This window comes from Pseudonaja textilis, chromosome 5 (genome assembly GCF_049901715.1).
Source record: "Pseudonaja textilis isolate UNSWEBS1 chromosome 5, rPseTex1.2, whole genome shotgun sequence".
Classification (NCBI taxonomy): domain Eukaryota; kingdom Metazoa; phylum Chordata; class Lepidosauria; order Squamata; family Elapidae; genus Pseudonaja; species Pseudonaja textilis.
Window position 1 is genome coordinate 61,907,829 of NC_141994.1, and position 246,288 is coordinate 62,154,116.

Consider the following 246,288-nt stretch of genomic DNA (forward strand, 5'->3'; position numbering starts at 1 on the left):
TTACACTACACATATACTCACAATAGAACAGTCTGATTATGAGAGTTCTCATAATATATATTTTCCTGCAGTCTCATTAGGAAATGACACTATCTGATAGCTTTAACAATAATAACTGCTAGTTTGCCTGTCAACTTCCATTAAATATCCCAAATGTATTATAGGTAGACCTCAACTTACTACAGTTCATTTAGTGACCATTCAAAATTACAGTGGCACTGAAAAAAGTGACTTATGGCCATTTTTCACACTTACAACCATTACAGCATTCCCCCATAGTCACATGATCAAAATTTGGGGGCTGGGTAACTGACTCATTTATGACGGTTGCAGTGTCCCAGGGTCATGTGATCACATTTTGCAATCTTCTTACAAGCAAAGTCAATGGGGAAGCCACATTCCCTGAACAACCATGTTACTAACTTAATAACTGCAGTGATTCATTTAACAACGGCAGCAGGAAAAGTCATAAAATGGGACAAAATTCACTTAACAAATGTTTCACTTAGCAACAGAAATGGTGGACTCAATCATGGTCATAAGTCGAGGATTATCTGTGTTAGGGAATACTTTTATTCTTTTATGGTGCATAAAAATTTTGTTTCCTCTTAATAATAGGCTGTTCCTGGGGGTTTTGTTTTCTTTTTATTGCAAACACTCCCAAACTCACAGCATTTTCATTTTCCTTACAGAAGAGGATGGAAAATGAATACAACAGTTATCTCTGAAGAGAAGCCAAATGTAAACATACTGTTGAATACATTGTCTTAAATCCATATAAAGAGAGTGACAACTTTTTTTTTTTCTGTTTGCACCAGGAGATCATGCAACTCTAAACATCACTGCGGGTAACTCTAAAAAGCTCCTGAATGGTATGTACTATAAAAAAGGTTAAAAAGCCAGAGGGCACAACATGTATGCTTGCTACTTGTCTTAAAGAAGGCAAGATGCCATGTTTAAAACAAACTAAACTCCCTGATAATTCAGTCAAATGATAAGCTTGGTGAGTGCAAAACATTACAGGAAATGCTACGAGTGTCAAACTGATTAAGGTTCCTGGGGCAAGCTGTGTCTTAACCGTGGAAATCTTGAATGAAAGAAAGGTCTTGAATCTCCAGAACTGGGTTAGAGCTGAGATTGAAGAGATGAAGCTATTCCATCCTCACTTAGGCTAGAGTCAATTCTTCCCTCATGATACCCACAGCCAAAGAGGAAGAAACATAATTAGTAAGAGTGAGGGTGATTCTTTTCTTGTCACAAAAATTAATTAAAAAAAAAAAAAGGATTTCCCAAAAAGTAAAGCCTGATTTCTATTGGTTTACTGAATGCAGTAGGTTCTAATTCTTATAATTCCTGTAAATTCTTATAAGAATCATGACAGCCTTGATTCTTATTAGCCACCAGTGGGGAATTCTGGAGTTGAAGTCCACGCCTCTTAAACTTGCCAAGGTTGAGAAACACTGAACCATTCAGTGTCTCTTTCATCTGAATAGGTGCCAAGATATAGCAGCTAAAGGCAAAAAAAAAATAAAAAAAAAATGAGGAAATGATTTCCATTCTCATTCATATCATATCAAGACCTGAAAGTAGTATTTTCTTTTCTTCTTCCTAGATATCAGGAATCTGGCCCATGAAAAGTCTTTTAAAAATCTCTTCCTACTTTAACCCAGGAGATTATGCACCCTATTTGCTTTACAATCTTACTTGGTGTGAAACATCTGGGTGCTATGTATTTCTGCCTTTCCAATCCCCTGTTATGTTCAGCACGTGGCATGTGTAGTAATTACCATCAGCTTTTCAAAAGTGTGATTTGAACTTTTCTAAAGACATCCCCTTCTTCCAGCAACGTTCTGCCTCTTCTCATTGTTTTTTGAGAGTTTATAATATTTCTACTTTTTCTGCAGGCTTTCCTACCAATAAATACAATTTAAATATGGTTATCAAGTGCTCAAAAACCATTTCATCAAAATTCAACTCATTGCAAAGATGCATCCACCATGTGTATTACTTCCAAAATAGCTTAATTTCCTCATTTTGCAGCTGTGACCATAAAGATAATTTAAAACATTCATAATTTTGCCTTATGGGGATAATCATCTTTTGTTTCATGGTTTTATTGTTGCATGAATGGTTGGTGGAGATCAAAAAAAGCAATTATCAATTCATGGAGGAATAAAGATGCCTCAGGTAACATGGCCATTTGGGAAGAGCTGGAATGGAAATGAAACGCTGAAGGAATGGACTTACTAAGGACTCATAATATTAAAGAAGTACCTGTTTCTGTGAAAAGCTCTAAACACAATGTTTTGTCCTTGGATGTTCTCTTTGTTTGGCTTTGATATCCGTTCTTAGATATCAAGGCAACATGAATGCTGGAAGTGGACATTTGTGATTGAGATGTTGAAAGACATTCTTTGGCATTCCTGAAGGGGATTTTGATTTGGCTAAAATGTAATAAAAGAGACATGCTGCTACCGTGGCTCCTTATCTGAATTTGCCTGAACTAGGAGGAACTGTGTTTGTAGTGCAGCTTTAATCACCAAAATACAATATAAGGGCAGCTTTCTCTGTGTACACCTATCATCACACAACCATGTTTCAAATCTGACTTTTCCTCTTCCGTGGGGATTTGTACAGAGATCCTCACAGGAAACGATAATAACTATTAGCACAGGATGAATTCTTCAATTCACAATATTATTTCAAGGTCCTAAAAAGCTAGTAGAGTTTTGTTTGTGGAATGGAATGAATGGAATGAATTTCTTTCATTAGTGTCAAATTTTGGTTAGAAAATAATGAAGCTGAAAAACAGGTTTGTCTGGAATCTTCCTACTGATGACATTAAAACAAAATTCCAAAAATAATATGATGTATCAAATCTCCCTTCTTACTACTATCTGTAGACGGGAAACGATGCACATTAAACTCTTAACAATGGCCATGGTCATTATCAATTTAACCCAACAGCTAAGGAAAGGAGTTTAACATTAAATAGGATTTTCTTTTCTTTTTTTTACATATGTAAACAATTTGTGTCTATGGAGATTCTCAGTCATCCAGGTCATGGTTGTCCCAAAGGTGCTTTTTCAAGAGGCAATTGGACTTTCTGGTTTTTCTTTGAAGACATTTCGCAGCTCTGAAGCTGAAGAAGCTTCTTGGATGAGAAACGAAAAGTCTTCAAAGAAAAATCAGAAAGTCCAGTTGCCTCTTGAAAAAGCACCTTTGGGTAAACAATTTGTATTTGTTTCCAATTTATTAGGTGAGACAGAATTTCAGAAGTAGGATTTTGCCTGTCATTTGTTGCTGTAACGGGGTGGTAGAGGGGGATACTTGTAGAAATTTAATGGCAGGCAGCTGTGGTAGGTAGCCAGGTAGAAAGGAGGATAGGACAACAGTGCCTTTTTAAAGGAAGCCACATGATCAACTGTGTTGCAGCTTCCCTCTTTTACAAAGCTATTAAAGAAACAATGTCTGTCCTCCTTCCAATCACATGGAGTAGATCAGGGATGTCCAGGCTTGGTAACTTTAAGAATTAGCTTCCAGAATTGGCTGGGGAATTCTGGGAATTGAAGTCCAATTCTGGGAATTGAAGTAACTGGGTATGAAGATATTTAAGGTGGCCAGAATTGCTTGCTGGCCTAAAGCAGCAATTACCATACATACTTAGAAAACAATACCTGTTCAGTCTCCTGGAAAAAAACCCATCTTTCTAGGCACTGTCTAAAACACAGCTGCTAGGATGTTGCTTTTGAACACATACACATCAAAGTATTTCATGGAAAGAAACTCTCTATTGATAAATGGTAAAAGGCAGCAGCCATATTCTTCTAAAAAAGTAAAAATTAAGGCTTCTTTCAAGACAAAAAGAGGTACAGTCCCTTTCAGAGGTAGGTGTAGCCAACACCAGAAAGGAAATCCTTGTTTCAATTAACCAACATCTGGCTAAAAAATTCTGGGAAGCTTTTATAGCCATAGCAGCAGGAATATCTTCTCACATTGTTGCAATGCCGAAGCAAAATTTGCTGGAAACTTTCCTTCTTGGCATAAGTACAGCATTGGAACCCCTTTCTCTCTGTTCAGTCTAGTAAATTAAGATGCAATTATTTCAGAGACTGGCGTTTTCTCCCCCCAACACAGTGCATTGGTAATGGAAAATTCTGCAAGTTGCAGGCCAGCACCTTGGAGAAACATGGTTAAAAATATGTGCTTATGGAATCTCAGACCTGGTGTTAAACATGAGTCTATTTCTTGTCCCTTTTGCTTTTACACTGGGGGAAAATCACCCACTCCCTTCCTAAACAAACCAGAAATGGGACACTGGAGAAAAAAACACCGAAATTGGTGTTAATCCTTCCCTTGGACTTTGTGAGGCCCACTGTTATTGGTTGATTACATGAAGAGAAGCGCCAGTGCCATTCTAGTTACAAGCCTCTTACAACAGTAAATAACATAGTATATTTACCAATACTCAGAGAAGAGAGGGGGCCCTTTTGAAGTATAGGGAATAAATCCACTGCTCTTTCCTCCTAAACTTTCCCTTGAGAGTACAAGAAAATACTGTGTGGGAATTCTTCCCACGTACTTCCCAGGTCCTCCCCTTAAATATAAAGAAGCCCAAATCAGAATCAATAGTCTGGAATTTAAAAGCATCTTTCTTTCAGATCAAATGTACTGTGTAACAGTAATATCATTAATAATGACTCTAATAAATAGATACAGGGAAGAGGGGAAAGCATTAAACACACAAAGATGGAAAGGTTGGGCTGGCACACAGATATACCACACACTCATCTGTTCACTTCTTAAAAAGGTACAAAACCAATTTTTCTTTCAAGTATTAAAAAATAAGTTAATAGACATTAAAGGATCTAAAGTGACTAAAGGGCCAGGATAGGTCTTCTGCTTCATTTCTGACGTGCAAAAAAAAAAAAAAAAGGAAAAATATATTCCCCAAATCACAAAGAATCAAAAACCTACTGAACTCTTGGAAAGTTTGAAGCTGGAGAATTGCCCCCAAGGGATTCCCTCCAAATGCCTCAGAATGAACTCATCTTTTGAACGCGAGCACTTTCCAGTGTCTAAATGGTCATAGAGCAGTCTAAGGTCATCAGAAAACAGGAAAACTGGTTCTTTCAGTCTGGAGCACTTCGTGGCTGAAAGGAAAATGTTTGCATGGTGGATCTGCTTGGAACAATGGCAACTTGTGGAGATTGCAGAGAAGGGTGTGTGTGGAAAAAGTCTGCCTCTGTCCCTGTGTTTGTTCCATAAATCACAAGAAACCACGTTTCAAGTTCTTAGTGTTCCAAGTTTCCCTGCCAGCATTTGGGTACAGATGTTCCTCCATACTTAGACCACAGTGGCAGTTTCGGATTTCTTTGGTGAGAAGAGCATATACACAGTGTGCTTTGTGAGTGGTTTGCTCTTCCAAAGGCTGCTACAAGGTGACCTTTCAGAAGATTAATTAGACACCCCTTTCCTTTGTTATTTAAATGAACAAATCCATTAATACCACAGGTTGGGTAAATATGAAATGAACAGGTTGTGGCCCACCTAAATTGGCTAAACGTCTTTTTTTTAAAAAAAAATCACACAAAATGTTTTCATTTTTAAGTCTTTCTCGGAGATCACACGCACGCACAAAAAAAGACATTGACCTCTTGCACAGGTCCTCAAGGAAGGCACGCAATCTCAGATCACGACTTCGTTCTCGGCTCTGTAGCCTCACACAGGTCTCTGAATCCTTACAAGCAGCCCGCTTAGCAAAAAGCTCCTGGCTCAAGCACTTAGCTGCTGGAAGATTCCTGAAGCAATTCCTGCTCCAAGTTATCTCCTCTAACCAGGAAGCTCCATCTAATTTGGCATATGCCAAATGGACAGCGCAGATCAGCAACCCAGTCATGGTGAATGCACTCAGGACCAGTTCAAGTTGAAGCCTTTGGACAGCATAACTGCTTCTAAATCCTTGTCTTCCTCCTTCTCTCGAAGGCGCTGTTCTTCAAGTAGGGCCACAAGAGAATCTCTCTGCTCCACCACCTCTAGCATTTCATTCAAGATCTTCTTCTCCTCTGAGAGTTCTTCATCTGTCTTTAGCTGATCTGGATAGAGGGAAAGTAGTAAACTTGTCAAGACAAGATATCCCTAAGGATTTGGAACATCTCGTTTCTACTGAGAACAGGAAACTCCCTACCAGGCTTACCTTCCACTGCCATCCTCTCTCGAAGCTCTTGCTGTAGCCGGCTCTGCCTGTCCTCTAGTTCTAACTCACGTGCACTGAAGAGAAAGATGGAGAATCATTAATTATTAGTCACTTCAGCAGGAACCTCTGCTATGACTAACTCTAGGATGCTTAGGAAATGACATATTCCAATATTTTCTCTCTCTTTTAAAGGATTAACAGTCAAGCAAGCTTTCAACAATAGTGACACCCTTCAGTTTTAACATCTATGCTATTTTTGTGGCATGACATAATTTCCAGGATCAAAGAAACTTCACGAGTGCATGAACCCAAATAAGCTTTAATTAAATAAAATGGTCAATTCCCTTCCACAGATTACAAAGGAGGACTGGGCAAAGCTATTCTCTAATGTAAGGGGATCAGGTAAACACCCAAGTGGGATATTTCAACATCAGAAGTTTTGTACTTTTCCTGATGTACATTGATAGAAGAACAAAAGGATACTAAGATGGTGCTCCCATTGAAAATTCTAGGCGGGGAATTCTAGTTTTATGTAGTCTAGAAGAGGGGTGTCAAACTCAAGGCCTGGGGGGCCAGATCGGCCTGTGGGATGCTTAGATCTGGCCCGCGGGGCTGTCCTGGAAACAGCAAAGGACTGAGCCACAGTGCCTTTGCCAGCAAAAATGGAGCTCATTGTTGCTGGCATGGGGTTGCAGGAGACTGTCGCAGCCAAAATGGAGCTCAGGAGCCTGTTTTCACTGGCAGAGCGCTCAGGCCACCACAGGTGCCCCTGGCACAAGTATCGAGCTGGCCACACACACCCGTGGCCCCCTGGAGGTCAAACACATGTGGCCCTCAATGAAATCGAGTTTGACACCCCTGGTCTAGAAAGATATAATAAGCACAGCAAAAAAAAGAAAGAAAGAAAGAAAATAAATCTATGACAGAATCTGCCAGCTGGGCTGATTTTTTTTATTTTATTCTTTATTAACGAGAAGGGCATTCCAAATCATGATTTCTGTACAATCCAAACAGTCCACACTGTCATATCAATCGGCTGTAGAGTTATTCCAGTTAAGGATCAGCAGTTTTGAACAATCAGAATTTTGCATGGGTGTAATGCAGGAATCGCAGTCTAGAACTGTGGAAGCTGTCTATCATGGACTCAGCAACTCATCTAACACAGTACCATCTATTCTGACTTTTTCATTCACCTTTCATTCATCACATTCGTCTTTTCATGTTTCATTTATTCAAGTCATCTTTAAAGCAATTTTCCACTTTTTCTTGTCACGATTATCAGAAAGCAGTGCATCCGTAACCGCAGTCATATTGGTGCTACAACCTATTTGTTACTTTTCTGTGTTGGGGCACAAAGTATAGAATGCTTACTCACAATATCATCAGCTCTGATTCATAGCGCACCAGGGAGTTCTTTTCTTGCACCAGCTTGAACCACTCTTGCATCAGTTTAGGGTCATCCTTCTTCCCCATGCCTGCCAAGAGAAATGTTGGAGTCAGCTCTCAGATACAAGCTCTGCTATTTTCACAAGCTCAACAGTCAGGCAGGGACAAAAATGGAGGGGGGCAAAATGTGCAAAGAAAGCTGAGCGAGATGCTGCCAGAGCGCTCCCAACAGGTTGGTTTGTTAGTTTGCCTTTAACACACAGTCAAAACAAAACAAAACCCAAACCTTCCCCTGGATCTATGCATTCATCTAGATTCTTCCTTAGATGGTAGGCCTCCCACCCCCCAGAATAAATAGCCAAAATGGCAATGCTCTGTTCGGTACTGTGTTGTATTTCTTAATTTGTGTAATTTCAGATCTTCAAGCAGCCTAGCTTTGAATAACGGATATTAGGTGATCTGGATATTCAAAAGCATGTTAGTCTCTCACCCATTCTCATAACTCAGAACACAACTTGACACATAGCTACAGAGTGAGTAACAGATAGATCACTGTACAAACTCAGCACACTTCCTTGTGTCACAGCTGATTTAAAATATCTTTGTTGACATGGCCTGTACATTACATTGATGACTAAAAGCAATCACTTCCTGATTTCTATCACAATAATTTCTAGATGTATTTTCTAGTAGTAGGTCCAACAACCATCTCTGAGGGCAGATTAAATGGCACATTATGTTTGTGCAAATTAGCTGCATCCACAACCAATGTATCATATATAGTGGCAGTTCATTACAGACAATAACAATTCAAATACAAACAAGCGATTCTAAGCAATTCTGATTATGAAGGACTTGCCTCTATTGGCTAAATTGACCTAGAAACATTCAGAAAATTAGCAAATGGAAAGACCATCAACAAAAGTTTCCCAAACCCTCATACATCCAAAGGATAAGCCTTTTCTCTTAATGTGAATCTATCCAAACTTTCCTGAACTGACAAACCAGTTGTTTTGCAACTGCCATTTGTAAAATTCACAGACAGTAAAATGAAAAGTTTAAAAACAACTATATCCAAAGGTGTTTTGTATATTTAAAATTGCAGGGCCTTCAACAGCGCACGGTTACATTTAAAGGCCAAGAAGAAATACTGGAAGTGAAATAATCAACTAACAAGGTAGATCCTAACCGAAGAGTGTTTCCCCAGAATTTTATCAATATAGTATAAAATTGCTGAAGTCATAATCAATTTGGATTCTATGTGCAGTTTTCTAATTCCAACTGAATGGAACAGGTTTTTTTTCCCATTGTTTGATTATATTATTAGGACACATTATGCAGCAGCTGGTTTCTATAACAAAATATATTTCTAGCATCTGAAAATACAATTGTTCCTGAAACTAGACACTGTTTCAGGAATCTCACTGTCACATGAACCTCACTGTTGAACTGAACCAATTGGTTCTTGGTAGCATTCTTACTTCCAGTCGCCTGACATCCTGTGCTTTTTCCTCCGTCAAACCACTAAAACCTCTATGAATTAGGAGAACAGAAACCGTATGAACCCTTCATCCTAATGCATTACGAGTTTCATGTTGCAAGTGGCAATACCTGTCCATTGCTCAGTCCAAGCATGCTTTTCTGAGCATCTCTGCACAAGTGCCCTTATAGCCATGATGGAAGGAGAGAGAAAAAGAAAAGCTTATACATGCAAATGACCAGAATGGTGGAGCCATGAAAAGCGTTGGAAATCCTCCCCACTCTTTCCACTGAGAGGATACATCCAAGAAAAATTCCTAAACAAAATAGCCAAATATGTGTTATTACTGACCTATGGAAATTTTTATTTGACTTATTTTGTAAAAGCCAATGAGCAGAAGGAGAAGGTGGAGGTGGGGAAGAAACATGTACAGTCGATGAAAGTCCACCATGAAAAGCAGATACAGTGGTTAGCATAAGTTACACACGACAGTCACATTCCACCCTTTTGCCCCATGCCTTGGGAAATGGAAACGCTACAATGGATATTGGGTCCACATGAGATAAAGTGGAGAAAATGCTGAGCAAGATATGGACTTCAGGAAATCAAACTATATCACATAAGTCAGGAGGTTGACCATTCAACTTTGAGGGAAATCAAGGGAAATCAGTTGCAAAAAACCAAACCAAGCCAAACTACAGTATTTCCTTTTTCCCATTAATTTTACAAGGATTTTGGTTTCTCCTCTATTTTCCAAGAACTTCTTTGGGATATCTAGCATGCCAAACAGGAACTTTGCTGTATTGCACTATTACCACCCCAAAGAAAGAGCTTAGATAGCCTGGAGTATTATAGTCACCCTCACAGTTCACATCTAAAAAAGGAATATTGTAATTTTACAATATTATCAGGGACATTTTGCAATACGTTTTATAGTGAAGGCATCACTGAGTAAGAAGGAAAGAAAGGAGAAGTTTTGTTAAGCACTTAAACTGTCACATGTTGACCAGTGTCCCTATATAAATTCAACTGCAGTTTGGAACGTGGATGGAGGGAATGCAAGAACGTACGTTACCTTCATGGGCACAGCAAGGACAGAAGGAGAGAGGTCTACGGCGTGGTGTCCCGGCATTGGGCTCAACTTCAATAGGACCAAAAATGGGAGAGGAAGAAGGGACAGGAAGAGGATATCGGAAGTGGAGAGAAAAAGGAGGAGAAACAGGGTGAAAATAAACAGACAAGCAAAAGGACAAAAAAAAAAAAAAGCACAAGAGTGAGAAAGAAAGGAAGCAACCAACCAGAAGAAAATAGGAAAGAAAAAAATAATACAAAAAATGGAGACTCAGAAACAAGGAGAACAGTCTACAAATGAAACATCCCTTGTCAACACTGATGGAAGAGAACAGACTGGGGCATTGGAAATGAAATCAGCAAGAGCCACGAACATTACCAGGAGAAAGAAAAATTGCCAAGACATGTTTTGTGCATGTAGATTTTTCACACAATATTACACTTTATGGATATAAAGAGAAGGTAGTACTAAGAGGTTGCTGAGCAATATTAAGTTTCTAAGAAAGCAGGATTACAAAATATGTTTGAAAGGCCACTTTTACAGTTGGCTTTGTGTTGGGATGAGACTCCCCCACAAAAACAGGTCAAGGATAGGAAATGTATAATATTTAGAAAACAAAGGTATATAAAGAAGGACCAACTACCCAATTTTTCTAAAGCAGATTGACCAAGATTATGTATCCCTTATGTTAAATATTTTGGAGTTAAAGTCAAAAATTTATCCTTTTGCCTGAAATATCTATAATCACAGAAAATAATCTTTGGCTACAACTTGTTAACTAATAATATTATTATAAATTGAACAATGTTTATTACTAAGCACAGATATTTCCCCCTTTTGAATTTCATGTGAAACATAAGTAGGGCTTCAAATAGCTATAATTTTAGACTTTAGGGATTCAAATAGAAAGAGAATGCAGAAAACTATGGAATATACTCCATTGATCTGTAATGTATTTGTAAAGGAAAAATTTGCATGGAACCAAGACCAGTAAACAAACATTCCTTCTGAGAGAGGCACGGAATCTCTCCGTCTGAAGAGATAGGAGGAGGCATATTTCTCACTGTTCAATATTCTGAATCAACTTTAGATCCCAGCTGTTGTTTAGACAAATCCAATCATTTCCTATCTAGCTATGTTGACTAGAAAGGTCTACCCAACATCATGAAGAATTCAAGATACACTCTAAATCAAGGGTGTCAAACTCATGTTGTCACGGTGGCATCACGTGATGTATCGGGACTTTCCCCCCCTTCACTAAACTGGGCATGGGCATGGCCAGCGCTTGATGCATCCGGTCTGCAGGCCGCGAGTTTGACAGCTCTGCTCTAAATGTTTCCAGAATAGATTATCTAGTATCAGTGGTGTTTACTAGGCATGACAGTCCCAGAACAATAATACATGCTGAAGAGGAAAAACTCTGGGAGGATCCTCAGGAACAACTACATGAGTTTATATGTAAAGAGGCAAAGTCTTATAGAAAGATTTGTGACGTAAGGATTACAGCAGATGAACTGTAGTGAAACTACTGTGAAATGAAGAAGAACCATCACATTCCTTTGAAAGCATTCAGTAGAAGCCAGTTACACATACTCAAAATGGAAGAGTAAGAGTCATGTTTTCCATTTTGAAGAACTATACAATTTGGGAAGGGAAGGTCTTTTAGAAGGGACCATCACAGAACTAGAACAGAAACACACAGGACAGGTCAAAATTAAAGAAAGAAACACCAGTCTGCAAACAGGGTGGGGATAAACCAATTTTCATAGACAGAAGAAACATTTATATCAAGTATGGAAATGTTTAATCAGAGGAAAGGAGGGTACAGTATGGTAGTTGCATAAATATTTTACAAAGTATACATTTTCTGAACTTAATCATATTTGAAGAAATTCTACTGCTGGTATCTACAGTATATCTAGAGATATATAATCATAAAATAACTAGCTCAAATGTCCCCAAAGTGCTTTTTTGTTGTTGTTTGAAGAAATCAGACATGGAGATGCATGTCAACAAGAACAATCTGTGTATTATTTAAATAACAAAATAAACCTCGAAGAACAAGTTTTAATTTTGAATTCTCTCTCAAGATCCCAGATTGGGTATCTATTTCAAGCTATTGGAATTTTACAGCTCTAATTAATTAGGTTTGCATCAACAAAGCAGCATGGGAATATTCTCTTGAACTTTCACAGCCTCTAGTCTAGATTGACAGATAGCAACAGAAACAAAGAAAGCGTTTGCACAATAACACATACTGAACCAACTATGACTATTTTTGAACTAGCAACAGTAAACTGTGCATGAAGACATCATACTTTGACTACTACAAAGTGTTTCCTATCTAACCTAATCCTTAAAAAGTATGTATAAAATGAACGTCTAACTTGCTAACTGGTATACAGGTCATACAACACATATCAAAGATCTACGTGGTATGCCAAGTCTTATTTTTAATTACAGTTGTAAAACCTTGTACCTTGACTATCCCTTGGATGATTTGCCAAATAATTAAATTTTGCAGAAAAAGCCTTGTTGAGGTCACCACAGACAACTCCTTATCCAATCCAACAGTGAAGACTCCCACAACCCTAAAAAGATCCTTTCTATCAAATGCTACACAATAAGGTAAACTTCCCTACTTTCACATCTTCCAGATATGGGTTGAAACAAAGTGCTAAATAGGTGAATTACATAACATTCATCTCCACTGTTTTGCTGATCAACCAATGTAGTTACACCTTGTACATCTCACTGGCTTTCAAAGCTCAACACTCGATTGAAAGAACTTATAAATGAAACATAGCACAAAATACAAAATATACTTGTAATTAAAACAGTAAACTTCAAAATCTAGTTCCCCAAATTGGAGACTAACATTAAAATTCACTTGGTGCAGCACAGCTGGTTAAAATTAATCCCCAACTGTCTCTTTTGGAAGGCCATGATGGGAAACTCCCTTGTTTTAATGGGTGCTGTTAAAAGAATTCCTACCGCTGGGCTTTCCCCACTGTGTCTCCTAGTAGGTGGGGATCGTTAGTAAGTGCTTCCTTTTTGAACAGGGCAAGCAGAAAAAGGCAATCTCTACAATACCCAGGCCTTGGGCCAGTACAGGTCTTCACAGCCAGCATCTTCTACTGTATCCAGAAACCTACCACTGATCAGGGCAGCTCCTGCAGCAGAGATCTAATGAAATTCACTTCCAAACATCTTGATTTGTAACAACAAGGTAAAAGGTAAGTGGACAAATTAAGCCATACTCTTTGAATAGAGTAAGGAATTAAAAAATAAATAAAAAGAAAGTAATCAAAGATAAAGTTAAAAGTGCAAGACAGAAAGAAAAAGAAAAATAGGAAAGGAAGAACAAAGATATAAAGAAGTAGCTTTACAGCAGGTATAAATAATACAATTATAAATTTACCTCTTTCTCCAAAGTTGCATTATGTCTCCTTTCTATGGTCTATCCTATCTAATTATCAAAACTATAAATCGTAAAGCTCATTTTTCTGTTTTACGTGAAACATCTGTAACAGATTTTGAGTTGGCAATAAATATTATTTTTCTCTAATCAAACAAATTAACTTGGCAATCTCAGCAAGTTCTATCGTCTCCTAAAGCTGACAGCCACAATAGGTTTTTGGACACAGTTTGGAATTTTCTCTCTTTCATATTCTCAATATGGCATGTCTAACATGAAGGTTTTTTAAAATTCACATTAATCTTGGCTTTATCATACCACAAATATCCATGCCACCCAAACCTCAGGTTATGTCCTTTTAACATTAAGAGCTTTTTATTTCCCAGCAGCACTCAGTCCTTTATCCAAACCAAACAGCAAGTTACAAAATACAATTTCAAATCAAGTAAAACTAATTTTCCTTTTTTGTTTGGATCTTGTAACACTTGTTTAAATTGTGATTTCCCCTCCCCCCCCCTTGCCACATAAACTTAGATATATCCCTTTTGCCACTGCTTAAGTGGTGAATCAATTGTCAATACAGGTATTATCCAAAATAAAAACATCACTGAAACATCAGACTTCCAGGGCAGAAATGGTGAACTGAAGATGACTTCACTAAAAGTGAAGCTGACGACCTTGGCTGAATGAAGATGATTCCACGAGTAGACAGACTCTTTGTAATACCTCTCTGGATAAGGAGAGGAGTTTGCAAGATGGCAGTCTCTGGCAAGTTCAGATGAGGAAATAGCTCTCGTGATCCAATTACTGATGCATTTTATGGACCCTTGAAGACTCCCTTTTCTAATTAATTTCAGAAAATCGATCTTTAAGTAAGATTTATCACAAATATGCTAAAATTGGTATTATGTTAGAGCCTTCACATTCCCTCCCTTAACATTTAAACAGCTTTCCTCAACACAGCACTTTGCAAATATACTGGGGCACAGCTTCCAGAATTCTTTACTTCTGACCAAGTTGTTCAGATGAAGTCACATTCTGAGGGTTTCTTTTGGAGGGAAACATTAATCGCACAGATTTTCACAATAGTAACTGAAGACTCCCTTCATTAGACATTAATTAAGGCTGCTAAGTTTACTGTAGATACTTTAATTGGATTTTTAAATTGGAAATTCCTGTTTCAGTTCCAATTCAACTTGTGAGCATTCTGGCAGCCCCCTGACAAAGTAATTGCATCAACATCAGTCACACAACATGAACTACAACTAGAAAGCCACAACTTTCCTTTTCTGCACTTAACATAGCATTGCATTTAAAGCAATGTTTCTCAAGCTTGGCAAATTTAAGAGATGTGGGCTTCAGCTCCCAGAATATCCCAGCCAACAGTCCATATGTCTTAAAGCTGCCAAGGCTGAGAAAAACTGATATAAAGGGATACTGCCATTTAATTAAAGGAATACCCATTTTTTCCTTTTGGTATTTAGATTTTGAAATCTCAAAAATAGCTGAAAAGTAAATGTTTATGCCATGGTTTAAGAGAAATAACTGGGAATTGTGTCATTCTATTAGCATAATTTCAATGAAAGAAACACCATATAAATAACTCCAAAAATAGGCAGGAAGTAATAAGTAGTAGTGTTGCATACAGTCCATTTTCCAAAATGGGATATGCAGATAGCCAAAGGACACAGGTTATGGAAAGCAAATTTGACTGGTTTTCTTTCTTTTTTTTAGTTTGAGCTGTTATATGAAAAATGACAGTGTTCCTTTACGTTATTTCAAAGACTATTTTTTAAAGCCATCAGTTAGCAAAAGTGAAAGGAAGACTGTTTTCCAGGAGGAATTAGGAAGAGGAAGCAGAAATAGTAGTAGAGTAGGAGGAACATCAGCCAGGAAGGAGAGCCTACTAGGTGTAACTTAGCATGAACCCTTTTACAGCTCCATCTATAGACACAAGACTTTCTAGAAAGACTCTGAAAACTTGGCTCTTTCCACGGAGCAGAATACTACGTCAGTGATCATTATGTGTTAAGATAAATGAGATGAATTTTTACTTTGGCACTGAAGGTATTTATACTGTGTGCTTTTAAAAAAACTGTTCGTTGGATTTTTATTATTTGCATCTCTGGATGTTTTTAGTGTTGTTAGCCACCCAGAATTGTTTAGCAAGCAGGAAGCCATATAACCTGAATATAAATAAATACATGACATTATTCTGTCCTGTGTCTTACAAAACAAAATACCTTGGACTAACACTGAGTCCCTATAAATTGTAGTGTTTGTGAATGTGGCGGCATGTATGTGAAAGGTTCAAACAATCTACGAGCGAAATATGCATGGTGGGTTTTTTTTGCAACCACTGAATCCCGAAATACATTAAAAAAATTGTAGTGTAAATGAAGCATAAATGAACACACTTTTTTCTTGAAGCAAGGCTTCAAGGGTGGATGGAAAAAGATTAACAGCCTTGGAAAAAGGATTGTTGAGATTTTTAAAGAAAGAATAGGTGAAACTGGAGTTTGATGTATCTTCATGACATATAGTGGAATTCACAGTAACCGAATGCAAAAACAAAAGTATGAATTGCATTCTTAAAGTCATCAGCTCGAGAATAATATAGTCATCTAGAACTATATTTCTCATCTTTATGAAGTGTGGACTTCAGCTTCTAGAATCCACCAGCCAAATCCACACATTGTAAAGTTCCTAAGATTGAGAAATACTTCCATCTTGCACTTCCTAAGTGTAAAATGTGCAGTATAGCAAACTATCATGGCCCCTTTTCAATTTAATGACTGTTACATATGCAAAGAGTTAAAAGAGATTTAGAGATTTGAACCTCCCAAATAGGCTGTCATGCTATCAAGCTTCTAGAAGAATAGGATTTCTAATTAATTTGTTATTGAATAAATTTGTCTAAATTAAATTAATCATATCCCAATGCTTAGGACTATGCAAATATCTAGGAATGGATCTCACAGTTCTGGATGAAAATAGAAAACCACAATTCCTAGAAGTAACAGTCCAAAAACACATGATTAATCCTAGGACAAAAAAATGTTTACATTATGAACTAAGGACCAGTTTCCTGACAGATCGTTTTGAGCAGTGAGATTCTTCTTCAGGGAGGGACAGCTTAAATTGACGTGAAAGCCAAGTCTGATTTCACTTTGAAAAAAGTTGAACCAGGGCCATCTGTAAAACTGTTTTAATATTCAAAGCCGTTGGTGTGTTTTCACATCTTCTCTGCAGTTTTGAGGTCTCTTCTGTATGTTGTTGCTATATCTAATGCAAGAGTGAGCAACCTGTGGCCATCAGTTAATGCTGAACAACATCTTATATTATTGCCATTATTCTTGGCAATGATGGCCAAGGTTCTGAAGGAAGAAGTGAAAGCATAACAACTGCTAGTCAGGGAATCCTGGAAGTTGAAGTCCAAACATCTTAAAGTGGTTTAAGTTTGAGAAACACGACTCTAGAGGTTCACAAGGAGCTTTCTCTTAATCTATTTCCATCCCTCCTTTTTTACTGCAACAAGCTTGATGGTTTGCTCATTTATTCATTAGATTTAAAGCCTGCTTGACTCCAAAACAACATTTGATGGCTTGTATTTTGAAAGAATAGAAAACAATAATAAAAAAGAAGAAACCATGTACTATATGTCCAGACAAGACAAAATTCCACATGTTGCAAAAGGTAGGTACACGTGGCAGATATAATTTGCTTTCTCGGTCTGGTGCTTTCCAGCCAAACTGAGCTCTGAAACAAAAACCTGCTAATGAAAGGACTGCTCCAGAGAATGAAGTCTTTCCTTTGAGCTGGAAAAGGGGTTGTGCCCTCGCCTTGGGTGGTTCCATCTCATTGCTTGTGAGCTGGGGTGGCGAGAAGTCAGTGCAGGGGAACTGGAGCAGGAGAGGGTGTCAGCAAGGTTAGTGCCAGAAGAGAGGGTCTGCCATACATACCACCCAGATGCAAGTCGATGAGGTCACTGTAATAAGACTCTCCCCAATAGTCTACAACAAGGAATTGGTGAAGAGAGAGAGTTATTGGTTCAAGTCCCCCCCTCCCTCGCCTGCCCTCCCCACTCCCTGCCCAGTTTTCAAAGCATTCTATTAGAGAAATTGCAAACATGAGAAGGCAGAGAGAGAGAGAGAGAGAGAGAGAGAGAGAGAGAGAGAGAGACAATAATAAATCATGCATCTTTATAATCATCATATGCACATACATATATATGATAGCTACTAAAAAGACTAGGAAAGGAAGTAACATTCCCTAAAAACACAGGCAGGCAAGACAGGCAGGGATGGACTTCCAAGCAAAGAAAGGGAACAAGCTAAGTTTTGTAAAGTTTATTCCAGCATGAGCACTCCCCTGTTTCTTACATGGTATTGGGGGGGCGGGGGGGGGGCGGCATTAAAGTAGGTTCCGCAAACATTTTCCAGTAGGAAGTAATTCAATGTATGTTATATGTATTCTCCATTCAACAAAGTCCATAGGAGAGAAAAATTATGTTCATAGGAGAGAGATCAAGAATGTCAAGATGGTAAGCATAGTGGCATGGTTGAAATTCCACCTTTGTGGACATGTGTTGACACTATACTTATGTACAAAGGGGAAGTTGCTTTGATCATGCTGCTGTGGCCACTACTTTGACTTGTTGATACAGTCTGCTCCCATGGATGCCGCTGGACTGGACACTGTTGAGTGTTGCAAGGATGAGTTTAAAGGAGAATATTTGTAGCTCAGGTTTGAAATGTGGGGTCCTTGGTATTCTCTGAGTTTGCTTGTTTCATCTTCAGTCAAGCACTGATGATATTACCTAGTTTGGATATTGAAATGTCTGCAAGAAAACAACCAAACTCAGAGAGCGCCAATGACCCCTCAAGGATGACTTTCTTACTTCATCCTTGATCCTTCAGTTGTTCAGCCATATTGCCGGTTTTTATCTAGGCAGCCAAAGAAGTACAAAGTTTTCCTCTTGCAACTATTTTTTACATTTTACGCATTCTTCAGAGGAACATTCACCAATAGGACTCAGTAGAATTCAGGAGTTTGCTTATGAGATCCTAAGTAACTCTGAGTTGTTAAACAATGCTGTAACAGCTTTCCTCAACAAACTATCACTTTGTATACACAAAATAATAATTAACGTAGTCCATCTGATGTAGTCCTCTTGATCAGTTCACAGAACTAAAAGGTTCGGGCCAGTACTGTTGGAATTGAGCAATGGTGTAATAACAACACAAAATCTCAAACTCAGTGGCATTAAGGAGATGCCATGTCTCTTCTATAAAAAAGAAATATTCCTCCCCAAAATTATGTTCTATGGAGAGATCCAATGGAAAATTCTTCCAATAGAACATCCTTTAGATGCAAAATGTGGTTGTCGGGCTTCGTAGGAGTCAAAATGGTTTTAAAAAATATTTGCAAAGTAATTATGTGAATACTTTTATTTATTAAAAGCATCCCTCTTTATGGATTGTAAAAAGAAGAAAAAGACATATAATATTAATTATTTGAAATTCAATTTCTAGTAAGAAATTACCAATAACACGCCTGATGTACCAAACTTTCCTTTATGACTTTCTTAGACAGCACACAGAGAGAAGTTGTGACAAGTGCCAATGTTTGTAAGCACTATTAAAAGGCATTAAAACACTTGCTACTTGATTATTGTTGATTTGCCATTGGGAAGAAGTTTGATTTTTTTTCCTCCAGTGCCAAGGTATCTTGGGCTACCTCTAAACTGTACAAACTATACTTCTCTTGACAGATAACACATTTTTGCCTGATGCAGAGAACTCCACAATCCACAGAAAACAATATACAGAGTGCAAATTTGTGCTTTATACAGAAGAGAGGTTTTCCTTTCTTTACATCTCCACAATAACAACTCTGTGAGACAAGGTGAAGTAAGAGAATGGGATTGATTCAAAGTCACCCATGAGTTTCTATATCTGGGTCTCTGTAGTTTAATACCTTAGCTACCAATCAATTTTGACTCCATATCAAAGGTATAATGAACAGAAATATAACTAGAGGGTCTAGGTGTGTCTCCAGAGTGAAACAACCCACTTCACAAGGATGTTATTTTAACATACAAAATCAGCCAACGAAGGATGGCTGTTTTGCAAAGTTTTTCTTCCCATCATGCAGTGTCAGAAGAGCATCATCTCTGACCACACTAACAATTAGTCATTAAAGGAGAGAGAATGCAGCTCTTCAGTAATTTACTTCAAAAGCAGTATACCACTGCATTCTATGAAGTATACAACAACAACAAAACAGTATCAAGAATAAACTATAATGAAGTACAGTAAAAGTCTAGGTTGACCCACCAGTATAATATAGGCACTAAAGGTTACTTAAAATGAATAGAATGTTAAATGCCAGAAGCGAGTGGACTAGGCATATCTCTGGGGATAGAATTTTGAAAGATGTGGGGATACCACAGAGAAGTCCTTCCTCTTAACATCACTCCACAATTGTATTTTGGCAAGACTATCTAATTGTCCTTAAGAGACCAGGGACACTCACTAGGGATTACTGCTAAGTGCATTCACCTGACAAACTACATTAAAAAAATACACATGGGAAGATCTGTAGATGGTAAATAGTTGAGGATAAGTCACTATTGAGATTGAAGTGACATGAACATCTAGAAATCTTATGTCCCACTTGATAGCAGAAGAGTCTGAATCAACCATTTCTCTTTCTTTTTCAATACTAGTAGCAAAAAACTATTTTAAATTCTTAATTCTGAGTTGAAAAGACAATTAACAGTAACAATGGGCTGGCACAAAAACGAAGCTTTGGGGGAAGGCAAGTCTCTGGATATTTTCCTCAGCCACTACTTTCTTTATCTCCCATCACATTTTGTATATAACAGATAATCATAGTTGGAAGGGACTTTAGAGATCATCTAGTGGAACTGTGAAGATCTTCTGCTTACCAGCCCACCACCACTGCATGTAATATGTGGGAGCTAATGATCTCTCCTTTTACAAAATGGCTGAGTCTCTCCTGGCCCTATTTACCAGCCCAACCAAAAAGAAAAGAAACAAGTCAAAAAGATTAACCTGCATTGGCTGCTATATAAGAGAAATCTACACGTGAAAGGACAAAGATGGATTGAATTATCACATCCTGTTGCTGAACCAGGAAAGTGGACTAACAAAGGCAGGCATTAGCTATAGGCTGTCTTTAAATGTATCTTCATCCCTGCCTTAGAAAAGCATGGGTGATAATGTCTCTAGAAAATAGTAAAGGGATTACAATATAATGTAAGGTCTATGGAGGAAAGGTTCTCAGAAGGGGAGTTACACAGTCGTCTGGGTCAATTTTGTCCCAAAGGTGCTTTTTTAAAAAAAGGCAATTGGACTTACTGATTTTTCGTTAAGTTATTTCACTTCTCATTGTTGGAAGTTATAACCCACCCCTCTCCTAGAAAAATGAAATATTTTAGGATATACTAAAAGGGCAGAATATTTCCCCTAAAAGAGAAGTAGAAACTCAGAGAGGCAGAAACTCAGCCCCTACATCTTTGCTAATGGGCCATTAAGGTCTGGGCCAGTCTACTCTACATAACAAAGGCCTACCTCCTTCAGGCAGACCCATAATAAGAATCCCAAAGCCATTCATTACATCATCATCCAGCAAGGCTCAACCAAGCCTGGGACTCAGGACAGCCTACAGAGTTGGCCCTGCATGGCCCCATGGGAGTCTGACAACCAATCAGAAAACAATCTCAAATTCAAATCCCAACAGAGGGCATAAAACCCAGGGACTCTCAGCATTTCTGCTCTTTTTCACTCAGGAGCTCCAAGACATGTGATCCTGTCCACCATTAAACCATCTTTCCAAACAGCCTCCATATTTCCAATTGCTTTTTCCCCACTTGGAACTGAACCCAGAAGGATATTTCTTCCAACATCATCCAACAAGTTTCTTCAGTTCTAACTAACTGGTGGGAAGTCCTTTAAAAAAGTACCTTTGTGACAATACAATTTAGAAGGAGAAAAACCTCCTAAAACTATTCCTGCTATTAACTGGAGATGTTCACCTCTTATGATGGTCAAGCCTTGGGTGTATCTTTCTCTGCTCCAGGTCTGTGAAACTCTCTTTCCAGTATAATGCAGAGATTGCTACATGCATTGTATGTAAAAAGGCTTTAAATCCACATATGTCCTAATGGCCTATGAAAATTATCTGGCTGTTTTAGAAAACATTGATCCTTTCTCACAAATTGATCATTTAATTTCAAAATAAGCTTTTACAAACTGTGTATGTCTCCTATGTTTTAAAGTAGCTATTAGATTCTTAGCATGTTGCATATCACCTGCCTAAATGACAGTTATCTTACAAACAAATATAAGTAGACAAGTAAGCTTCATATAGAAGAATGTCAGAACCACTCTTCTACTTTTGTTTCCATATTTTAAAAAGTGGGTGAATTGGAGGGTATCTGGCTGCCAAATATAAAAATAATTGTGCAGAATGCAAAAGGACCATTGAGTCTGGTAACTTCTTTGGCCTCAGAATTTTTAATGAATAGATACAAGACTACCACCCAATAATCTTTTAAATCAACCTCTGTCCTTTCCAGAACAAATTTAAACCAGAGTCAATTGCTGGATAAAAAATGCTATATCTCTAAAATTTGAATCGTACTGAATATTTCTATAAAATACCTATATAATATATTTATATAAAAATATTTGTTACTTCAGTTTTTTTTTATAATGAAAGCATGAGATGAAATCCCACAGCAAGAACAAGGCCAGTACAGTACAGTAACTCATTCTAGTGGGGTTTCACTTCTGGTTTTGGTTATATGCCTTGTTCAACTTTATCTGTTCTTGGTACACTGATAATGTACTGGCAGTCTCTGGGTTAGGAATGAGTTTTGTATTTAAGTTTCTACATATATGTACAAAAGGACTGCCTAATTACTAAAAATGGCGGAAGGAATTGTCCTTCTTCAAGCCAGCAAAGGGCTGAAGCTACAAATGCTTTCAGGAGCTATTGAAAACCGTCTATATATTAAAAGCACATTGCTTCAGCAGTTCCTGAAAGCACCATGCAGCTTCAGTAGCTGATCAGGTCAAGGAAGGACAATCCATCCACCATTTTTAGTAGCAGGCAGCCTGTTTGTATGTTTGTATTTAGGGGTTGTCCTTAAATCAAACATTCATTTTCCTGGGGACTGCCTATGATAGCAACAAGTCTATTTTGACAGACAAATACTAACTCTTATTATGTCCTTGTAAGAACATTCAAATATGACAATAAAGGTTTTCTAAGTTTTTAGAACTTTTGTTACACTTATTTTCTTTTCCCAAAGTAATAGTTTCCTTGTTAGAGAACTAAGAGATCATTTTGGCCTTATTCTAAGCAAAGGGGAAGCATGATCTATGTTTTCTCTTTTGCCCACAATATATTCATTTATAATTTCCCCCCATTCTCAAAGTCCAGGGAAACCTACTGCGTGACAGAATGTCACCACACTTTGATGACATCTGCTACAGATGGTGTGATCACTAATATTGCTCAAGAAGCTTTCATTTTCTTAATCTGGGGCCTTCCAGATCTGTTCAAATGGCAACTCCCAGATAGCTTGACATAAAATCTAGAATGCTGATATAACTTAATCCCAATACTTCTGAGGAACTACCAGATGAGGGAAGATTACAATTGATATTTTTAAAAGGGAAATATTAGATTTCAAATAGAAGTGCTGTGTTTCTTGTGAGCTTTTACTTTTTTCTATCTGGTATGTTGACTCCAGGAAATGCTCACTAAAACAAATCACCAAGGGTGCAAACTCATTCTATGAACAAATGATGCAGAACATCATTTCATGCATTGTATGAATGTATGTTCCATGTATCTTGGTGAGAAGACTGGATTGGTGAAAAATCAATAAAGAGTACGTGGCATTGGTTGGGGCTGTTCTGTGATGGTCCCTTGCAAGGCTATTGGTTTTAACTCACAACATGATGAATTAAAACCATGACAGATTTCATTGTCTCCCTTTCACTTGCTGAAAACAGCTGAGCTTTTCTTACTATGGCAAGTTTTAGTCCCGAAACGAAGTGCAAGTGCATCACAACTTTCTAGAAAACATTAAGAATTGGCCAAAGGCTGAAAAACAGAGGTTTTGGGCCGAAATCCCTTTCCACAGTGTTATCTTGCCATGAACACAACTTTGCAGAAAAGGGAACTGGTGAATTTTCATTCACATATTAAAAGGACTGATGAATCAAACTATTTGCAGCTTAGAAAGCAACCAGTTTTTCTAAAGACAGCATAAAAGTCATTGCATATTTTTGCAGGAGAATTTGACATTTTTTTTCCTAAAAAGGACAGACACAATACTGAATGCTGGAAAGTACCTGCTTCACCCCGGAGGGCTTTTTCCACTGCAACTCCCCTCTCCTCCAGCTGCCTTTGCTTCTCTTCAACCTGCTCTAGTTGTCTTTGGATGATCTATGGAAGGAGAACAATGGTCCAAATGACTATGCACTTTGCATATATGAGATTTTCTCCTTCTAGTATTGCAAAGAAAGACATACTCATTAGCAGTCCACTTCTACACACCCTACCCAGTTGATTCTGTAGGGCCACTGCAACGTAGTCAAGTGCATATCTATGGCTAGTAACTGTTAGGAATACCTCTCCCTCCCTAGCTTTTACCACAGTGACACTTGGAGATGCAGCCACAGAACAATATTCACAGCTGGAAAGAAAAGCTTTGCTATATACAATGATGCAGTAATTTATTATTTCCCTTCTTGGACCTCAGATTTTGTAAGACTTTTACAGTAGCACCCCTAATATACTATACTGCCCAACGTTAAAGTAAGCAGAGAGAAACAAAACTTCAAGTTGTACTTGAATGACTACTATCTTCTTTAAGGAATTCATAAAACAGGTATACTTTTTTAAGGATTTCATAAATCTGAAGTATGTTTTCTGATGCATAGTGCAGATATAGGCCCAAGAAGTTTTCTTTCTTACACATTCACGAAAAGCTTTTTCCTGAGAAGGGAGAGCTGTACCTGGGCCCTGTGTAACCTCTTCAGTTCTTCTTGTTTGGCTTGACGACGAGCAGCTTTCTGTACTCGCCTGGTCAGTTTGGCGTTGAGTTCCTCCTCCGTGTAGGCTTTCTGCAATAACAAGAAATAACAACATAGTCTAACCCCTTGCTGAAACTTGTCCCTAGATTCTGGGATTGAAGCATCCTACTTTTCTAGAGCACTGTGCCACTTGCTGTGCTTTCTGTTCAGCAAGCAAGTTGTTCTCCCAGGTGGGTGGGTGCTAAGGGTGCAGCAGGTGAGCTTTGGTGGAGTTCTAAGAGGGGAAGGAAGAGGCTTGAACCAGATGCAAAGCAGTGATTTTGACATAGCGCTTCATGTTATGACTGTTTTCTTCTTAATGCTCCTTATGGCCTGTCACATACACGAGAGATGCTCTTGATTTCATTCATGTTCTTATTACCTATGAATTCCTAGGTATGATTCCTTATGGATCTGTTGAGCAAACATTTAAAGAACTGGGCTAAATATATCTGAACAAAGTATGGCCAAGAGCATTTTTAAATGCTGTTGCTAAGACTTTACAGGTAGTCCTCAACATTCAACCACAATTGAGCCCAAAATTTATGTTGCTAAGTGAGAAATTTGTTAAGTGGGTTTTGCCCTATTTTACAGCATTTGTTGTAAATCACATTTGTTAAGTAAATCACTGCAGTTGTTAAGTGAATCCAGTTTCCCCACTGACTTTGCTTATCAGAAGGTTGCAAAAAATGATCACATGACCCCAGGATATTACAACTATCATAAATATGAGTCAGTTATCGAGCATCCGAATATAAACCACGTGACCATGGGGATTCTGCAATGGTAATAAGTGTGAAAAATGGTCATAAGTCACTTTTTTTAGTGCCGTTGTAACTTCAAATGGTCACTAAGCAAATTTTGTAAGTTAAGGACTACTTGTAATCCGCAATTCAATTCACATTTCGAAAACCCTTCGAATGACCCAATGACTCGCACTCTCAACATAATGAGAAGAGATGTATTATGCATTTTGTGATTCACTTGGAAACCACACCACTGGAAAAGGACTGAATTCTCCATCATAATATTTAAAACAAATCAACTTCCAACACAACTTCAACCAAAATACTTGGAAGAAGGTAGGCTAGAAAATGGGGTCCTTGGGGCTCTATGATCTTGGTTGTTTTCTAGCAGATGTTTCATTACCCATACTAGGTAACATCAGGGAGCACCAAGGACCCCTCATTTCAACCCTAAGCTGCAAATATTCTCCTTTATTAGAAAAGTTTTGCCAATCGGGCCAATAGTTGAGGGAAAATTTCATGTCAATAAAGATATAATCACATTAACAAGAGTCCTAAAAGATACACCAGCAGTAGCTGCATTACACCTTAGTTATGTATATATTTATATAAATTGTCCTGTAATGCTATAATTCATCTTTTTTTAAAAATACAAAATCCGGCATCTAAAATATGTCATGTAAGTGATTAATGCACATACTTATTTTCAAGGTAGTTATAGTTATGAGTTTAAAAAATCCTGTGTCTAAGAAAAAGATATCCATGTAATTGTAATATATGCCTTATGATCACCTACTATATCTCCTTTTATATTAAGTCAGCAGATCTTCATTTATATAAGCAGCTAAAGGCTATTTTTTTCAAGTTTCCCACATTTTAACATCATTTTAAAATAATCAATGGAGCTAGATCATTATAGCTGAATCCCTCAACAGATAAGATGAAGGAAGAGTAGTAATACCATTAAAGTCACCGCCAGAGTTCATTAGAGCTGAAAAGATGTCATACAACAAGAAATCTCTTCAGTGTCCCTTTAAGTGAGCCTTCTCCAATTAGGATCAGAAAACACCAGAATTTGGGAAGCTCCAATTGCAATACATTTGGAGTTCGATGAAAGCTGCTTTAAGCCTTCTACTACGTCAGTCTGATAATCAGTTCCATAGTTAAATTAATACCTTAGAAAGAATATATAGCTCATGTAAGTGGCATAAGATAAACAAATTAATGGACTGCTTATTTCATTTTTTCCCCTTCACGACTCAAACCTACAACCATAATTGCTTCTTATGTGCCCATAGGTCAAGATCTATGCCTCTTAAAAGTCTTTCTTACCCACACAAGGACAGAGTGGATACTCATCAATTAAGACACAACATGGTATAATGATTGGGCTACAAGATTAGAATAGAATAACAGAGTTGGAAGGGACCTTGGAGGTCTTCTATTCCAACCCCCTGCTTAGGCAGGAAACCCTACACCACTTCAGACAAATGGTAATCCAAATGGTTAAGATCATGAAGATCTAAAGACAAATCCCTGGTTAACTCTGAACCTATCCTTTTCTCTCTGTTTAACCTACCAAGAGTTGCTGTGAGAATAAAACAGAGGTAGAATCTATAATATGTGGTAATATTTAGATCAATCCCTCTTTTAGGTACAGGGCGAATATCCAACCCACCAAGGTAAGCACCTTGTAGAGTGCCTCCAAAAACTGCGATTAAGATCAATAGTTTTCCCAGCTGGATCTTCAATGAAGATATTACATACACTTCAAGTGGACTTGATGTTTTGGGACTTGAAGATGATCTGATGTGTTGATATTGTTAATTGCTGCATACGTGCACAGCTCAGGTTGTATTAGTATAAATGAAAGCAGGGGAAAGCAGAGGAGATATAGAGGCTATGGAGCTGGTAGGTTAATAACAGGAATGCATGCAACAATGGCCAGTCAATGAGAATGGAGACACTACCTTTGATGCATATGATCCCTTGAATGCCAAGGCGTGTGGTATGTAAATCGACTTTAAAAATGGGGAGGGAGGGGAAGGAATAGCAAAGGCAAAAATAAAAGAAATACACAAAATGGAGCAAGATCAGTTCAACATTGTAACACTCAAAACAGAAAGACAATAATAATAAGAAAAAAGCTCCTTCAAATATTACATGAAACTACAGAATACAAATACTTCAGAATTTGGAAATTCACAATGAAAGCATATAGCTTTACAAAAAATAAAATAAAATAATCTTGGGGTCCCAAATTATTAGTTGCATTTGCATTTTCAAAATTTGCACATTTTATGCAAGTGTGCAAAAGGCAATCTCTTCCCTAAGTCCCAGTATTAGATTTTAAGGGTTTAGGAATAGGATATTGAATGTTGGATCTAACACTTTATTTGGGTAAGTAAGGACAGGACTGCACAAAACACAAAATGATTTCCTATTCTGAATGCCTGCCCTTCAATACTTTTGGCAACACAGGGAAGTGAGAAAGGTTAGGTGAGTTTTAGATAAAATTTCTGCATTTAGGAAAAGGCAACATTTTTGAGCAATCTGCAACTACTACATGATTTAAATGTTTCACGACAGCAGCACATACATATATGGATGATAACTGATTCAGGAATACAAGCTGCAGGAAATGATATATTCATTGTTCAGATGCTTTCAACATTATAAATCAGGTCCCACGTCTCCCCCAATGCTAGTCACTAATGCCATTTTAGTCATCACAAACAGGCTGCTGAGCCTTGGTCTAGAAGCCATGTGAGTAACTTTTTCTGCTTAGAAAATTATGCTGACTGTACTTTGTTTCCCTGGCGTGACAATGTTTCCTAGAAACTTGAGAGTTGGAATACAAATTTAGACTCAACTAATTTTATAACCAGGTCCACATTTGCCTTTGTCATTCTCTGTATTTCTTATGTAGCATTCTTAAGAACAGGATTTTAATTCTTATATAGTTCTGCACGTAGTCATAACGGGCATGTTTCCTTTCTAGGCATATTGTTGTGGTGATTTCACACTGTGAAGGATACCTGTATCAGTTTCCTTGTTTATTTTGTTTCTTCATCACTTGGAAAATAATTATTTTTGTAGTTAGGGTTTTCTACTAAGACAAAGATAGGCAATTATGGCCCCTTTACCTGTGGCTGGCTCAAGAACTCTGGGCGTTGAAATCCACAGGCTGTAAAGAGACTATAGTCGCCCAACCCTGTACCAAGATATAAATATACCCAGTCTGCCTTAGACCAAGGCTCTGTGTAAGATTTATGTAATTTCTGGCTCTTCCTTTTTAATATTCAGTGACAGTGCAAGGGATTAGTGACTTGTGACTTTCATATTTCCTTCCAAATCACACACCCTATGATTCAAGGACAGTCCTGTAAAACTACCTTATCAGCTCATCTATTCCTCATTGTTAAAGTTAAAATATCCTATGCTACTTTGTCACTATTATGAAAAAAATATCCCACAAGAAGAGGCGTACAGCAAAAGCTCTTTGACAATTATGTTTAAAGTAGGAGTCAAAAACCTGTTATTACTGACAGCCTGATCCTTTAACGACTCTGAGAAATGCCTCTAAATGTACTCTTACTAAAACACTTAGAGCGGATTAGTTAATCTATGGAAAATTTAACACTTATTGCTAGCAAAAAAAGATTTCCTAACTTCCACTTTCAATTTAAATCTATTTCTAGCACCATTGCTCTTTAGGGATTATGACATCTGAAATATCTCTATGTTATGCAAACTAGGCAGGAAAAGCACAATATTCACTTTGACTGGGTTTTTTTAAGGGGGAAATTCTCTCTGTTACACTTGGGTCCAACCTGCCTTAAGTAGCAAGGTTTAGATTTCAAGATGATTGATTATATTGGAACTCATAAGAAACTACAATCTTTATCCCTTTCCAATATTGCAAGTATATCCTTTAAAAAAAAATTCCCACGTGTAATGTAGAACCTGCCATGGAAAGCTAGAAGGCAAAACATAACAGTGTTATATTAAAAAAAAAAATCAAATAAAAAGAGCAATTCAAAAAAAATGGTTACAGAGAAGTTAATCCAGAAGAAAAATCTAGGCATTGAACATGAAAGAAGTTGACCTTTGAACCAGTGACCTTATCTTCACTATCCTTCACCCCACCAGAATTGCCTTAAGCTATCCTGGGTAAAAGCAAGTCTGTTACCAGGCTCAGTACACCAGGGGTGGGATGCTACCGGTTCGGCCCGGTTCTATAGAACCAGTAGCTCTGAAGAGCAACTGACACCAAACTGGTTCACTGCAACAACCGTCTGTTTGTCTGTTTGGCCCACCCACCCGCCTGGACTCCAGACTGTCTTTTATCCTATGCTTTTACCTCCTCGGCTGCTTTGTGCGGCAAAACTGAGTGCCGTTCATCAGCTGGAGAAGGTAAGTGCTCGCTGGAGCCGATAGCGTGCAGCACATGTTTGGCGCGCATGCGTGCGCTCCCCAAACCAGTTATGCCGGTAGGATCCCACCCCTGCAGTACACAGGTATATTTGAGTAGCAAAAAGAACTATTTTCAAATAGCTCAGTTTGCAAATAAACCCAACCTGCTATTTCAATCAAGAAGTTTGCAGGATAATTATCTTCCACAATTACAAAAATGGTTAGTTAAAACTTTCTCAATTCCAAGTTGACTATTGGTGACTATAGGAACATTTCCACTAAGTTTTACTAAGCAACAGTATAAATATAATTTGTCATTGCCAAACTTTGCTAAACAATGAGAGTGTATATATGATTATTTGGGGGGGAAAACATTGGCCAACTCCTTTGGTTATTGCATAATTTAGAAAAATAATACTTTTTATACATACTGCCTTTTTGGCAATGTAATTAAACTTCATTTCCACATCTATTAAAATAACTTTTGGAGTAGCTAGCTATCTAAACTCACCTAGAATTCAGAACTGTGCAAGAATCTGAGATTACATATAGTCCTTGATTTATAACCATTTGTTTAATGACTGTTTGAAGTTACAACAGCACTGAAAAGAGTAACTTACAACCAGTTTTGGCAGTTGCAGCATCTCCACAGTCACATGATCAGAATTTGGCCAATTGGCATATATTTATGACAATTGCAGCATCTCGGGGTTTTGTGATCTGACTTTCCAAGCTGGCTTCCAATGAGTGAAATCAGTGGGGATGTCAGGTTCACTTAATGACATGATTCACTTAAAAACTTTTGTGATTTGCTTAACAATTGTGCCAAAAAGAATTGTAAAACTGGCTGTGACTCACTTAATAACTGCCTTGCTTAGTAATAGACATCCTAGTTTCAATTATAGTTGTAATCCGAGGACCACTTCTATTTCCCCAACTTAGTTTCAAACAGACCTATGGTTATGAACAGAAATGAACCTTTTAGATATTAACTTATGAAGTTTGGTCTAATTAATGTTTCTCATTCTTATTGGATCCAAAATCACAGGGAAATATTAAAATGACCCACAAAAGCTTCCCAGCCTTTGGGAAGCTTTTGTGACTCACCTTGCCTTCAAATGACCACAGCAGTATCAACTTACCTCTCGTTTAGATCTCTGTGAGGAACGTTCTAGGACATCTTCATTGGAGAGGTCAGAATCCTCGGAGAAGCTTAAGTGTTGGCGCAGTTGCAAGTCTGAGATAATAAAGAAAGGGGTCAAACGGCAAAACTTAAGGAGCAGTTGCATCATAGTAAAATTGACAATGAACTAAATAATCAGACACATACTTATGCTTGAAAAAGGACCATATCGTCCCTTCCTGCAACAGTGATTCAACTCAGCCTTTTCAAACATTTCAGGTCCCAGTGAATGAAGGGTGCTCTGGAGGCAACGATACCAGAGGTGGCATTCAGCAGGTTCTGACCGGTTCTAGAGAACCAGTAGTAGAAATTTTGAGTAGTTTGGAGAACTAGCAAATACCACCTCTGACTGGCCCCACCCCATCTATTCTCTGCTTCCCGAGTCCCACCTGATCGGCTGGGTCTTCTTTGGTTGTGCTGCACAGGAGAACGGAGCTGGAAAGCAGGTTAGTGGGGGTGGGGAGGGAAGGGGGACTTTACAGTAACCTTCCCCCAGGAGTGGGGAGGGAATGGAGATTTTACAGTATCCTTCCTCTGCCACACCCACCAAGCCACGCCCACAGAACTGGTAGTAAAACAAAATTGAATCCTACCACTGAATGATACCCACTTTTCCCGACACAACAACCTAACTTTTTTTTGCGTTTCAGTGAGTCCTGGTATCTCCCAGGCAGTGTACTTGAAACCGGGGGTACATGGTCTGCAGTCAACTACTTCTAAAGAAAACTGAGGTGCCCCTGTCATCACTTCTGCTTATCCCACACAGTCTGAGAAACTCAGCACTTCCAGATTCTGTTGATTTAAACAATGCTTCCTAATCCAAGGATCCACAAAGTTGAGTTTTTCCATCAACACCATTCCCCCGCCCCGCCCTTCCTGGGATTTATATTCATTCCCACCCAATCAGGCCCTAAACTGACCCATTCTCCAGGTCTTGGGTTAGAATGGGTGGTGGAACCCTTCTATGATTTTTTTTTTAATGACTGTTGTTTTATCTGGAGCAGAGTTGGGTTTCTTACAGACCAGGATAACTGCCATAAATATGTAAATGCATAGATACGAGAAGACAAAAGTACCAGACAAGAATTAGGCACACAGTATTCAACTTTCCATCAGCTCACTGGTGACACTGGGTGAATCATTCTCCTTCAGTCTAATCTAGCTAAGGTTAGATATAGAACTCCCCAATATCTGGCAGAAATCTAAAGATACCTGATGCCTTTAAAAAAGGACTGTATATTCTTATTGTGATCTCTCATACTTATTCTTCCTTTTTCAGCTACCACTAAAAACATAAAAGGGTTACAGAAAACTGTCAGGCTGGAGCAAATATGAATATGTGCACAATGCCTGGAAGAGTTTCTGGGTGTGGTGAAATCATTATAATAGATAGGCACAGGGGTGTGCTGCTGGGGGTTCGCGAGAGCCCCTAGCTAAGATTCTGTGCAATTGGGAGAGTCCCCAAATCCCACTCCTAGCTGGCCCCACCTGCCCCTCCCTTCCCAAGAATCCCCATGTGGCCCGTTTTGGATGCAGGTAAGTGCGGGGGGCGTGCAGAGGCTCAGGGAGGGTGCAAAATGGGCCTCCCAGAAGTTCGGGAAGGCTGGAAATGGCCCATTTCCAACTTCCAGAGAGCCTCCGGAGTCTGGGGAGGCCATTGTTGCCCTCCCGGAGGCTCGACAAAGCCTCCAGAACCCAGGGAGGGCAAAAAGCCCCCCCGCCCGGGCCATGGTGCAGGAGGCCGACTAGTCCACATCCACCATGGCCATGCCCACCCAGCAACCGGGCAGACAACCCATCACTAAAATTTTTGAAGACCACCCCTGGATAGAACTGATATTATACCTGCTGCCCTAACTAATGGAGATGCCTTATGCTTCCCAGAATCCACTGTGGCCCCACTGGAAGGTGTGCTAGGGCAAGATTTGTCATCTGCCTTTTTCTTCTTGTCTTTCTTGTAACCGGAGAAAACAGACTTCCAAAGGGATTTGGGCTTTGTGGATTCCTCAGCTGCGCTGCTGGATTTGTCAGATTGCTTAGTTTCATTCTTTGACTTCTTCCCCTTTTTGCTCTTCCGGGGAGAGAAGAGAGAAGTCCTTTTTTTATTCTTCCCGCTGGAGCCTTCTGACGATGTGATAGACCCATCATGACCACCAATGTCCGTTAACGGGGGAAAGAACCTCTCACTGCTAGCTTCATGCTTCAGAGTAGGGCCCTCACTGGTTTTACCAGCCGAATGCTTTGAGGTGTCTAAAATAAATTCTTTGGTCTTTGAAGGTGCTGTCGATGCTTTGCGCGATTTTGCAGCAACAGCACTGCTGGTCATCTCCAGTTCTTTCATCCTGCTGAGCTGCTTAGCCATAGCGTCCCGTAAGGCCTGGCTTTTGATAGACTTCTCCCTGGCCCTCATCCTTTCCTCCGCTAACTCCTTAGCTTCAGCAGAGACCTGAGGAAGGCCTCTCTTTCCTCCTTCAGTGGATGTTGACCTATCATTTTCCTTAGCCACACGCAGTTGAAGAGGCTTCTCAGGCCTTGGCTTGCTAGGTGGAGTGTAGTATTTTTCATTAAGGCTTGTATCCTCTGTTCTGTCTTCGTAAGTGTCCTCTACGTCATCAGCAAATGGTATCTCATCCACACTCTCAACAAATGACTTCCTCACCTCCTCTCTAGGTGGTTGAGATGAACTTCTGGTGGGCCAGATCCTTTCACTGGCTGGTGCCACCTGAGGTGTCTGTACGGACTCTGCTTCATTCTGCCACATCGCCTGGTGCCTTTTTCTTCGCAACGTTGCTGGTTCTTCGTTTTGAGGTGGCGGCGGGGGAGGGCTAGATGGAGGGGTGAGCATGGTGGAATCCGATGTGTTGAAACTTTGGCTGGCCAGTGTCCTCATGTTGGATGAACTACCCTGAAGTCCCAGTCCAGAACTGCTGGAGAGATCTCTTTTCACATCCTTTGAGTTTTTCAGCTCTTTCTCTGATTGGGAGGTTGGTGTCAGCAAAGAAAATTGTTCCTTATCCAACTTTGGCATGATTACCTTTGGTGATTTGACAGGATGGATTCCCTTTTCTTCTGACCCCACGTCAGAGTTATATAATTTAAGAGGAGCAGATTCAGGGGGCAAGTAGGTAAAGTTCAGGTCTGACCCCCTGCTTCTGTTGATAGGGGTGAGGCCTAAACTCCTTCGGATTTCAGCACTCTTCATCCAGAATTCCTCCACAAGGTTATTCCTTTTCAAAGCCTCTTCTGTCGTGGTGGGACTTCCCAGTTGTTCCATCTGCCCATCTTTACTTTTTAGAGCAAGTTTGGCCAAAGGAGTAGAAGTAAAAGCCGGGATTGGCTGAAAACACACCGGTGGCTCTGCTGGAGGTGTAATGGAGGCTTCATTGGTGGGTAAAGGCTGTGAACAAATAGGCAGAGGGGCAAGAGGTGGAGAAATTGATTCTATGGGTACTGTTGGTGGAGATTTTACAGGTGATATTGGTGGGATGGCTTCAGGCAGTGCAACTGGCTGTGACCGTATGGGTGAAATTGATGCTGGTGGACTTTGGGCTTTTGCGTCATCAAGGATCTTGTCCTCTTTTTCTTTTTCCGGGAGGAAAGGCTCAGAGAAAAAATGGATATCCGAAGACTTTTCTCTGTGTGGCAACAGTACAGGAGATTCCTACAAACATGATAAAATCAGAGCATAGTTAGTGGCCTAAAGCATCTTTCACTAATTTCTAAAACAGGGGTCTCCAAACGTTGCAACTTTAAGACTTGTAGACTTCAACTCCCAGAATTCCTGGCTTGGTGAGGAATTCTGGGAGTTGAAGTCCACAAGTCTTAAAGTTGGAACTTTTGGAGACCCTCCCTGTTCTAGAATAATAGTTTCCTATTCCTACTTTCTGATAATATTTCCTCATTAATACTGTTACAGAATAATGCCTACAGTTTTGTTGCAGAACTTTAGGGTATTACTACTGGATTCTGAGGAGATAGTCCAGGGTGCACCAAGGCTACTTCTTGCTACACTTGAAGTCAACACTATTATTCAAAATTGTCCCAATTAGTGTACATTACATGGAAAATAAATAGCTGTTGGCCAAGCTATTTTTCAGCTATTCCTACTGTTACTGGCCACCTTAGTGACAGACTCTCAACAAATTTTGAAGGAATGTAATAGCATATGTAGTTACAATATAAAAAGTATAGTTCCAAAGAATTCCACACCTGTTCAGACAATCAAAATACAGAAACAAGAATGCAAGTCTGTAAAAATAGAACTAGTATTGAAAACAACTGAGGCCCATTATTTACATTTGGCAGATTTTACATACTACTAGTAGTTTCTGGTGTAAGGGGCATTCTATTACGTCAGAGGTGGGCAACTATGGCCCCTTTATGACTTGTGGACTTCAACTCCCAAAATTCCTGAGCTAGCATGGCTTGCTCAGGAATTCTGGGAGTTGAAGTCCATAATTCATTAAAGGAGCATAGTTGCCCACCCCTGTATTACGTGGACATATAAACCTTTGCCATTTTGAAACTGAATTTGAAATTATGGGCACTCAGCTGGAAGCAATGTCAGCTAATGTCTACCTATTGCCTCATTGCCTTCTGCTGTTTTTCCTTAGCTGGGTAAAATTATAAAAATGCTCCAAGCTGGTTGAGCCTTCCAGCATTGGCTCCCAAGGAACAGACATTGCAATGTTCTCCTTAAGTCTTGAAACTTCCCATTCCAGGGAGGCACATTATATCTCCACAATGAAAAACATCAGCTTCCCATTCAGCCTGGAAAATTAAATAACTCTTTTAACAAATTTTGACTTGATTGAACTACAGTATTATTTGTGTGAAAGAAAGTCACTGTAGTTCTCACCATTTCTTCTTCACCTATAATACGGTTTGTTTTAGACTAAAGATGTAAACTTAATAATCATATCTTAATTGTATATAAATAAGATTACTATGACCTGTACAATTAAAAATCATGGTTTAGGTTTATGGATGATGACAATTCCTTACCTCTTTTTCTTCTTCCTTATGATTACAAATTGGAGAAATAGGACTGGTCATTTCACATGGTGACTGGACGGGAAGACAAGTATTACAGGTATCTGAAGAACCAAAAAAACCGAAGCTTTAACTATCTTAAAACCAAAGTACACGGAATTAAGTGCCTTCTTTCATGCTCCTTTCTAGATAGTAAATTTGCTATGTGATCCAAATTTGATTATCTCTCCCTTCAACACTCCTTGGCATTATACTTTGCACAAGCTCTTCTTATACATATTATTATGCTTATTATGCACATTATTCAGAAGGAAATCCCTGTATATTTTAGCGATTATTGCCAAAGAAGAAGGCTTTACACGCGGAACTCTTTCCAAAATGGTATTCTGCTCTGGTAGTAATAGCAGTGTGAATTTCTATGGAGAGTCTCAGTCATCCAGATCATGGTTGCCCTTTATGATTAAACAAATTGTTTTCAAACTAAATAGCAATACATCCAAAAAACCAAAACATCTTCAAGGAAAAACAAAGTCCAGTTGTCTTTTGAAAAAGCTCCTTTGGGACAGCAGCGTGTATTGCTATTTAATTTGAAAACAATGTGTTCAATCATAAAGGATATTTGTTTGTTGAATCCAGTATCTTGTGTCCCACACTTGCCAACTTGATGCTCTTCTGAAGTACAATGGCAGAAATCAATGACTCAGTTGTATATTCTACTTTTCTCCCCTTCATGAGGCCTGAATATCCAAACAGAACCAGCTACCAAGAGTCAAAGGCTAAATATTTGATTACTACATGCAGTTCATAAGCATCAAGATACAAGATAACGATATCCTCATCAGTCTTGAGCTTTCAAGGTTCCCTCAAATCTGATCATGCCAACAGACCTGGGGAACACTAAACTCAAAAGGTGGCTACCTTATTATTGATATCCTTCCGTTCTCTTTTCCAATTTTAGTTCCGCTTTTTTAATTTTAAATTCTTATAAATTATTATTATCTAATGGTTTTATCTAATGTTTGTCTTATTTATTTATTTATTTATTGTTTTTACTGAATTATTATATGGCATCCAGTCACTTTCTGTGAGATGGGTAGTCATATAAACTTGATTAGATAGATAAGAGTCTCTCTCTCTCTCTCTCTCTCTCTCTCTCTCTCTCTCTCTCTACACACACACACACACACACACACACACACACACACACAGACTCCTTGCTCTTTTTTTTGCTACAACAGTCAGGCTAAAAATGCATGAGACTATTATGAGGCAGAAATAGTTCTGAAATTATATCCTCCACAGTGACATCTTTATGGTAATTATTGCAAGAATTTCCTGAGTGGCAAATGTTCGCTGGCAAGGGATAACAGATTTATTCGAAAACACAGTTAATGGGAATCTTTCTTTGATTTTTTTTTCTAAATTAAAAAACAGGGAAAACTGCATAATTTGGCTGATAGCTTCTTAGCCAATCCAGTGTTCTCTGCAGTGCTAAAATGTTTAGTACCTTCCGTCATAATGAAAGGGGTGACTGTTTCTGCTTCCTTGAGCTCAGAGATTTTCAGTTCTTCTTTTTCTCCTTCTTTTTCTTTTTCTTCTTGATGGATGCGACACTCTGCCTCTGCATCAGAAGGAATGTCATCTAAACCCCCATCAATGTATCAGGAATTGGAAAACAAAAAAGAATTAAGATTCAAATTTTATACATGTTTATAGTAACTTCATAACAAGGGAAGGGAATGGTGAAACTATGTAGGCTTTTGTCTCCTTCCTTCCTTCCTTCCTTCCTTCCTTCCTTCCTTCCTTCCTTCCTTCCTTCCTTCCTTCCTTCCTTCCTTCCTTCCTTCCTTCTCTTTCTCTCTCTGTTTATTTTCCTTCCTTCCTCTCTCCCTCCCTTTCCATACTTGCTACTCAGAGTAAATTATGTACATGCTAAATTACCTAGTTTTGTTAGTTCTAAGTCACACTTTTTATTTTTGAAAAATAGGCTTTCTCTCTGTGTTTCTGAAGCCCTTTACTACATTTTAAGTTAATGTGGCTATTCCACATATGATTAAAAAAATGACATGTATAATTATCTTGAAATCTTTCTCTACCGTCTCCAAGTCTCACATCATTAAGCCACTACTTAAATTACTATATCAACTGAGCTCTTTTGTTTGGGGTTGTCAAATTTGCACACAATTGTTTTGCCTAATGACTTTGCATTTCTGCAGTATTCACTGCCAGCCCTCACATGTAAATCAGACAGGAAATAAGACTAGATGAGCTCATTCTACTTTATAGTAAGGGCACATTAATAGAATCTGGCAAATCTGAAGGTACAAACTTCCCATCCCTACTTTTAACCATCTAATCAGTGGGGGGCAGTCTTTCCTAAATTTCGTTCTCTGACTCTTAAGCCACTGGGGGCTCCTCCCTCTCTTATCTGATTGTTTTCTAAGCTCTAGAATCGAGGGAGCATCTCTTCCTCTCATCTCCCAATGGCATTCACATGTTCCATTACATCAATCAATAACATACAGTGTGAAGATGTCTTCAGATTCCTACCATCATCCAACTCTGCCCCAGTGTCTCCATCTTCAATTGCTTCTGCAGGCTCGGTACCCACTTCATCTTCATCATCATTCTCTTCACACAGGGCTACAATAAATTGTTGGTACAAATTTTTAAAAAGAGACAATGGGGTGGAAGAGAAAATAGATTTCTGTTTGAAAGACCACTTAAGACACACTCCCGTAATCCAAATACAACATGTGATGGAGCATTCTGCTAAGAATGTACCACATGGGATTAAGATTGGTATGTGCGATGGGACAAGATTACCCTGGAATAAAGATTTGTTTTTTTCCCCCAACACCGAAGAACATTGTTGTGTGCAACATTGATGCATCTGAGCTGAGACAATCAGATATGAGCTACAGCACATGATATTTTTTAATCATAAAAACTCAGTGCATAAAAACAAAAACTTCAGGCCATTAGTCAAATACATCTTTTCAAAACAAGTAGAATATGTTTGGTCAATATATGAAATGAATGATGCCCTGAAATGTGAGGCTGACCTTTTAGAATATTCATATTTAAATATTTGTAATATTATACAATTGGACCATGTAACCCTATTGAAGTTTAAACATAATTTGAAATATATTTATATACATATTATAAAATATACATATTAGCTGTAGCTATTCTAAGCAACCATCCAAACTAAGAGTACAGTGATATCTTGGTATTCATCATTAATTGTTCCAGAAAGCACAATGAGCACCAAAAATGATGAGCTCCAAACAAATTTTTCCCCATAAGGAATACTGTAGTGAGTCATAAAGTTGTTGGCAGCACAAGTTCTAGCTTGTATGTTGAGTACCAAACAAATAATGAGCACTGGGATAAAATGTTTGTGTCAAAATGCTTTGGGTATCAAATTCAGTGAGTTTCAAAGTAGCAGAGTACCAAGGTACCACTGTATGTGGAGGTCAAATACAGCATTTTAAAATCAAACATAACTGGTGCTACATATTTAACTGATGTAATATTTTGGAACATCCTTCAGTATAGGAAAGACTAGTCTCTCCTAAGCAACCAAGCATATTCCCATGAATCAAAATCAAATTTCAGTGATATGTTAATGGAGGCACAAATTAGCATATATCGGTGCACATCTATTCTTGAGGAAATGTGTTCTATTCATAATTATTTTGCAAATAAATCTTTGCACATATTAAGCAGATAAAGTGCAGGGTGGGGGAAGCTGTCGCACAGAAATTTAAGAGCGATGCACTACTATATCCCAAACTACTGGAAGCAATGTTTTGCTCAGGTTGGCCAGCAGTCAAAACTGGCTAAGAATAAGGCAATATGCAAATTCTGCTGACAGAAGCAGGAAAAAAAAAAGTTTTAGAAATGCACTAGCGCCATCCATGCAAACTCTAAATTGCCAAGTCTCAAGCAATCTCTGTTCTACTATTTAAAATTATAACCAATTCTTTTAAAAGGACTCAGCCTTAACAATAAGATCAAAGGATAAGGCGGTTTAGAAGCAACCTGTTTAATTTAGCTATTTTATATAAATAAAAGACACTCCTTTAACCATGTGTCATCCTACAGTAAAGTCATTTTACGAAGAATCTGATGTATTATAGCAACTATCTAAATAGTGGAATTCCAGGCACACAAGCCTATATCAATTCTGACTTTAATACACTCCAAACTGACTTCAACAATAACTTCTCATTGAAGTTTTTGTCAACTTAAAGTCTATCTAGACAAGCATTCTTCCAGCTCAGTGATCCTCAATGACTTCTCCTTCAAACTATACTTCTTTTCAGAATTGTAGACACATTGTCTACCATTCCTACTTTAAAAAAAAGTTTTGAAACTGGCTAAAGTAATGAAAATAATGGCTGAAGTATAAAGCAAGTGAGAAGATTTTTTCCCCACATTAGGAAGATGTCCTGTAGAAATTGTAATATAATAAGATCACAGATCTTCCCATTATGAATTTTAAAGATGGAACCACTTGAAAGATTATTGGTTGAACTGAGTAGCCACACTTCAGATCACCTGAAACAGCATTTAACTTAAATGTAATTTTAGAAAACTATTGCCAGGGCTTTGCTTAAAATAAAGTCTATGAGAGTTGAGTAAAGAAAGTAATTTATCTCAGGGTGCAATCTTCTACTGGCACCAATAGAAATCTTGTGGTGTTTTTTTTTAAACAAATTATGGGTGTTTAGTCATCAGGACTATATCTAAGAGGACTCAGAGAAACACCTATGTAGAGGCTCTGCCTTGTTTTCACCTTTCAGGCAGTGTTTACATTGAAATAGGTCCTATGTTATATCTAGAAAATCTACTTCTCTTCTCAACTATATCTGCATTTCCAGTATTTTCTGCAAGAAGGGAAGCTGCAGGAATTAGGATGGTGGTCTAATTCATGCAAGAATGGCTCATCTCTTTGAGACATGCAACCCCCTTTTCCCTGCCTCCCCAACTCTGCCATGCAGTAGCAGTAAAGACATTGATAGTTCCTGGGTTAAAAAAAAAAGGCCAGCAAATGGGGCACTGGAAACATGGAGAAGTGGCATTGCCAGCGGTGGCGGGCAGGGTTACTTGTGAGCTATAAACAGAACATCACCAAAACTACCTCCTGGGACTGCATCCAGCCATGCCTGTACTGCCTCGTGGCGGATGGAGGGAAGGTCAGATGCTGAATTAAAATAAAATAAAATTATAATAAATTCCACAGCACACTCAACATGTATTTTGAAATGGAAACATCACAAAAGAAAAAGTCCAGAAGCAGAAAAACAAAACAAAAACAAACCATGGGAAAACAAACTCAGACGGACTCTAAAGTAGGACAAACAGACTCTAAAGTGGGATTGTAAGAAGGGGAAGACTGAAACATGAATTCCTTGATCCTGGTATCTGCTGCCATGGCTTCCACTACCTACCTGAGGCAACTCTGTTGAAAAATTATTACAAGCTGAGATTCACATTTGCTTGAGCTCTGACCTTTCTTGTAGAAATCAAAGATCCTCTAATAAAATAAAAAATATTTAAAAACAGAAATGCTCTGATCAATGGACTCCCTCAATCCCTTCAAGTGGATGTATTTTTCTTCTGATGATTACTCTGCCATAGAGTACGCAACTCTTCGAAGTCCCCAAACTGTCATCTCCCATGTTCTCCTGCCAAATATATCCAGATTTGATAGACTGTTCTATCTATAACAGGGGTGTCAAACTCGATTTCACTGAGGGCCGTATCAGGGTTGTCTTTGACCTTAGGGGACTGGGTGGGGGTGTCTGGGGTGGGGGTGGGCAGCTCGATGTCACTCGTGTCAGGGGCACCTGTCGTGGCCCCGGCAGGGCTGGCGGGATCTATTGTCTCCAGCTCCGTTTCCAACTGCAATGGCCTCCTGCAGCCTTCTGCCAATAAAAACAGAACTCTCTTTTCACTGGCAGAGGCACCGCAGGCCAGTTCTTCGCTGTTTCCAGGGCAGCCCCACAGGCCAGATCTAAGCACCCCTTGGGCCAGATTTGGCCCATGGGCCTTGAGTTTGACACCCCTGTCTTACATTCAGTGAAAAGTGCAGTAAAGGGCAGATGGTGATTTATTTCTATTACATGGTATATGACAAGTGCAGAACTCCCGAGACTAATCAAACGAGCAACCTTGTAAAGTTCATAATACCTCCCCTGTTTATAATTATTCTTAGTCTTTCTCTGTCTGTCTGAGTCAGTCTCTCTCCCTCCCCCCCCCTCTCTCCCTCCCTCCTCTTTCTCCCACCATCTCTCTCTCTCACACACATACCACACACACACTTATATACCCACCCCTTTCATTTCAAGGAAAGTATAAGAAAGGAAACTTTCTAAAGGATTTGGAAAAAGCTAGTCAATATGCAATTGGAACAAAGAAGTTGCAATTTCAGTGGCTTTGGGAGGGAGAACTTTTTGTCCTTCCTTGCTAAGTATTAATATTTCAAATTTAGGAATAGGAAAAAAAAAGTAGGTCATAAGAAGTACTGTCTTGAACTAGAATGAAGTATGAGTGGCCTCCAGATGCTGCTCAACAACAAATTTTGGTAGCCCAGCTAAGATAACCAACAGGGAAGAATAAGGGCACTTTGCCCAATCCTAGAAAACAGACATCTGAGTGTCTTTGTTTCAGAAAAGTAACAAACTGCAGATTTAATGTAAAAAAATGTTTGGAACACAAAACTAAGATTACCTATCTAACAGAAGCTCTCTAGCAGGGCTGTCAAACTCCTGGCCCGTGGGCCAGATGGGACACGCGCTGGCCACATCCACGCCCGGTTTAGGGAAGGGGAAAAAAGTTCCAATACATCACGTGACACCGCTGTGATGATGTGAGTTTGACACCCTGCTCTGGAGTATGGAAACTTCAAGCATTTGCTAAGCTAAATATAAGTAACAGCTTCTTATCCCAATTCTGTATGAGATCTACTTTGTATGATGCACTCAAGAAGATCAGAGCCAATAAGAAAGAAGAAGGATCTTACCCTACAGTTTGTAGTTTACAGGAAAAATATTTTTATCTAGACTCTCATAACTTTACATCTTGCAAATTGTTCAGACATTAATAATCCAATATTTGAGATGTCCTCTAACGAAACTTTCCCTATCAGCACTTTCCAATTACTGGAAATGCAAGTGCCACCATTCACAAATGGCTACAGATGATGGGAATTGGAATCCAACATGTTCTGTAAATATAGAATGGAGATAACTGTCCTTTACATTTCTTTTCTAAAAAATCTCCATGAAGAAAGTAATTGAAACAACATTTGTCTTTGACAAATAACATCTTCAACGTCTTACTGAAAGATCAACTTTCAAAAAACAATTTCATTCTTCACCATCTTGTTCTCTGCCCATTTAGTGAACGACCTGTTTTTCAGACAATCGGTTGTCATCATTCTTAAGAGACCTTATGCTATTTTATTACTTCGTTTTATTTAAAATATTCTTATCTTTCTGCCACCCCTTTAGATGAGTGCCCATAGTCCTCTCAAATTCTCTTAGCTATTTGCTCCTTATCAATCTTGCCCTTTTTTACTCTTCTGTTCTGAAACTACCCAGTCATCAAATTGACCCTTGCTGGATTGAAATTCTTGGAGATGGAAAACATCTGGGATCCACCAGGCTGAAGGAGGCTATCCTTCATTAAGCCAGCCTAAAGAACTGTATAGACTCGATTTCTCTCTTGCATTAGGCTACACCAGGAGTGTTAAATTCGATTTCATTGAGGGCCGCATCAGGATTGTATTTGACCTCAGAGGGCTGGGGTGGGCATGACCAGCTTGATGTCATTTGTGTCGGGGTGCCTGTGGTGGCCCAAATATTCTGCTAGCAAAAATGGGCCCCCAAGCTCAATTTTCGGCTGTGATAGCCTCCTATATTCCTCTACCAGTGAAAATGGAGCTCTGGGAGGCCTTTTGCGGCCCTTCTGAGTTCTGTTTTCACTGGCAGAGGCACTGCGCGCCGGTCCCGTGGGCCAGATGTAAGTACCCTAGAAGCTGCATTCGGTCCGCGGGCCTTGAGTTTGACACCCCTGGGCTACTAATCTAGCTAATTCTGCCTGTTTTAGGGTGTCATGGGTACTTAAAGCTTAAAAGAGATACGTCCTACTATAGTGTTCATAGTACATACCAGCAAATCCCTCTTCCACTATAAATAAATGTTCATACCATAGACACAAGACGTATTCCATTCTATTACAAACATGAAAGCTCAAAAAGCAACATGAGGATGGTCTCAGAATTGGTCATTCTGCATTAAATGGGAATCAAATGCCCTTATGATATGTCAATGCAGTGGGACATGGTTACCTCTTGAGGTGGAGGACTTAGAAGTGAGGCCCACTTTTTCCTCCTCCTCCTTCTGACGGATGTGTGTCCAATGCACATCAGCCAAGATTTCCAGGGGATCAATTGGATTTACTATCTGCTGCAGCCTCAGGTTTCCAGCTAGCAGACAAAACACCAGTGGTGGATCATGTAGAAGGCACAGGTAAAGGAAAACAGAGAGGAAAGGGAGTACAGGAGTACAGGAAAGACAGGGAAAGAAAAAAAAGTTATTTGAAGTAGATTGAAAGAGAAAATAGATAAAGATCAGCACTGGGCATGCAGATGTTTCCTTCCACATTGCAGTTTATATATTCAATTCACTGCAAAATACAATAATCCTTCAGTGATGCAGCTAATACTTGAAGATTCACCAGGGTTAAGACTATTAAAAAAGCATCTAATTCCAACATGTATATTTTGTCACTCTTCTTTAACTGCTAATAAAGCTATCACGTTCACCAGTATGGTTTAGAACAGACTGTTTTCTTCTTCTCTTTTACTGAGCAGCATTTAAAACAATAACTGCCCAATATATGCAACTTAAATCATAGAATAGTCAAGAAGAAACTAAAAATAGAGGCAGAACGTTAAATAAATTTGGTACTTTTTCTTTAATTCATACCCAATCATACTTTGCTTCCAAGAAGAATGATGTAACTATAAAACCATCCTGTGGAATTTTGAAGAACATCATGCACTCAAGTTCTCTTGTTGAATTATGGCAACTCATGCCACCAACTGTCCTTTTCCATCATAAATCCTTGGGTAAGTATTGTTAGTGTTAGAACACACGGCTGGGGAGTTAACAAGATGAGTTTAATTTGCAAGATTAAAAAATGTCTGGGAATTCATACATAGAACCATAGCAAGGCTCTCAAAGAGCAGGCCTCATTAATGATCGGAACTAAAGTGTGTTATTCTGATAGTATCCAACAAAACTCACTATTTCCAATTTTTTTTAAGCCCTTAAGGATGATTTGTCTCCTCTGAAGCTCTTGACTTACTGGTAAACTTTAACAAAGTTGAATTCCTGAAAATCTAGTATAAAGAAAAGGGGTTTGCTGATTGAATGCTGGTCATCTGATCACTGATGAATTCTGATGTTCCAGCTGGCACTTTTTAAAAATCATTTTCTCTGAAAAAGAGACCTTGAAAGCAAGAATAAAATGTGGATCTGGCTTATTCTATAACAGAAAGAAACCTTGTTCAAATGTCCCAATAAACAAAATGTAGAGTAGTCTGTTATTGTTATCCACAATTGCTGGCAAGATTTGTGTGAGAGTAAAACAGCACACACTCCTATTCTACTTGTTCTTCAGAAAGATATAATTCTTCAAAATTCTACTTATTACAATATATAGCCATAGTGACTGCTATTGTACCCTGTTCTCTATTTATATATAATCATTTTTGCAGCTGAATTTCAGACACTAGAAGTAAACAGCTTTGATCAAATTATAATAAATGTTAAAACATGTAAAAGTATTATATATTAAGCCAAATATATAGTTGGAACTTCCAACTTTTCAAACCAAGTCTTCAAAAACTGGGAAAAAATACTTTTTTCTGGTTAATAAAAAGAGAGGATAGTTTGGATTCTTTCTGACAAAGTTATCATGTAACAAAAATGTCAAGCTATGACATAAATGAATAAAAAATCTGGCACAGTGAAAAACACAAGATCGCAATGCTGCTTGTCTTTGAATGCTGCTTAGAGTTTGACTCATTTCCAGATAAGCAGCACAAAAAAGACAGTATATGAGTGTGCTGCAACAGACACATATTTGGCCATGGAATCTAGAAATGCCTGAGCTTTAACCTAGTGTTACTCTATTTATCTTATGAAAGAGGCAGAAAAAAAGCAAATGTTATATTTGCTCCTAATAATATAATGGTTAAAATGTTCAATAAGAATTAAAGAGAGCCAGTCCCCATTTGACTATGGTGATCAGGGATTGAATTGAGTAATCTCTATGTCTTATTTCACAGTTATTGTGATGAAAAACGAAGGTAAACCATATGGTAAATTACCATGTTAATGTCTTAAAGCAGTTTTTCTATCCTTAGCTATTTTAAAATACGGAGACTTCCACTCCCAGAATTCCCAAACTAGCATGGGTGGCTGTGGAATTAGCTGTGGAATTCTGGGAGTTGAAGTTCACATAATGTAAAATTGCTAAGCTGAGAAACACTGATCTTGAGGAAAAAACGGATATAGGTATGCTTTTATTTAGAATGTAATTTTGTTGAATACAGCAGTTTCTAAATATGCTGTACAACATGAGACCTGCTCTTTGTAATAAAGGAGCTTCCCCTTTTTCCTCAAGGGATGCGGTGACTGTGCAAGGGTACCTTTAAAAGTACCCATGTCCTCTTCATTTGATAGTCGTTGAAGCCAGAGGCCTTGCTGAAGTTCTCGCTCCCAAGGGTAATACTCTCCCTCTACAGCAGGGGGAGGAAGACACCAACAAATAGCATTGTCAGAGGGAAAGAAAGGACAGAGAAGGAGAAGGAACACAGGTGAAAGCTGAGAAAACCCACAGAGGCCTTAAGTTGCTTCACCTTTCTAAGTAGTCTTACACATGTTCAATTGCGCGTAAGAATCCGAGCATGCTGAATATGTACACATACATGTGTCATAGATACACATCAATCCCACAATGCATAGAAGCTACAAAATTGGAAAATGTGTATATATTCCAAAAATTGTGTGTGGATTTACAAGCAATTTTCCTGCACCTAGGCCAGTGGTGGCTAACCTTTTTGGGCTCCTGTGCCAAAAATTGTGCTCGTGCTTGCAACGCTCGTGCTCGCGTGCCAGCACCCAGAAGGCAATGTGTGTCCCTCTCCCCACGCCTCCTACACATGTGCGTGTAATCCTACCCCCCCATCCCGCCCGCCGCTCCCTTACCTGCACTGTGCCTCACAGCTGATTTTCCGCAGGTTTAAGGCCTTTTTCAGCCTTCCAAAGGCTTGAGGAAGGCTTCTTCAGGCTTCTACAAATTTTGTAGGCCAAAATCTAACCCGGTTTTGTCACTTCCACTAATCCTAACCCTAGATTTCAGCCTACAAAGCTTGTAAGAAGCCTGAAGAAGCCTTCCTCAAAGCCTCTGAGAGGCCGAAAAAGACCTCAAACCGGCCAAAAATCAGCTGTGAGGCGCGCACATGAGCAGTGAGTTAATTTTGCCTACAGCTCGCGTGCTGGCACAAATAGCTCTGCATGCCATAGGTTCGCCATCACAGACCTAGGCCAAGGGTCTTCAAACTTGGCAAGTTTAAGACTTGTGGACTTCAACTCCCAGAATTCCTGAGCTAACATGACTGGAGGAAGAATTCTGGGAGTTGAAGTCCACAAGTCTTAAACTTGCCAAGTCTGAAGATCCTTGGCCTAGGCTCTTATTGGCTAAAATTCCCTTCTTGTGTTTCATTATTAAAGGAGTTGATCCACGCAGAACTCAAGAGAGTGATCCAATGCTCTGAGAGACCACACTTATTTTAAAATAGGAACTAATTGTTTAAAAAAGATCAGTTCCAAAAGTAACAAAGTTGGTAGTTTTGTCAGTTATGATTCAATTTTGTCTTTCTCCATTTTTTCATGTAAAAATCAGAGATCCTGGGCGCCTACTCACCTTCCAACCTACACATTCTACATGTTTATGATTTTCTACTAGCTGCTAGAATAAATAGTGACTTACAGGTTTTTGACAATAATTGACTCATAGCTTTTAGAGGGTTTTTTTAGACAGTTGTGAATCTAGCCCATTGTGTTCATTGAATGTATACCAATTGCAGGGTCACAATCCCATCCTCATCCCCATGAATGAGAAATGGCTGTTTGTCATATACAGATTCCCTCATTTAATATTCCACCTCATTTCTCTGCTAGACATTGTTAATGTTTAGTTTTTTAAAATAAACAAAAGGAAAAGTTCCTGAAGCTGGAGAAAGGATAACATTAGTATCCTTCCTCACAGTCTTTACTACTTGCAGGTTATTCCTTGACTGAAGACCACAATTGGGGCGAGAATTCCATTATTAAGCAAAGTTGTTAAGTGAATTGTCCTTGATTTTACAACCTTCTTTGCCACATTTGTGAAATAGCAATAGCACTTAGACTTATATACCGCTTCACAATGCTTTACTGTCCTCTCTAAGTGGTTTGCAGAATCAGCCTATTTCCTCAACAATCTGGCTCCTCATTTTTTCCACCTCGGAAGGATGGAAGGCTGAGTCAACCTTGAGCCTGGTGATCTGCCAAATTGCAGGCAGACAGCTGTCAGCAGAGGTAGCCTGCGGTACAGCACTCTAACCATTGCACCACCACGGATCTCTGCAGTTGTTATATGAATCACGTGGTCATTAAATGAATCTAGTTTCACCAACTGACTGCTTTTCAGAAGCTGGCTCGCAAATAATGACCACATGATCCCCGGATGCTTGCAGCTGTTTCCAAACTGTTTATAGCTTCTAGTAACAACTTTGCAAATTTCAGATAGAGGTTTTTCTCAGCCTTCCCCACAAGTGAAAGAAGTGGAGTACTGAATTTCGTAGATAATGAATACGCTTTACAACAATGATATAACTGTTTCCTAAAATGTCTGCTGTGGAGGTTGGTTTCCTGGCTCCTAATACTGTGGTTCTGTCTTCATCTTGAGTGCAAACGAATTCATTCGTAGCTTTTTCTTTTGGCAAACCCAAATAGTACAACCGAGTGTTGTGTTTAAGATATTAACATTAAATAAAGGCAATGAAAGAGGGATAAGACAAAATACAATGAGAAAAACAGCCATCAATTTGGATTCTATTAGTTCCTCAAAGGATTTCTTTCTAACTTCCTAGAATTTTTTTATGTATCAAACTCAATCAGATTTACTGCTATGTATTAATATGTAAGTTTTCCAGAGAAAAAGAGGAATACATACACACACACATATGTATTCATCAGCACACAAATTTATACCTAGACGGGGAAAAAAACTATTACTAACCTTCGCTAGAGATTTCTTCCTCCTCTTCCTCCTCCTCTTCTTCTTCTTCTGGCTCCTCCTCCTCTTCTTCCACCTCCTCCTGTTCTTCATTATCATGGTTTTTCTCAATTTCCAGCTCCTCCTCACTCTTCCCTTTCAGCATGGCATGTATTCGCACAGCCTCTTTCCACGGCACGCCACCAAGATCGGAGGTCGGTTGCTTAGGCTGCTCTGCTGCCTCCTCCTCCTCCTCCTCCTCCTCTTCCTCCTCCTCTATCTCCGATTCTGAACTACTGTTGAGAAAACAAGCAAGAGGCATCTTGAAAGGCTTTCAGCTAATGTTTTTCAATCAATACAGCCAAAGGAAACTATCATCTATCAGTTCAGAATCAGGAGTGGGATTCTACTGGTTTGCCCCGGTTCGGCCGAACTGGTAGCTCCAAAGATCATCTGGGAGCGAACCGGTTTGGTCCAGCAATCTGCTGTAGGGTCCACCTTTATTTCCTGCTTTTGAAATGCAGCAGATTGCCACGTGCCAGCTGTTGCAGACACAGGGAGAATGCAGGATTGCAGGAGACGTCAGTAGGAAGGCCTCTGCACGTGTGCAAAGCACGTGATTGGCATGCACGCAAAGCGCACCCCCAAGCCACCCCCACCGAACTGATGGTAACACATTTTGAATCCCACCACTGTTCAGAATACCTAACCATTTAGCCCGATATCGTACAGGCCAGGGGTGTCAAACTTGCAGCCTGCAACCCAGATGGGTCGCACGCTGGCCATGTCCATCCCCGGTTTAGTGAAGGGGAAAAAAAGTCACGATACATCACACGACGACATGACGACGCAAGTTTGACACGCCTGGTATAGATAGTCCTTGACTTGCAACTATTCAAAGTTACAATGGCACTGAAAAAAATGACTCATGGTCTTCATATTTATGACCATCACAGCAACCCCACAATCACATGATCATCATTTGGGGCGCAGGGCAACTGGCATGCATTTACAACAGTTGTAATGTTCTGAGGTCATATGATCACCATTTGCAACCTTCCCAAACAGCTTCCGACAACGAAGTCCAATGTGGGGGGAAGGAGTTGGATTTGCTTAACTATCACTTGATTCCGTTATCAATTGTAGAAAACATAAGATTGGGCATAACTTACTTAACTATGTTGCTTAGCAATGGAAATTCTGATTCCAGTTGTGGTCATAAATTAGGATTACCTGTACATCTAGCCAGCAATAGCTTTTTGCCATATCAGATACAAATCTCATATATTTATGTATTACATTCATTCATTTCAATTAAAGATTTCTGGGATAAAAGAGGAGATCACACAAATATGCACTTAGTGCTAAGTTGTGGTTTTTCCATGATTTTGAATTTTCAAAAGACGAGCCGCTGTATCTGAGATCATATAATCTATTATATAGTCTATTGAAATTTTCTATTCAAATTTCCCCCCGCTTCTTTTAATGGGGTAGGAGACACTGGGAATGAATGAGTTTCTATCTTCATCAACAACCTGAAATATAAGTTCTTGGATATTCTATGGCATAAAGGCAAAACTGAATCTAGAACTTTATTTAGAGAAGCTGATTTGCTAAGAATAGGGGTATAACAACCATACCCCTATCTGAAGAGCATGTACTTCAATATCCTTCAACAGCAGCCAGCATGCCCAATGGGCAGAGACTATGAGAGCAAATGTCAAACCATCAGAAGGAATATTACTTATTCCTGACTTTAAGTCCTTCAGATGTTTTATGATAGTTTCATTCACTACCATCACAGAAAAAAGTTGTCCCTACCATTTTTTTTACCTATGGAAATTTTTGTAATCTGTTGTATGAGTGGAGAGAGCTTGAGAATTGCATTTTCAAGTTTTCTCTCTCCATAGTTAATAGTCTAAGTCACTTAAATGTCTGTATCTCATTTATTCAACCCATGCTTTATTAATATATTTTAAATAATGGCCCTTATGGGGGGGGGAACAATCACCAAACTTAGAGAATCATTCATTCTATCCTCTACTTCTATCTTCCTCAAATAGTATGTGTGCAAATAGATTCTTTTTTTAAAAAAAAGCAAGGTTGCTAAGTAAAATTATGGGCAAACTTAACAAATGTAAATCATCTGGGAATTTTATCTAGAGTATGAAAGAAATATGCAGTTTTTTTCAACTTCAAAGAATGTATTTTCCTCCCTCCCAATCCCTGCAATACAAAAACATTATTTTATTTTAGTATATTACTTCGTCAGATAAGAAACCGTCATGAAAGAATGTTAGCTTTATTTTCTTCGAAAGACAAAAGAATTTGCTGTTACTTGAAAATGGAGTATATAGAGTATACAGCAAGTACTCTAGCTGGAACCTATGGAGTCCTTCAATTGTTTCTCTACATTTTTAATACTTGCCTGTAGAGGTTTTCAAGAAATGATTGGACAGTCATTTGTCCAGGATCGGTATAAGGACTCCTTCCTTAGGCAGGGGCTTCAATTAGAAGACCTCCAAGGTTCCTTCTAGCCTTATGATTCTATGATTTAAGATGGTTGAGTGAATCTCCAGGCGATAGAGTTCTGATGAAACCATGTACTAGAAACAAGGGTGCCAATGCAATGTTTGAATAGTTTTGGTACTTCTTTTAGAGCAGGGGTGTCCAGGGAGTATAGCTGGCTGGGGAATTCTGGAAGTTGAAGTCTACAAGTCTTAAAGGTGCCAAACTTGGATGCCCCTATTTTAAAGTAAAGTGTTAATATCTGAAGGCATTTTTGTGTTTGCAGAAGAAGGCTTACAAACCTTTTCTGAAAAACAAAAAGGTTGGAAAATTGCAAGCTTTATAATTTGGCTGTTGCCATTTTTGAATTTAGAGGCTGAACCCAGGATGTAGCATCTTGGTTGACCTCTTATTTGGACAGTGTTTAGGTTCATTTCATTTAAGTGCCCCCAAATCTTAAATCCGAAGAAGCACGCAAATCATTTTTGGTCTTACTAAGTTTTATAGGATAAAGAGTAAAAAAAATAGCAGTAAATGCTATTTAGGGCAAAATGTGTTCAGTGCTAAAAATAGTTGAGATCACCAACTAGAAGACAAAAGCTTTATAAGATTTGGAGGGAAACCAGAGTATAATAGTGACCTTATAATAGATCTCAAAACCCGTCTTTCTTTTCAGTCTGTGGTGTCACAATATATTAATAGACATTTTGCTAGTTAATTTGAAGAAGTATATTTCAACATAGTCTGTAAAAACCTAACTACAGAAGTTTTAAAAGATGCCCAAATCAAATAACCTGCTGGGTACATCCTCTTCCGTTCCTTTGTCTAGCACGCTGCTGAGGTTGTGCTCTGCCAATGTCTCCTCTGGCACTTCTTCCAAGTCTTCTTCCCGTTGTACCGAGAGCCGATAGTTCTCCAATTCAATCCGTTCTGGTGTACCACGCAGTCTCTTAGCAAGACTGGGTTCCTCTACGCCATTTATGTTGGAAGCTGGAGAAGAATTAAGAAACAAACAACCAAAAGATATTATGAGCCCTGATCCCAATCATGCAGGCAAATCTGGAACAATTGCCTTTGTAACAGTCCCACCAGGATGCTAAACTGTTGACTTCCAACCAGGATCTGACTACAGGAGACTCATAGTAGTCTTTCAAAGCAAAGTTGCAAAGGGGGGGGATATGTTTTGGAGAAAACAACAATTTACTTTTTCTTACAATGTAAAAAAACACAAAAAAGTTGTCTTTTTCTCCTTTTGGGCCAAATGGCATGCTGTGTTACTCCTTCAGTACTCTCTTTTCAACCTGGTGTCCTTCAGATATCTTAGACTCCTCTCATTACTAGCTGGGGACTTTAAGAACAAAGTTGAAACATATCTGGTGTAGTTTAAGTAGAACACTCTGATCCATGAATTGCTACACCTGAGGAAGTTTTGGTGCTGGGGTGGCACACGCTAGCCATTCTGAAGGAGGAACAGCAGCAGCAGTGGCTCAGGATGGCCTCTTGGGAGTGGAGCAATGCCAGAAGACTGTATTAGTTGTAGTGCTATCAGATCCAGGCTGCAAATATCATGAGAGCATATTGGAAGTTCTAACCATCACACACACCTCCTGCAGTCACAGGACTGAACTTTGGGTACTTGGCAACTGGGCCACATTTACAGCCATTTGCAGTGTCCCACAGTCATGTGATCTCCAGCTGCTCAGTGTCTCCTACATGAAACAAACTACCAGACAGAATAAGGCAGGATGGTTGACTATTCAGTCAAGTGACCGAACGAAACAATTTCAGTTCCAGATAAGCAACTGGAAGAATAGCACACTTATATGGGGACATCAATTAAGTGGTTCTGAAAACGAACAAAGGACAGCCCTGTAGGGAAAAAAAGCATCCATCATACAGTTAACATCAAGCCAATGCTGTTTCACAGAGGTGGACAATTCCTTCATTCCTGTGGATGAAGCTTCAGAAGCTGCAGTGGAACTGGTGAAAAGACCCTGAGCATCCTCTGGAAAAGCTAAAGCTATTAACGCAAAAAGTGAGCTAGTTCAACTCAATGATCAAGTACAAAAAGTATCATGCTTAGACAGAGAGGTCATTGCATGGATTAAAATGACAAGGAAGAACATTTACACATTATTCCTAGCTGAAAATCAGTGCCAAAATATATCAGACACAAAGACAGTGTAAAATGGGGTTGTTGTTTTTAACTAGGATTATGGGAAAAAAAACATCAGGCCACTAAAACCTGTGACATCTGAGAAGTAGAGAAAATTTAAAGAAACAATGCCCTTATCACAGACAATAATCTGACACTGTTTACTTGTATGGCAGGCAGAGACACAGTGAGAAGATATAAGACGCAGAAGATCCTTGGCACAAAATTTTTTGGATGATAACTGAGCAAGAATAATGGAAAGTCTCCAAGAAGGGGCCCATTTAGTAAGTGGTTGGAAATAAGCTATGAAAGCTAAAACAAAATTGTTTAAACTACAAATAAATGAAAATTGATGAAATACTAGTAGTATTTATATAGTAGAATGAAACACTGAATTGCTGCACAAATAAATCCTAAAAGCTTAATAGGGTCTCCATTTAACACTTAACAGGAAACCAAAAGGCATCTCTGCTGGCAAAGAACAAGGACTAATCTGTTTCTATCAAGTAGAAAGGCAATATCTATTCCATTTTGCATTAGCACAAAGTAGAAAGTTTCCTTCAGGTTTTAAAGATACTTTAAAGCAGTTTCACAACCTTTCCAACTTTGTGGTCTGTTTTTTTGGGGGGGGGAAGAGGGGATGATTCTGTGCGAGTGAACGGCACATGCAGGCATAGCTCCATCTGTGCGAGAGGCCAGCACATACACACACACCGCAGCTTGAGCAAATGGAATGGGTATGCTTGTCCGCTGCTCATGCAAATAGGGATGTGCATGAGTGCACTTGCCCGCCGCTTCCACGACCAGGATCCGAACGGCTCATGGGCCAGTAGTGGGCCGTGGCCTGGGGGTTGGGAATCCCTGCTGTAAAGAATGCAAGATTTGGAGAACATCCACTAGATCAGGGGTGTCAAACTTGATTTCATTGAAGGCTGCATCAGGGTTGTGTTTGACCTCGAGGGGGATGGTCGGGAGGACGTGCCAGCTTGACGTCACTCGTGCCAGGGTGCCTGTAGTAGCCCGAGTGCTTTGCTGGCGAAAATAGGCTCCCGAACTCTGTTCTCGGCTATGATGGCCTCCTGCAACCCTCTGCCAGGGAAAACAGCTTGGGAGGGCCACACGAAACCCTCCCAAACTCCGTTTTCCCTGGGAGAGGCACCGTAGGCCAGTCCTTTACTGTTTCTAGGGCAGCCCCATGGACCAGATCTAAACACCCTGAGGGCCAGATACAGCCTGAGGACCTTGAGTTTGACACCCCTAATCTAGCCAATTAGGCAAGGACTCGTGACCTGTAGTAGGACTTTAGCATTTTCAACCTTTCTTAAAATCAGCAGGAATTCCATCTCAGGCTTATATGGAAGGACCTGAAAGAGAAATTGGCTAAAGAGCTTCAAAGCTGATCTTGAAGGGCTGTGGCTGGAAGCTACTGAAGAACTGTGAGCTACAAATGATAGTGCACTTTTTTTTAAGAAAGAGGAAAGAGATATATGCTCAAGTCACAACATGCAAAGAATGCTCCTCATAGGGTCACCAAAATGGCCGAGACAGAGAGGAACTGAAACAGTTTTGTCAGATTACTCTTCCATAGAGAGTTGAAGGAAGAGAGCTGTCACCTTTTAGAACAGGGGTCTTCAAAGTTGACAGCTTTAAGACTTGTGGACTTCAACTCCCAGAATTCCTCCTCCAGTCATGTTAGCTGAGGAATTCTGGGAGTTGAAGTCCACAAGTCTTAAACTTGCCAAGTTTGAAGACTCTTGTTTTAGATCGGGGTAGTCAACCTTTTTATACCTACCGCCCACTTTTGTATCTCTGTTAGTAGTAAAATTTTCTAACTGCCCACCGGTTCCACAGTAATGGTGAGTTAAAAAGTAGGGGACAAATCCCTACCGCCCACCATGAAAGCTGGAACGCCCATTAGTGGGCAGTAGGGACCAGGTTGACTACCACTGTTTTAGATCAGTCATAAAAAGTTTCACAATGAACATCTGCATGAATGCAAACCCATTAGTGTGATACAGAGAGAAAATAAAATAAAAAATAATAAGGGGTTCTCAGATAGCAGCCTTTGCTCCAACTGCTACTGAATAGTGTTAGATACTGGGTGGAATGGGAAGGGAAGGTACTAGATTACTGTTTTTACTAGATAATTACTGTGTCCAGAATTAGAACAGCATTTTGCTCAGTCTTTTTAATTCTCAGCTGTTAATATACCCAGACATACTACAAATCAAACCAGACCAAAAACAACCAGACATCCAACATATAGAATATCCTTTCTCTTTGTATTTGTACCATGTGTCTATTTATCTATTGATCATAAACTTAAAATATGCAATTTATCAGGCAATTGGTTCCTGATAATCTGTATCATTAATAATCCTTTGTCTTGTGACAAATACAAGCTATTAGATATTAAATCTTACTAATATTCCAATTCAGCATGAAGTGCCACTGTCTAATGCAGTGTTTTATATTTTAAATTATAACCACACATTCCAGCTATATTATCTTCCTTTTATCATTATCTCTAATCAGTGTCAAATGTAATTGCTTGAATCTGGGCCACTGACAAATAAAATGATCAGGCACTTGGATCTGAAGTACATTGGAACTTCTACCTGCTATTAGCCAGAATAATTAAAAGATGTCATGAACACGTTGTAATTTTGAGCACTTTTCAGCAAAATAAGTGTGTATGTATATAACTAAAGTTGAATAGGTAAGTATAGTTGGCAGAGGCATCCATAAAACATTTCTAAATTCCGTACATATCAACAAAACCTTAGAGCCCAAGCCCAACTAAGGGAAAAAATGGCCAACAGCAACTAAAGTACAGTTAGTGTGCGTGTGGAACAACAGGAATATTTTGCATAGATTGTTGTTATCTTGCTCCCTCTGCACATCAGGCAAGAATTTGTAGTCTATTGCTTTAAATTCTGCATTTGCTTGATAAGCCTGGTGGAAGACTGGAAAGAGTGACGACAAGTTTCCAAGGAAGTTCAATGCTGGTATATTACTCACTTTCAAAATTGCCCAATTGCCTAATTAATTCTCAGGTCTTCAATGTACCCACAGAACTCTCGTATTCTGCTTTCCAATTTTATCACAGCATGCGTTTTGTGAGTAAGTAAGCCTCCTAACTATAGTAGCCAATGTAAAAGTAATGAATAGATGTTACTTGGTTTAGCATTAGCAGCTACTATATATACTATGTACAACATCAGGGAATCTTGGAACTGTATTGAATTACAAACTGAATATAAGATAACACGGTGAAGCAAAAAAAAAAGGACATGCCATTTTAGACTGTATCAACAGAAGGAAGTTTTTAAATCACAGGAAGTCATGAATCCATTTCATTTTGGTCTTGATGGGACCCCATCTTGAGTTCCTCTGTTTAGTACAGTGTACAGATCTACCTAAGGAATCAATGAATCAAGAAATGAATTGATGGGTTAAGAAAAGAACAATAGAATTAGAAACTAAGACCTATGAGAAGATTGAAGGAATTAGCACTGCTAGTCTTGGGAAGAAGAAAAATGAGAGAGGTATTATAACCTTTTCAAAATACTATACCTATAAGAAGGTAACGCCTATTTTCTATCATAGCAAAAATTTACAGGAAGATGGATTCCAGTTAAATGTTATAAGAAACTTCCTGATGTAAGAGTAGTTCAACTATTGTAATGACATGTGGGACTGACCTTGGGAGACAGGGAAAGAGCTACAGTCAGAAAAAAGGTCAAATAAGAGAGAGCTTGGGTCAGAAGGAGTGTGGGCCTGAGGGACCCTCTCTAGTTTCTTGGGCTGTATAGGTGATGGAGAAGGAATCAGATTTGCAATTTTTTGTTAACTTAACTTGACAATAAAATACTAATAGTTCATATAGGCGTATTTTCTGTTTGGATTAGCTCACAAGCTTGACAATAGTGGAACTGATTGGTGTATCTCCTTCATTGAAAGTATTTAAAGAGAGGTTAAACATCTATCTGTTTTGGAAGTTTTAATTTAAATTCCTCAAATGAACTGGGAGATCATCCCAATGTTGTGAGCCCAGGAATTCTAGACTAAGACCCTAAACCTGGGCAGATAAAATTCCATACTCAAATGTGTATTGTCAGGGGTATTGCCACTGGATATCATCCTGTTCATTTCATAATAATTTTCAAATATGGAAATGAAATGAAAACATGAAGATACAGATGAGTTCTTCATCCATTATCAGCCTCTGGAAGGTATGAAATAATACTGAGGATGCAAAATGGCTTCCTAGAGACTCTCGAAGTGAAGAGGCTATTCTGGCATATAACAGAGATCTTGTGTCACATTGAAGATTCACAAATAATTAACTTTGGGGAAAGAGGAAGAAGGGGAAGTCTAGACTAGGTTGATTTGGAAAACGGTGGGGATTTCAGTGTTATTTGGCATATATATATGCTTGTAGAGCAATAAGGATGTTTTCCCTTTAATTTATGCGAGAGACTGATTCATTCACCTTAGAAGAACACTTTGAATTCAACACCAATAATCCATATGGGATTGTACTAGGAATAGAGTAGGATAGCTGAGATGTTTATCATATTCAACTACTCTCCAATTGGAACATATCCTGGGAAGGCGGGCGGACTGGAAAGGCACTCATGGCCAAAAAAAGGGCCATGCCAAGATGCAATCAGTAATGGAAGGGAAGGTTGTGTTGGCAATTCTTAGAAAGGTACCAGCTGCTGAAGAGTGACTCGGTTCTTTAGTCATAGGGATTTTGTCTTAGAGCAGCCTATCAAACTGGTGGCCTTCAGGCTGGATGCGTCACACGCAGGCCATGCCCACCCCAGTTCTGCAAAGGCAAAAGATGTCATGATACGTCACATGATGTGATTTGAGTTTGACACCCGTGTACTAGAGTATGAGTAGAAAGTAACTTTCTTTAGTTCAACTGCTGGCTGGCTTGGGAATTCTGGGAGTTGGAAGTCCTCAGGGCTTAAAGTTGCCAAGGTTAGACATGTCTGATGTAATCACTAATGAAATATTCCTGGAAACTTCCTTAACTTCAAATAACTCCATGGTTATTTTTGATTAAATATTTAAAATAGTTTGCCATTACCTCTTTCTATTTTAACCTCCCAGTTTAGCCTACGGCCTCAGTATTTCTAGGTGTCCTGCCTACCAAAGTTGGATAAGTACAAATATTGTAATGTATGCATTTTTTTTCTGAATGTTTCCTAATAAAGGACTTGCCTTGTTGATGTTAATGCAGCAGAGCAATAGAGCTATAATCATTTTATACAGAAATTCATTTCATTTTCTGATTTCTTTTAATACAAAACTATAAACATTCAAGGTCAATTTTTCTTGTAACTTAACAGAAAAAAAATACTTGGGGTGACTTATTTTTTCTCCCCCACAGTAAAATGCCAATAGTATTGGAGGCATTCTAGCTTGTTCAAGTGTCTTTCAGTTTCTTCTAGAGTTTTTGGCAATGTTAGGGTAGTTAAGCCACATTATGCCTTAAGGGAGTCCTGGAACCTGTCATATTCAAGAAACACATTTATAGTTGTTATGTCATGTGTTATATTCAGGTATGTTTTGTTTTGAACCAAGTTATTGGATTTGGTGTTAGTGGTAAGTCTGTATATGTGAAGTGTCTGTGTCTGTGTGTGTGCTTGTGAGTCTTTGACTCCTTTCAACTGCCTGAAGAGCCCTGGCAATCTTTTCAGAAGTGGTTTGACATTGCTTTCTTCTTCCTAGGGCTGAGAGGAGAGGAACTAGCTCCAAGTCACCCAGCTGGCTTCATGCCTAAGATAGGACTAAGTCGCCTGATTTGCAAACCCAGAGGTCTGCATACTTAGCAACTTTAAGACTTGTGGGCTTCAACTTCCGGAAGCATAGCTAGCTGGCTGAAGAATTCTGGAAGTTGAAGTCTACAAGTCTTAAAGTTGCCAAGTTTGGGGTCCCCTGTGCTAACCTGATGCTTTTAACCAATACATTAAATTGGCTCTCTTGTATGTTGATACACTGGATTTTAGTAAACCAATACTTTGGTTTTCTTTTTGCTGTAACACTGAATCAACCTTGCTGTTTATTATTTAAGGGCCTATTTAAAAATGTTGGTGATTTCCTTTAAAGCATAAATAATCAAGACAGCATATGAACCAAATTTTGTCTGCCATCTGAGATGGGGCTACAGGTAGTTTGTAAAGCAGATACTTTATATAGATATATATTTCAGATGTTTGGACCACAACTCGTGCATGCTGGCTGGGGAATTCTGGGAGTTGAAGTCCTTTCATCTTAAATATTCAGAGCTTGAGAAATATTGGTCTCTGCCATCTAGAAAGAACCTAAATTATGCCACAGAGGACTTTGATGTAATATATCTTTTCTACCCCAAGGCGCAGAAAAACTGGTTTAGGTTGTTCTTTCGTAGTCCTTGCAATACGGCTCTCACAACTTGATTTTTCAAAACACTCAGAGAGAAAAGAATACAGAAGAAGTTTTAAAAATTCTATTTATTTGATATGAATGAGACTGCAAAACTTGTGGTGGTCAAGTAAAAAAAAACAGAAGATCTCAGAAGTCTAAAATTGCTGAAGTGTTATGAAAGCAGTATTATTATGAAATGAGCTTCACACTGCATCCATTCAGGTACAATTGAACTAGGAGGCACCATATCTCAGAAGAGGTAGAAGGAAAGAGATACTAAATATACTTTTTTAATTTTAAATCAATTAAACGTTATCTTATCTTAGCATCTCCCATTAAGTTGTAGCCATTTTCTATAGCAATCTGTAGAAAAAAAATCTGAGTTTTTTTCTATTGAAGATTATCTTCAGAAGGTTAACAGAAGAAATGAAAAGCACAAGTATGTGTGTTGTGGGGAAGCCACTCAGTGCTTACAGCCATATACTTGGCTTTTAAGTTCTGCTAAAGACTTGTATTTAGCTCTGTTGATGACTTTGTCTACCAACCAGACGTAACTGGCCCTCTTCATGGAGCTACCCTTGAAAAGCATCCGGAAGCTTCAGCTGGTACAAAATGCAGCCATACAAGCTAACTTGGGCACCCAAAGAAGAGTGCATTGGGTGTCGGCCAGGTTCTAGGTCCAATTGAAGGTGCTGGTTATGATCTTTAAAGCCCTAGTGACATGGGACCAAACTACCTATTGAACCATCTGTGTCCCATCACATCAGCGCATATACAGAATTCTGCAGTGGGCCCCAGGAAGAGAGCATTGTCTGCTGTTGCCCTGTCCTTTGGAATATTCTTCCCCCCAAAGGTGAGGTAGACCCCCAAACTTCAGCCTTTTGAAAGACCTAGCGTTGTCATCTATCTTGGAACTCCCAGAGAAAGTCACAGCCGTGCCCCAAAGCTCTTGTAACTACTACTCTTCAGCACCCTAAACAAGGGTTGTTATAAATTGATTTATAGCAGTCTATTCCTTCCTTCCCCAGATTAGATTTCTTGAAGAACTTGCCTGATTGGTTTTTCAGAGAGACTTATATTGCTTTTTCTCTTGACGTGGAATTTATAATCTTCAGGATTAAACAGCCCACTCATTCCTCACGTGGAAAAAGAATACGACAGATGAACAAGCTTAGAACCCTGTCTGTAGGTTTGGTTTACAAGAAAGGGATCTGAACTCTTTTAATAAAACTGAACCACGAATGGAGTACAAATCATGCCAGGAATTGTTATCTTCAAAGTAGAATTACTGATACAGAATGTTCCTCAAACTGTTAAGTGTAGCGGAGAAAGAAAAGTTCCTGGTGCATTTTGTAGCATTTGCTACCACAGTGCCATTTATCCTAACAGTGATTTTTATATGCAGTGCTGTAATTTACCTTCACTTCATGCGTATTATGGCTCAGCCCTACTGGAAACCAAAGAGGACTTAGAAGATTTCTCATATGCATTTATTGCTCTCACTTTAAACAATGAGAAACATTTCTCAGAAGAGCACTGTGATTGTCTGGAACTCAGAGGCAAAACTAGGTGTTTAGGAGCTGTGACATTTTCTTACTGCATCATGAGTGACCCAAAATATTTATATAACAACGTCTTCCAGAGTTCAGACAGTTTATTCCTCATTCTTGACATAATTCTGCCCCATTTTCTTAGTGGCAGAAAGTGCTGCCACTATGAGGAAAATATCATCAGTATTCTACAACAAAGTGGGAAACATCTTTAGTGATTTAGCATCATGGGCAAAATACTGGAGGTTAATTTGTACTTTATTTTATTTTATTCAGTAGTCAACCAACAGAATCTGTGGGTATTTAACTTACGTACAGTATTCTTAATATAAAAACACCACCTCAACCCACTTGGGGTAAATGGCATGGGTTTCACCATTTTTGTTCTCCATTGCTTGATTTCTTGATTATTTGGTTTACTGGAGGGTCTTTAGAGCTCTTTGACCTTGGTTGCTTTCTTGCAAACGTTTTATCACCCAAACTAGGTAACAGTAGTACAGAACAAGCAGTACTAGAACAACGAAGCTCAGAGAGCACCAAGGATCCCTCATTTCAATCCTGAGCTACAAATATTATCCTTTATTGGTATTTTGTTTATTGTTTTACAATTTAGCTTACCTACTATGAACCAGAGATAAAAGACGGGCAGAGTTATTTATTTAATCATTCATTCCATTTATGTAAGTGCCCAGCTTGTAACTGTGACTGAGCAATGAGCACAGAATTAAAAACCAATGAAAAGGAAAAAAATAATAAGCAGAAGTAAGATGAAAGACATGAAGTCACAGTTCATGCACAGCTGTCTGCTCTATACACAGATGTATATGCTGCGTTATCCTATTGTTTCAGGGTTCTATGCATACTTTGGAATGGGGTGGGGAATGATGGCCCTTTTATGACTTGTAGTCTACAACTCCCAGAATTCCTGAGCCAGCCACAAGTCATAAAGGGGCCATCGTTCCCCACCTCTGCATAAAATCACAAATTGGAAATGCAAGCATTGGAATTGTGCCAAGCAAACCTCAATTCTCTCAAACTTCTTAAAGAAGAATAATTTATTTTAGTGCTAGGGTGATCCTAATTTCATTGTTGTGGGTCAGCTGCAGAACCTCCTAAAAGGTTTTCATTTCCAACCACTCCAAGCTGAAGTCACGCAAGATGAACAATAGAATAGAAAATAAACACTCAAATTCCAAACTCTTTGATATCAACACTTAGATAAAATCTTATTAGGATCAAATAAAAAGAATATTTCTAAATTTTATAAATATTTATTGGAGGTAGAATTAGAGCAAGAGATAGTGAAAGGGAACATGATAATGTGGAGTAGGAATATTGGAAGAAGCATTACATTAACAGAATGGGAAAAGATCTGGAATAGAATCATTAAGATTACGAAATCTGCGGCGTACAAAGAAAATATGTATAAAATGTTATATAGATGGCACTTACCCCTTCGAGGTTAGCGAAAATGAACCCAAACTCTAGTCCAAAATGTTGGAAATGTAAAAACAGAGGGAACCTACTTTCATATGTGGTGGACCTGTAAAGAAGCCCAGAAATACTGGCAAAAATTAGAAAATGGCTGGAGGAGATAACCAAAGATCAAATTGAATACAAACCAGAGTTCTTCCTACTAGGGATCTCTGATAAACATTTTCCTAAAAGACGAAATACATAATAATTCATATTCTAACTGCGGCCAGATTAGCATTTGCCCAGTGCTGGAAATCATCCCGTTTACCTACAGATCAATTGGTCATTCAGAAAATATGTGACTGCGCAGAAATGGACAATTTAACCATAGCTCTTAAAAATAAAGAGTCTTCAGCATTTGATAATAATTGGAATGCATGGTATAATTGGTTATATCAGAGATAAACTGTTTAATGAGCATAAATAAGCATAAATATCCATAAATAGCGATAAGATGTGTATATTTAAAGTAAGGTAGGAGAATTGGATCTTGTAGACTGTCAAAAAGAATATTTGTCTGGTTTTAACGTATTTTCTTTTTCTTCCGTCTCTTTGTTTTTTTGTTTTTGTTTTTCTCTCTTTTATACTTCTTCTTCTTCTTTTTCGGTCCATAAGACCAGCGTTTTTTTTTTTCCTCTCTTTCTCTTCTTTCTTTCTTCTTTTTCTCTCTCTGTTTCTTATGTAATGTTGTTATGTTATTTTTTTAATTGTAAATTCAATAAAATTTATATGAAAAAAAAAAAAAAAAATAAACACTCAGAAAACTGAATATTGCTTGGAATTTATTTCCTTTTTTTTAAATGCACAAAAACACAATTTGGTTTCACAGTAGGAATAAATCCAAAGTTACAGAATGTAAACATGCGCATGCACTGTCATCCCCCACAATAAGTGCAAAAAATCCCCGAAACAAACGCTAAAAGTAAGGTGCAACATCTCCAGCTGTAAATATCAAGCTTTTTGGAGTACATTCCCCTTTCCTCCCTGTGCCCCAGTCTAAATCTCAAGTAGGCTGACAGTCGGTCAAGTTTGCATTTCAAAAACCAAGTGGTTTAAATAAAAGCACCTTGGAACCAAAAAGAAATAAACTACTGTTCTTTTTCAAGATTCAAAATATTTTAACATCAATGCACAAGCAGTATTGCATATTGTTTATGAAAATGCCCAGAATAACCCATGTCTTTCAAGAAATGCATTTACATACAAATAAAGCAAGTCATTGTAAGGTTGAAAAAGAGATGAAAGGGAACGAGAGAGAAAGACTCATTTGCCCAGCAAAAAAATGTTCTCTACCGTATTTTATGCTGGAGTTCCAGTGTCCTATGGCTTTCTGCTTTGTAGCACTTCTAAATGTTTCCTTCATTGTAAAAATGCAGAAGATTCCATTTTTATCCCTGTTCTTTTACTATAGTTTCTTTGGGATTCCATATCCTGACCTTTCATCATTATCTCACCTGTATGAGAGGTGATTTTGTTCTGCTTTAAAAACTTAGTAAGAACATGATGTGATAGGAACCCAGAACATGACAATTCCAAGTCAAGTTCTGAAAGATTTTTTTTTTTCAAAAGAGAGGGACCCTACACAGCTATAGTTCCACAATATACAGTGTAATAATTATCCCTCCTGAACAGCAAGGCTGTTTATCAATGTTAGCCTAATGGCAGTTTCATACAATGCAGCAGCTATATCTAAGCCAGTTTTTCTTTACCTCTGCAATTTTAAGATGGGTGGACTTCAATTCCCAAACTCCCTTTGGCTATTATGCAATGGGTAGGGGAATTCTGGAAGCTGAAGTCCACCCATCTTAAGAGTTGCAAAGATTAAGAAACATTGGTCTAACTCTAAACGATATAGAAATAAATCCATAATGTTATTCCAGAGAGAAACTTTAATGTATATAAGCAATATATTTCATAGAATGACTTCTATCACATGAACATACTTTTGTATGACAGCATCATGTACATTAAAGATATGTAGCCTATGTAAAATAGGCAGTGTTCTAGAGTACTATTTATACAATGGCAGTTTTCTCCACACTGAGTACTCTCTAAATATGAAGACTTCCAAGTTGCCCAGACAACATGTCTATTGCTAAAAAATTCTGGGCATTGAGGTTTACACATCTGGAGGAAGAATAGTTTAGGGAAGGCTAACTTAGGATCTCATTGAGAACAGATGCAGATAAGATGCAAACTAGCAGACTCTGAACAGCTGTTTTCATATACCAAATAGCTAAAATCTCTTGGGTGTGATTGGCCTGTTTCCAACTTTGATATGTCACTTAATCTAACATGATAGTTTGAGTGCCACTATTTTATCCAGTTGCCAAGGAAAATAATAAAAAACACCTTGTCTCAGTCTTGTATGTTCGGAGTCCACAATATAAATTTTGATGACTTATAAGGTTTCCAAAGTAATTTGCTATATAAGGGAAACATTTTAGGAAGGATTAATTTAGCAGTTTGACATACTGTACAGCAGCAGTGGAGATAGTAAAAATATATTGTTTCATGACAGAGTTGAAATTCTCTTATACTGTAGTGCCTTGGCCAGGTACAATAAGAAAAAATATATAGATATTCTAAAGGGTTTCTCACCTATACAAAAGTGCTCTGGATATTCCAAATATTTACTAATTTAATGGTCAATTGGGTGAAATATGTGCTACATTAATGTAAAACTGGTGTCACTAATACAAACATTGAAGCTGGACAAATAATGTTTCAAGTTGAGTTTTTGGGCATGTTAATTTCAGGTCAGCAATGCAGGTCCTAGAGAGGTCTATTTGTACTGTATGACAAAACAGTGTTGTATGTAGCTTTATCTTGTACTTAAAGTTGGCAATTGATTTAAGTTAGAAACATAGTCAATTAATCCTTGGTGAAAAGCTTAAATTAACCAAACCTAAGTTTAGTATATTGAATTACCTGCACACAAAAATCATGTACAGTAGTTTAAAAAAATACTTTTAAATCAAAACCTCTTGCCTTTAAGAAAGAGATATAATTTGTAAATACCATTTACTATATATGTGCATATAGTGCATGGAGCATGTGTCATTAATTCCTTATTATAGCTATCTTGCTATAAAAATACTATTATCAAGTTTTAGCAGTGAGCTAAATTAATGATCATAATACCTAAAGGATTTGCTTGGTATATGGAAATATTAAATGTATCAGATCTGAACACCCTAATTTTACAAAAAACCCACCCTGCTTGGACTTGCCTTTATCCTTAGATGCTATCTTAATAATTCTGGGCTCCTCAATTGGGACTTGAATTATTAATTTTCACTAGTCTTAGACTGTGAATCTAGTAATTTATTAAACTTGTATACCACTTGATCATCAACAATATTTAACTGCCTCTCATCAGAAACCTTATTCAATTCTATGTGTATACACTGGATTAATCAATTTGTTTGTAGAAACTTAAGTTTGGTTTGTTTAAACCATGTGAGTTTAGGAACCATCTGTGACTTTGGTGAATTATCTAGAATTTCGTTCTACAACAGACAGATAAAACTAGACTCCTTTCACCCACTCTAGCATTCTATCCCTTTTCTATTCTTCAGCAAATCCCTAACAACCATTAGGAATCCAATCAATGTTCACTGAAGAATATCAAAAAGCAGACCCCCCCCCCATATGCAGTCTGTATGCCATTTGATAAAATCTCCACTTAGAACACTGCCTTCATTATTTGATTAAATATATATCCAGACCATAATCTATGAATGTAAAAATTAATTTTCTAGTAACTCAAGTATCTTGGTCAGTGCTGGGTAGACTTCTTCTCTAGTGCCCTCCAGACTACTGAATTGTATCTCCCATCATCACCAGCCAGAATAACTAATAACTGAAGTACTTGGAAACCAAAGAGAGGTAGTTTAATTAATCTCATGGCACCAGTCTGGGAAAGATCATAATTTCTTGAACAATATCTTAATTTCTTAATCCAAAAGGAACCAACTACTTAACTTCCATCTCACTAGTAAGCATATTTGTTTCAAAATATAATGTAAATGTTCTTGTGGTTTTTTTTAAATCATCGGAGATATGATTGCGCAGGTAACAATTCAGGTTTTTCATCAAAAGAAAATTGTCGTTTATTAGATCTATGAGACTGTCCCATGCCCCTAAAATATGCTTCCCTCAATCTGATGTTTTCCAGATGTGCTGGTTCATCACTGGCCATATTGACTTGCAGTTTTACCACAGGGATCTCCAAACTTGGCAACTTTAAGGGTTGTGGATTTCAGTTGCTGGCTGGGGAATTCTGGGAATTGAAGTCCACAAATCTTAAAGTTGCCAAATTTTGAGACTTGTTCTGGAAGATACAGCTAGAAGACATCAGGGTGGGAAAACTGAACTAGACTCATGGGACAATCAACATATTTTAGAACATTTTACAAACAATGAATAACATTTGTGTATTTAAAAATACAAATTTAAAAAATTAACACTCACTGTAAAACAATCCAAAAAAAAAAAAAAAAAACAAGACAGGCAACTGTTACAGGAGATAACCACTGAAAAGCAAGGACTCTCATAGCTTTAATTGGCAGCAGCAACTGTATCATATAGGCAAAAGTAAAGCAGTTATTTGGCACAAGAGTCTCAGGGGAAAAAAGTACAAAGAAAAGTTTAATACAAGGACTGCAATAAGTATGTCGGAGTTCAAGTATAGAAAGCACCAGTTGTGACTTTCATCACTCTTGGATCAGCAGAGAGGACTGCAACCTTTTGACAGTCAATTTCCAAAAAATGTCTCCAGATAGCAGGAACATCAAAAGCAATTCACGGAAAACAATTTCAGGGGCCTTTGTAAATCAGAAGCAGCCATGAAGAGGAAATGTGGCCTGCTTTAATAGCTGTACTAAATGTGTTTTTTTAAGTTCGGTGAATGATGTCTTTGATCTAGAATTATATTCTAATGACAATCACACATTCCATAAAGTGGAAGGGACACATGTGCCAGGAAAACTAATAACAACTTACAGGAAGTACCTATTTTATCTATTAAACCACAAGCCTGGCTACAGTAAGATTCTCTTCTCTGCTACCCAAGTTAGCTAATAGACAAGGGAGAGTAGAGATTTAAAATTTCATAGTAATCAAGCAAACATTGAATGCTAACTTTCTTGAAACATGCAACAGCAAAAAAAAGCAGCACACCACTCTCATGCCCTTGCCCACTCTGAACCAAGAGCCTCGAATGGACAACTGACCACAAACATAGATTGATACAGAGTTTGTCCAGCATTTCTAATATATTAGTAATCCCCCTGCCACTTTTTCTTGACCAATCAGGAATAATTTGCACACTTCAAAATGCCAATTTGCTTTAATTTCAGTTTCTCTCATTGGCAGTTAAAAAGAATCCACTCTCTTTATTCTTGGTAGCAATTCAGAATTTGCACAAAGACTTTGCAAGACCTGTTTTTGGAAGCAAGCTAGGTCTGAAAAATCCAAAGATGTCCAGTCTGACCTAGATAAAATTCAACATTTCCTCAGCTCTGAGTCCACACTGGTATGTGATGATTTGAAATAACTTTAACTATCACCAAAAGCCATAAAGCATTTATACCACAAAGCACAGGATTAATTCATGCTTTAATTATTGCTATAATCAATTTAGTAGGATGCTTAAAATATTACTTCTATAATTCAAACACGTAAAAACACACATATTAGCAAAATAGCTATTTGACCCCTGAAGTCACACTATAAATATATAAAGTACTATCTAGTTGCTTAATGTAGCATATATATTGATTTCCTATACTTGTCACTCACTACTGAAATGCCACTCTACCTAGTAGGCAGTCATGAAACATGAGGTGCCAATTTTCTCTCCTGACCAGCAGGAAACAGGAATTAACAGGTTAAGTACCTTCTGAAGAATCCACACCAGACATTAACTCAAATTAAACTGAGAAAAATAAGTCAGACGCTCCCTAGAATTATTGGAAATCTGGTTCATATGCAATTTGTTCCACTTGCAAATTACCTAAATTGTCCTATCAAATAACAAAATTAAATTAAACTTTCCTGTTCGATATTTGTCTGGATTACTAGGTTTCGATTCCTTTTAGGGGATTCACTCTGTGACAGCAACTAAAGCAATTACATTAATGGAAAACCCCAAGGATCAAGTCATGCAATTATAATTTTTTTCATGCATTTTAAATATTTATTCGAAGGCCAAACCATCATGGGTTCGTTCCCAAATATTGGCCATAAACTAAATAGGCCCACAGTTTTCCAGACCCAGAACTAAATCCATTCTGATTTTCCTTCAGGTTTCCTTCCAGTTTGGTTACCAATGGTCCAAAAGAACAGCCTAGTCACATGAATGTTTTTGGCACAAGACGCTTCCTTGAAGGAAGCATCAACTTCAAGGTCAAGCAGAATCCTCTCAATAGCACTTTGACTTGACAGCCCATTCCTGAACCACCAGAAAGCCTCCATATTTAGGATGAGGAGATCAGAGCTTGTCAACCTCAGAGCCCACTAGAGTTAAAGGCTATGGGGCCCTCTTAGCTGTCAGAGAAATCAAGGAGGATTATTGGTGAGGTTTTGATGTTTTGCTATTCAGATACCACATTAGTGAGAGTCAGGGGATACAGGGGAAACATACAGCAGTCAAGAGTTTGGGTAAACACAGAAATTTAATCAATGAAGCCATATTCCAAGCCTTTTCAAGCATCATAAATAATTCATCAGTTACCCATTTCACAGATCATTTTTTTTTGTTGTTGAAAAAACTGGACCCCACCATAAGGAAATGCTGAACTGGTTGTCTGTGTTTACCTGAACCAGATTCAAAACAATATTTTTAAAGGTCATTTTTGAAGAGATTTGTCTCTAAAACTACAAGATACGTTGCTCCTTCCCCCCTCCCCCATGTACATCTTGGTCCCCCAGGGTCTCCCCAGACAAATCAGGGTTACAATGCTGTGGTTAATATCCTAGTGCTGATAAAAACTCTCCCAGTATCTGCACAAGGATCTCCGACTGGACATAGAGAAAGGGGACTCCAAATGCTACCAGCTGGCACATGAAAAAGGAGTCCAAAGGATTTTGGGCTATGTGGTACCCAATGGAGGAAACCATGCCCTGCAGCAGCTGGCTTGCCTCCCTAACTCTGTCAAAGGCACAGAGCGAGTACCGCACCATCTTGCCAAACAAGGAAGCAGAGCTACCTGGGGTCTTCTCTGATGAGGCTGAGATGGAATTGGCACGCCCTGAACCATCAGCCGCCATGTTGTCCTGTACAGTCCCTTTGTTTTCCTGGAGTGGGAGGGATAGGTAAGGAAATAGAGAACGTTAAGTGTAGGTAAAGGAAGATGCAAATGCAAATGAACAAAGGGTGACCATTGTTTTGCTTAAAAAGCTAAACATGTTTGCGATGGTGAGCTGCTGAGATCTGACTTAATCATGATTTGATTCATTATGCTATTTTTAATTCCTTCAAAACAAAGATAGCTTTACAGGACTGAGAACTGATTTTCAACATATTCTCCTCTGCTGGCTATGTGGGGAGGTTTTTTTCAATGAAATTGAAATAAAATGTACAGTTGAAGACTGTTCGTTAACCCCACAACTGCTTCAGCTTTCTCCAGCTCATTCATCACCTTCTGATATTCCTTTCTTTCTACACACTCTTGTCTTTACACCTACTTCCCTCACTCCCATCCATGTTCAATGGATTGTTGGGAGTCAGGCTGTTTCTGACAGAGGACAAAACTGATCATAAGCTGCTGTTTGATCCAAAGATATCAGAATGACAACAACCAATTATTTAGAGGTGCATCAGCGCAGAAATGCATACAAATCCATCCGGTCAGTTTCTTAACCCCCTTCCCCCCATCCATCAGCAAAGCTAATTTATGACAGATGGTGAATCAGATGGTGAATGGCTAACAAAGTCTACTGGCAAAATGTCAGGGGTGAAACCAGTCGTGAACTGGAAGTTGGCCATCCATAATTCATGCTTCCCTTCATCATCAATACTCCCTAGATAACAGATAAACATGACCACTTATTTCCTTATTTATTTAAATTTAATTTAATTGATTTAAATTAAATAAAATTGATTTAATTGATTTAAATTAAATTAAATTTATTTAACTGATTTAAATTAAATAAAGTTTATTTAAATTATCCCTATCTTACATAGGGATCCTAGACAGTTCATAGCAACCAATACAAAAAGATTAAAATATAAACTCTTTTCATCAGGTGTCAGACCAATCATACTATCGGTATTGACTCCCTGATTCAACCCCACCCTAGCCCAGTCATGATGGAAACAGCCAGGTCTTCATTACCTTCCAGAAGGCTAAAAGGGTAGGTGTCCCTTAAATTTCTGGTGAATATACATACATACATAATGTGTATGTGTATGTGAATATGTATATTATATATTATACATTAACAAATAAACTAAAACATGGATTTATAGATGCAGATTTGGCCATTTGATGTTATGCAAAGTTTTAAATGCAAAGAAAGAATATAAAGTCAACCATAGAGATAAAATGAACATGTGACTGTTTTAATTTATCCCTTCATCTCATTCATCTGCATTCTGGATTGGGGTATAGACCCCGATGTCTTCCACATATTTTGGCTTATAGTTTCCATAAAACCTTTCCGTGACCCATTTTGCCTCACATTGAAAGATAGTGCCCAAAATATTTGGAGGACATACTCATTAATAGCCAGCCTTGAAGATTTTGAATCAACTGACTGAAAAAAATCCCCTCCTTTGTAAAATAATTGAACATACAGGAAATAATGAAGAGTATTTTTATGATTCTATACAATATTTTCAATTTTGACTATAGAAAAGTATGATTTTACATTTTACAGTTCTGCAAGTTTTAAAATTAAACCTCCCCTTACAAGTGACTCAAAGCCATTTTTAATACCAAGAAGCAATTCTTATTAAAAAATAAAACTACATCTTACCTTCCCTGACAATGGACCCACTGCTGGTCTCTTCCTCTGGGCATAACCTGAAAGTCTGTAACAGTAGTGAGGTTTGCAGTAGAATTTTCCTACAAACAGATCAAGGAAAACAATAAGATAATAGACGAACACCACAACTGTTTAAAACTTGCAGGGCAGGAATTTCCTTGTATCATGTCTACTTTGTCATGTCAACTATGTAAGTTTGAATTTAAATTAACTTATTCCAGCTTGAAAAATAATCAATGTTCCTACATTTCCCTGACATCTATAAACCAACACCCAGTTAGCCACCCGAGCATCCCAGAGAAACTTGTATGTTATCCCAAACAAAGCGCCACTGTTAAGGAACAAAGGCTGTATCACATGAAAATCTGGCAGAAAAACTGTTAGAAAATGAATGCAAAAACAGAAGGGCTAGGCATTAACTCCAAACAGGCTACAGCTTGCAAGCAACTCTGGGAAATTTTGGGGGATGAAGAATGGGGAAAACTGTTGGAATGTGTCATGCCAAGGCAGGTGGTTTCCAACTATACATTTTAAATATTTGTCTAATATATTCTATTCTAACAGCCATAGATCTGCTCCTGAAGTCAGTGGTACAAGAACCTCTGATGATCCACTAAATCTTCTGAAAAGTCTCTGAGGACACTTCCTTATGGAAAGTTACAGCAGTCTAATAACAAAGATCTTAAAAAGTTGAGAAACTGGCCATTCCTCTCCTCAGGGAATGCCTTTGTTAGCAACTGATAGGATCTCTCAAGAGAAATCTAATTAATATGTGGCTGCAAAGATCTACAGTCTCAGCACTGAAATAGTATTATTGTAAATTGTAAAATATAACCAGCCTTGCTAATTATTAAGCAATGTTTTCCACAACAATACCATCAATTAGGAGTTGAATCATATGTATGTATCCTTCTCTATGAAATATTTAGTCTTGTTGAAAACCTACAGCTGAGATTTAAAAGTACCTATTCTTTTATTGCTAAAACTAAATCCTCCTTTCTGTAAGAGATAGCAGTAACGGTTGTTCATTGTAAAAGCAACTGAGTAGTCTCACTTGGTGCTTTTGTAAAAAGTTAGTATATCTAAGTCTATATTAAATCTAGCTTTAATATAAACCTTGATATTAATATGTGTAAGATTTGTACTATGTCAAGAGTTCAAGGTGATATACATAATACCACCTCCTCCTCCAATTTTTCCCATAACAACAACAATATGAGATAGGTTGAGCTGAGAAAAAGGGACTCATCCAAAGTCTCCCAGAGTATTGTCATGGGGAAGGTTGATTAGAACTTGGGAGCTCCCATCTTCTATCAAAAAACCTTCATTATTCTATCAACCTGGCGCTTTTGCTGAAAAAGGGAGTTGCTCAAAGACTCCTATGGTTGAGGAAGGACTAGAACCTTGGTTTCCCCAACTGTAATCCAGCACCTGTCTGGCTCCTGGACTACAGAGAAGAACTGGCCCCAAGTCCCCCACAGAGCTTCCACAGCTGAACACAGACCTGAGTCTCCTTCAAGTTGGTCCAGTTTATAGTTCAGCATAAGTTATCTACATAAGCATTTTCTGGTATTTATTTCAATTTTACAATCTATAGTTAACATTATTTAAAATAGCTAAATTTTGAATTTTGTAGTAATTCAACCCATTAAAATAATAATTAAACTTGTGAATTCCTCCCTCCATGCATACAACTAATAATTTCATTAGGGTTATGGTTGGGAAAGAAACAAACCTACTACTTGAATAACTAAATTTTAATCTATATATCACAGTTATCAAAGACTCCATCCATTCTCTGTGGCTTGTGGAGGTAAAGCAAAAATGCTGCTAAAATTCACTCCTACCTTACCTAAACCACCACACAGTTCACTGGCCTAGGCAAAGTGGGTTATAAACCCCAAAATGATTTTTAATGGTATTCCAACCTATCTTTGCAAACCCAATCAGATTTTTTAGAAATCACGATCTCATCGAAGTTCCTTGTGAACCCTGTTGTTAAGATCGTAGACGAAGGTTGTGATTTCTGTAGTTAAGAGTCATGGATTGACTATCAGTCAGGGACTTCCTCTAGGTTGGATGTGAGCCCTGTAGTTAAGATGGTGGACTAACACCAAGGACTTCCATGTTAATTTTACTCTTAGCCTTTGGGACTCACTGGAAGACTGTAGGTCTCACACTTTTTTTTCTAACTCACTTGATAAGGCTGCTTTTCTTGGGGGATGGGGGAATAAAAGGAAACAAGATTTCAAGTAAACAGCCGTGAGCTCCTGTAGAAACCAATCTCTCAAATTAATTAAAATAATTCTAATTCAATGAAGTTTCAGATATTGCCATTTACCATCAGTTGTGGGTTTTTTGGAACCTCAGCCTTTTTAGATTAAAAATGACCTAAGCAACATGCAATGACCTCCTTCTTCCTTCCTCTAAGGACATATCCCGAGATTTATTTCTGCAGATGTGCAGCCCCAGAAGACAAAGGCAAATTCAACTTCAAAGACAATGTCACTTACCGTCCACCAAATCGTAGGCATAGGAGGACAAGCGCAGAGTGGTGGCGCAGTATTCACATTTAAAGCAGCTGCGGTGGAAGAATTTGCCTTCGGCGCTGAGCCTCTCCATCACATAAACCCGCTTGTGGCAGAAGTAACAGACATCACTGCCTCCAACATTGGGGGGGAACTCTTTTTTTAATGAACCCTAAAGCAATAGGAGCAAGAAAAGCATTGTAAGTTTGGTTTCACTCCCATCAAAGCCATTCATTTTCTCTTCGGTAGTCTTGAAATTTTGTACGGAGGATGCTCCAGAGAACGCCCAAAACAGAGTAAACAATAAACCAAGGATCCTGAGACGGTGAGAAAAGGTTGGCAAATGGTACGAGTAACCCAGAACATGTAGCACTTAACTACCCGAAGTATACAAGCCCTGTGGCATTGGATGGATTAGAGGATATATAAATAATTCATAGAGTCCTGTTGACCTTCACTTCCCATCTCTAAAGGAGGAAATAATTATTTACTTTGTACCGGTTATTATGAAAGGGGTACTTGTGATATAAAAATTGCAATGGTAACAAGCCTCCCCATCCACCAAAGCAAGAGTTTCAAGCGGTCTATATGATATCAAGTGACGTCCGCATATACAATCCTAAAGACACAATCTATCTCTCAACTCATCTTTTATTCATAGGAGTCTTTATAAGAGTCAGGAACAGAAACAGGTATGTCTGACTACCTGTCCCAAAGATGATTTTCAAAGGGCTTTCTTGCTTTTTCCCCCCTTGAACTTGAACTTTCTTGGGTTTTTTCCTTGAAGATGTTTCACTTCTCATCCAAGAAGCTCCTTCAGTTCTGACTGAATGGTGGGGAATGAAAGTATTTATATTTTTGAAATCATCTGGTCATTGACACTCTGAAGGTTGGTCTTTAGCTCTCTGAGAGTCATTGAGGATGCTTGGGGGTTCACCTGTATCCTCACGGTTACCTGAATTAGAGGGCAAACGGGTGTGGAGCCTTTTTGGGACTGCTAAAAGGACTGTGTTGTAGATAAGAGATGGTTGATGTCTTATGCCTTCCCCTCTGTTAAGAGAGGGCCGTTCAATTTTAACACAGATGGCCTCTTTGTTCTTTCTTTCAAACCAATGGGCCTCTGTGTTCAAAAATGTGGACTTTGCTATCTTCAAAAGAGTCAGGGGAAAAAAACCAAGGAAGTCCAGTTGCCTTTTAAAAAGCAGCTTTGGGACAACCATGACCTGGATGATTGAGAATCTTCATAGATGTCTGACTACCTCAGATAAAGCATCAAGGGGTGTGGGGAATGCTTTATTATGAAATGAAGAAAGAGAACCTAATTTCAAATCTCACGCTCTCAAACACACGTTGCATTCTGAAAGTCATTCTCTTACCAGTTCCTTTTTGTCTAGCAGGGTTTTAGGCTGGTCTTTCCTTTGAAGCTGATTGGCTATCTGCTCAGCCAATGAGCTCACGCCTCCTGTATACATCTTTATATACTTCTACCAGGTGAAAATAATTGGGGAGAGGGAAGGTAATGGATGGAAAGAGAAACAATATAAATTGCGTTGAAACCAACAAAAGAAAAAAAAAAGGGTGCAAAAATGAATTAAACCATGCCAGGGCAGTGTATCACGCAAGTGGGTGTGATACCAGCAAAACAGGTGACAGCAGCAACCAGTGGTGTAAGCAACACAAAACGTAACCACGCACAGTCCATAACCGATTCCATGTGATTCTCAGAAAAGCCTAACTCATTTGTCAGAAAACACTTCAACAAATCAAAGACCAAAAGTGTTTTTTCTCCAGTGGGACTGGTCTATCAGGGCAACCTGGTCTATCCAATTATGGGATGGAGCACACTGCTTCCGTTTTATCCAAGGGCCTTCCCAACAAACTACTTTTTTTGTGTTAACATTTATGTTTTACCAAACATAAACACCGGTAAAACATAAATTTAACACTTCAAAGACAAAGCCCCCTAGATTTTAGCAGCAATTTGGCCCTGATGGTGCACAAGGGAAGTGAATAAACTCCTGTTTCAGCAAGAGACGTGTGCTGTATTTGCTCAAAGTGAGACAATCCAAATGTAAGAAAAAAAAAAACCATGGAACATTGGACAGTTAAAAACTTGCTTCCATTACCACATCTTTGCTAAATTTAAACTAATCTTCCCCGTTTGAAAGATACGTTGGAAAAAAGTCCTGTTGCTATTTCAGGGATATACAGTACACGGAAGAATGTTATTCACAGCAATATCCAAGTATTTGGATATTATGAGTACCTATGATATCCAAAAACATAAGCTTGGGAATTGTATGTTCTGAATAAAGGATATTTTGGAAGAAAAAGAAAAAAAAAGACGACAGCAGGAAGGAGACACTTAATGTGAAAATTGCTGATATTAGCTTTTAGCCCAAGAAGAAGAGCGTTTCTACAGGATTCTAAAAGCAAACCATAAATCAAATTGCACTACAGAAAAAACAGACAGGATTATAATTCAAGAACTATATTGGAAGAGAAAAAGCTTTTGTTTGAGAAGCCTCACAAAGTACATTCTGCCAACACCTCCATGGGAAACGAAAAACAGACTGATGTTGGATGGCACCCCTTCAAGAAAAACAAGTTTGAAAAGAGATTCAAAAACAAAGTAGAGCCATCCAGCAGTTCAGTCGTTTCAAAAACAAAGGGGGTTCCAATGATTATACATTAATTTCCTTTGCACAGAGGAACACAGGCTAAGACCTGCAAGCTTTCCCTTTTGCCTTCTTGAGTGACTGAAGGTAGTAGAAAAGGTACGATAGCTTTGCCCTTCTCCAACCTGATGTTGGGTGGATATGCAGAAGTACATTTCCATATTGCCCAACTACCATGACTGTAAAAACTGCTGTGACTATAATGTCAATCTAGACACACATAGCAAGAAAGATTAAAAGGGCTGTTTTGCCCCCCTTCCCCAACTCCTGAACTGATACCCATTAGTCAGAAAGAGCTAGTCTGTTGCAATGGTTAAAGTGCTGGAGTAGAAACTGGAGGACAGTGAATTCTAGTCCTTCCTTAGACATGAAAGCCAACTGGGCAATTTTGGGACGGTTCCTCTCTCTCAGCCCAATCCATCATATAGGGTAATTGTTGGGGAAATAGGAGACAGAAACATTAGGAACACTGCCTAGAGTTGTATAAGTAAAGAAGAGGTATAAATCTAATAATAATTTATTTTATTTATTAAATTTGTTTGCTGCCTATCTCACCATGATAAATAAACTAGGTTGACTGAAGTTTCTACGAATATTTTTCAGTTTCTTTGGATTTATTTTGTCTCCTTTTAAAGAACTGTTAAAGCTCACGAAATTCAATGTTGACAGCAATTGGTATGAAGAAATTGTTTAATGATCTATCGCCAACTCTACTGCCAATCACCTGTGACATAATTCTAGCATTATGTCAAAGAAAAATCCCCATAATGTGCAAGAAAATATCTCATAGAATAATGTTCTTCAACTAAAACCCACAAGTTACCTTGTATGGAAAGTTCTTCAATGTCTTTTTTGAGTTGGGATATCAAAAATATTCACATTATTCAGAGAAGTGGACTCCACATATTTACAGAAAATTATTACAATCCTGGATGATTACCTAATAATCTGTAATTTTTAAATCACCTTTTATTGTGGCTGAAAGTTTTACGTAAGAACATAACACGCCACCCCCTCCTTTCTTGCTGGAGAAATCACAGAGAATTTGGACTTCATAAATGTATGCTGTACATAAAGTTGGGATTCTTGCCTTCTTTAACATAAATCTCCTGCAACTTTTGGAGTTTATTATGTTATTGCCTATTCATCTAATTTGAAATTCTTCACAATTTGCTTTGCTTTTCATCATGTCCTATATTTCAGGAACATCTACAAGTCTGGTTAATCTATGGACCATCATCTCACCTTGCAATCAACACCTATGAAGTAATAATTGTTTGGAAGATAATGTTGCTACTTCCTGTTTCTGTATGAATGAAGCAAGCAAGTTTTCTAAAATTGCATGTTATTTTGAAGTCTGGCAAATTAAGGTCCTTTGAAAACCCTGCTTATTTCCATACATTATGACCTTCTGTCTTATTCATGTACTGACAGTATAATTGGCCAATTATATTGGATAACTGCCAGAAAACAGTTTCTCTCTGCTTATCAGCAAGTCTTAACTCACAGAGAGTAGATTGTGACTTGTAAATGCTTCTTCCTTTTCTTTTGGAAGGGCTGGAGAAAGTGGGTGACCCAAAGTTTTTTAGTAATTGGTTTAAGTGGGTTCTGCTTCAATCAGAGCAAAAGATACAGAGGCCTTTTAGTCATGTTTTTCTACCCTAAATCTGATTGGAAGAATTTTTTTTTTGCTTGGAATGGGAGATTTATATTCCCAGTCTTCTAATGAGAAAGTGTTTCTGGATACTGGTAAATTTAGTCATCATGTTGGATATATCTACTCAAAAATATATCTCCTTCTGCTACCCAGATAAAAGCAAACCAACACATAGGAAAACAAGATTAGAAGTGGATTTTACCCTTTCAATAACATATGTATGTTTGCAATAGTGGCAAATATCTATAGCTTAGGTGTAGGATGAAGGTGAAGGTTTATTCTCTGAGCTTATGGGTTGGTTTCTGAGCATTTTGTTACCAGGCTAGGTAACAGAGTTTAGGGAATGTCAGTGTTCTGTTTACAAGGGCTTCAGGTGCGTGTTTGTCAACTGAGGATCTGTGATGTGTCTGGTGATGGGCCAGGTGTAAGTCATCAATGAATCTTGTGAATTGGTTATATCAATGAATGGATTTGTTATATCAAGTCAGGGTCATTGGGAGGTGAACTGCTGGGGGGGGCGCTTGCATGGGTTGAGGGTCAGTGCTGCCTGTTTATCTGCAGAAACAGGCAACATTTTCTGATAATAAATATAATGTTTCCTAGTTTAGGAACATTCACGAGCTTTAGTTTCAACAAGGCAAGTGATAAGCCTTTCATTTCCTCACCGCTTATTGGTCTCCGTTTTTTAAATTTCCAAAGTACAGTACATTTTGTTGTAAGTTGCTCTGCAACTTCAGTCATCACAATTACAACTACTACAAAAGTGAAAACAAGAGGAGGACACGATCCTGAGATAAGAGTGGAGCAAGGTGAGAAAGATATGTACTTGCTGACCAAACCATAGTTTGGTAATTTGAGCTCCGGGGGTGCCTCAAGCAGTCCAATTGTAAATAACAATATTAGAAGGAAGAGGCTTTTGGAGACATCCGTGATGTGTGTCCTTCTGTTTTGTGAACGACTTTGGAGGCATACTCTAAAATATAGCCAGTGATGTTAAGACAGGCAAGATGCACATCGGTACCGATTTCTATCAGCCTTGGAATACCCTGGGTATAAAGCAGCTTAAGCTTTCTCATTCGCAAGCAAACAGAATTAAACTCAGCTTCGCCAAAGCCAAGACCTTGGAGATGCCTGAGGTCTATTCAACAGCAGGAGATGGAGCAGGCTCACGTATGCAGTCGGGTGTAGCGAGAAGCCCCACACCATGCTACCTGTCTGAGGGAATCTGATGAGGGAGAAGCGGGGCGGCTGGAAGAGCGGAGGCTACGGGAGAGCTCCCACTGCTCGACAACCGATCGACGAGCTCGCTCAGTCTCTGGCTACAAAATAAAGGCGAGAAAGTCAGGCGATGACATGTTTAAAAGCCATGGGAAAATGAAATCCATCCAAGCTTCAACATATCAGATGTTTTCAGTGGGGAAACAGCCTAAGTGCTAGGGTCGCCATGAGGGTCTTCTGTTCAAATTCTAGAAATGAGGATCTATCCAAATTGATGAGGACGGACTGTGGGATTTGGAAAAAATTGAAACTACACAGTAGTCAACAATCTGCTCTGAAGAAAATCTGGGAAATCTTCCTTGAAAAGTTTATGTCGTAGAATATCCTTTGGTAATAATAAACAGAAATATTGTGGATATGAAATACAACCATAAACAAAAGATTGGGGTTTTTAAAAGAGATTTGTTTGTTTGTTGTTTTAAAAAGCTATGGTAAGAGTTTACAGCTTTATGGCAAAGCTGCTGACTGGAATGTGTCAAAAGAAGAAACTGCTTTAATACCATCAGGATTAAATTGGGGTTTAACCCCATCAGCCAAAACTGATAGCTAAATGAACAGAATTTGACACTGCAGCAGCTTACACAAGACTAGAAAGTATATTCTAGTTTTCTTGAATCTGGCACCCTCTGCATTGTGTTTAGACAGCAAATGCCAGAGTTCCCAGAGACTGGAATTTTAGGATCTGCAGTCTCAACTCATTCAGAGGGTGTGTTGAGAATTGTTTCAGAATACATTCTAATTTTCAAGGGATAATATATGACTGAATTCCTGGCACTGAGAATCAGATTAATGAAGCAGAGCAAATTCAGGAATTGGGTTTGTTCTCTCTTTTTTTTTCCTAAGACCCATTTTTAAATTGGATTTAACCCCTTTATGGGTTAAGTTACTTTCTGATTTCTTGGGTTTAGCTACTCGTTAAGAAGGTTATTTTACAAAAACAGGGTTGCCCAAACCTAATAAATATTTGCAGACATTATTCTGCTCCAGACTGGCCAAGCAATGCTCTGCTAACCCTGGTTGAATCTGTTTCAGCCTCTGAAAAATGTAATCCCAATTCTTTGGAAGTACAAAACATGCTTTTGATTAAAAATCCTTTTTCATTTAGTCACTTCCTTCCCACAGAAGCTACATTCCATGCCAGAAGCATCTGTTGAAATACTGATTCCACAAGGGGGAATATTTGTTAGAAAAAGGGGATCACAGTTTTATTATTTTTTTGCAAGCTCAGAACAGTAGAATGAATTCCGCTATAATGTGAGTATATAGTGATCAGCCATTAATACGTGGCGTCTGATGCCTGCCACATTAGAGCCGCAGTAACTTTTCATTCCCTTTCTGTGGAACAGCAAGCGATCAAACCAGACCAGACAAGCAGGAAATCCATCACCTGGTGCCTGGTTGTTGGCCTCTGCTCCAGAAGAGCAGCCAGCTGGCTTGCCCTCTCTTCAATGGTGAGGGTATGCTCGGCCATATGGTCATCTGAAAAGAAATGATGAGTCCTCTGCAGAACAACAATGAAGGAAGAAAATGACCAGAGGAAATAATATGCACAGGAAAAAAAAAACAAGAGAGCTGGAAGCACAGAAGCCAAGCTGACAAGTGTCCGTGCCAGACAGCTCAACGATATGACGTTTGAGGGAGCTGTAAAACTCTTCTGGAATAGAAGCTATTTCCCTCCTTGGGTGGAACCAAAACTTTTTAATAAGCCATTTAGAGTGGCCCAATCTGATCGTGACTGCTGTTGAAGACCTACTGGTTTCCAGTGGGTTGAAAGTATAGGCTGCATTCTGAACTGTGCATCTCGCAGCAACGTGAAATAAAACATGCTTTCAAGTCTATCAAAACACCACAATCATTCTAAGTGATACAGAACGAGAGATTAAGGCTGGGGGCTCTTTTTGAAGTACTGAAGAGAGAAGAATTGTGCTCCTGTGTGCTCTGAAGAATCTTTTGGGGACTGAATCCATATAGCACTGTGAGAGTTAGAAAGCCAGGACAGAAAGATCGATGCAATGTAAGGGCTAGGCAAAAGAGAAAGGAAGTGCTCTATTTCTTTTCTTACTCCAACTTTGCTCCCTGTTTTTTTAATGTGTGCCAGTGTGCTCACAGTAAAAGAAAAATGACAATAAAGGTTATCTTATCTATATTTCAGCAGCTCTCTAGTAAATCTGATAGCACTGAAAGGGGGGGGGGGAAAAGCTCCTTTTGCTTCACCACAGCGTTTCCTACCCCAAAGCTGGTTCCATATCTGCAGTGAGCAACGTGCCAAATTGAAAAGGTGTATTACATACTCTTAAAGGTGGGTCAGACTCAAGTACTTCAGTAAACCTCATAGACTCAAGAGAATTATTAATTTTGGAAAGATCTTCAGCCGCGCTGCACTGAGGTTATTAGCGTCATCAGCACACAGATAAACATACAACCATCCTCCCCTGCCAGCTGACGATGTGCCTTCTACAACTCATGCTTGCTTTGCTCATGCCTGTTTACCCATTGATGCCTGGGACTCTGTTCTCCAGGTGGATCTGTCTGAGGATCTCTGGTGGCCTGCAGGGAAAAGAGTTACCTTAACAACCCCCCACCCAGACACACAAAAAACAGCAGAGTTTAATTAGGATCGCCCTAGAAGAGAAAAAGATGACAAGTCCAGGAAATATTTTGATTTCGGCACAGGTCATGCCAGGATAGGAAGAGAACATACTTATCCAACTTTATGTGGCATGGTTAAAAATAACACTCTAGGCAAACTGTGTTAATAACTGGTGACGTAACACTGCATACACAGTAATAAAAGGCATGCAGGAAAAAGAGACAGTTTCCAAGAAATGACCAAGTTAGTGCATTAAAATCTACCTTGTTTTAGAAATAACATGGGGAGTTAGACATAAATAATTTGGCTAATTAAAACCAGATAAATGTATTATGCCGTAGTTTTCAAAAATACATTTATTGTTTTGAAAAGATCCAACTCTCCTTAACAAGACAAGTAAATAGGCTTCTGGCCCAGCCTCGCTCTTATTTCCATCTATGGGGACCACAAGCTATCCTGCCTTAAGAAATCTGGATGCCTGTATTATAATTCACCTATCTATTGTTTAGTCATCTTGGAGAAAATCTATGTGATTGCTAAGAGCTAAGAATGACTTGAAAGGACATAATTGTTTTATCGAACTGAAATTTCAAAGAACACCAGAAACTATCAACTCTTCACAAAGAAACTACTATAGCCATAATCTTTCTATCAAGTCTATATTTATATATTGCTTAAATGACATTGTTTCCTGACTGCCATGTTCAAATCATAACTATTTTACATATATTTTTAAAGAGCTTTGATTTATAAAGGGGCCTACAATCTGTGGCCAAGTTAACACTTTCAGACTTTTGAAGCATATACTTCCCTAAAGGCCTGGGAATGGACAGCCGCTTCTTGCCCTTTTGCCAGCATGAAAGCAGCATTGGGGCATCACACCCCAAGCTCTAACACCTGGAGGTGTGCATGCATAATGTAGTCCCCATTTAAAAACTGAAATCATTCCGTTATGACAATGATGAAAAAAATAACTTTAATCCTCCCATTTATGGCCTTCGGTGGTCTGTATAACAAAGGGAAGCTTTGTAAGCAGTCTCTTAGCAACTGCTTTTCTTAATGACCCAGTTGCTGATTTCAATCGGGGTTGCTAAACAAGGACTACTATACTGTCATACATAACAAAGAGGCATAGTTTGCAAGGGTACTGCAAAATTGCTTCATCAGCCTGGCTTTTCTTTCTCCCTCTAAGAATACCTTCGGATATAATTCAAAGACCCTCAAAAGGGCCAGTGATTTACTCTTTCCAAAATGACAGGAGAATATAAATGGAAGGATTTTCTATTTATTTTAACTAAATAAATTTAAGTGTTTTCCTGAAATCTATTTTTGAAATCTCAGCCTGTCTCTTGAATGCTAGATGTGGTCCTAACAACACAGCTTTATAAGATGGAATGACAAGTTAACTATAGGAGTTTTCCCCCCCCCCTTGGTTGAATCAAGCACACATTTTGATTTGTGTCTGTTTTTCCAACCACGAGGACAATGGTTAGAAGACCAATTTTATTTTTTTTACAAACGAGGATACCAAAATTGGTATGCTTCTTAAGCTACAGCTGATTTAGTCTCCTGATTTGTCATGCTGTTGCATAACTATTTATACTTGGAGAAACACATTATTTTCCAAGTTTAGTGCCAATGCAGATGACCATTGTTATTTCAAGTTTAGTGACATGTTTTGATTTTTCCTTCATATTAGGAAAAATCTAGAAGTTTAAAGTTCATTCTGAGCTAACCTGTTTGGTTTTTCTTATTCTTGCTTTCTAAAAAAAGAAAAAAAAGGAGAACAGAGGAATTTACACCTAGCTGCAAGCTTTTCTCCCTTGGAAAATCTAACTTTCAAATCCCATCTCAGAGTCATTTGCCACCAAGTCAAAAAGTCAGGTTTTATAATCTCATGACCAAACAGTGCCATGAAGTTATGATAAAAACCTTGAGACTGTTGTTTGTTGGGAGCTTCTGCATGGAATCCACCTCTGGGGACTATGGAAACTGGCTACCCTTGAGGTATTATTAAGAAGCTCCCGGCAGCTCCTCTGTTTGCTTGAACTAATAATAAAGCTTAAGCTACCTTTGTTAACTGGCCTGCTTATTGTTTTTAGATGCAAAAGAACCAATTGCCTGGGCACCTGATCGCTGCCCCGACACTTGGCAAAACACCAAGGAACATTGCCTGGAAAGAATAACCAGAAAAAACAATGGTGCCCCGAAAAGTAGATAATGTGCAAGATGTAGACATTTTAAAGGATTGAGTTGTTTACTAATGCTTTATAAGTGGGAGAAGACAAAAGAAAGCACTAAGGGAAGTAAGGTAAAAATGTCAAAGAGCTAGAATCAACTGAACTGGGAACTCTTTTCTTAAGTGTCAAACATGATTGAGTTTTCCAATCTCACTGTCAGCTAAAAAGATACTCTTTTGGTCTTTTTAGTTGCCAGAAAAAGGGAGTGGAGGAAAACAGTGCATTCCTTAAGTGCCTAGATAATCACCCCGGTAACCCAAAGTTGTCGGAGCATAAGAAGGTTATTGGAGAGCATGATGGATGACTCTTGGAGATGGATGTATCCCATTGGAGAAGTCACATCCAGGGGTTGGGGGAAAGACCAGGGTCAAGGGGGAAATGTATGATGTAAGTTAATATCGGCTGCATCCAGCTTACGCCAACATGGCCACTCCTAATAAATCAATTTACTTTTCTCTGAGATGCGGCTAGAGACTTTTGATTTGAATGAGGATGGATTTGTTGGAGCCCTGACACTCACAAGTAATGAAGATAATGTCAATGTGCTCCGTTGAAGAGCAGGATTTCTTTAAGAACTTTCATTAACAAAAGGCTTCTCAAGAAATGAGTAATATAGTGGTCACTTCATAGCACAAAAACTTGATCTACATGTTTTTGCATCTCACTTTCTCTCTTTAAAAAATAAAATAAGCAAGATTTGAAAGAATTTGCATTTCACCAGCGGCAATGATGACAGGAAAAGAAAAAAAATTAATCTTGAACATCACAGATATCCCAAAAGTGCTTTTTCAAGAGGCGACTGGACTTTCTTGTTTTTCTTTGAAGAAATTACATTTCTCATTCAAGAAGTTTCTTGGATGAGAAGTGAAACATCTTCAAAGAAGAACCAGAAAGTCCAGTAGCCTCTTGAAAAAAAGCGCCTTTGGGGCAACCATGACCTGGATGATCGAGAATGTCCATAGACAAGCACAGATATCCAACTCTACCAAGAGTCAGATAAGAATAAATAGATTTTGCTATTATCAAAACAACCTTGCATTAATGTAGCCGTAGTGTGTGAGGCTGCATAAATTTGTTTCATAAATGTATGTATGTATATGTTTATGCATATGTATAAAATAAGAAGTTTAAAAAAAAGGGAAAAATGCCTACAAATTTTCTAGCAGGAAGAACACTTCAACAGGAACAATGCCTCTAATGGTTGAAGGCAAAGAGTACTTTAATCATAGTAAATAAAACAAAACAAAAAAAACCCAAACAACAGGCAATCACAAAGATCTTAAACTAAAAATAGAATCAAACTATTTTGAATTTCAATTGCTAGTATTTATTGCCACTCCTCTTATAACAAGAAATAAAATAGCAATCCCAACGTTAGCTTTTATTTAAGCTCTGGATGCTATTGGGTTCAGCAACTTATGTATATTACACATAATGGACTACAAGTAGATTCCGTTTAATCATAAGCTACTAAACTGAAATCCAATGTGTACCATTAAGTTTTTTTCTTGGGAGGAAAGGGAGAATCAGATCAAGAGATCTTCAGGCTTTTAAGGAGAAACTCAACCCAAGAAGGGCATGTAATCCACTCATTTGAAGAAGCAAGGAGGAAGAGAAAAAGGAAGAAGGACAGAGCATGCAGAATGAAATCACCTGCTGACTGGGGTACGATGGAGAGGAAGTACAAATGGAGGAAGAAGAGAGCATGATCACTTTTTTGGGACAGGTCCGACAACGCTCCTTTTTCCTCATCTTTGTTTTAAAACAATGGAAGGGGAAAACGATAGAACAAGAAACAATATCATCGGCTTTATGTTAATACCCTGCATTGAAAACTCAACATCTTATTTTTTTTTTTTTCGACAGAGAAAACCAGCCTAGGAGCAAAACCCTTTTGTTCAAATACAGACTGCTTAAATCTCAAATTGTGTAGCTTTCCCTGACAATTTGCGCACCTTTCCCTGCATTTTGCCCGAGCTATGGCTGAAAAAGGCATCATCTGGAGCAGTGCTCCTTAAACTTTTGGGGTCCTCCAAAATTTAGATTGTGGCCTTTAACCACTGCGATGTTGCTGGGCATAATGAGAGTCGCAGGTGAATATATGGGGAAGGAATCAAAACAAGAACAAGTGATTTGAAGCAAATGGACCATGTTTCGTTTCTTAGCTTAGGAGCTAGAACCTCTGCAGAGCAAACTCTTAAAGGGCAGGGTTTTCACTTCCCTTGAAAACTTTCACAAATGTTCATGACAGGTTGCTTCATTTGTCTGAAATGCTCTGAAGTGCTCAAATATAGAATTCTGTGTGCAGTTTCAAAAACACCAAAATGCAGTCAAGCAAAACAAACTGCCTGCCCTATTCTATGCAATGTTGAGCAATTTGCATAAAACAACTCATGCTGTTGTTGTTCTGTAGAAATATACTGCTGTTTCCTACTTTTATATTATTTTCCTAATCCAATAATATTAATTGCAAAATGTAACCAGAATATACAGGTCAGACAACATGGGTATATGATCAACTTTACTGCTTGCCTAATGATGATTCATATCATGAGAGATTATATGATGATGATTGACGTAAGATTCCACCTGGATCTCTAGTTCTCCTAAGCTACACTACACTGTAATAGGACCTGACATTTCTATATCTACACATGCTGATCTTCCAAACTTCCTGGTGCTACAATGACTATGTGTTTACAGATAAGTTAAGGTGTTTCCACAGGAATGTAAGAGACACTTTGCAGACCACACTACTGGGTGCCCATCTTTTTCATCTTTCGAAAGCATACAAACAAGATGTCAGTGTGTCAGTCCATACACATGATTGGTCCCCAGCAGTTGACAGAATGCCATGACGTTCAACCTCTGACCGCTTAAGCAAGTCTTCATGATCAGTAATGATTAATAACCTTATTCTTCATAAATACCAGTACAGTTTGTGACACCAAATTCACAGTTGCAGTTTATTATTCTTGTTTTGTATTTTCTTACTTTTGGTCCTGGGCTCCAATCTACCATATCCCAATACATGCATCTAAAGCAGGGGTGCCAAACTTGATTTTATTGAGGGACGCATCAGAGTTGTGTTTGACTTCAGGAGGCCAGCTTGGGCATGGCCGACGTGAGCATCCTGAACTCCATTTTCAGTTGTGACAGCCTCCTGCAGCCCTCTGCCAGTGAAAATGGAGCTTGGGGTGGGGGGGGAGGGCACGCACAGCACTCCCGGTCTCCATTTTTTCAGCAATGGCCTCCTGCAGGCCTCTGCCACCAAAATGGAGCTCGGGGGGATTGCGCACAGTCCCTGAGCTCCATTTTCGCTGGCAAAAGGCTGCAGGAAGCCGTCGCAGAGACCAGTCCTCCCAAGCTCCATTTTCCCTGGCAGAGGCACCATGGGCCAGTCCTTTGCTGTTTCCAGGGTGGCCCCACAGGCCAAATTTAAGCACTCCACAGGCCAGATCCAGCCCACAGGCCTTGAGTTTGACACCCCTGATCTAAAGTATGGACCATTCCATCAAACTTCTAAAAATGTAGGATAAACTATTTTCTACTTGGGGGTTCTTGGTTCACAAAAATACAATGAGGGATGTTCTCTGGGTCAATGCATTAAAGGTAAAAGGAAATTGTGCATGACAGAGTTCACTACTGATGTTCTTCTATAATTATCATTTTACTATTTCAGTTTAAAACGACCCAATGTTGTTGCCAACATAATTTTTATCCATCAAGTAATAAACACATTTGATTATCTTGACACAATGACCTATCATCAGAGTTCCAATCTACAACTTCCAGTTTCAAAATTTTATTTCCCCTCCCTCTCCCCCAACACACTTGTGTTATTAGTATGCAAATGAAGAGTAAAGCTGTTAAGTTCAAGATGAAATTGTCTTCAACCATAGAGCAGTCATGTTTATTTCTTCAGAACTATTGCTAAAATTTTCCCCTGACATTGTAGAAGAGTAGATTTAATCTTTTTAATAATGCCCTTTTTATAAAAATAAGAGACTATACTTCTATGTATACTCATGCTAATAAAAAATGTGAGGATAATTAGAAGTGGTAGAAAGATGTTGGATCTACTTAATTAAATTTGTTCAAGGTAAAGCATCAAGTGAATAAGAGAGATAAGATTCTTTTGGTCACATCTTTTTGTGGATTACAATCAAAACACAAAGCCTAATGTTTCAGACACTCTTTGATCTGACCAAAACATATGCCTATAAGTTGAAAGAACATCAAAGAGCTCTTCCACTTAAATTTGCTGCTGTTTCTGTATACAGCTGTTGCTGTATCTTCTGTTGGAGAAAATGCCATGCTTCTACATGCTTCAAGTTGGTGAGCAAAAAGATGGTTGACTTGTTCAATGAGCTTCAGCAAAAGTCCATACCATAATTTGTAAGTTTCTTAAATGGTAATTTGGAAAACGTTTTACCTTTCATCTTCAAAGCCATTTATGCTTCATCTTCAAGAAGAAACTATGTGTTGTGGTTAGCCGGCAGCAGGTGTGGACAGCTGAGGAGGGCGAGGACTCAGATGAGGAGCCAGGACCATTAGGGAGTGGACTGCTGCCTTCAGAGATTGTGGGGGCTTGCAGCAGTGATGAGGAGGTTCCTGAGGAGCCTGTGCCAAGTGCACGTGTGCGCAGGGTTGCTCACAGGAAAGAGCAGCTGCAGCAGCATGGGCAAATCGGGAGTAAGTCTGCAAGGTAATGGAACCTCCTTCCAGAAGATAAAAGCCAGCTGTGAATCGGACATTCTTTGTAGGAAGCAAAGACATTTTGAAACTCGAGCCTCATGGACATTGCAGTATCTTAAGTTGGTATTTGAAGACTCTTGTGTTGTAAAATATTTCTAGGTAACCTTATCTGTTATTCTTGGCAGCCTCCCACAGTTTTGGCGAGACTTGTGCTTATCAAAGTTAATTTGTTTGCAGCAGCCTTTTAACCAGAGATTCGTAAGAATCATTAAAAGGTTTCTGTTCCCTTTGGTTCGTGATTGTTTTATTGGAAAAGGGTTTGGGTCAGAACACTATGGTATTGACCAGAATGAAGCTCATCAAAAAAATGCCCTAATGAATTTTTTTTCTGTAATTACACTATTCTCCCTGTGTTGGTAGTAATAAAAATAGAAATTTCCATTAAAGATTGCCTTTTTGGGATGAAAAGGGGGTTTATGGTGCATATAGAGGAGAGAGAAGACAAACAGAGTTGTTCACAAACAATTACCACGTTGTACAATCAGAAGAAAAAAATATAAGAAACAAAGTCATAAGACTTTTCAACCATTGTTAGAAAGACATATCTTCTTTATCTACTGATTTTGGATAGCTTCTGGGATATTTGTTACATTCTTACAGTGTCTTCTCCATTAGCTGGCCACCAAAAGTTCTTCAAATGCTGAAATCTCTTATGATAATTCATCTTGTTCCAGTGACTCATCCTTGATGCGCTTTTTATTGATCGAGAAAGCATAACATCATACTTTAGCAGCATTGTCTTTGCATACGACAATTGTGAAGATTAAGATCTCAAAGCAAGTTCACTTTGGTAGCCAGAATCATACCAACAACATAACTATATTTCAGACTACTGCTTTCTCAGGGACTCACCTGAATCTAGGTTAAGAAATTAAACTATCGGCTACAAAAAAAGTAAAAAACCTTTAAGTCTGAGTTGTATGGATTGGCCCTGAGTCCTGTGCATAAATTCCTCAATAGTAGGAAGTTAAGCTATATAACATGGCAAAGGTTCTACTGTACCAAACTTGGTATTTTAAGTTACACACCAAAAAGAGAGCCATGTTGCAAAACAATTTTAAAAATATTCCTTGCTTGCAGATTAATTCCATGTTTCTTGGCTCCGCACATGACCTACGCTGGAAATGAAGCATATCCATCTGGCGTTGTTATGTTCTGTCTGCTATTTTCCACTTCATTTTGCTTTCAGAATGATGTGCACAATTTTGGCCAGAAATAAGTAGGAAGCATATATGTTTTGACTGAGTGGCTGATATACAAATTAAAATATGTTGGTAAATAATTACAGGAGCATTTCATAATCCGATGTCCTGCTGATGGTTACACGTTAAAGGAGGCTATCCATAGGTTGATAATGATGATGGACAATAACTGCTTTAAATAAGCCAACAAGAAATATTCACCAGCAAGAATTTACTGAGCCTAAATAGACTCATCTTCATTTTCATTTGTGTTTTAGGCAGATGCAAACTGAGAAAATACTAGAAGCTCTAGTACTGCTATACTTTTCCTTTAAAATAATCTATATACCTGTTGTATGTGAATGCTTAGGAACAATATTAGTATATTATTAATCCTCACATTAATTGGGGGGGAGGGGTGCTCAAATTCTGATGAGATATTGTTCCCTAACCAATTTTCCTTGAAAAATCTATATATTGAATACTTATAACAATATTAGAATAGGAATCAGAAGACAGAAAAGAAAGTGTTTAATTTCTAAATGATTTCTCCCAGTTAAATAACCTTTTCACATTTATACTGTAATGAAATCTCTTTGAAAATTCTTAAAGCTGAAAAAGACCAGCATCTACTTTAAGTACAGCAAAAAACCATAATGCCAAATGAAATAAACTTTTTCTTATCTGTAATAAAAACAGAAAAATGCATCTTTGGGCAACTGGCCAGTTCCTCTGTATTAGGGCAAGAGGGATGCACAACTGGTATATTTCAAAATGTGTGAAATATTTCTGTCAGGGCTAATTCTCATATCATGCTTGCCAGTGCTGAGGATTAGATCTCCCTCAAGGAAGTTCCTTACAGAAGAATGCCATAATATTAAGGGCTCCCAAGACTCAATTGTAAATATCTTCAAATCATGATTATATATACCGATGGGATAGCAATGCTTCCATATAAATGAAATTACATTTATTAGATGCTTTCACAGTAGTGATCTCATGACTGCTCAAGGTTTTGTTAATAAGATGCGTTAGAAAGGATCTCTGCTATCTTTTCTGTGCTCTCAATTTTACTGATAACTAGGAACCATATATAAGACATAATTCTTCAGTAGCTCAGACATCTTGAACAGAAAGCAGGGCCTGCATAAAGAAACAGGAGGAGGAGGAGGAGGAGGAGTGCTGTGGGATGGAAAAGCAGTAGTCAATGGCATTGGCAGTGTGACAGCCATTCATTGGGGTTCATTTTACCTGTTTCCACTGAGGTATTGGGGCATGGCGGCTCTGCTCTCGCTGTCGATAGGCAGGATGGCTGAGAGCACTGTCTTGATAAGGCTGGGCAGAATGTTGCATGCAGATCATAACATGCCCAGGTTGGTGGGCATTTCCACAAAAGGCAAAAACAGAACTCACAAAGAAACCCACAAAGGGACGGGGTAGATATTGAATGGGGTGATTCAAAGACAGACATTCAAGGGTGGGGGTGGGGGAAATGGAGTAAGGAAAAATTAGTTGGCAAACAAACAAACAAAAAAGAAATATAGAGAAATATTTAAAAATGGAAGGGGGAAAAAAGGAGGAAGGAAAACAGAAACTTAGCCACGAGCAGGCCATCTGTCTCCTATTATTTGGACAAGTTATTTGAATCCGTTTAGATTGGAAGTGAACTATCAGAGGTAGCGGGGGGGGGATCCCTAAAATAATCACAGCACAGATGTTTTAATCCACTCTTCATGCCAACAGTATCTTTACCAGGGTATCACTTGAAATTCTGGCATTCCATTTGCAGCACACTGCAAATTGGACACAACGATCACTGGGAAAAGATATGTGTCCTGTGGTGCTCGGTCAAGTTAAATAAATCCTCAGGATTCCTGGGCGAACCCAGTTATTTGAACCACTTTCTCAAGCAGAGAAGCTGGTTATGTATTAATGATTCATTGCAGCAGCTACTGAAAATTGTCTTCTGTATGTTGAACAGATGGCAATTCATCAAAGATTATTTTACAAAGGAGTTCCCTGTGAAGGCTACATTTAACTCCAGGATGAGCACAGAGCCGGAGCTGATGGTGCTCTCAAGCAGTTAGCTTTCATGACCTGGGAACTTGATCAGACCTCCAACCCCAAATTGTTTCTAGACACTGAGCAAAGAAATGGCAACTTGCCAGCATGCTCTTTGACAGATTGGCAAAAAACTCCACCAGGATTTTAAAAAAGGCTTCTTTATTCCTAGAAAAATGCAAGAGCAGCTTTTATAACTTGTTTGGCTACAGAGGGAGACTGCATGCCCTCCAATCAAATTCAAATGCACACACCCCCAAGGCAAGAAGATCCATCCTTTATCAGAGCATTAACTAAAGCCCCCAATTCGTCCAATGCAAGGTCCCTTCTCACCTGTCTCCGGAGGCCTGTGGACTGTACAGGGGCGTTCTCCTCAAACTTGGCTAGCAGCTGTGTTGCCATAGACTTCACTTTATTCTGGTTCCCGATAGCAGCATCAATTCTTCTCTCAGTCAGGGCACTTACAAGGGTGGGCCTGTCTTCACGACAGCTTCTGGAAGAGTCTTCCTACAAATCACAGTGTCAAGAACAGATTAAGAGATTCCTTTTGGGTGCACTTGAAAATCCCTCTACCCAATTCCAGTTCTGAGCATCATTATGAGTTCTGACACATGTTCTCATTCTTGCCAGTTCAGCTTTGCATACATTGCCTAATTTTCCTCCAAGTTCAAAGTAACCTAATTTTACCATCAAATTCTAAAAGAGTAAGTGTAGGTGAACGGTTTATATCAGGGCTGTCAAACTCCCAACCCACAGACCGGATGCGTCACATGCTGGCCACGCCCATGTCCAGTTTAGTGAAGGGGGGAAGTCCCGATACATCCTATGATGCTGCCGTGACGATGTCAGTTTGACACCCCTGGTTTATATGATCTGAAGAGAAACCAGAGTATAGAGTAGCATAACTGCTCACTATCAGAGAATATGCTGTGCATATTAAATACTAGTTCGATAACAGTGCTTTGCTACGAAACTATGTGGTCGTGTTTAGTTTTGGGGGAGGAAAATAAGGGGGGAAAATTCTGCCTTTGCCTACCAGCATCCATTGGTATTCATCTGGCTAGCGTCCTGTCAGTGTGTGAGAGAGTTGAGGGCTCTTTGGAAATTGAAACAGTATTTGCTGTATGAGCAAGAAAGAGATAGCAAGGAGCCTAGGCGTGACTTAGCTCAACTGTTCTGTACTAAAGCTGCTTGGTGCTGTGAAACTAAAACTGAAACTCCTCTCCTCTGCTTGTGTTTTGCATTTGGAACAGATTTCTTTTCAGGTGGGGAGACAGAGTTGAACTCCTTAGCATCCAAGCATGTTAATAATAATAATATACGAAATACTAATACTGTGATGGTCATTTCAAAAAACCCTTTCTTGGCACCTAGAAGCCAAGAGGAACATACATGCCAAATTTCAAGTTTGTAGGCTTTACAGATCTGGAGATTTTGTGATGATGCGTGAGTGGTATTTTGCTTTTATAGAGAGAGATTTCAGATCTAATGCACACACACTAGAAGGATTAGCTATTTGATAAAGGCTGAGGAACAACAGCACTCTCTGACAAGGTTGAATCAACGGCACATATGTAGCAAGATAATCTCATTATATTATATTTGGCTCATTAAATCATTTATTATCAAGCTTTCTCAATTATTACAATCAGTGATTATAGATCAGCTGCTACAAGATTATGGCACTGAAATTTCTCAGCTGGTTTCAAAAATGTAGTGGTTAGAAATGCGTTTGCTCTACAAGCAAGAGCCCAGGTTCTTTTCTTTCCATCTATCTTATCTATAACTTTGAGTGCTTTTTTTCAGATCCTCTTGATAATTTGTGTATAGAACTTTGATATCATTCATAATACATTACTCTTTACCAAGTTCTACATATTTACCATGTTGACTTTTGCTTATGGGTATACATAATTTTTATTTATTACAATCAATCTTTCTGGTTTTTTCTCTCTCCTATGGTCTATAGCCGGGCTGTCAAACTCGATGTGTCACACGCTGGCCATGCCCGGTTTAGCGAAGGGGGGAAGTCGTGATATATCATGTGTTGCCGCGAGTTTGACACCCCTGGTCTATGGCATTTAAAAAAAAACAAATTAAAAATGCAAATTCCCTAAATTCAACTAAGGAATGCAAAGAAAAACAAATCCTATTGGTTCAGAATTACAAATGTTAATGTATAATCTCACATCAGGATATACCCCATATTTTTAAATTTCCCTTCCAAAGATTCCGTGATCAAAGTAAAGTTAGAAATATGTCCCAGGTAAGTTTACACAAGATTATAAACTGCCCAGAGTCATTTAGGTAAGCTGAACAGTGTAGAAATGTGATACATAACATTAAATAAATATTCAATCGTGTCCAAGATCACTGTTGGAAGTAAAAGCCCAGAAACACATTTTTCTCCCCATGTAATATTTGTAGAAATTAAAGTTGATGATTAAGCATCTTATAAACTAGATGGCAGCCATTCAATGTCTTCTTAAGGATTAGAAACCCAAGTGACTTTGAGCAAGAAGTTTAATAACAAGGGCTACAGGTTTCTTGCTGTTATAAATCCCAAAACTATGTCAAAAAAATGCAAGATTCTCCTGAGCTCCAGTTAGAACTCAACCTCTTAAAATTAAGTTCTTACTCCTTTATTTACAGTGGTATGTACTTCGCTTATTCAAGAGACTCTCAGTGGTTTACAAGAGTAAATTCAAGATATCCATAAAATCCAAATATTAAATATCTTTTTAAAAAAACAGGTGCTGTGGCTTCCAAACTCAAAATATTTTCAGTTGCTTCTTAATGTATAAAATGATAGAGGCCAGCCTAAAGCCAGAGAATAAAGGGTCCCACAATGAGTAGCCCATCACTGAGAATGACATTTTTTGGGAGTTCTTATACCTCTGATCTCTCTAGGGGGAAGGTACCCCTGAACAGGATTCTAAAAACTGTAAAGCATAAATATTATCCCGATTATAGTGTGCCAGTAAAGGGGATAATCCTGCAAAGTCCAGCATCGAGATAGAAAAATACATATTAATTAAGCTAAAAAGAGCACCATTTTTAATCACTGGAATGTACAGGACGTTGCGAGTTCCAGTTGTCCCAGTTTTGACTGGTGGTATTTACCTAGGGATTAAACTGAAGGAAGATAGTTATTTAAGTGCCAGAGCTGTGCCCAAAACAAAAGAAGTGTGATTTGTTTTCAACCAAAAATAGTTATACTGGCACTCAGAATGAGTGCTAATTGTTTTAGGTCAGGGGTCTCCAACCTTGGCAACTTTAAGATTTGTGGACTTGAAGTCCACAAGTCTTAAAGTTGCCAAGGTTGGAGACCCCTGTTCTAGTTTGACTGTGGTTTGACAGAATCAAACCTGGGATATTTTAGTTCTTGATTTCAAAATTTATTGGCTATTTTGACTGTTGCATTCAATTTCATTTGAAGTAGAAATTACTGATTTAAAAATGCTTTGCTAAGTTCAACGTACTGTGCCAATATATGATCTCTTCTAATTCAAATTAGGTAAGATTTTTTTAAATGAACAGGAAAAATGAAAACAGTATTACTTACATCCTCTGACTGGCTGGTTTTCCTCCTCTTTCCTGATCCATCCAGATCTTTCTCCTTTTTATCCTAAGCAGAAGAGAGAGAATTCTGAGTCCCCATTGTTTTATATTTATATTTATTATTCCTGTTTTTCCCATCTGAGAAGAACCCAAGGACCTTTTTCTGAAGTGAGCCAGTGTGTCTGCAACTTTTTTAGTTCAGCCTATCCACTACAAACTCAATGGGAAAAATTGGGACAACGTGCCCCCATTTGATCAACAGCAGTTCTCAACTTACGATTGCAGCTGACCCTGGAGTTATGATCATATGTCACTGCAGTCGTAAGTCGAGGCATCAGATGACCGAACTCTATTTGTTGGCTTTTTTGTGGTGCAAACACCATGGTTATATAAAACAAATGCTGCGGTCATTAAATGAATAAATTTTGGAGGTCTTCTAGTCCAGCTCCCTGCTTAGGCAGGAAACCCTACACCACTTCAGACAAATAGCTATGCAACGTTTTTTTTAAAAAAACTTCCAGTGTTGGAGCACCCACAACTCCTGGAGGCAAGTGGTTCCACTGATTAATTGTTCTAACTGTCAGGAAATTTCTCCTTAGTTCTAAGTAAATAATGACAATCTTCCAGAGTGATATAGATAAAATGAATTTTTACAGATGTGCAGGCTCTTAAAAAGAAGCAATCATAGTCATCCTCTAGGAGATAAGCAGTGTCAGCACCTGTCACACTGAGCTTCTCTTCCAAGCTACCCAATATGACACTGAAAAATCACACACCCAGCTTCATATCAAAACACAGCCCTAGGATTGGATGGCCTATAGGCTAATCAATAAATAATAATGAATTCAGCCCTAGGAATTCAGTACAACTGGATTAGCTAACTTCCATTCAGTTATGCACTGGACATTTAATTAGTTTGGACTTCAATCTCAATCTTCAAGCAAAATGTATTATTTCTGAAATATGAGCTTCGTTTCCGAGTTACTAAGAACATTGAGAAAATTATGTCCAGTTGATTCATTTGGGTAATTATACAATGCAAATGATATAAATTTGGATTTAACTCATATTCCTTCAAATCACAATCTTCCTGAGATTTATCTTTATTTCAAAAACACTGTTATTACCTTTGGTGTCCGTTTCCGTGAAATGGTCTGTCCCAACTTGCTTAGGAAGGAAATTGGCGATTTGGTGTTAGTAATTAAAGCAGCTTTTTCTTCTGCATTCAGTTCCAGATTATCTATAAAAAGAAACAAAAAAATGGAGATATAACGAAGTAAAAAATCTCAGATTTCAAAGTTCAGATTTTGATGTTGGCTCTTTGCGATAAAAGTATAGCTATTTCCACCGTCTAAATTCAGTTGCAAAGTTCCACAGAAGCGAATCCTCTGTTTAATCCTTCTTCCATTTTAGGAATTGATTTTCATTGCGATCATTTAAGATCCATAAAAAAACAATGGTTACCACCCACAATTAGAAATGAGGGTACCAGTGATGCTTAACAAGGAAGGCATTCTTTTTTAAAACATATTTATGTATTCTTTATCTCCAAAGACAAAAGAGAAAGTATTATTTTTCTGTGATCAATTTATTGTCTTATCCTTACTGCAAAATTACTTTAGCTTTGAGTACACAACTATATTTTCAGATATTATTGCTACTAACCATTTGGTTAGGTCATATAAGGTACATACTTTTCACTACGACCTGTTATTCCCAACTTGCTCTAACAGAAAGTCTTCAACTTTTCTTCCTTTAGAAGTTCCTACTTCTATTATTTTTGCCTTTAATATTAAATTGTAACAGAACCAGTTTGAACATTTTTACATAATTCAACAGCAAAGCAAAAATATGACAAAGTTAAAGAGCTAGTCTTGTTGGAAAGACACTATGATAGCAGCAGACAGGTCAACCTGCTATCTCATCACCTCAGAAATAATTCATTCCAGAATGCTTCACAAAATAATGTCCCCATAAGAACAGCTGGGATTCCAGTTTGCTAATTGTATTCACTATATTGAGAAAAAATTAGGCACAGAAAACATTCTCTTTCAGCATCAAAGAAAATAAGAAACTGTTGTATTCTAGAACAAGAGCAGTCAATTCTATATTGCAACTTTCAAAGATTGTAATAGATACATGATATGTATCTTACCACTGGAAGGAAGAGAGTCCTTGAACATCTCATAAAATTGGGTGAGATACATGACCATGGACAGCTTGTCTGGTTCACTAACTGATGCCATATCTCTGCCAGTCATGATGGGAGATATTCCAAGCTCTTTTTCAGCAATGTCAAATGCTAGCTGATTATTCTTCTCAACATTGTATTCATCTAGAGAATCAAAATCTCTGGAAGAGAAAAATACACTTTCTAAATTATAACAAAAATTCTACCTACTATAGCTTAGGAAAATCTAAATACCCCCTCAATTGCCTGACTGAATTTCTTCAAATAGCCATTCACAAGCAAATGCTATTGCTTACATTAAGTCTGGACGAAATCGATGAATAATAGCACACAGTGCTAGACCACTCTTCCATGACATTGTAAGATCTGTTATGTTCACACAAGCATATCCATCTGTTTGCCTCTGACACCAGCCTAGAAGTTTGCTAGAACGGGCCACAGACTCTGAAATAAAAATTGACATACAGTACTTTAGTGTTTGACGTGACTATGAAAGTAGCATTTTCAATCATTCTGGTGGACAAAGGCCAGTTGTAATATTTGGGCAAGGAACTAAGAAATACAAGGTAGCAGCGATACATTATACATATGGATTAAGCTAGGTTTTGGGGAGGAATTTGATAGTTGTCTTTCCCTTTTTTAATTATTTTCTGTTTCCCAATTCAAAATGGCCCAAGAACTGTGACATCAGCCTTCAACAATCATGCTTAGCTTGGGCATTGAAAATGGAACTCAAGTCAACATGAAGTCCCAGAGCTATAGGCTTTCCCCCCTCAATGTAAATCAATTTTATTCTGACTGGTTCTCTTCATATATTCTGAACTAGAAATTAAAGAATTTCATGTCTATCTATATATATAAAAGTGAAATACCACTCACGCATCATCACAAACCTCCAGAAACGAAAAGCCTATAAACTTAAAATTTGACACCTAGGTTCCTCTTGGCTTCTCAGTGCTCACTAAGAAAGGATTTTTTGAAATGACCATCAGAGCATTCATATTTCCTACATTATTATTAACACACTCTGATGCTAAGGAGTTCTGCTCCCCACACCACCACATTAAAAGAAATCTGTTCCAAATGCAAAACACAAGCAGAGGAAAGGAGTTTCAGTTTTAGTTTCACAGCACCAAGCAGCTTTAGTACAGAACAGTTGAGCTAAGCCACGCCCAGGCTCCTTGCTGTCTCCTTCTTGCTCACACAGCAAATACTGTTTCAGCCCTCAACTCTAGCCAGATGAATACCAATGGATACTGGAAGGCAGAGGCACAATTTTTTCCCTTAGTTTCCTCCCCAAAAACTAAGCCCGACCACATAGTTTTATAGTGAAGCACGGGTATCAAGCTAGTATTGTATAACTAAAGGATATATTGACCTAAAGGGCAAGTTGGCCAAGAATTTTGAGCGCTGTAATATAACAGTTAAGAGGGCATCACATTAGGAAAGATTGTTTATAAGAGTTACATCAGTCAGAGAATACCAATTTCCCGGTTTTAATAGCACAAAAAACCCCTCCGTCTCTCTGCTTTTAATGCACACAGAACTCTAAGGAAAATGTTTTTATTCTCATTCCTGTTCATAAAAATGTAAGTGTACATAAGTGAATACTAAGTATATTTATAAGAGCCTGAGGGGTCAAAGAGATCACTAATGGCTACAACACAGCTTAAGTAAATATCCAGCCAATATTCTCTTAATGCACTATTTTAAAATGGCAGCTGGCATGGAATCCAATTTCAAATTTCCAGGAAGGGAAGAAAAAAAACAAGACAGTAACAAGGAATACATGGACTGACTTACCATTCCGTGATAACTTTGGTGTCCTAGAATTCACCAAATTTTCTATCTCCAGATGAATATCCTTCAAGTCTCCTGTATCATACAAATGACGTACCTGCAGCAGTCCAAAAAGAGTGCATATTTTACATCAAATGTCAAGATAACAACAAAACAATTGTCCATTGGCCAAAGAGTGGGCAAACTGTGTTAAGTATCTGCAGAAAACTCACTTCTAATGTAGCACAGGAAGATTAATGGCCAATGACACTTGCTTGTTTAATGCTTTGGAACATTGAACATTAATGTTAAAAACCATCCCAAACTGTTTCCACGTTTTGCCTTTACACCCTAGGATTCACTGAGATCTCACATCTAAATATTTAACAAGCCCAATGATGTTCCTCCTCCAAGTTTAGATTATGGTAGCCAATGGCTATCACTTGTTTATACATTTCACTGAATAAAGATTAATTTAAAAAACCCTGCCCAAATAATTCTGAAATTATTTCCCTTTCCAATACACTTTTTGTCTTAATTATTTGTACATGTATAAAAACAATAGTTTCTATTATTTAATATCCTTCCATGGGCAGAAATGAACATAACTACTCAAAGTCAAAAGTGATTCCAAGACTTCTTTTGTAGCAAGTTTTGATTTATTCTGTTCTGTTGCTGCAGCTGATGTGTTATACTCAGTGCTGTGTTTTTATTACTTCAATGCCGTTTCTTCAGCTGGTTGCATAAGTTGTCCATCATATATCCTGGAATGCCACAGTTTAGACCCAATTACCTGGCTTGGCCTTAGGAAATTGATATTGATGTTGGGGTATCGAGTGACAGGATCAATGCTGTATTGGCTGAAGTTCTTGCTGACATTTTCTGGCGTAGTTTGAGGCAACAATCTATAGATGCTCTCTCTAGGAAAAATATGACAATGGTTCAGTGATATAAAAGACATTGATAGACATCACTTTACAACCTAGAGCAAAATTACTATGTTCTACTGGGTGGATGGCATGTACAATGGCAGGTAGCCCTCAACTTACAACTATTAATTTAGTGACCATTCAAAGTTAAAAACAGCACTGAAAAAAGTGACTTAGGACTGCTTTTCACACTTAGGAGCATTGCAGCATCCTCAGGGTCACATGATCCAAATTTGGATGCTTGGTAACTTTTTTAACAATGCCACTTAAATGTAGGTTTCACTTATTTCAATCCATCCTAACCCATATGAACTACAACCTTAATTATGATGTCATATACTTTTCTTGATCAATCTGCCTAGACAAATCTTCCGTGTCCTATTTACATAGTTAATTAATTGAGTTAAATTATTGGGTTAGTTAAATAACTGAGTTATATAATTCACTAATACGGCCATTTTTTAAAAAACGGCACTTTTAAAAATCATCAAACACAGGGAGAGTTGCATTTGTATTGGTATACACACCACGCACAAAACTAAGCTAAAAGGGTTGAATAATTTGTGGTTCGTACATTGTAGTAACCCAAACAATGTTTTGCAAATTGTGTGAAACAACTATGACATTAAACTTTATATTGTCTGTTTTGGGCTTAGCATGTTATGGGAACATAACAATTTTTAACCTGAATTTGGGGCTTAAGAATGTTGCCAATCAGAAGCATAGTTAGGCAACTTTCTCTGTGTCCACCTAATTACGTTCAGATAGTTTAGTTTAAACCATCTTTTACCCCATGCACAATGAGAAAAGTGTGTTATTCCTTGCTAAGCTATTGTAGCTGAACACAGAAAATGACAAATATCTCTGGATAATACATTGATTAGCACAGGGACAAATAGGAGGGCATAAAATTGACATATAGGAAGATGCTAATAAATGCACACACACTGCACATTAATGAGCCTGAAGTTGTATACTCTTAAGACATACAGTAGATACATTTTAATAGCAGATAAATTTCCTGCTTACAACAGCATACACTTGCACGTATAAACATGCATACAGAGAAACCGGGCATTTTGTTACCTTTCTGCTAGGACTTCCATAGGACCAGTTCCCAAGGACCAGCTTCGTACCATCCAGGCAGAGTCCATGGCAGCAAGAAAGCCTCTGGCTATTCCAGTTCCCATTGGCCAAAATGGCTGGAAGAAACCATAAAAACGTGTTGGGAGGAATAAGACAAGGGAACATATATTCTATGGGAAACCATGGCTGAGACACTTTCTTTGCAAGTATACTGCAAAACTACTTTAAAACCCCAAGGGAGCTTCTGTAGGACAAGATCTGATTGGACTGCTAGAGATCATTTAAATGTCAGGGCTCCGGCATCCACCCCATTCAAATCATGAGTCTCTAGCCGCATCTCTCAGTTTAAAGAAGATTTATTAGGAGTGAACATGCCAGTGCCACCTGGGTATAGCCGACTCTGAGACACATCATTCATTGCACCCTTGACCCTGGTCTTCCCCCACCCCCTGGATGTATATTCTCCAATGGGACACATCCCTAGCCAAGAGTCATCAATCATGCTCTCCAGTAATAATCTTGCGTGCCAGAAACTTCAGCCGCCTAGAAATTATCTATGAAAGCATTTAAGGAATGTACTACTTCCCCCACTCCCTTTCTGCTGGCAACTCTAACAGACCAGAGAAATATTTTTGAATTGACATTAAAGTCCTATAATAATTTCCTGAAATCCAATATATTATTGGATGTCAAACTAAAGACTCTCTATAACCACGTTTTTCATACTGATGGAATATCAAGTAAAGGACTACTTCTAATGGGGCCTTGTATCCTAATGGGCCTTGTGTTTAAAATGTCAGAAATTCATGTGACTTCTTCATGTCACTCCTTTTTACGCTGAAATCAGAGTTACAACCAAACTCATTAGTTCTGAAAACAACAATAATTCTAATCTCAACTGAAATGTTCATATTGCATTTCTGTTCATCTTCAGAGATATTTGTGACTCTGAAAAGTAAAAATATACCCTCAATATATAACAACGAAATCACCTCAGAAATGCACATGTGCTACTCATTTAATGTTTGAGGACAAAATGAAATTTCATTATGTAGAATAACTTACCATAATTCACTAAAACATATAATATATACAAATAGTTCTCAACTTATGACTGTTCATTAATGATGATTTAAAGTTACAATGGCCTTGTAAACATTGCTTCACAACCTGTACTTGCACTTAAAACTGTTACACCACCCCAGTAGCATAAAAAAAACAGCTTAGTGTGTTCACTGGGGGAGCTGGATTTTTAATAACCATATGATTTATTTAACAAACATAATTGTCGTAAAATTGGGTCTGATCACATTGTGACATGACTTACAACCATACCAACTTACAACTGAAATTCAGTCCCAACTGTGGTCGTTAGGTCAAAGACTATCTGTATTTCTTATGTAAAAAGGATTTTAGAGAAGCAGAACGACTAAGCTAGACATACAGAAGAATAGTGGAAACTATCTCTACACTCACTTTCATTTTCACCCCTTAAAAATATTACTTTCTACATTTAAAAAAAATCCTAGGCTGGAAACCTTGAATAAAACTCAAGCTTGCTTCCATTTTAGCAAATGGAAATTGCTTCCTTCAGCAAATGATCTACACGTTTCTCCTCAGAAATGCCCATATGATGGTACTTTGAAATGTTTACCTGTTTACCATTTTAGCCTACAATGAGAATAAATATTAAAAGGCAAAAAAAAAAAGAAATAGAACAAGAAAAAAGAAATGGTTCAAGGAGAACAAACCTCTAACAAACTGTCCCCGACCAATGCCACAAGCAACGGGTGGCCATTCAATTCCCGAACCATGGCTGCGTTCTCTGAGGCATACATGCACGTGAAGTCAAACATTGCAACATCGGGCTGTCCATAGTGGTTGATGGCAAAGTTCAGCGATGGCAGCTGCTGATTAGTTGAGAAGTCAGCAGCTTCCCTGGCGTAGCTGAGCAGAGCCTCCTGGTCCACATTCTCTCGTGACAGTAACAGTTCTGTGTCTGCATAATCCTGCCAGGCAAAATAAAAATGACGTCAGGGTTCCAAGTAATACACCCATAGCAAAAAAGTTCTAAGCAGGTAAATTCTTCAAATAAAGTTTTATTGGATATATCAGATTGGCACAGTGAAACAGACTCTGAAAGTTTCCACAGTTTTCACCTAATTAAAAGGTGAAAACTGCTTATCCCCCTCCCAAACAGTCACATGGTCCAATCAAGATGCAGTCTGGTTTCCTGGTGACATCACTCCTCCTTCCTCTGACCAAGTGTAAGAATGTCCTTGGTTCTCAAGAGAAAGTATTTTGTTTTGGCTAAAATCCCCCGCTATCACTATTTCCCTCTCCCTATCTCTCAGCTCCAGTGTGGCAACACTGAAGTTCCAAAATGGCTTCGGTCATGTCAGGTTCAGGGTTGACAAACGAACCATGAGCTATGTTTGTACTGAAGATACAGTCCAGGAACTATGTACTGAATGATGGATAGTCCTCGACTTATAACCATACACTTAGTGACTGTTTGAAGTTACAATTGCAGTGAAAAAAAAATGGTTAGTGACTTCTAACTGTTTTTCACACTTATGACTGTTGTAGCAGTGTTATCATGTGTTGTAGTCACGTGATCAAAATCAGGATGCTTGGCAACTGGCATGTATTTATGACAGTTGCACTGTCCTGGGGTCATATGAACACTATTTGTAACCTTCCCAGCTGGCTACCAACAAGCCAGATTCTCTTAACAACTGCATGATTTGTTCAACAACAGCAGTGATTCACTTTAACAACTGGGGCAAAAAAAAAGGTTGTGAAATGGGATACAACTCACTTAACAACTGTTGCTTAGCAATGGAAATTTTGGGCTCAATTGTGGTTGTAAGTTGAGGACTGGTCCCAAGTCTGCCCACATCAATAACGCACATAGATAGAAGATGGCCCAGTACAAAGGAGATCATGCAAAATCTGACTGGATGGGTTGATTATTTGTAGCACAATATATTGACATTTGAGATGGATTTGGTGTTTCTCTGCAAATGGATTGCCTTCAGCATTCATATTTTTCATTGAACTGTCAGTTTGATTTGCACAGCATTTCACATTCATACAAAAATATGAAATGCCTCAATTGCTGGGGAACATGAGTAGAAGTAGCTGCATTTTCCTTTATCTTTGTCTCAATTGTTCCCTATTGTGATTATTTTGTGACCTAAAACAAATCTGTATGTCTCTCCAGAGAAAGAAAAATGAACGCAATTCCTTGTTTGAAACTTATGCAGGAAAAAGTTCTCCTTACTTTGAAAAAGTTGGCAACCAACTAAGATTGCATTAAAATTCTATTGTTCTGAGTAAATTAAAAGGAAATAGTTACCCAGGACAATTGATTTCATAATGACTATCTTAAAACAAAAGGATGTTATCCACATATTCCTCCCTGCTGCAAGGCAAATTTCCTTCAGCAGACAAGAAAGATGGATAATTGTCCATTACAATCTGTTTTGAAAGATTATAGGGCAATGAAAGCTAATATTATGATCCCTTAACCTTTTTTAAGAAGGCCAATGGCCTCCTCACCCAGGAAAAACTGAGATTTCAATGAGCACACTTACATGTAATATGACTCCTTTGTCCAGCAAGCTCTGTTTTTTGGCAGTCATGACAAAATAGTGGGTATCATCTTTGTAGTAGACAATGTTCTCTAGATCAATGCCTAAAATGGAATCGAGAAAGACCAAGAGTCAAAGAACAGGACCATAAATGCTTGAGCCCAAATCAGCAAAATGAGTCAAACACTGCCACCAATAGTAGAAATGCATATCAACTTAGCATGTTTGTTCACTCAGGTTCAACATATCACTTTGAATATAACTCACAAGGTCAGGTTTCTCTTTAAAATTCCTTCCAAAGCAATTTTGGATGATTCATTATTATGACACTGATTATTAGTTCCTGGCTGTCCTTCAAAAGAAGGGCTTCTGAAAGCACAAATTAAGAAGCACCTTCTTTTAAAAGGTCAAAGCAGAACCATCTTCTTCCAGGCATGTCCAATTGCTTTGGAAGTCGAGGCCAGAAAGCTGCTTTGCGTGCTGGGAAAACTATTCTAGTTTGCGAAGAACTGGTTGCCGTGAATACACAAAGAAAACATACTGTAGAAGCTGCAGTATGTACACCCTTCTTTTAGTTCATCTTCTCTGCATGCAAACTGTAAAACTCAGTATTCATAGGCTAGGACAGAAGTGTCAAACGGGTGGCCAGCAGCCCGGATGCATCATGTGCAGGCCACGCCCACCCCAGCTCCGCAAAGGGGAGGAAACATCGCAAAACATCACGTGACAGCAACATGACGCAGCAAGTTTGACACCTATGGGCTAAGAGCATCTTTGGATCAAAGAGAATGTTGCTTATTTTCAGCTATCAATCACTTCTACAAACCAGTTGCTTCTCGAAGATCTTGGAAAAACTTCTGGTTGAAAATGAAAGCCACGCCACTGATCTCTTCAACCTTGGCCTCAGCTGTGGTATTCCGGTTGATAAAGTTTGCCGTAATGGCGATTGCCAACTTCCCACGAAACTCTTTTCGCCGAAACCCTACAGAAAAAATACACAGTGACAAAACAGGCCTCAATTTTCAAATCAACTGCCTGAGAAAAAAATAAGTTTGAAGAATACACAGGCTAACTCTAGTTCTACATCTACATTAACCAACCATGTATTTAATTTTCTCCCCTCCAAATGAAACTGTACTGACAATACATGTACAAAGTAATACACAAAGAGCTATGGAATTTTTCTTCAGTGAAACACTGAAGAAAAAATACAATCCAAACAATTCCACACTTAATTAAGTCATCACTTTGTCTGGCCTTTCTCAACTCTGCCTGATAATAATTCTGGAAGATCTTAGCTGAAAACTCTTTTCCCAGCTCCATTATCTAGGACATAAAACTGGAAAAGAACTTAATAAGGAATCTCTTGTATGCAAACAAGGTGCTTGAACACACAATTGACATATCTAATATAATTTATTCTCATTAAAATGTCTCCCTGAATAAAGAGCCACAAGAAAAACAGCAAAATGTAGTAATAAGCAGAGGCTACAGAAGTCTTCTCTCTGTGATGGACATCTTTTTCCATCATCCTCAGCCAGTAGGGCTAACCTGGCAATAGTTGGATTGCAGGCATGCCCTACACATCAGCATAAACGTAAGCAACGGTTACCTTCCAAAGTATTTCGCCTTCCATCCCCTCCAATTATCACATCAAACTCGTACTCTGATACAGGATGTGTTTTTGGATAGACTTGTGCACGCCAACCTATCCCTGTGGATAAATTATATATTAAAACAGAATGTACAGAAATGGATGTACATGAATGGACTGAACACTCAAGCAATATGTAACTGGGCCTTTCAGTACCAGCGTGGGAAGTTAAACATCTCTTTATATCTGTAAAGTGGATTAGCCACATACAGTCACTATGTTGACTCATAAAATATTTCTCTGGTCTTTTAGAGTTGCCAGCAGAAAGGGAGGGAGGAGCAGTCCAGCAGCTTGTAAACTGCATTCCATAAATGTTTTCATAGATAGTTTCTAGGTGACTGAAATTTCTGCTGCGCAAAATTCTAACTAGAGAGTATGATTGATGACTCTTGGCTATGGATGTGTCCCATTGGAGAATATGAATTATGATATACCCAGGGGGTGGGGGGAAACCAGGGTCAAGGGTGATAATGAATGATGTATCTCAGAGTCGGCTACACCCAGGTAGCATCAGAATGTTTACTCCTAATAAATCTTCTTTAACCTTTGAAAATCCGGCTAGAGACTCATGATTGAAATGGGGGTAACTACCGAAGCCCTGACACACTATTCATGATGGTCTGATTATACAAGAGTAGATTTTGTGGATTTTACTCCGCTAGCCATTGCTGACGATAGGGGGCAGTGCTCATCTCCGTTTCAAGGGCATTTGAGCCAGCATTGTCTGAAGATGTTTCTGCAGCCATGTGGCCAGCATGATGTTACAGAGCACTGTTTCCTTCCCACCGAAGTGGTACCTATTTATCTACTCACATTTGCATGCTTTCAAACTGCTAGGTTGGGAGGAGTTAGGGTGCAGATGGGAGCTCACCCTGTTGAGCAACACTCTGGTCTCTTTCCAGCCGACAAGCCCAACATCTTAACCGCTGAGCCATTATGCTGCCTTATACAGGTAATCCTCAACTTACAACATTTAGTTACTATTCAAAGTGTGTCCTGGGCTCATCTGATCCCCTTTTGCAACCCTCTGACAGTCAAATGGGGAAGCCAGATTTGCTTAACAAGTGTGTTACTAATTTAACAACTGCAGTGATCCACTCAACAACAAACATGACAAGGGAAGTCATAAAATGGAGCAAAATTCACTTAGCAAATTTCTCACTTAGCAACATAAATTTTAGGCTCAATTGTGGTCGTAAGTCAAGGACTACCTGTACAAAAGCAATTGCTGCGATATTGTATAAAGAGCAAGAATTTCACCCCGAATCTGCTATAAATGCCAACGCTACTTACTTTCATTCTCCTGGTCCTCAGGAGGACAGAGAAGACCCTGAAATTCTACATTGACATGGATCTCCACACCAAGAATTAAGGAGACCTTCAAGAGTATCAGCTGAAGCTGACGAATACCTGAGAAACAGAAGCATAAATAATAATAAAGACAACACATTCCTCACAATTTATGCAACAGTTGCACCTTTCAAAGATCTGTACAAGAGCTTGTCATTTAAAATGTAACCTAGTCAACAAAATGATTAAAAGCACCTGAAATGCTTTTTTTTTTTTACTTTGTTACTTTTACTTTGGAAAGAAGAACTTTCCAAAGTAAGTTCCAAATGGAACTGGCCATAAATCAGACAAAACAAAATTATTCCAAGCTCTGTTCCATTTAATCATGATAGTCAGGATAAAATTATTGTGTAGATTTCCTTCTTGAACAACTAAGCTGCCTACGGCACTTTTAGGACTTTCTTTCAGGTAGTAACAACTAACAAAATAAGAGATTTGTCCATGGAATGTTTTAAATTTCATTAACTTTTGTCATATACAGATTACAGCTCCATTTCAGTCTAAAAGCATCACACTGGATCTGTTATTAACAAGAGTTTGCTATGAATGTAATTTGCATGTAATTGTACATGCTAAGAATCCACATCTCTAAAAGTAAACAGATAAACACAGAATTTGTGCTTTCTGTTTTCTGCACTGTACTAATCCTAATTTTCTTTGCCCCTGTAAACATTCTAGACATGGATGTTTAATTTCAACTCTCATTTATACTTCAGGTTATAGTGATGAAGATATAACTTTTTAAAAAAAGAACTTTACAGTCCTCAATTTTTGTGGCAGATACCACCACCTGCTGGTCTGTTCAGAATACTCCATTATGTTCTGGAATATTCTTTCTTAGTGAATTTGAAAGGTGCTGCATTAGTAAGAACTGGGGTTTTCTGAATTTATCTTTTCCCATACTGAATGTTATCATTTGAATGCTTGCAAGAAAAAGGGCGTTGGTTCTCTCTGTGAGCTGTGAAGAGCATCCAGAAGTGGGAGGTGCTTCAGTCTCTTCTGGAAAGGCTGGGCTTAAAACTCCAGGACGCTCCTCCTCCTCCACGGGACACCTCCCCAACACCCCCCAGTTTTGCAAAGACTGAGTGCCAAAGTCCAGAACTCATCACCTAATCTAGATCCCTGACTGGAACGGAACCCCACCAGACGGAAAGAAATGGGTGGGGCTGGATGCTCTTCATAGCTCACAGAGAACGGGTGAATCAGGTAAGTACCAATGCCCTTTCTCCCATGAGCTGTTCAGAGCATCCAGAAGTGGGACATACCAAAGCTTGGCCTGTCCTTAGGGAGGGACTCCGTCTGGATCAAAATCCGCTCCTAAACTCTGTGGACCTGCTGCAGGACTCTTCTGCCAAATGAAGCGTTGACTGAGGCATAGACATCAATTTTATAATTTCTGACAAAGGGAGATGGTGAAGCCCAAGATGCCGCTCTGCAAATTTCGTCTATGGAAGCCCGTGTGGCCCATGCTGCTGATGTTGCCGCACTCCTTGTTGAGTGGGCTGTAATGCCCTTAGGAACTGAGATGGACTGGCATTTGTAACTTTTAGCTATGGTGGCTCTCATCCATTTACCGATGGTCGTCGACGACACCTTGTGTCCTAAAGTGGGTGGGTTGAGGGATAGGAATAGAGTCTCAGATTTTGGAAAAGCCGCTGTACGGTCTAGATAGATGCTTAATGTCCTTTGAACGTCAAGTCGAGAAGAGACAAACAGAAGAGACTGAAGCACCTCCCACTTCTGGATGCTCTGAACAGCTCATGGGGGGGAAAAAGATTTTTCATTTTACTTCATAAGAGCTTGATTTTCTTCATTTACTGTGGGATCAATTGAGGTAAAGGGGAATCTTCTAGATACCACATCTCTATGATATATAACCAGGTAGAAATTATTTCATCTTTGGTATTTTTACCTTTTAATCACCAACACAGGGTATAAGATCATGTTCCACTCTCTTCCACTGAGATTATGGATGCCAAGTGAAATGCTCTCTGGATAATAGCAGCAGGAAACACCCAGCTGCTATCCCAATGCAAAGCAGGGGGCTAGAGAATGAGAACCCAAATGAGTTTTGGGATAGGACAGCTGAAAACTCCTTATATCCTCTGGATCCCACCATCACTACTGGGATAAAATCGTATTTCCAATTTTTTAAGAAGATTTTATTAAAGCTGGTGGTATATGTAAAAAACATAAACTTCCAAATTTTAAATTACTCATGCTTTCTTCTCAACTTATGCCTAGATTTTCACACTAGCATCTCTTTCTTAAGTCTACCTTGTCCATGAAAACCCCGACACAATCCATTTGTCCTTTGCTAATGTAATATCATATATTATCCATCCCTTCCAGGTGTAAACAGTCCTTACTGATATGGTCGATGGCTCCTGCACAAAATTTGCCATAGAACTTTTTGGCGCCAAGACCTCTCAAGTCATGAATAGTGAATGGCCACAGATGCAGGACATTGTTGCGGGAGAAGGCATCACGTTTTTCTATCACCACCACCTTTGCTCCTAAAAAGGAGAGATCAATGGCTGTCCGAAGGCCACAGGGTCCAGCCCCAATAATGAGACACTAGAAGAGAAGGGAAGAATCAGCATTATTATTCAGACACAAACAAACTTTCGATGCACCAGAAACTAGGAAGGTGTTGAAGCAGTTAGTGAAGAATATTTGTATCTTAAAATAAGCTTTCCAAACTTATTGTTGCAAAACAGTGTCATTGCTTCAGTGCAAACAACTTACAATAACAACAAAGTAATTTTAAAAGCTTCGTTTACCTGTATCAAGAAATCCCAGGATTTCAGACCACAATTCCCACTGCAGCATGGATTAGCTAAGTTAGAAAAAGTTAGTGCTACCTGTGTGTGTCAACTGCTTTGCCAAAATAATGCAGTCCTACAACATGTAATCCATTTGGCATAGAAACAGATGGGATTCCAAATAAACGGTTACTGGACTTCCAGACATCAGGGTATTTTGGGAGAAATACGGCTCAATGGCCGAGGCCTCGAAACTTATTATTGCCTGAGTTGTACTTATATCTTCCTTTACAGCAATCCTGCAGCTTCCAGTGAGACCCTCTAATAAGATTTCAAGCAAGTTCCAAGGCACCACAATTAAAACCGAACCAAGCCAAGGATGGCTGAATTACAACAACAGGAAACTTGTAGCTTGTGGGCCAAATGAAGCATCCATCTGTGTCCCACAACATCTCAAAATTCAGCAAGACCACCAAGTTAGCTTGCTTCTCAAAGGCATCCCCTCCCCCCCGCTTTCTAACTAAGTTAAAACATTTTAGCTCTGCTCTTTCCAGTGACAACATCTGGTTAGCCACCTGCAGCTGTCCAGAAGCTCCAATTACACCCTCCAATAAGTCAAACAGGGGCATACAGCTGTGCAATGTGATAGAGCACAACATATAATTTCAGATGTCACATAGCTCTGGAATGACTCCCCTTAGCCAGATCAGTGACTGAAAATATAGAGGGGGGAGCAAATTATGGAGAAAGATTCTAAGTCCAGTCTTAGTTGCACTAGTCTGACAGTGAGAACCATGAATCAATGGAATAGCTTGCCTTGAGAAGTTGTGGGAGCTTCATCACTGGAGGCTTTCAAGAAGAGAGTGGACATCTATCAGAAATGGTGTAGGCAACATCTCTTGCTTGGTGGTGGATTGGACAAGAAGACCTACAACATCCCTTCCAACTCTATTAATCTTTTAAATCTGTTAGTTTTTATTTGCAGGGGAGTTTTAATTTTACAAAAGTATTAAGGGCAACCCACATCTGTAGCCAGAAGTAGAGATAGTCCTTGACTTACAACCATTCATTTAGTGACCATTTGTGAAGTTACAATGGCACTGGAAAATGTGACTTATAATCCCCTTTTTCACTTACCACCATTGCAGCATTCCCATGTCACATGACCAAAATTCAGACGCTTGGCAACCGACTCATCTTTATGACGGTTGCGGTGTCCCATGTGACATCATTTGATCGCCTTTTGCAACCTTCTGACAAGCAAAGTCAACTAGGAAGCCAGGTTCAGTTAATAATTATGTTGCTAACTTAACAACTTTGGTGATTCACCTAACAACAGTGGCAACAAAGGTCACAAAATGGGGCAAAATTCATTTAACAGGAGTCTTGCTTAGGCACAGAAATTTGGTTTCAATTGTGGTCCTAAATCAAGGACTGCTTATAACAACGATTTATTCAATTATCTCAGAGCCCTCTTTCTGCTGCATATGCATATCACATTATAGATGTGAAGCTTAGAATTTCCCTTTTACTCTCTTATCCTCTTTTGCCTCTTAGTGTTACTGGAATAAAATAAAATTGGTGGGAGATGTTTATCCAAGACAACAGAGACATCTGACATATCATAGCAAATATCCACATAAACCAATGTTTATGGAGATTCTCAGTCATCCAGGTCATGTTTACACCAAAGGTTCTTTTTCAAGAGGCAACTGGACTTCCTTTGTTTTTCTTTGAAGACATTTCACTTCTCATCCAAGAGAGCTGAAGAAGCTTCTTGGATGAGAAGCTAAACATCTTCAAAGAAAAACCAGAAAGTCCAGTTGTCTCTTGAAAAAGCACCTTTGGGACATATAAGCAAATGCAGTGGGACCAATCATTGCTCAATGTTACAGAGGTAATATTGCATATAATAAAAAATGGCCCTAAATTTAAGATGATCCCATGGAAGGAAGGTTAGACAGAGAAATCAAAATGAATTAAAAACACGCAGAAAAGTCCCGTGTTTTGCTTAGTTATCTTGGCAACCAACTTGGGTTACTGATTTTAATCTGATATCAGACCTGGCGATTTTTCCACCCAACCCCTCAATGTGTGTAAATATAGAGAACTCATGTTCTTTAAACAAACAGGGACCACCTGGGATATAAAAGAAAACTGAAGAATTAAAATTAATGGACAGTAAATCAAGACACCACATTTACACAATAAATTGACCTCCATCTGCACAGACCATTCCTTTTGGCACACACAAAATATTTTCAGAAACATATGATAAAGACGCCCCAGAAAACCCTTCCTGGCATCATTTAGCACAGGGGGTCTCCAAAGTTGGCAACTTTAAGACTTCTTGACTTCAACTCCTAGAATTCCTCAGCCAGTCGGCTGAGGAACTTTGTGAGTTGAAATCCACAAAAGTCTTAAAGTTGTCAACTTTAGAGACCCCTAATTTAGCAGAAATAGTGGTTGTTTTTTTAAAAAGGGGGGGGGAATAAGCCAACAGGGTGTACTGCCCCAGGACTAGAAGAGGAACATAACTGAATGCAATGGAGATTGGATTAGAAGACCTCTAAGATTCCTTCCAACTTTATGATTCTATTAAAAAAATGCCACAGGAGAGAACAATAACACAGAAGAGATAGGAAAAAGATCTGGAAACTACAAGAAAATACCCCCTTCAGTTGATTTTTAGCCTAATCTTCAAAGGCACTATGCTTCATAGCAGTCGTGTTTACAGTTCCTTTTATCTCCTACCCCGTCCCTTTGTCTTCAATAGCTACTTCTCTTCTTATCATTAAAATGTAAGAGAACTTCTTCATTCCTCTTTATCTGTATTTTTTTGGAAGGAAACATTTGTCTTCTTTATTGGAGGATCATGATTGTTGATTCGTTCCATTTAGAGACATATTTGGATATGCCTCATTAAGTTACCAGGCAGCCAGAACAGAAACCATAAGGCTAAAGGTTGAATACTGAGAAACGATGCGCAGATGGTCTTCAAAGCACACAGTGAACTGTACACAGCTTAGGAACCTGTCGTAACTGCGCATAAGGAATAGAAGCAAACACAGCTGCTGACCATTTCTCTACTCATCGCTGGTACAAGCCAGGCTACACGCTCAAGTGAATCATTGTTTAAATATGACTCTGTTTTACAGAACCCTGAAAAATTACTAGAAGATGTGCTGACAGAAGTGGGAGTTGAGTTCAGGAAAGACAGGCATTTAAGTTTAATTGACGCTTTCAAAGAATAACTTAACTTTATCCTATTTTACATAAAACTGGTTATTTGATTATTCAAGAGAGCCTTGTTAAGATCAAAATCCAACTAGAAAATTAAAAATAAACATTTTCTTTTCTAACATATCGCTAAACGGCCCATCTTCTCCCAATTTTTTTTTTCCTGAAAATGTAAACACCGTTTTCACTGATTAAAATGAAGTCAAAATGAAACAGGAATTAGTAATGAACTTTAAAAAAAAGAAAAGAAATAACGGAATTTGTAGGACATTCAATGGGGATTGACATTCACTGCTGTAAACCAGTTCTTCTTAACCTCAGCAACTTAAAGATGGTTGGATCTCAACACCCAGAATTCTCCAATTAGCATGCTAGCTGAGGAATTCTGGGAGCTGAAGTCCAACCATTTTAAAGTCACTTGAATTGAGAAACTGATCTAAGCAAACACTGGCTTAGAGCAGCAACCATTTTGGGAGCCAACCAACATTTTAAGTGACAGAATAGATCAAGGGCTTCAAACTTGACAGCTTTAAGACTTGTGGACTTCAGCTCCCAGAATTCCTCCTCCAGTCTTGTTGCTCAGGAATTCTGGGAGTTGAAGTTCACAAGTCTTAAACTTGCCAAGTTTGAAGACCCTTGGAATAGATGCAATAGGAACAAACCACCATTTGTAATTATTATTTCACCTGTTCATGTATAAGCAAAACCATGAGTAACTGCCAATGAAGAGCAATATGTATCAGCTGATTTCGGGCTGTTAATGGAACCCAAACCAACATGAACAAACAGCACAAGCTAGCATAAGCCATCAGGGTTTTTCTTTTTTAAAGATGCCTTCCAAAGATTCAATTTAATCTAAACATTACACAAGCATTATCCCCATCTCAGCTGACACAGAACATAGTCAAGCTCAAATTAGTAAAGGATGGACCCATGATGTCGGAAACTAAGGTTTGTTGCTTCAGTTCGTCCACACATAATTAGTATAGCGTATGGAAGCCATTCTCACAAGTAGGACTTAAAGAAATGTAAGCCGTTTTTCCATGCTCACCTTCGTGTTGGCGCACACTTTCCCCTTCTTATAGTCTTTGTGGCCGCCCCTCTTATCCAACTTGGCCCAAAGAGCTTTAGCTTTCCAATAACTCAGCTTGGATTTCAGCTTGTGGTAGAAAGTGCGGTAATCCTTGGGCTTCAGCTCCAAATAATCACAGAGCTCTTGAAAGGCTTTCAGAGTCCCTTTGCAGGTCGAAGCCTGGACAAATCGGTCAAAGAGGACATGGGCCTGGTTCATCTTTCCATTAATCCCCTCCTCCATGCTTCCAGTTCGTCCAGGGGTTCCCCCGGCAGCTGATCCGTTCCAGTCTGCCTATCTTCCGGTCCACTATTCTGCTCATCAATAATTGCTTCTTTTATTCCATAAGCATAACTAATCTAGAGAAAGGAAAGGTGGGAGGGTGGGAAAGTTTACTAAATAGGCATAGATGAATTTATATCTACATTCAACATCCTGTCATTGGCATTAAAAAAAAAAACCCACTCAGCTTCTATCTGCTAAACAGAGGGAAGGGCCCAGAAAGGTCCACTCTGAGTAATAAGACCATATGTCCTGCTTTTTATCACATCCTTAATTTCATTAAGCAGAGATTTCATGTTTCTAGCAAAATAAAGATTAGGAATTCTGTTTTTAAGGAAGGCTTTTAAAACAATGCTTTGTGAGCTCTATCAATGTTTGTATCATTCATCCACCATTAGAAAATCTACAATGCATTATCTAGAAGTTTTCTCTCTGTGGAAGAATTAAGCCTCTTTACCTCTTCCTCCAAAATGAAAGCAATAATGCAAAACCCCACAATTATCAAAGAAAAGTCTACTCCCAAAACAAAAGTGTACTTCTTTTCCTGCTTCTTACTCCACATCTTATTTTGGTCTATAGTTTCGATCTCTGAGCTTATGAGGTTCTGTATTGAAAATATGCACGGAGCTAAAACATCTACTTCTATGTAGACTCTACAGTAGTCATTCTGCTGATCCCTGGTACCCTTTCAGGAAGTCAAAGAAATAACATTTCTCCATTTTAATTTCTTTTTTTCTCCCCAATACTTTATTGCATTTTTTTTTCATTTATACCATTTATATTTATACCATTACTAATTAAACGGTACCGTGACTATATATCTATATATATCTATATCTATCTATCTATCTATCTATCTATCTATCTATCTATCTATCTATACACACACACACACAGACATTTATATATCCTATCCAATCTTTCAATACACACTACTTCCATACCCTCATAACTATTATATACATTATTTACATTTTCTATTCTTATGTCTATTGTCAATTCACAAATACCATGTTTGCCATATTGCATTGCATTCCATGTCAGCTTTCCCTTTTAGTTCCATAGTTCATTTTAATTTCTAATACGATAAAGATTGATAGATACAACTCACAAAAAAAAGCAAACGTTTTTGGAGACCCTCAATTAATTTTAAGAATGTAAAAGTACCAATAAAGGAGAATATTTGTAGCTCAAGGTTGAAATGAGAGATATTTCGAGTTCTCTGAACTTGGTTGTTTCCTTAAAGGTAAAGGTTCCCCTCGCACATATGTGCTAGTCATTTCCAGCTCTAGGGGGTGGTGCTCATCTCTGAAGAGCAAGCGCTGTTCAAAGACGTCTCCATGGTCATGTGGCAGGCATGACTAAACGCTGAAAGCGCACGGATCGCCGTTACCTTCCCACCAATTTTACCTTCTACTTGCAATTTACCTTGTTTTACCTTCTACTTGCAATTTTACGTGCTTCCAAACTGCTAGGTTGGCAGAAGCTGGGACAAGTAATGGGAGCTCACTCTGTTACGCAGTGCTAGGGATTCGAACCACTGAACTACCATCTTTTCTGATTGACAAGCTCAGTGTCTTAGCCGCTGAGCCAACACGCCCCTTTCAGCTTTGTTTGTAAGGTAGATTCCTTACAGATAGTTAGTTATCCAAACTAGATAGATCATCAGTGCTAGTCATGATGATGTTACCTAATTTGGGTAATGAAATGTCTACAAAAAAAAAACAACCTCATTAGAGACCACCCAGGACCCCTCAGGATGTAAAAGGTCTTAAAACCAAAACGTCTGAGAACTGCTGTTTTGTGGCATTCCAAGAAGAGCTGTTTCCACAACCTGAGGCAGGACAAAGAAGAAAAAGGTACAAAGAAATACTGTGAAGATAGGATTTGCATATAGCCAACTTTGATTATACATCACAAGAGGAGGATGACAGGGATTACAGAATAACAGAGTTGGAAGGGACCTTGGAGATCTTCTAGTCCAGCCCCCTCTGCTCAGGCGGCAAATTCTATACCATTTCAAAAAAAATGTTATCCAATCGCTTCTTTAAAACTTCCTCGGTTGGAGCATTCACAACTTCTGGAGACAAGATATTCCACTGATTAATTGTTCTATCAGGAAATCTCTCCTTAGTTCTAGGTTGGTTCCCTCCTGGATTAGCTTCCATCCATTGCGTCTTGTCCTATCTTGGAGAATGTCCTTCTTCTTCATAGCACTCCTTAGATATTGGAGCACAACCATCATGTCACCCCTAATCCTTCTTTTCATTAAGCTAGACATTATAAATTCTATCCAGAAGCATTCATATAATAAACCACCAGCAAAACCTTCTTTAGGAATGTACAAGAAAAGAAGGTGTTGGCATAAATATGGGTTAGTGCTGCTTAATTTTGGTCAGAGCAATTACGATTTACAAACCAACTTTAAATTAGAGTTTTATATGGGTTATGACCGATCTTTGACGTCAGTTTATCTTCAGACATAATGCTTAACTATAGCTACAGAACTATTACAATATATATCTACATATAGCCCCTAACATCATGAGGCAATTTTTTTTTAATACCATATTTAAGGAATACATTAAAATAGCAGAGGATTCATTGAGCCTCCCAGGCAGAGAAACTTCCACAAATGATGGGGTTGTTATTTGTTCTGGACCAAATTCCCTTTTGACTCGCAATATGTGCCAGTTGAAAAACCAAAGATTATATACATTACAAAGCCAGCAATCCAAATCTACCCACTTAATATGCTTTGAAAACGAGTTACCCACGCTGCATATCCCCCACTTCCTGAAACAAATCCTAGACTAATTACATGACAGATTAGCTATTGCCCATTGTCCAGACATAGAAGTGCAGCTGGGTTGAATAAATTCCTCAAGCACTACCTTTCCATTGTCCCTTTCCCTCTTTAAAGGCATCAAGGTATTGAGGCAGATGATTTTTTCACACACACACACACACACACACACACACACACACACACACACACATGAAGGGACTTTATGAAGTAGAAGTAAGCCTTGATGTTTTTATTCATCATACTATAACGCATCTTGGCTTTACTTTAGCACAAAGCTCAAACTGGCTTTTGCAGCAAAGGTGGGAAATCTGCAACAAGAGGGCTGCTTGAACCTAGGATGTAGGAAAGGGTCAAAAAAGTCAAGATGTCTGCAACAGTGCAAAATCTGATCCCTTTGTTACATGTGTCATATATTCACAAACAAAAAGGGTGAGGCTTCAACTGCTTGGGTACCTCATAACTTTCTGGATGACCCTAGGTTGAGGACTATAGAGCCATCTCTGACAAGCACTGAAAATCTGTGGTTTTCTAGCATTCTGAGTCAGGAAACATGTGAAAACTATATTATAGGTCTTAAAATGTCCCCAATTATCTGTATTTACTTCCTTTGTTCATGTTTATGTTTATACCTATACTTGTTATCTTGTACATGTTTGACAAACCAATAAAATATAACAATAAAAAATATAAAAAATTAGTCTCGGAGAAACTTTAGAAAGCTCTAGCCACTCCCCCCCCCAATCTCTGGAAGATAAAAGCAAAAATCTTTTAAGTTCTCCATCTGTGTAATGATCCCACCCACGATGGGTGTCAGACTTCTCTGAAATATGTGGCCTGCAGCTATCAAACAGTTGCCCATCCTTGCTTTAGGTTTCAACATTACAGTATTTTTAAACCAAATCACTATGGTTGATAGGGTTGACTAGGGCTTAAAAATCCTGGTTCACGTTCACAAAAAGGCAGCACTATGTTCCTTTATCAGAGCATCTCTGGCACATTTTTTTTTCCTGCAAAGTTACTCAGTAAAACCTAATGTATACAAAAAGCAAATGCCTAAAGTTGTGCAAAGCATTCAAATGGGCTCTTTCAAAAGGCACCTCTTTTTGAAGCATTAAAGCACCTGCATCCTTTTAAAGCTTCATATGATGTTTAGTAACTTTTCTTGGTTATCTCCACATCTGTGTCCCGGGTGCAAAATAACCCTTCCACAAGGACTCCCAGGCAAGTGAATTAGTTGTGCACGTCCATGTATATATAAGAAAAGGAAACCAGAGACAATTTTTAAAGCAGCATATAAAGTGTGTAAAGATACAGCTGTGTTAATGCTGGAATAAAACTGCTCAATTGCATTGCCATGCTCTGCAAAGCTTGTTTTTCCAACGGCTCTGTATAGCACAGTTATCACAATAAACCCACTAACTAATAAATGAGCAAAAAAAAAAAATAACATCAGCTATCTGTTTCCTCTCTTCTAGTAATTGCTTATAATCTAAGATAAAAACTCACTTTGAATTGTTTTTTTTTTAAATATAAACATGAACCAATAATTATTACTGTTTAAACAAGTTTGCCCTGTTTCAAAAGATTCTGGGCAATAACAACAATAATGAACAACTCTGGGTAAGTATTCTAAATCTTCTGATCCATATTAAAGAATGTGTCTTCCCAGCACTGCCAAACCTCTTTAATGTGTCAAGTTACACTTAGGCCCTTCTATTACAGCTTAAACACTTTATGTATTAATAGGACCATAAACCAAAGAACACTCAGAAATTAAGTACCAAGCGAAATCTACAGACCAAATTCAGCACTACATTTAGCACATCTGTATCCCCTCCTATATCTTCGTTTTGAGAAAAAGGGGAAATGACACTTTGCCTAACCTGGATACCATGATAAGGTGTATATCAGAAGTCTCCAAACTTGGCAACTTTAAGACTTGTAGACTTCAACTCCCAAAGTTCCTCAGCAAGCAAAGCTGGCTGGAGAATTCTGGGAGTTGAAGTCCACAAGTCTTAAAGTTGCCACATTTGGGGTCCCCTGGTGTATGTAAACAATTTCAAAGGAGGTTAAAGCAGAAAGCCCTGGAATTTTTCTCATCTCAGAAAGCTGGGTCTTCAATAGAAGTGTTTTCAGCTCATTCTTTACTTTTGTGATCTACTGACCAACTGAGGCTAAACCTTTCAGACATCTGTGGAAATGAACTCTAATCTAATCTAGAAAAAAAACTCTGCCAAAAGAAATCTGACCATCTTTACGGACAACATTGGCTCCCTTGGCTAAACATGGAGATGAGCACCGTTCCGTAAAGTCGGACATGACTGGACAGGGGAAATCTATATCCTTCTTTTTTGCTGGTCTAGTACTCAAAGCTTTGCATTGTGCAAACCTCAACGGGGCTATCAAGAATTCCAGAAAAAGGATTGGAAATCCTGTTAGTGGGAAAACTAACTGTAATATACAACCTATCCACCATAATTTCCATTCTCCTCCCAAGAGGAGGCACCCTCCCTTCCCCTTGAATCCCCAAGGGCAGGAAGTGAGATGGGAGGGAGACACATCTGCCAAGTTTCCAAGGTACTGCTTATGCGTGTCTGGGCTGGATGTTACTCTGAGCCTGCAACACCTTGTATACTTTGTCCTAGCACTGACTCACAGCCTCTACATATTGCTTGGTCTCTGCCAGGGTTGTCAAACTCGATTTCATTGAGGGCGCTGCATCAGGTTTATGTTTGACCTCCATGGCCAGCTCAACGTCACTTATGTCAGGGGCATCTGTGGCGTCTGAGTGCTCCACCAGTGAAACGGGTTCCTGAGTTCTGTTTTCGGCTGCCACGGCCTCCTCCAGCCCTCTGCCAGCAAAAACGGAGCTCGGGAAGGCCGCACACAGCTGTCCTGAGCTCCTTTTTCACTGGCAGAAGCACCGCAGGCCAGTCCTTCGCTGTTTCCAGGGTGGCCCCACAGGCCAGATCTAAGTACTCCGTGGGCCTGATCTGGGCCCCAAGCTTTGAGTTTGACATCCCTGGTCTATGCATTGGAGAAGAGGAAGAAAGGAGATGGATTTTTAATCTGTGAGGAAAGACGCAGGAAAAAGCCTTTTCCCCTGTACAACGGCTAGTAAGTACTTGTCCTTGACTCATGACTCCATCTGCCTCTCGGGTTCCAGAACAAAAGGAACTACCAACAAAAGACTATATATATAATACATGAGGACAGACAACAAAAAGTCCCTAAACGATTACTGCCAATCAGGTGTTGTTGTTCTTCCCAGGATAAAACAGCTGTGTTTTGCACTTGACAAACTTAAGGGAAAGGCAGAATATTAACCTTTCTCCACACAAATCTACTCAACACTTAACACTCTGCAGGCAGCATATGGAGAATTGCTATAACAGAGTCATCCAGGTTAAGAAGTGAAAGGATCTATATATTTTTTATTTATTTATTTGTCAATCGCTTACAAGATAATAGGTAGAAGTATAAACACGAGTAAGAATACAAGAAATAAGTACGAATAAATGGGGACACAGTAGGACAGGGACGGGAGGCACGATTGTACATATATAGTCTTAGAAGCCTGCTGGACAGTTTCTGACTTAAAGCAATGAGGTTGGGTCAGAGGCCCATAGCATTCTAGTGAGATCATTCGTAACAGAGTAGCAGGGATCAAAGAAAGGCCACTTTCCATTCACTCCTCAACAGAATAAAAACATCTATGCCACTAATGTGCTTCTTTCCTTTTGTTTCGGAGAGCTGTTTTGAAACACCTTTTTAATCCTTTGGTGCGCTGATATCAAAAGATTCCCAGTTGCAAAGGGCAAGGCCACCAGGCAGCCCATGAAAAGTTTTCTCCTTCCACTTCTCTATGATAGCTTTGTGAATTATAAATATAAGTATGGCAGATGTGCTGCATATAATCACTAGGAGGGGAAGAAAAGAGGAATGTACTGTAAACTATCCATAATTATCAGAGAGAATCTTGCAGTCTGCCAGAAGTAATGTATTTTTTAACACTTATATAAACAAACACAAAGCCAATTCAAGAGGCTCAAAATCATGAGGACACCCATGCCTTGAAAGCTGAACTATGTAAACCACAAGTCAGGCCTGCCCAGATGTTATGTTGCCTAAGAGGATGTGCAGAAAGACACATCTTAGTTGAGTTCTACAACAAACACAAGAGAGAATAATGGCAAGAAGAAAATTATATGGAGACCTTGGTGCTCTCTGAGCTTGGTTGTTTTCTCACAGACGTTTCATCGCCCAACTAGCTAACACATTCAGTGCTAGCAGGAATTGGGGTCTTCTAGTCCAATCCCCTGCTTAAGGCAGGAAACCCTACACCACTTCAGACAAATGGTTATCCAATCTCTTCTTAAAAACTTCCAGTGTTGGAGCATTTACAACTTCTGGAGGCAAGTTGTTCCACTGATTAATTGTTCTAACTGTCAGGAAATTTCTCCTTAGTTCACGTTGGAGTATTGTTTTCTTCTTGATAGTTTCTTGATTAGAGTGTCTTTTACTGTTTATCTGATTTGGCAGTTCTTTGATTGGGTCTACTCATTGATTGTTGGACGGGTATTAATCTTGATGTTAATCCTAGCTGATCTGGGTGTTGATGATGAATCCATACCAGATCTATACTTTTGGTTATATGAATGAGAATATTATAATTTCTAGACACTGCATTATAATCTTACTTTGAATTCTGAGAGTGGTAATCCCATGGATGTTCCTCTAATCTGTTGGTATATTTGCCTATTGTAAAAAGGAAAAAAAGACCAGAACTCCTTTTCACCAGCAATTAACACCCAGATGCAGTATATCAAATAGTAAATAACAGTCTTACCAAGGTACTACCAAGAAAAAAATCACTCTCAGCAACACTGACAGGGCAACCCACTGAATATAAACAGAGAGAAACCCCACTCTCTTCTACCACTGATGATGTTATCTAGCTGGGTAATGAAACGTCTGCTAGAAAACAATCAAGTTAACAAGTTAACCAAGGACTCCATAATTCAACCCTGAGCTGCAAATACTCTATTGATATAAATTACATGTAAGCTAACCCAACTGTTCAGGTAAAATTAATTAAAATGACCGATATTTATCAAATATCATCATGAATCCTACTAACAATAAGTACAGCATTGTTTCTTAACTTCAACAGTTTAATACTGAGTCTTTTAACTCTGACTCTTACTTTCCACTTGCAAAGTTTAACCTTGTTTTTCATTACATTTTAACTGTGCTTTAAATCATGTTTTTATATTATTTTATTGTGTTGTCTGTACATCTCCCAATGTCACTTTAGGTAAAATGGCTCGTGTAGAAATTCAATCAATAAACAAAATAAATGTAAAAATGCCATGCAGCTCCATATCATTTTTAATATTGGAAAAGGGAAGCTAACAGATGAGTTAGCTAAAAGGTTATGTTTTCCATTTTATTTAAATTTACACTATGGAACCACTTATCATAATTATTAATAATGACAAATAGAATAGAATGTGATTTTTAAAGAAACAAAAACACCCAACACACTAGAGAGGTTAGAAGATTTTGGTCAAGTCAACCCTAAAACATGATTCTGAATCTGTCAAATCATACAACTTAACTGTATGATTTTGGATCTGTCACTTTTTTAAGGAGGACTGCTATGCTATCAGAATAAAATATAACCAATAAATAAATAATTTAATAGCATCAAAAGCAAATTAAAGCAATCAGCAATAAGTTGCTTCAGGAAAGAATCTCAAAACATTGGTATCACAACTGAAAAAGCCCTGCGTATCAAATTAATAAATAACAAATGTTTCCTATGGCAGGATTACACAACACCTAACATATTCAATATTCATCCTTAGGACATTTCACAATGTTGCTTCAGCAAGACACAGGGCTGGCTTAAATTCAGTGTTTTCTGTGGAACACATTTCATTATTAAATGCCAACCTGGTACCCTCTGGAAGTATTGGCTTTCAAGTCTCCAAATTCCCAGCTGTTGGAAATTATGGGAAACCAGTTGTTAGATCCTGGAGGCAGAGGTTTTTCCTCTATCAAAACTTTAAGCATGAATTGTTTAACCAACGTTGCTGAAAAAATAAAGTACACTTCAGAAATGGGTTGAAAGGTTGTCTCATTCTTCAGTCACTTACTGGCAGCATTCACTAAGCTAAGGAAGGAAAAACATATAGTAAGGACACAGCTTGTTTCCCTTCTTCCTGCCCCGCTTTTCAGAAGAGTAGGTAAAGAACTTTGGACATATAATTTGGTAACAATTTCTAAGTCTACAAACTATTGTTTATAGGTAGCTTATTTGGGTACCATAAACCAAAGCAGTATGGATGATTTGGAAAAAGAGGAGAAAGCAGGACTGAGCAACACTATGAATCAGAATCCTTGAATGTTTACACTGCAACGGAGCAAGCCAGAATTCAGTTTATTCTTATATGAAAGCACAGCTATTACTTCTTTCAATGTATTACCCACAATGGCACATGGCAGCTTTCCAACAAATGGATGGAAAAATGTGGAAAGTTCCTACAATGAATATCCAGTTAAAACAGGCTGAACGTGTAGGTGTGGCCACCTAGCCATCTTTCCATTTATGTAGGAAGAACATCAAAAGCTTCTGAACTGTGTGTTGAGTTTCCTTCCAATTTTTATACAACAGAAGAGAACAGGTGATCTTTGCCAAACTCTGTTGTGGACTCTGTGCCTGGAGGCTCATTTTGACCTGCTTGCATGAGTCACATTCTAAGTAATCATAACCATGATATGCACACAAACACTGTGCTGATCCCTTCAAGAAAAATGTTGGGGGGTGGGGGAAGCTACCAAGAGCTAGGACATCTCTAGATGCTAGATGTTGCCTTATAAGAGCACATGGAAATCAGTTAGGGAGCTAAAAATAAATACAGGAAAAAAATATTTTCTTCTAAGTGCACCAAGAAATAGACTTGGACTGCCGTTAAAAACTTCACTGCTGAAATGGGTCTGGAACAGTGAACTAAGAAACCCCTGCAGTTGAAAATTTATGCCTGTTCATTACTAAGTTCTAGTTCCTCCTTCTGGAGAATTAGACTGCCAATTTTAAGTACGCGTACAGGGAGCATTACAGATTTGAATGCTGCTTACGAAGTAGATCCCATGATCTCAATGAAAGGTGGAAGATCACATGATAGATGCTTTGTTGTGGTTAAAGCGTTCAGTTGCTTCTGACAGAGCTGTGGTCAGCAGCTCTTCAGCATGTCCCAAGATCCATAACCAGGAGAATGTTCCTGTCCACTCTCCAAATTTCCTTCATAAACACTGTCCAACCTGCAAATTTCCTTCAAGCATTTCACATTTCCTTCACAAAACAATGTCAGCATCCTAGGGAGATGCCTCTGGGTTAATTTTCCTTGCTAACATGCTGCATTTCTACTTGCAAGATTTCATTGTTTTCAATATGGCAAGCTTTGATATGATGGAGCCATGACTTTCACAGATGCAGCTTAGGAGAGCAATCTGAAGAAAGAATAATTGCAACCAGACTGCCTTCCATAGAAGACCTGTAAATTTGAGATCAAAAGGAGGGCTGAAAAGTTATCTGCAGACCTCTCACAACCTGGACATAAGCTGTTCCAACTTGCCCCTCAGGGCAACACTACAGCATTGCAGGCCAAAACAACTAGACACAGGGACAGTTTTTTCCCTTTAGGCCAGGGGTCTTCAAACTTGACAGCTTTAAGACTTGTGAATTTCAATTCCCAGAATTCCTCCTCCAGTCATGTTAGCTCAGGAATTCTGGGAGTTGAAGTCCACAAGTCTTAAACTTGCTAAGTTTGAAGGCCCTTGCTTAAACTTAGTTGAACACCTAATTCTCACAGTACTGTCTAATGTCAATATGTATTTACCCTTATAGTATGGCTGTAGTATTATTATTTATCATTCTTATTTACCCTTCTTACTCCCCTCTCTGATTATTTTTATTCTGTTGCTTTGCATGTACGCTGAGAGCTTTTGCGCTGGAGACAAATTCCTCGAGCGTCTAATCCCACTTGGCCAAATGAAGTATTCTGTTCTGTTCTGTTCAATTCAATTCACTTTATGATGGCTAAAGATTACAGGAGACAGAGTGCAAATAGCTATATTAAGGGAGGCTATTTCAGCCTTTTCGTTTCTCACACTATCCACATTTCTATTAGCCAAGATTCAGTCTTGATATCTGGCCTTTAAATAGGCATTTTTTCCATGATATTTTTTTGCACAGAAAAGAGGTGCAATGCATTTTTACAAGATTGCATGCAATCTTCCTAAAGGAAATCAACTCTGACTGTTCTTGGGAGGACAGATGCTGAAGCTCAAATGCTTTGGCCACAAAATGAGAAGAGAGGACTCCTTGGAAATGACCCTGATGTTAGGAAAGATGGAAGACAAAAAGAAAAGAACAGCAGAGGATGAGATAATTAGATAGTGTCACCGACGAAATGAACATGAATTTGGGCAATGTTTGGGAGACAGTGGAGCAGTGGTGGTATTCTACCAGTTGGAGCCAGTAGCGCCGATGAGCAGCGGAGACCAAACTGGTTCTCTCCAATGTTCTGCTGTTGGGTCCACCTGCCACCCCGGGCTCCCATATTAACCTTTATTCCCGGCTTTTGAGGCGCAGCTGCTTTGCGCGGCACAGCAGATTGCCACGTAGCAGCTGCTGAAGCGACAGGGAGAGTGCAGGATTGCAGGAGGTGAGTCAGAAAGTTTCTGTGCCTGCGTAAAGGGCGTGTTTGGCACGGGCACCCAAGCTACACCCACCAAACCGGTGGTAAAAAATATCTGAAACGCACCACTGCAGTGGAGAGTAGGGGGGGCCTGTCCTGCTATGGCCCATGGAGTCGAAAGAATTGGACACAATTTAGTGACTAAATTTTCCAGATTAGTTGTTTGAATACTGGAAAACCATACCCCCCACCCATCCATGCAGTTGGCACTCTACAAAAGAGCTCCGAAAACTGGCTGCTTCCCCAGCCTTTTGCTTAAAGTGGGTTGTGGATCCCGTTTTTTTTTAATGGCTGGGTTTTTTTATATCTCATTTGGTGGTGTTTTTCTTTTAAACTGCATGGCACGATTGCTTTTACTATGTACTGCCTGGAGTCATTGCGGAATTGAGTGGCCTAATTAATTAAAGAGTATTTTCCCCCTGAGTGGGTTTTTAATTTATTTCCGTTTAAATCAATCCCAGCCTGAACTTACAGTCTTCTCTACAGTTCCACACCATGCTTTTATCCTTGCTTTACAAAAGTGATTATTTTCTATCCTGGCTGTTAATCAGTATGCCATGTATGAACTTAAAAGAAAATAGTAGCTAGATTCAAGCTGAGCTTGGCTCCTAGTGAATATATGGTCACAACCACACAGTTTTCTTGGCAACAGTTCTAATATTTTTTCTGGGATATGTTTCAACTTCCTAGCCTAGTCTCTAGCCAGGTATTCCCCAGAATCTTCTAAATGCTAAATAGGCCCAGCCCTGCTATCTTTCAAGACCAGACATGGTTTGCCAGGTGATGCCATCTGCTGAGATAAAAGGCAACCAATTCTTTAATTTGCCCAATCCCATCCAGGAGAGGGCAGTCACACCTATGTACAGGTAAAAGTAGTAAGTAATAATTTCACAAACAGAGATCAGAGAGGCAACAAAGTTCCAGTTACAGCAACAAAAGGGACAATCAAGTGACATGAACTACTCAATTCATACTCCATTTTTCTTTTTATTCCAGTGCAACTTACAAATAATAACAAACACAATGTACAAAACAGAACTAAAGTAATACAATTAAAATCAATGAATAAGGTAACTGACAACTAAACAGTTTGAGAAAAATGTATTTTCACTACCTTCCTAGTTGATGAGACAGGAGAAGCCAAAGAAAATCCTTTAGGAAGCCTACTCAATAGCCTGAGAGCCATAAAGAAGAAGGCCCTTTCTTGTGTACAGCAATAGCACTCAGACTTATATACCACTTTATAGTGCTTTACAGCCCTCTCTAAGCAGTTTACAGAGTCAGTATATTGCCCCCAACAATTTGGATCCTCATTTTACCCACCTCGGAGTCAAGCTTGTCCTTTCCCAACCAGTTCGTTTTTACAATTAGGCGATGATCAAGAGTACAGGTTGCTTCTGTGAGGTTACAAGGTAGACAGCAGTAGATTTGGGTGTCACCAGCACATTAATAATACTCCAAGCTCCAAACTTCTGCAAGTTAAACAGCAGATAGGACAAGATAGAAGAATCCCCACAGAATGCCATAGATCAACAATCTATATGTTTTATTAGTCCACCATCTTCTGGTGGCACATCCCAACTGAAGGGCCAGAACCCCTGCAAAAGAGGGCCTCTAAGGTCCAACCCAGCTAGATGGCCCAGAAAAATACCATATATAAAAAATACCATACCATACCATAACTTACCGTATGGGTAAGTTACAGAGTTCAGCACACAATATATTTAGTCACCCATGCCCTGATCATCTCCTAATTCGATTACTGCAACATGCTGTCCATGGGATTGCCCTGGGACCCCCTGGAAACTTCAACTGGTCCAGAACACAGCAACACACCCACAATAATGGGGTGCAGCTCTGTTGCCTGAGCTGCTGTGGCTTTTAGTTTCTTTCTGGGTACAATTCAAGGTGTTGCTCATCAACTGTAAAGTCCTATATGGCACAGGGCCAGGCTACTTGTGGGATCACTTTTCCGTAAGAACATCTACCCATCCAACCAGGTCAGACAGGATGGACACAGTCCTGGTTCTCAAAATATTGTCCCCTAATCGGAGCTAGGAAGTGTGCCTTTTCTGTGGCAACCACTGCCTATGTGGAACATCTTTGTTCCCTGAGGTTTGTCAGCCCCCAACTCTTCTAGCCTTCCATTCAATCTTAAAGACCTGGCTTTCTCCTCACGTGTTGGAAGATTATAAACAATGATATGTTTGCCTGGACTGGCACCAGATATCTTTTTTTACTTTGCTAAATGTTTTATGTTTTGAGTGTATTTTACGGCCGTTAAAATGATTTTATTGGGAGACGCCCAGAGTTGTCTGAAAGATGGGCAGCCGTATAAATATTTTAAATAAAACAAACAAATGTTTGTTTTCCAACTCTTGCTAGAGTTGATTGTCTTTTCCCTTGCCAGGTCTCTTTAATAGTTGGCAAATCAATGCTTTCATCCAGCATTGAATTCTGGACGTTTTACGAGAAACTGACCCGACATTGAAAAGTAGGAACTTTAGTCTGAAGGATTCACTGTCTCTATTCCCCAAGTTTCCTTGGTTAAGCTCAACCAGAAGGGATAAGGGGGGGCCAACCACTTAGCCCATGCCATTCCCTGCAGCAGCCACATTACAATCTCTAATTATCTCTCTCTTTGCCAGTTCTTACTCTACCAGATAAGTGCACTAACATACCAGGAATCAAAATACTTGTGCTAAGAGCCTGACTCCATTAAAAGATCCTGAGCCCCATCATAGTGAGGGATAACATTACCATTTTAGGCAACTTTAAAAGCATTTAAGGCATCTGTATTCTTTATAACAACTTCTACCGGACTTAGTGCAAAAGAAATGAGACGGAGAAATATTGACTTGATTTGAACATTACATTAAGGCATGGCTTATTAATTACAACAGCAATTGTCAACTGTGGCTTACATGATTAGATGCACATATAATATTAATCCCAAACAAAGCAGATCGCACAAAGACCGAGATTCATCTGGGAACTACTGGCTTCCCCAAGGCTACCTGTTTAAATTAGAAAGGTGAAACCTCAAGAAAATAAGATGTAATTAACTAATTTTCTCCAGCTGCATATTCAGCACAGAATTCAGGTATATTATGATGATTAGGCTAATTGCCATTATCTCATTCCTTAAATGCACTCACAGGTTAAACCCATAAAGCAACCTGAATTACACGATCCTCAGAATGCATCTTGAAGACCAAGTGATAGCATCTCTCTCTCACACTTTGTTTATTCCAGGTTTGGATTATTAAATCTACGCCACACCAAATCAACTATCTAAACATCCATCCATCTCTGTTCCCTTTATTTATTTATTTTAAAAACAGCAATGCCATTGTGGAAACCAGAAGATCAAGCAAAGCAATTAGGAACAAATTTGCTGGGCTTTTACATTCGACGCTCCACACTCTTTCAAGTCAACCACACTTTACCACGTCTTCCTCAGTGGTATGGGAGCGACCAAGAATTCCAGAACACAAATCTTGTTTTGTTAGGTTGGTGCTGTATCAATCCTCCCCTGTCTGCCAAGGCAGATTATAAAGCTTCGTTAGCTGGGTTAACAAAACAAATTATTTTCCCATGAAGCACTCTCGTAGGACTGGCAAGGGCCCATGCAGTTTCTCTTTGGAAATTGCTTGCTGCAATTTCTTGTGCAAACAGCACTCTATAGAAGTCCTGACCTAGATTTGGCAAAAGTTACAGCTGATTGTGACCAGAGTTTCTGCTTCAGAGGACAGCTACCAGTGTTTTTGCGCCGTTCAAGCACTTAAAAAAGCAACTGAGCAGCATGTTCTCCTCCCAGCTTAGACGCCTGACTCCTACTTGAGGCTAGAAGTAACTTTCATTCATTCAGAGGGGCTTGCCTCAAGACATCAGATCTGTCTATAACAGTGATGGGGAACCTTTTTGTTGTGGTGTGCTGAAAGTGTGCACGCCAGCCCCACAATGCAGTGCGTCCTGCCCCACCTGTGCATGGGCGCGCAACACCCTCGCCCTGTCCCCTTACCTGCACTGCGCATGCGCACGCCTCCCAGCTGATTTTTGGCCCGTTTGAGGCCATTTTCACCCTCCCAGAGGCTCTAGGGAAGCCTCTGCAGCCTCGGGAGGCTGAAAAGTGGGCCTTCCAGAAATACCAGAAGTGCCGAAACAGGCCTGTTTTCAGCCTCCTGAGGCTGCAGAGGTTTCCCTTGAGCCTCCAGGACAGCGAAAACTGCCTCAAACAGGCCGAAAATCGACTGGGAGGCGTGCGCAGTGCAGTTAAGTTTAGTTAGGGCTCATATGCCTGCACAAATGGCTCTGTGTGCCACAGGTTTGCCATCACAGGTCTATAAGCTAGAAAAATAAATACAAATTTAGAACCGGGAGCTAATAAAATCCTATTAGGAAATCAGTTTTGTCAGGAGCTGGTAACAAGATTAGAAGTGCTGCTGTTCCTGCCTGCAGGCATCTTCCAGGATGCATCATCTGTCCTTGGAACCACCAGCAGATCCAAACTAGGACGCCTCCACAGTGGAAGGCTTGTTAGAAGTGGAATGGGTATTGCAGGTTAAGAAACTTAAAAGGGAGTTAGGAATTTTATTTAAAACAGCCAAACCTCACTCCTGGCAAGGATAAGAATGGAAGAGTAAGGAACAAGAACAGCCCTTTAATGGACTTCCAAAACCTTTTTTTTCCCCTCTCACAACATCAAATCAAGGATTTTATGGAGCTGAGGAAATAGGCCAGAATCCATTCCACCTGCAATCTTTACAGATGCATGGGGCGAAGTTGACAGATAAAGGCCAACTTAAGTGAAACTGCTAAATTTGATTATTTCATTATTTATTCAGCTACCTTTCTAGAGACTTGCACATAAATGCAGACAGTTCTTGTTTAGCAACCCACAATTAGGACCTGCAACTACATAATTAAGCAATGAAGTTGTTAAGTGGAAAATCACGTGACCTTGACTGTGCTTCCTTTTCTCTCCCCCCACCCCCCCCCATTCGAAATACTCGCCTTTCCTCCACTGGGATAATTAGCAAAAAGGAAATTAATATTTGTATTCACAATCATTGGAGAGGAAGAGATTATAAGAGAACAAGCAGGTCCACGATGGGAAACACACTGGGCTGTCTGCATAGTGCCTTTGGGGCTGTCTGTTGGACCGTACTCTTTTCATGTGTATTTCCCGTTGCATGCCTACTTACTCTCTTGTAATCCCTTCTTCTCCAATTTCCCCACTCTGCAAAGGGGAAAAAAAGGAAAGCAACAGGACAGGCAAAGGAAAACCCATACTGACTATAGGTAGTTCTCAACTTATGATCACAATTGAGTCCAAAATTTCTGTTGCTAAGTGAGATAGTTGGTTAAGTGAATTTTGCCCCATTTTATGATCTTTCTTGCCACGGTTGCTAAGTGAATCCCAACAGTGATTAAGTTATTAATACGGATGTTAAGTGAATCTGGCTTCTCCATTGGCTTTGCTTGTCAGGAAGTCGCAAAAGGGGATCACATATTTATGACAAACCTCTGAATTTTGATCAGATGACCATGGGGATGTTGCAAGGGTTGTAAGTGCGAAAAATGGTCATGTTATTATTTTTGGTGCCATTGTAACTTTGAATAGTCACTGAATGAACTATTGTAAGTAGAGAACAACCTGTAAGAGTACTCAAATGGAGGATTTCTCATTTACAAGGATATAAAGCCCGTATTATATCTTGCTTGGCTTGTTTTCTAAAAGAACATGGCCTGAAATCTTTGCAAAGCCCCGTGGCCTTAGATTTTTGTAACTGGATTGTCAGGATTGAAACTGAAGTTTTGTCTACAAAACACGCTGTATCATTATCCCTCATTGTATGCTTTAATGTGGATGGTTGCCTTATTTTGGATAGCCTAAATCAGGGGTGTCAAACTCGTGGCCCATGGGCCAGATGCATCATGTGCTGGCCAAACTCACGCCCGGTTTAGCAAAGGGGGAAAGTCGCAATATGTCATGTGACAACGGCGTGATGATGCAAATTTGACACCCATGGTTTAAGTGGTTCCTTCAAATTCTACACATCTATAGCCCTTCCTCTGCCTGAAATGGGTTGACTTTATTGTCAATGTTTTCTTTGGAGAAGGTTCTAAAGAGAAGCAAGAGGTCAGTCATTTCTCTTTCAACTTTTTCTGAGATTTATAACATCCACTCTATCTATACATCACCACTGCTTTGCAATATGTCAACACTTCAGGAAGATGACTTTTAAATGCCAATATTTTGGTCTAGGGTTTTGCAAGTTGATTCTCTTGCCTCAATATACAAAAAATGCACATCAGATAATATACTATAACATGGAAGGTTATAGCTCCGAATCTGTGCACTGCTGTTCTTTTCAGAGTTCAGTTTAAGTACTTGTTATGTGTAGCCTGTACTTATACCCATGGATGCCTAGGTGAGCAGGGTAAATAAAAAATGAACCAGTCTGTAGTAGAATCTAGCTTACACTTTAAAAACAAGTCCATATTCTTTCTTTAAAAAAAAACCCAAGTCTGAATCAAGATGTTGATTATAGTACAGGCAAATTCCCTACAAAATTGTAGCTAAAATGGAGAGAACACTACTTTATTTTCCATAAAGGTAAAATTTTCTACTTCTGCAACCCTTGTTTGAAAAGTCTTTCAACATATGTTTATGCATTCCTATACAGGGGCCATCCTGGAAAATGTAAGGGGCCAGCCTGCATCGCTTCAGCCCAGTCTACCCAATGCAAAGAGGAAACATCGGGCCAGTGTGGCTTCATCCTGGTCTGCCCAGTGTGAAGAGAAAACATCAGGCCAGTGTAGCTTTGGCCCAGTCTACTCAATGTGAAGAGGAAACATCAGGCCAGTGTGGCTTCATCCTGGTCTGCCCAGTGTGAAGAGGAAACATCAGGCCAGTGTAGCTTTGGCCCAGTCTACTCAATGTGAGGAGGAAACATCAGGCCAGTGTGGCTTCATCCTGGTCTACCCAGTATGAAGAGGAAACATCAGGCCAGTGTGGTTTCGACTCAGTCTATTCAATGTGAAGAAGAAACATCGGGCCAGCGTGGCTTCAGCCTGGTCAATGTGAAGAGGAAACATGCTAGCAGTTTGGGGAGTGGCATCAAGCTGTCCACGCCCACCCAGTTGGCCATGCCCAGTGAATGGCATCAAGCTGGCCATGCCCACCCAGATGACCACACCCACCCAGTCAGCCACACCTGCTCAGCCCCCCAAGGTCAACCATACCCTGATGAGGCCCTCAATGAAATGGAGCCTGACACCCCTGGTCTATCATCTACATTAAGATATGATCAACCTCTCAGGGGTTGAAGGTCTTCTTTGTTTTGTGGCAAATCTTTTGGATCTTTACTCACTGAGATCCATTACTTGCACAGGGAAAAGTATTCTCCTATTCCTAAATTAAATACAACACACAGGGACAATACAAATACAACTGACGCAGGACACTGCTTTCTGCCACATCAAGCTCTTGTCTAGCCATCCCAGAAGTGTCCATTCTAGTATCAGTTCATAAGTTCTTCCCACAAAATTTGCTACCTGATTCTTTGACTGCAATGAGGTTATTTTTTTTAGTGAAAAGCACACATTCTCTTACAGTGTAAGAAATCTAATCTAACATGTCTGTTGAGGATTTTAAGGTCAACAGTCCAGTTAACAGTGCCCATTTATCACTTTCAGCTAACAGAGTGTATTATTATCTTTTATTGTACACACTGTAATAAAAATCCTATGAGGCATGTATTTTTCAGTCGACTATATCCATGAGTAACCTAAGTAGTTCAGTGAGCCTAGAGCAGAAGTGTGACTTGTGCACTATATATAGTATTCAAGCAAGCTTACAAACGATTAAGCTGAAAGGATGGTTATAAACCATAACAGCTAAAAGAACTTTTGAGGACTGACAGATATGGAAAGTTCACAGAGCAGTTCCTGATGGAAAAATCAGAGCAGCCAATCACATGGCAATTAAAAAAAAAAGTCAAGAGCCTTAAAATAATTCAAAAAGCTTAAATCAGGAATCATAGGATAGCATACCTTCCTAAATGCTGATTATATATTAAAGGGTAAAAAATGTGTTTTGCTAAATACAATATAATACAGAGATAATCTACAATATTTCTGAAGTACCGATGGTTTGAAAGACCCAAGCAGGTCAAGAAAAGAGGCAAATGGTTTGTTTATTACAGTACATGGGTATTTGTCTTATGCCTTATTTATTTTCAGAACAACTGTCTAAAATTAATTCAACTGAGAAAAACAGTAAGTAGTTTAAAGTCACTCACTGTTCTCAGGCAAATGGCTGCTAATAGTTGTTGTTAGAGCTGCTAATAGTTGTTCTTGCAAATGGCTGCTAATAGTTGTTCTTGTGTTGCTGGTTTTATTGATTGTACTTTTATTGATCAATGATTGAAACAAACTCTTGTCTTTCTGTCAATGTTCTCAATGGTCAAATGAAAAATTTAATCATACGGTCCTTGTCTGAATTCAACATCTTAATATTTACACATACACCCCATATTAAAAGTAGAATATTTGCAAGCCTTTCTCGGAAGTATAATCCAACATCAATTCCAGGATTTGAAAGTCTGATGGTACTGTTTAACTTGGAACTATAGGAGATCCAAGTAATTAAAGTCTCTGATGTGATTGTATGAATCACTTTGAAAGGACAGAAAAATGATAACAGTCCTTGGGGGGAAAAATAGCTCTTCTGGCTTTAGATTCTTGGTAAATGACCCTATATTTTGAACCCAAATTAAAAAGGCAAATATGGCTAAGAACTTATTTCTTATGTGATACATAGGTAGGTAGGTAGATGATAGATAGATGGAAGGATAGAAAGAAAGAAAGAAAGAAAGAAAAAGAAAGAAAGAAAGAAAGAAAGAAAGAAAGAAAGAAAGAAAGAAAGAAAGAAAGATAGCAGAATTGCAGTCAAACCCTACCTGAAGAGTTTGTGAATAAACTGAGGATGTTTGTCCGCAAATCTACAATCACTGAGCTTGCTACAGCTATTTTTAAACTATGTCGAAGACCACAGAGAGCCATCTAAAATACCCAAAATAAAATGTTCAATCCCAACAAAAAAATCTCCCATACTACGATATTAATAGTTCATAAAATAATGTTCATCTGTGATGTCAAAAAGACTGATTTCCAATGAGAATGTCACATTATTTCCTATTTTTAAAAGGTGCAGATGGGATAAACCTCTGATCGACAGAGAAAGATCTGAGAACTACATTACCAAGATATTATTAAAATCTGATTCTGTGTTCTGAACACTACCAATCTCATACACATCAACAGACAGAAGACTCCATAAAATAAGAGGCAAACATATGAAGAATCATCATATAAAGTGCGACTACGTGGAAGAGCTTGCTGGCAGCTTACATCAAGGAGCTCTGATGTTGGACCGAATTAAACAAACAAAACAAAACAGCAAGAGGAAAGATAAGTAATAGACAGAAAGTCATTTAAGATTCTGTGAACATAGCCAAAAATGTAAATTTCTCTCCCCCCACATACACACACACACACACACACACCCCACACACACTTTCTTAATGTTCAGATCTGATTCTTAACTGTACAATTAGAGTTGCAAGTTCCTGCTCTGCTTTCAGCTTTAATTGAAGGAGCTTGTGAAGTTTTCTCTTACAGGGCAACTAAGAACAATTAAGAGGGGTTAAAAGATAGGCCTTATCAAGTTACAGTATTGGATAAATGAAAGAAAATACTGTATTTATGCTATGATTCAAGAATTTTTCATAAGCTTAAGAAAGGAAACAAGGAGCAGAGGGAGAAAAACTAAACTGGCATTTTTTCAGAGTTTAGACATATTTTGGAAGGGTCACTCCACCTCCACCCAATAGCTCATAAACAAGCAATCTCTAAAAGGCAAAGTCTTGTTCGGTGTGACTTTCAAAATCTTCTTAGATATTCCCCTATTTGTTTTCTTGGCAGCTTTATGGAAGTGCTTTGCCACTGTCACGGTTGTTGTTTGTTTTAACTTTATATTCTATATAGTTTGGAGGTCTTTTTTCTAAATATTAACCAACTACATCTAATTTTCCTTAGCCTTATCACAGTGGCCAAATTCAGCTAGGGCTGTCATATAACAATTATCTAATTTTAAGATAATTGATTAAAAGGAAATTAAAGCTACAGAGGAAACTGGCTGATAGTAAATTTGATGACTATTAAAGCAACATAAAAGTCACAAGTTATGTGAAAATCAATAAAAAGTGTGATTCACTGAATGAGATTGTTTTTCTGGTGTTCAGAGGCAGCAAAAATACCTATTGGTGGATTGGAAGCCAGATATAAAAACATCTGCTAAATGAGAGGCAGACAAACTCACACACAGAGCTCTTCTCCTTCATTTATTGTCAGCTGCACAGCACAGATAGAGAATTCCCATTTTTTTATTTTTTAAACTAATTCATCTCTAATTCATGGGATCTGAACTACAGTACCTCCCCACCCCATTGTTATTTTCTGAGCAAAAACTGAATTAAAAATTGTTGTTTGCCTAGATCAGGGGTGTCAAACTCCTGGCCCGCGAGCCAGATAGGTCATGCACTGGCCACACCCACACCTATTTTAGCGAAGGGGGGGGAAGTCCCGATATGTCATATGACACTGCCATGACAATGTGAGTTTGACACCCCTGGTCTAGATAGTCTAGACCAGTGGTTCTTAACCATTTTGAAAGAATTTCCCCCTTGAGCCATTGAGGAAGTTATCATTGCCCACCTCCCCCAACATAACCTCTCAATCATAACACAGGGAAATAATTCTTCAATTTATGCAAACACGGGGAAGGGTGGAAGGAACTAAGTGTTTAAATCTTCCACCCCCAGACAGCGTTCAGAGGGGGGAAGGAGAGCGATACGACCCTGTTGTGCGCAAAAACGCTCACGCTGCTGTTCAGAGGTAATAAACTCTGTGGCTATCTATCAGAATCGCAGAGGTAGAAAGAGCGGTTGTGGGGAGGGGGCGTGGAACAACGCCGAAGCCTCCCTCCGCTTCAGGGCACGAATCAGCACTTCTGTATAATGCGAACTATCTCCAACTGCCAGATGTTAAAGAGCCAACGTTGGGAAATGGTAATGCGATTAGGAGGCTAAAGAGTCTTAAAGACAAACTGGTCAATTTTCAAACCTGCTAATAAAAAACAAATTTTCCTGTTTCGGCCAAGGAAGAATCACAAGCACGGCCTATCCCACATGAGGCTGAGCCAAAACTGGGAACGCTGGAGAGGAGTCCCGTGGAGGAGGAGGAGCGTTCCAGAAATTAAGCCCAGCCTAGACATGCAGAGACTGAAGCACCTCCCACTACTGGATGCTCTGAACAGCTCATGGGAGAATAATTTATTTCCAGTCTTTTTCCCATATCTCAACTGTGTGACAAATTCTGATGCCACCCATCACTTTACTCCCAAACTTCATGATACATGTATTTCATTATTACCTTATTTATTCAAGACACTTAAATGCAATGACCACTGAAAACAAAATTCAATTGCAAGGAAATGAAATCCCTCCCCCCAAACCAGTAACATTTAATGATTTAATTACAAGTGAATTTTAAGACGCAAAAAGAAATACAAAAAGGGCATAAGAACAAACTGCAGTGCAGGAGCTAAAAATTTCAAGACGAAAACACTGAAACTAAATTAAGATTCATGCACACTATAAAAAGGGTTAAAAAGACACAAAGAAAATTTTTAAAGAAGGAAAGCAACAAAAATCAGAGCAACAAATTTAATGGATAGAGTGATAGAGGTTGCTGCGCAATGCGCATGAAGATGAGCAATGCGTATTCACATATGTACAGCATTCTGTATTGAAGCTAGCTGGAGGCACATTTTAAAACACAGTTCAATCCACTAATAGCGAGTGATCTGATGTTTCTATTAATACCGCTGATCAACTGGACTTCTAACAAACCAGAATGCAAAAATCAAATCATGGCTTGTTTAAAGTGGAATAAGGCACAACCTAGATTGCATACTGTATTATGGTAGCTGTTCCTGCTCAAAGCAGCTCTGCTTGAAGAACCACCAAGAGTCAACACTCATTATTCATTTTCCAAGTTTGTCCAATTCAGTAACTGCCAAATCAGGGAAACAAAGGGAGGAAGGCAGAATGCAAGCTTGTGCCTAAAACCCCTTTTTAGAGGATCCTGGAGATAAATGTTGAGCTTTTTAATGGAAAGGAAACACTATTGTCTTTCCCTCTATACTCCAGACTGTTTGCCTTCTCCAATAAGGAAGTGCCCACAAGGTCAAAAATACTCAACCAGGAGGAATGTCAAAATAAATACGAAGTGAGTCAGTCAGGAAATTGCTATCAACCACCTCCAAGATCTGCCTTATTTTTTACCTTCTAGAATATATTCAACACAAAATATAAGCAATGAACTGACCAAACCAACTAAAAACACTTCAGCGATAACTGTTTATTAATTTGGAGAGTATATCCATGTACAGTAACAGCCAATGTTATTCTTAGTGTTTGAAATATATTCTTTGGAGTTAAAATTAGGAATGATAAATCTGAGGTAATTTTAAAAATTGGTTTGACAAGAGTTGTAAATTATCTCTACTTCACCAGAAGGTATTCCAGAAATTCGGTAAAAGTTCTTACACTATTGTTTTTCCATTCCAAATGGATGAAGCCATCACATTATGGATTTTATGACAAAGAATTGTGGCAATAAACACAGTAAGTATATAGTTCCAGATAGTTTGCAGCAGTCCAAAGTTCATTAAAAGTTAAACAGGTTCATTTTATCTTCATATACAGTATGAAATTATGTGGATAGAGAACTTTATTTGAATACTTGGGTTCAACTCTAGTAGATATTCATAGGTCTTCACTGAAAAGTGTTGCCAACTATCAAAAAAGGCACACATTTGGCCTTAGTAAAAAGACATTTTTTATCGTCAAAAAAGCAACTGGAATACACCCTTAATGACCTTTGGTCAACAGACTGACAACCAGAGTGATTGTGACCTCATAGTTTTCACAGATAGGAGAGGTGAATATGCAAGAGGCAATGTATCAGCCGGTAGCAGTGATAGAAAAATAGGATTGTATTTCCTGTCAAACTTTAGCCCCTATTTAACCCCTACCTCCAATTCATAATAAGAACCAAAGCATTAATACGTCACTTTTGTTAGGCACCAACATGGACCAGCAAAACAATTGACATAGAAATTGTAGGTGGGTTTGGCACCCATGCAAAAAATGCCATCACTTTTCATTTGGCTTCTCCGAATAGATTATATAGGAATGGAGAAAAACAGAAGCGTAATGGTCTTAAGAAAAGAACAGCTGAACTCTTCCACATGCAGAGAATAAATTCTGGACCGCTCCTTTTTATCGCAGAAGGCTGTCTCACCACTGACTAATAAGTAGAAAAGCAGACTCTTTGGCTTAGATATCAAAGCACCTATGAGAAGTCAATCTGAAACATTTCCTTCAAAGTTGAAGGAAACTTTGTTGAAGGACTATGTTTTTCTGCATTTCTCTTTCTACCTGTTTCAACTTTTTAAAAATTACTTTGAATATCCCTATTATTGCACTTTAATGGCCAACTAAATCTACATCTTCTTTGGCTTTGTGAAACGTTCTTGTGGAACTCCTTATCCAGGATGTTTTAATGTAATTAAAAACAAAACAAGATGTTACACACCTGGGATCAAAACTGATGCCACACTTGAAACTTAGCTAGACCCAATCCTGAGAAGGGAATTCCACCCTGCATGCCCAGCCAGGCTCCAATAGAAAATGCTAGATTGATCTTTTCATTGATGATATGATCACGGATGAGAAAAGCCTAATTATCAGTGATCTGTAACAAGATTAATTAGGGCAGATTTCAGAATTGAATCTGTAGATATTTAAATCCTAAGTGTTTTCCTGATAGATAATTCCAAAATCTATTTCTCCCTACCCACCTACCAATCCACCTATCATCTATCTAAAGTATGACATATAAACTGTATATTATTTTGTTAAGTTAGGCAACAGCCTTAAATATTGTAGAAATTGTATTAATCCAAAACAGGTTTGTAAATAATTTCAGTTGCAATTAAGCCTCAATAAAACTTCAGCTTTACATCCAAATTGTCTGTGATATAAAAATACTACTCAGTTAAAATATGCTTAGTATTTTTGTCCCACAGATCTCTAATTCAGTCTTCAACAGACCATCTTCAAACAATTGCTGCAGAACCCTGTCAGACCGCTGTAAGAATAAATCAAAATCTTATTATGCAAGTCCGGCATTAAATTCTGTTAAGCTGAAATTCTCCTTTTAAAGTAACAAGCAAGCAAACGAAATCTCTGTTCACTATTCTGAAGGATTCAGATGCTCATTTAATGTGAACCAAAGTATATCAAGATATATACTCTGAATGATGAGCACTTGTTAAAACTAAACAACAAATCAACAATGAAGAAACCTTGCCAAGTAGAGATCTTAAAACTATATATTTTTGTCGAGGATTTATGGTGCGGTTTTTTTTAAACTGCTTGAATATGTTTTGTTATCTCCAGTGCTCCTATGAATACAATTGTAGCCAATTACTGAAACACAATATGTTTTTTTTTTATTGCTACACACAATACATTGCAAGAGTAACTGAAAGAGTGTTGCAACCCTTTCAAGGAAAGGAACAACGTGACTGTAAAGAAAAGAAAATACAGTAAATGTTTTAAGTAAAGGTACAAAAGTTAAGGTTTAATTTATGTCCGTTTTATGTCTTCAACTTTTTCAGCGGGTCATCCAAAGGAAATTTAAAAAGCAAGGGAAGTCAGTTGAACAATGCCTTGCTTGGAGGAGGGGAAATCTGTCAGACCTGGTAGATGGGAATAAAGATATATTCTTGTTAGTGTGGATGTTTTTTACACAGTAAAACGTAGGCCATCTGTGCCACTCTGTCTCTCCCGAGGTGAAGTTAAGCCAGCGAGGGACTAAAGATAGCTCAGTGATTATATGTTTGCTGGGGAGCAGAGTATGAAATGTTGGCCAGCAAGCTTAAATGCAATATGTGGACTTCTGTAAAATCCAAAATATGCCACTTTGCACATCCTTAACAGGACATGATTTTTCTTCCCAAGTCTCCATCATCACAAATAGTCCACCTTTTGAATTTTTTCCTAAATTATTCCGATTTTAATGTCTAAAGTTTGATTAAATTCTACTCTTCCCAAAACCCCTCTCTGAGGGAGATGGATGTTCAGGAAGTATGAAATATATCTATATACATACAGTGGTACCTTGGTATTCAGCTGCTTTGAAACTCATTGAATTTAGTACTCAATACATTTTGACATAGGGACGCGGTGGCTCAGTAGTTAAGACGCTGAGCTTGTCAATCAGAAAAGCCAGCAGTTCAGCGGTTCAAATCCCTAGCGCCGCATAACGGAGTGAGCTCCTGTTACTTGTCCCAGCTTCTGCCAATCTAGCAGTTTGAAAGCATGTAAAAATGTAAGTAGAAAAATGGGGACCACTTTGGTGGGAAGGTAACAGCATTCCGTGCGCCTTCGGCGTTTAGTCATGCCAACCACATGACCACGGAGATGTCTTCAGACAGCGCTGACTCTTCGGCTTTGTAACGAAGATGAGCACTGCCCCCTAGAGCCAGAAATGACCACCACATATGTGCTAAGGGAACTTTTACCTTTACCTTACATTTTGACATGAACATTTGTCCTGAAGTTTAGGACAAACATGCTAGAACTTGTCAGTGTCAACTGCCTTGTGGTTTACTAAATTATCTTTTATGGGGAAAAAATTGTTTGGAACTCATCATTTTTAGTATTCATCGTGACTCCCAGAAGCAATTAACAATGAATACTGAGGTACTGCAATCGGGAAAATCTGCCCCTGCAACACCAGATAATTCTCTTATTACAGGTTCTTGATATTGAATGCGAGGTACTCCTTGAAATAAGTTGCAACCACTAGATTTCTCTCCTTGACAGCACACACAGATTTCTGCTTCTAAGTATGGCATTTTGTATTCCAATATTCTACCTGTGCCATGTCTTTTTATCCAAGCAAATTCTAGTGGACTGGCTAAGATAGTGTGGTAATGTCTATCAACAGAAGTTAATTCTTAAAATTGCTTCTGGAGGCCAAACTTTTCTGCAATGTTATGAACACAAAGACAACAATGTTGAAGACAGTGTGTTATGACCCAGGTGGTCATGGTTAGGCAAGCCTCCAGAGAGTTCTTTACTTCTCTTGGTTAAACAAATGACTCTCCACCGACCAGTAAGGCTCCACTCTCAGTCCCCTAAACAACAGTTCATAGATCACCCAGCCGGGCCACAAGGCAAAAGCCCAGGCTTAAGACAAGGGCAGTTTCGAAGGCAAAATCTTCAAAGCTGGGACAAGACAAGAACAGTCTTCATTCACAGCAAGGCAAAAGGTCTGAGTCAAAGCTGGGAGAGTGTAATCCGAAAACAAACACTGGTTCCTGGCAAAAGCCCCCAAGTGAGTTTTGTGAGGAGGAGAGGGGCACCCTCATTCCAAGTTGTCAGGCCATCCTGTGCTGACTCCTCCTCCTCTCCATTTTTCACACTCAGGCATCAGGCAGGGGAGGCAGTTGCTCGTCTCCAGAGCTCCTCTGCTCTGCTGCCTGCCCTTTCCGTCTCCTCCCTCCTCCCTTGGTCATGGTGCGCTCTTTCTTCCTCCCTGCCTATTCTTCTGAGGGACACAGGACTGCTTTGTCCTCCCTCTCCAGGTCATTCCTCCTGGACCATAGGGACTGCGCCATCCCCTTCTATCAGTCCCAGGTCTATCTCTTCCTCCTCCTTGGACCCCAGGCTCCATCGGGGCCATGAAACAGTGGCTGGATGAATTCAATGTATATACGGAAAACAGAAAGTGCTGTTCTCTGCAATCATACTGAAAAAGAGATAGGAGCTGTACATTAAAAGCATCTGTGATACATAAATGCCTTCTTTTGAATATAATCAGATATTATATTAGAAAAACTAACCCTTCCAAATATTAAACTATGCCTTCAGCTAAGCTCAATTAGTATATTTCTACACAAACCAAATATTGAAAGAATGTAAGAATATTTCTTGCCAAAGAGACCAACAAGATAAGTCTATCCTACAATTTTTCTCTGATGGGGAAAATAGGTGTGTCATTGTAAGAGGAAAAGCCATTCCTTATCTGATGCCGATCAGATATACTCTACTGCATGTTGGTTTCTGATGATGCTCCTATATCTATGGACACTGCTAGATCGGCAAGGCTGTTGAAGCAGCAGGACAGTGCCTGGGTTACAGCTCGTTAAGCCAGACTATTGTTTTCTATATTTACTTAAAACATTACTAGGCTAATATAAAGTTCCACAGCAGGCTGCATGCAGTACTGCATACATTATGTTAGGAGTCTTATATAAACTAACAGCCAGTTGCTGTAATGAAAGGCAACAACTATAAACTCAAATTGCAATGTGAAATTACCAAGTCGCACTTTGAAGTTATTCAAATGGGAATGACCTAAGAAAAAATGCTTTAACTTAATGTTGCATTAAGTTAATGCTACTTTATTTATATAATGCAACTTTTTAGAGTGAACATTTCCAAATAAGCCCTGGACAGTTGGTTTGAGAATTCAATAATGGGTTACAGGCCACAGGTTTGAAGTCAGGAGTAGTCTGGTAGCACCTTTTCCAAATAACTCAATAAAAGGCAGCAGCTTTCATGAACTGCAGCTTACTTTATAAGGTGAAGTGAGACTAGACTGATGTAGAATCTCATTTGCAATGCTTCATAAACACATCTTGTCAATTGGAAAGGGTGCTATTTGACTCCTTCTCATTTTTTTTGCTACCATAAATGAGCAGAGCTCTAATCCTACAAAGCTATTTGTTTGAAAGCTAAGAACAGTGTTATCGATTAGCAAAAATTATGTTTTAGATACCCACTTTAGGCAAACAGGCGTGCCAGTTTAGTCAGGATGCCAAATTACAATGAGATGCCTCAACATTGGATCTGATTTGATAGCTGAATCAATTTACACTCAAGAGATACTAAGGTATGGAGTAAATAAGGTTAGATAACAGCAGATTATTTTCTCTTGAGCAAAGGTTATACGGACTGTGAATCTCTCTTATTAAATTCCTATTTTCCCTCCCTATTTATCTCCACTATTAACTGATAATGAGGATTATAAATTATAAACTTTCCTTGAGTTTATAAAAAGCAAAGATTAAATAAAAATGTATAAAGGCACAGAACAGCGTGTTACTTTCTATGTACAGTAGCATCCAAGTTTAAGTTTGGCTTATATGTGAATGCTTTGTCGGAACAAGAGCCAGCAATAGAGATGTGTAATATATAATTAATATATACATTCATTACATATTTATATATATATATATATATATATATATATATATATATATATATATGTATGTATGTATGTATGTATATATATATATATATATACATATACACATACACACATATATATGTATGTATGTATGTTTTCTTAAGTTTTCGCGGGTACTTACATGTATGGTATTCAGCTTTGTTCAGGTATTTTCCCACGTCATTATAGTTGTGCTTTTAAAGTTGTAGCAACATTTCGGCAGAATCTCATCTGCCATCATCAGGCTTCTGTATTGTGTTCGTCTGTGAGTCAGACTTTTACAGTTGTTTCAGTTTTAAATTTGGGGCTAGCCTACTGCTGTGCCAGAATGGTTTTTTCTTCATCCTGATTGGTTGGGAGTCTTGGTCTGTGTTTATTGGCCTTGGAGTTTGCTGTGTTCTGCTTGATTGGTGTTTCTAATATCTTCTGTCTGTTTTGTGGCTTTTTAAATCTTGGTTGGCTGGTAATATTGTGTTCCTGTATTGGAGGCTTTTAGTGCAGCTTGGCTCCGAGTAAATGGACGGCTATCATTTATTAGGAAGCTAGGTTTCATCTGGGTGCCTGGTTGGGGTTTGTTTGAGCTGGAGGTATCAGGGGGGATCTGTTTGTGCCCAGGTGTTTGCCTGGCTTGTGGTGTGGAGATTTTTTTGTTTGTGAATGCAGGCTTCCAAATAATTGACAGTCTGGTGGAATCATCTCTTCTACTCATGCTTTCAGGTCTTTTTTCAATCTCTATGGCTTCCACAGAATTATCAGAGAAGCCATAGAGATTGAAAAAAGACCTGAAAGCATGAATAGAAGAGATGATTCCACCAGACTGTCAATTATTTGGAAGATGGCAATAGCAAACCAGGCAACCACCATATCAAAATCCATATTGTCATGCAACTCCTCAGCCCAAGTTTCCTAGAAAACTGAACACAGCAGTCAGTTACACAAGGGACAATGGATCCAGATTTGTGGGTTTCAGAAAATGATCTCCTGTGAGAATTCAGCTGTTTCCTGATACATAATACTGTGGCAAGTGGGAATAAAGGACAGTGACATGATACAAGAAACAGGTGAAAACATCAATACAGCCATGGAGCTCAAAACATCCCTTGCTAAATTTACTATGTTTTGCTCTACCCTATTTTATCAGTGCTAAAAAAAACCCCACCCTACAGTACATTGCTAGATGTAAAAACTAAAGTCATACTAATCTTGCTCGCACACAACTGAGTCCCTGAAGAAGCTAGTGCTTTGTTCTTACATGACAGAGAGATAAAGAAGATGGCCTGTTTGAAAAGATAATGCATGCGGATAACTGCAGCGGTCTTAACATGAACATTGATGCCACTTGGCATCAACAAAAAACCATTGCCACAAAGAAAAAAAAAAGCAGAGAGTGATAAAAGAATATCTTGTACATTCCAGAGGCATAATCAGCATTCGGGGTTTATTTTACTGTTCTATTGCTCTCCATGAACTAAGAGTCATTTTTAATGGAAATATATATATTCTTTCTAGCAAGCAAGTTCTTCACCAATGTAGCCTCAACTCTCCGTGGCTACAGACCCTCCATATGGAGAATCAAACAGACAGAAAGGAAATATTTTTCCCTCAAACCATATCCATTTCAACTATGGAGTAGCTTGCTACAGGCTGTGGTGGGAAGCAAGAATGTAAAGTTTTAAAATATGTACCCTCAGAGTATCTATGAATTACAAAAGCATATGAGGCTGCAATGAATGAATGTGGCCAGAAGTATTGACATGCAGTTTTGTATATCCAGAGCTCTGAAATGTAAAGAATCTGAAAGGCTGCAATTAATCTGTACACTGATGCAGAATGTCAGAAGAGTACATATAAATGAAATATCCTGATGACTGCTGCGTTTACTCACTTGGTAATCTTATGAAAAATACAGAGTATAGAGTAAAATATGTGAGATAGCATCACTCCTTGACTTTCATGTGCGTGGATAGCTACATACCCTTAATGCCTTCTCTACATCCCATCAACAGAAGCCAACACACGGGATTTGGGGCAGGAGGAAAAGGACCACCAACGGCCACAAATGTCTCGAAGAATATATTGGTAATACGAGGCAGTAAAAATATCTGTGGGTTGGCAAGTTTCATAGCCTCAAGCTGAGCCAACACACAGTATAAGTTTGTGGCCACACTAGCTATGGAGTAAGGAAGTTGAAGTCCAACCCATTTGGGTAAGTCTGAAATACATTTCCAAACTCCTCCTGTGGAATAAGAAGAGCTGGTTTGGAAAGGTGAACATTCCAGCCTGGATTCCAGATGGAAAACCATCTCTTTGCAAATGGTTATATCCTCAAAGAGTAAAAAAAATCCTGCTTAACAAAGCCTTTGGTTTCTATTCCTCTCTTTCCCTCCTTGGAAGTTTTATTTCTTTGGAATCAGGGAAGAGGATGCAACAGTCAAACACACTGGCAGCAATCACAGGATATGACCCAGGCAACTCTAGAGAGAGGAAATGCCACACAGAGTCAGGGAAGTTACAGAGACTATCAGAACTCCGATTCAATTCAATGTTGAATGAAAAAAGAGCCACATTCACCTGAATCCCTTTCAAAATTATTTCTATATATTTTTTCCCCTTATTATCCTGAGGATAGACGGCTTCTTAGAGGAACAAGAAAAGTTCCTCTACTCACTACTTCTTCTACTCTCTCTACTCTACTCATGTGCTGGCAGGTTTGTAGTAAGCTATTCCCTGGCAATAGAGAATATTTTACCATGTGAACAGTTGGGTTCTGAAGATGCTCTACCTGCAAATTTAGGTGGCAGCAACTTAAATGAATAAGGCAACTTCCAAAGAGGCAACCTTATCCAAGGCCTGCTCTAGTTCAGAAACCCAACACAATCTGTTTGGAATATAGTCAATATTGAATGCAGCATCAAGAATAAAACTGCGCTTGATGAGGGTGTTGCTTTCCATTTCCCCTAAATTTTTTTTTAAAAAAGTAGTGTTACTAGCAAGTGACACAGAAGCCACAGTAATATTTACAGAAGAACAAGGAGAGATGTCAACACTCAGATAAGTTCAGTGTTTCCCAAATATACCTTATCCAGCATCTATTGTTTTCTCAAAAAGAATGAAGGCATACTCCGATTAGGTGCTTGCATTACATTCAGCCATGGGCAGGTGCATACAGTAAGAGAACAAGACTCTCGTAAGTAAATGGATCCTGGGTCATAAAATATGTAATAAACTCCATGCTAGTGAAGTACTAAAAGCAAACTAACAAAAGGCTGAAGAAGTCCTAGCTAGTCTCTACTCACCAGAGTGTCTGATGCTATTATGTTTATTCTTCTCTGTTATTTGATATAAATTATTACTTAATTTAAACTGAACATATTTGGCAATAATATAAAACAGGTGAGCATAAGAAGGTGAAAGAAGACTCTTACTTTTTTAATTGTTATTTTTATTAGTATGTAGTATAAATTACAAAAATATAGAAGCTGTTTCCAAGTAAAGAATAGAAGAACAGAAAAATAGAAAAGAATACAAAAGTACTTATATTCTTTTCTTTGATCAAAACAGTCAATTTAGCCATCTCTGCTAACTCCATCAACTTTTGTAGCTCTTCATCCATGGTGGGACTCGAAATGTCCTTCCATTTTTGTGCATATAATAATCTTGAAGATCAGAGTTCCAAAAATTTTTTTCCCCAAGTCTTTTTTCATTAAGCCCCAAAGAAAAGACTCTTGTCCCTACCAGCTCCTAGCACCCTCCAGTAATCTTCAAGCAACCAACCACCCAACCAACCAAGCAAGCCTTCCAGTCGCAAAAAGATACTCCCAGACAACCTAGAGCATCATTATCACTTTGATTGTTTGCTCAGAAATCCAAAAGGGAAAAGTCACATCCTGTTCTGACCCAGGCTTCATCAAACTTAATAAAACACAAACTGAATTGAAAAGTAAAACCTACTTTAATGCGACGCTGGGGATTACTTGCATTCCCAGCCAAAACTCATTATACACAGTTCTTCCAGATAAGAGCACACTTCTCAGTGCTGTGGAATGCTTGTCAACAAACAGACGTCCAGTTAAGGCTTAACATAAACCAACCCAAAAACCCAGAAAAAAACAACCAGAGTACAGAGCTTCAAGATGGACTTGGAAATTACTGAACTGCTCTGCTTCCTGCAAAGCTCTTTGTCATTGAGGACTGACTTTTATCCCTTATGGGAGGGGCAATCCCCTCCCAGCCTTACTCCCGAGTCGCCCCTTCTGCTTCAGCTGCTCTCGCCTTCTAGCACTCTGCACAAACGCACACTGGGAACAGGCTCTCCGGGGTCGTCCACTTCGCCGCTGCCAGACTCTGAAAGCTCCGAAGACTGCACCCCACTCTCAGATGGTCCTGGCCCCATCCCTGCATCGGATGCAGGACCCTTGTCCAAGTCCTTGCTAGACTCCCTGACTGGTTCCCTTTCGTCCTCACTGTCAGATACCTCTGCCATCTGCACCATTTGCCACGAACCACAACACATCCCCTTCTAAATGTGAGAAGGGAAGAAGGATATAAACAAAGTCCATTGAAACACTGCTAGCAAATTAGCCAGATAAAAGCAGATGCCAATTTAAAGGGAAATATCCAGCTCTTAATGGGGAGTGACCAAGATCAACACTGCCCTTCCCACGGGAACTGAAGGCAACTTGTAAGGACATGTTCCGCAGAAGGACTATCTTTATAAGAACAGCAGTGTGCCCTTCTTCTGCATTTTGAACCAGCCCTGTAACAACATCAGACAAAAGAGCCCAGAGCCCTTCAAAAGCTACCCAACTAGAGCTATCTTTCCAATACAGAAACAAGCTTTGTCTCTCCTCCAAGTAGAGTCATTTGCCAATTAAAACACACACACACACACACAGTGTATAGGCGGGTGTGATGCAAAGCAGCAGGTGGCTGGGTTATCAGTTTTCCAGCATCAACAGGCTAGATAACCATGCTATTTTGCCTTTTTTTTTTTTTAAAGTCTGCAGCTGGGCTATCAAGAAGTAGTACTACTGCTTCAGCTGTAAAGGCTGCCTCATGACCAAGCTGGCTAAAACAGCAGCCAATTTAGCAAATTCCTAGAGGAAGGACAAGGAAAAACAGCACGCACGTGCAGGGATGGGACTACTTATTATTTATTGAGGCCAACTGGCTGTTTATGGAGCTAGTCCAAATTCTCCTCTTGAGCTAGATTTGCACTTGCATAATTCCAAGTAACAAGACAATGAAGAATGCATTAGATCGGTCTGCTTTTTGGGGGGAAGCAATATTTCTTTTATTTATCGGGGCTTCTATGCTGCTTCAAGCTAATGACTCTAAGCAGCCCACAACACCTAGACAATAAAATATTAACAGTTATAACAATATATAACTGAAAATGCACATAATTCCCCTCCCCCAAACTAACCGAATTTCAAGGTACCATCAGCCCATATTCCACACATCATCTATCATTCAGAAACCAGGGGGAAAACATTCCCATCATGCATATGAACCTTCAAGCTTTGAAAGCTCCATGAGAAAGCAAAAAATTCACATATTTTGAAATGTGAGATGGGGAATCAACTTTAAAAAAAAAAAAAACAGGGGCAAGTTCTCCCAAAGGAAAGGGGATTGGTTTATATGGGCTGTCTCCTGTTATATCTCTTGGTGGTTAGGGATTCTTAGTCTGTTCTTTCTTCTACCCCAGGGATCTGCAACCTGTGGCTCTGGAGCCACATGCAGCTCTTTCGTCCTTCTGCTGCGGCTCCCTGTCAACTGATCCCACCACTGGCTGGCCCCTCCCCTCCTTGCCTGACCTGAGAAGGATGATGGCGGGGGATGGAGACTTGCTCCATATTCCAGAGCAGGAGGTGACTGGGTGGGAGTGATGTCGAATTGACCATGCCCACCCAGTCACCCCGGTTGTTAAATTATTTCCTTCTTGAGCCCCAGAGAAGCCTTCTTGGAGCAAAAATGCCCCCACCAGGAGGCTTCCCTGAGGCCCAGAAGGCCGCCAAAAATGGGTGTATGTGTGCACTGGAAATCAAAAAAGCCATGTCCACCTAGCCACACCCACAAGAACCGGTTGTTACAAAATTTGAATCCCACCCCTGGAAATGGGTCCAAATGGCTCTTTACGGGTTTAAGATTGCAAACCCCTGTTCTAGCCAGTGTTTTCACGCAATTTTATCAAATATCAACATCCCCAAATGTAAAATTTGAAGTATATAAGCATTCATGTGTGTGTATGTGCATGTGTATTTATAGGATTTATATGGCCACCCACTTACTCTGTGACTCTAGGAGGCTTACAAACAATAATTAGCCACTTTGTCCATCAATAAAGCTCTTACAAGGAAGATATTAGAAGACCATAACTGATCTTGCCTGCTATCAATTCAACCTTCTCATTTTGTATCAGCATTTCAATGGTCTTCAAAGGCAAGCACAGCAAATTCATTATTATTTTTTTTCATTAGATTTATACCCCACTTTCCTTTCAGGAATGTAATGCAACAAACATACTACTCTTTTCTCTAATGCAGGGGTCCCCAAACGTGGCAACTTTAAGACTTGTGGACTTCAACTCCCAGCATAGCTGGTTGAGGAATTCTGGGAGCTGAAGTCCACAAGTCTTAAAGTTGCCAAGTTTGGAGACCTCTGCTCTAATGTTTTAAGCCTGTGAGGCGGTCTGAGCTGAAACAGAGTGACTGAACTAAAATCATCCAGTCAGATTATATGGCTGCAGGTAGACTTCCACCTTTCGTAATGTGGGAAGTTATCACCCAACCCTCTCCTAGAAAAATGAAATATCCTAGGAAATATTAAAAAGGCAGAATATTTCCCCTAAAAAGAGTAGAAACTCAGAAGCAGAAACTCACCTCAGAAGCAAAACTCAGCCCCCGCCACCTTTGCTAATGGGCCATTACTCTGGCCTAGGCCAGCCTATTTTACATAACAAAGATCTCCAGGTAAAGCTATAGTAATTGCCCAAGGCCCTTTCATTACATCATCATCCAGCAAGGCTCAAACAAACCTGGAACTCAGGACAGCCTACAGAGTTGCCCCTGCCTGGCCCCATGGGAGTCTGATAACCAATCAGAATACAAGCTCAAATTCAAACCCCAACAGAGGATATAAAACCCAGGCACACTCAGCATCTCAGCCTTTCCTTCTTTTCCTTCATCTTGAAGCATGTGATCATTCTTCTTTCTTTGGAGCTCCAAGCCATGTGATCCTGTCCACCATTAAACCATCTTTCCAAACAGCCTCCATGTTTCCAGTGTCTTTTTCCCCACTTGGAACTGAACCAGAGGGATAATTCTTCCAATAGTAGTGAGCACCTAGAATTCAAGAGGAACATACATGCCAAATTTCAAGTTTGTAGGCTTTACAGTTCTGGAAATTTTGTGATGATGGTATTTCGCTTTTATATATAGAGATAATAATAATAGTAAAAAAGTTCGTCTCGTGAGTAGCCATGTTTCATCACTTCTTGTATTTCCGGAAATACCGGAAGTGACAAAAATGGCCCATTTTTTAGCCTGCAAAGGCTGTAGAAGCTGTCCTCAAGCCTCTGGGAGGCCGAAAAAAGACCTCAAATGGGCCAAAAATCAGCTGGGAGGCACAGTGCAGGTAAGGGAGGAGGATTATGTGCACATGCACAGGGGCATGGGGAGCGCACATTGCCTTCTGGGTGGTAGCATGCGAGCGTGCGAGCGCAAGCGTGTGCACAATTTTTGGCACAGGAGCCCAAAAAGGTTAGCCACTACTGTCCTATACCATTTTGGACAAATGGCTGTCCAATCTTCTTGAAAATCTGCAGTGATGGAGCACCCACAACTTGTGAATACAAGCTGTTCTATTGATTAATAGTTCTCACTGTCAGGAAATTTCCCCTTCATTCTATTCTGCATCTCTATTTGATAAGCTTTCATCAGTTATTTCTTGTCCTGTTCTCAGGTGCTTTGGATAATAAGTTGACTCTTTTTTCTTCTAGGACAGCCCCTCAAGTACTGGAAGACTGCTATCATATCAGCCCTAGTTTTTTCTGTTAGACTGACCATGCCTAGTTCCCTCAACCATTCATTGTATGGTTGAGCCTCCAGATTCGTTATTATCTTTGGGGCTCATTCAATTAGCTTTGCAATCCTAGGGGAAACGTGGTTTCTTCAAACTTAAAGGTTTTCTCACAAAACATAATTAAAAACAACTCTAATAGGAGCACAAAGTAGGGACACTGAAAGGAAAGAGGTGATGCAATCAAGGGTCTGTTTAATCATTATTTACCAGAAAGACACAACAAAGTGATGGGAGGAAGAAATTTCCTGTAAGCACTCTAAAAGCAAATTATTGATAGGTAGTTGCTACCAATGCCTTAGAATTAAGCAAGCAAGGGATATAAGAACTGTCCCAAAGAGTGAGACTAAGAATTTGTCTTGTCTATGCAAAACAATATTTGCAATGCTGTTCTTCCCCCTTCTTTTCATCCTCTTTAGATACAGAAGACTTCCACTGTCATCTTTCCATTATCATTTTCTCTTATTAGCTTTGGTACCACGCTGGCAATTCTCAGCATAACTGGATGGCACACTTCCAGGCTTGAGCTAAAGTTCCTAACTAAACTTCTACAATTTGGCTTTGAAAAACTATTCCTTCCTTAAATTTATTTTATTAGGTTTTATTATGGCCGTCAGTAGGCTCTGGGCAGCTTACAAAATCCAAATACAAAGTTAGAACAGTTACAAACATAAAGATGCCTAACGCTAAAGCCGCCTAAGCTTGGACTAAAAATAACAACCATAAAAAAAATGTCAGGGGCCTCCCAAATATACTAAGCTCCAGCCTGGGAGCAAAGCTAGAATGGAGCCTCTGGGCACTATTCAAATCTCTGGGGGATGCTGCCCCAAAGGACCTGGGCAACCAATGGAGAAGGCATGCTTCCTCAGTCACTCAAGGCGACATTTAATTTTATGACTTTTTATTAATCTCCCCAACTAAGAAATTATTATTAGTCAAATGTGATGTCAGACTATTCTTTTAGCAACCATCCAATGTCTGCATTGAATAAAATAGCATTGTGGCCACGGTTTCCAATTGGCTTATTAATGCTAACATCTTAGAGAAAATCCTGGCCTCTGTTTATTTAATCTGTCATCATGCATGTTTGTTGCAATTAAAATAATATTTTGTATGTTTTTTCCAAATAGTGCATGATTTTATAACATCAGTAGCCGATAACCCGGCATTGCCCGGGTATTTATTTATCCCAATCCTGTATCAGATAGATAGATAGATAGATAGATAGATAGATAGATAGATAGATAGATAGATAGATAGATTTGTTTTCTGAGTTTTTCGCGGGTATTTGTATGTGGATCTTTGGTTATTTGGGTTTTCTCCCGCATAAAATTGGAAGTATCTAGGTGACGTTTCAATGAAGTCTCATTCATCATCTTCAGGCTTGTGTCTTCGGCTTTGTGCTTCTCGGAGTAATGTGAGCTTGCAGCTGCTTCTTCCTTTTAACTGCTAGTGGGGGTGTGACTTGATTGGGTGGGGGCTTGGCTGTGTTCTGATTGGGTGGGGGGGTGTTCTCATTGGTTGGAGGTTTGGCTGTGTTCTGATTGGCTGGGGGATGGCTGTGTTCCCCAATCAGAACACAGCCACCCCCCAACCAATGAGAACGCACCCCCACCCAATTAGAACACAGCCAATCCACCACCCAATTAAGTCACACTCCCATCAACCTCGGAAGGATAGGAGGCTGAGTCAACCTTGAGCCTGGTGGGATTTGAACTGCCAAACTGCAGGCATCCGGTAGTCAGAAGTAGCCTATGGTGCTGCATTCTAACCACTAGGCCACCTTGGCTCTTAACAAATAGAGAAAAAGATTAGATAGATAGATAGATAGATAGATAGATAGATAGATAGATAGATAGATAGATAGATAGATAGATAGATAGATAGAAGGATAGATAGAAAGGGTAGATAGAAAGGTTAGATAGAAAGGATAGATAGAGGAGGTGGTGGAGGAGGAGGAGGAGGAAGAGGAGGATCTGAATTTTGGTTACATGATCATGGGGATGCTGTAAAGATTGTAACTATGAAAAACAAGCTGTAAGTCACATTTTTCAGTGTTGTTGTAACTTTGAACAATCAGTAAATGAACTGTTGTAGGTTGAGAAGAACCAATCCTGAAGAACCATTGAATGTTAGACAGCCACCCAACAGGGAACTTGCAACCAGCCTTCAGTGCAGATCTTGATTCCTAAGGCCACGTAGAAAGTATTGGCCTTCCAGTAACAAGAAGAAAAATAGACCATTCTTGTCCTTCAGGACATTGTAATCTCTAGGAGCAGCACAATGTGTGGTTGCTTTGGAGTGGTTTCTTTGAAAAAAAAGGAAGCTTACCAAAATCACTGCTGACAGATCTGCTCAATCTATTTTCATCCAAGATTTGACAGAGTGGGCCAATTTTAAATGTAATTTTAACATCCAAATGAAAGGGTTCTTATAGGAGGCATGTCTAAGAAATGGAAATAATTTATCTGCTTTTACAACAAGCATTAAGGGGAAGAAGCTTGGGTCCTCAGACCATCAATGCTATCTTTATCACAAGCAGGGGGCAAGGCTGAATGATAAGAAAGATAAGAATACAGAAGGTTGAAAAAGAAGCTGCTGGCAGAACTAACATGAACACGAAACATCTGACTCTCTGGATAGGTTTGCTCAAGTCACGCTTTGTCCAACTGGAAAATACACTGGCAAAGTGGCATCTGACCCTGGCAACCACTGCAGATGGACCTTCTGCAGCCATTCTGAATTAGTCCATGGGCAAAAATATTCAAAGAATGCAGTGTTTCATTCCCAATTCTGGGTTGCCACGGCAGTGCCTACGGTAGCCAATACATTTCAAAACCTTGCCAATAAGTCTTAAAAGATTCTCTGTTGCTAAGTCTTTTTTTTTTCTAGAAAGTAAAATGAGATGAAAGGTTAGAGCATCTACAAGTAGATATAATTTTTTTAAAATTCAAGATTGTTGATCAACATATTTTTCTTTAGGTCATATCTCCAGGTCTTCTGAAATGTTTCACCATCGCATCAAAAAAAGATGATGTCCACTCTGGAAATTTAAAACACTCTCACCTATTAGAGACTTCTGAAGTAGAGGATGCAATAAATCAAGCCTATTTTTAAAATGCAGGTAGTCTTCATTTAATGCCTGCTTTGAAGTTACAACAGCGCAGAATAAGAGATATCTGACCAGTCCTTGTAGTCTTCCACGACCTACAGCTGCTCAGTCACTCGCAGAGCATCTCTGACGTGGTTACTCATGGATTCCGTTCTGCCTTATTTCTGCTTTTCCTTGCTGAATTAGTTTTGATTGCTTTCTTAGAAGCATGCTTTCGAAGTTCTTGTTCCTGAGCCCTTTTTCCGTGTGTCTTTCTTGCATGAAAGACTGAATCAAAACTGGACGTGCTCAGTAGGAGAAGGTGGGACTAAGAATTTGATTGATTCAGCCTTTCAAGCAAGGAAGCAGAATCAACCCCACACTTTCGATTCTCCATCCAGCATAATGGAGAATCCCCAGTTCACAATTATGACATCACTGCATCCCATGATGACGTACCTGCCATTTGCAACCTTCACAGTTAGCTCCCAACAAGCAAGGTCAAAGGGGAAGACTACAAGTGGCAATTATATGTGATTGTGGGATAGTGTGATCACAAGGGATTTGTCTAACAATGATACTTGGAGCTGCCACAACTGCTGTCATAAGTTGGTATGGTCGCAAGATGTTGCATATTATAGCTACGTTGCACAGCCATGGAGTTCCTGATTCCAATTATCATCGGTAAGTGAGGATTGCTTGTAACCAGCAACACCAACCAAATAATTTTGCATAATGGTGCTTCCATTTTTGAAGGCCAGACAAGAATTACCCAGATTTATATTTATATTTATATTGGAGCTTTCGTATTTTACCTTCTTCTGAAGGAAACATGCAGACTTTTCCCAGAATAGTTATAAAGAAATCAGTAGACTTTCTTTTCATTTTTAATTAACCATGATTTCTAATCCATTTAATTCCAAGTTAATTTTATGATTTAACAAGCCAGGATTTTCTGAGCCCATTTTAAGAGGATTATGTCGGCCTGCTCACTTCCAGACAGATATTTGTGGGTCTTATTGTTCTAAGAACGCCTTTAAAATCTTGCTCGTCATCTTAATTAATTAAAATTTTAATTTTTTTAAAAATGATACAGAGCCTTATAAGTACCATCAAGTGCTAGAGTATTTTGTTAAGGCTAAATAAAAGAATGTTAGGCTTGGACAAAACAGCAAGGCATTATCTGATGCCACCACAAACAAAACTTTTCTGAACATCTTAAAGAAGGCCGAGACAAGAGCTTAATCTTAACACGATCGCATATAAAGGTAGTCCTCAATTTACAACCATTCGTTTAATGACTGTTTGACGTTAGGACGATGCTGAAGAAAGTGACTTGCAATCGGTCCTTTGCACTTACGACTGTTGAATTGTCCCCACAACCAAGTCACTGTGATTCGAGTGCTTGGCATTTGGCATGTATCTACAAATGGTCATAGGCTTCAGATAATGGCCCATCTGCAATCTTTCCAGAAAGTTCCCAACAAGCTGAGTCAATGGGGTAAGCCAGATTCATTTAATGATTATGGCAAAAAGGCTGTAAAATTAGAAACAACTTATTTAGTGACCACCTCGCTTAGCAGTGGAAATTCTGGTACCATAACTGAGCCAAAATTGTAGTCATAAGTCAAAGACTACCTGTATGTAGAAAATAGACTGGCAAAGTCAAGGGGAGGAATCAAACAAGGGATAAATTTAGAGTCTCTACATAGCCACAAGGGGACAAAGACCAACCTCTCTTTAATGCATTTTACCCAGATACAAACCATTAGTCTGAAAAGATTCCTATTCATACGCTTGACCAATAAATCAGTAATTTTGAACTTTTTTTTTTCAGTAAACATTTTTATTATTCTCATTATAGACCTTACAAGTTTTTAATGAACATTCATAACTGGATGGACATTATACAACTTCTTGCATGATCCTGCTCATCTTTTGAATTTTGGTCTTTGTAGACATGTCAATGTACTTGTCTCCAATGCTGACAATCATTCCACCCACAACTGATGGATCAGACTTAATTTCCAATTTTAGAGTTTCTCCTTTGGCTAGAAAACCATTCAAAGCTGTTTTCAATTCAGTAAGATTGGCCCCCTCCAAGGTCTGAGCAGTAGTTACAGAGCACAATATCTCTCCATGATATGCACTCATCATTTTACCAAATGCAGAAATTACACCCGGAGTGTAAGGCAACCGACTGTTTTCAGCAAGCGTTTTGACAAAATTGATGATAGTGAGCTTCTCTTTAAGTAAAAGATCATTCACAACCTGTTGTTTTACTTTGGCCTTTACATAAGGATTCATGACAATGCCGGATAATGTAGGCTCCTTCATTACTGCCAACATACGAGTCAGTTCTTTTTCTACTTGATCCAATTTCTTCTGCTTAGAAGCAGCAGAGTAGTGTGCAGTGGCATATCAGCCTTCTAACCCACAGATTTGAATTGGGGGCTGTACTAGCTTGGATGCTGGCCTAATAACAGAGGTACTGAAGTGCCGCGTCTTCAAACCCAACCCTGCCACCAAAGCCGCCATCTTCTCCTCTGTAATTTTGAACTTTTGTCTTTGCACCAGACATTGTATTTCTAAAGCAAATTTATCTCGTTTATCTTCAAAAAAGGATGAATCTAAGAGTAGAAAAGAACTTTGATTTTGCTACCGACTCTCTCTCTCTCTCTCTGTTTGGCTGTATGTTTGAACATTTCACAATTCAGATAGCAGTTTGGAAAGCACAAACCTACCGTATCTAAAGCTGAAAACAAGGACATGAAAAAAAAACAAACCAGCTAACCTATAGCTAATGTTTATCTTTGTTTCCTTTTCATGAGCTGTTTGGCAAAGGGAATGAGCTTTGACAGAAATAGGGCAGATCTATTTATAGTACAGGTAGTCCTCAACTTACAACAGTTCATTTAATGGCCGTTCAAAGTTATAACGGCACTGAAAATGTGACTTACAACTGTCTTTCAAACTTTGCAGCATCTCCATGATTATGTGATTAAAAAAAAAATTCAGAGGCTTGGCAACTGGTTCATATTTATGATGGTTGCTCTATCCCACAGTCATGTGATCAATTTTTGCGACCCTCGGATGAGCAAAGTCAACGGGGAAGCCAGGTTTACTTAACAATCATGTTCCTAACTTATCAATTGCAGTGATTCACTTAACAACCGCGGCAAGAAAGGTCGTAAAATAGGGCAAACACTCAATTAACAAATGTCTCACTTAACCACAGAAATTTGGGGCTCAATTGTGGTTGTAAGTCGAGGGCTACGTGTCTATTTTAGTCTAACAACCTACACACTTCCCAGGCAGCAAGCAGATAACAAGCAGTCTTCTCTAAGCTGGTGACCTCCACATAAGTTGATCTATCGCCGGCACGCTGCTCCACCGCCATGAGTAGTAAGTCAAATAGTTGGCAATTCTAGGACTTGTATCCAACACATCTGGAGACAACCCGTTTGGGAAAGGCGCTCTTTCAAACAAACACTCAAGTAACATCTGTAAAGCCTGCCAACATTTTGGATCTTGGGCATTCGGTGAGGCTTTGCTAATCTCGTTGATTAAAAAGCTCAACTGTTCCATGGGAAGTGAAGTGCTCCAGCTCTCTGGTTTCCAACATTCGCCTGATACACCCTCAGCAGATTCCTTGGTAAATGTTAACAGCTGGTGAGGTGTTGAAAGGATGCATTTTTTTGTAAAATATATACTGGAGTGGTTCTCTTATAGTTTTAAGTTATGGCGTTTAAAAACACAACTCAGCAGCTTCGCAGACCGATTTTTTTTTTTTTAATACAGGAGAAGTTATACATTCAATTCAGTAGCAATAAGGAGAATAAGAAACGAGGGACAACACCGGGGCAGCATACAGGTAAGTCCTTGACTTACAAAGTACGACCCTAACCGACCCAAAATTTTCTGTGGCTAACTGAATTTTGCCCCATTTTATGGCTTTTCCTGCCACGGTTGTTAAATAAATCGCTGCAGTTATTAAGTTAGCAACACAGTTGTTAAATGAACGTGGCTTCCCCACTTTGCTTGTAAGAAGATGGCAAAAGGTGATCACATGGCCCTGGTACACTGCAACACTCATAAATATGAGTCAGTTGCCAAGCATCCAAAATTTTGATCATGCAACCATGGGGATGCTGCAACAGTTGTAAATGTTGAAAAAAGGGTCATAAATCACTTTTTTTTAGTGACATTGTAACGTTGGTCACTAAAAACGAACTGTCATAAATTGAGGAATACCTATACTCATATCCAATCTGGGAGGGCTGGCGGGGGAGGAAAATTAGCCTAGAATTGGAATTAGCTGTTAAGGAAAAAAAGTTCTTTACTTTATTCATGATAGTTCTAACTTCAAGAGGGCTCACAATGGAAACACAACTTAAAACCAAGGAAAAGCAAATATATAAGAGACCCATAATTGAAAGTCCAGGGAAAATCCAACATACAAGTAATTTAGGACAGCTCAAAAGGCAACAGAAAATGGAACCCCCTCTTTTTTATGCTAGTCTTTCCAAGTTCAAAGACCCAGACCAACAACATCTGGGGAAAAAGTTACAGAATTTGGTAGCACTACATATCCAAAGAGTTCTCTCTGCAGTAGCTATCTACCAATCCTTACTCTTGACCTCTAGTGATAAAATGGATTATTATGCAATAAAATAACTTGTTGCATGTTTGCAAATCATTCCCAAGGGGGGAAAAAGTGGATTAGTAGTTTCTGTAAGGATGTATCTTTTGCATTTTAAAAACCCTATATTTTATATCAAGGAGGGGAAGGGGAGGAAGACAAGGACAGGAAGGAAGGAGAGGAGGAAGAAGGAGAAAAAAGGAGGGAGGAGGAGAAGACAAGAGACTTCCAAAAATGCCAAGGGTCTTGGCAGTCACCAAGAGTGAAGTGTGACTTGAAAGCACAGGAACCTGAGAAGTATGTATTTATTTCAATCTCTCTTCTGAAACAATAAATGCACTTTCTTAAATGGAAATCTTGAATGAATGGCATTTTTGGCCTAAAATCAGGAGCTCTCTTTAGTGTCTCTACTTAGGCATTTCCCCATGATACAAGCTTCTAAAAAGAGAATACTATTTAGAACAGTATATAGAACACAGGATACCATTAATTGGATTTTGCTGCTCTGCTTACCAAGCTTCTTGGCAGTATAAAAAGGAGATAAAATAGAAATAAATACAAACACATAAAATACGTTGCAGCTTCTCCAACATCACAATAAGAGATAAGTACAGAAAGTTGCTGTACAGTTTTATTATATTTTGGAGAATTGATAAAGCCAAAACCAAAGTAAGCCATTTTCGAAAACTGCATATTTATCTGATAAAGGCAAAAGTTAAAAGTGCATTTTTTTTCAGATTGAAATGAACAAATTTGCAGAATTCTAATTGCAATCCTTCTTCTCAAAGTCCTTATCTGCGAATGCTTGTCTAATATGAAATCATGATGACTAACAGCCTGTTTTTTTTTAAAAAAAAAGGTTCATATGAAACATAGATCTTTCTATGACAACAGCCCACAAAACTGCATTAGACTTGGCAATAACATGTCATCATATGACCTAAGGCTGGTCAGTTAGGGAAGAGACAATAAAGGAAAAGGAATGTTCTTTGCTTGTTTCTCAGAGCATATTTTTTTATTGTTGATACAGCTTTCTTTAAATAAAATGGAAAAAAATGGGAAAGCTGTTAAAAGTGCATTAAGTAGACAGCACTCTCCTTAAACAATAAAAAGGGCACTTCATACAGAGTATGAGTATAAAGGAAAATTGATATAATCAAGAACTGAGTCCTAATTTTTGTTACAATTGCCACCTTTTTGATAGTACTTTTAGAACCTTCCAAATACTCAATTTAACATCGCAAACATAAGGAATGTTTGGCAAATGTTCCACAACTTAAAAATGATGCAAAGAGACAGGGCGTTGGTGCTTACCTGATACGCCCGTTCTCTTTGAGCTGCGAAGAGTATCCAGTAGTGGGAGGTGCTTCAGTCTCTGCATTCATAGGCTGAGCTTGAATTGAGGAACGCTCCTCCTCCTCCACGTGACTCCTCCACAGCGTTCCCCAGTTTTGCGAAGACGAGAGGAAAAAAGGTGCTCTCATCCCTACTACCTAAAAAAGGTTCCTTGGCCGAAAACAAGGTCCCACCAGACGGGAAAAAAAAGGGGGTGGGGCTGGATGCTCTTCGCAGCTCAAAGAGAATGGGTGTATCAGGTAAGCACCAATGCCCTTTCTCCTATGAGCTGCTCAGAGCATCCAGTAGTGGGACATACCAAAGCTTGGCCTGTCCTACGGGAGGGACTCCGTCTGGTTCGGAATCTCCTCAGGGTTCCTAAGAACCCATTGCAGAACCCGTCTGCCAAATGAGGCCTGTGCAGATGCAAACATATCAATTTTATAGTGCCTGATGAAAGGAGATGGGGAAGCCCAAGTCGCTGCCCGGCAGGTTTCGATTATTGGTGCCTGGGTAGCCCAAGCTGCCGAAGTTGCCGCACTCCTAGTGGAATGCGCAGTTATGCCTCTGGGCACCTGCAGGGCCTGGGACTGATAAGATTTAGCTATAGCCACCCTGATCCAGCGGCCTATAGTGGACGGTGACACCCTGTGACCTTGTGTTTTGGGCTGAAAGGAAAGAAATAAGGCCTCCGATTTTCTGAAGGACTCAGTGCGCTTGATATAGATTCGCAAGGCATGCCTTACATCCAGTTTGTGCCATTGCCTTTCCCTTTCCTGCGGTCTGGGACAAAAATTCGGAAGGATGAGCTCTTGGGCTCTATGGAAGGCTGAATTGACCTTGGGCAAAAAGGTGGGATTGGGACGGAGAATCACCCGATCAGCATGGAAGACACAGAGGTCTTGTCTGACAGACAAGGCTGCTATTTCCAATATGCACCGAGCGGATGTAATGGCTACAAAGAAAACCACCTTATATGTCAAAAATTGGAGGCTTGCCTCCCTCAAAGGTTCGAAAGGTTCTTTGGTGAGAGAGAGAAGGACTTTGTTAAGGTCCCAGGTGGGGTAATGGTGCACTGCTGGGAGTCGCAAGTTGGTGGCCCCTCTAAGAAAAGCCCGTATACGTGTGTGATGAGAGAGGGAATTGAAACCCTCACAAGAAAGAACTGATGTCAATGCAGCTACCTGTCGCTTTAGTGCATTAGGAGACAGCCCCTTGTCCAGTCCCTCCAGAAGGAATTCTAAAATCTGAGTGATAGAAGGGGAAATGGGGTTAATTTGAAACGTGCTATACCATCTACAGAAAATGGCCCATGTGGCATTGTAAATTCAAATGGTTGAGGGCCGCCTGGCAGCTAGAATGGTGTCAATGACCTTGTTGGAGAGCATTTCACTCCTCAACCTGCTCCGCTCAACCTCCAGACGGTTAGTTGAAACCATTGAGGGTCCGGGTGTAGGAGGGGCCCCTGGGATAGAGAGATCCTGTCTGGTGGAATCCTCCAGGGAGGGGCCACTGAGAGAGTACGGAGGTCCGCAAACCGTGGCCGCCTGGGCCAGTGAGATGCCACTAGTAGCAATTCCGCTTTCTCGTGGAGCAACTTCTGAATAACCCTGGGCAACAGTGCTAGAGGGGGAAATGCGTACAGGAGCCCCGTGGGCCATGGGCAGTGGAGCGCGTTGTGATTCTCCACCCCTTGGGATGGGTACCTTGAGAAGAATCTCGGGAGCTGGGCATTGAGGGGAGGGGCAAATAGGTCCACCACCGGTTGACCGAATATCCTTGCTGCTTCTTTGAACAGGGATGGGTGGAGGCGCCACTCTGATTGGTCTATGGTGGTCTTGCTTAAGCAGTCTGCTTGAGTATTTGATAGGCCCGAGATGTGCAGAAGATTGTTATAGACAGAAGATTGTTCTCCGCCCAGCGACACAGGCGCTCGGCTTCCCTCATTAATTGTATTGATTGTGTGCCCCTGTTTGTTGATGTGGGCTTTGGCTGTCATGTTGTCTGTTAAAATGAGAGTGTGCTACCCACGTACCTGGGGGAGGAAGCTGCGCAGGGCCAGGTGCATGGCGCGAAGCTCCAGCCAGTTGATGCTGCATGCCTGTTCTATTGCAGACCATCTGCCCTGGGATGTGAGTGACTGGACATGAGCGCCCCATCCATATAGACTGGCATCTGTGGTGATAGTCAGCCTTTGAGGCTCCTTGAAGAAGCAGCCTTTGTTGATGGCCGGTTTGGCCCACCAGAGAAGGGACGTGAGGACCTTGAGAGGTACCCTGACCGTGAGTTTGGAATTGCTTCTGCCGGATCTCTGGTACGGGAGCAGGAACCACTGGAGGGATCTGGTGTGAAGACGGGCCCAGGGAACAATAGAAATGCATGATATCATTTTCCCCAATAATTTTGACAAATCCAGTAAGGGTACCCTCCTATGGCGCCTGATCTCCCTAACCAATTTTTGAATACTAAGTAGTCTATCTGAAGACAGGTAGACCTTGCCTTCCATCGTATCAATGACTGCCCCTAAATTAGTTATTCGAGTAGATGGGGATAATTGGCTCTTCTTCCAATTTATGAGAAACCCATTGGAGAGATGTTAACGTGGTCTGGGTGTCCCTTGCTGCTTGATGGGTAGAGCGGGACAGGATTAAAATGTCGTCCAGGTAATATTGGAGACGAATGGGAATGTTCCTGAGGTGGGCAGCTAATGCTGCGAGGACCTTGGTAAAGGTCCTGGGGGCGGAGGCCAGTCCAAAGGGAAGGGCCATGTATTCAAAGTGCTGATTATTGTAGCAGAACCTTAAGAATTTGTAATGGGAAGGCCGAATGGCAATATGTAAATATGCTTCCATCAAGTCTATGGACGTGAGCACATCCCCTTGTCTGATGCCCAGCAGTATCAATTGCAGGGTATGCATTTTGAATTTGCGGTATGTTAGGAAGCAGTTGAGTCGTTTTAAATCTAAGATCGCTCTCCACACCCCCGAGTGTTTTGGTACAACAAAAAGGTGAGAGTAAAAGCCCCGCCCTCGTTGCTCGGGCTGAACAAGTTGGATGGCTCTTATGTTTAAGAGATGCTGGATAGCGGAATCCATTAGATTATGCTTGACCGGGTCTCTAGAAAGGGGGGATGACATAAAGAAATTTGGGGGAGTGGATTGAAACTTAAGGGCAAGCCCAAATCCCTGTCCCAAGAATCGGAGGTAGAGGAGTCCCATTGACTCGCAAATGACTTAAGACGTCCACTAATGGGGAGAGTGTCCCTTAACCTATCTCGGACGTCGGAAGGGCCTACTTCTGGCTCCCCGAAAGGGCCTTTTATATTGACTGCCTCTCTGGCTCCTGGCTCCGGAATTGGGTCTATCCTGGGCTTGTCCCGACCTGAACGATGGAGGCCTCTGATACCTGGGGGAGAAGGGGGCCTGATAGGAGGGCCGAAAGGAACCCCGCCGAAAGGGCTGGGAAGTTCTGAAGTCTGACCTTCGAGTAAGGGAAGGAAGGAATTTTTTCTTACTGTGGGTCTCCATCAGTAGGGGGCCCAGGGAAGGGCCAAACAACTTGTCTCCTACTATGGGGGAGGAAGCCAGCTTGGCTTTGTTCTTAAAGTCTGCTTGCCAGTGCCTGAGCCAGAGTAGACGGCGAGCTGTGACATGAGATGTAATTGCCCTTGCAGAGAATTTAACTGCGTGGTATGTGGCATCAGCAGAGAACTCGGCTGCAGCAGTGAGCTTGGCAATGTCCTGGTGTGCCCTGATGTTGGATGTAGGGACGTGTTGCTTGAGCTGACAAAGCCATCGAATGTATGACCTTGTGAAAAAAGATGCGGTTGTAGCCGATCTGATGGCCCATGCATCCGACTGATGGGCCCTGCGCAGGGCCAGCTCAGCCCGCTTTTCCTCTGGCTTAAGGGCCTCCAGCACATCAGTCGGAGTCGAGGAGGATGCCAGGCCCACTATGGGCTCGTCTACCTCAGGGGTGCTTAATAATTTTGAAAATTCCGGATCCAAATTAAAGTATTTTTTGTCGTCACTGGAGGGGGCACTGCAGACACCAGCTGCTTTTGCACCAGATCTGCAAAGATAGGTGGGGCTGGGATAACCTCGGCCTCTCCCACGGGCTGGTTAAAGATGAGATCCTCTGGCCCCTCGGTTGAAGGAGCGGGGAGGTCTGTTGGAGATAGCTTGCTTAAGCCTGAAATGTTCTTGGCCTTGAATAATAAGGATTTAAATAGGTGTGGCTTGAATAAGCCCGTGAAGGTGGGCTGGTCAGGGATGAGCCCCTCGTCCTTGGACATTTCACCTTCTAGAGGTTCTGCCTCTGATAGGGGCTCACTGTAGTGCATAGACCCCAAATCAAACTCGTCTGGATCCATGAACTGATCAAATTCCTCCTCCCACTCTTCCTCCTCCCGCCCTTGAAGGGGGATCTCCCTTGGCAAGGGTACCTGAGCCTGATGTTGGTCCGACCTGGGCAGGGATCTTACTGAGTGAGACTCCTGGTCAGAAACCGCCGGATACTGAATAGGCCTGGTAGCTTATTGGATGCCGGCTGCGATCCCTTGGCGAATAGCCAACTCCATCCAGGATCTTATTCTTTCTGGAACCTCCTCAATGAGAGACTCCTCTTGACAGAGGCCAGATGCTGTTGGGGTGAAGGTGGCTTCTGGAGCCCTTCTAGCCGATGTTCCAGGAACCTGAGCCTGTTGTTCCTGTGAGGGCAAACTGCGCCTGGATGAGAGGGAAATATCTAGGGGAGGGGGGGTAGAGCAGAGGTAGAGGGACTGGAGGATGGAAGAGCCTGAGGCACCTTGAGTGCTTCCTTAGCTCGTTTGCCAATTTCCTTTTGCAGGGCCTTGTAGCGCCTTAAGGCGTCCCTCTGGGCAGCTTTGGAGGTCTCTTTAGCCTGCTTGCGCAAATGATGGGTTTTGGTTTTTCCCTTCAATGAAGGTCCTCTAGAGGTGTTACCGTCTGCCATTTCAATAATTTATATATAGCAGTAATAGGTTAGAAATCAATATAAGGCGGTTGGCACGCCCAGGGTCCGATCTGAGGCAAGAATGGTTGCTCTGATCAAATATTTCACGTCCCCCTTTTTGTTATTTTTTTTGTTTTCTTTTTTTAAATATATATATGTATGTATGTATGTATGTATGTATGTATGTATGTATGTTTTATATATATAAAACAATTGAGTTGTACCTCAGTGATAATATTTTTGTGAATTAAAATATTATACTGCCAAGATATATGATATCAATATTATGTCTGTAATGAATATAGGATGGCTGGTGCAAATGTATCCCTGCTCCTGGGATAGAGTAATTTGAATGTTCAATAGCCAATGAGAAAGGAAAGACAAAACAAGCCAATCAGCCAAATTTTGAAACGCCTAGGCCCAGATAGATATTAAAGCTGGGGCCTTCAGCAGCCTCTCTGCACAGGCGGACACAAGGCCTGGGTGCAGCTGCTGCGCCGCTGGAAATGAGCTGTGGGGTTAAGCCAACGAGCCTTAAGATTGATATCGAGTACAATCTAGTCAGATGGGGAACAATAACTCTGAAAAAGCCAGGTGGGAGCCTGTTACTTCAATTAACCTCCACTCACAGCACAGAAATTAAGGAGAAAACAAAATGGCGTGCAGCCACGAGGAGACTCCCTAAATGGTGTCCTTCAGCACGTCGCGCCTCTCAGCGGCGTTTTACCCGCCTGGTAGCAATGAGGCCGAAGCTCTGACTACAAAGGCAACCAGGGAAGGAGGAAATTAGCCCTTCTCCTCTTGAAACAGACAGCGTTCGAAGGTAGGGGGAAAAAAATACGATACGACTCAGAACGGAGCAAAAAACACAAACCGCTATGGAACGGACGAAGGGAACGAACCGGCAACAAAAGGAGGCAGAGTGAGGGATTTTCCGGCTATGGGAGGTAGTGCGAAGTCGCTACTGACCCTCCCTTCGCCTCCCTTGGGGGCGCAACTGCGCTTCCCCTTAGTGGCAAGGCTGCCAAATTAAGCAATTGTGCAGAGGCTAAGGAGAAATGGAGCAATTCAAACCTGAGAAAAAGCTGATTGAAACTGTGAGAATCGAAAAATCTTGTTCGGCCAAAGGAGATATGCAAAGCACTGCCTGTCTTGCACAAGGCTGAGCAAAAACTGGAGAACGCTGTGGAGGAGTCACGTGGAGGAGGAGGAGCGTTCCTCAATTCAAGCTCAGCCTATGAATGCAGAGACTGAAGCACCTCCCACTACTGGATGCTCTGAGCAGCTCATAGGAGAAAGACAAAGGTCATAGTTTTGACTCCAAGAGTTATGGCAGGCAAAGATCTATGTTCAAATGCAACATTACCAAGTCAGGGTAGAGATAGTTGTCAGAAATCACAAGGGATTTGAAATGTCTGCTCTGGAGTCATATGCATATTTTTAAGTTATGATTTCAACAACCCAACTCTGCTTAACCCAATCTCGCTCCAGATGTGCCAAACTACATCTGGACATGGTGAAATTGAATCTCGTAACAGCTAAGTGAACAACCCTCCCATTCCCTATCTATTTGTAGGCTTGCCCTTCCTCAACCAATGGTCATTCTCCGAGTACTAAGGAGTTGTAGACCAGTCTGCTTAGATGCCACGTGAGGAAAATTCTTTCAGTGACAGAATGAGGATTATTCTGGTTGAAATCTCAATAGTACTGGTACTGGTTAGTACTGGCTCTAAGTACTGGCTCTAAGAAGAGATAAAAACAGTTTCCAACACATTGATACTGAGGAAATCAAAATGTTTATCAGCTCTGCTTAAGAGTCTGTTTTGATCTTGTTTGCAAAATAATACTTTTACATAGATTTAAATATATTACTTTGGAAATCAAAATATTTCTTAGCTCTATTTAAGAGCCTGCTTTGACCTTGTTTGCAGAATAATACATCTATATAGATTTAAATATGCCACTTAGGAAATTAAAATATTTATCAGCTCTATTTAAGCTGGCTTTGACCATGTTTGCAATACAATACATCCATATAAATTTAAATATATATTTACTCATTCATTGCTTGTGGGAAACTTCCGAGGCTGAATAACCAACAAGATCATTCTGTGCCTTTGAAAAAACGGTGTGCTTCCTCCCAAGTGGGTGATATGAAACTTCCAAACTAAATTCCCTTAAGGTACTTCCCGGAGGAGTTTAATCAGGATTAACCAAAATAGCTAGTTTGCTGCACTACTGTAAATGATTACATTTGCAACAAGAGACTGCTGTTTGCTTTGAAATGCTATTATTTCGTCTGTAAACTCCATTAACAATGCCATTCTGGGCTCCTGTTTAGCGTGGGAGGTTTATTCAGATAGCATGGCATCTATTCAACCCAGGGGGGAAAAATGGGGGTGGGTGTTTTGTTTTGTTTTTTTAGAAACTCCTTTAGGGTGGTTTTATGAGGAAATAGGCCTTCCACATCTTAAGCCGTAAATGACATTAGTAGAGGTAAATCTGTCACCTGAAATCTGCCTTCATCCCTTTTGCTCGTTCTAGTCAGTAGATTTATCCATTGCCATAACGTTTTTTGAAAGCTCAAACTGCCCAAGGAGTTGCTGATTCTGTTCTACAGAGGAATTATTGAGTCTGTTATCTGCATCTCTATAACTGTCTGGTTTGGCTCTGCAACCAAACAAGACACAGTCTTCAACGGATAATTAGAACTGCAGAAAAAAACAATTGCTACCAACCTGCCTTCCATCGAGGACCTGTATACTGCACATATCAAAAAGAGGTCTGTGAAAATATCTACAGACCCCTCACATCCTGGACATAAATTGTTTCAACTTCTACCCTCAAAACAACACTATAGGGCACTGCACACCAGAACAACTAGACACAAGAACAGTTTTTTCCCGAATGCCATCACAACTAATTCCCGATCAACAATTCTGCAATCTAAATGAAGACATACATTTGCATATGTTTTTATAGATTGTGAAATCTAGGGTTTTAATATTTAGAAGGCTGAGTTGATATGTGAGGAAGCACCATTTTGCTGGGCCTTTCACAACCAAGTGTTTAAAGACTGTTGGAGTAAAAACAAAACGAAACAAAACTTCCCATTGCTTTTTTGGAAAAACACACCAATGTTTTCTTTATAATTTTATTATTTATTTATTTATTTATATTTTCTATTCTTAACCAAGGCTCTGGGCAGTATACAATATAATCAATATATACACACCCACAAATCAAACATTAAAATATTAAAATTAAGATTAGGAAATTTAAAAAATGTAACATCGCAGAATAATTTAAATATCAAATAATTTAAAAATTACTGTAGAAACTGTTATCTTTTCTAATCAATAAGGAAGTTTAATGAAGAATGTCAATAATTTGCTTTAGTCTAAGTCAGTGCATTAGGCAGACAAATTCAAACACAAAAATGTACTAGAGAAAAAAAAGTATATAAGCACATATAATGGTAAGACTATGGTAAATATTAGATTATAAACAGAACATGTAATTCATCATAACTGAAGTATTCATAATTAAGATATGCCAACACTTGCTTTTATAAGTAGTTGCTTAGTTTCCTGGGCGATCAATGTTTGAGAGTTTTTGCTTACAGATTGATGATCTTAACAGGATGTTCTCAGTTGGCACAGGATTTGCTGCTTAAAAAGAGAGAATCTACTTGGGCAAACCGCAAAAAACATAATATATGAATTACTCATAAATATATGAATAAATGGAACCTTATACAAAGAGAGAAAAAAGAAAACTATGGTTTGGAAATGTCGTGACTGGCCCTGAAAAGCAGCTTTCAATGAGTTAACTCTACAACAATTATTTTTTTCTGAATCATAAATTATTGTTATACACTGCTGTCATGGGCAAAATAGGAAATAAATGATTACCCGCTGAATTCCACAATAAGTATTATGAAATGCAATATTCTTTTAGATTAATTTTTTTCACAAAGATTACAAGCTTAAGGAAATAAAAAAAAAACACTTCTAAAAGTTTTCTTTCAGCAACAAGGTGTAGCATTTCAAAAAATACAGTGTTTAGAACACAAAACAGTATTTATTAAGAGGTTGTTTGCCCAACTGCAACTATCAGCTCTTGAACATCTTAAATTCCATATAATTTTCCTTTCAATATCCACCAAGATTAAAAATATATTGAGTGTTCATCCTTACCTAGCTGTGGTTTCTGATAAATAGCAACATACCATGTCCCAAAACACTAAACAAAAATACTAACTGAAACAAATATATATACAAGAAATGGCAAGCTATATCACATTATGGTAAAATAGCAGATATAGCTGAGTGCGCAAAGGCTATTATCTTGGTTCACACATCATGCTAAGCCAAGGTTTCCTTAAACATGAATTACTTAACCAGCTCCAACTGATTGGCTTTGCATAGCCATAAACCATAGTTAATAAAGCTGTGAGATTTGGCTCACATTCTCCTTCAATTTGATGCCCTGCAAATATTTGGGACTAGAGATATTAGCCTTTTAAAGAACAATTATGCTAGCTGATGCTGATGTAAATTCTCATCCAAGAATTAAGAAAATCAAATAATAAAGCAAGTTTGGCGTAGTGGTTAAGGCACCAGGCTAAAAACCAAGATATTCAGAGTTCTAAATCTGGTCTACGTACAAAGCCTGTTGGGTAACCTTGGGCCAGTCACACTCTTTTAAGCCCTAGAAAGAAGACAATGGCAAACTACTTAAAAAAAAAAATTAGCAAGAAAAATGCAGGAACCAATATTGGCAGTCACCATGAATCAACACACACACACACACACACACACACACACACAAAATCCACTTACTTGAAGGTAATAATAATATATAGAAATGTGATACAATACAATTTTATTTTACTCCTACAAGAGAAAGAAATGATCCATGTTGAGGTTTAATGGATCTCAACATCAAGAGGCAGGCAGAGTTTAAGCCAGGGATGTCAAACTCCTGACCCGCTAGCCATGCCCATGCCTGGTTTAGCGAAGGGGGGAGAGAAAGTCCCGATACGTCATGTGATGACACCGTGATAATGTGAGTTTGACACCCTTGGTTTAAGCAATCAAAGATGAAAACTCAACTTCCTAACTTTCAAAAACACAAGAGGCCACTGAAGGTGGCTGAAATCTTTTTTGACTCTGGGAAGGGATTTTAATGGCTGACATGAAAGCACAAAACCTTCCTCAGGCAAACTAATTGCATACCAATCTTCCAAAACTACCCCAAACCTTGAAAAGCAAGCTGAAATCACATCAAGAATTCAGTCATTTTGCTACCAAATGTCAGCATTATTCTTGAAAGCAAGTGAGACTGCTTACATATCAGATGTTTCTGGTGGCAAACAAGTAATTTTATTAGGGTTATTGACCCAGACAATTCAAAAACAAAATAAAACATACATAATAGACCTGTGAGCATGCTTAGTTTATTTTTCTATTAGCAGAAACACAAACTCTGTAGGCTTCAATTATAAGCTTAGCAATGGAAAGAGTTATTTTAGGCTCTCTATACACCAAAACATACACCATATGTATTATTCTTCTGTCCATAGCAGAAATGGGCTAAAAAGGGGGGGCGATTTACCAAACTTTACCCTCCAACACCATTGATAGCAAGCTATTGAACACCAATAGTGCCCTATGAAATTTATTATTTCTAAGTTTTTTTAACATACAATGCTAGTTTAAAATAAAATTTTGCTATAGCAGATGTATTCCAGTGAGACTTTATTACATTCTGTATTTCTACTTCAGGATCATATAAAGTAACTAAACTGGTGTGCAAGTTTTATAGCTCTATTTAGACCAAGATGCTCTTACAATGGTAACTGGCACCTGACCATCACCCAAGTGGTTTATTACCACACATAACATATAAGGCTAGATTTAAAATTGGTTTTAGAAAATAGAGCTGGCACAGAATTTGGTGGCCAAGTACATGGGGAAAACCATGTTCTTATATATGCTGCACTAAATATCTGAAGGGCTGCCACAGAGAGAAAGGGGTCAAGCTATTTTCCAAAGCACCTGAAAGCCACACAAGGAATAAGGGATAGAAACTGAACAAGGAGAGATTCAATCAAGAAATAAAGAGAAATATTCTGATAATGAGATCAACCAACCAACAGGACAGCTTGCCTTCAGAAGTTGTGGGAGCTTCATCACCGGAAGCTTTCAAGAAGAGACTGGACTGCCATCTGTCAGAAATGGTGTAAGGTCTCCTGCTTGGGTGGAGGGTTGGACTAGATGACCTACAAGGCCCCTTCCAATTGTATTAATCTATTAAAAAGATGCCAGTGGGCTTTCAAGCCCAAATCAAAGAGCTGGTCATGACATATAAAGTCCTATACAACGTGGCACCAAATCAGATCAAGGACCATCTTGTCCAACCTGTTGGTCAGATTGGTCTTCTAGACAAGGCCTGTTAAGGATTCTGCTCCCTTGAGGAATCCATGGGACAGCGACAAGATGCCAAGCTTTCTTGACTTCAATCCCCAGTCTGTGATACTGTTTGTGGCTGATATACAACTGTTCTCTTTGCATTCAGAAAGGTCTAAAATGGTTTTTAATCCAAGTGACCTTTAGACCAACCTATGACTTTTGGCTGATATAACCTTTTCCCAGGTTCTTTCTTCCTCTCTCCCAGGTGTGCCCGGGTGTGCCAGCTTTCTCCCATCTGGTCAGTCTTAGATAGTCAGGACTCACAATTCCTAACCGCCATGAAATTCAACCAATGCCATTCCCAACACAACTGAGAAATATTGGGATGGAGAAGCATAGAGTCCCAAGATTACTCACTTCTCTTTCTTAGGGATGGTCTAGCAGTAGGAAATTAACACACCTGCCCCCGAAAACAATAGGATCTAGGCTTTAGTTAGCAGGTCCCATTTCTTGGAAAAAGGTTTTATTTCATGTTTGTGATAAAACGTTATACTTTCAACCTATGATTTCATGCTTAAAAGTTGAGCTTTTGCGGGTGTTACATTAAATTAAACATTTAATTAAAATAAATAAATATGCTGTAACCTTAGCGCTTATGAACAGTATGTGTTGGCTAGAGTCTCTTCCATGCTAAGTTGAACTGAGGACACAGCGGTATTTGTTATCTTTTAGACTTCCCTCAAATTACCACCTCAGGGGCAAATTTTGGCACCAATGTTAATCCTTGAAATTTTTATGTCTTATTCTGCTGGTGCCTGGCTCTACTGACAGTCAACGCCTTATAGCTGACTGGCCTATTAGTCAACAGAACTCTGAGCTATCTGTCACTATTATTTAAGTCAAGTACTTACTCCCCTTGGAGCTTTTTCTACAGAGAATCAACTTAAAATCCACATTGCTTCCTGGTTTTAAGAGACAGATGGAACCCTTCATCAAACTAAAGAAGAGTGATACATTCTCATATGTCTTAAAGCTCAAGGGGTTCCCCCCAATTCTTCATGTTTTACTTTTTGGACAAGGCAAGGGTTCCCTCAGCAAAGAGCCCAAGCTGACAGAAGAAATGGAACAGGAGGAGGAAGAGGTGTGGCGAGTGTGAATAGTCCTGGTGGCAATGACATTAAATGGGTTGTAAAAGTAGTGCTCAACTTATGACTGCAATTGAGACTCCAATTAGAGTTATAAGTCATTATGATCTTTAAGCAGGTTACTACTGACTTTCAACATTTTTTGCTGCAGTCATTGTACAAGCATTATGCCCAATAGGCAGGTTTTCAAGAAAATGGAAGTAAATGATGGAAACCTACAAAAAATGTAAAAAACCCCTGCATTAATGTAACAAATTAATTGCAAATTTTTGTGAAGGTGAGCTGGTTGCTAAAGAGCCAGAATGAGATCCCATGGCCAGTGTGTGTGTGTGTGTGCGTGTGTGTGTGTATGTGGTCATCATAACTTTGAAATTGGGCCATAAGTACCTTTGGGGGAAATCTGTCATAACTTCAAATGGTCGCTAAATGACTGGATGTAAGTCAAAGACTACCTGTAGGAGGAATAAGTCTTTACCTATTTGCTGTTGGCCAAGAAGAGCAAAATGTGGAAGGTGATGGATAATAGGGAGAGTAGAAATATTGGGTGATCTGGGTCCAGCCGTGTGGCTTTAGTAGTGGCACAAGACAGCAGATGACACAGGAAGAGGACATAGGGTGATGGGTGGCAGCAGGGATGTCAGTCAAGAAACTCTTGGGTAGTAGAGGCAGTGGAAAGAAACAGTTGGAGGGGTAGCAATAGCTGGGCAGAAGAAACAACAGGGACAGACAGACTTCAAATCCAACAGATTTATCTCCTCTTTAAGTGAAAGCCAAAAAAGCCACTGCAGCCAAAATCCATTACATCAAAATCTGTTGAACTGGGGTTTTACTATATGATGAATGCTTTAATTCCAACAGTAAATTGCAATAGCTGAATCTGGTGAACAGAGGGCCTTTGGAGCCAAAGTTTATCAGGCATTCACTGATCTTAAGTTGTCTGCTCAAGCAACAGGGATTTTTATATACCCCACAACTAACTTAATACCATCTTTTGCCTCTAATAAATCTATGTCAGTGATTATCTCTTTATAAAGCCATGGCAGGAATACAAATACAGCTCTTGAATTTGCAGGGCTAAAGTACAATACTTGCATGTAATTAATTCTTCTGCCAAGAATCTTCTTCCACATTCAAGCTGTGCAGAAATTGTAAGTTTATTTCTGAGCACATCACTGATTATGACCTCTTTAAGACAAATATGAACTCTATTTTGTTCCAAATTTAGCTCTTGAAAAGAAATGTCTCCGTTATGTAAGACGAACATTACTGACCTAACTTTCTGAGCTCCTCAGGGAAAGATTTCTTAAGAATATGTTAATGTTTTGCAATTCCTCGGTGGTGGTAGTGTAAAAATAGGTTAAGAAATTGAAGCAATCGCCAGACAATGCCAGATTTTCAGGTTTAAGGCCAACACAACTAACGAACCAAGACTGAATATCCAATGTTCTCCATTTTATTGTAAAAGTTGGAAATTGAAAAATAGTTCTAGCCAACATTTTAAAAAAAAAAATCATAAGAATTGTGATGGCTGGTACTTAACCTTAAACCTATGTCAGATTCTCACTGGCTTTGCTAAATTAGGCAATGATTCAGAAGCCTTAACATGTCCAGGACTTGTCAATAAATATTATTTCAGACAGTAACTGGAGCCTATTACCTAAGACATAATTGGTAGATCTGCATATATTAAACAAATTTTGGGCCTCTTAAACAATAATTCTGCAAGCATTGCTACAGCTGTGGATTTCTAGGATTTTTCACTTTTCACTGTCCCTTCAAATATAACATTGTGAAGCCACAAGGTTCCCCAGGATATAACTATGAACCTTATCATAAGGATGGTAGTATATTTACATGAGGACAGCTCAAAGTTTTCAGCTGGGATTTGCTAATCTGCCTTCCTATCACTTCCTAACTTTGGCTGAAGGAAAAGAGAGAGAAAAAACAGAATTAATCAAGGGCAGGAAATGAAGAGGATTTAAAAAATAAATGGGAGGAAAAAATGAGTCCAAAACTTAAGATTAATCAAGGGGAAAGTGTGGGTGGAAAAAGGTGAGGAAAGGATTTTTTCCTGGCAATAGGGGAATAAGTTTTCCCTTACCTTTCACCTCCCTTTAGACTTTTATTTCCCCCCTCATCAAAACATGTTCTCCTACCACTTTGAATCTGCTAGATCAGGGGTGTCAAAACTATTTCGTTGAGGGCCACATCAGGGTTGTTTGACCTTGGGGGCAGGGGGCGTGGCTGGGGTGGGTGTGGCCAGCCTGATGTCCGGGGCGCCTGTGGCGGCCAGAGCGTTCTGCCAGTGAAAACAGGCTCCCATGCTCAATTTTTGACTGGGACGGCCTCCTGCGACCTTCTGCCAGCAAAAATGGAGTTCAGGAGGGCCATATGCGGCCCCTGAAAGCTCCATTTTTGCTGGCAGAAGCACCACAGACTGGTCCTTTACTGTTTCCCATAGGCCAGATGTAAGCATCCTATGGGCCAGATCTGGGCCCCAGGCCTTGAGTTTGACACCCCTGTGCTAGATGTTTTTGTGTACTAAACTCTCACTTTTAAAGAATTTTTTAAATAGGCTTCCAAAACTGTTGAACAGTTAGCAGTTCTGGAAACAATGCTGTTTAATTATATCAACTAAGACTTGGTCACTAGTCATGCAGAATAAGAGCTATGCTACACAAGAGGTACATCATGCTTAAATTTACAGCTGAATGCCCAGAAGCTCTGGGCACATCACAAAAGTCTGCAAGGCTCAGAGGGACACAAATAGTGATACCTGTACAATGACATGAGCAGAGGAACACAAGGTACATAACTGTATCAGGTATCTCAATGTAGATACATGATTGCAGCATTTGCACAATCAAATCAACATCCATGTGTTATCATTTGGTGTTGCTGAAGTTTGCAGTGAACGCAGTAGTTCAACTATTATTTATAAATTAGTACCTAACATTAATAAAGATAGGACCTCCACGATTCTAAGAAACTAGACCAAGATAGTCAATACAATTTAATATAGTGAATATGGATGGCTACCTAAAATTGCGTATTTATTCATATCTTTACCTTTCAATAATTCTACACTTAGTTTTCCCAATGGAAAGTCTAAAATCGTCTCTCAAAATGAGTATCAACAAATAGAGGTAGTCCTCAACTTACATCCATTTGTTTAATGCAGGAATCTGCAACCTTAAACACTCAAAGAGCCATTTTGACCTGTTTCCCACAGGAAAAAGAACACCAGGAGACACAAACCTGCGTGGGCGTGGCAAACTCAATGTCAATCACTCCTTCCAACAAGGGCTGGAAGAAAGTCCAGTAAAAGTGAGGTGCCGGGGAATCAGCCCCGGCTGCTTCTCCATCCGTCGTGATCGCCCTTACCTTTTCAGGCCAAGCGAGGGAAGGGAAGGCAGGGCGAGGGCAGGCCCAGCCAGGGATGGGCCAGGGAGCCGCAGCAGAGGGCCCAAAGAGCCACATGGGGCTCTGGAGCTGCTGGTTGTTGACACCCAGTTTAGTGACTGTGAGAAGTTACAACGGCACTGAAAAAGTGACTTAGGACCTTTTTTCACACGTATGACCATTGCAGCATCCCCATGGTCATGTGATCAAAATTCAGATGCTTGGCAACTGACTCATATTTGTGACGGTTGCAGTGCCCCGGGGTGACATGATCCCCTTTTTATGACCTTCTGACAAGTAAAGTCAATGGGGAATCCAGATTCACCGGGTTACTACAACTGCAGTGATTCACTTAACAACTGTGGCAATAAAAGTTGTAAAATGGGACAAAGCTCACTTCACAACTGTCTTGTTTACCAATTGAAATTTTGGGCTGAATTGGGGTTGTAATTAAGGACTACCTCTAGCACAGTTAAAACTGCTTGAAACTCACTACAGTGGTTTTAAAGAGCTTTAAGAATGTCAGGGAGGGAAGCCAACCATCTTCCCAGCATAAAAGTGAGTTTAGCTTACTCTGTTTCCTGTGTTCTTGAGATAAATTTGGAACCACAAGCAGAAGCATAAACACTAATAACCTTACAGGTATAGCAAAGAGATACTATTTCTCCTATAATCTATTAATATCAACCTCCCAAGCTTTCAGCTAGGCAAATTAGACAAGACACTAGTCTACTAGGCCCAACAGCTGTTGTTTGACAAAGGACAGCATTTGAGTAAAGCTGTCTCTCACCTCCACGGTAGCTTTCAACAGACAGTAAAACTCCTTCTGGATTTACAACAAAGGGGAGGGGGGGGGCGTTAGATAATGAATAATCCTTTGGAAAAGTAGCTTGGCGGGGGGAAAACACAAACACACACACACACACACCTTTCTGGTATATTACAAAAACATTCCCAGATACAGAATGGTATTGACCTCCAAATCGGACTAGAGAGACAGGTCTAGGAGATCAACTCTATGATCAAAAAGCCTAACAGCTGAAACGGGACGTGGAAATCTTGGGTCCATAGCCCTTCTCATCTGCAAAACTGAATGCCAGTGGAGACATACACTACTAGATTTTAAGAGTCTTACAAGGTTGCTGGAAGAAGAGAAAGATGCCTTAGGTGCATCGAATCAAGGATGGCATGCAAAAGTAATTTAACAAATAAACCTCATTTTCCATTATTTCCTCCTATAGCTAAGAGCGTAGATCTCCAACCTTGGCAACTTTAAGACTTGTGGACTTCAACTCCCAGAGTTCCTCCCTTGCCAAGGTTGGAGACCCCTGATGTAGATGGTCTTCCTCCAATTCAGAAAGGAAAAAGATCTCTAGTAAAACAGTGATAAGGACACATAAGGTCTCCATTATTACTCCAAATGTTATGTAAGACAGAGACCACGCACGTGTAAGCTTTCAGTGAGCACACCATCATATTCAAGACCTTACACAGTGCTGACTGATATATTAAAGTTGACTTGCCAGCCAGGGAAATGCACCGTCAACACATGAATGTTATATAATAAGGGAGGGGGCCATAAAAGACTAAGAATGAACGTAATGAAATAGAACTGCTTGAATTGTTGCACATCCAAAATGAAGCATATCAAATTCAAAACATTTTACAAATCCCAGTTATGTACTGTACATATGAGTCAAAATATGAAAAAAATGCATTGAATTACAAATCTCACCCTGAGGGCACATCCACAGTTCTCCCGCCATTCACCGTATCCCTGCAATGACCCTAGAAGATGGCTCCTACTGGAAGTAATGATTGCATAAGGTCTGTGATTTCAGAACTGGGTACCTGAACCTCCGCCTGAGTCTGTTCAAGCATGCTTCTCCTCTCCCTGAGGTAACACTTTTGCAAAATGGGATTTAAAATGAGGTAGAGACCAAAGCACCATTCTGCTCAACAGAAGCATCAGGATGTGGAGGAGGTCCTTGGAAGAAAGGCAAATGAAAAATCGCTTCAAACTGAGTGTTTGGGTTTACAGGGAATCCATGCTTAGCAACCACAATTGGCAGAAGATGGCCACAACTCTCTCGCTAAGCTCTATGGCCACTGAGTGAAAAATCATGCATCTGTAATAGGCTTACAACAGGAGTGTCAAACTCAAGGCCCACAGGGTGCTTAAATCTGACCCGCGGGGTTGGCCTGGAAATATCGAGGGACCCGCAGTCCCTCTGCTGGGCAAAACAGGACACAAAGAGGCCCCGCATGACCCGTATTTGGCCTCCCTGGCCTCCAGCAGCACACTGCCGGCTGAAAAAGGCTGTATGGGCCTCCATGCGGCCTGTTTTCAGCTGGCAGAATGCTGCAGGAGGCTGGGGAAGCCCAGCCCCCCATGCCCCATTTTGACCAGCAGGGTGCTGCAGGAGGCCATCCATCTGGTTCCCCCCACCCCCAGCCTACAGAGGAAAACTACAATGCTGATCTGGCCCCTCAAGAAATCCAGTTTGACACCCCTGGCTTAAAACGTCTCTTCCCACTTGGTGGTTAAGTGAAACCTCAGGTGCATGCTCCTTGCAATTTTACTGCTGGCTCTCCGTTGACTCTGCTTGTTGTGAAGAACAAGAATGGCAAACCACCCAGAGTGCTGTAAAGCAGGGGTCCCCAACCACCGGTCCCCGGACAGGTACTGGTCCGTGGATCATTTTTTACCGGGCTGCAAAGCTTGGGCGCCGCCATCTTGTTTCGACGGCGCTTCCGGGTTTTTGGTTGGAAAGTGCTTCCGGATTTTCAGTTGAAAAGTGGCGTTTGGGTGCTCGCACCTTAGTTTTGTCGAAGAGGGGGGCAGCTTCGAATGAAGAGCCATCCGAATGGTGGTGGAGTCTCGTGTTACTCAGGTACCGGTCCGTGGAAGAATAAATAATCGTGAAACCGGTCCCTGGTTCAAAAAAGGTTGGGGGCCACTGCTGTAAAGCACTATGAAGCAGTATATAAGTCTAAGTGCTATTGCTACTGTTACAAGGATTAGTTGCAAAGCTTTTTTAACCTCAAACAGTCATGAAACAAAGCAGTCAGTAAGCAAGGACTTTCTGTACAACTCTGCAGACAAGCTGGGTCAGGAGGAGCCTATATGTACTAGGAAAAAGCAAGATAGCCTTTTCTTCTGTCTAGGATCCATTACCCATTCTCCTAAGAAATATGTTTATTGAACTAAGTATATTTATTTAATCAAATGGGCATTGATACATCTAATGAAAATCAAGTCTAACCATCAACCCACATACTTAAATCCTAGCTGAAATATTAATCCATGCCTTAAATCCTAGCTGAAAAATATTTTCCTCCTATTCTGAACGTTACCCCCAAATTCCTTACTATATATAATCAGTTCTGAACATGATGATACTTGAAAATCCAACAGGCACTTTAGAGACAGACGTCAGCACTGGCATCATTCTTCTGAATGACTCCAGGTAGTTTCCTCCTGAAGAAAAATGGCAGCGACTGCACCCTTCCTTCACTTCACAGTTAATGTACAACCAACACCTGACTCAATGAAACCGCGATGATGAGTTTTGCCTCTCAAAGGACATCTCCTCCAGGCATACCAAAGTAACACGGCAGTGATAGCAAAAACCAGGGTTTTTTATTTGCCAGTCGATGCAAATGGAAAGATTTACATTTCTCCTGGGGAAAAGATGCTTCAGGCATAATCTAAGGAGTGCCTGGAGTAAACAGTGGAACGTAATACATAAAATAATCTTAGGAGGGAGGAAAAGCAATGAGTTGTGTCTAATACAAAAGACCACTTTAGATAAGGGAGGTGAAGCCGTTTACGGGATTTATTATTCATCTCTCACTTTATACTAAAGCAAGATAACCCCTCAATAAATCCTGCTTAAACAACTGCATCTGAAATTGTTGAGGAAAAGGTTGCTGAGCTTTTTAGAGCAATTCCAAAATCCACTGAAGTTCTAAACTTGACTCTGCCCCTGGGAGACCGCTCACAAGTAAAACTGTACTATCTTCCCTTAAGACTCCCACCACCACTAAAAATGTAGGCTGTTTTCCATTTGTTTCTTTTGGCTTTCCTTTAGCCACAACTAACCCCACATGGGATTTAGCATGCTCACAAATCCAGCCTAAGCTCAACTTGGAGATAATTGCTCTGCTTTACAGCCCTTTGGTACCAGACCATGCTTTCACCCAGCAAAATGGGCTGCCTCAGCATATGGTGAGCAAGCAAGGGGACACAGCAGAAGGTGGGTCTGGATTTACTGGTTGATGCCTGCTATTCCAGCAGACTGTCACAGGTTTCTGGCAGCTCCGAGCAACAACCATATGTGTGCAAGGACTGTGAACAACTTCTGAAGTTTTAATAACTATTTGGGTTCTTCACATGCATACACTTTGCAATCCGATCTTACTGTTGGGCTCAAGAGTCCTTCCTGGAGGAAAGGATACAGAATTTGCAAACTTGGAATTCCATCCAATTCTTATCCTAAGGGGCTAATATATCCCCCTAAGCAGGAATGATACTGGATTGCAAAACAAGAATCTTTTTTTTTCCCTTCCCAGACAAGAGTTCAGTGTTTTTGAGACAGAATGACACTGTTCCTTCCCAAATCACCACTTATCTCCGTGAAATATACAGTAAGGACAAAATTGCTTTCTCTGGCCAGCCTACACACTGGGTGGATTTAGACCAAGGGTCTTCAAACATGGCAGGTTTAAGATTTGTGGATTTCAACTCCCAGAATTCCTGAGCTAACATGACCAGAGGAGAAATTCTGGGTGTTGAAGTCCACAAGTCTTAAAGCTGAAGACCGCTGATTTGGATCAAAAACGTTTCACTCCCAGGCCAGCTTAAGCTTCTGCACTACAGACGTTCAACACTGCCCACTGCATCTCAAGGCTCTCCTTTCGCCAGCGTGAACGCAGCAAGAGCAGCAGGCAAAGGCGCACGGAGTGGGTGGGTAGGGGGCTTCAAAACGATCCGTCGAGGGGCTACAGCTTCCTTCGCCCTCGTTGGGCACCAAATACGCACGAGATTACAATTCGTCCTGTCTCCACCGGCAAGTCTACCTGGTATATCACAGGAATTGTGATCGAAACCCGCTTAGAATTTTATTGCTATTTGGAAACCTGGAATAGCCAGATCGGAATAATAACGATTCACACCCAGGTCAGCACTTCTTTACTCTCCTACCGTCGGGGTAGGAGACATATCGAAGCATAGCCAACCGAACAAATAGGCTGAAAAATAGCTTTTATCCATGGGCTGTCAGACTTCTGAACGCAACATAAACACCACGGTTCGGTTTCATATGATAAGACTTGCAGGGCCAGCACCGAGGGAGGCTCATTTCAATTTCATTGTACGCATGTTGTGCATTGACTATAAACGTTTGGTTTGATTTGATAATTTTACAAAAAGGGCAATACGGTATGGATTAATTAATACCCACTAATGCGAATGAATCAGGCGTTGCAACCTTCTCCCTTTTTCTCCCCCCCCCCCCGGTGCTTTTTCTCCGGCAAGCCGCCACCCCCAGCCCCCAGGTCCGAAAGGGAAAGGCTTAGCTTCAGGGAGCACCGAGGGAGGGCGCTGCTCTCCGGTTAGGGAAGGGACGAGGGGGAGCAAGGAGGGCTTCCCGTTCCCAGAAAAAGAAAAGAAAAAGAAAAATCAACCTCTCCATAATCCCCATTTATTCGCTTGCAAAGCAACCCCAGCCAACGGCATCGAAACTGCCCTGCGGAGGAGAGCCACCTCCGCCGCCGCCTGATCACCTTTTTACCCCCCACGCAAATTGCAAAGGACAGGCCAGTTTTTTCCACGAAGGTAACGGCGGAGTGGCCGATGCCAGCTCACCGCCAGCCAAAGCTGGCTTCTAATCGCCGGGGCTGGAAGCCAGCCAGCCAGCCAGCCCCGCTCCTCCCGCCCGTCCTTCTCCTTTCCTTCCCTCCCTCCGGCCGGTAGATTGCAGCCTCCCGTACTTGCCCTCCGCTCATGACCGGTGACTGCAGGACGCGCGGAAAAGTTGGAGTCCCGGGCAAAGCCCGCTTGCAAAGGGCGGGCGGGATCGCTCCGGCGGCTGGTTTCCCACCGCAGAGCGCGCGGGAGCCCCGGGATTTGGGCGCTTCTTCGGCGTTCGGGAGCGCTCCGGGGTTTCTGTCCTCGGCCGGCGGGAGATGGGAAGGGAGAAGGCGGTGCAATCTCCAGAGCAGCCGCCAAACGATCGCACACACCTTGGCCGCGGTTCTCCTCCTCCGCTGGACACGCGGGAGGGAGAAGCCTGCTCTTGGCGCCTTAAAGGGCCAGGCGGCGCTCGTCTCTGGGCGCAGCGAGAACAGGCTCCAGCCAAAGCGCCCGGGAATAAGTGTCCGGCTCCTTGGTTGCTTCCGCCTGCGCCCCTCTCTCGGGGGGCCCGTTGGTACGCCCCGAATTTTGATACAAGCGCAAGGGCAGCGGTTGGCTGAGGCTCGATTAAGGGGTGGAGGGATGCGAAGCGGAGCGGCCAATGGAGACGCGCTAAGCATGGCTCAAAGGACTGCAGCAGGGCCAAGGCGCTTATACCCTTAAAGGAGCCGCGACCTGCCAAGCCGGAGGGAGTGGGGGAGGGAGCGGTTCAGGTGTCTTGGAAACGTGCCAAAAACCGGAGAGAAAAGGACCGCGCGCGGAGACACGGAAGAAAAACAGCAATACGCCCTACGGGATCACGTCACAGGCTACGTGAGGAGAGACCAGCGGTGACCTCCCTTGTTGGCAAAACAGCAACATCGCGAAAAGAAACATTTTTTTAAAAAAAAGACGGTGGGGCGGAATTCCAGGAGGGTCTAAACTCGGGAAAATCGTTCTGGCAATCGACTTTGCTCGAGCTTATGAAGGATCTCCTACTGACTGTGCAGCAGGGGTAGCGAAATTAAAACTTGGGGACTTCAATTCCCAGAATTCCCCTTCATTTTCACTCACTCACACCACCACCCCCCATTCTCCCGGGGAATTCTGGGAGTTGAAGTCCACAAGACTTAAAAAGGTAGCCAAAGTTGGATACCTAGCTGTTGCAATCGGAGCAGCGCGCTAGAAATCCTGATGCGCATCGTGGGCGAAGTTTAGCCACGGGGGAAAGGAGGGTATGTCAAAAAAAAAAAAAAACCTGGCTATTTACATTCGAAAATAGAAACCAATTAAGATTCTCCTTGGGGCGCCTTAAAATGCACGATGCGATCCTATGACTTTTAAATGGGGGGGGAGGGGGAAGCTGCTTAGGATCAAGATGTATAAAGGTTTGCAGCCTTGTTCCACCGCAATCTTCAGGGAATTACGCCCTGTGCCCTTAAACGCCTGAGGCACGACCGCTTAACAATATGTACATTTGGAATTGTGATCGTTAGGATTCCGCAACAAAGCTGCGACAAAGTAAGCCGAAGCTTAAAAGAGTAGGGATCCCCAAAGTTGGTAACTTTAAGACTTTGTGGCTGGAGAATTCTGGGAGTTGAAGTCCACAAAGTCTTAAAGTTGCCAACTTTGGAGACCTCTTTTAAGGAGACACAGCCGTTTAACAGATCAGCTTTTGTCACTGCCCTCTCCATGCACACATGGGGAAAGAAAAGAAACAAGTAACGAAGGTAATTTCTGAAGGAACCGCAGACATACCAGCGTTAACGGCTGAGGGAAAAAAAAGCGTTTCTATGGAAGCCTTAACTGCCGAAAAAACAACACGGAGACCGTTGGTTCTCGAAAGAAACCTGGGAATTGTAGTTTTGCGTTGTTAAGCAACCCAGGCGAGGTGTCTGCATTCAAATACACATTAAATACTGTTAACCCTTTTGCAGTGAGGCGTAGACAGATAATCCCGTAAACATCTGTCAAAAAGAATAAAAACACCACAGCAAGAGATTTGTGCTCATTTTCCAAGATCACACAACTAACGTTGTACAGTATTTTACATCTTATCCGCGAAGTCTGAGGCAAATGAAGTCATAAAAACGCATTTTGCAAGGATGGCATCTTTTAGCCTGGCGAGAGACCATCAAAACCAGAAAAATTTAAACTTGCCAACATACTGCCTTGAATAGAGTTATGGAATTAGCGTTCCCAAGGGGGTAGCCAAATGGTATTAAAAAACCATTGGACTGCAAAAAGTCCCTAATATGGTAACTCGGGATCTCCCTCAAATAACTGGAATATAAACTAATTTTATGAAGATAGTGCTATCTAGTTATGGTCAACTAAAAAAGAAATAACTTAGAATCAGAGCGGAAGTTTTCTTGAATAAAATTTGGTGCCTTTGGAACCTTGTGTACAGTACTTTCCCTGTTTGTTTAAAAAATAATACCTGTTTGCTTCTACCATGCTTCTATTTTTGTAAATAAAATATGAGCACGTAATTCTCCAGTACTCTTTTATTCAAAGAAAATTAAACACTGGAATTTCTCACAGCTTTGGAAACACATAAAAAAAGCAATACACTGCTTCACAGTGCTTTACAGCCCTCTCTAAGCAGTTTACAGAGTCAGCATATTGCCAACTATCTGGGTCCTCATTTTACTAACCTCAGAAGGACGGTAGGTGACACTCGAACTGCCAACTAGCAGAATTAGCCTGCAATACTACACTCTAACCCCACTGTGCCACTACGGATAGATACATGTTCCAAGCCAGTGGGATATTCCTACAGTAGAATTCTGCCATAGTGCATGCAACTAATTTTTCAAATGCTTTCATTAATTAAACTGACACACTGTCAAAGGTTTTATCAAAGTACTGAAAGAGGAATTAGATATATAAAAAGTACAGAAAGAATGAAAAGGGCATACATACATACATGCTGTACACACACACACACACACACACACACACACACACACACACATATCTTTCAGGGTGTGGAAGTGGAGGACCTTAAGAGACAAAATGAATGCAACCCTGAGACACCCATTATACCAAATGAACCATTAGAAATTGGCCCTAGTTCTCATTTTTGCTATATGCGCTCCTGATGCAGTAATTAAGTAGTCAGTAAATATACATTCCTTGATATAATCTGTTTTACCTCCCCACCCCTTGAGACGCTATTCCAGGACATCGCATGCCACAACAACTAGACACAGAGGCAGTTTTTTTTCCTCGTGCTATCACTCTGTTGAATACCTAATCCCACAGTTCTGTCTTATGTCAAAATATATTTACCCATTGGTATGGTTGTATTATTATATCCTTCTCATCTGTTCCACTACCTTCTCTTATTGGTATAATTTATTATTGCTTTGTTGTTTATGCATCGGAGAAAAATTTCTTGTGTGGCTAATCAAACTTGGCCAATAAAGTATTCTGCTCTATACTATTCTAATTCTATCCTTATTCTAAGTATGTTCTTATTCTATTCTATTTCTATTCTATTCTATTATAATTGTATTCTATCTACGCTTATTCTAATTCTGTTCCTGTTCTATTCTGTTTCTATTCTATTTCTATTCTATTCTACTCCATTCTATTCTATTAAGTTCTCTTCTGTTCTGTTCTAGCATCTGGAAAAAGAAAGGTTAAAAAGAATATGTGCACACAAATACATACACACATGTACACTTTGGAATGAAACATCAGTGTCCTCTTTTTCTCCTCATCTTTTACAGCTAGTCTCTCCAATTGCAGCATCAAAGCCAGTGAGAAAATATATCATATTACTTACAATATGGCTTGTAGAGTAGCTTGATATGTGAATTACACTGATTGCAAAAGAGTTCCCACAGCATTAACAGATGTTACAGTTGGCTGAAGAAATACATATATTCTCCATAAAATCACAGCATGCTATTCTATTATATACTGGCCATTACAAGGAGGAAGAGATTCCAGTGGGTTGAATTTAATCACAGTTGTGATATTTAGATCAATTCTGCATACAATCATGGTTGTAATTTTTTTTAATTCCCATTGCTCCATTCTGAATGATTTGTGACCAGAGTGCTGCATAATTGTGTAATTAATCCCAGGATTTTGGGCGTCAACACCCACATTCTTGACCACTTGCTGTAAAATGTTAGGTTTACTGTAAAAGACATGCTGGAGAAAGAGATGGAAATTGTGTGTTGGAAGTAGGAGGAGAAAAAGAGAAAACAACCAAGTAAATAATGTTTTCACAGCTAGGAAAACATGCCTTACTGACTAAGGATGCAGGCTCTGTTGTACTGCTACTGTGATGGTATCAGAATTTCTTTGTCCTTTGTCCTTCTCATCTATTTATTATCACCATAAAATCAGGGGTGGGCTTCAAAAATTTAAGCAACAGGTTCACTGCCCGGTTGCTGGGTGGGCGTGAACATGGTAGGTGTGGCCTAGTTGGCCTTCTGCACCACAGTGTGGGGGGGGCGTTTTAGCCCTCCCTGGGCTCCAGAGGCTTTTGTTGAGCCTCCGGGAGGGCAAAAATGGCTTCTCCGGGCTCTGGAGGCCTTCTGGAAGCTGGAAATTGGCCCATTTCCGGCCTTCCCGAACTTCCTGGAGGCTGAATTTTTGCCCTACCTGAGCCTCTGTGCATGTTTTGCACTTAGTTGCATCCAAAATGGGCCATATGGGGACTCCTGGGAGGGGTGGGCGAGGCGGGGCAGGGTAGGGCCAGCCAGGAGTGGGATTTGGGAGTTCTCCAGGGGCGGGATTCAAACAACTGGTTCTGTGGGCGTGACTTAGTTGGTGGGCGCGGCTTGGTGGTCATGTGACTGTGTGGGCGTGGCCAACTCAATATCACTCACATTGAGGCACGCATCTTTTTCGTCTGGCCTCTCATGACTGTGGGGATGCTGTAACAGTCATAAGTGTGAAAAACGGTCATAAGTCACTTTTTTCAGTGCCATTTTAACTTTGAATGGTCACTCCACACAAGCAAAGTACCAGCAAAGGAGGGGGAAAAAACTCCAGAGAAGTTCCTGAGACAGGAAGTCTAGTCCTGCCAAGAATGTAATAAGAGTTAACGGAGAGGCAGTTTCTGTAAGCAACCCCAGAATGTTTCCTTCCTGCCTTCCTTACAGGATTAGGCCAGTAATTTCTTCTAACAACCCATTCTCCGAACTGCTTAGAATGTTAACAACCAGTTCTAGCGAATAGGTGCGAACTGGTAGAATCCCACCCCTGGGGTTCTCTGAACTGCACAGAATTTTAGCTAGAGGCTCTCCCGAACCGCTGTGAACCCCCAGCAGCCTACCCCTGCATAAAATGCTAATAAAGACCTAAGCAATTTTCTCCAGGGCAGTGTTTTTCAACCTTGCTAATAAAGATATGTAGACTTCAACTCCAAGAACTCTTCAGCCGACATCCAAGTTGAAATCCATACAAATTTAGGCAGTTAAACTCAAATCGTTTTGCTCTTAAACTTAATCCTACAAAAGGGTTATCTCTGCATCATTTTGCATAGCTTTCTATGAATACATTCAAAGTCCATAGTAGTGGAAAGTGGACATAACCATTACTACAAGATATAGTTTTTAATCTTCTCATTTCTGCTTTCTCAGAAACAAACCCAGCTATCCCAGTGTGCCAGAGAAGTTCAGATTGTTTTATATCCATGCTAAAAAATTTCCAGTGACTCCGACTGCAAGTAGAAGCCTAAAACTGGATCACATAAATTCATAATGTGTTTTATTAAGAGTTGGTGTCATCGTATTCTGTGGATCCGGCCATTATGGTTGTTCAGTGTTGAACATATTAGGCCTTTAGTAATGATTGGTTCATGTAACATCTGAATTTGTAAATCCCGATTTTAAAAGTGCATACTTGTCTGTGTTCACATGATACCTTTCCGCAAATAACTTATGATTATTTAATGGGGTGGCCTGATTCATCCAGTATGCTAAATTGTAAATTATCCAAATGAGTGGTATTCTGATCCTGAATGTGTGGCCAGGCTAGATTACAGAACAAGAACAGGGCTGAGAAATAACTTCTCATTGATTTACTTTAAACCAAGGATGTCAAACTCAAGGCCCAGGGGCCAAATCCGGCCTGCAGGGCCGCCTTGGAAACAGCAAAGCACTGGCGTGCCAACAAAAGCAGAGCTTGGAAGGGCCACACGTAGCCCTTCCAGGCCCTATTTTTGGCCATGACAGTCTCCTGCAGCCCTCTGCCAGCAAAAACGGACCTCCATTTTCACTGGCAGAGGGCTGTAGGAGGCTGTCACAGCCAAACACAGGGCCCGGGGGCACACACAGCCCACCCAAACTCCACTTTTGCTTGCAGAGAGCTGCAGGAGGCCATCACGGCTGAAAACAGAGCTCAGGAACCCGTTTTCGCTGGCAGAGCGCTCGGGCTACCACGGGTGCCCCCAACACGAGTGACGTCAAGATGGCTACACCCACACTGGCCATGCCCACCCCGTCCCCTGAGGTCAAACAGAACTCTGATGTGGCCTTCAATGAAATCGAGTTTGACACCTCTGCTTTAAACCATCACCAAATTTCAGTATGACCTATTTCACAGCTAAATAAAGTCAAATTAAAAATATAATTGAGAAGTAAATCTTTTCCCATTAGGGGTTTAGAGCCACCCATGTTCCACTGTGATGAGCATGATGGTCTTCTAAGTTGACATCGAGAAATGCATTCATCTTCCAGAAAAGACCCGAATATTCTCTATACAGCTTGCATTGTTATATAAACCACTGCAATTTACCCTTACTTTTTATTTCTTTTTACCATTGCACACTCAGTTTCTCAAAACTAGCCAATAAATTTGCACAAATGAGCCACTTGGCACTCTTGTTCAGCTGCCATCAAACTGCCACACAACGTGCAAGATTTAGAATTCTTCAACAGCCTAATAAATGCATTGTCCAATCACAGATTTTTCTTTCTCTTATGAACCAACATAGTTGTCCTCAGGCTCCCTGCCTGGTCCAGCCTTTTCTTGCTCATAAATACCACATTGCACTCTCTCTCTTACATATATCTTTTCATTGAAGGGGAGGGACAAGCAACTACTAATGAGAAAATATAAAAACTTACTGCTGTCAAATTATAAACACCCAGCATAATGGATTATTGTGTTAAGTCTAACAAGGGTCCTTTCATGGCAGATAGTAATCCTTTTATTTGTGGGAATCCCTCTGTTTTCATCATCCAAGCCAGTGTTTGTTTACATTTGCCTGAGCAAGTCTCCTGAACTCCGATACTCTCGTTATATTAAATTTTAAGAATGAATTGGAAGAGAAACCAATTCATTTTTGAGATTCATGATTTCACTAACGCCCATTTTCTGTAGCGATGTGCTTCAGAATTAATGGGTATGTTAATCTGCAGGGTCAAAAATAATAAACCTCCCTCTATGAAGCTGTGAAACATTTCTGGAGGAAAAATGGAATGACCTTCAAAACAACAGTAAGCTTCAATGACTTCCAGTTCATACCTTCATATTAGCATTTGTGATTATAAAGAAATCAAAGTACAATCTGTAATCTGTAATCCCACCAAGTATTTTCAAGACACCTTCCCTCCATTTTAAGAGATCCCATGTACTTGTAAAACATGGCACATGTATTAAGGATTGCTAGCATACAACAGGTAGAGTTGGGTAACTTTTTGAGGGGCTAAAAATCCACAGGTAGTCCTCGAGTTACGACCACAATTGAGCCCAAAATTTATGTTGCTAAGTGATAAATTTGTTAAGTGAGTTTTTCTCCTTTTATGACTATTCTTGCTGCATTTGTTAAGTGAATCACTGTAGATGTTAAGTTAGGAACATGGTTGTTAAATGAATCTGGCTTCCCCATTGACTTTGCTTGTATAGAAGGTTGCAAAACATGACCCTGGGACACAGCAACCATCATAGATATGAACCAGTTGTCAAGCATTCAAATGTAAATCATACAATCGTGGGGATGCTGCAGTGGTCATAAGTTTGAAAAACGGTCAGAAGTCACTTTTTTTCAGTGCTGTTGTAACTTCAAATGAACTATTGTAAGTCGAGGACTATCTGTACTTGACATTGGAGTGTCCCTCAGCAGGGAAAGAACAGAAAATTCATTTAAGTTCCTGTTATATTTAACATCTGATTAAAGTGATTGATTTCATTCAAGACAACAATGAATCCGCATATAGACAGGAGGTTATACAACTTGCCTCGTGGTGTAATCAGAACAATCTGGAACTGAACACACTCAAAACCATAGAAATGGTGGTAGACTTTAGAAGAAACCCTCCCATACTATCACCTCTTACAATACTAGACAACACTGTATCAACAGTAGAGACCTTCAAATTTCTAGGTTCTACTATATCACATGACCTAAAATGGACATCTAACATCAAAATCGTCATCAAAAAAGCACAACGAAGAATATTCTTTCTGCGTCATCTCAGAAAGCTCAAACTGCCCAAGAAGCTGCTGATCCAGTTCTACAGAGGAATTATTGAGTCATCTGAACCTCTACAACTGTCTGGTTTGGTTCTGCAACCCAACAGGACAGACACAGATTTCAGAGGATAATTAGGACTGCAGAAAAAACAATTACTACCAACCTGCCTTCAATCGAGGACCCGTATACTGCACGAGTCAAAAAGAGGGCTGTGAAAATATTTACAGACCCCTCATATCCCAGACATAAACTGTTTCAACTCCTTCCCTCAAAACGATGCTATAGAGCACTGCACATCAGAACAACTAGACACAAGGACAGTTTTTCCCTGAAAGCCATCACTCTGCTAAACAAATAATTCCCTCAACATTGTTCAACTGTTTACAAAATCTGCTCATCTTCTCATCATTCCTTATCACCCACCCCCTCCCACTTGTGACTGTCGCTTGTATCCTTACGATTTGACTGTTTCCTAGTATGATTTGACTGCTTATTGTACCGTATGACTATCATTAAGTGTTGTACCTTATGATTCTTGACAAATGTATCTTTTCTTTTATGTACACTGAGAGCATTTGCACCAAGACAAATTCCTTGTGTGTCCAACCACACTTGGCCAATAAAGAATTCTATTCTATTCTAAATGAAATGTAGTGAGCGTTGTATTCTCCTGCTTTGGCTTTTTCTGGGCCTGGAAGCTAAGTGAGGGGGACACAGCCTGGTGAGGGCCCTTCCAAGCAGGGAAGCATTATCCCAGCAGAAAACAAGACACTTCCATACTGCCTAGAGGTAGTCCTCAACTTGCCACAGTTAATTTAGTGACCATTCAAAGTTACAACAGCACTGGAAATATTTACTTGTGACCATTTTGCACACTTAGGACAGTTGCAGCATCCCCTGGTCCCATAATCAAAAAACTGCTTCATATTTATGATGGTTGCGATGTCCCCGAGTCATGGGATCCGCTTTTAAGACCTTCTGACCAGCAAAGTCAAGGGGGAAGCCAGATTCACTTAACAACTGTGTTACTAACTAAAGAAATGCAATGATTCACTTAACAACTGTGGCAAGAATAGTTGTTAAATGGGGCAAAGCTTATTTAACAAGTACCTCTCTTAACAACATAAATTTGGGGTTCAATTATGGTCATAACTCGAAGACTACATGTATCATTAAACTGCATGGTCACTTCCCTTGAAGTCACCAGCTTGACTTTAAGGACATCATTTGGTCACCTAAAACCAATCCAACCATTCTGTTTGGTCAGCTTTAAGTTTGCATCAAAGAGAGCCTTATTCCCTCCCATTGTCAACTTCTGGTTTAAGAAGACCTATCTCATGATCCCCTTTGTGTTTCTGATCTCAGCAGGGTCAATGTAGCCAAAAATAAACTACCCCTCCAAAAGAGAGAGGTATCAGCAGATCTGGAGGAGGCAGAAAATATTTTTAGAACCTCCCCACCACCAACAACAAACAAACTTGGAAGAGATTATGATCAGTGGTTACAAACTGTTGATTGACCTGCGGTGGAGTTGAGGGCTAGAATGGAAAGGAACACGGCTGAACAGTAAAATCATATTCCAACATTTTATTGCAAGTCATACTCATCAATTATAAACCCTATCTTTACAACCTATACACATTCATTTTAGCCTTCATATTTCATTTATTTTTATACTACTCCTTCTCTCAAAGGAGCCCTTCATTATTTTAATTGGGAAAGATATATATCACTGCCTCTTAAGAAACAAGCGGTACTGACTAGCTGATAAACTACAGGGATCAAATGCTAAAATAAGATTTAATCAGATTGCAGTTCTTTGTGGAACAAGAAGAGAACACTGGGAGGTATTTTTTTTTATTTAGCTCTTTTGGTTATAACTTTAAATGCTTCTATAAGTTTGACACTATCAGGGATAAAATCTGTTCTGAATTCATACAATATCTTAAGCCAAAGATTGAGTATGTATTCGGGCAACCATTATGTAGCAAAGTGTGTTTTACTGAATAAACTACAACAGCTTGGGTATGACTACACTAAGCAAGGGGCAGGCAATTATGGCAACTTTATGACCTGTGGACTTCAACTATCAAAATTCCTGAGCAACCCCCATGCTAAAGTCATGATGCATGTTTAATCAACAATATGGATGGGTTTAGACAAAGTACCAGTCAACACCAAACCAATATTATGTTTTGATGAATTATTTGAAGCTAATCTCAGACTGAGTTACTGCCAGTGTACTTAACATTTTCATATTCTAAAAGATTTTGGTTTGTTTTTTAAATACACGTTATTTTTTCCATAGGAACTTTCCAAGCAAAGCCATGAAAAAAGATACATTTTTAGTATCATAAATACTGATATACCAGAATTAGATTTAATTTGATTGAAATTCATACGGTACAATATATAGACCTGTATCTTATTTTTTTTTCCAGTGGTTTGTTGCTGGGGTTAACGTCAAAATTACCCAACAATTATCTGATGACCTTGCTGATGTCAACCTACCAGATCTGAAACAGCAGATATCAGACTGTTTATTTCTTTATTAATTTACATTTTTTAAGAATTCAAGAAACATGCAGTAGAGTTTCCCCTCATTTTATCCTCATTCTAACCACATATAATTAATTGGGCTGAAACAGAGTCTTTAGCTAAAAAGTCACCCAGTGAGTTTTGTATTGAATACGGTGTGCTTTCCACGTGCTGGAAAACAATTCCCATAATCGGCATGAATTACATTGTTTGGAAATGAGTGGAAGGAGTAGTCCATCACATTGGAAGAATGACAAATTAGGAAAGCTTGACTTTCATTCTACAGCCCCTTCTACATCTGTTGGGCCTGGGACCTTCTGCCCTAAGCAATTATGGCTGTGTCTATAAGCATGCAGATGAACACACATCTCTACCAGAGCAAGACCTGTTCACTTGTTCCATATGTAGCTAGGTTTTAATCTTTACTATCTCCACAATTAAAAGTGATCATTTGTGACAGTTTAAAGGAAACAAATGCTTTGCACAATGTATAGAACCATGTATTTCAATTTCTACAAAGATGCTAAGTAAGGCCAGTTGCCAGATCTATGAAGTGGGGTGTTGAATCCTTGTTTGCTTACCATTTTACAAATGTTTAACTGTACCTGAAGTCCAAGAAAACATTTTTGCCCTCTTTTGGAAACCCTCCTTTCCAAATTGCATCCCAAATTCTCTCTTCCGTCCACATTCCCCATGATACCTTCCAATGCCTCTAATACTGAACCAATTTTGGCCCATATTCACTTCTATTGGTCTTTTCTCCCATTACTCCGTGTCAGTGACTTTGGGCAATTATTTTGCCCCCAATGTGGATACTTCAAATTGTATTGGTTCTAAACAAAACAAATCTATACTGTAACCAGTTTCATTTTTTTTCAACTAAAGCTAAGCACTCATCAAAATTCATCAATAAAAATCAGAATGAGAAAAGTACTAAACAATCTAGGAAAAGTCCTTTACGTGTTTTGCCCTGCTGCCATGAAACTCATCAGAATGGCTGAGAAAAAAAATTGTACTGAAAAGCAAGCTGGACATTTAAAATAGCTTTTTATGATGTTCCTTGTTATGAAGTGAGTGAGTCACTATACTCTAAAGCCATATTCAAAAACAGGAAGATACTGAATGATTCATTGGAAGGATGCATATGTCAGACTACAATAAGGAAATCCCAGACTAAAATGACATTTGAACATTAAAAAACAAATTAAAATGAGAATCAAATGAAAGGAAAGATAACTTCATATCATGTACAGAGCAGTGTTTCTTAACCTTGACAAGTAAGATATATGTGGACATCAATTCCCAGAATTCCTCAGCCAATATGGCTGACTTGGGAATTCTGGGAATTGAAGTCCACACATCTTAAAGTTGCTAGGGTTGAGAAACCTTGGTATAAACCAAGGGTCTTCAAACTTGGCAAGTGTAAGACTTATGGACTTCAACTCCCAGAATTCCTGAGCTAACATGACTGGAGGAGGAATTCTGGGAGTTATAAAGAAGGGCAGTCAAAGGAATACAGTATAACTAGGAGAAAAACATACTTGTGTAATAAAAAAAAAAGACCAGATTATAACAATTTTTCCAATCCAGAAATTAAGCACATAAATCATGCATCTTAAAGTTGTAAATATGTTAACAAGTTACTTAGAATTAATCAAAGATTAAGCTGACCACAAGTCTTAAAGCTGTCAAGTTTGAAGACCCCTGGTGTCAAACTCATGTCATGGTGGCGTCACATGATGTATTGCAACTTTTTTTACCCTTCGCTAAACCGGGCGTGGGCGTGGCCAGCACGTGACGCATCCAGCCTGTGGGCAAAGAGTTTGACATCCCTGGTATAGAGGCTTAAACCATGTTACAGAGAGCAAATTTGTGGGCCATGGGAATAACTACACATACACACATACCACAGACACACTTGATTAAATTCCTTCTGCTATACAAATATTACAAATCTATATTTGAGTCAGTCATTCCCCCCACCTTGCAGAAACAAGCTAAGGAAAACAATAAAAACTTCTGCTCATTTTTGAACCATATTTTTTGTTTCATTTTTGGAACATAAATAGAACTAGATGTGATTTATTTTCATAATCCCCCTCCCTTGTTTTAATCAGATTCAGTTCTTTGTTCAGAATAATATTTATTCAATCCTGTCTGGTTTCACAGCTTAATCTTTGGGTTTATTCTAAGTAACTTGTTAACATATTTACAACTTTAAGATGCATGACTTATGTGCTTAATTTCTGGATTGGAAAATTTGTTATAATCTGGTCATTTTTTTATTACACAAGTATGTTTTTCTCCTAGTTATACTGTATTCCTTTGCCTGCCCCTCTTTATAATACCCTATTTATGTTCTCATTTTCATAAACTACTGTAATAGTCAAAATTCCTCCTGCCTATGTTTATTAAAAATCTGTATTTTAAGAGGCTTTTTGTGCAGGTAACACAAAAATATTCCTTGTGTTATAGTCAGGAAAGTAAAGTAAAATAATTTTAACCCCATAAACCTCAGATTAGCCCTGGCTAATCTGAAAATGCTTTTGGTTACTGCATCTTTTGATAGAGCAGAAAATTAGACCCATCTTATCATGCACAAAGTATTTATTTATAAAACAGAAATGATGTGAAGAATTCTTAATTTTTACCCAGGGGAGGTGTGAGAGGGCTATTCCACACAATGGTATCAATATAGAGCTAAAAAAACGGTTTAGGTATCTTATCCATTGTTAGCTGATCATGGTTTATTTAATCAAACTGACAGCCAAGGATTCATTCAACATTAGCATACTGGTTGAGATTTTGCAAAAGATTGAGCTACAAAGTAGTCTATTTCAGCTGACCAGTAGCAAAAGTGATAAAACAAAACCTAATGAGCAAAGATATTAAATTACAGTAAAAAGATTAAGAAGATTTAAACAAGCATTCTTATGGGTTTTAAAGAACAACCCAGTTACCTTTTTAATGGAAGTGGCGATCCAGCTGTAGTTTTAAAAAATCTTCTAAGTAAGAATAGATACACTGAGGTAATAATATTTTATATTCAGTTTTCAATGAGCTTCATTTTTTTTTAATTTAGAAATATTACATATATATAGGAAAATCTTTAAAAATAATTTAAAAAAATTAGAAAGGTACTCCTGGCTACCAAAGTTATCTCTAACCCTGTTTTACTTAAAAAGGAAGTCACGTTTTTATTTCTGCTCTTTTAAAGGATCCGTACAATTAGCTATTTACAAAAAAGAATCACCTGGGCTTTACACAAACTTTAATCCTTTTTATCACAGGAATTAATGGTCTCCGGCCTTAACCTCCTCCAACTTAATATCTTCCAGATGTGTCAAACTTCACTTCCTATTATTGGCAGACAATATGGCAAATGCTGGGAATTATGGAAGGTGAAGTTCATTTAGAACACATCAAGTTATAAAATAGTGCTATGGTTCTATTAACACAATACACTGAAATACAGTAACCATCTACATTTTGAGGCATTGCCCATGTTGTGTGTTTATGATTCGGCGTGTTGTGTGAATCTGGAGAAACTGATTGAGAAAGTCATGATTCTGAATATTCTTTCTTCTATTTATTCTTGTCCAATATTTAAAGACCACCTGGGCAAGCCCCTGCAGTTTTCTTGCAATTCTTTTCAGCTGTAGTTGGCCACTGCCTCCTTCCTAGGGCTGAGAGAAATTGACTAGCCCAAGGTCACCCAGTTGGCTTTATGCGTAAGGCAGGATTAGAATTCACAGTGCCCCAGGTTTCTAGCCTGATGCTTTAACCACTACACCAAAATGGCTCTTGTGATTTTATGAACTAGGGATAAAAACAAAGGAACACAGTCAGTACAGAGAAACATCTGTGATTTACTCAATTTATTACCTAGATGATAAATATATAGTTAGTATAGGTAGCAATGAAAATAAAATGCAGATAATGGCTTATATGAACACACACCAGAGGTAGTTTTCAGCAGGTTCTGACCAGTTCTGGAAAACCAGTAGTGAAAATTTCAGTAGTTCAGAGAACTGGTAAATACCACCTCTGACTGGCCTTGCCTCCATCTATTCTCTGCCTCCCAAGTCCCAGCTGATCGGCTGGGTCTTCTTTTGTTGCCCTGCACAGGAGAATGGAGCTGGAAAGCAGGTTAGTGGAGTGGGGAAAAGAATGGGATTTTGCAGTAACCTTCCCCCAGAAGTAGGGAGGGAATGGAGATTTTACAGTATCCTTCCCCTGCCATGCCCACCAAATCATGCCCACCAAGCCACGTCATGCCCGCAGAATTGGTAGTAAAAAAAATTAAACCCCACCACTGACACACACACACACTGGTTTGTATGCATTTGCACAGTAGTTTAGATGGATATAAACTCAGATTTAACTTTTGGAAAACTCAGGAGTACAGAAATCTAATAATAGATTAGATGAGATTAGAAATCTAATAATAATAATGATCAAAGCTCTTTTCATGATAGTTGGCTGCATTATGCCCTTAGTCCCAAACACACATTATAATAAGTTTGGGGCCCTCGAGATTCTCTCAGAATTGAAGCAATTTCAAGGCTAACAATGTATGATGAAATCATTCCCTTTATCTCTACTTGAGACTGTCCCTTTAATAGTTGCATGCCAGGCAACTTCAGCAGGCCAGTTTTCCTTATTTGTGCAACCACAGACAAGCAGAATCAGATGCCTTAAAGCTGGAGAGGCTTTAATATATTAAAGATATATTAACCTCTGGGGGGCTGATACACATTGATATGTCCCAGTCCAGTTTATTTTCCTCAGGAATCGTTGAGACTAGATTTGCTATGAGTCTGGATGCCAAGTATGTTAATATTTATAAATAAACTCAGATGTTATTAAATAGATCTATGCATTAAATGCATTGTAGGTAACACCTATGATCTTGCTTCTAGAGGTAATTGTTATACTGCATTTCAAAATATCTCACTGCTGTAGAGAGAGAGTTGGAAAGCATTCAGGAATACTGAAAGGCGTGACTTTTTTGGCATGTATGTCTGCAGAATTTGGCAAGGTTTCAAGACTCTTTTGGGATGCCTTGCCAAGAAAGGGCCCTCTTACCCTATCAATGATGGTCTTCTTTTGTTTTACAAAGATCTCTCTTGTCCAAACCTAGTTAGCCTGCTAAGTAATTCATTGTAGACCTATCTCACATGCTAATTCAAGTATTTCATATCTTACCTCTTCCTGCTTTAACGTTTTGGTTATTTTGTACTTAACGATGATTTCACATTTGCAAAATAATATTGTAATACAATATTCCATTACAAGTATGACAGTAGTTTTCATATGATGGGTTAAAATATACTACATGAATATTTTATCTGGAAAATTGTTTTAACCGTGGAATGTTCCAAGGCTCCTGGTTGGCATAAGATGGACACTTGATAGAGGAAAAAAAATCTGATTAGATTTACACTGCTGTACTGTATAGCTGCGAGAGTTGAATCTAGAGGTGGTATTCAGCAGGTTCTGACCAGTTCTGGAGAAACGATAGCAGAAATTTTGGGTAGTTCGGAGAACTGGAAAATCCCACCTCTGACTGGCCCCACCTCTATCTATTCTCTTCCTCCCAAGTTCCAGCTGATTGGCTGGGTCTTCTTTGGTTGCCCTGCACAGAACAGAGCTGGAAAGCAGGTTAGTGGGATGGGGAGGGAATCAGGATTTTGCAGTAAGCTTCTCCTGCCATGCCCACCAAGCTACACCCACAGATTTTTTGAATCCCACCACTGGTTGGATCATAAAGGAAGACTGGGAGCCGAAGAATGGATGTATTCCAATTGCAGTGCTGGAGAAGACTCTTGAAAGTCCCTTGGAGTACAAGGACATCAGATCAGTCAATCCTAAAGGAAATCCTGTCCTATGGAAGCACAGATACTGAAGCTGAAGCTCAAATTCTTTGGCCATCTAATGAGAAGAGGCGACTCCTTGGAAAAGACCCTGATGTTGGGAAAAATTGAAAGCAAAAGCAGAAGGGGATGGCAGAGGAAGAGATAGTAAGAGAGTGTCATCGACACACTGAACGTGAATTTTGGCAAACTCCAGGAGACAATGGAAGATGGGGAGCCTGGCATGGGCCATGGGACTGCGAAGAGTTGGGCATGACTTAGAGACTAAACAACAACTACTCTTCCTAAATACTAGAGAGCACAGTATATTTGTTATTATCTATAAACACATAGTGTAACAGACATCATCCATGACAAGCCAAAGAAAATGACCTATCTTAAGTTCCCTTAATCTGTACCCATCTTGGCTTATTAATGCTAGCTAAGGTGGGTTGACTTGGGAGAAGAGATACTCCTTTATGTGCTGTGATGAAAAGAAGCTACAACCTGCCCAGAGAAAGAACCTTCCCTGGACCGAGAGGATTTTGCTCATTACAATTGATGGGACCTCTTGGGCTGTCAATTATCTAGTGAGCCAGATTCAAGGCTCTGATATAAAGATCTAGAACAAGGATAACGGACCTTTACCTTTACAGACCTAACAGCTGAAATAATCAGGAAAAGAACTAGTGCAAATGCTAAGAAGAGTAGAGTGCCATTTTGTGACTGCTTGTGAATGGACTGTCTACAGAGGTCTATGTGCCTTAGACTCAGAGGTGGTATTCAGCAGGTTCTGAGCAGTTCTGGAGAACCGGTAGTGGAAATTTTGAGCAGTTCGGAGAACCAGCAAATACCATCTTTGACTGGAGATTTTACAGTATCCTTCCCCTGCCACGCCCACCAAGCCAGGCCCACAGAACCGGTAGTAAAAAAATTTGAATCCCACCACTGCTTAGAATGCTCTTTTTAGAGAGATCTGTGAGCTTTTTCTTCCACCATCTTTTAACCATCTTGATGTTCTATCTCTTCTTTGTATCAGAGGTGGTATTCAACAGATTCTGACCAGTTCTGGAGAACTGGTAGCGGAAATTTTGAGTAGTTCGGAGACCTGTAGTGGAAATTTTGAGAAGTTCAGAATACCACCTCTGTCTGGCCCCATCCCCATCTATTCTCTGCCTCCTGAGTCCCAGCTGATCTTCTTTTGGGTCTTCTTTTGTTGCCCTGCACAGGAGAACAGAGCTGGAAAGCAGGTTAGTGGGATGGGGAGGGAATGGGGATTTTGCAGTATCCTTCCCCTGGAATGGGGAGGGAATGGAGATTTTGCAGTATCCTTCCCTTGCCACACCCACCAAGCCATGCCCACCAAGCCACACCATGCCCACAGAACCGGTGGTAAAAATTGTTGAATCCCACCATTGCTCTGTATGACTAGTGAATGAATGGATTCTTTTCACCTTTTCTTTTCCTGTTCCTGCTCCTTTTATTTATATTTTATATCGCAGAATGTGCCTTTCAATGCACACGAGCTAAGATTCTCTTAACCTGGGTTGAATGAATAAACTATAAATTGGATGAATTCACAGAACAAGCTGAGTGATAAAGGATGGCTTCCAAGACACAATGGATGCATTCACAATATACTCTAACCCAAAACCAAATCAACCCTGTTTTAGTTAAGGTGACAGTAACAGGTGAGTAGGTCAATGTATTACACATTCAGCAATTTTGGACTTAGAATGTGGCTTCGGAGCTCTGCTCAGCTATGAAAATCCCTTAGATTTGTTCACTGTTCACAGTCTAAGGGATCAAATAAATTTTTTGAAGATAAACAGGACAACTGAGCACCCCAGAGTGACAGTTGGTTACAAATATGATTAATACAAAATGGTGCTGAAGAATGAAGGCTAGGAGAATTCAACCAGAAATAGCCTCCAAGAGTCTCTGTTGTTGAACTGCAGAATGATCTCAATACAGCTTCACTTCTCTGTGTGTGTTTGTTTACTGGGGGCTGTATTCTCTGGAGGAGACAGCAGAGTGTAACCCTGGGGTGGTTTCTGTGGGGATAGGCAAGATGTACAAATAATTCATGTACATTTCTAATGCCTATTATTCTTTCATGCTAGGCTTGTGGCCATGCCAGCACATACACAGACACGTCTTTATGCTGCTTGAACACTGAGGGGGTGGCTTTGGCTCATGGGGCTTAGAGAATTTCATCTCGTGATTTCCATTAGCACTGTAAGGAGATGTGTGTATACCTTTCCCTTTGTCCATCTAGTTGAGCCAACCAATCCCTTGCTTTCCAAGCTTGGTTGTTTTCTTGTAGATAGTTTGTTACTTGATTAGGTAAGATTATCTGGGCTTTTGTTTTCCTTCTGGGTCCAAAATCAGCCCTGTTCTCTCTTCGTTGGGAAAGATTCTGTCCTCCTCCTCTCAAACTCCTTCGGTCCCTCCAAACTTCTTGTTAGACAGCGGAGTACAGCACAACTTAACAGCTTTATAATAACCACGTTTAATGCCACCTCATTGAGTATCATTCTCAAGTGCTTATTCCAAAGACAAGGACAAGCACTAAATTTCGACAAAGAAAGTAACATTGGCTTAGGGTCAGCCAGACTGATTAAATAGTAAGAAAATTCCCCAATCAAAAAGTTAGGCTACATAAGCTCCATGATTCCACAAGGTGTTGAACAGATGGGTACCTAATTCCAAGTGAATTGGCTTAATTAGATGTTTTTGAGGCTCTATATTTTACAAATACTCGGGGCCTTCTTGGTGGTGGCAGTCAGGGTCTGCAATTCCCTTCCTCGAAAACTATAAATTCTGTTTGGGCAAGAAGTACTTCTTCTTTTTTCCTGCTATATTATACATTGGCGCCATGTTAAAGATGGACAGTATTTTGACTTTACGAGTGCATAAGATTCATAAGGAGTAGAAATATGGTGCAAAGCAGGCAGACAGTAAGTAGAGCTGAGGTTTTCTCCCCCCCTTCTAGGTTTGGGAGAGTTGCTTTGGTTTTTGGAACTTTTAAAAAGTTACAATGCTCATTTCAAGACATATCGACATTTTTCAGAGGCATCTGAAGAGCAGAACAACAGTGGATCTTAAGGGCTACTCTTGAACTGTCTACACACAAATAAGTAATATAAAGCAGGGTTGCCAACAAATAAAATCCAGCTTTATTCTATGGATTTAGATGGAGTTAATTAGCCTGAAACTTTTATTAAAGTATAAAAAGTAATAAAACCATTGTTGGTTAATAATACCGTGTTTCTCCAACAATACGGCCTCCCCCAGTAGGAAGACCCAGCATGTTTTCTAGGCATAAGGTTAAATTAAGCCCCTCCCTGCAAATTTAGGCTGAGTTTAAAATATGCAAAATGGGGGGGAAGGGCGGGGGGAACTTGCCGTTAGGAGTGCCCCGCAGGCAGCCATGCCTCTCCACCAGCCACTCCTAATGGCCAATCATGGCGGAGCTCAGAGAGCTTCCTACTCCCACCAAGTACCTTTGCTGCCAGGGGCTCTTGTGCAGGAAAGACGGGGCCACACCAAGAGGTGGATGCTTCCGCTTTCCCATCTGCACAAAGGGCACCAGCTCCCCCCTCCCCTGCCACAGCCCCGGCAAGGGTGCGGGAGCTGACTTTAAAATGGACTCCATCCATGTCCCCTCAGGCAGCCAGAGCAGGGCTTGGCAGAGATGCCACCAGCAGGACCGCAGAAGAGTGAGCCACCCAGCCTGCTGCTGGCGCCTCAACCTTTGACCAACGCTTCGCTCTGGGCATAAGCGGGTGCAGCGGCAACACAACCCAGCCCACATGTCCCACTCCTCTCAGGGACCACAAGCTCACTTGCCCCGCTCAGCCTGGCTTCCAGCACTACCACCAGCTGCTCTTATCTTACACAGCAGCGGCGCCTCCTCCTGCTGGCCATGCCTTGCAGGCTGAAAGCGTAGCCCAGCGGCGCCCAAGCCAGGGCTGCATGCTTTTGCCCCTGCATCCTGCAGAGCCAGAATCCGCTGCCCACCATGCAAACCCCAATTAGCAGACTCACCTGCGCTCGGGGGAAGAGAAGCTGTGCTCTGCCAGCTCCTTTTCCCGCAAGCACGGGCAAGGCTGCTCCTTGGGGTTCGTGCGGCAGGCAGCAGATTCCAGTTTTGCTGGGCCCCAGGGCAACAGCGAGCAGCCCCCACTTGGGCTGCACTTTTGGCCTTCCAAGCACCTGCAGGCACCATTGTGTATACTTCGGCAGCGGCTCTGTAAGCAGAGAGTCTGTATCTGGTGCATCTCTGGGAGCGCCCGAAGCTTGATGGGGCTGCCTTGGCCCTTGGTGATTCCATGCCCTGTTGCGAGCTTGGAGTCCATGGGTTGGAAAACAACCCCCGGACTTCCGAAGACAACTTGTTGAGGGAAGAAGTCGGGGAAGGTTGGTCGTGGCCACCGCACCTGAATGGTGCAACTACATTCTTTTGAAAAGGTCTGGCTGAAAAACTTGGGAAAATCCCAGAAGGTTCGGGAGGGTAGGACAAAATTGGTGCATGAGACCGGCCGGCTGGTATTTGCACTGGGGGAAGAGGAGCTGGCGGAGCACCAGCCATGGTGGGAATGCCAGAAAGGCAGCCCACTTGCCTTTGTCTCTCATGCAGTGGCAGGAAGCTGGCTGGGGGCTCTAAGCGACCCAACAGTCAGCAGGGCAGGTTAAGAAAGCAGCCTCCTGAGTAACAGTTCTGAGTGCTGCAGCTTGATCCGAGCTCAAGCATGTCCACATGGCATGCCGAATTTGGCACTTAATGGAGCTCTGCAGGTTTGCCAATGCACTGGACCAAGAACTACCCTCACAGGCTGAGCTGGCACGATGCACAGGGTGGAAAGTGGTTGGCTGCGTGGGTGTCGTGGGAACACGGCCATTCACTGATAAGGGTGTAAATACACATGCACACATACTACCACCAGGCTGCGCATGGGAGGAAAATTAAAACATCCTCGAAAAGACGGCCTAGCCGTTTTTTCGGGGCTCAAAAAAAAAAAAGACCCGGCCTTATTTTATTAGAAACATGGTATATAGATAGCTAACCTTTCCTCTCCTTCCCCATGGACAGTAGAACAAATCAGTCCAGAGTTTCACTGGATGATCTCAAATGATCAACCTCAAATTATCATATTTTGGACACATGATATAAAAATCATATTCCCTTAACACGTCCTTGAAGAGGGAAAAGTGGAAGGAATGGGAAGAGTAGAACTGGCAACGAGAATAGACTAGATTACCATGGTGATGGGTACACCTTGGAAGACCTTAAGGGATAGGTTGAGGACAGATCTTCCTGGAGAAAAGCTATTTATACCTTCAACATGATTGATTGATCAATCAATCAGTCCTAAAAAGAAAATTAATGAAGAACTTTTTTTTCTCATGTAGAAGTTCTTGTCTCTAGCATCTTCAATTTAAATGGAGCTGGAAGTGTATGTGGAATGACATCTATGTGAGACACTGGAGCCTAGGGTGGTCAAATCTCAGGGCTCAACCTACCATTAGCTCAATGAAACACCACAGAAGGTGGGAGATGTGATGAAAGGGGACACTGGGTACAACCCCTTCTGCATTCCCCAAGCTAAACTTGCAACTCTCGCAAACAGAGAAGAATGTTTGCCATTGCCAAGGTGACCTTCTCAATCTGGGTTGGAAAAGAAGCTACTAATTCTTCCCAATTAACAAAATGCCTTTGACTTTTCCTGCTGGATGCAACAGAAGGGCAAGCATGGGATCCACACTTGCTGAAATTCCCTCTCCTATATAACTATTCCAGGTACAGTATGGGATTCTTTATTTTGTCACCCTGCTGGGGTTGCATTGACAAGGAGATAGTTTTAATTTAGAGGGACTCTTAACAGGACCTGGTTCTTGTTTTTCAGCTGTTGCTGAAGCTGTAACAAGGGTCATCCTAACAATAAACCTAACAATCTCTCCTGTAATCTTTTCCTTCACTGTAACCCTGTGAGATAAGGGCAATTGCTGGAATCCTGACAATAAGGTCGGATGAGAGTCAACAACTTGCTCAAAGTCAACTCATGAGCTTCCATAACTGAGGAACCTGTCCTGTCTGGTATGAGTTAACAATTACACGCACATCAGAAGAATTTTGCTTTCATACAGACTTTGAAACCATCTCTCCCTGAACAGAGATCTGCAATGTTTCACCGTCATACTGTAGTAAAATTATGTTTAATACAATTGTATTCATATATACCTGGATATAAACACTGCTGTGTTTACTCCCTATTGCTTTGTAATACAGATCTTAAATTTTGGAGCTATTATCTAAAATGCAGATATTAAGGGTCTGATTCCAATAGAAATGAAGTTTAAATCAAACAAGCATGTAAAGGATTGCATGGATAAGATTTGTATGTATCTGCCATGTTACATATTTGTTGTTGTCCCTGTACTTCCCAGTATTTCACTCTTATTTATCCCTCTATTGTAATTTAGATTACCAGCTTCCAGGAATTTGTATTTTTGCGTAAATTGCTCTTTTAAGGGATCATACATGCTTATGTGAACGAGGGAACATCCCTGGATGATTTCCTCAATCTGGATTGTTTTTTCCCCCTATTAAGCACTGAAATGTGAACAACAGCAAAACCAAACCTTGAAAAGTGGATTTTTAAAAAACGAAGCCCCCAAAACATCATTTACATTTATGCCAGAACAACAGAAACGTGGGATCCAGTTCTAAAGCAACAATCTCCAAGGCATATTTAGTTAGTTGACAACACTGATAATATGCCCCAACCCATCCCTTGGAGTATCTTCCTTGAGCCAGTTAACAAAGAGCATTATTTGAATTGTTTTGCTACGTTAAAAACAACCACATTTCCGTTCCAACAAGGCAAATAACATCTATTAGAACATATATAAAGAAGGCTATCTACTCACAGGACAGAAATGAAGCTGTCCTCTTCATCTTTTCCTTGGTTAAAACCTTGCCATTAACTAACATGCTCATACTGTAGTTTTAACAGCCTCTGTCTTGGTAAATCTCCAGCATCATAAATTCCTTTTTTTGTTCTCTGGCGCCTCCAGCTCTGCACAGTTCCTTTTTTTATTATTATTTTGGTTTGGTTTGGAAAACTTACAGATGCTATTTCCTTTCTTCAATCCCGTTTGGAGAAATGGAGGAAACAGAACACTTAGGTAAAAACGATCAGCTATTTTCAATGCGCATCTCTTTCAGTGAGCATCTTATTAGGGTCTTCTGGAGATGGCGTGATGATGCAGCAGGCTTCTGGTCGTCACTGTTGCCATGACAACCAGTATGTGGTCCCTATGGCAGAATGATGCAGATGCAAAGGTAGGACACACATTTTGTGTAGCGTATGTTATGGGGAGAGGCTACCAGAGACGTTTCCATTCATATATGCCTTTTTTTAAATGTCAGTTTTCAGAACACCATTTTTTTTCCTGCCACTATCCTATTTTGTGTAGTTTTAGAACTACCACAAAAATTCCTTATAGTAAGAAAATTTTAAACCATCTGTATATTTACATTGAATGAACCATCTGTATGTTTACAATGGAAGCATCTAAGACTAAAATCTAAAATTTAGAGGAAGGACAAGGGGGGGGGGGTGGAACACCATAAGAGAAGAATAATTTTATGCATAATTATTTTTTTGTACATGTGTCAGACAGTAGTGAGATTCCTTAGTAGCATCAGACTACAGTAATGCAGTTCTCTGCATACCTCTCTAATATTTGAATATGTTTGAAATTAGGCCATTTCCACGCTAATGAAGAACCCATTGTCCATTGGCAAAAGATATTGGCTCATAAATTTGACTGCTTGGATTGCTGACTGCATCTTGGCTGTATAAGCTGCTTAGCAGGGAATTGTGTTCCCCTCATTATACAAGCGTGCCAATATAGTTTCTCCTTTATACCCCCTCCCCCACCCTTTAACAGGGTCCTGCCAGATTAAGAAAGTAAAACTCTTTTACTCTACAGTAATCTGAAATGAGATTAGTCATTATTCTCATCACCTGCCTTTCTTTTAAATCCTAGAAAGATGCCAAAGAGTGAAAGACTCAGTAATTTATGCAGTAGGTTTCTAATCGAAAGGTCTCGCGACGAAAGTCATTCTTTTGGTCCAGATTTGGGATATTAAGGCAAGGAGAGATGCCAGTTTTTCACCAGGCCACCAGGTGACCACCAGGCCACTATAATTGTATATGGGTAGTCCTTGACTTACAATAGTTCATTCATTTAGTGACCGTTCAACTTTACAACAGCACTGAAAAAGTAGCTTATGACCGTTTTTATCACCATTGCAACATCCCCATGGTCACGTGATCAAAATTCAAATGCTGGCCAACGAGTTCATATTTATAATGGTTGCAGTGTCCAGGAGTCGTGTGATCAGCTTTTGCAACCTTCTGACAAGCAAAGTCAATGGGGAAGCCAGATTCACTTAACAACCATGTTACTAACTTAATACAATCATTCACTTAACAACTTGGGCAAGAAAAGTTGTAAAATGGGGCAAAACTCATATAACAAATGTTTCACTTAGCAACATAAATATTGGAATCAATCTTGGTCATAACTCAAGGACTACTCTAATGCTTATTCCATAAATGTGTTTATGTTTTACACGAACACACACACACATAAACATTTTAGGCTGCCAACTGTCTCAAACGTGCTTTTTTGCAACTGGATTTTCTTGGTCTTTTATTTTTCCTTTTGGAAATGTTTCGCTTTTCAGAACTGAAGAAACTTTTTGGATGAGAAGTGAAATGTTTCGAAGGGAGAAAAAAACCAAGAAAGTCCAGTTGCCTTTTGGAAAAAGCACCATTGGGACAACTATGATCTAGATGTTTGAGAATTTCCATAGACATTTTGGCTGCCAACTATTTTTTACTGGTCTTTGTTCAACAATATGATAATCAGAGATTAATATATGGTGAAGCTTATTACAATTCAATATATCAGGCAATGAACTTACTATTAGTAGCAAAACCTCTGCTAATAAAACTGTTTTTGCTAACAGAGAATTCTAGAAATTGAAAAATATTTAAGAATGTCAGTTTGGAGATAACTAAATTCCAGTTTCGAAAGTGCTCACCTTATCCAAGGTGATTTTTACTAAGCAGTCTTAGTTAGATAGTTTCGGATAGATTCAGACCTCATACTAATCCATGATTTGTTTAACTATGATTTATTAAATAAACAGCAATGGATGAATTCATATAAGCCACAATTCCAAGCAAACAGCAACACTGGAGATGAAAATAAATGGTGCAATTATCATGAAAATAAATTTTGTCGGATAAGAAGAAATCCTTATTAGAAGTACTTATTTAACAGAGTTTGTTGTTGATGAGCCTGAATGCAGTTGATATAAATTTTATAAATTTTCCTTTAAAAGCATCAAGCTTTTCTCAGCTTGAGTAAGACTTCGTTCTTACCAGTTTTCTGAAATCTTGTCTGACCATGGATTTTTAAAACTTTTGTTTTATATTCATTAATCCTCTGAATGACTCTAATCCCCGGGGAGCCTTCTCAGTGAAATAACAGAACATTTTTGAAGCTGCTTTGCAGACTATATTGGGAAAAATATGCATGGAGAATGATTCTGGACACTTGAAAGTTATTAGAAAGCAATGTTTTCCAGGGTGAATCAATATCTCTTCAGCTGCAAGTTGCTATACATTTGTATAGTTCATAGATCTCAGTGGCCAGAAAAAAAACTCCAACATTTGCTTAAATAGAACTTTTAATTATCTAAAGCAGGGGTTGCCAACTTTTGGACCTCAGGGACCACCAAACCAATAATTTTAAATCCTGCAGACCACTAATGAATTTTGACTGACGGATTTCCCTCCCCTGCCATTGGTCTTACCTTCCAGGTCCAGCTCGCATGGCTCTACTCAAGGTAAGGTTTGTGCTCAGCTGAAGGGTGGGAGTCGCAGGTGGGCAGGCCATGTGGGCGTCGCAGCCTTGTGTTCCCACGTAGCCTGGATAAATTGCTTGGGGGGTGGGGGACATTTTTCTGCGGACCACCAAAATTTTCTCGTGGACCACCAGTCGTCCCCGGGCCACCGTTTGGCAACCACTGATCTAAAGTGCAATTTATGTTGTCTGGCTTCATTATAAGTAGTCCACAATGTACTGCCACAATTGGGACCAGAATGTCCACTGCTGCGATGCAGTCATTGATTTGTGCCAATTTAATCCTTTTTTTTTTGCTGTGGTTGTTAAACAAACTACATGGTTATTAAACAAATCCTATTTTCTTCCTTGACTTTGCTTGTCACAAACTGCTGGGGAAGCTTGTAAATGGCAATCATATGAGCCCAGGAGGCTGCAACCATCGTAAATAAGATGCCTGAATTTTGATCATCTGATTTTGAACAGTCTTTAAATGAATGATCATAAATCAAAGACTAGTCTTTCACGTTTTTCTACAGACATTTTATCCTTAAGATGGAAAAAGAGATAATTTGCACAAGATTGCCTGGAAGTTTTATTGTCAGAGAATCTGCCTGGCATCCTTAATCTGAGCAACCCTGTTGTAGGGACTCAGTAATAATTTACTTTTTAAAAATTAATTGGTCATTCAATGTACAATTTAATGGTTAGGTTGCAACAGAGCATCCAAGTCTAATCCAAAATGACAGCAATTAGAGTCTATAATATTTGGGATTTGCTTGATGGAACAATTTCCTTTTTTTTTTGCTGGAAACAGAAGTAAATGCCAGCACAGAACATTGTAAATTACAATCACGTGACTGTGGGAGGTGGCAAATGGCCGTAAATGTGAGCTAGTTGCCAAGTGTCAAAAATGCAATCATGTGACTAAAGTGTAGAGGTGTTGACACTTTGAATCTGGGTCATCAGTCCCATTTTTTTGGTTCTGTTGTAACTTCAAATAGTCGCTAACCAACCAGTCGTAAGTTGAGGATTATCTTGTATGCCTAAACAAAGGTATGTGTCAACATTATAAATAGATGGTTGAGACACCTAACACCATACAGGTAGTCCTAGACTTATGACCACAATTGAGCCAAAAATTTATGTTGCTAAGCAAGACAGTTGTTAAGGGAGTTTTGTCCCATTTATGACCTTTCTTGCCAGTTGTGTAGTCAATCACAGCAGTTGTATATAGGTTATAAATGTGAACCAGTTGCCAAGCATCCCAAGTTTGATCACATGACTGTGAGGATGTTAGACTTATATACTGCTTCATAGTGCTTTACAGCCCTCTCTAAATGATTTACATATTGTCCCCAACAATCTGGGTCCTCATTTTACTGAACTCGGAAGGATGGAAGGCTGAGCCAACTTGGAGCCTGGTGAGATTCGATCTGCCAAACTGCTGGCAGCAAGTGATCAGCAGAAGTAGCCTGCAGTACTGCATTCTAACCAGATGTGGTATTCAGCAGATTCTGATCAGTTCTGGAGAACCGGTAGTGGAAATTTTGAGTAGTTTGGAGAAGCGGTGGTAACCTTAACCCAGGAGTGGGGAGGGAATGGAGATTTTACAGTATCCTTCCCCTGCCCTGCCCACCAAGCCCCGCCCACCAAGACAGGCCACACCCACCAAGCCATGCCCACAGAAGCAGTAGTAAACATTTTTGAATCTCACCACTGATTCTAACCACTGCACCACCCGGGCTCATAAGTGTGAAAAATGCTCATAAGTCACTTTTTTCAAGGCCTTTGTAACTTTGAACGATCACTAAATGAATGATTGTAAGTCAAGGACTACAAACCTGATTTCTCTGTGTACCTTCCAAGACAAATCCTCGACTTACAATTCAGTGTAGAAATGGCCCTTTCAGCCTTTTGGCCCTATAAAAATTCACCTGATTTTTCTGCAGGGGTGAATCACTTGCGGCTACTTCCCGCCTGCAGCATGCCATGTCCAGCCTTCTTGGCAGTTTCCACATCTTGCCGGAGCAAGTTAATGAGATGAGAGGCCTTGGGTGCTCCATCAGTCACAAGGAGGACATTAACATGACAGCAGCTAATGGCAGGCGCCATTCTCATCAGCCACCTCATCATCACAGCTCCCTGTGCAAAAGGTTGCCGTATCTGATGGAGCGGCAAGAATCCCTCAAATGCTCACTGCTGAGGCTGAGAAAGCAATCCATGTTTATTTCTTTTATTTATAATACTTGGACGGGGCTTTCCTGGGTGGGAGTCCCTGCCAAAGCTGCTAGTTCCCCTAAAAAGTGAATGAAACAATCGTGAAGCAAAATAGATTCTACGACCCCTTCCATTAAAGGAGGAATCCTAGTTCTAACTGAGCTTGTAGGAAGCAGGGAGAGTGATTTGAAAGAAAGCTTGGATGAAAAGAGAATCTTTCTAGGCCACTGAAGGTTTGAATTACAGAATATAGAATAACAGAGTTGGAAGGGACCTTGGAGGTCTTCTAGTCCAACCCCGTCTGCTCAGGCGGGAAACTGTATACCAGTGGTGGCTAACCTTTTTAGGCTCCTGTGCCAAAAATTGTGCTCACGCGTGCACACGCTTATGTGCCAGCACCCAGAAGGCAATGCACACGCCCCCCCCACGTCTCCTGTGCATGCGTGCATGATTCTCCCCACCACCCCCTTACCTGCACTGGGCCCGTTTTGTCACTTCTGGTATTTCCGGAAATACAGGAAGTGACAAACGTGCCTGTTTTTCGGCCTCCAAAGGCCGCAGAGGCTTCCTTCGAGCCTCTGGGAGGCCAGAAAACTCCTCAAACGGCCCAAAAATCAGCTGGGAGGCGCGCGTATACGCAGTGCAAGTAAGTTTGGCTGGGGCTTGCATGCCTGCACAAATGGCTCTGCGTGCTACCTGTGGCACTCATGCCATAGGTTCACCATCATGGCTCTATACCATTTCAGAAAAATTGTTATCCAATCGCTTCTTTAAAACTTCCACTGTTGGAACATTCACAACTTCTGGAGACATGATGTTCCATTGATTAATTGTTCTGTCAGGAAATTTCTCCTTAGTTCTAAGTTAGTTCCCTCCTGGATTAGCTTCCATCCATTGCTTCTTGTCCTATCTTGGAGAACGTCAACTCCTTCTTCTTGATAGCACCCCTTAGATCTTGGAACACTACTTTCATGTCACCCCTAATCCTTCTTTTCATTAAGCTAGACATTATAAATTCTATCCAGAAGCATTCATATAATAAACCACCAGCAAAACTTTCTTTAGGAATGTACAAGCAAAGAAGGTGTCTCCATAAGTGTGGGTTAGTTCAAATATGCTGATTAATTTTGGTCAGAGCAATTACGATTTACAAACTAACTTCAAATTACAGTTTTATATGGGTTATGACTGATCTATGGAGTCAGTTTATCTTCAGACATAATGCTTAACTATAGTTGAACTATACTGCTTACGTCTTTGGCTTTCCTGCTTTTACAGTTGTTATGGTTTTAAACGGCATTTTATGCCCAGTTTTGGGGATTAGGATTGCACTGAAAGGCAGGTAACGTGTTTTAATAAACGGATTCCTCAGAAGCTGTTGACACCTGTAGAGCCAAGAATTTCCTCCTTCTCAATTGCATATTATTATTTTTCTTCTGCAGTTATAACTGTATCTCTGTAACTGTATGCTATCCTTCTCAAGTCTATGCTGTCAACATTTGTCTACCCATGCTGTAACTGTGATCAAGGGAGCTACAGGTAATCCTCACTTAGACACCATTCAGACACCTTCCTCCAAAGCTATTTATGACCCAGTTTTGATGTTTTGCTATCACCTTGCCTGCTCTCCTCCCCTTGCCTGCTCTCCTCCCCGATGCAGCCACATGACAGCATTTTAGGTGCTCAACAACCACCCTGCATTTACAGCTGTTTGCAATGCCCCACAATCATATGACTGTGATTTGTGACATTTTTGCCAGAAACCTGCATTTAATTCTGATTTCTGGGGGAAAAAACTGGCGCATAGCCAAAAAAGGGAGGTAGGTGAACAACTTCTGCATAAAAAAGTTGCAAAATAGGGTTGGGTCATAATTTACAGCTGCAATTGCCAGGATCAATTACAGTCATAACGCGAGGACTACCTGTACAGTGCACAATAGTTTATGCCTTTTAATAAAACATTATTACCAATAGTTAGAAAAGGCATAGCCATCCTCCTTCTGATTTGTTCTATGCCATCATAGACTAATATGGCTAATATACAATTACTCAGCTGGCTTAATTTCTCAAAAAATCTTTGCTGTAAATCCATCAATGGCCAAAGGGGAATAGTGTTTGCATTAAAATAAAGATATCTATCTATCTATCTATCTATCTATCTATCTATCTATCTATCTATCTATCCATCCACCCATCTATCCATCCATCCATCCATCCATCCATCCATCCATCCATCCATCCAGCCAGCCAGGGGTGGGAACCGACAGGGTTAACTACCACTTCGGTCATTTATGAGGTTTGGTGATTTACGATGTGCTTCCCTGCCTGCGTACGCCTGTAACTCGTCATCAGCATGCCACGTGCAGACAAGCAGCCTTTCAAAAAGCCTTTTTTCCTGCTTTTTTAACTGCAGCTGTGCCTCTCATGGCAGCTGAAGTTGAAAATATCAGGAAATAAAGGTCAGGTAAGAGCCCAGGTGGGCAGGTGAGCAAAAACATCAGCAGACATAGAACCGGTTCTATGACAGCTGCTCTTCAGAGCTACCGGTTCTACAGAGGTGGACAGAACCGATAGAAACCCACCCAGGCATCCATCCTTCATCTATCTATCTATCTATCCATCCATCCATCCATCCATCCATCCATCCATCCATCCATCCATCCATCCATCCATCTATCTATCTATCTATCGTCTTCAACTTACATCAGTTCATTAAATGACCGGTCAAAGTTAAAATGACAGTGAAAAAGTGATTTATGACATTTTTCATGACATCCCCATGGTCACATGATCAAAATTCAGATGCTAATAAAATAACTAGGATAAGCAGACCCAGAATGTGATACTGTATATATACCAAAATGAGTATATTGGTCGAAAATAATTGCACAAAACTAGTACTGCATAAATAGCATGTATGTTATCTGTTTTTTTACTTCAGTATGTATGGTGAAAGAAACGCCTGGATGGTCCCATTGTGTTCGACATTTATATATGTAAACAATAAAAATATAGAACAGAAAATTGAGATGTTTAGCAACTTGTTTTTTATTTATGATGGTTGCAGTGTCCTGGGGTCATGTGATCCCCTTTTGTGACCTTCTGATAAACAAAGTCATTGGGGAAGCCGCATTCACTTAACAATCGGGTTACTAACTTACCCTCTCCAATTATTCCATTAATAGCTACGGCAAGAGAAGTCATAACCTGAGGCAAAACTCACTTGACAAAATATCTCTTAGCAACATACATTTTGGACTCAATTATGGTTGTAAGTTGAGAACTACAGTACTTGTCTCTAGCTGGCCATCATTTCCATACCTCTGGGCACTTTACAAAGGTAAAAATTAATATAACATTTTTTCCCTTTTCCTTTTTCACGTATCTTTGGTTAATGAATAGAAACAACTGCCAGTCAAAATAAAAATTATCCCTGTTTCCTTCAAATGCTGTCAATTCATACTGACTTCTTCCTCACTACCATTTTCAAGCCTTCCCTTTCTCCTAAAGCTAGTTATATTTCTGAGTTACATCATTCATATTGTCCCAGTGATGGAATGAATGCTTTTAGGATCATATCAAGATGTGCATGAAAGTCTGGTGTGCAGGGAGGATGAATGAATGGCTAACAGCTGAACCAAACATGTTTTGGACTGAAGGGAGGCAGAGAGATTAAACCATCTCTGCTTACAATTAACAATGATTTGCAGCTAAAAAGTTTCTAAAATATATCAGACAAGCTTTGCTTTCCTTGGTGCCTTTTTTCTCCCATGCCATACAACTGCACAAATATTTTGTCATTACCGCATAAAATTCAAAGGCTATCAACTCTGTCAAGCAGACAAATGACCTAAAGAGAAGAGAAGAGAAGAGAAGAATTCTTATGGGATCCATAACTGGCTCGACGGAATTCCCAGGGTTTTCCATGTTGATGTTGTTTTCAATAATGCCTCTCTGTTAAAGGATAGCAACAAGATCTTGTTCATTCTTTTTTTATATATAATCTTATTTTTCAGTTTCAAAAATACAGACATACCATTTTTTCCTCAAGCAGTGTGTCGTCTCGTCACAAATGTCTTTGTGCTACATTTTTCACCATTTAAAACATTCACATATTGTTTCTCTAAACATAGGATTAAAATACATCAAACAGCTAAACATTTACAACTCTTCTGGTGATAATACCTTATTAACATTACATCTCATTATTCTTATCATAAGTATATTAACAATTATCATCTTATGTATATATCTTATCTTATTTTCTATTCTCCTTTATTTTTCTTGATTTCCATCTTCCTTTTTTATTCTCTAACCATTGATAAAATGGTTTTCTATGCCATACAGTACTCAGGTTGCTTTTTCTCCTTAATTGCTAGTGTTATTCTATTCATCTCTGCACATTTTAATATTTTCCTAATTACCTCCTCACCTGTGGGGATCTCCTCCCCTTTCCAATGTTGGGAGGGGGAGGATCTTGTTCATTCTTAAAGATGTGTAAGGAAGAAGCAGGCAGAATAAAAACAATATTTGTTACATTGCTATGCAATTCAGAGATGCTGGCAATATTTTTACCTCCACCTGCACCGATGGGGCCAATCTGAAAAGTCTTATTCCTGGAAGGCAAATTCAATAGCCACCTCTATACAGGTGACTGAAAACCACAACTGAGTCCTAAATTTCCATTGAAACAGATGTTAAGTGAGTTGCACTCCATTTTATGTCCGTTTTTGCCACAGTTGTTAAGCGACTCACTGCCAGTTGTTAAGGAGGCGGTCATTAAGCTAATCTGGGTTTCCCCATTGACTTTGCTCTGGGAAGGTCACAAATGGTGATGATCCCAGGATGCTGGAATTAACATAAATACATGCCAGTTACCAAGGGTCCAAATTTTGATCACGTGACCATGGGGATGCTGCAACATTTGTAAGAGTGAAAAATGGTTATAAGCAGTGGTGGGATTCAATTTTTTTTTATCACCGATTCTGTGGACATGGCTTGGTGGGAGTGGCTTGGGGGGCGTGGCAGGGGAAGGTTACTGTAAAATCCCATTCCCTCTCCACCTCACTAACCTGCTTTCCAGCTCTGTTCTCCTGTGCAGGGCATTAAAAGAAGACCCAGCCAATCAGCTGGGACTCCAGAGGCAGAGAATAGATGGGAGCGGGGCCAGTCAGAGGTGGTATATGCCAATTCTCTGAACTACTCAAAAATTTGGCTACCAGCTCCCCAGAACTGTTCAGAACCTGCTGAATACCACCTCTGGTTCTAAGTCATTTTTTTCAGTGCCATTTTATCTTCGACTGGAAACTAAATAACTGGTTGTAAGTTGAGGACTATCAATAGGATGTTGCTGCATTGTCCTTCTCCCCCACCACACACACACACACCCATGCCTCAGCTTCAGGAGTCTTAGATTTTGCTAAAATCTGAAAAAGCCTTCATTGAAGTTATTCTGCATATTATCAGAGGGAAAAAAAGATTCAGCTCTTTAATATCCCTAGCATCTGTTATCACAACCAGACTCACTAAGAGTCAAACTCCCAAGCATTGTGTTGTACTTGCTAGCATTCTCCTGCTCCAGTTAAAAAAACTAGATACAAGAGCACAAACAGCAATGGAACAGACAATTATGATGTCTATTGGTGTAGATGTCTACATTTCTCCATTTCCCTACCAACTGTATGCTACCCATCTCTGCTCCAGCAAGAAAAAAAATGTGTATTTTCATATCAAGTGGAAAAAAAAATGAATTTTGAATAAAAAATAAGAGTCAGGAAAAGAATTTATCACATACTCCTTTTCCCTATTTTCAATGTATTACTGTATTGTCAAGGTTCCCCCACTCTTGTATTATTATAATACAACACAAAGTAGAAAATAATATTCTGCTTGATTCTGAAGTTTCTTTTCTGCCTGTTATTATTTATTGAAAATGCTTACATTACATTTCCCAAATCTGGAGTAGAAAGCCATGTCGATCTATATTAGTTGTTCCGTGATACAATTGTATAAAGCTTGTATCCACAAGCACATCACCACATGAAGTTATGTGGAGAATTCAAGGCAGAAGCTTTTTCAGTAATGAAATCCCTATTGTGAAATTCTGTCACACAGACACTCATGTGGATTTGTATACTAACTTCATTTGCACACAGTTCTAAATATTAACCAGTGTTTTAGTTTAGTTTTAGATGGCCAACATGTTGTCTGAGACTTAGAAAAACAAACTTAGACCATTCTATGAACATAGAATTCTGGCTTTGTCAGCACAGAAAACAACCAAGGGGCAAAGCAATTAGCAAACATCAAAATGAAGTGTGCTTTTGTTCTCTGGTTTCTACTAACTGAAGCCCAAATTACATATTATATTAAGCTTCACCAACAGGCATATTGGGACAGATGCCTAGCTTATAATGATGTATGAAAAGCAAATTGGAATTTTTTTTCATGCAAGTGAACAATCTTCATTTTTTTAGGCTTCTAAATTCCACATTCACCAACAACAAAACAATGTTTCTTATACTTTTAAAACACTATTTGGATGACTTTGATTTTAATCTGTGGCTACCTTAATTTGCATTAGATTCTGTCCTTGTATTTTATTGTTTAACAATCTCTACTTTGTAAGATGTAAATTGACATGCTGAGTTATATACTTTAGATTGAAATTTGATGATAAAAGATTAGAGGGATATTTTGGGTTCAACCTTAAAAATATTCATTTTATTTTGGGGGCGGGGGATGTTGCACAAATTCATTGCTTATCTCAAGAGGTCACAATAGTACAAAGCTTGAGAGCTTCTGACCTTGTGGGAAAGATGGACAAAGAAAGAAAAATGCTTGCAGATTGGATTCCTGAAGCTGGAATCAACTATTATCACGTACAAGGTTATAAATCCAGCTGGCAAAGGCAAAACTATAAATAAAGTCTAGGATCAAAAAGGAATAGGCCAAGTTCATGAGGTCAGGAAATACTCCTAGTCTTCATTTCATAGCAAAGAACTGAACATTGGCTGCAAAATAACACCAGGAATGAGATGGTGTCTGAGCTTGGTTGTAGTTTTGCGGACATTTCATTAACCAAACAAGGTGACCATCGTTGCAGTGTATTACTGTCAAGTTTGGGTAGTCTACAAGAAAACAGCCAAGCTTAGAGAACACCAAGGACCTCTCATTTCAACCCTGAAGAACAAATATTCTCCTCTGCCAGTACCAGAAATATAATGCGAAGCTATATTCAAAGGGTGTCCAACACCAGCTCAGATAAGACTTAACGGAAGAAATTCCCAGCTTCCCCCAATTCAAAACCAGGGTTTTCTCAGGAAGTCCTCCATCTGCTGCTTTCTGGCTCTAAACGTGGAATCAGATTTGAGCTTGTGGTTATCTGGATGAGTTCTGGCTCAGGAACTGTATCACAAGCTCACAAAGTAATCAATCAATCAATCAATCAATCAGAGTAGAGCTAGAAGGGACATTGGAGGTCTTCTAGCCCAACCCCTACTCAAGCAGGACACCCTATACCAGTGGTGGCCAACCTTTTGGGGTTCCTGTGCCAAAAATTGTGTGCACTCTTGCACGCTTGCGCTCGCATGCCAGCACCAAGAAGGCAATGCGTGCCCCCCCCACGCCCCCTACACATGCATGCGCAATCACCATCCACCCCCGCTGCCCCCTTACCTGCACTGCACCTCACAGCTGTTTTTCGGCCGGTTTGAGGCCTTTTTTGGCCTCCCAGAGGCTTGAGGAAGGCTTCTGCAGGCCAAAAACTAGGCCCATTTCGTCACTTCTGGTATTTTTAGAGAAACAGGAAGTGAAGAAATGGGCCTAGTTTTCAGCCTGCAAAGCCTGCAGAAGACTGCAGAAGTCTTCCTCAAGCTTCTGGGAGGCCGAAAAGGGTCTCAAACTGGCTGAAAAATCAGCTGTGAGGCATGCTCATGCGCAGTGAGGTAAGTTTGCTGGCATGAATGGCTCTGCCATAGTTTCGCCATCACAAAATACCATTTCAGACATGTGATTGTCCTACTGATGCTACAGCCATCCCACCACTGCTATCTTACCATGGTGGGTGGTGGGTGGAACGGAAACTGTGTCTGACTGTTTGATTGCCTTATATTGGTTGTCTTCTTCCAAGGATGGTTTTTTCATCCAGAAGCATGATGTAGATAGTCCTCAACTTACGACCACAACTGGAACCGGAACTTCCATTATTCAGCAAAATTGTTGTTAAGTGAGTCATATCCGATTTTACAATCTTTTTTGGTCATACTTAAATGAATCACTGCAATTGTTAAGTGAATCGCACAGTTGTTAAACAAATCCAGTTTCCCCCATTGACTTTTCTTGTTGGAAGTCAGCTGAGAAAGTCACAAATGGTGATTATATGACCCCCCAAACAGAACAGTCCTCAGTGAAGTTTATGAAAAGCAGTGAAATGGCAACGTCAGACATGATAAAACCTTCGTGTCTGACCTATTGCCGCTAACCGATGCTTAAAGAAAGTAAAAGAGCCATAAGCATAATTTCTTGGAGAGAAGACTTGCCACTTGAAGGGGAATTGTCAGGTGCAAAGGATCATTAAGTTGCAGCACAGAACATTTATTATTTTCAAGGCTATACACAGGAATCTAGCGAATTAATGGTCACCACTAAATTGGCCCTAGATAAGGGTCAACGGAATTCAAGGAGGGATGGACTTGGATTATTTATGGCAACACAAGGACTCTAAGATGATGCCACATTTAACTCTGCCCCCCGCTTTGCCTACATCCATAGAACTCCTAAATCAGGGGTGTCAAACACAGGCCAGATCCAGCCCGTGATGTCATTGGATCTGGGCTGTCCTGGAAAATATAAGGGGCCAGCCTGCATCGCTGCGGCTTGGTCTACCCAGTGCGAAGAGGAAACATCGGGCCAGCGTGGCTTCAGCCTAGTCTACCCAGTGTGAAGAGGAGACATCAGGCCAGCGTGGCTTCGGCCCGGTCTGTCCAATGTGAAGAGGATAATTGTACACACATACAAAATTGCCAAAGCAGTGACATACCTTTCAGCCAATGGATGGTATCATAATTTATTTTTATTGATTTGATTTGTCAATCACTTACAAGATAGTAGATACAAGTATAAACATAGTTATGAATACATGAAATGGATACATATAAGAAAAATAAAAAGAAACAATAGGACAGGGACAGTAGGCATGTTGGTTCGCTTATGCATACGCCCCTACAGACCTCTTAGGAAAGGGATGAGATCAATAGTAGACAGTCTAAGATTAAAGTTTTTGGGGTTTGGGGAAGAAATCACAGAATCAGGTAGAGTATTCCAGACATTGACCACTCTGTTGCTGAAGTCGCATTTCCTGCAATCAAGTTTGGTGCAATTAACTTTGAGTTTGTATCTATTGTGTACTCTTGTATTGTTATGGTTGAAGCTGAAGTATTGATTGATAGGTAAGACATCACAATGTATGATTTTATATACTAAGATTGGACTGAAGACGGCATAGTTCTAGGTTTTCTAGGTCTAGAATTTCAAGTCTGTTGGCATAAGGTATTCTGCAATGAGTAGAGGAGTGGAGAACTCTTCTTGTGAAATATTTCTGAACTTTCTCAACTGTGTTAATATCAGATACGTAATGTGGGTTCCAGACTGATGAGTTGTATTCAAATATTGGTCTAGCAAATGATTTGTATGCTCTAGTTAGTAGTGTGATATTACCAGAGAAAATGCTACGCAGGATTAGGTTAACAACTCTTAATGCCTTTTTGGCTATGTAGTGGGCTCTCACACTTAGATCATTAGAGATGAGTAACTCCAAGGTCCTTGACAGAGTTTGGATCATCAACAAGGTCTTGACTATTCAGCTTGTATTTTATTTTCTGATTGTTTTTGCCAATATGTAAGTAAAAATATACATATAGAATATGTAAGTAAAAATATATAATGACAGCTATGATAGTCCAAGCACCACAGCTTTGCAAAAACAGTCTGCTTTCATTATTCATCATACATTTCATTTTAGTTCAGGACCTCTGCATCAGTTTGCAGATCAGTTTGCACTAATGCTATTAATGGCAGCCACACTTCAACATGTGCTCAGGGCTACTGCAACACAATGCAGCTGTCTCATAAGGGAACCCATTTAGGGCTCGTTGATAAAAGAGAACCAATGTACAAATAGGAATGTTAAGTGTTTCTTGTCTTTGGGAGTGTGGAGCCATTGAACAGGAGCCCTGGAGGTGTTCCAGAAAGGAGTCAACACCTCTAGATTATTCAGAGCAATGTTCCTAGGAGTTGGTGGTCCCCAGATGACCTGCCAACTTTTCTCTTGCACCTTCTCCAATTTCACGCAAGTCACAAAGAGCAAGCAAGCTGCAGCCCTCAGGCTGGGTTTTGGACTTTCAATTAAGAATCTCACCCTTCCATTTTTAGTTCTCGAAAGTTTCTAGTCCTTAAGCACGCAAAGATGGGTTTTTAAACATTTTAAGGGTTTTGTTCCCTTCTTTGCTCACTTCTAGGGTGGAATTCTCAGATTGGAAAAGTTGGTGCTTGCCACAGATGAAAAGGATTGGTGCAACATCCTTGCAGTTATGGTGTAAGTACATAAATTCACAGAGGTAATTGTCCACCATTGATCAATAACCCCAACCTTAACCTAGACCAAATATTAATCCATTCATCAATGAAAAAAGTGTGAGCCAAAATAAGCAGACAATCAACTGGTACACTAAACTCAATGGCAAGTAAAATCTTTCTTGCAAGCAAAAAAGGAACAAAAGCTATTTTAGTCCAATTTTTCTGAAAAGTGCTATCTTCACATTGAATATAGTCTTGCCTACCTGAAGTTAAAACTCATGCCTCTGAGTTCAGGTGTCACACGTGAATGGGTGAGGAAGATAATCAAGATCATTTTTTAAATACTGTCTGACTTCCTTCTGCTTTTCCAGTGTTGAGAGGTAACTGTCCAGAACAATTAAGTAGACATCAAATTCCTGCTTTTGACATCTCTAGGACTTTTTGAGATGAAAAAGATCTAGCCCAGTGTTTCTCAACCTTGGCAACTTTAAGATGTGTGGATTTCAACTCCCAGAATTCCCCAGCAAGAGTGATCTAGCCAATACAAACCCCCCCCCACAAAAGTTTTGTAGTGAAAAATTGATTCCAATACATTTCTATTATGAATTCTATTAATTTAATCCCAGAGAAGCACACAGTAACCTAAGAAAGACTATGCATCTAATGTGTAGCTTCAAAATAAAAAAATGGTTTTGAAATTAAAATCACTTTCAGAAATTATCTAACAATTTCTTGTTTGCAACAGCTTTTACGTAAGTAAATACAAAAGATTACTTTTACAAATGTAGATGGTCCAATTCACCCTGTATCTGTTACATTTACTGAACTCTAGTATCCTTCTATCACCACATATTTCAACATTCATCTGTTTCACCAGACAGAAGCCTGAGGTTTTCCTAATTTCAGAAAGGTGGCTGCAATATTATCTGTATTTAATTTATATATAATTTATAGACATATATCTGCACCTAAGATTCAGTTTCCGAAATCAGTTCAGCTATTCCTCAAGTAGAAATTGGAATGACAGTTGCATTGGCCAATGGGATACAAAGGCAGGAGCATTTCATCACCAGGATGATCTTTAATTAGCCGATCCACTCTGGAGATTTGGGCAAGGTCTCCTAGCAACTGCAGAAAACTGCAAGCTTTTGCAAAGCAAGCTTTCATTAACCCTTTTGTAGTTGCTCCGAGTTATTGCCCTCAAGCTCTTCCAGTCTGAACACTAAAAAATAAGTTACAAGGCAACTTCACCCATGCTGTCAGATAGATAAAAGTGCAAGAGAGTTTATACCTCTGAATATATAAGGAAGGTTTAAATCCAGATTAAAGTTAGGCTTCTTGCCAATTTTGTGTAGTATGGAAATCCATGACAAAATCAGTAGGGCTGGAGCTGAAAAATGAGCAGAGCTCAGACAAAAATCTATATTTGACTGAATTCTGATTAAAATAAAATATAATGTAATGCAATTAACACTATTATTCTCTGACTTTAAATATTGCATTTTGAAAGGGCTTCAAGAAAAACAGGGAGTTAATATATGCCTCCTGGATACATTCCTTATTTGTATCTAACTGAAACACAAACATTTCCCAGGAAATATTTTTCCCACTGTGCCTTTGTGATATTGTCTTCATTCACAATTCAAATATGAACCAATCCTATCTCTACCTGCCTTAAACTAATGTTTAGCCACCTAAACTGATACAGGTTTTGCCACGGAACAATCTGAGGTACTTCATTAAGCATCACTGGCTGTAGTGCAGTCAGGTAACCTTTGAGCTAGTTTAGGCTGGGATGGAAACATCCTCTTCCTCCTGTCCCTGGGTGTTGTCTGGGTGCTGGCAAATTCGGCTTTGGGTGGTGGGAGAAACAGGTTCAGATAGGTTTTAAAATGAATCCCTGATTTGGAGACCTAGATCAGTCTGATTTCAGTTGACCAACAGATGTTGGTTTCTGTATTCAATGTATGGCCCAGGTTTCCATATCAATGTATGAGTCACTGAGAGGATGGGGAGTACCTAAATTTGATAAACAAATAAATTAAAATGTTAAAAATGTTCCAATAGATTCTGGGTGGTGTGCAAAACTAGAAAACAACATAAAAGCAGCTAAAAACAGGTGGACAGGTAAAGGTGGAAATCATGCATGGACAGAAAATTGTGCTTTTAAATTCAAAAATATGGGGTTAATGGAGGAGATAAGTACGATGCAATCAGTACCCAGTGTCTGTGGAAATTCTCAATTATCTAGGACATGGTTGTTCCAAACCTACAACCTGGTTGGCCCATCTCATCCAAGAAGCAGAACTGAAGAACCTTCTTGGATGAGAAGTGAAACATTTTCAAAGAAAACAATCAAGAAAGTCCAGTTGCCTTTTGGAAATCACCTTTGGGAGTACTGAGTAAAATTTTAAAGGCTGATCATGATTTTCTTTCAAAGTAATATAAAATATTGTGCTTAGGTGAAAAATATTAAATATTAATATTAAACATATTAAAATGTAGCATTAGAGCTGTGGTGGCGCAGTGGTTAGACTTCAGTACTGCAGGCTACTTCTGCTGACTGCAATTGGGCAGTTCAAACCTTACCAGGCTCAAGGTTGACTCAGCCTTCCATCCTTCCGAGGTCAGTAAAACGAGGACCCAGAAGGCTGGGGGAATATGCTGACTCTGTAAACCTCTTAGAGAGGGCTGTAAAAGCACTGTGAAGCAGGATATAAGTCTATTGCTGTATTTTGAACTACTTTATTCTAACTGGGTCTCCTTAGCTTAGCTCCTTCTCCCCCCCGCCCCCAGGGATCCTTTTGTCTTTCCAAAAGGAACATCTGGCCTTGTGCGGCTTACCATGTGATTGTGCTGATGATAATATTTACCTGCTCCTATTTCAGACTCTAATATTAGATTACTAATCTAGGTGTCACGAAAATCAAGCAGTTGATTTTGTGCGGTCCCACACTACACTCTGTAGGACAATAGAGGAAATGGGAAAATCTGCATTCCCTGCAGTATTTATTGTATTAGTGCAAAACAATTATCTGGCATGACAGAAAATGTCACTAATCTCTTCAATAGCACTACTTTAGAAAATTCTCAATTGGATTGATGGTTCTACAATTAAGGTGAGTCAGTACCTTTTATGAAATGAACTTGTATTCGAAATATTGAATGACAATCTGTCTGTTACACAAAATTCTTCTTTCACACTGGCAGTGATTGATCCCAGTGGGAAAATTTAACACATGCAATAGCTTTGTCTCTCTGCAATTGATATGTTTTAAAGATATGTTAACTTTTGGCTGGATTGGATGAGAAATTATGCAAAATGCCCTTAAAGATATATTTGGAATTTTGAGAGCATGCCATGTCGTCTCACAAAACAGATGCTGTTGTTGGTACAGCCATTCACAAAAATCTATACTTGGATCATGCAGTAATTACTTTATTTTCTAGGAATATCTCTATGGCTAATTCAGCTATTCAGCTATTGCAGGCTAATTCTGCTGACTGCCAGGAGTTCAATTCCGACCTGCTAAACAATTAGGAAAAGGTTGATCAGTTCTAATTCTCCAAGCAAAGTATAATCCTGATAATATTTTGCAGGATCTTATTGACAAGCACACATCTGGCTTATTCTCAAGAGCTATAGAGATGATCTTGGACTAGGCCACAGCAGTTAGCAAAACACGACTTAAGCAAAAAACAGGAAGAAAAAATAAAAAAGAAGAGCATAAGGAGGAGGGATGGAAAATCCCATCAGCCTTTCAAATTCTGTTATGATAACCTGTATCAATTAAGTTGACTTTCATTATACTTTGTAGAATCTTTTTCCTGATCTGGCCCCAGTTTGAAGAGCTGGCATTCATCTTGAAGCGTCATAATATATTCCCTCTTTTCCCCTTCTACTGCAGGGAGCTAAGGCAAAACTAAGTACAGTTTCTTTCTAATATTTTCTTCCTATCCTGGACTTAAATCAAGTTTTGCCAAATAGTCATCGTTTCTCCAAAATATATACATATACACACACACATACATACATACATACATCACAGTGTATACTGAATTTATATGTACAGTCATACAACATAGACTTGATTTTGTGCCACCTGGTCTAGCAACCACATATATTTTCTCCATGGTGATTTATCTCTAACCTATTGAAGGTCTAAAGGTTGTCATTACTGTAACTGAAACCATCCATCTTGCTTGTCTTCATCTCCTCTTTCCTTCCACCTTTCCAACCTTAGTGTCTTCTTCAGAGAGTTGGATGTTGGCATAATGTGCCCAAAGTGGGATTTAGGCTAGTGTGTTATGGAAATCCACCTAATATAATCCTCTATGCTATGATCCATGCTACTCAGTCTTATTTTCATCAAGTCTTATTTTCTTATTTTTAAATTTAATTCAATGCAACGTATGGTTGGAGTGACACCTTGTGACCAGAAAGAACAAATGCATCTTCTACTCCTTGTAAGAGAACAGCAATATTAGCCTACTATAGCCAAAAATCAGGAGTCTGAAAGAATCTTTCCGGATTAATAAATCATATCGAAAGACATAACTTTCATGAGATACAGCTCACTTCTAGAGGAGTGGCTAGACATCCTACATTTATCTAAAACAAGGGTCTTCAAACTTGGCAAGTTTAAGACTTGTGGACTTCAACTCCCAGAATTCTTGAGCTAACATGGCTGGAGGAGGAATTCTGGGAGTTGAAGTCCACAAGTCTTAAAGCTGTCAAGTTTGAAGACCCCTCATCTAAAAACTTCATTGCATTTTTCTCAGCCATTAAGGAGAGAACAGGTGCCCTCAGATATACTGGACTTCAACTCCCATAATCCCCAGTCAACACCGTCCCAAAATCTCAATGGTATATTTCCCACCCCCACCCCCCCTACGAATCCCTCTGGATAGTAACACCTGCTTGCAAAGGTAGTTTAATACAAAGTTTCCTAAATCAGAGCTTCTCAATCTTGGGAAATTTAAGATGGTGGACTTCAAACCCCCCCACCCCCTCAAGAATTCTGAAAGTTGAAATCCATATATCTTAAACTTGCTACAGTTGAGAAACACCAGACCAGACTTCGTTGGTTCTTTTACTAAACAGGACCCCAAATTGGGGAACCTCATGTAAGCCTACTATCTCACACAAACCAGTTTTTTTTTTCTAAGTAATTTTTTTTTTTCTAGGTAAAACGAGGAGACGGAATAAAAGTTCCTCAAAAGCACACATCTCACTGAAAGTCCATCGTGTGTATTCGTGTCAGATCAGCCACCCAAATTATGAACATAAACCAGTTTACCTAAATTAGAAAATAAGGTAAACCTAGGATAGACTGAGTTAATTAGTTGCTAATTAGAAATTTGGGCGGAAGGGACTGGAATGGAAATATATCAATATTGGAGCATGAAGAATTTTTTTAAAAAACCCAGAAAGATCAGATCTGAGGAACCTTTAGAAAAAGCAGACTCACTGAACCCTCCCTCACAGTGTATTCGCACAACGCAACAACAAAAGCGCAAAATAAAGACAAATTAAGTTTTCGCGTTACGGTAGGAATCTCAACCCGCTTCCTGCTCCTCCCATTTTAAACTACTTCCTGTAAGAGGAGCCTTCTGGTTTTCGTAGTCCGGAATTCCTCTGCCAGCCTTTTTTTTTTTTCTTTTTCCTTTCACATTTCTACAATTTTTTGCACTGAAAACAAAAGGCACCCGGACTTTGCTGCAGAAAACGCACTTTGTGCGTCCCGGGGAAGCAGAGACGGGACTGCTGGAATCTCTTTCGTCACCAGTGGTGACGAAAGCAAGCGCGTTTCGGTTGTTTTTGCAAGGATTATTAGAGGGGAGAGGAAAAGGTTTGGGACAAGGATCAAGAGTCAATAAACCATCCTAGTTACACTTGGAGCTGGCCTTTCGCTTTGTGCAGATCGTTATCGCTGTTCGGCCTCTTGGGTACTGAAGACTGCAAGGTGAAATCTTTTAGTAGGACACAGTGCTAGCTGTTGCAATCCTCTTCTTTGTTAGCAACTAATTGCATGGACCGGGGTAGGGTAGGCGTGGAAATATATTAGGAGAATCCAAATAATCATCAAATCAAATTCCAAAACTGATCCACGCCCTGTTGTGTAAATTTTTCCCAGGCTTCCAGCAGGGCTGACTTTGAGGACCATGCCATAATGAAGAACGATTCGCCGGTGATGTTGTCTGCCGTCGCCAGGGCAAGGGGCCTATTAAGAAGCAGCGAGCCCAGCCTTCTCTCTCCAGCGGCACCCCGAGCAGTTTCCTTGTTAGAGGAAGCGGCTGAACTCCTGGTTTTGGACAGGGACTTTGCTGCAGCGGTGGACAGATGTGAGAAAGGCTGCCAGAGCCTTTTGGAAAACGATGGCGATTCTGACGGGTAGGTGCCAACTGGAATGAAGAGTGAGCATTCAGAACCGGCTGGGAGTTGATTGTTCTTCACAACAGGTGTTTTTTTTAGATGCTGTTGGACTACTTGACTCATCCATTTTATTATTTATTGTTTGGAGAATTGGAGTTGGGCAAAACCTACTTTCTTATCTCTGCTTTTAAGGGAATGCTTTATATCTATTTATTTTTATTTATCTGGAATAGGGATGGAAGTGGAAGTAATTGGTACTTTAGTTGTTAGCAGCACTTCAAGAAAGATAGTGGTGCATTCTTATCAGACTTCTTCTGAAGGACTTTGGCAGACTTCCAGGGGACTATTTATAACTGGTTGACACTCATTACGGCTATGAATTTCACAGCCGTTGAACTAAAATAAAAGGGTTTTAGATTTAATGTGTGTTTGTTGGTGTCTCAGGAAGCCTTGGTCAGAACAGTCACCCACATGACTGACCCAATTTTGTGACCTTTTTTGCAGCAGTTGTAAAGTGACTGCTGCAGTTGTAAAGTGAACCCATTGCTAGTTATGGGGCATTTTTGTCAAAACCGGAAATACATGCTGGTTTTTGGCAAAAAATCATTAAACTGTCATGTGAGTATAGGACATTGCAAACAGTTGTAAAGGCAGTCTGGTTGCTGAGTCCCCCTGACAAGTAGTCACATAATTGCAAGATGTGATGCTGTGGGAACTTCAGAACCAGATGGTAAGTACCTTTTGGGAGCCAGGCTTAATTTTGAGTGGTTGCTAAGCAGCTGGTCATAAGTCAAAGACTATTTACTTGTATTGCCAAATCTAAACCAAGCACACACTCAGTACAAAAATCAAGCTTTCTGTTAGCAGATTTGTAAACTGGAAAATGAATTTTAATGATTGATTTATGTCATAAACCCTAATGTGGTTGGTTAAGCAAACTGTGGTTTAGTGGTTTATGTGAATCTGATCTACCCTTAGAATTGGATCAGAGATTGCAGTTGGATTGGTTATAGGACTGCCGTTTTTCTGCTTTTTTTGATTGTACCCCAATACACATATATAAAGTGTTATCTGACTTGCAGATCCAACTCTGAAGATCTGAAATGCTCTCTGTGTATTGTTGGCATCCAAGCTTTGGCTGAAATGGATCGATGGAGAGAAGTCATCCCATGGGTTCTTCAGTATTACCACAAACCCAAATGTTGGCCTCCCAAAATTCTGGAGCTCTGGTGAGTCCCCTTTTTCTGCATCTGAATGGCAAAACAGATATTGTTCCATCCTAAGGAGGAATATTAGGTTGTATAAATAGCTCCCACCTAAATATCAAGAATGTTTACAACTTAATCTTACACTAGAATTATGGGTACTTCCAGGCATGTCACTCCTGATTTTTAATTTAATAATAGGCAACAATTCTGTCATGTTTTTAGAGGAATAATGCTTAAATCAGGAATGAGTTGAGACTAGATTTTTCTACACTCGCTGAGACAGTTTTTAATCTTCAGTAGGGACGCAATTCCAATTTTTAGAAAACCTCAAATCATTGTGGTCCTAGAGGTTAACCTTTTAAGAGCAAGTACTTAAATTGTTTTAGCTGTTGAAGCAAAAATGTACCGCTTTAAATTATCTTACAGTAGCATGGTTGGCTAAATACACTAGAGAGTTTTTTTTATTATTTTTCTGCAGTCATGTTTGTTTTTTCTCCAAGCAGCTCAGGATGGTTTATACAAGGCTACCTCATTTTTATGGTCATAATAAGTTTGTGAGGTGGGTTAAGCTGAAAAGAGATGATTGGCTATGGTCAACCAGTGCAGACCATGATCCAGGCAAAGTGAAACCTAACCTCTCTCTCATGCACTCAGTCCACTATATTGTAGTGGGTATCCTCAGTGTGATTTCATGCAGGTGACCAATACTCAAAGGAAGAAAATAAGATGGACTTCGGGAAATAAGGTGGGAAACATCAGGTCCCTATTAAGAGCAGATTTCTAGCAGATTTCTGGCATCCTGTGGGGAGAGAGAGAGAGAGAGAGAGAGAGAGAGAGAGAGAGAGAGAGAGAGAAAGAAAGAAAGAAAGAAAAAGAAAGAAAGAAAGAAAGAGAGAGAAAGAAAGAAAAAGAACTTTATTGGCTTGTGCCAAATAATCTTCACAGGAACCTAGTTCATAGCAAGAAAAGGTTTTCCTATCTTTATGTTATTACATAGGAACATTTGGGCACATTGACACATCCAGAATGTTGATAACAATTTTGGATACTGGGAAAATAAGCCATCATTCAATACATGAGTCCAACATAATTTTTAGGTTGTTTTTTTTTAATTGCTTATTAACAGGTGAAAGTAATAAACAATAATGTCTGTCTAGATCATAATTATAATAATGAACAAAAGCAGACTTGCCCAGCTTGTTGAGGGGAAGAAACCAAATTGATAAATGAAAAACAATAGCAGGACACAGAGGAACACCTGGCATGCTGGAGTTGGCAGTGGTTGTGAGGCCTAGAGGCATTGGAGGCATGAGAGTACTGCACCTTTGTGGGCAGTGGGGAATTGATTGACTTTGGGAAAAAAGAAAAAAATATTTCTATAATAAGATGCCCCTGGTTCAGTTCTTTAGTGAAATATACACCACACAAAAACCTATCTTTTCATTTCTACCATAGAAAGACACCTCAAAAGTCAGCAAAGACATCTCTTGAATCCAGTTGTTGACATCTCGGACAGTTGTTTTCTTTCCATCTATTGCCAGCTGCCATTAGGTCAGGGGTCTGCAACCTGCGGCTCTGGAGCCACATGTGGCTCTTTCGGTCTTTTGCTGCGGCTCCCAGTTGGCTGATCCCTCCACTGGCTGGCCCCTCCCCTCCCCGTCACTCCTTGCCTTGCCTGAGAAGGTAAGGGTGATGGTGGGGGATGGAGACTCGCTCTATATTCCAGAACAGGAGGTGACTGTGTGGGAGTAAGTGACGTAGAGTTGACCAGGAGCATCCAGTCACACCTGTTGTTAAATTATTGGCTCCTGGTGTTTTCTGTGGGAAACAGGTCCAAATGGCTCTTGAGTGTTTAAGGTTGCAGACCCCTGTATTAGGTAGAAAGACCAGAAAATCAACTCCATAGGAAGACTAGAGCCACACTTGATTGAGGTTTGACATAATACCTGAATCTTGCACATCTGGTTGTGCTATCACTTCCCCCAACAATGTCTTATATCCCAGTGAATCAAGGAGACTTTTACCCGAGCTAGTTCTGAATATTATTTTGTCTCCTGGGACTTAAATAATGTTTTGGCCTCCTTTGCCTAGGTAACAAGTCTTGCAAAAAGTTATCTCCCACACACACACCTATACAGGATAATTCTTTTAGCTGAACCCCAGGATCTTCTAGCTTCTTAGGAAGTACGCAACTATCTGATTTGGTCTTTTTTTTTCCTGATAGGTACATGGTCAAACTAAGCCTTTTCATTATTTTCAATATTCTGAGAATTCATATTAAACCCTAAGAATTTCTGGAAATAGATTCTGCTGGAGGCACATCCTTCACTTTGCTAACTTCCCCATTTCTTTTTTTTGTTTTTTTTAAATAAAAGCTAGGAGGTCTAATTATTTCAATCTTGCATCCAATGGGGCCCATGGAGGTTACATCTTACTGGTACTTTGTATATGGCACTTTTGAATGTCTTAAGACATGTCCAATTGAAATATGAATGTCTTAAATATGACTTAAACTGTTATTTGTATACTCTCTTTCAGCATCCTCCTCCATAGCAAAGTGGAAGAACCTCATGTGATGTTAGATGTTGGTGGGGACTGGTTATACTGCCCATCCAATCAGAACCTGTCAAGTTATGGCCTGTTGGCTCAGCTTTATCTTTTCCATGTGCTCTTGCCACTCGGACACTTTTCAGAGGCAGAGGAGCTGATCCAAGGTTGCAAAGCTTTGAGCCAGGAGCAGCGAGAAGACATGCACAAAACCCTTCAAGAGAAACAGCATCAGTGGCTACAGAAAGAAGCACCTCCAATTCCTGAGGAGCAGCCAGAGATGTCCTGGAAGCTGCAGTTGGGTAGGATTCTTGTAGATGGAACTCTGAATGTCTAAACATTCTGTCTGGTCTTATGAAATCATTTGCACCATTGCCTGCAATGAGCATTGAGCTTGCACTAAAGCAGAGATCTCCAAACTTGGCAACGTTAAGGCCTATGGACTTCAACTCCCAGAATTCCTCAGCCAACTATGCTGGCTGAGGAATTCTGGGAGTTGAAGTCCAGAAGTCTTAAAGTTGCCAAGTTTGGAGACCCCTGCGCTAAGGCAGTGGTACCAGCTTGTGTTCTGGCAGTCCTGTTTCCTTAGATACATGCAATAGAACACAGAATCGTATTGCTGGAAGGGGCCTTAGCATTCTTCTAGTCCAGTGGTGGCTAACTTTTTTGGGCTCCTGTGCCAAAAATTGTGCATGTGCTTGCACGCTCGTGCTCGCGTGCCAGCACCCAGAAGGCAATGTATGCCCCCCACACCCCCTACATTTGCACACGCAATCCTACCCCCCGCCACCCCCTATTTGCACTGTGCCTCACGGCTGATTTTCGGCCAGTTTGAGGCCTTTTGGCCTCCCAAAGGCTTTAGGAAGGCTTCTTCAGGCTTCTACAAACTTTGTAGGCGAAATCTAGCCCCGTTTTGGAAGTGACAAAACGGGGCTAGATTTCAGCCTACAAAACTTGTAGAAGCCTGAAGAAGCCTTCCTCAAGCCTTTGGGAGGCTGAAAAAGGCCTCAAACAGGCTGAAATCAGCTGTGAGGCACGCATATGCCCAGTGAGGTAAGTTTGCCTACAGCTCTTGTGCCAGCACAAATGGCTCTGCGTGCCACCTGTGGCACATGTGCCATAGGTTCGCCGTCACGGTTCTAGTCCAACCCCCTGCTCAAGGCAAGAGCCTTATACATCTCAGTGATTGATGGCACAAGCAGAGAGTTTTCTTGATAAAATTGTTGAGCAGGTTCAAGGAGAGAAAAGATCCGTAGTCATCTCTCTCCCTTTGCATCACATAGATTGGCTCTTCGTATTTCACAGCATCTGGATGTGCTAATTGTCATAATAATAAATTTAATTTATATGCCTTTTGATTCCCAGTAATTCTCTCCTTGAGGCAGATGGAAACTACGACAATTTCAATCAGAAGCAAAAACAGGTCTACAATAGAGTCCATTCACCTTAGTTTAGATGTATACAGATGACTCATGAAACATTGTATGACTGTATGTTGAATCCTTTACCGTTTTAGTTAAAGGAAAAAGAAAGATCCCAGGATGGAATTACAGAGTATCACTGTCACTAAGAGGAACTGGTATTAGGCCAGGTGAACAGATAATCTAACAGTGATTAATAATCTTGAAGAACACAGCTACACATAAGGAGCCCAAGTATTTTAAAGTGTAACATGTTATCTGAACTCCAAACAAGAATGGTGTAATTTATATTCTACAGGGCTAGTGTAAATAAGGGGTAATAAAGCTGTCCTATTACAGCCGATTAATTAGTGGAATAGATAGGTTACACCTTTTTTCAGAATAAAAAAACCTCAGTTTCTTAATTTGATTAACTATGATTATTGCTGTCTAACAAACTCACCAGGAAATGTTTGACATACTTTGAAGAAATTAACTTTGTGTGCCTGTTAAACAATTATGCAGTTGTTTAAAAACAATGAACAAGACAGTTATAGATCCAATCTTGAGATATTTTAGAAAAAACTGAGTAAAGCAAACCCTTTTACACATTTAGTTCAACTTTGAATGTCAGGAGCTACTATAATAAATCTAGGTTATATAAATAACACACTAAATGACAGTTCTTTTTTTTTTTTTAAAGAATCTCCATTAAAACCTCAAAGAAAATATATAAAGTCATTCATCTTAAAAAAAATGAAACGAGAAAGCTCAGTTTTGGTGTTCTTGGTCCTTGTCATTTTCCCTTGTGAATTTTCTTTTGCGTTTCAGGTTCAGTGTCTCAAAGGATGTTGACCATCTTGGTCCAGTTGAGAAGACTGCTGGAGTCTTTGGCAAGCCAGTTCAGTTCTATCCCCTTCAAAAAGACACTTTTGGCGGCCCTCCTGTTGTGTCTCATTGTAGTGAGGCTTGACCCAGGTAGGGGACAGAGGAAAAAGAAGCATCTAGAGATATAGTTTCTTGTCTGAAGACGAGGAATATGGGGCAGAAAGTGGAGAAAATGAGTAATTAGACAATGGCACAATGTGTGAACCAAGAAGGTTTCTGGGTAACTCCCACTCTGATGATGCTCAGGAAGCTATTGAAAACCATCTGATCTCCCAAATATTGGAGTTGATTGATGGTAGAGCCCCTGTTGGTTTTTTTTATTTTTCCTTTCTTCTTTCTTGCATATATCTGTTTCCAGGCTGCTTATGAATCCCTCTCTTTTTTATGGTATTCTTACTTTTTTAACTGATTGGAAATTGTGTAGCCTCTAAATTGCATAAATAAAATAAATCCTGGCTCTATCTTCTGGCCTTGGGATCTTGTTTTTGGAAGGTACTCCTATCACCACATGTCTTTAGACAAATAATTGTACTTAATATCCTCTAATCTCAAGGTGTGAGATAGATAGAGATCCACATAATCTGTGCTTCATCATGTGTAAACGAAAAATGGGTTGATCAAAGGAAAATGCTATTGTACCACTTCTTAAAACAATAGTTCAAGGTATGTGGCTATCAATTGTAGCTCTTGGGAGATAGATCTATCTTACAAGAGCTGAATGAAATCAAACATGATTGTTATTACAATTACTAATTTGATCCAAGTTACCAAGAAAAGCAGCTGGCAATTAGTTACAGTGAAAAAAATGCAATATTATGATAAGAAGCTTTAATGAGGAGAATACTAGTTCATTTAAAGATTAAGAATTTCATAACAATACACATAGGTGCTGAGTTTGTTCAGAGGTAATAAATGTCGGAGACAAAAAAAGTAGACACATGTAATTAAAATAATCTTATGCTGTATTTATAGCAAATGTGTTACTTCCTTAGAATGACTTGATGCCCGAAGCTAAAGTTTCCTACTTGCCTCCTTGTATTTTTCCCCTTGCTTCTTGTGAATGTTTCCCTTATATTACAATCTTAGGAGAGCAATGTTGTGGCTTTCCTTTTTCCTGGCCTCTGTGAGTTCTTCTGGATTGTCTGCTTTCTGCCAGAGAAACACATCCAAATTCAGAAGATTAAAGATGTCTCCTCAATAGTAAGAGAGAGTAAGGGGATAAAATCCATATCCCTCAGGGTGAGCATTGATTGATGAAATGATTGATTAAAAATTCAGACTATCTGCCTATCTCAGATCTGACTATCTGAGACAGATATCTGCCTATCTGTGATTAAATCAAGCTTGAAGGCTGCCTTTCAAAACAATATCACAAAAGGATCCCAATTTGGTTGGGGGTGTATTGAAGCCACAGGGAAATTAGCATATGGCACTAATTTTATTTTTCTTCTGTTCTCTTTCCCCTCCTTCCTAGCATCCCCTACTTCTCTACCCTTCCTCTACAGGCTGACCCAGCTTTTCCATCAAGCTCGTTTGGCTTTACTTCCTCCAAGCAGAAGACCTCCTGTTCAAGACTAGCTTGCTCTTTTGTCATCTCTGGATACTATGATATGCTCCCAAGCCAACACTGCAGGTTTGGGGACAATGCCGAACATAAAGCGACGGGAGTTTCTTCCAAGACCAAGAATGTGTTCTGAAAGTGGATATGGCTGGATGGAATACAAAAGTCCATATGAAGAGGTTTCTCTTGGATTAGAACGTGCTTTTTGTGCTCATTCCTGTTTAGAAACATGTTTATTTTAAGTGAGTGACATTTGCTTCCAAGTAAACATTGAGATCAAGGTGTGACAGACTATTTCAGGTGTTTTTTTAAATCTTCACTTTGGCAAGGAGACATTAAACTTTTTTTTTTTCTATCTGGGAAAGACTATGCCTGCCTCTCTTCTCCTGGTATACATTTGTCATGCAGAAGTTTTTCCTTCTCTACCTGGCTGTGAGGCCCTCCAAACCAAAGAAAGGCACCTGTTGATTCTTCCAAGTAGATTTCTTTATTCTTCCACACCTATAGACAGCATCTTGCCAGACTAAAGCATTCTACTATATACACTGGGCATATTCTCTGAGAACTATTAAGGAGGCAATGTCTCAACTACTTCTTCTCACGCTATCTGAAGTGAGCTGCCTCTTATTTCTCTGGAATACACCCCTCTCTCATGGCAATCCAGTCCACAACATTCCACCACAGTGGCTGCCTTCAGATGGGATGGACAACAATCCCATTTCCCTCATTCATCAGATCATATCTGGAGAGCAAACAGCTGGTGCAGATTTCATGTAAAATTTATGGGTGTTTTTGTGCAAAGAAGAGGAAGTGATTCTTCTAGAGAAAGCCGTATCAAATTAAGTGGTTTTCTCTTTAACTTTAAGACTGAGCTGCCAGTGCAGAAAGCAAGATATGAAATGATTAATCACTTTAATCTCAACCTTCCTTTCATCCCTTTACTCATCAGAGGCCCTGGGTCTTTTCATGGGGAGTATGGACATTGCTTTTCCTGACTTGGTAGTGAAACCCAGAATCACCTTAGATGGGTAGCATATAAATGTAACAATTTTTTTTAAAAAAGTCCTTGCTAATGAGTGATAGATTCTTGTGATCTTCTGTGCAAGTCTTTATACAAGGAAGAGCTGTGATGCTTTTAGCAACTTTGCTCATTATTTTGTAAGGGTTAGGATGAGCAAGCATTTTCAGGGGTGGGAGAAATTTGCAAATGATATTACATGTTGTTTAAACCAGTTGCTATCCCCGTTTAATGTCTATTTCATGTTTTAAAAAGTGTTTTGGTTTTATTTGTTTGGCATCTTTCATCATCTCTACCAAAGAAAAATTAGATGAAGAAGAAATGGAATACTACCAAGGCAAGATACCCACATAACAATGCTTTCTTTTCTTGCCTTCAAATCAGTCTTGGTTCTTGGCAGCTACTAGGACAAATGCCAGGGGTTTTCTAGGCAGTATTTTCAGAAGCATTTTGACCTTGTCTCCTGCTTCCTAGGGCTGAGAGGGTGTGACGGGCTCAAGGGCACCCAGCTGGCTTCCCAGAAGGATTAGAGCTCAAAATCCCCTGCTCTTAGTCCAGTGCCTTAACCACTAAAGCAACCTGGCTTGTATCTGCATTGATTGCAAAAGTATCCCAATGTGTTAGAAAGCTACATTTTTATTTTATTTTACTTGGGATTCAAAACATATGTTTGGAAAGAATGCTGATGTATACTTTTATGCTTCAGCTGTTTGTTTTGAATATTGAATGCTGCCCAGAGTCAGACAGTGTAAGAAATCTAATAAATGAAATTATTTATTTTCCTTCTTAACAGATAATCAGAGTTGGAAGGGACCTTGTAGGTCATCTAGTCCAACCCCCTGCCCAAGCAGGAGACCCTACATCATTTCTGGCAAATGGCAGTCCAATCTCTTCTTGAAGGTCTCAAATGATGGCGCTCCCACAATTGCCGAGGGCAACTTCTGTTCCATTGGTTGATTGTTCTCACTGTCAGAAAGTTTCTCTTTGTTTCCAGGTTAAATCTCTCTTTGTTCAGTTTCCATCCATTGTTCCTTGTCTGGCCTTCAGGTGCCTTGGGAAATAGATTGACCCCCTCCTCTCTATGGCAGCCCCTCAGATATTGAAACACTGCTATCATGTCTCCCCTGGTCCTTCTCTTTACTAGACTAGCCAAGCCCAGTTCCTGCAACTGTTCTTCATATGCCTTAGTCTCCAGTCCTCTAATCATCCTGGTTGCTCTTCTCTACACTTTTTCTAGAGTCTCAACATCTTTTTTATAGTGTGGTGACCAAAACTGGATGCAGTACTCTAGGTGTGGTCCTACTAAGGTTTTTTAGAGTGGTGTAAGTACCTCACTTGATCTTGATTGTATCCCTTGTTAATGCAACTTAGGATTGCATTCACTTTTTGGGCTGCTGCTGCACACTGCTGACTCATATTTATCTGGTTGTCCACTCAGACTCCAAGATCCCTCTCACAGTTACTCAGTAACGCTGAACTCCAGTTTTTGTTGTCAATGCAATTGCAATAGATAAACTGTGTTATATTTTGACCACATACCCCCTCCCCTGTAGGCAGCAGTAAATTATATTTTACAGGCTAAAGATAATGCTAAGTGGAACTCTGGGATGCAATGCTGACCAAACACTTATTAGTTAAAGTGGAGCTTACAAAGCAAAACAAAAATAACAGCTGAAAAACCTGCCAAATTGAAGAGGTCAGAAGTCTTCAGTGGGCAGCGGAATTCCAGAGAGACATTTCCTAGCTAGCTGAAGTGTTTGGTAATTAATTTTTATACTGTTGTGTATATTTTATTCAAAACATTATGCACTGTTAACAAAATTAACTGACACTGCTTGACACAGAACGACGAGGAACTGTGTTTATGTGCGCTTCAATTCAGGTTCCTAATTTTTTTGCCACCTCAACTCTATTAATGTACACACTTCCCATAAAACAACAAATGCCAAAATGAACACATATGAACAATTAAAACACACTTATGAGATTTTGGGAAAGATGAGTATATTTATATACTACTGAAACTCTTGTGTCTAATTGTAACTTTCAACTGGGCAAAATGGTGCATCACAGAGCAACGGTTTTCAAATCAATATATCTCAAATGGGCTAACACACCCAAATCCAGGACCCATGACTCCTGTGGGATTGAAATTTGGCAAAACTTGTGACCACTTCAGTACTTCTGCACTGTCTCACCACCATGCAGCCCTGGTCAGGTGGTGCTCCCTGCCAGCTTCCTATAAGGCAAGTCAGTGGGGAAGGCAGCAGGAAGTCAAAAGTCACTCTCCCACTACATTTTTGCCTGCCTATGATCGTTCTATTTCTCTATTTAGTAGCAAAATATCTCTGAAATGATGATGAATGGGTCACAGGTTGTTTAAAAGGTTCTTCACACTTCCTCTGTATACCTTGCAACTGGGAAAACAGTACTTTAAATCAGTGGTCGCCAACCAGTGGGCTGGGGACCATCGATGTCTGTGAGAAAATTTTGGTAGTCCACAGAGAAATGTCACCCCTCAAACACCCCCCAAAGTAATTAATCCAGGCTGTGTGGAAACACAAGGCTGCGCCACCGATATGGCCTGCAGGAAGACAAGGCTTGCGTTTCTTGCATTGTGAACAACACGTAGTGAGGGGAGGGGAGAAAGGTGGCGGGGGAGAACTTGCCCCATGAGCCTGGCTTGGCCACCGGACTTATTCTTTCTGCTTCTTTCTTCTGCTTTCGGCTGCACGTAAGGAAAACAGCAAAAGTCTTTCTTTCTCTCCCCAAAACTTACCAGAAATAAGTCTTTGGGACCCTGCAAGACATCCTGCTCCAAGAGGCTGCACCGACATGACAAGTCTCACAAAGACCCATTTCTGGCGGAGTTTGGGGAGAGAAAGAAAGACTTCTGCTGCTTTCCTTGCATGAAGCCAAAAGTCTCTCTGCCCCCGAGAACGGAGATGGAGATGGTATCCTATGATCCCAAATAAAGAATGATTGTTCGGTAGGAAAACGGGGTGGGGTATTTTCCTGCAGACTTCTTTTGGGATTTTCCCAGGGTCTCTGGTCCGTGGGATTTTAAATTATGAGTTTGGTGGTCCCTGAGGTCCAAAAGGTTGGCGACCCCTGCTTTAAATGATATATAGGGACCATATTCTGTTTCATTGTAATTCTATCACTGCAGACAAGTTTCTTTTTCAGAAGAAGACTGCTTCAGTGCTGTCTGGTCTGTGATGCTTAAAGCTTTTATAGGCTTTAGTAATTAATTAGGCAATATTTCTCAAAAATGGTTTCCATTGCTTTGTTCTTCCAGAACTGAGAGCATGTCTGGCTCAAGATCATCCAGCTTGCTTCAGGTGGGACTAGAACGTCCGCTTTCTTGATTGCTAGCTTGGTGGTTTGATCACTATAACACTTTTATATGTAAGTGCCAACAAGTGAAATTCTGCTTTGAAACAACACAGTCAGGCAATGACCTTTGCACAACATGGACTGTGTATTCTGAAAAAGTCCCAAGTTTTTACGTTTTGTTTCTGAAGAAAGGACCTGCAAAACTGCATCATAGTCCTGTCCTGGAAAAATACTATGACTCATATTGCTGAAAGCTGTACAGTTTTGTAAAATTGACACAGGTTCAGAGTTCTACACCTGAATGACAAAGGGTGTTGGACTCCAAATTGGGCCCAATAATGGACTGAAAAGAAAGCTTCGAGCTAGCTTTCCACTGCCCACTGCCTTGCCTGTGAACTAATCAGTTAATTTTATATGCCACCCATCTCACAAATTATATATCTGAAACAAGTCTATTCAAAATAAATTCCAAAGAGAATTCTGTTTTAACATTGGGTAGTTCCATTTATATAGTCCCTCACCTTTATTTACACATCAACCGGTCAGATCAGCCCACAATCTCCTAGCAACTGTTATCAGGAGACATTCAAAGGTTCTAAGTTCCCCTCCCCCATTTCTTCTGATTAAATGTCTAGAACTTAAATAACAACTATTAAAATAAGCAAGCACACCATCCTGATCCAATTTGCTTTGGCTCTAAGACTGGGTTCATTCACCACAATAAGTCATGGTTGGTTTAACAGCACACTGAGCTCAAATCAAATCATGGTATGGCACATATATTGGGTAAATCAAGGCTAAGGCAGAATGGATACACATCTTTTCAACAGCTGCCTTCATAGCAAATCATAAGAGTTGCCCATTTTTCTTACCTAAAAACCAGTTTGTAGTAATATGCTGTCACATCAGCAGCACATTGCCCATGGCTGTCATGGATACTGTAGTTCTAATATAGTCCAGCCCAGAGGATAAAAAAAAACCCATGGTAAGGAGAATCATAATGCCAACTTTTCTTCAGATGTATTTTGTTGTGGACAGGGATGTCCCCATTCCCACAAGACCTCATCCCAGCTGATGTTAGGGCACAGACCAAAGCATGCTTTGCTGTACATTTCAGCTCACAGAATAGTAAATCTAACTGCTTTTAAAGCCAGTTCAGATGAAAGTATGACTGAATGTTCCTCAGTTGCTTCTTAATTAAAACTGTCCAAGCAAAGCAATGGTGAAACTCGTTAATTTTCCTATTTGGCTGATTCTCTAATTGCTGTGCTGTCAAACAAGAGCCACCCATCTTGGATACAGCCTGGTGGAGCTCAGAGCTCAGGATCTTTGTCCTAGAATGAATTGTGGATGAAAACGAGACCAGCATTCAGCGATAGTGAGACAGATCTTTATGTTATGTTCAGATAAGAAAACCCACCAGAAATTGTGTTTTTGAACCATGGGGTTCTCATATGTTTTTATTGGAATCCATAAAGTATAGGGAAAAGATAGAATGGTTGGGGTTTTTTTTTGCATTTTTGTCTATGCATATGAGCACTTAAGTGATTTCATAAAACAAGCTGAAGATGGAGAAGACACACTTTTTGAATTAATATAGTGCAGATGGATCCTATGAAACCCACCTCCAAAAACTGGGTGACTGTCCATTGATGTCAATGGGCAAGAAAGCAGGAGAGCAGGGGAGGTTGCCAGGGGTGATTGTGACCTCCTCCTGCACTATGATGCTCAAAGATACTTTCTGGAGGTACCATGCATGGACTGAGCTCCTTGTTGCCAAGCTGCTTAGAAGCAAGACAGCAGTGGGAGCATCAACATCCATAGCTGCTGTACTAGTCTAGAAGGGACGTGAGCACCACTGAAAGCACCATGGTAAGTAGGGAACTGCCCAAGTGCCCCAGGAAGCTGGGTCAGGAAAAGAGAAGCCCTCCTCCATTTGTCCTTGACCCTTGACTGTGCCTAAAGAGATGGAGTAGATAGGCTGTTAGAGAATCAGTCCAGGTGAAAAATGGAATAGAGAGAGGTCCTAGAGACCTAGAATGCTCATTGGATAACTCTTCCACAACTGGGTTGTATTGCCCTTGTTCCAGCCTCAGAGACCCCGATCCAGCTTGTTATTTAGGGATGATGGGAAACCAAGACATCTGGAGGATGCTATCTTGGAGATGATGGGGATAGAAAATTTGATTACTTTGGTTGACATTTAACTTCTGCTCAGCATGGAGATACAAAGAAGAAAAGAAGGTGATCCAAACAGGTTTACATCACCAAATTAAGGATTTCAGTTCAACACAAAGAACAATTTCTGAACATTTTTAAACAGGGTTCAGATTTAGGTATATCCAAACAGCAGGTGTTCTGCACTGACAACACAATTCTTGTTTTTGTGTGATGGCACAAGACATATGACCTCAAATTGATTTTTCCTGGAAGCCTATGATTGTATTAGTTGGCATAACTTTGGGCATAAAC

The 246,288-nt window shown here is 39.7% G+C and overlaps 2 protein-coding genes and 1 pseudogene across 33 annotated transcripts; 1 reads left to right on the top strand and 2 right to left on the bottom strand.

Moving 5' to 3' along the window:
- Positions 1-629: 629 nt before the first annotated feature.
- Positions 630-209,971, bottom strand: MICAL3 (microtubule associated monooxygenase, calponin and LIM domain containing 3). 31 transcript variants are annotated; one of them, XM_087935087.1, is made up of 43 exons: positions 209,694-209,971; positions 116,630-117,009; positions 111,943-112,150; positions 109,517-109,633; positions 108,182-108,283; positions 107,396-107,551; positions 106,573-106,673; positions 104,725-104,982; positions 102,974-103,089; positions 101,752-101,878; positions 100,983-101,076; positions 99,476-99,623; positions 99,144-99,340; positions 98,116-98,228; positions 96,993-97,055; positions 93,761-93,934; positions 92,618-92,701; positions 87,081-87,179; positions 83,088-83,144; positions 81,985-82,098; positions 80,531-80,638; positions 76,361-76,468; positions 74,970-75,156; positions 72,448-72,536; positions 70,677-70,764; positions 52,656-52,851; positions 49,378-49,649; positions 46,742-46,831; positions 44,372-44,509; positions 41,159-41,221; positions 38,557-38,649; positions 37,514-37,648; positions 36,019-36,110; positions 32,860-34,675; positions 30,974-31,068; positions 27,386-27,436; positions 24,613-24,720; positions 23,947-24,040; positions 17,515-17,565; positions 10,138-10,203; positions 7,572-7,671; positions 6,197-6,270; positions 630-6,095 (listed from the first exon to the last, which is right to left on the bottom strand). In XM_087935087.1, exons 2-43 carry the CDS (start codon positions 116,891-116,893, stop codon positions 5,911-5,913), a joined length of 6,891 nt encoding a protein of 2,296 aa, XP_087791213.1. In that variant the 5' UTR covers positions 116,894-117,009; positions 209,694-209,971; the 3' UTR covers positions 630-5,910. The 31 variants fall into 31 exon arrangements, with proteins under 31 accessions (XP_087791213.1, XP_087791212.1, XP_087791211.1 ...); XM_087935086.1 differs by lacking the exon at positions 209,694-209,971 and adding an exon at positions 186,027-186,420; XM_087935085.1 differs by lacking the exon at positions 209,694-209,971 and adding an exon at positions 186,023-186,420.
- On the bottom strand, positions 159,939-160,679 carry LOC113454672 (ATP synthase peripheral stalk subunit OSCP, mitochondrial pseudogene; annotated as a pseudogene).
- Positions 209,972-231,104: 21,133 nt separating the features above from the next.
- Positions 231,105-239,746, top strand: PEX26 (peroxisomal biogenesis factor 26). Of its 2 annotated transcripts, XM_026715957.2 has the most exons (6): positions 231,105-231,448; positions 231,620-231,876; positions 232,941-233,087; positions 235,605-235,915; positions 237,845-237,991; positions 239,376-239,746. In XM_026715957.2, exons 2-6 carry the CDS (start codon positions 231,656-231,658, stop codon positions 239,477-239,479), a joined length of 930 nt encoding a protein of 309 aa, XP_026571742.1. In that variant the 5' UTR covers positions 231,105-231,448; positions 231,620-231,655; the 3' UTR covers positions 239,480-239,746. The 2 variants fall into 2 exon arrangements, with proteins under 2 accessions (XP_026571742.1, XP_087791257.1); XM_087935131.1 differs by lacking the exons at positions 237,845-237,991; positions 239,376-239,746 and adding an exon at positions 236,979-237,211.
- Positions 239,747-246,288: the final 6,542 nt, after the last annotated feature.

What these genes read in the sequence shown, in the direction of transcription:
- MICAL3 (XM_087935087.1), bottom strand. Translation starts at nt 116,893, where the DNA reads ATGGAGGAGGGGATTAATGGAAAGATGAACCAGGCCCATGTCCTCTTT. An exon ending in GGCCAACAACCAGGCACCAG is followed by an intron (nt 80,639 to 81,984) that starts GTGATGGATTTC and finishes TTTATTTTGTAG; the next exon opens with CCAGAGACTGAGCGAGCTCG. An exon ending in ATAAGGAAGAAGAAAAAGAG is followed by an intron (nt 34,676 to 36,018) that starts GTAAGGAATTGT and finishes TCATGTTTGTAG; the next exon opens with GAATCTCCTGTACTGTTGCC.
- PEX26 (XM_026715957.2), top strand. Translation starts at nt 231,656, where the DNA reads ATGAAGAACGATTCGCCGGTGATGTTGTCTGCCGTCGCCAGGGCAAGG. An exon ending in AACGATGGCGATTCTGACGG is followed by an intron (nt 231,877 to 232,940) that starts GTAGGTGCCAAC and finishes TCTGACTTGCAG; the next exon opens with ATCCAACTCTGAAGATCTGA. An exon ending in GTCCTGGAAGCTGCAGTTGG is followed by an intron (nt 235,916 to 237,844) that starts GTAGGATTCTTG and finishes TTTGCGTTTCAG; the next exon opens with GTTCAGTGTCTCAAAGGATG.